General features: G+C 40.5%; 4 protein-coding genes across 6 annotated transcripts in view; all 4 read right to left on the bottom strand.

Annotated features, from left to right (window-relative positions):
* Nucleotides 1–22,363, bottom strand: part of zmp:0000001236 (mastermind-like protein 2) — a 40,205-nt gene extending 17,842 nt beyond the window's left edge. The window contains exon 1 of the mRNA XM_061047047.1: nt 20,990–22,363. Within this exon, the coding sequence (XP_060903030.1) occupies nt 20,990–21,400 (411 nt within the window). The 5' untranslated portion in view covers nt 21,401–22,363. The remainder of the gene's footprint in view (nt 1–20,989) is intronic.
* Nucleotides 22,364–24,048: 1,685 nt separating this feature from the next.
* gab2 (GRB2-associated binding protein 2) lies at nt 24,049–59,569 on the bottom strand. 3 transcript variants are annotated; one of them, XM_061047044.1, is made up of 10 exons: nt 59,133–59,569; nt 44,345–44,645; nt 31,664–31,892; nt 28,855–29,447; nt 28,053–28,150; nt 27,589–27,868; nt 27,335–27,425; nt 27,093–27,195; nt 26,835–26,954; nt 24,049–26,721 (listed from the first exon to the last, which is right to left on the bottom strand). In XM_061047044.1, the coding sequence occupies exons 1-10, from the start codon at nt 59,202–59,204 to the stop codon at nt 26,578–26,580; spliced, it is 2,031 nt and encodes a 676-aa protein (XP_060903027.1). In that variant the 5' UTR covers nt 59,205–59,569; the 3' UTR covers nt 24,049–26,577. The 3 variants fall into 3 exon arrangements, with proteins under 3 accessions (XP_060903027.1, XP_060903026.1, XP_060903028.1); XM_061047043.1 differs by having other exon boundaries at nt 26,835–26,957; nt 59,133–59,562; XM_061047045.1 differs by lacking the exon at nt 59,133–59,569 and adding an exon at nt 44,806–44,884 and having other exon boundaries at nt 26,835–26,957.
* Nucleotides 59,570–60,177: 608 nt separating this feature from the next.
* On the bottom strand, nt 60,178–64,949 carry nars2 (asparaginyl-tRNA synthetase 2, mitochondrial). Its single transcript, XM_061047046.1, has 14 exons — nt 64,623–64,949; nt 63,265–63,374; nt 63,019–63,139; nt 62,774–62,914; nt 62,602–62,682; nt 62,381–62,475; nt 62,099–62,231; nt 61,537–61,635; nt 61,368–61,405; nt 61,209–61,275; nt 60,948–61,085; nt 60,713–60,810; nt 60,506–60,532; nt 60,178–60,417 (listed from the first exon to the last, which is right to left on the bottom strand). The coding sequence occupies exons 1-14, from the start codon at nt 64,776–64,778 to the stop codon at nt 60,273–60,275; spliced, it is 1,449 nt and encodes a 482-aa protein (XP_060903029.1). The 5' UTR covers nt 64,779–64,949; the 3' UTR covers nt 60,178–60,272.
* Nucleotides 64,950–78,153: 13,204 nt separating this feature from the next.
* tenm4 (teneurin transmembrane protein 4) lies at nt 78,154–216,012 on the bottom strand. Its single transcript, XM_061047042.1, has 31 exons — nt 215,811–216,012; nt 187,069–187,355; nt 185,699–185,971; nt 155,516–155,765; nt 152,420–152,518; nt 151,256–151,491; nt 144,852–145,016; nt 142,782–142,996; nt 141,492–141,702; nt 137,136–137,237; nt 136,256–136,450; nt 134,589–134,789; nt 130,959–131,144; nt 128,513–128,539; nt 125,739–125,885; nt 124,741–124,957; nt 120,164–120,283; nt 116,343–116,604; nt 114,739–115,006; nt 114,480–114,623; nt 111,671–111,920; nt 111,225–111,245; nt 107,279–107,511; nt 106,445–106,599; nt 100,968–101,845; nt 96,257–96,429; nt 93,239–93,474; nt 89,408–89,704; nt 86,826–88,440; nt 84,760–84,902; nt 78,154–81,137 (listed from the first exon to the last, which is right to left on the bottom strand). Exons 2-31 carry the CDS (start codon nt 187,289–187,291, stop codon nt 80,379–80,381), a joined length of 8,301 nt encoding a protein of 2,766 aa, XP_060903025.1. The 5' UTR covers nt 187,292–187,355; nt 215,811–216,012; the 3' UTR covers nt 78,154–80,378.
* Between the last annotated feature and the right edge of the window lie 72,346 nt (nt 216,013–288,358).

Genomic DNA, 288,358 nt, shown 5'->3' with positions numbered 1-288,358 from the left:
ATTTGATAGAGTTGAAAAATGACCAACTAAGCAATCTGCTGAGAGTAGTTGGTAACTGCGCTGCTGTGTTTTTTAAGCGATGTCCCGAACAAACTTTCCAGGGATCATGACAACACTTCCACCGCTGTATGATTTAGAAATAATCTGTAAATATTACTAGCCTATCATTAATATACCCAGGGTTTAAATCAGTCTGGGGCTGCAGCTGCTCTACTCTTCATCCATGTGAGGGGAGGTCCAGGTGTTGTTGTTTATCTTTAAGTTGTCCTTGTGGCTCCATTCAGGGAGAAAGCTTTGATTCAAACAGTGAAACCCATATTACAATTTTTTGAGTCTGGCCTTTTTAAAAAAAAAAAAAACCTGAAAAAGGTTTCCCCTCGCCTTTAGCTCATCACCTTTATGTGGAAAGAATCGTGCTACTACCAACATGAGAGTTTCCGATAGCTTCTCTTCCCATTCAGACGTAGAATCTTGAGCACAGTGCACGGAGCAGGAACATGTTTTTGGGAGTGTTAGCACCTGTATATCATCAAGGCTTTACGCATTGTGAATAAGACCTTGAGTCGCAGCTGTTAGCAACAATAATCCAGCCGTCAGTGTAATGTCTGCTCTGCCCTCTAGTGGTCAATGCTTTTTTTTTGTCACTTGGTGTGCACAAAGAAAACGAATAAACAGCATTTAAGGGGTAATTAATAGTAATAAGGGGATCATTCATTGAAAAGCTCTTCACTGTCTGAGTAAGCGGTGGCTCTCACAGTGGCAGGGAGAGTTCAAGGTTGCAGCAAAGCCGATGTCTCTGAGCAAGTTTCTGCATGCACGCAGCTCTTGTGTGTGTAGGCACTAGTGAACCAACGCTTTAGGTCTTATTACATGTCGCAGCTAGTGAGAGAGACTGTGTGCTCTCAGGTAATTCAGGTAATCTGTCCGAGTGGAAAAAAACAACTTTCCCATGACAATCACTGACAATCATTCAAATGTAATGGAAACACTTAGCAACTGATTATGACGATTTGCTGATCAAGACAAACAGTGGAAAAAATGTCTCTAAGGATAAGTGCCCTACTTTATCCAAAAATAGCCCTGTTCAAAGCAGGTCCCCCGCACCTATAGTGACATTTGATCAAATACACATCCAGTCCATGCTATTGGAAAAAGACAAACTATTCTTGATGGGGAACATTTTATCAGAAGGTTATAGATGCAGTTTATAGTTTAAAAAGGACAACTGCGAAGAAAACACAAATCTGCTTCTAAGCCTTTTTTTTTTTTTTTTTTAAATGACTTCCACTTTGAACAGTGGGGTCAACCGGTTCTAAAAGTCTAACTTGCTTCAGTCGTGTATGCCTGGTATCACTTCATGAAATGTATGTTGAACTCTCAAACTGCAGCTGACGGTGTTTTCACACAAAACTCCTGAATATGTGGCAACATCTTTGGGGTGAGCTGCTTATGTGAACACAAGCAGCCAAATGTTTCACCCTGACTTCACCTCATTTTATTCCTGCTAGCCCCTGAGTACAGTTTCCATGTAAAGCTGGGCTGAGTTGATGTGAGAACACAGTAGGTAATATTCCTGAAGATTCACTGCAAGCGAGGGCGATGACATTTATATCTCGTGACCGGTAAGCGACTGCTAAGTCATATGTGAACAGGTAAATCTGGAAGATTTCAGCGGACGCTGGTCCTGACCATCCGTCTGCAGAAGCGAAAAAATAAAGAATCTGGCCATTCTTCATTTAGCTCGACTAGACAGTGTCTCTCATAAACTTAGAGATTTGAAATGCTTAAACTTACAAGTCCATATATTTCTTACTGGTTATCCCGGCTCAATGTCCTCAGTTTGAAAACGGTTGTTACTTGAGGCTTGGCTTATCTCAGCATCTGTGCATCAACAGGAAATAGGCAAATAGGAAACAACCTATGCCAACTTCATGCAATGTTGAATTTTAAAATCAAAAGCAGCATCATGAGCGACTACTTCCGTATATAAATGGTAGACATTTCATTAAAACTAAAAGGAGCATCTACCTTTAATGCCAATGTGAAGAGATTTGGGATATTACATTGTCCATTATGCTGCTGTCACATTAAATTACATCCTGTTCACTCACGGTTGTGTAAATGGAACTCTCTGCATTTCCATCCCAGGATATGATATTTGGTCTGGGTGGAAGAGATTATCCTGCTTGCTTATGTGGATTTTACAGCTCAACTGGCAAGGCATCCCTTCATGGACCAGACATCTGGTTTTTTTTCTTTGCTTTGACTACATCAGGCAAAACAGATGAGCCTGGTGATTCAAACACAGCCAAGGCAGCAAAACAGGGTGAAAATTCCCTCTTACTAAGGGAATTTATTCACTGGGAATGACAATGAGGACAAACGCTGATAAATGCTGATAAAGTGTCAGTATTTAATCAGTGCTTTGAAAAGTTGTTCTGGTATAATGTGCCGAGAAGAGCTTAAGGGGAAAAAACATGTTTACATATTGTACATTTGGGAGCTCAGTGGTCCATTTAAGGACAATCTAATTAAGTGTGTAAAAAATAAAATATCTGTGGATTTATAACAGCACTGCAGGTAACCTTCAGGTAGCCTTAAACACTGTCATTGATGTACAGCAACTGAGTAAACCCATGGCTAAAATATGTAACAACCCCAAAAAATAGAAAATACTACAGTCTGCTCTAATACTGGTTGTGTCTTGCTTGTGCAATAAAATTGCTTGCCTATAGGAGGCAATCTTATAAATCCATTATGCTGCTTCAACACAAGCATGCTTCCAGTTTGTCCCTGTGGAAAAAAACTGGTTCCACAACACAAAAATCCCCTTCGGCCCAAAATGATTTTTTTCCATAGACTGTCATTTTAAAGTCTTGTTTGACCGTTGACAGGACACCTTTGTCTACAAACAATGTCAATTATTGTGCTGGTTTTGTAAAAAACATGCAGGTTTTATATAAGTTCCTTTTCAAAGTGACTAGAAAAGTACATTTTATGTATTGGTGTCCTAAACTGAAACTTGTATCACTTTACTGTCCCTGAAGATCTCCCACACCCGGCCTTCAGGAGAAAGTGCAGCACATTCAATGTGAATTTCTAAGTAACATGCCAGATCACTAAAAGTGATTTATGTCTAAAATTGCTGTAATAACTTTCCCTCACTGTAAGGAAAAAGTAGTTTGAACTGTTTGAAAAAAGTGTCATCAAATTTGAAGTTGACTGAATTTCAGACGACAATGTGTGTTAGTTCAAAGAAACCTACCAACGTATTTCTTTTTGACACATTTTCTAAATTCAAACCGAAACATTTTTTCAAATTGGAAAACTTCCCATAAGGGAAGATGACATAAACACAGAATATGAAGTTAACACAACATATGCACTAACTTCTTAAACTGACAATGAGTAATAAGTAACCATGACGACATGTTTTTTTTACAGTGCTGATTCCACAGATGAAAATGAGGCCACACCCAGCTCATGTACTGTGAGAACTGAACTGTTGTTCATTATTATGCTTATCTATACTAACTTTGTTATTCAATAAATACAAACATAATTACACAAACGACACAAGATCCCTTTTACAGATTATATCCCTGCCTCAAGCAATACCAACATGTATTAATAGCTTCCCTTTGATCTGTGTATTTTTTAAATAAATGATTAAAGTGCAATCATTGAGATGCTCATGTTTTATCTCAATCATCTCAATTCACATCCAATAAAAGGGCATGCAGTCAAGATAAAGACAACTGATATACTGTGTTCGCTGGTGCTTGTCTGTACTAGAGATATTATTGGACAATACATGACAGTACAAGACTACCTGAGCACTCTGCCTGCTGAGATGAATGAGGACGTGAAGTTAGGAAAGAGAAGGCTTCAGTTAATTTACCACATTTGCCCATGCGTGTGTGTAGCTGAACCACAGAACACCATGCTGTTAGGTTATGGCATAAAAAGGCTGGCTTTGTTGCCGGATGTGGGAAAAACATCCAATAGACTCTAAAAAAAGCACAGGAAGGAAACTGGGGGTGGGGTGGCAGCGAGTAGCAATGGGGGTGTGGTGGAGGAGAGTGGGAGTGAGAAAGGAATGTTCTCTTCGCTCTCTTTCTCCTTCTTGTTATCATGCATGCACACACACATAATAACCCCACTTTCTCACTAAAAGCTATGAAAAGAATGTGGCATCACAGTTTGTCTCTGTAAGCAGAAGGGCCGAACAATGAGCCGCTACTCGTTTATTAATCATGTACCTTCGATTCCATGGGAAGGCTTTTTCTGTTTACTAAAATCAGGGATAAGAGCTTTTACTCAGGGGGGGTTTAACAATCAGTGAAAACAATCTGTACCATAAGGCCCTTTGAAAGAACATGTCAGATCTAGTTAATTTAAAGGGGCCCTATTACTGAACCCATTCCTTTTGAAGCTGTTTTCACACATGCACTCCTGAAAGCTTCGAGAAATGTCATGCAGACTGCCCCTCAGTTGGCTATTCAAAAAATACACCTCACAGAGAAAGACCACCCCTGTCAGACGGGAGGTTTGGGAGGGGGGGGTCTCCAGGACGCAGGATATGACAACACGGAAATGGCGGATAAAGCAACGCAGTCCGATGCTGTGGTGATAACAGAAAAGTAACTGAGATAAGAGAAGAACATAACGACGAACAGAAAACATGATGAAGCAGTTTTTATAATGTGCACAGAGATCTAGGAGGTAGCGCACTACAAGCCCTCCCACTCGATCTCTGTGAATTTTCCTGAATATTTCCTGCTGGTGTTCTGGCATTGGCTCAACCTCCGGACTTCACATGGAAATGTAACCAGGAGGATGGCAGGAGGCGGGTAAAGTCAGGGTGAAAAATTCACCAGGTTTTCAGCAGTTTTGCAAAAAGTGTGACAGCACTACAATGTATGGAGTCCAACGTTTTGTTAAGAAAATATTTCACCAAGAACACTGTCAGCATGCTCCCATTTTACTCCCATTACTGAACTCAGATTAGCTTGAACTTCTTTGCTTCATCCACAGTAACATTTCTCATAGAGGTTCATGTAGTGGAAAATTGAAGATTTAATAATAAATCGATTGATGATCACACAGCAGCAGCTCTTGACCCTTGACCTAACACATAACTCCCCTCCTTGAGTGTGATACGTTTCTTTAAGAGTCCACTTCACAAGCATGATGTTCAACCAGAGTCGATTCTAGTATAGACCACACGCATACCCTCCATTAAAAGGACAACCAGACTGATCTGCTCTTGGCCTATCGTTGCTTCATTTTGGTGTAATCATCCAATTGAACACATCATCCAAGTGTTCATGTCTTATTGTGGATTACTCCACAAGCTTACTTGAAAGCGTCTCCCACGTAGTTACTGGATTTGCTTCCTTAATTGCTTTCAGAGTCATCATTATCTTTTCGGAGGGAACATTTACCTCCTGGCTTTACCAGATGGATTAAACCGACTTTGTACTTTGAGTGTGAAGAAAAATGAGATCAAAACATGAAGGGGCCAGAGCAACAATTTGCATGAATTAAGAGCCCATTCTTCACGACCACAAGCATATGAAAAGACCTGTCACAGAGACAGAGACAGTGGAAATGAAAACCCCTAGTGGACACACAAGAATCCGCTTCATGAACTTTTTAAATGATAGTTTTCTTTTCTCTTTTCTATAGGCTGATTTTACGGCTAAATACTCAAAAATCCCCAATACTGTAATGAAGTCCAGTACACCACAAACAGTCTACAGTTTTAACAACTGTTTGGCAAATCACACCACATGAGGTCATGATTGTTATTGTCAGCTGCATGACTTCAGTGTGAGACTCCATGTTTCTGCTCATTACACCTTGATGTAATCCTTTAATGATTCACTTGCAATGCAAACAGAGCAAACACATAGCAGGTGTGTCGTAAAGCATTTCATTTTTAGAATCAGTCATTTCTGCAATTAAGGTTTGATTGTCTTTTTCTGCGTACCTTTTTTCCCCAATACAACTTTTTATAGAGAAAAGTTTCAGGATGTGAGCGCCTACACCCCAAAGGTTTGCTCATTTTAATAATCGTAAACTGCTGTTAGACATTCATAACCCTGCACCATATATCAGCGGGTAAGACTTTTTATTATTATTATTATTATTATTATTATTATACTTTTTTTCTAATGAGCTACACATGTTGAGTTAAAGACTGTTTTCTCATTCCTTTAAAAACAAAAAGCATAACAACCGGAGCAATGACACATCTCAGGTTGAAGTCAATTATATCAGTACTAATGCATCTATAGTGAGCAGATGTATCAGTCAGTCATAATTAATTTAGTTAAATTTAGTCCAAAAGAGCCACCAAACCATGCTGCCTTTCTGTCGAGCCTCTAAAAGCAGCAACCGAACTTATCGGGGCTTCTGGTGAAGTCAGTGGAGGAGATACCAAGACTTCCTTTTTCCATGCATTGCAATCGCTTACACTCCAACCATCAACATGAACAGTGAGAATGGAGTTCTATGTTATCTGCACTCGCATGCAGATATCTATTTGCATAACGGCTAAATCACCTAAAGATGAAAGCCGATGGGTTCCAGGATTAGATAACAGTGGATTGCGTTCAGCCTCCTTTGCTCTACACCAGTACAGTTTCCCTGCAGTGTAATTTCCCAAAAGCAAGTGGACAATCAGCATCCGACTACAAACAGACAGCAGAGCACTTCCAACAACCCAAAATCGAGTTGCATGCCAAGAGATTCTGCAAATGTTATGCAGAATCTGTGAATAGAGATTACTGTCCCACTAAAGGCCAGCTTCCTTTTTTTTTTCAAAACCAACTTTTCGATGACTGGAGAGGACAGATAAAGAGCAGAGATCCCGCATTGGTTTCATCTATATGTGCTCTGTAGATGCAACAGCAGTGTCCTGTGTGCCTCGAGGCAAGGTGAAGAGAGAGCAGGCGCCAGAGCAAAGCTCAGCACCGTGACACCTCACCACAGCAGAGCACTAACACAAACATTCCAGCTGCCACTTCTCAGCCTTGTTGGCAGAGCTGAGGCGAGAAAACAAGACCATCTATGTTCCTCCTTCCTCCGTATCTGATGCTCCAGACAGGCCGGTCACACACCGTCTGAGACAGAACTAAGATTTGGCAGTTGTGTGGATACAGAGGCAGACACAGCACTAATGTAAAGCAATAGAACCGATAAGTCTGATTGATATTAAGTTAGATGAGGAATCAGTTCATTACGGGCCCCGTCTGCAGAACAGCTGAATACCAGAAGACATGAGGGCAGCATGTCTTCAATCTTATTTTATTTTATTTTAGAGAACTGTGTTTATCTCTTACTTGTGTTTGACACTAAAGAAAGAGTGGAGGTGGGGAAACCTCTGTAATACCGTCAAGAGGAAATTCACATTTATAGCAACATCATAGTGACAAAATATTTTACTATGTTACTATACTTATCTCTGATCACAATCGAGATGATGTGAAACGGTTTTACCAGATTGTCTAAGACTTTATTGGGCATGAAGCAAATAGTTAAGGCTATCCTAAAGGCCACATGAGTCCCCCCCATCAACCCTCAACATGGCCCTCAGGTCAATTTTTACACATCAATTAATTGGAAACATGAAGAAAAACAAGACAAAATCTGCCATGAAATCATGAAAACCAGAAATATGTCCATAATAATATTTGATCACTGATATATGTTGAGTTAAATTTGAGACATAATCGACTGTAATCATTTTTGTATACTATAATTTGGCCCTCTGGCAGTCAGAATTAAATGAATGTGGCCCTTGCTGTGAACAAAGTTGCCCATCCCTGACCTAGATGGTAATGCATATTTTTTTAAGATTCATTTTTGGGCTTTTGGTGCCTTTATTTGAGAGATAGGACAGTGGATAGAGTCGGAAATCAGAGAGAGAGTGGGGAATGACAAGCGGGAAAAGGAGCCACAGGTCAGATTTGAACCGGGGCCGTCCGCCCTGGAAGACCACAGCCTCGGTACATGGGGGCGCACGCACTAACCACTGCGCCAACAGGGCCCCTGGTAATTATTTAATATTAAAAACACCTCCCATAGGCTCAGTATGTGAGTTAAAGTGATGTTGGAGAAAGGAACAGCATTTATTGTTCTGCATATTGTTACTGCTGAGACGGATATAGGGGGTTATGCAAATCAAACACTTCTTTGAAAGACAGAGAAAAAGGAGAAGAACTGAGACAAAAATAAATGAAATAATGTATTCTTATGCTGAAGCTGGAATACGTTTTTTTGACATTTATCTCCAAGACAATGTCAGCTAGAACATTTCAGGCAAAGTTTTTGACTTTCAGCTTCCTGTAAATTTCACAAGTCCAACTGTAGCAGGGAACACAACATTACTTCAATGCAAATGGAGTTGAACTGTGGCTCCGACCTCAGAGCACAGGAGAGGGAGGGAGAGGAGAGGAGAGGAGAGGAGAAAAAGTGAATGCTCTCGCCTCTTTTCAGCACTCTGCAACTCTGGAGCCTGGGAACTTCAGCAGCCTGGCCGGGCTCTGAGAAATATCCTGAGCTGTAATGTAAACATGTCTGAACTCTGATCTAGCATGGCCCTCCCCTCCCCTCCCCCCTCCCAGTTTAACCCGGCATTCTGTGCACAGGGTTTTTGCCAGTGACATCAGGAGCCCACTTTCTCATTTCCTGAGCGGGGTAATGACCCTGGGGAGAATGGGCCGTTTGAAGTCCTGCAAATGAAGCTGCTTCGCTCTGATCCCAATTGTTCCTCAGCAGAAGAGCGAGATGGCTGATTATATTTGGGCTTCAAAAGGTTTTGCGGGGCTAAATAGATCTTGTTTTTGAAGCTTTGAAAACATGCGAGACGCGTGTAAAGAATTGAAGCAAGGTGAGGACAGTGTCAACGTGTTAACACCGTTACACTGAAGTGGATATCCACACCCTGTTCTCCAGTGGCCACGGTGATAATCAGATATGTTTACAACAGCAGCTGCAACAAGTCCAGGAAACTCTCACATATCAGGTAGCTGATTGTCTGATAAGTGTGAGAATGGTTATAGATAAGCTCCTGTTTATCCAAGCATCCCACAACTGTCAGCTGGAAAACAAAAACAGTCATACGTTGTCAAGTTGGGACGGAATACGTTTGGCAGAAACAGGCGAAAGCAGTGTCTCTTGTGCAGGCCTTGTCGTAAACAAAGTGACAAGTACCGCTTGTGCTCTATTTTGCATGCAGTTTGTCCCCTCGATTCACCCTCCATGCACTGAACATAAAATAAACCTGAACATGCTTGTTCCCACAGGGTTCCAGTTTCAGGACTGGGTAGCAAAGCACTTGTGGAAAGACACTCCAAGGCACTACCCCACCCCTCCTCCCTCCTCCCTCCAGCCCCCCCTTCCCTCTTTTTCCTCACACACAATCCAGCCCTCTCTTCAATTAAGTCAAGCAGGAAAAACCTGACAGAGCTCAAAGAGCTCTCTCAGCAGAAGAAATCGCATCAGGCATGAACGGATACCTCCGCAAGGCCTCTCTGAAGATACCGATGTCCATAAACGTGCTCCTTTCTAACTGACTCATTACCCCGAGCTTCACATATATATTTTAATCTTTAAATTCAAGATGATAAAAAGCCACGCCAGTACATGTTTCTTCAGTCAAATTCATTTAATAGCTACAATGGAGAACAAACATATTAGTCCGCTCAAATGTCTGCGTTGAGTTTTTTTTTTTGTGTCTTGACGTCCACATAATGCTTGAAATTCAAACAAAGTGCTGGCAACAACTGGAAGCAGGCTGGAAGCACAAACCAACAACAAAGGGATACAGTGGGGACTCTCTTATCCAAACCTCTCGGGAGTTAAAGTATTTCCACCCAGTGAAATGTTCACAGGAATGAAACACTGAACAGTGGGGTAATTCATATTCAAAACATGAAACATATACCCATGCATATTCACCAGAGTCTACTGCAGGCTCCAATTTTGCAGTTGGAGAATCAATATGTAAATTTAAACCAATTTTTAAACAAGCAGCATTTTTGGAACTCATTTTCATACTTTGTTTAGGATAAAAGTGTAGATTAAGGACTTTTATCTTAAACTAACCTCCATCTGATTTGGCCCCGACTTACTTCTCGTTTCTTATTGAATAATCCATAAACAAGAGAAAAATCATTCTCATCCTGAACATGTGACTTAAAGCTCCTTTAAGGAGTTTTCAGCTGGTTATGAAACAAACTGAAGCATTTTCAGAGTGCGATTCCACAACAGCAACCGTAACAAAGCTCCTCCGTCATAAGCTATTTGTACATTCACAATGATTCTGCAACAATGTCATATTGGTGTCCCAGTCTGTGAATTCTCATTGTGTTACGGTGATACAGAAGAGAAACAGAAGCAGGAGCTCCACATACACACACAGTCTTACATGCACACACACACACACACACACACACACACACACACACACACAGCGCTGTTCTCCGCTGATGGCTCTGCTGATCCCGTCTCCACACTGTAACGACAGGGTTACTACCTCAGATGGGGGGTTCAGAGGTGGGATCACTTCGTCCCTCCATTACTCCATATTGAAGGATGGAGGAAGATGTCAGAGGGAAGTAAATATTGTGCTTTGAACAGGCAATGGGGTTAACATTTTATATTGAAGCCTCTTTGATCAACAGAATCAAACTAGAGCATTAGATTAAGATTGATTATTTCTTTGAGGTTATTTTTAATGCCTGAAACCACTGATGAGGACAAAGACAAAGATTCTCGCTTAAAAAAACCCAACCTACACAAATACAGGACAGGAACAGCATAGAGACCAAAGTTACCACCTCGTCGACAGGGGTTGCTAAAATTACCACAAACCAAAAAATACCACACAAGAGGATTAAATGATCATTAAAGATGCCCTCACTACATGTGTTGTTGACTAACTCTATGATGAAATCTTGACTAATAGTTTTAGCATTAAACACATCAGTCTTTTTGTTCATAATGTGAGGACGAACAACACATGGCATGTTAATTATTAGTCCTTCTACCCTGAGAAAAATCTGCAGATTGGACACATAAAAACAACCTGCCCCAGCAGGGAGGCAATATTGCAAGGTTGATGCTGATAATGTATTTTTTTTTTTCCCCGACAATGTTACCCCGGTGTTTGAAGGTAAAGCTGTTACCTTGCAAGCGCTGCTAAAGGCTCCGGACCACAGCCAAGGACGGCAATGAGAAGTCTATGGAGGAAAGGCTTTTAACCTGGGACGGGCAGGACTTCAAGTAACACTGGAGGCTAAATATACCCTGAAGGCCCGGCAATTATGTGCTTCATCCAGAAGCAGAGCAGACCTGGCCCACCTGGGCTGTCTAAAGGCCTGTGTTCCTCTGAGCATGTACGTACACATTTATACTCGATCACCCCTTGAACACACAGGAGGAGATGGGTCTACTACACAATTTAGGCAGCACTCTTCAAAGACAGACACAGGCTTCCCATAGGCCACTGAATAAAACATGAGGCGTGTGCGGCAGGCTGGCTGAGTGTTCCTGTTTGTGTGGCACTGAGGGAGGGAAGGAGGATGAGGGAGTTTAGAAGACACCACCTCTAGAGATGGTGTCTTACAGATGCACGCTTTTGATTTGACACACATCCTCACTGACCTGCAGGGTGTCTGGTAACGTCCGTCTTTCAGGATTCACATGTTCTTCTTTGTCTTCTTTTTTTTTTTTTTTTAATTCTTTTCAGTCTTTTTTTTTTTTGAAGCATTGAACTTGATAACAACATTTAAATTAGTCCAGAAAAGAATGAAAGTGTGCTCGTTTCAGGGGACGTTAATGCAATTCTTGCCAGGTACAGAGATGTCCCAGATTTTGCGGAGAACTATTTCATTTTCGATGCTGCTGCATCCACGTGATACTCCGTTTGCTGAGAATTGTCTTTTTGGGAATAATGATTTCTAAATCCAGGTTGCAAAGTGCTTCACAGAGTCGGCAAAATAAACAGGCAGGTCATAAAATCACAAGGAATGAGAAATAACAAATCTATTACATCTAAGACATTACATTCATTCAGAAGAATTCTAAAAGAGTTAACTATTTTAAATGTATTTTTTTTGGAATTCAACAAATGAAAATTCTGGTAAATTTATGAAAAGTCAACAAAAGGCTTGCAGGGGAAAAGTTTGTCTTAAGACTGGATCTAAAAGAGATCAAACAGACTCAGCTGACCGGGTCTCCTCGGGCAGATTGTGCAAGAGATTTGAAGCCCTCATGTCGTCTCGAACAGTGTTAACAAGAGATGTAGCTGGTCATTGAAAGCCTTAAAAGTAATCAGTAAAATCTTTAAATCATTTATTCTGATGTACAGACGCTAAAACAGGAGCTGTGCGGTCATGTCTTCATGTTGTGGTTAAAAGCCTGGCAGCTGAGTCTGTATTCAGGCTGTTATTGAGGTAGAGTAAAGCTCTGTTTATAATATATTAAACTGAATCTTTTCTTAAGAGATAGCATTATATTATAATCCATTATTATGTGAGAACTTTTTTACATTCATAATTTAAACCTACATTGTTTTTCATTTATCAAATAGAGTAAAAACTGCAGTTTAAGTTGTGTAAGTTTTAACCAACCGTCAAGGTGTTTGAATGTAGAGCAGATTTAATACTGTTTGAGGAAACCGATCATCTTCACAGAGATGTGCAGTACATGATTAAACCCTTTCCACCTTTGCTAGACTTTCAATTACATCTGTCTGAGGCGATTGTAAAAAAGAGAAAAATGTGAAATAAATCACACCAAGGTAAGAAGGATATTGGGTTTTTTTTTGTGCTCGAGTCGTATGCAGAGGAACAGTTTTCAATTACTTAAATTGCACGATCAATGAAAGGTAATCTCTCATCCCACCTTTACTCAGCTGTAGATGACATAACTGACAATCAACTCTGAAAGGTTACACGGTGCATGAGATCCAGTGGCTCAAGAGGCCTTTTCTGGGAAGTATCCACCGGTGCACAGGAAATGATACATGTTTTCTGGTATTTACAACCCTGCTTTGAGCTGGTTATCCAGACACAGCTATAATGAGTGGACACAAAAAGGAAAAGAGAGTATAACACAAATCACAGTGCACAGTTTGATCTTGAAGCCTGTGAGAAACAGCACTACAGTGTCTGGCAGCACTTAAGATGTCATTAAGAACACACATCTGAATCTCCTGGATGACCACTTAAACTTTCATTTCAGATACTTGGGAGATCATCAAACTAGAAGTGATTATTTGCTGAAAATCCTCCCCTATCTTTAAATTGGATGGTATTAAAAGCTGTAGTTTATAAGATTGAAAACACACTTTATGACAAATTTAGTAAATGTAGTCATTAAGTCAAAGAGATTGAAAAATAAAGCTCCTCTGAGAAATGTCACAGCCTGTCAGTGAACTCTGTTTGGTACCACTTAAAAATCTGGTGTCTGCGTCGGCTCCAGACAGAGAATCTTGTGGAAGCTTGTACCCTGCTCTCCCTCGAGGACACGGCAATCACCATCGCAAAATTCATGTCGAGCTAAGTTGTTTAGAATGCACGTATGCTGATGTTATCATAAAACTATGTTTACTAGGGGATAGAGACATTCATTTCATGGACGATTTAGCCAGCAGATGATACAGTGAGCTATTAACTAAGTCATAATCAACATAATGTCCAAACAAATGTCCTCCAGAGGCCGTCATTTCCAGGAAACTGACAGGCCCCAGCATCAGCCCTGTGTGTGTGTCACACCGCTCCTCCTTTCCTCAAAGACGAGCGTGGGGTTACACACCACTGGTTGGTGCTTCACATTTATGAACTGCCCTCAGATATGACTGTGGGGTGATTTTGTCACATGGCTCTAACTTTTATTACATAAGTCAGTAAATCAGGATGAAAGGGTGCAGAGTTTCTCTCGGGCTAAACATAAGGATGATCCCTTCTGTAAGAAGACACAACACAGACGTTTATGGATAGATAAGTCAAAGTATGCACATGTTTCTGCCTGAGAGAATACAGAAATAATTCTATAAGAGATACATAATATTATTTAGACTCTTGGTTGCTTGTTACTTCATGCATACTGTAACATAACCTACTCCTACTGTCCTGCTCTGAATTTGAAAATTGATGTCTATGATGGATCGTGAAATACGGCCTTTTGATCAAACTTCTATATCAACTTTCTTGTTTCTGGTTCAGTATCGTGGACCATCAGTTTACCTAATCAACATACCACCATACAGAGTGACATACTAAGAATATCATGTCTGAAAACATCATTTAAATAAAACACAGGGACTCAGGTTGTCATAATGTGTCCATACTTTTCAATGCATGCTTTTAAACGATACATTCTCTCCGTCGTTTTAATGAATGAAAAGTGCTGAGGCTTTAAACAATCAACGACATATTTTTCATAAGACAGGTGTCTAGTGCTGCTGAGCTGATTATCACCGACAACATTCTGTTATCCTGCATCCAATGACGATAAAGAATTTAGGAGTAAAACTGAATCAAACAAACTCCTGCACACTGTCGCTTGTTTGTGCAATTTAGACAGTGTGTAGGAGTCTGCTTGCAATGTTTGATAATTGGAAACAAGAAAGTTCTAAATATTGGCAGCCTAGGACTTCTAGTTTTGTTGCTGTGGTGTTGAAACACGAAATGATATCGTTTCATTTTCACTATTTCAAAGTTGAATAGTCTGGTATCATGGTAACCCCAGCAGGGACATAAGCTTCTTTATGTGCTATTTTGTAACAAAGACTCTGATTCAAATAATAGAGGACATTTTAAAATACATATTCCACACCAAAAGATGATGTATGCCTGAGTGGAATTGGACTGTGACTGTGTTTAAAGCACATCGTGGAATGAGCACTAATCCAAAATGGGAGAAGGAGATTAAAAAAAGATGGCTTTGCTGCAGTATATGCAGACCTTAGTTAATGTCTTTTAATCAGAGCACTATGAGATGTCGGACCAATCTCACAGCTACAGTCTACACAATAAGACAAGCCTAATCACATCAGACCCTTAGTGTATTTGCGCTGTCAATAAAATCCCCCACAGTGATGTCAGTCCTCACTGAGAGGAGGACATTCAGTACTTTAGCAGTCAGACCGGCCATGAGAAACTTTAGGCTTCCCATGACAACGTGGAAGCGATCTATGAGATGAACATGGATCCTGTCTGCATCCAGCAGGTTGGGTAAAGCTGTGGGCTTCACTGTGGGTGGCCCCTGTGGACCTGGGCTAATTGTTTCACATCACAGCCGAGCCTGGCTGAGATCAGACCACCGGCAGCTCTGATTCAGGCGGTTCAACAGCCGAACAGGGTCTGCCAGGAAGCACTTACACTGCACATCCCCACCCCGCACTCACACACTCTTCATCCATCATACATGACCACAAGAGAGTACAAGGGATTTCTTCTCCTCCACGTATGCGAGTGAGCTGTCGGTGCTCTGGTCAGATAGTTGTAGTTTCAGCCAGAGGATGATTTGAGAAGTGAGATTGTTTGGTTTCATTTTCAGTAAAAACAAAAAAGGTGTTCTAGGAAGAAAATTATTTTAACTTGTACAGCTCAGTATGATGATTCTTTACATTAACATTTTTACCAGTGCTGTATTTGATGGCTGCAGGAGTGTCTAGTCTTATCTGAGCTGTGCTTCATTGTATAAAGGTTGAATAGAGTGGCACATTTGAGGAAGTTTTGAATTTATCATTCAATAACTCATTCATTTTGTAACATAACACTTAGCAAGAGGTACTAGGCCATGAAATCCCAATGAACTTTAACTTTTTCTCCATTTTTTTAGAAGGAACTGTAAAAATGCGGGACACTTATATTGTGAAAATACTGTTAATAGCTGGTTAAAGAAAAAAATAGTTATTACAAGGAAGTGGGCTAAAAGGGGGTCCCCCCCTAGGAGCACTGGGAAGAAATAATTGAGGAAATCTATATAATGGAAAAAATGAGCAAATGCTTAAGAAAGCAGAAAGCACAGATGGAGGAGAAGTGGGAGAAAATGTACATTATTCTTTATGACGCAATGCAGCGGCAAGTACTACGGAAAAGAGAACTGATTTAGTGGAAGAACGGACGGAGTAATGGAAATATGACGACGATGATGTATTCATCTATTCATTCATTTTACACTTTAATTATTTGCTTTAGTTTCATGTTAGGTATACCTGTCTGTCTTCACCGGCATCTGTTGGTATACACAGTATGTCAGGGTGAAAACAGCGGTTATAATTCAAATGAATAAAGAAAGTGAAACAAAACTGAATCATTCTGCATGTTTGTTTGAACTAATCTGCAACAGTCAGACGGCTTTCTGTCCAGGTCCACTACCTCTCTGGTTTGACACCCTGTAGAACAAATCAATGCTGACTTGAGACTCATCATTATCTTTTGAATGTCTACCTTTACCTGATTATTGCTTTTATTTGCCTTCCTTGTTCTATTTTAATCATTAGTAAGAAGATCCAGAATGCTAAATCAAAGCACACTTTTTATGCATTCTTCTCCTGGTGATAATCTTGTTGCCCTTCTGTTGGCAGTCTCATCAACTAAAGGTTCAACCAACAAAAGTTGCTAATTTTTTGACCATTGTGTTTGTTGTGCTTTGGCTCGAGCAGCTCCTGTGCGGTGAACAGTTTAGTCACAAGTGGGCAAACACACAACCGGCAAACACATCAGCCTTGCAGAGCACTTTCTTTTTTTCGAGCACATGCTGCTCTTTGCCTGCAGTTCCCAGATCTGTCACTGGAACAAGCACCGGGAAATAACAAAACTCTCCAGTACACACGGGACTGTTAATCACCAGGCATCCGTCGCCTACTGCTTTCAAGGCCTGTTTGACTCTACGTAAACACATGCAGGAAATGTTTCCAGTGGCTCTAAACATTTATACGGAGGCCTTGTGCATCAAACTGCTCCATGGCCTGCACATCTTTCAAGAAGGTGCCTACACGTTTCTCCTGGGTCTTCTTGTGTTCACACTGTTGTACGATATTGTGGAGCGGGCGAAAGCAAACACCAACTCAGAGCTGTCCTTACACCATTACATCACGGCCTCCTTTTCCCACTGCAAAGGTAAACATATGACATGTGTACTGGTCTCCCTTTGCATTTGTGGGACGGCTCCATTACACCAAGTAGGAGGTGCTTATTAACCTATCAGCAAAATGAGTCATGGATTGACTTAGAGCAGCAAGAAGGTCAAACTGAACTGAACCAGTTGTTGAACCAGTAGAGATCTGTGCTGATTATGAGATGTAATGAACATTAGAGGTGGTAAAAATCGAGATTCTTCTCTTCTAAGATTTAAAATCAATTAATAACTTCCAAAAATCTTTTTTTTTTTTTTTTGGGGGCTAATCAGTCACTCCCTGCTAAGTGCTAAAGCTAGCTGTTTAACTCAGCAGAATGCCAAATAGAGCAACAAGAAATGCAGCCAGTCTCACAGATGACTGGAGAAGATCCTGAAGTATATATAACTCATAAATAGACTTTGAATCCATGGATCAATGAATCCAGAATCATTTTGAATCGAAAGATTCCAAAGCACCCAAAGATTCCCAGCCCTAATGAACATTAGTAGCCTAGTATACTATTATGAGTCAACCAGTTATTTGTCCCAGCTGCTGGGTTGATTTTGTTCTCACTGCAAGCCGGCTGAAATAGCCGATTTGTTTTCCTGCATCAGAGCGTGATTGCTGTGTTCAAAATCAAGCGGTAACATCTGGTCTTGAAAAATGAAGCCAATGCAGAAATACAAAAAAAATGCAGTTTCTCAAGTGTCCACTTGAGGTTGGCTCAAAAGAAGATCATGTCACATACACACTTCCTATTAAAGTATCTATTTTGACAGCAGAAATAAACATCTCTGCAGCCTTGTACAAAAAACAATTTTCAGTCAGAATAGCTCGTGTCTTTCTTTGGGACATGCTGTACTGGGGGGAAATGTATTTTAAACTCATCCGTTTGGATTTTATGAAGGATAAGAGTTATTTATAGAAAGGGACGTGGCTCATCTGACTGACTGACAAGCTTGTTGCAGCTGTTGACCAGGAGGCTTAAGACTCGCCTCAGCTCCAGATCTTTTCCTGCTACTAAAGGTTGACTGAAAGCTAGTTTGAGACAGCATTTCCAATATGGCAACCGTCAATCGATGGGCTTCAAAAGTCTGCTTCAGTAACCAAGGGGTGACGTCAGACTACGTCTATGTAGTCTATGGTTCAAATATGTTGTAATAACCCGGGCCAAGGAAGGAAATGCCCCCCGTTTCTGAACATCTTCTCCAAACGTTCCAGCTGTGAAAGCCCCTCCGAGTGTCTGTACATTCTAATGTACACGTTTGGCAAGTTCTACACTGACCTATTTCAGAAGGCTGCATACCAATACAGGTAAGGAGGTAAGACTGAAAGAAAAAAACGATTTAAAACATGAATATGTAAAAGGTTTGATGAGTTCACGAAAGCATTACAGAAATCATTTTCTGAGTTGTTGGATAAGTAAGCTCTCATCTCTTCCCTTCCCCGTTTCTCCAATTTCATCTAAAAGAATATCCTTTGTTAATCTGGTCTCAATGAGCACCGTTGTTAAGTGCTGCTCACTCTGCACTCCCAGCCAGTCATAATCCATTGTGTTGCTTGCCCCTCGCTCGGTGTGCATTTCCATAGAAAATTCCAATGTGAACAGTCAATAAAACAGATGTGGCCATTGTAGAAGCCTCACTTTTTAATTCAGAAGAATGTTGTCCACTACTGCGCCCCTGGGAAATGTTCTGCGCGCAAAATGTAATATCTTTATAGCCAGAGAGCACACACTTTAAAGTTATCGGCGGTATGATTATTCAACGTTTGACTTAATTTAAATACACTTGTAAAGAACTCCCTGCAGTGTAAATGCTGGATTGATGCGGTTTAAATGCATTCAGGGGAATTTCTGCACCGGCTGCTGTTCTGCTTCACCCAATCATCGTGAGATGTGAAAAACATATTAACCTCAGGGTTGTTACAAACATGTACGCCAGGACTTCATTTCCTTCTCTCCATTTTGCCGCACTCATCAGTTTTATGTAGAACACACTTCTCCAGAGTCAACATCAGTAAAAATGAAACAGAACATGATAATGATGCTCCCTGACCTCTTTTAGACAGTCAATATAATCCATGATGTTGTTGTGTCTTATCATGTTCCACTGATGTGCTGCACCTAGCAGAATGAAAGCTAAATACATGGAAAATAAAACGGATAAATCAAGCTCTATATTAGCTCTTTAAATCATGGAAAATCTACTTTTCTTTTATGGGAGAGTCATGCTGAAGCAAATACAGTTGCATGACATGTAGAGGCTATCCTGTGCCCAGTGATGACAACAAAATGAACTGACAGAACAATCATCGCTGCCCTTTTATGGCTATACTTGGAAAAAAAAAAAAAAAAAAATTACATTGTTTATTTTTCCATCAAGCATCTCGAGCACATCCAGAGCAGGAACATCTGCAAGCTTTCACCATGTTGACGTTATATTAAAAAACGCTGCTTGGGAAATAATTCACAGTCTGGATGCTGAACTCCCTCATGCCCAATGAAAGAAAACTACTCGACGTATCTCATATCTCTCCGGCTGCGCCCCTTAACAGATGCCATGCAGGAAGTCAGTCCTATCAGCCCTGGCAGGCACACAGAAAGTCCTGCTGTGCTTCACAGTTTAGTTTCCCCACTCTATTATCTTTCTAAGGCTCTGTTGTTGAGGCATGAGAACTATGTCTTTATATTGTTTCTGTATCCTTATGCAGACTCACAAAATGTACTCAATGAACCTTGATCATACAGAACACTTCTTAAAGATGGGGGTATGCAATTCTAGAGAAAGTTTAAGTTAATGTTTGAAACCTTTCCTTCAGAGGTTCTGTGTTCGCTGTGCATTCATGGATGCACATTGCAAGGGAAATCACTCTATCACATAACTAATACTGAATCTGCACAGTCTGCTACACTATGTAGGTGAGCCTCACATGGTGAAGAACCGGTCATCACATTCTGTGGTCTCTTCCTTGTGCATGTAGACCAGGAACAAGGAGAGTAAAGCCAGCAGAGGTTTTTTTAAGTGTCGTGGATGAAAGCTAACTGTTTATATTTCTGGACTTGTCTGGTGAAGCTATCTGTTGGCTGCTTTATTGAATGTCAATTTCAAAAGCAGGGGACATCGGGATTTTTTTCTCAGCGCATACACAGTTTCCAGATCATGAACTGACCGTTACTAAAAAGGAAAGTACAGGCTACTGGATTGCACAGCACACTTCCCTTTACTCTTTTGTCAATACAACCCCCCCGTTCAAAAAGAAGTATTTGTCAGTTCATGTGACAGATGAAGAAGACAGAGTGAACGCTGTGCGTAGATAAAATGGGTTAAACAAGCCGCATATAGCATCCCTGGGTTTTGGATCAGCTGCACAGAAGAGGTGCTGACAAGTCTGCAGCAAATGCAAAGCATCCCCGTGGCCCAATGACCCCAAAAAAAACATTTCCTCTGAATAGATTGCTTCGCAAACAAGCTTTGTGATCCAGTAATCTACTTCTGAGGCACTCTTTAATCAACAAAATCTGGAATCAAAAAGTAATGCTCTCATCTTACAAATATTTCCCGACTGGTGCCATTTGGTCTGGATTAGGTTGTGTAGTTAGGCTGGGAAGAGACTTAGTTGTGTGTTTTTTCAAGAATCACAGCAGAGTGATTGTTGTGTACAAACACAGTAAACACCAAAGATAAACCAGCTCTCAGTTTAGCAGCAGATTAGCATGTTCCTCACCCACACAGTCACAGCACCTGTCACAATCTTCATCATGTCTCATTATTATCATCAAATCACCATTATGATGATCTTTAACCCTCACCACCATCACCAACTGGGGATCTTCCCAGGACTCACCGCTATGCGCGTTGAGATCTTCTGCTCGCCCTCGGCGCCCTTCTGCTCTCCGTTGGCCCTGTTGTACTCTGGGGGCTGCTGGTTCGACCCCCTGCTGCCTTTCGCCTTCCGGTTCCCTGGTCCTTGCTGGACTATGTTGAGCAGGTGGAGGGTGCTCTCGTGCTCCCGGTCCGAGTTCTCCGCCTGTCCCCGCTGGTACCGGTTCTCGCAGGTGGAGTGGTGCCTCCTGCACAGCTCGATGCGGGCGCGCAAACGCTCCACGATGGCGTTGTGCAGCTGTGGCACCGCGGAGCCTCTGTTGGTGGCGACCACCGGCCCGGCGCCCACCCCGCCGGGCATAGCTCCTAAACCGACACCCAACATTGGTACGAATGCTCCTGCAGCTGCCTGGGCAGGGGTCGCTTCTCCCATGCCCGCTGGTCCACGACAACTTTAAATCCACTGAGCTTATAATGGGACCACAGTAGTACGGGCATGGAAGGGAACAAGACGTATGGACTCGGCTATGATCCCATGTGCAAAGAAAAAAGACTACAGTTCACACAGTCAAGTCAGAGAGAGAAGGTTTGATAGTTGATTAAAGAAATGTTTGTACAATAATCTTGTCAAACTGATATGGTGAAATTAAAAACAACAGTCTATAAAAAACGAGATAAGGTCAGACTTTGTTCCACCAGAGGCAATCCAAAAGTCCTAAATGTTACAGAATGTTTTTAATGTCTTTCTCTCTCTCTCTCTCTCTCTCTCTCTCTCTCTCTCTCTGGGGTGTCACCACGTCAGCCTCTAATTAAAACTAAAATGATTTACTAACACAAGAGGCTCATGGATTCTCAGCTGGAATAAATCCACTCTTGCTTAACGACTCGACCTCTGCTCACAGATAAATTATATTCAATATGAAACACCCTGGGATGATTCAAAATCATAGCACGCACAACTTCAGTCTACATCGGGGGGCTTACATCCCCGGAACATCGTCAGCTTACTTTTTTTTTTTTTTCTTAAACGTGCCACACTCAAGCTGCTGGATTGTCGATAATGAAAAAAAAAGGAATAGGCTGAAGTAAAGTGAGCGACTGATCGCCAATGATAGCAGGATCTACAAGAACACAAATCCACCAAACTTCAAGACTCACGGCATTTTTTGGGGGGTTTGGAAATGAGTCCTTATTCTCTCTTGTGTCTCTCTTTCCGCCCGGATAAGAAGAAAGCTGGCTGCGATTACAAGTCTGAAAATCCGCGCAGCTTGAAGCACAGGGAGCCGTTTCATGAACCCATAGAGATCCGTCTAACATAGTCCATTGACAATCGTTTGTCCGTGTGGTGCACCGAGGCAATAGCGGAACTACAATACACAGAGCCTCATTGTACGAACATTCCTCTTTTGACATGATACACTCATGTGGCTGCAGCGGGGTCCTGCAGCACCCTCTGGTGGAGAGAAAGGTGAACTGTCCTGCGAGGCTTGAGCTGTGACAGGAGGGAGGTCAGCAAAATGTTAGTTACATCTTACACGTATTATAAATCTCTGAATATGAAAGTACAAAATAGAGCAATGGCAGATTAAGAAAAGATTATATTGCTAATGATTTGTATATTTTATAGACATCACTGCTTGTGATTACTTAACTGAAAAGAACAGATCCACTAATTTACTAATAGATGAACCTCAAACTTGATTAGTAACATGGACAGTTCCACAGATTGTCAGTTCCACATTAAATACACATATAATCCCAAAAAGTTAATTTAAATTTGGGTTTTTTTTGTAGTAATTTTTTTTTTACCATGTTGCAATCAGGTCAGTTTACAAGTAAAGTTGCATAGTATAACATGGTCATCACAGATTAAGGCGACAACAAGAACATTGAATTAAAGACCACACTTACCCATCCACTGAGGCATGTGTCGATGAACATTGAGGCAACATAGCAAAGGCAATCAAAGACAATCACGGAGAAAGGATGCATGTTTTCTGTAAAGCAAAATGGATAGCAGCCTGAATATGCTCAGTCCACGCAGAAATATCCAGAGAGGGGGCAGGGATAGATGATGAGAGAGATTTATAAAATAGAAAAAGGAGGTCGTTAAACGCACATCTCTGCAGGGCAGTGCAAAAACAGAGTGAGGAAGAAGACAGGCCCGCACAAAAAGTTTTAATTCATCACAAATTGTCGTGACTGTGATGGATTAAAACTTTTTGTGGCATTTGAGCGAGTCTGCAGGCATATCTTCCAGAGCCTATAGTGCAGAAGAAGTTTGGGTAGTTTTCTGTGCCTCCAGCGAGAGGAGACCCACTAATGAGGGCCAATACTGACCTTTAGCAGACACAGTATCACTGATGTCCACGAGAAGGTAAGGTCAGTCTGCAGGAGGTGGATTCAAGGAATATTCTTTGCATTACTCATTTGTTTTTGTTTTTTAACACAGCTTTTCATAACATAGCCAACTAATCTGAATTTAGGGCTTAGGTTGACTCAGACATTTTTAGCCGACCTTTTTTTCTGTATGGGGAAAATGACATATTAGTCACTGCTTATTTCTGGGGAAACTGCGTTCTTTTGCCTGATAATGTGATTTTAAAGCACTATAGCAGTCACTGAACTGCTTCATGACGTCCACATACTCCAGAGAAATGAAATGATAGCAGTAGCTTTGATTAGTAGTCAGTCATGATGTATTGAATATATCAACTTGTGATTTAAGTGAAAATGCAGGTGGTTCTTTTTCGTGTGCACAAAAAAAGACAGATATGGGGGAAGCACTGCAAATCTGTTCATTTTGGTATCAAATGACTTTTGGAGAAACAAGAGCAAATACAGTCACAAACCAGACATTTGTTTTTTAAACCTAAATGGCTGATCCCTCTTTTGAAGCATCAGTAAGTCGCTTCTATGTGATGCATGTGCTGTCCCACACAACAGAGGGCAGCAGACGTTTCACTACAGAGCATTACAGCATCAATTAAGAATGTGTGGGTGAGAGATGAGTAATGTTATCACGGCTGCGAGAAAACAGTGTTTGAGTTCATGTTTAAAGAGGAGCCCGGACAGCAGTGGTTCACTTCTTGATTTATTCTATGTCCACAGGTTTTTTAGTCTACCATTATACAGGAAGAACAAAGTATTGTTTTCTTGTGTATCCCAAATGAACTGTACCACATCACCATCACTCCGGCATCTTTTGTAATATTGCTTCACACAAATCAAGACAGCTTGCATACATCAATGTTAGTAGAGAGAAGGTTTTCCTTATTTGGTTTTTGTTTTCCTTTTTACAAGAATCAACTCCAAAACGCACAATAAATTAATAAATTAACACACAGGCAATCTGCAAAATGCTTTACAGTAGTAGCAATATCAGTGGTAAAAAAACAACAACAACGATATCAACTAGTACAGTACGTCAACCCAGTGACAGTCTGACAGTAGATCTGAGCAGTGTTTTCAATCTGGCCCAGTCAAGCTGTCATTGAACATACTAAAAACTCACAATCTACCACAACACATACACAGCTCTTCTGCTTACGACAGGTCTCCCTAGATCATAAATTACACATCCATTTCACTTCAGAGACTGACGAGGAGACAGGCTTTTCTTCAGTCTTTTCTTCCCTCTCTCACTCTTTGTGAATCACAGTCCACGCAGGAAGGCTTTGCCAGTGCGACTCAAACTACCAGCCTTCCCGTTTCATGACTAGATCACAAAATTCAACCTGGAAATTTGAAAAAAAAAAAAAAAAAAAGAAAGAAAAAAAAAAAAGGAAATAAAATACAAGATGTAACAAACGTAGCTTAATTTAGTCTGACCTGACCCTTGGGGATATCTCTTGCTTACACCTATCAGTAGAAAAGAATCATAAAAAGAATACAAAAAACTGTAAAAATGGTAGAAAAACATTAAGTCGGTAATCTCAACAGAATAATCAATAACACCATCTAGAACTGCATGGCCACACTTTTCATATTAAGATCAAAGGGGTTCACCCTTTCAGTGGTTCCAGCCCACAGTGAAATACTGGACTTAGGTTGAGCTAGAAACTGAACATTCAGTTTTCCTAAATACAATATGGCTCCTGTTGGGAATAATATTTCCAAGGCAAAATGTACATCTCAACTGACATGAAAATATAAGGCAAATGAAACGAAACAGAACAGTTCAGGAACATGAAGACAAACATCCATTCTCAAACTCATTTTGCGTGACAAGGATCACCGGCAAATCTTCATTGTGGCAGGTTGCCTTTGCAAGAAAAGCACATTTTGTACACCACTGTAGTGCACTTTTTTTTTTTTTGTCTCAGACAAGTGCATCAGATTTCTAACAGTCAACAAGATGCGCTGCAAATATGTCATTCTATTAATAATTTACATACAGGAAACAATTACTCCTCAGAGACTTCGCTGTAGTGTGTGGCATATCAAAGAGCAAAGACATACATCAGCAAATGGTGGAGTTCCAGAAAACATAAATATGCTATTCTGCTCCTACTTAGCTTGTGTTTACGGTCTCTACGGGATACAGAGAACAGAAGGTGGATAACTAAACTCCTTGGAAAAGAACACCTCGTGCTTTATTTCTGTTTTCTTGGTCAGTGCACATTAACAATGAAATGTATTAAGATATTACCTGAAGTGAATTGACCTCTATAGTCAAACCTACATAGATACAAGAAGCTTTTTCCTGTCTTCTGTCGTGTTTACTTCATTTTGAACATTTTCGACGTTGCAAGGCTTTTTTTTTTTACCTGCGCTGAAACAATCGGCCTGCCTTCCAGCCTGACAGCTTTTTAAATATGGTGTGGGCTCACACTTAATTGAAACAGGGGCAACCACCATGTAAAGTAATCATTAGGGCTTCTGACATGGGCCTTTATGTATGTGTTAAGGCAGCGTTGCCCCCCCCCCCACACACACACACCCCCCGCCCCCACTTCTCTTACCAGACATGCACTGCTAAACTGAAATTATTGCCCGCAGTGAAAATAATCTCTTCACTGCTTCTGCAAGACTCAGCACAAATGATGGATTGAAGTGAAAAGAGAAAGTCTGCCTGCATGCCAAAATTGGAGTGCATCTTGGCATTGCTGAGACCAGTCAGCGTACTCTTACAGTGTATTAATAAGGTTATCGACCAGTTAGCCTCTGCTTCTCTTTTTAAACGGCAGCAAGGGGGTAAATAACCTGCTGGATGCACAAAAATGTTTGACTCTTAAAGGGGGCCAAAGTCAGACAGCTTTCATGACACACGTGGTTATTTCTTCAGGATGGAATGACGAGTCGGAATGATATTTTCATACACGTTAATTGAACATTTCTCCGTTTAATGCTCTAACAGTCTGCGTGAAGAGCTTTTGGCAGGGCACTTCTCCTGTATGGCCTGATATTCCGCATGTTAGCACGAGACCGCATTAAAAATCGTCACAGAGATCAGGCATAGGATAGGTTGCATGGCTTTGTGTTCAAATATTTCAGTCTCTTAACAAGGCCAACCGGTCATCGTAGTTATGATAGAAACGTGACACCAGAGATGCTTCACTTAAAAGTGTCTTTTTGTCTTCCATTTTCTTTTGTTTGCACGGGTCAGTGTCAGGATTTGACTCCCTTCGCAGGCTCAGTGGACTGCCGCACGTCGGTCCACTCCTGCATGGTGCTCTGCAGTGCCTGGGTCTTCTCCTTGTCCACTTGCACATAGTCCACCTTCTCATCAGAGGTCACAGAGGATGTAGAGGGCTGCAGAAGGATAAATAAAGGAAGAAGTGAGATTCTGACGTCAGGGCAGACTACACTGTGGTCAAAACAGTTTTTTTTTTCACGGTTTCACTCGTGTGAAATCATCTGTATACTTTTCTGTGCGGGCTGGGTGACCCAGGCTGGAAGTCCAACGCTAGGTAGTCCACGTTGCCACATTTCCTAGGGGCCGGGCTGCTGGTGCCACTCACGGCTGGGGAGGTAGACGCTGGGTTCTGCTAATGGGGACAGGACAGGAGGTTTCACTCACACAGGGTGCAGTGAGAAGCTATAGCATGCAAACAAGTAGATTAAAAAAAAAAAAAAGAACATAATGTGCTCTCCTGATCTCCCCTCCAGCTATTGGGACTCACCATAGCTACATAATTCTCTTCACTGTCTGCAGAGTCAGTGCTGGTGATGCTTTGTGTAGAGATTGGTCGACAATGCTGAGAGGACATGGAGTTCATAGCGGGCCTGGAGGAAAAGCAGACAGGACTGTAAGTGCTGCTACACACACAGACGCAGGACAGGATTTATCTGTACCATCAGGCTGTGTGTGTGTGTGTGTGTGTGTGTGTGTGGCCTGGGTAACCTAGCTTAATATGAGACTCACATAGGTCGTGTCCAGGACATGGTGACTGGGCTCTTAAATGGCAGCTCATCAATGATCCCATTGTTCTTCAAATCAAGAGGCGTTGGTTTTGCTGTGGGAAACAGTATACCAAACACTGTCAACTACAAACATGGTGTCTGTAAAAACAATGAACAACGCAGACGTTAGAGCTGATTTAATGATAATCATGAGAGCGTAGAGACACAGGAACCCGTGCGTTACATTAGTGAAGAACTCGGCTGTCGATAACTTACATTTCCTGTTAGGTTTGAGGTTACGATTGATGGGCGGCGGGGTGACATCGCTGAGGCGGCTGGGCCGGTGACACAGGGAGGCACTGCTCCCCTTGCGGGCAGGTAATGTTGCGGAGAATCCCGGGAAATCAAAGTGATGTGGCCCGGGGCTCATTGGGATGTAGATATTCTTCGGACTGTCAGCCTGGGCGGCGCTTAGCGGCGAGGAGCCAGGATTCATGGGCACATAGTTGTCATCCGAGTTGCCGCTGTCCGACCGTGTCAGAGGGGCTCTGGTTCTCTGATGCGAAGAGAGACAAAGGGCAAGCAACACTCTTAAACTCTGTGGGCTCAATACTGCAGGAAAACCGCAGCCCTCAGTTGGGAGTAAATACGGCAGAATAAGGTTTTCTATCTCGGCGGTTCGTGACCCGCTCTGACGCTTTCTGTAGACGAGAGTGCAGTTAAAGGAGAGAATGACTCACCAGGTAGGAGCTGAACCCGTCATTGACAGACTCCACAGACTGGCCTGAGTTACTGAAATGGATGGGACGGTGATGGCTGTTAGTTTCAAAGGAGGAGCCTGTGGAGAGAGATGTGTGTCAAATATGCGTTGTACAAAAATGTCTCCAATGAAGGTCAACTTGAATAAAAAAATGCAGGATCATGTGAACTCCTGTTTATTATTATTAAAAACACAACACATTTCATATTTCATTACATGACTCATTGCTTTGTAATTAGTCTTTGTGTGTACAGGTGTTTGAACAGCCTGTAGCCTCACTAACAAGGGTCACAGGTCAATTCTTGACACAGTCCATACGAGACGTGAGCTTAAGCTTGGCAGAGCAGAGAACAGGGGATAATAAGAGGCCGTGTCGTGTGTCTGCAAGTTTTTTTTTTTCTCATTGCTTATCAGCCTGGAACGAGGCATTCTGGAGAAGGCTGTATAGCTTGAATTTCATTAGTGTCTCAAATGGAACAGTGTCTGCTAGACTAGACTGTTTGTTTCTGCTCAGCTGCTAGCGTTAAATCCGGAAGATGAGAAATAGAAGAAGAAGAAGAAGAAGAAGAAGAAGAGGGGAAAGAGTGAGTGAATGGGGGAGCAGGGAGCAAAAAGAAAAAGTCTCTGCAAAACCACAGATTGAGTCAGACTCGCTTTTTGAAAACAGGAAATGCGTGATTGCAAAAAGATCTGTATGAGTCAGCAGGGATTCTATGAAAGAGAAAGCGGCGATCATGAGGCGCATGCTTAGAAAGCAGACAAATCGCTAAATGTCAGCGTACCTCTGTGCAGCCTGATGTTCTCGACAGCAGGGAGAGTATTCCTGCGAGGGATAACTGACACTGCGGTCACATCTCCGTTCTGGCTCCCCACTGACTGGGGACTCCCCCACTGGCCCTCTGAGCCCTGACTGGGTTTTGGGGGCCTTGGCGGAGGAGCACAGGAGGATTCCGAGCTGGAGGGCGTCAAGGCATTGTGATTCTTATCAAACGTCCGGGGGATCTGGTAGAAAGAGCCAGGCGTCGTGGGAAGGTCGTAATTGTCAGTTGGACGCTCGTTGTTGTGCATGGTGGCGAGGGTGTTGCAAGGCATTTTGAAGGTGTAAATCTCTTCGCTTTCGAGCTCGGGCTCACCCAGAGCGCTGTGAGCAGGGGCCTCGGAGCTGTAACCCCTCGGCAGCACGTAGCAGGCCTCCTGGGGGGAGTCGTCGTGCAGCGGCGACTGGTGCTTCCCTGGTTTCGGGAGGCTGTAGAAGCCATGCAGCTGAGCGCCCATGCCGTTCAGACAGTGGGAGAAGCCATGGGAGAGTTTCTGCACCGCAGAGTCGCTCCCCATCAACAGATTGCTTCGCGAGACCTGGGAAAAGCTGGCACTCCTGCAACATGGAGAAAGACATGACAATCAATGCATCAAGTTTTTACTTTGCACGTTTTTTTCAAAATGAAGCAACAACTCCCAAGAAGACAAAAAATAAAATGGAAAAATGGCAGAAAATGATCTCATAATGTAGCTGTGCACATCTAAATGTAATACCTCAAATAGTCACTAGATGGCACTGTAACACTTCAGAGGAATCTTTAGGTCACAGGACTAAATTAAAAAACACAACTCTGCACAAGACCCATGGTGCTGCTACAGCATATCAATTATTTTTGGTACATGCATTGCTTTCTTGAAAAGCTGATTGTTCACACTTTTGCAGCATGTTTGTTACCACGATGTAAATTACAAGTTTTTTCAGCCTCTGCTAGGTACCCCAGGGATGGGCCTCATATATTCCAGCTCCTTTGTAGAACCTGACCTTGAGTGCCAACTGGAGCAGCCTTACAGCACAGACATTTCCTGCCACTTAGCTGACCAATGGCCTGGCTAAGTTAGCCAATGCAAGGATAAGATATACTCAGTGAGTCGTTTCTTTACGGCTACACTAGTCTTTGTCTATGAGGCTCCACTGTACTTATCTAATGGTAAAGTTCAATCTTATTTAGAATTCTTAAAATGCAAATGAGTAATGCGTCAAAGTAATACAATTTATATTGGCATAGCATTTTGTTCTCTTTGACTTCATTTCTTTCAACATGTTAAATGGCACATTTCATTTCATTATTCTTCTTCCTTCACGCCAGGGTTTCAATCATCTATCAATATTTCGTTAATCGCTCTGCCTCCCATCCTTGTAGCTGCATGGTTTGTTTTGCATTGATTAATTCACGCCATTTGTCATCAGACCTGTGAAGTTTATCCTGACATGAATCGTACTCCATCACCAGATGTCTGTCTTAATTAGCAGACCCACCGAGCAGACTGTAGTGAGGGAGTGACAGAAATATCTGCATAAAGCTGATGAGATGGATTCTGAGGTTTGATTTCCTGGGGTTTTCACAGAGGTCCAACACAGCAGATTTATGTGCAAATGGTGTGGCTGAGAGGGCACTTCTACCCTCTGCGAGTCTCAACCTATAGGAGTGATGGATTGCAGCTTCACCCTCATTGATCATCTACTGGGCCGGCTTATCTCCTGCATGGCATCATTATTAAAGCAGCGTTTTTAATTCGAGAAAGCGGGTATGATGGCAGAAGGTGAATGATGATGAAAAACCTCAAGACTAAATGTAAAATAAAAACGTGGTCCTTAAGTACTCCTCCCTGGCATGTTTTCAAACAAATCTGTATGCTTGTTAAACAACAAATATTTCACATATCCCTACCTGCACATTTTTTTTATTTTCGTATGTCTAATATTTTATCCACATAATCGTTATGTTTCCAGTGTGGTTCATGGCAACATTTGATTTACTGAATTTTTGCATTTCTGTGATCAAGTATCTTCATTCTGTGCTATTTCATACACTGTATTCCCCAAAACTGACTCGTTGGATAAGTTTGTCGTTAAATAATTTTAAAGTCTGCACACAAAAACAAACAAACAAAAAAATTTGACGTTGTCTTTGTTCAAGTTTTTCAGAAGTATGAATTTAGACTTCTCTGCCCCTCTTAAAGAAAGTAATGAAGGTTGTCAAAGTGTCAATACTTCTTTACTTTTCAATACCACATGTTTAAAAATCTCTGTTATTTCAACAACTGATAGTATCTAAAAGTACCAGAGCTTTAAAAAGCTTCATCTATTTCATTAGACATCTACATGGGAAACGGATGGAGCCATCATAAAACACACTCCTGCATACACGCTAAATTGCAAGTTTCAAAACATTGCCAATAATTGTGCAATTTAGAGAATGTGCAGGAGTTTGCTCGCAAATGACCATGTATATCTATGACTTTGGTGCCATGGTATCAATTTCATGTGATTATTAGTAGTATGATATCAAAGTTAAAATGCTATTATCATGACAACCCTAGGAACAACTGTCACTTACTCATCGCATCACTTCAAAATACATTATTTTTACAAAATAGCTATAACACAAACATGAACCCATATAGACCCATAAGCAGATCATTTCCCCCCATAACAGTAGTCCTAACCCTTAGGGGCTTCTGAACTGAGGAAGCGCCGTAAACCTGTATGTTGACCTGCATTACGGGATAACAGGAAACTGACACAGGACGCCTGAGGGTCGTGACCTTTACCGTGCACTCTCTGTCTTCCTGCTCATGCACTGGTGAAGGAGGAGGTAGTCCTGGGGTGCGCTGTTGGACAGGGAGCCGTGGTGTGAGTGGCGGACAGGCACGTCGAAGGTGAAGAGGACTGGCTGGCTGGAGTGGATGGGGGCAGAGGGCTTGCGTTCTCCGGTCAGAGGAGCCATTGATCCCGGGACATCTGCTCCGACAGAACGCGGCATATGGTGCAACCTGCCATCTGCAGACAGGAGAAATTGGAGTTAATGGTCATTCAAGCCACAACAGATTTACTTAAACCCATCTTGAGGTTTGAAAGACTTTCTTGCACATTGCACATCATGATGCTACGGGGGCAACACTCAGAACAATAATGACATTAACACTTTCCATTTGTTGTCAGAATCCGTAAGTCAAAGGTCAGTTTGTAAATCATTTGAGGGTTTAAGACTTAACATGACCTTGCTTTGCATGGAGTCTTGTATTCAGTAGCTTTCAGTCTGCTGTCTAATCAATAGAGAGGAGGGATCTGTATCCAGGGAGGGGAGAAAACACTATCCTCTGCTTTTTTTTTTTTTTTTTTGGGCTGCAGGCTGTGAGTGGTTAGACAGCACATGACACAAGTTATCTGCTTTCTCCAGGGTGGATTGTTTGATTGTGTTTTTGATGGCCATTGTTTCCAACAGAGGGACTGTACGCACAACAAAGTCGCACAGTCTTTAGTGTATCCGTGCGACGTCCGTGATAGCCGCATTGAAAAGGCTACAAAAGAAGCACATATCTGAGATAGAGATGCTGGGAATAGAACGGGCAGGAGGCCAAAATGAGGAGGTGCACACTGAGATGTAGGAGTGGAGAGTGGGCGGCCCACTGATCCATCGACCCATGTTTTCTGTGTGCAACAGCTGATGGGAGAGAGGAGAGAAACACCACCGATCATCTTGCGCTCATAGTAATATCTCTTTGACTGATTAATATATATATGAGGATTTGCGCTAAAGCCAAAATCGAGACTAGAGTGAAATAATTTGATTTATAAGGATAAAAGAGACAAGACAATAGTAAATCTTCTTCTGTAAGAAACTTGAATCTTTGTATGATATATCTGTGTGAAATAAATGACTAACGTTCTTTATTCATTATATAAAAAGTGTGATTTTCTGTCAGCTATTTAAGATCCAATCTAAAAGGAATCTGAGATGTATCTTCCCTGTGCTCCCTTGCCTGTCCTCCACCATTCTCCTCCTCTCTCAGACCTTCACAAAGCATGCTCAGGGTCAAACTGCCCTTTAAGAAAAGGCCAACGGTCTGTGAGTCATGATGTGAGCTGACCGTACAGAGGGACCACAGCGAGAAAAAAAACAAAAAAACGAACACACACAGATGCAGTGTGTGTGTGTGTGTGGGATGGTAAAAGGGCGGGGGGGGGGGGGGGGGGGTATTCTGGAGCACAGTTAGCCGAATGAGGTCACATCCATGCCTGAGGGGGAAAAGGCCTCTGCTGTGGGGTCTACAGGCCAGTGGACATCAGTGAGACACCGAGGCCCACAGCCACACAGGCAGGGACTCCCCCCAATGATCCTCAATTACACCATTGTTCTGAGTGATTCCACTCTCCCTAGGTTAGGCATCATCTCTTTTCTCCACAAAAAGCTTTGTAAAAGCTTTCATCCAGTGCGGTGAGTACTAGGCCCACTAACATGGGTAGATATATTGATTTGTTGTAGAAAGACAGCCCCCCCCCCCCCCCCCCCCCATCCGCCCCGCCAGAGGAGGGAGATACATGGAAGAACACATGAGGGGATTGCTGACTTGTTTTAAATGCTTAAAACAAAACTTCAAAAGAAGAATATTGTGTGCGCCCGAGAGCATGTTTTTGATTTACTGCTGCACATGACCGTCAGAATCAGAACGAGAAAAAGACGACTGGTCTGGTCTGCTGACAAAATAGCCTACATGGCTCATCACTGACACTAATGGATCTAATGATGTATGTTGCCACTGGGAAGCAATTCCATCAAGTCAGTGGAACCACAGCACAGAAGACGAGAAAAGAGCAGAAAATAAAAACACAACTATTCCCCCCCCCCCCCCCCCCGAGGTGCTTCTTGGGCCCTGCACCACCTAATGTACTGTGACTCTCGATGTAACGTGGTAAATGTTTATTAAGTAAAGTGAGGAGTCATTTTTTTAAACTTCGTCTCACAAAGGAAAGTCATTTAACTGGGAGGGCATTGCGCAACTAAAGTAAAGGCTAATCAGTTACTGCTGGATGTCATTTCCTAGGAACACTTTTCTTTAAAAACCCAAACATCAAACGAGAGACAAAGAGTCTTTCCCACGACATTCTTCAGCTTGGAAACAAACATCAGACTATCAACAGCGATGCATTAAAAGAGCCTTTTTGGTTGCTGAGTGACATATGGCTATTGTGGGTCAAAGAGCTCCCAAGTTCATGAGCAATTTTCCAATTACGCTCTCTAATACATCACCTACTGTCTCATCTGCTCTGTGGCTATAATCTAATAGAAGCCGGCTGCTGGTCTCACGGGGCCAAAATTAGAACCCTGCAGGATCACTAAGGACAAGAACATCTTTGTAGGGTGCTCATTTCCTCTCAGCCCAGCCAGAATCAGACGAGAACATATGATAATTAAATCTGAAACGAGATGTAAAAATAGTGCTGACCTGTTGAATTGAAAGGTTGAATGGAAACGCAAAGGAAGAGGAAGCTGTTGAGATTTCTCAATGCAACTGTTGCAATCATCCGTCAAATATTCCATTAAAGATTAAAGATCTAAAAATACGTGCCATCCACCTGCCTTCAATCTGGGTAGAAGAAAAATGCAATTTCCTTAATGGTTTCATAGGAGATTGCACTTCAAAATATAGCCTCTGGGGTGAAAGCGACACTGAGTGTTGCATATTAACTCCGATATGTCAAGGCTCTGCAGGGTGGCCTGTTGGCGGGGAAGGCCATCTCTTGACACAAAGGTCAGGGAATCAGTTTGATCCCATCACTGGGTCGTGTCAAAGTGTCCTTGAGAAGGGGCCTCCACCTGCTCTCTGCTGCTCAGTGTTAAGTCATAGTGAAACAAAAGAGAGAATAAGCTTGGCACTGCTGATTCTCGGCCTAGAGATTATGACGCAATACTTTTTGAAACCACATGTTTTAAAATGATACAATCTCAGTGTCATGAATGATAGCATCGAAGAGTACGGAAGCTTTAAAAAAAACTCTTATTTCATAAGACAGGTGGAATTAGTCCATCAAAAGCTGCAAGAAAACTCCTGCACACTGTCAGGATTGCTTGATAAAACAAATGCTGCCAATGTTTTGTGCAATTCAGTGTGCAGGAGTTTGCAGTTTTGGACTATCAAAAACAAGAAATGACCCAAGACTGTGTCTAGGACATGTATTTTTATTGACGTGGTATTGAAACAGGTAACTATATATTGTTTGATTGTCACTAGAATCGTATGGATGTTTAAATGCTGGTTTCACCCCACCCTCTCAACCCCACTGTAGATACATTACTGCCCTGCATGGATCGCTCTGTCCAGTGGCTCATTAAAGCTACACTGTGTCCCAGGAGGCCGCATAGTGGGGTCCATTTGCATGTGCGGTTAGCAGGGGGGGTGGGGGAGCTTTCCATGTGAATGACATAAATGGATGAAGAGGACGATTGCCGCAGCAGAGATGAGCTAGGTGTCCACAGAGGAGACTTGTTAGCACTGAAAGAGCGTGACGCTCAAACGGGAGGAGGGGAAAATGGCGTCCACGCTGTGCTCTGTGAAGTGAACAAAATGACATGGTTGTTTTATTATTCTCCTTTGAAACCCCACTCAGAATATTATTAAGCAGAGCAGACACACAGGAGCATTCCCTGATCACATTACCCCTGTGTGCCTGCCCGGCCCCGCTCCGCAGCATCACGTGAGCACCGCCCACCGACAGCACATCAATTTGTCTCAAAACACTGCACTGATCAATCACATCAAGGCTTGTTGGGGGGCTATGAATTACAGAGTTTGCGGCGAGTTTAAAACAGCAGCTAATTTTTTTTAACGCTCTGACCTCATTTCTGCAGGGTGATAAATACTGGAAGCTTTGCGACAGCAGGGTGGACACAGATGAAGAGCGTTTTTTTTCTTCTTCTTCTCTTATTGTAAAAATGAAAGACGTACCTGATATGGGTAATTTGATTTGACCGACAGAGCATAACAAAACAGGAACGCACTTGATGTGGAAACACAGAAGTCATGATGGACTGAGAGTGTGATACTTGTGTAGCAGTATACAGTGAAGTGAGTTAGTAGGGAATGGGATGCTCTTCACAATCATTTAAATACATTATAGTACCTTTTTATGGGTGGATAAATTAGATTATAATCATTGTTTTTTTTGACCTTTCTTCTAATTTTTGTGTAAAAAAAAAAAATCTATCGCACAGATCTGTTCATGAAAAAATGTATTCCAACTGAAGATGCGAAACATCCCAGTGAAATTTTGTACCCTCTGTCCTATCTCATCTACTACCACAGAGTCTGTCTAAAGCACAGAGTCTGTCATTTTTTGCATGATGTTCATATTTTTAAGGACGAGCATAAAAGATAGCGTGCATCTTTAGTGTGACAGTGCTCTAAAGATGTGCAGGCGTATACAACTACCAATAAAACAGTGACATGGAATAAATGTGTGCACCCCTGTAAACACAGGAAGCAGCTCTGCAATAACACTGTATCAGTACTAACATTATCAGTCTTCCAGTTCCAGTGAATGTATTATCGTGCTGCACAAAAGAAAGAAGGATCTGCAGGACACAAAGCAGATTTCAAATTGCTGATTACAAGGTAAAGACAGGTATAAAGATCTAACGGCATCAGCCGGAACAGTTGGCTTTTGCAGGTTTAATATTGCCAGAGCTTGGACGGCAGCGGCCAATTAGAGTGATTGGCTTTGCCACAGTCTGATGCTAAACCTGTCATTCAGACAATCAAGCTGATGCCAACTGGAAGATGAAAACTGGCAAGCATAGTCAGAATCTGTCCTTTAAATCCATTAAGATTACTGCCGAACAGGAAGGTGGAGCTCAGGTATTCTAGGATGAGCCGGCATGTAAGATTTGAAATAGTTCTGAAGTTAGAATTAATGAAACAAACGTGAGACTGAGCTGCATTTTTTTACATGATAACATTTGAAATTATTTGATATTTCACTCATAATGTTCAATGCTAAAACTGGCTTCAGTGTTACAACATCACGCCACTACACGGCTACATTTCATTTGTTGCATTAAATGAAATTCCTTCCGTGTCCATGTAGGTTTATATGTTACCAACACTGTTATATTTTAACTCTCATTTCTCTGGCAGAGGGAAAAACAAACAACCAGAACTCTGCTACCCTTCAAGATTCCTATTTAATCATTGTTGGTTCGTCTTGGTTTCACATTGACTCAGAAATCTGTGTTCCTTCTGAAAAGAAAGAGCAGAAGGGGAAGTTCTGAGGAGATTACAATGATTCTTCAACAGTTATATTTCCATCGGTCTAGAAACTGACATCCTCCATGAGACAGAAAGACAGCATAGAGCTGATTTATCTCATTATGACACACTTTTAAGCCACTGAGACTCACATCTGCTGTGAACAAATCATCAACGTGGCATCATACAGGGGTTTAATGTCAGCACTCTGTTCAATATTTTATTGAAATAAATTAAAAACATCTTCAATGTCTGTTTGACACGAGCTGCTGAGGCTGCTGTTAGAAGTGCTGATTTAGTGGTTATTCTGTTTTGGTTTTTTTTCCCATCTCTCACCATCTTCGGGGCAAGAGTTGAACTGAAAAACAATACAGACTTATATTTTTTGCCAGGGGACAGCCGGGGGAAAAGACGAAACGGTGGAAAACAAAACAGAGTGGGAGCTGTCATGCAAAACAAAGAACAAAAAAAAAAAGGAGAAAAATAGGACCGCTGACAAGTAAAAACCTCATCCCTTAGTTGAGATTATCCTCGTCTCAGAGTTCAAACAGCTGGGAGGGAACAGAACAAAGCCTGTGATTGACGAGATGATGTTCCATTCATTAGATTGTGCTCGGGGGGGTGGGGGGGGGGGGGGGGGGTGGGTCTCCCTGGCTGCTGCAGACACACGCCACACACCCAGCCATCAGTATCTGATAACAACAGCACGAACACCCACCAACAGAAACAAAAACATGCAAATCAGAGGTGTTACAACGACTTCTACTGAAGTCACCACTGCTGCCTTCAAAACCCTTTTTGTTGTTAACTGAGTGACAAACACATGTTGCACATCTACACTTCAGTCAGTGTAGCTGCTGAGTCACGACAAATGCAACAAAGCAAGTGAATCACCTAAAAACTAACACACAATTTCAGAACATCTGCATCCTGCACGATTTCTGTTCTCTGACAGACAGAAGGCGTAGACCCTCCTCTTTGATGGTTTCGATGATGGGTGTGCTCGATGTATACCCAGGTCTCTGGTTTCAAGCCATGCTTGAGATGCTGCCAACGGTATTGAGGGATGCATGGCAGAGGCGGCAGCAGCAGCAGCAGCAGCAGCAGTAGCAAACTGGCCTCAGACAGTTTTGTGGGAGCAGAAACCTGACCTTCATGTGCCATGGAGTCTCATTATTTCAACAAAAATCAATGCAGACGAAGGGCACTTTGGGAGGGGAAAAAGGCAGACGGGCATGCATGTGTTGGGGAAAGAGAAGCCAAGGAAGAGGGAGGGTGTATGTTTTGTGCTGAATGTGCATTGTGTGTAAAAATACATTATATTTATATATATTTTACAACAAAGATTTGCCCCCTGAATCAATCCAAAAAAGACCTGCATAAAAATCCCATTGTAGCTTGCAGGTTGTATCATTGTTTGCATCCTGCATGAAGACATTTTCACATCTATGCACAATTCCTAGGACTCTTCAGACCGACTCGCCCTGAAATCTTTCTGAGTTGCTCACTTCTTCACACTTATACCTCACAGGGGAGACCATCCCTGTCAGCTGGGAGGTGCACGACGTGACGCAAAAAGAATGACACGCGTCTCAAACGAGAAGTTTGAAGTTTGAAGGCATTAGTGGAGAAGGTTTTCCACGAGAACAGCAGTCGCACATTGGGTCAGTCAGTCAGTCAACATTCTGACGCTATAATTAAAAAATGTTCCCTTCACATCACTGCTATGTGTACTTGAACACACTGAAAATGTCAACAACAAAAGCGGAAAAGAACATACAGTACTGGCTAACAGAAATCATAATGAAGCCGTTTCATTACGTGCAGATCACAATGTTCGCCGCCTGCGTACAGTCTCCGGTCGTGCGCAGATGACAGAACATGAACGTCACCAAAAATGATTTAACACACAACTTCAGTCAGCCCATTGCAGGAGGTTTATTTAATTGATTTGTTGTCAATAAAAAAACAATAGATTACACAGTAAAGGTTTGACAGAAGTGACTTTGTTCTTCAGAAAATGTCAGAAACCCTTAAAAAATAAAAAGATGTAACCACAAAGAATTAAAATACTTTTTAAAACAATAGTTAAATAGCAGAGTAGCATTAAATGACCTACATTTATGAAGGTAACAAACAGTTAGCACAACTATCCTTCTATTGTTACCTGCTATTGTCAGGGTACAAGTATCTTGTGTTTATTTCAGATACATTTTATCAGTGTGTGTGCATTCATGCAAATGTGCGAGAGAGAAATGAGATACAGAGAAAGATATGAGAGACGCTTCTAAGAGTTGTGTAACACTGAGCTGCTGTCATGTGCTGCCCTTGGCCAACCTTCCTCGTACAGTCCACAGAAAGCAGTCTGACTTTAGGCTGCGGAGGCAAACTCCGACGGACAAAAACGAATCCACCTGAGAGACGCAAACACGTCTAAAGACCTACCATTGTCTAGGCGAGCCTGGTCAATCTCATTCACATCATTTCAATCCTTACCTTGACACTGGAGCTGCACAACAACAAATATGACCTTGTGAACACAGTAAGTATTATAGCTGCAAGAACAATCAATATGGATTTCAGACATCCATGTTGATGTGATTTTAGTGTGCTTCACCTTCTGTCTGTCTCCGGGGACTTGTGCTATTTACAGAAGAGGAACTAACATCTTGGCTTTTTTTGTAAACTAGTTTGTTTTCTTTCAGAGAGGGATTTCCCAGTCTGCTAAGTGACACACCGGCTCAGACCTTCAGCTGTCTGCAGGGAGAACATCCCACAAACTATCTTTAGTGCTAAAGGATGTTTGTGAACTGGGTACGCTTTGCTACTTCACATTAACATGACTGTATCTGAGTCACTTCATCAAACTGTAATCACAGAAGCCACAAGTACAAGACAGTGCATCGACTCACAAAAGCCCTGCTTGTTGAACATCAGTTTACACGTTGCTCGTTGTGTGACGCTATAGAGGCTCAGAGGCTCAAGATGGGAGGTGACGCAGGGGGAATTCTGATTCAGGACGGGGGTAACACCATTCTCACTGCAGAAACCAGCCAGCTTTAGTGTTGCCAAAGTGGGTAGTCAGCGACTTCATCAAATTGATATTGCAAAACGTTTCCGAGGTATTTCACAACTACCCCGACAATTCCAGACAACAACATCTTTTCTCACCTGTTATTACAGGGAGGTTACTCATGTTGATTACCTGAGTAGCTACAGATAAAGAATAGATCCTACAACTACTGGCAATGCAAATAAAGGGACTGAATACTGGGAATCGTGGACAGAATGTAAAACCCATTTTTTTTTGGATTTAAGCCAATTCTATGAATTAAACCGATTTGTTGATGACTTACAAAAGCTCTCTTAATAAACACTTCTTCTACAATGTTATACAACATGTAGTTTCCCCATGTGTAAATACACCTCACACATCAACGAGTTCTACAGAAGGTCACTCTTATCCAAACATTTAAGAGGAGGTGAGTTTTTTTTATTTCCTCAGCCTCACCGACCGCGTTCCACATCAAGAGGCAGACAGGAGTTATTCAGTGGAAGAGAGGGATGGATCTGTTTTAAGTCAACAACTTATTACTCAGAAAAGATAGTGACGTGAATCTAATGTTTGTGCCAATCACAAAGTTGGTTTTACAAGGAAGGTGTGCGTGTGCACTGATCTCAGATGTCTGTGTGTTTGTCTGTTCGAGGTCCTGATAGAGCAGAGAAGGAGAGATGTGTGCCTTCATTGTAGAGGAGGACGGTGGAAAGAGTAGGAAACTAGGGAGAAGAGAGCGGGAAATGACATACAGCAAAGTGCAGAGGGTCGGAGTCGAAGCCGAGCTGCCTGCTTCAAGGACTGTAGCCTCTACATGGGCCGTGCAATATACTCCAATATCCAGCGCCTGGAAGAAGAACTTTCTATGTGAAAAAAATGATGTGATATCATTTCAGTATCGGTTCAAAACTGAACGGTCATGTTACCTGTTACTTCCTGCAAACTGAGATAATTATCAGACAGCTGAACAGCCGTCAAAGGAAACCAGTGGTTAAAACACGCAGATATATGCGCCCTCTTATAAACAGATAAATGAAAGAACCACACACAAGTTACAACACCATTTCCTCCGAGACATCTGGTTCATAATTAACACAGAGATCAAGTTATTCAATACTTTAGAAACAGGGGAGGCTTGTTGCTTACGTTCATTATGAAATGAGCGTTACATTACATTTTCACGCTCATGAAGAGCAGAGACACACTTTTAGCTGGTGTTGGTTTTGGTTTTGTAATACTTGTCAAAATCGGTCAGACTTTCTATGAACATCACAACCCTCTGGCACCAGTAATGCTGAGAATCAGGATTGGGCTTGGAAGAAGCTGTTGGTGGTTTTTCAGAGAAAAGACTCACACAGAAGGGTGCTAAGAAATTCTAATCATAATCTACCCGTTAAAATAGAGTCTGGATGCCTTTATACAGAACGCAGAGAGCAAAAAAGAGTTTCTTAGGATGCTTCTCAGAAAAAGGGAACTCAACAACTGAGTGAAAACACAGCTACATGACCTAAGCAGCCTGATGTGTTGTTTACAAAAAAAAAAAAAAGAGCCTGCAATCACTAATACAGCTGTCATGACATAAACTCTCTCACTCCCCCAGCACATTTTCCCAGCCACACCCCGCTGGCTGCAGTTGATACAGTTTCATAACAGGACCTCACTCACGACTGAACTTGGACCAAGAGGTTCCCCCCCTCGTGATGTAAGCATTATTACACTCTCCACAGCTGGTTTCTATTCCACACCTGGACATGTGGCATGTTTTAGATGATCAACCATGTGCACAAAAAAAATAACGTCCAACAGCTGCCTCATGGAGGGAAAACAACAGCACGAGTGCAATCTGGAAGGGGAGTGGCAATAACATGAGGAGTGTTTTTCTCACAAACTCTCCCAGAATCAAAATGATTAAAGATATTGGTGGTGAGATGCAACAACCAGTGAACCCTGAGAGGAGTGGAAGTAACAGAAACTGCCACCACGATCACGCTTACTATCATCAGACGGTTTATAATTACATGATCACAAACATGTCTGACAAAAGTGAGTGAAAAGTCTCACTCAGTATGTCAATCTGCAATTTTCGATCATCGCGTCATAAGCCGTTTTCACACATTGCACTCCTGAAAATGTTCCAGGCAGACGTTGCCTGAAATCTTCCTGAGTTGCTTGTTGACACCTCACAGCGGGGGAGACTCAGGAGGCAAAACATGACATGAGAAGAACAATGGACAGAGCAGCAGAGTCTGGCATAGTAATAACTGTTGCCTTTATATCAGTGCTATGTGGACTTAGCACATTCATGATATCAACAAAAGAGCTGAGAGGAACATACTGGAGAACATAATCAAGCATTTCCATGACGTGCTCGGAGATCTCACTGGTCGCGGGCATACCGTCTATGGTCGCACGCCGGTTACAGAATATAAAGTCTCTTTAAGTTTTCTGAATGTGTCCTTCTGTGTTCTCACCCCGACTTCACACAGAACGTTCACTATGGGGATGGCAGGAAAAAGTCAGAGTGAAAAATGTATTGTTTTTTTTTGTTTGCATCTCACCCTGAACATTTCAGGACGTTTTCAGGAGTTTTGTTAAAGTGTGACAGATAGGGCTGCTTGATTACGGCAGACAACCTAACAATGATTACTTTTGATTGATATTAAGATCACAATTATTCAACACGATTACTCATTGATTTAAAAAAACCTGCATCACATGCATTTATCCAAACAAATACTCCTTACACTTAAACGTTCTTTACACGTTTTAAAAAAAAAAAAGCTGAAAATGAAACTAATAATATATAAAACAAAATATAATGTGTTTCTGAGCTTGTTGTGTTGTACTTGTGATTTATTGTCCAGCATGAGTAAAAGCAATACAACATTTTAGTTTTTGAAGGGCCAGAGGTCAAAGTGTTGCTCTGTTACTCGAAGCAGAAAGAATCTCTTCTCTGTTCCACACTAAAGCAGTTTGCATAAATATGCCATTTTCAGACAATTTAATACAAACTACTACATACATACTACTATATGGTTCCAGCAGTGGACTCTTTTTTAATACCATTAGCCCCCGAATGAAACGCGTCACTCTGTGTCTCCTGCTCACTTTAAAGAGGCTGACATCCAAATAAGAATTTCATCATCGTCCTCTAAACACAAGGCTGACATCAGAGGCTTTCTTCAGCAGATGAAAGTGAAGAGAACAAAAATCCATAACACTCACAGACACTGTGTCTAGTTATTTGGCAAGGACGTTAATCCACTCTCTCAAATGAAATAAAGATAGAATAAAAACACAGTTTCTAATTATACTGTGTGGCTGGAGCTCTGATTGTTCCAAATAACACCAGAAAGCGACGTGAGTGGGAGACTAATAACAGGAAGGTGTTTTTGTATCCTAGTTTATACTCTTAAATGTGTTAAATATCAAGTAGCGCTAAATTAACTCAGCAGCATATAAGTCGCCCTTAATTAAGATTTCAAAATTGTGTCAACAAGAATGACCTCTTCTAGCCCTTCACTCTCCATGCACCTTGGTAGTCGGTGAAGTTGTGCCAGTAAACTCTACAAATTAGAGGTTTGAATAATTAGTCCAGTATCCAAAATGTGTAGATTTTTTTTTGTAATGATCAGCATTGACATTTTATTTCCACAGAATGTATTGTGACCGTGTTTACTGTATCAACTACTCGTTTGAAGATCTCACTTTACACAGCGGATTTGATCAGATAACTTCAAACAGTGGTGGGTTGGGGCCCTAAAGTGGGTCACAGAGCCGTTCACACAATGTGCCTGGAAAAAGAAATGCTGCAAAAAAGTCTATGATGCGTTTTTTTTAAATGTTTGTTTTGTCAATTTTTGTTCAAACTGTACGACTTTTTATTAAATACATCTGATTGGTTGAAAACTGTAAGCAATTTGGGGTCACTATTTCTCATTTAGGAGGTGGTGGTGGACCAGTTTGGTAACACAGACCTATAAAGCTTAAAAGAAGTGGTGGTGGTGGTGAGGGTTTGAATAGTTAATTTGAAACTTTAGCCAGAAAAGTGACTTACAAAACCACTTGACGGGGTAAAGACACAAAGGAAAGAGTGGAGAGATTAAGGGAGGGGGAGTATAAGGCAGCAATTAAAGGTCAGGGTGGCCTACCGTGGTTGTCGTCTGACTGGTTGAACCCACACAGCTGGCAGATGGAGCGGACCCACTTGTTCATCTCCTCCTCAGTCTCAGCTACGAGATAAAAAGTGCGGTCTGAGGTCTTGATGTCAAAAACAAAACTGTCCTGGAACTCCTTCCTCTTAAAGGTCAGGCCGGCGTCCACCTGCTCACAGCAGTGCAGGTCGATGACTCGGATGGGCTTCTTGGAGTGGTCGTTCTTGTAGTACTCAAGAACATCGGGGTCACCGCTCATGCGGCCGCTGCGAAGTATGAACCAGCGTTTCTTCCATGCCTGAAAAAGGAGAGAACATGAACCTGGATTAAGAAAGCACTCATCCTGTAGGCCAGAGCAGATTTATCAGAGAAGTTTGACCTTGAATGTCAAATTTAACATCAACATTTAAGTAATCAACGAAGGAGTGAATAGCATTTTAAATTATCTGCGATCGTACAGATTCAGATTGATATTCTTAGTATGAGCGATGCACTTTGTAGCCATGGAAATGAAATCTCAAAGTTAACTGTTGATAACAGAGAAAGTGAAGTCTGCTCACTTGAGTAGGTTCCTGTGTTTCAGCACACATGTGGTTGTGTGTGGTTTGTGCGTATGTTTGAGACAGTGGAAGGGAGGCAGCAGGTGTTTACTGCCTCCCAACGTATTTCCTGTGCTGACATCCCTCCACAAGCTGAGAGAGAACTAACATGACAACGCCGTCGAGGTCTGCAGATTAACCCCCACTTCAACAACTGGTGATTAGCACGACATTAATCCAATCAAAAGTGAGAAACATCTGCATACTGTCAAGTCACTGAGAGCTGGAGTTTCTTCAGAAAAGTGTACTTTAACTGTCCTTGTCAAAGCCACATGAAAGGCAGAGGAAATACACGCTGAAAAAGTGGCAAGCAGCCATGATGCAAGAGCAAGAAAGCTACAATGAAACGTGTTGATTTCACACCAATGACACTATTGTTGTGTTTGTCAGCTGGAAAAGCATGAAGGAAGAACAGTGGCCTTGGTTCCAGCAGCCCCATATGTTTTTTTTCCAGTGGCAGTCTTAAAGGGCCTCTGTGTTCTCTGTGCTCAGAGACAAAAGAGGAAGATAGACCAGGAAGAGAGGGGGGGGGGGGGGGGGGGGGCAGAGGGGGGCTTCTGGACATCTGCCAGTGATGCACTTCCGCCAGGCAATGTCTCTTACACACAGGCTGCTGACACACAGGATCCTGCAGGCCCCCTCTCTCTCCATCAACACAGACACTGCCGCAAGGCTAACTGCCCCCCCCCCCCCCCCCCTCCAACCAGACTGACACCATACAGACGCACAAACACACACACACACACACACACACACACACAGGGGCATGAATATCTTTTTCATTGCATCTCTCACGTGCTTTCCAGAGGTTTTACAAATCTACATGTTTTTCCTTTTACAACATGTCAAAATGAACGCTTTATAAAGGCCGGTTCTGACTTTACATAAAGCTGTAATCTGCATTCTTCTCGGATGTCATCCTGTCAGGGTCTGGATCAATAAAATCCACCCACCAGGGTGTGGGGCCTGAGAAGTTTAAGAGATTTATAGTCGTTTGGTCATTTAAGTTAGGCTGGTCGTCGCTGCTAATGCTAACCACAGCGAGTCTCCCGTGTTTTTGATTTCCCTCGGAAAATTTCAACAGTGTTTAACTCTGCTTTTCCCAATTTGTGAAACGTAGCCTATAGTTTTTATTCCCTTTGAATTGTTGTTAGCTACGTTGATTATTAGCTACTATTATGCCAAAAACATAAAAAATATTATCCCTGTAATGTGTGGAAACTAGTCCAAACAACTCGAACTCATAAGGTTTTTATTTTTTGCCTTAGCAGAGAACATCTGCTATTATATTCAGCGTAAAATGAAAAATAAATTGAATTTGATGATACTAATAAGCTGTGGGTTGATAACTATGAGGTTTAACAATAATCCATAACTAACAGTTGGGGCGCCAGTCGACTAGTGGCTAGTGCACGCGTCACTGTACTAAGGCTATCGTCCTCCAAGTGGGAGTGGCCCGGGTTTGAATCCGACCTGTGGCTCCTTTCCCGCATGTCATTCCCCACTCTCTCTCTCTCTGATTTCTGACTCTATCCACTCTATCTCTACGATAAAGGCACAAAAAAAACCAAAAAATAAACATGAAAAAACGAACAGTGAAGGTTGGTGGTACCATCACCTCTGATTCTTATCTGGGTTAAGGTTTTTTTAAATCACAGTCACAAGTTGTTGCTTTGTCTGCGGTTTTATTTTGACATACAGGCAGTTCTGTTTCTGTTTTTTCTGAGAAGTCAACAAATAACTCGAATAGTCAGCAACGCATAATTTTCTTCTTTTTCTCAAGGAAGTGCAGATTGCGATCTTATCTTGGCTGTGTAGCTGAAGTACTCCTGAGGTATTGGAGGAATAACACTTTTTCATTTTGTTTTCTCTTCGACTGATACGCTGATAAAAAGCTGGAGGCTGTATGACCTAAAAGGAGCTGATAGTGGAGCCGCTCTGCTCGATGCATCTTACCAATATCCCCAGACTCAGGAAGCAGAAAAAGGTGATCACTAAAGAAGGGAAGTTAATAAAACACAAGGTGTTAGGTCCTTTCTCGCGTTGGGAGTTTGCTATGAATGTGTTCTTCTGTCATCCAAACTGGTACAGAGTGGAAGAAAACACATTCCAGTTTCTGTCTGAAAGATTGAAGCATGAACTTCCTCATTACAGAACAGTCATCATCACACTTCTACAGAACAGCAAACACAACTGCATGCACACTGTCTTCCTTTCCCCAGGTCCACAAAGCTCTTTGGTTCAGTGCCATTACACCATTCACAGAGAAATGGCCATAACTCTCTTGCAAGACCCATTTAAATATTATTGCCTTTTCTGGAAGGAGAGAGCATCACTTAATTGAGACCTGGAGAGCTGCCCAGTTTGAAGAGGTCAGTACGACCCAGCTGGGTTATTCCTGGCATCCTTCAGCTGCGGACAGCATATTAACCCAGGACAGCAACAGCTCTCAAGCATGGAGGAAATACAACTCATTTAAGAGGCCTTATCATACTAAAAATAGAAGGAGTATTTTCCACAGGAAAAGCAGTTGCTGTCTAATTCAAGATAAAAAAAAATGATGCACAGCTTGTTCTGAATGAGACGGTTGACTTTTTTTTCCCCTCTGTCATACTTACTGCTAAACTACTCACGCATATTTTGCATGGGAGAGTAAATGAAAACGCCTCGAGTGCATTGACTTTTTAAATCAGTTTTTTTACACAACACGGGTGATGGTGATGCAGCTTACATCTCACCCTCATGCACTCTTTGAGTTTGAGTTTCCCTGGTGAAGTAAATCATAGGGGAGGAGGAAACAACGAGCTAACCCACCCACCGCCTGTCCCACAGAGCATGTCTAAGCCCATCGATCAGTGTCCGAGCGCTGGGAAGTGAAGCTGTAAAACTAGGCTGAACTCTCTCAGCTCTCAAACTTTCCCCTCCCCCCCCCCTCCCGTGCTTCGGTTTAAGCTACATCACTGTTCAGAGACAACAGGGCTTAGCCGAGATCCACTGCCCCTGTTAACAACTGGACTGGACGATCCGCTGAACCACTGACAGAGATGAGAGCCAGGACGCTGAACACACCCAAAACTAACACGATATCAAAGACACACTTTAATATCTGATCGACTAACTAAAAGCCAGGAAGGACATGTTGTACTGCTCTTTAAGAGCATCACAGTAAAATAAAGGTCAAAACTGCACAGATTCAAAACACCAAAACTGATAAAGCAAAAAAAGAAAAAAAATCATCCTACTGTGGAAGAGAAGTTAAGACTGAACTTCCCTTTAAAATCACAGTTGAAACAACCGTGCTTATCGGGATTTTGAGGGTCACAACTCGAGGCTTTGAAAACAAAAAAGAAGAAGAAAAAAAAAAGAATTGCGTGCCAGCGCTCAAAGCCTTCCAAGATGAAGATCAGCCATCCGTATGTATTAAAAGCATCACGTTCAGTCCTTTCAGTCGTCCTACTAAAGTTTGCCTCTAACATGTTCCGACGTCTCATTGGTCCTGTAGCAGCCCGACACAGATCGACAGAGACTTCAGTGGAGTACAAAAGAATAACCTGTTTGCATCTTTTTTTTCCAATGGCTGGGAAGGAAAACATCTAATAACAAGACAAAAAAATCTTTTGAGTGAGTCTGCTTCTAAAAATAGGATCAAAACTGTTTTTTTCTTTCTTGTCAATTCCTTTTGTTTCTTGGTGTTTTGATAAATATCCTTGTTTTTCGCTCTATTTTAAGGCAGACTGCAGAACAAGGACACTGTGGGAAAACAAACAGATTCATACAAAAGCTCCCAGTTTACAGATATTAAAAGGGAAACCATTGTTTGGGACGTGTTGACAGTTCTCCAACACTTTATAGCCCCTTGAGGAAGAAACACACGGCACGGCATGACCAGTTGCAACAATCATTTACTGTATTTGCCAATTTCTAAACAAGGACAGTAAACACAGGCAGTCTCCTGTATGTGAGGCGAACTCATCACCCTGCTGTCCTAGTAACACACACTAATGAACTCAGAGATGGTTGTGGCTCACACAATAATCCAAGGTGTGCCTATATGACAGCCATGGAGCGACAGATAGAGAGTGTGTGTGTAGTAGTAGGCTGTGTCAACAGGCGGCCTGATAAGCATCACTCCGCATGTTTTTAAATGTGTGCGAGCAAACATTCAAACTAAACACGTGTGTTAGTTAAAGGTTAGTATGCTCTTGTTTACCTCTCCTCCTATTAGAGAGAGGAGACGGCAGGTCGTCGTCTCTGACTCCGCCTCCTCCTCCTCCTCTGCTGCTGCTGCAGTACACACACTGTACAGCTGCACAAACACCAGCACTGAGGAGCTGCAACACAGTCCTCGTATCCATCATGCTCGTGTACATTTTACCATCTATTAGCAGCTTTCATAAAGGTCATGTGTTGCGGCTGGGTGATTTACCTCTTGTGACCCAGGAGCAAGCGCTCACACTAACAACCCTGCAGTAAGACTGCATAAAAACGCAGCGGCACTGTCGCATTAATGCTCGTAAAAAGAAGGTGAGTTGAGAGGGATCCCATCAGTGGTCCCACGGTGGGCTAGTAAGGGATGGTGCAGAGGAAGGGGAGCTGCAAGAGGAGGAGAAAAGTGGTTTGCTGAGGTCTTTTTATATCCTCTTTCAGAATGAGGCGTCACATATCTAAAATCTCTTTTTTTACATTTAGTTTCCGCCAACATTTCTGTGTGGCTTCTTCTTCTTCATCGAGCTCCTGCGCGGAACTTTCTTGTTGTGTGGATTTTGCTGACCCCTGTGGACAAACCCGGGGGCGATCGTTGTCTTTGCTGATCTGGTCCTGTACATGTGCAAGAAGGGTTTTTTCAGACAAAAACAAATCTCACCCTGCTTTTATTTGAAATCTCGACCATGCTAATCACAATGACCCTTTGCCGTCAAATAGGGCTTTTTCAAACTTGCAGATACCGCCTGAAAAACTCCTGATATTTCCATGAGGTGTTTGTGTGAACACAAAAGGCCCAATTTTTCACTCGGACGTGACCCAGAGTCTTAGCATTTTTTCCCACAGCAAGTCAGAGTGAGCTGATGTGGGACCGCAGCAGGATATTCTCCGGATAATTCATTTCGAGCCAGTTGGAGAGGGTGGTGATGTGAGTCAGTGCAGATGTATGCATGTGACCAATACGACCTCTGTGCACGTCATTATACAAGTGCATTATGTTTTCTGATCATCAGTTTGTTGTTCTCTGCTCTTTTGTTGATATGTGTGATTCCCTCGAACGACACAAAGCATTGATATAAAGAAAAATATTCTCATTATAGCATCGTATAGACGACTAGTGCTTCCACCGCTATTTACGTCTTACTTCAAGAGACCCCCCCCCTCCCCGCCTCCCCTTCCCATCTGACAGGGATAGTCTCCCGCTGTGAGGAGCATATGTGAAGAGGAGAGTCTCTGGAGCAGTCCTCCTGAAAATGATCTCGATATTCTCAGGAGTGCATTTGTGTAAATGGCTAACGAGTTTGAAAAAGGCTGTTGATCTGCGGTCTGACACCTACAGTACCACGTGGCAGGAGAGACATAGATAACAGGATATAACATCATCTTTTTTCGACATGATGCTCTCCTGTGCTCCTGCAGGTTCTTCAGAGACATCAGTATTCATTTCAGTCTGCTTCATTACCAGCTAAAATAGTCCTCACAGGAGCATTAGTTATCCTAATCGTGTGTCACATCTTCCTTATTTTATTGCCTAAAACACTTTATTTGAACACTTATGTATCTTTTTTTTGGCAAAAGGTTTGCATTTGAGGTCCAGCCTAAACTTGGTTTACTTCTTCTTAACCTCTCAGTGTAAATCAACCTTGTTTACAAAGGTTACAAATAAAAACCTTAATATAAACTATTCCCGACCTCCGCTGCTCATTCCTAAGCGCGAGGCAGTATTTTGTGTCTGTCGCCCCTGAATTGTAAATGTTTCGGAGCGAAAAGAACAGACATAGTAGTCCTCCCACATAAATATCCTGTAATGAACTCTTCCCACATCCAGTCTGTGGGGGCGGTGTGTTTTCTACTCTCTCAAAGTTAGTGAAGGAACAAAAGAGGAATATTTAGCACATAAGTGATTTCACTGCTTGTCCCTGCTGGCGCCGGAATAAAAGCACGTATTCGATCCAGAAAACACCTCGCAACAAAAGAACAGCAGTGAGGGCCATTTTGAATGCATGAATCAAAAGGTGGGACCGACATAATGGCCACGATTGTATGGGTTGAATGCCGAGACACTTGTGATTCTGGTTAATGTGGGGAGAGGGGGGGGGCCTGGACGGGCTGCGGCAAACAATGACGACAGAGTACTGATTATGTGCTCCTAATCAATAGCGGGTCACACGTCACATTCCAGGAACACATGGGAGTTTGAAGCAAGTGAGGGAACGCAATCCAATTCTCTCTGAGGTACATCACCTGCCATTCAAACCACAAATATACATTTTGATTGTGGTGCTTTCACAAAAAAATCACAACAAGCAGAAAAACACAAACACAGACAAATGCTCTGTTTTTTTTTAAAATCCTCTACGTGGTCTGCATCATTTGTTTGTGGTTCTCTCTGCGCTTGACAGGTGTCATTCATACCTATGTGACATGAGTTCATGCAACAGGGAGCTTTAGTCAACCACAGTTGGACACGAGTGCGGAATGGGACGTTCTTCAGGCGGCTCACAGTTCACACATGGCTCTGAGTCTCACAGCTCCGAGCAAGAAGCTAAGCAGACAGCCTTCCCAGACAAAGTTTAAAATACACGTTTGTGGAGCATGCCCCATAAATTCAGGTCAAAAACAAAACAGCAGTCCAACGCCGTGCCAACAATGTGAGGCCGTTTTGCATCTTCAGCAGCTAGAGCCCATTATCTGTCTGGAGTGCTGAGGAGATCCAGATGCTCCTGGGACTCGTCCGTGTACCCCGGAGAAGTAAACATGAGCAAAAAATGTTCAAGCGAAGTACTGATGGTATGAAACTACAGGCGTGTAAGTCCAGCGGACACATTAGAGCCCCCACTGCAGTTTAAATCAAACTGCTCAGGTTTCCCAATAGTCAAAACACTGACCTTGGAAGGCCGGCAGCTGCAAGACTTAACACACGCAGATAAGACCCAAACAGGCCCATAAATTCCTGTGTGTTAATAAAGAAGGTGGGAGGTTAGCCGCGGTGCGCCGAGACAGACTGGGTTCTCTCGAGGGTAGGAACACTTTTCACTGATGTTCCCTTTATGCGTGCAACTGCCGAAAATCACATTGTCCTTTGGGCGCAAGCACTCAACTCAAACCCATTTCTGTGCAGGAAAAGCAGCGCCTGATGCAATTCATCTTTCCTGACATTAAAGGGGGAAATGATTCCACACACAGAGTCTTCTCACGACTTTGATGGAGCGCTCCATCCTACAGGTGTGATGATGATGAAGAGGGATGCTGCATTCAGTACCTACAGTCCTCATTCACTCACTTCACGGGAGCAATGATCTGTGAAACCAGTAGCACACGCTATGAAAAACAAGCCTCTCAAAAGCTCTCAGCAGGTATAATCAGCCTCACTTTACAGCTGCACACTCCCATCATTACGAAAATAAGTAATCTCTCGTCATGTCTCCGCATCAGCAAAAGGCTGGGTTTATTTAGCATGAGCCCGCCCCGACTCTTTGACTGGCGGGGGAACATTATCTTTAATCAGAACTCTTTGTGTCACTTCCCCTGCCTCTGCCATCTGCGGAGGCTCATACATGTCTGCATATGGAGGATGTTGCTGCGTGCTTCTTCTGCTCTCTCCAACGCCTTCCAATGGGGGTTTAAGATGCTCAAAGGTGGATGCGACACAATATTTAAATCAGGAGAGGAGCGTTCTAAAAATGTCTACAAAGAACTACAGGAGGAAAATATTTACATACCGGGGAAAGTCTGACCACAGCAGGTCAACCGTCCCACCGTCGCTCAAACTCAAACATCACATTACTCCTTATATTCATGTGTGCATCATAGAAGTTTGAAGTTTCATTCTATTATTGTGTCATACATACCTTCATGTGCCCAGCCTGCATGGGCTTACATAAATTAAAACGTTCCAGGATCGGAGTGCACCAGGTAAACTGTATCCATTGTCAAGAAACGAAAAGAGAACGCAAAAGCCAAGTCAAACCAATTAAAAAAAGAATATCCTGTCTTCTTTTCCAAGCTTTTGAGACAAATTCATCAAGCTTAAACACGTCAAACTTAACTGTCAGTCACTGATGCTGCACACAATACTGGTATATTAATCAAAAAGTGTAGTTTGCCACTTGATTACTTTCCTTTCAGTGATTATGTACAATAATTCAACTGTTAATTTTAGTCAATTTTAAATTGATGCACGTAAGATGAATGAAGTCAGTGATTGTGCTTACATTTATTTATTTTTTTAAATCCATGATATCTCGAAGCTTTCATTATATCAATAATTCTGTCTTTGAGAGCTCAGTAACACAATATGTTTGGAAAACAGCTGAAAATGAGTCCTGTGGTTTCATGTTCTGCAACTTAACAAACCTCCTTCAATTCAAGACAGATTGAAAATACAACTCTGTGCTTCTATGTCTGGCTCTCACCTGAAAACCATGAAATGACTGAAGACTGTTGACATAATAGTCCAATTTTCAGTTCACTCAACTCATGAGCCATGTTCCACCACTGTCCGGATCTTAACAAGAAAACAATCTCATCCAAGAAAAATTGAGAGTAAGCAGAAGCACACAGAGTTTCAGAAAATTCTTATCACAAACATATAACACATCCGTCATAAAGGACACAGTATAATTGTATGGTGGACATAAATATATACAGTTAATGTAGCCTACATAAAAACTAGCTTCTTTCACTGCATCCGTCCCCTGTAGATTAAATCACTTATCAGTGCGATACAGAGAATTTTTAACCGTTAGTTGCTTTCATTTTGACTAATCAAACCTCTCGTACGACAACCCGAGTCCAAACGACAAAAGTTAACATGCCGTCATATCCTACAAACCAGGGCAGCATAAGAAGGTGTTTCACATGAAACAGAAACATCATTACACTCTCATTTGATCAGATTTACAACCAAAGGGAGACAATAATGTTTTCAAATGCATCTGTCCATATCTTAGACATAACAACATTTTTTTTATAATTCAATCCATTTCATAAAGCTATTAATATCTTCTTAACCATTTAGAATATGATGTGACATAAAACGTGAGCAATGATGTAATCAACAAGCTGACCAATCAGCACAGTGTTCCTCTGTGTAGTTGTTTTAGCAGATAAATATTCAGCAAAATGCTAATGTTCACTAACTCATAGAGAGTGCATCTCTTTGTGAATGACATCTTCAAAAACAGCACTCGACTCTGTGACAGCACAAGAACCATTCATGAGTTTTTGTAAAGTGTTCAAGAAGCACGCTCTCCACCTATAGTGAGTATCTGACACACTGAAACCTTAGATATCAGAACTGGTGAAGACCTATTTAAAAAATGTGAAAACATCATTAAAAATGATATATTTTTATGTATTTGCTTGTGGCTAAGAGAGAGAGAGCCAAAATACATTTCTCACTGACTCACATCATGGCTGTAAAGACCATTCGCTACAGAAGACCAACCTAATCTAATGACAGTCATATGACATGGCAGCTAACAGCCCATGTCAGACCTAGTAGCATAATTCCTGGATACGACTGTCTTCAGATCTAGTCGAGAGTGCACAAACTAGATTTCTCCTTTTTTTATCTATTTTCTATATTTCCATGTGGTCTCAGTAGTACACTACCCTCAATATCTGAAACCATTTATGATGGATCTGCAGAGGGGTCTGATCTAAAAATAGCCTCTTCCCAGAAGTTGTTTTGTTTAGCTGTTTATGATCCCTGTTGTTGTTGCTATGACTCATTTATTTTTATCCTGAGCACCACTTAATAAAACCATCTTTCCGTTTAAACTGTGCATTCTCAGAGTTCAGCAAATAAGTTCAAGATGATCACTTCAGTCCCAAATCACAGAGGAAAAAAAATCAATGGGATCTGCCCGCCTCAGAACAGGACTATTGTAAGCTCAGCTGATGGGGTCTTGATAGATTTAAATACTTTTATAGACCCTGAGAGCAATTTAATTTATTTCCCTGTCATGGGACCTCTGTCAAAACACTTCCTGTAGGTATGATCCTCAGGAAGTCCGGCATCTGCTATTGGTGCAATAATTACGTTTTGGACAGAAAAGACACAGGCTCGACCAGAGTTCATGGCAAAGGACAGGATATTATGACAAAGGTTCAAACAAGGCCAGCATGGGATTTCCACAATGAATGTGAAAGAATGGATGTTCTACGGGTCGGAGAAGTTTGTAATTGTAAAACAGGTTTCGACTGAAAAACGGGAATTTAGACTTTGGGAAAAAGTCAATGAATCCACAACTACAAGTTCAACCTCAGCACTTTGCTGTTGAAGTGAAGTTAAATTAAATAACAAATGAACAAAAATGATTCTAGTATCCAGCTTCATATTAATAACATGGATCCTTTTAAGCGAACATATCTCTAAATGATAAAGTAATCTGACTTTGACACTGCAGTCACATAAAGCCACCCCAGTTGTGTGGCTTGTGGGGAAAGGCCCTTTTGAGGGCCCTCAGATAAAGTGGAACAAGGAAAATGTCTGTGTGAGCGCTGGGTGTCTGTCAAAGCAGGAACTGGGAGGCGTTCTCCATTGACCTCTGAGGGCAAGGACTTCCCAAAGCCCCTCTGCAAAACAACAGCAGACCCTGCAGCTGACGGTGGGACACAGGCGGCCACTGCTCCGTCTGCCCGCCTTGGACGCTCACTAACACCCCCCCCCCCCACCAGCCCCACCAGCCCCACCGACCTCTCTTCCTCTTTGTATACCATCCACAAGGGCAACGCGTTAAGACGGTGGCAGTGGGGAAAAAAGCAGCAGCTATCACCTTGCCGATATGATCTGTCTGGAATGTGGCAATGCTTTACTGTATGTGAACAGACACGTTTGTGATGTCAGATACAACAACGGGTAGATGGGAGGGTTTAGCCAACAGCAGTTTGATCTCAACCTGAGATCAGGGATTAAATTGGTAAATGAATGATACGTCACTTTTTTTTCATGCAAAGTAGGATACGTGTTTGATTAATCAAAATGACGTATGATGACGCACGTGTCAACAACGGAGCTACAAAGAGACGTACCTGGCTCGGAAAAACTGGCCAAGGAAGTATAGTGTTTCTTTGTTTTGCACAGGTCGGGGTGGAAAGTCTATGGTCAACAAATGCATTGTGATATGTGATAAGTGGTTTCCTAAGTAGCAGCTGCAAATAAAAGATTGCTGGCGGGGACTGAATCACACATGATGAAGCAAATTTTCTGACCACCGTCTGATGAGTAAAAGAACCTGATGTGTGCAAGAGGTTCTTGGTAAGAGCTAGGGTTAGTCAGTTGTTTTCATGTTCCTTTCTGCTTATTCTGGACATTGTTCAACAAAAGCAAACAGGCCACGCCCACATATCCTTAAACCCCTGCCCACCTCTGGAGCCTCGACCGGCCCCCCGAGAAGAGATAAAGCCAACCGAGTGAGTCACTTAGAAGCTCCGAGACATTAGAGCGTAGCAGTTTTCCTTGTGGGGATGCAGCGTGTGTGAAAAGTGACTACACACATGCCTGCAGTGCTGCTGTCACATGTCAAAGGGGGGGGGGGGGGGGGGGGACGACACAAAAAGTTTATGCTCATCATGTGTTTGGGCAGCAAGAAGCTGTTGTAGAAAGAGTGAGTCACAGCGGAGAGGTAATAGCTTTTTGTAAACAATTAAGAAAACATTTAACCAGGACTAGTTGTGCTTGTTATTGTGGCGACATGTCGTCTCCTGTCTTAACTACCGGTTGAATCCAGGCTTTAACTGCCATCAGTGTTCTGCTCCCTGATTTTGCATATGATTTGCATGCCAGAGTTGTGGTGGAAGTACCAGTTTTTTTTTTTCCCGTCCCCCCTGGATTAAACACTGCATGTAACATTTAGAGAGCTGTGAGACAGAAAACATCTGGGAAAGGTCAGAGGACAGTTTTCTTTCTAAAACAATAACCAATCATTTCAACATGGAGTACTGATTAACAAACACAGGCCTCATCTGGCTTAGACCACGTCATCATGGTAGAAAGGGTGGAATATTGACAGGGCATGTTGTTCTAGTGTTGTTAAGGATTAAAACAAACTTCCTATACTGCAACAACAAAGTTTGAAACTTTGACATATTAGTAAAAGTCAAACAGTAATGACACCTGCTCCGATACCACAGCAACAAAAATGGAAGTAGTAGGCTCCCAATATTGGGAACTTTGTTTACGATCATCAGAAATTGCAAGCAAATAAAATACCACAAACTGTCTGAATCGCACAAATAATTGGCAACATATTTGTGCAATTTAGACAATTTGTAGGAGATTGATTGCAATTTTTGATGGATGAATTCCTCTGCAACGCATCCATCGTATGAAACAGATGTAGCCTATTTTTGAAAGTTATGGCACTTTTTGATACGAATGAACATGAAACTAAGAGCTACTGTATCGTTTTAATATCGTATAAAGTAATCGACGTGTCAAAAACAACAACAATGGTGACAATCAGGTTGCAAATGATCACTGAAAAGATACACCGCAGTACAAACTACCGCAGCATTGAACACGTCACTTAAAGATATGAACAAATACATTCCATTAACGCCTCCTCAACTCATTCCAATATAATGACCGATCACGCTCGCAAACCACGTTTGAGAGACACAACACACCTTCAGGCTGGAATGTTATTGAGCGTATGTGAAAGTAGTATCTGAAAATATCCCTCTGCATCAGGACATCAACTATGTCAGATGACAGCAATACTGGGGAGTAAATGGCCCCGATTGTCCATAGCCCGGCTTTAAGTGGAAGGAATTTCAGATGGGCAGATTATCGCATTAACAAGTCTGCCTGTTCTGGACACTGCGTCTCATGACACTGTTTTCTGGCTGAAAGTGTGTGCGAAGCGCTTGTTTACAGGTTATTGCTCAGGGTGAGAAGCAGGGTGAGAAGGGCAGAGAGGCTGCTCCCTGCTCTGCTGCCTGATGGAGGCCATTATGTCAGCTCCATTATGCCCTGTGAGGGTGTTTTTTTTTTTTTTCTTCTTCTCTCTTGTTGTTTATACAGTACTGCTATGAACCAAGCTAGTTTTTTCCTCTGTACCATTGCAGCTGCTGTTCCATACTGACCACGGTGGTCTCTGTGTAAACATTAGCTAGCTTTAAGTGGAAGACAATGAGGAAACGACAGGACAAAGGGGGGGGGGGGGGGGGGGGTGCATTTGAAGACATTCAAGGATGGATTTCCAGATGAAACAGGGGGGATGACATCATGGCAAAGTCAGCTAGTAGGAACATGGAGAGGCCTAGTAATGCAACACCATACATAAACAGTGGACAGCTGTATTTATAGGAGATTGTCTCATGGTTCTATCTGCCTCTCCATAAATCCTATTATCTGATTTGCAGACAGTCCCCTTGCCCCGGCACCCAACAAGAGATGAGCAGCTTTGGCTTAGAGAACCGTATCAAGACTCTCAAAATTGTTGTGGAGACATCACTAACTGCTGTGACAGGAGTTGAAAACTGCTCTAATCAATATAGACATTACCTCATCATGGGGAGATAAAACAATATGGCAGTTTGAGTCTGTGGGCTATTTGGTCAAAACTGTAGACAGCTGTTGGGGTAGTACAAAGGCTTACTTACCCCCATGTTGTCATAGGACCCCCGAGAGGGTGGCCTACTATGTAAAACATGGTAACTGCAAATGATATTAAAAAAACAACAACATGTATTTCTAGACTGATGGTTTGATACTGTATTTCCATGTGGGTGCCTCATCTGTGGCTTAGAGAGGAGAGGTCCAGATGGTAGTGGGTGCACCTGCTACAATGGGACTTTAAATATCTGAGTTTGACACCATTTATCTGAAGAGGCAAATGAGCAAAACAAAGAGCCTCAGTTTGACACAAGACAGTTCAGCAACATAACCTCAGTAACTTGTACAGTAACAGTCAAACTATCAACTTGGAAAAAGAAAGAAAAAAAAAAACTTATCGAAAGTGTGATTCACTTACATATCTCCTCAGTTTTTTCTCCGGCGGTGACTTTCTCAACCAGCCTTGGAAGAGGATCTCTCCGCCGCTCATGTTTGTCACTGTGTTACAGTTTCTTCTCTGCTCTACAACTGCCGTCTGTCACTAGAACATGACGGCTCCTGAAGCCTTGCCTGTTCAAAGTGCTGTCGGCGTTTGGCTCTCCCTGGTGCAGTCTGCTCCCCCCATTTGATTAAAAAAAAAAAAAAAAAAATCAAAGTAGTAGCTGGTCGGAGGTGTTGCCAGTGGCTCCTGGTGGTACTATGCGCAACAACCCGGCGCGCAATCCAACAGTTTGACTCAAAAGAGGCGCAACTCGACTTGTGGGTAATTTACGCACGGTGAGCTGACGAGGAGCCGCGGGGAAACTCAACTGATGCAGGGTGAGGAAGTACCGTAGGGTGTCTGCAGTTTGTTTTCCCAACTCACACCACGCCCACCGAGCAAAGAGAGGGATGGGCTGAGCTGGGATGAACAGGATGGGAAAACTGCCCGCCGTAAAGTGGCTCCGAGATCCCAAAACGACAACAGACGACGAAAGACTTGGGTCAATTTTTAAACCAATAGTCTATTTAAGTAAAACAAGTTGGATTGTTTTAATCCACTGACGGAAACGCGTCAGATTATTCGTATATAAAGTACATGTAGGATATTCGTTGTACAGTACATCAACAAAATAAAAAGTAACAGCTAACAAATACATTTCCAAGATTTTCTGTTGTCTGAAAGAAGACTTGACATACTTATTTACTACTGTTATTGAGTCAAATGTTTTCATTTTGTTTCTGGGGGGAAAGCGCCACCTTGTGGACAGTTTAAGTACTTTGTGTGTGGTAGAAATAAACAGGCTCCATGGAATTCATTTTCATATATGATTGTTCCAAAGTCATGAACCTCAATTCAGGCTTCTTCATTTTCATGCCATTTGCTCAAATACTAATGATTGTGCATTTCTAAATGTGACTTTTATAGTGTAGTGGCAATAACAAAGGATGACATTTAACACAAGAAAGTGATACAAAATGAGTACAACTTTAAGTTAAGTGTTTATTTAATGTTTCTCAAGCAGGAACAACGAACCTTATATACTTTAAAAAATGTCCATAAGGCTTGAAATGTGTTTCAAAGAAGACAAGAATGAGAGACTCTGGGGAAAGGAATCACATCTTTGATGTTTTCAACACCAAGAATGCACTGCAAGTATCGCTCAAATCCAAGTCCAAAACCTCCATGAGGGACGGAGCCGAAACGCCTTAAATCCAGATACCTGTGAATAAAAAAATTTCATTAATGCTCTGTTTGTTTGGTGTGACTTTTCAGACGTTTAGAATATAAATGTTTTGTTTTTTTTTTACCAGCTGTAGGTTTCTTCTAATCCAGCCCTGGAAAAGTATCAGAATTTATGTAAGAGCCTTTTATTGGAAACATAAACTTCAGATAACAACTATCCTCTCTCTTCAAAGATTTTATATGTAATAAATCCATTCACAAGAGCAAAACTGTCAGTCAGATCAAATGTATTAGCAGAAGCCTTCTGATAGCCCTGGACTATGTGTTCTTACTCCTCAAGCCGAGCCCTCAGCAGATCCAGCCTCTCCTCTCTCAGCGAGCCCCCACAGAGCTCTCCAACTCCTGGCACAAGAAGGTCCACTGCAGCTGCCTGCACACAAACGACAGCCGGAGTCAGCGCGGATATGCAAATTGCTGCGATAACCCAACTGACATTACAAGGAAGGAACTGAGTGGTTAAATCATTGATGCACTGTGTATTTTTTAACGGTGAAACGACAATCGTACTGTATGCTCAGGATGGTCCTGGTTGTCTCTTGCATAAAAAGGCTTTAGATCATAAGGATAATCAGTGACAAAGACTGGAATGTTGCCACAATGTTTCACCAGGTACTTCTCATGTTCGGTCTGAAGGTCACAGCCCCACTGTAGGAAAGAAGAGCACAGTCAAAGGAGCTCTGTGTCTTGATAGAGTTGGTAGCGAACAAACAGAAGAGGTAGATATCAAATCTGCACGATCAAAGAGACAATAAAACTGGAGCCACTTACATTTGTTGGGAAGGCAAATTTCTCAGAGCTGCGGTTCAGGATGTCAATAGCCTCAGTGTAGCTAATCCTGAAAGTAGAATAAGATAGCATCATTTATATGACGTCTGTATTCTTTCTCTTATTCAATTCAAATGCCATGTTTGGAACAAATAGACTCACACAGGAAATCTCTTCTTCAGCATAGAATCGACAGTTTCCTTAAGAGTGTGTGGGTGCAAAAGGAAAATATGTAAATAGGGATTAAAATGAACTAAGCTGCCGTGTAGCCGACTGTTATAATGAGCCAGGTTATGCACCAAGGTTAAATAAGTGTCCATCAGGGACTCACCCTGTGTCCAGGAGTCACATGCTTGTGAAACAAATCCACATCCTCCGGACAGTGAGCTAAGACATGCTCTGTGGCCGACCGGAACACGTCCTCCATGACCTAAGAGTCGGGCCCAGTTTAATTATTAAAGCTGGCAACTGTGCACAAGGGCAACTTGAAAAAGGGCACACGGGGTTAGTGTAATACGTGAACTTCATAACGCAGGATGTGATTTCATGTGATGTGACATTGGTACTCTTTATCCGAGAAGCTTGTGTTAAAAGTAATAAAAGCCCTCTATCAAAGGTTATCAGACTAAATGTCATTCTATGCAGGCAGCCCCTCCTTCTCTGGACAAAATGATCCAACACAGCTACAGTATGTGAAGCAGCGCGGAGGGAACAAAGATAATACAATAAAAAAGTAACACTAGACCATTTGCTTTCCAAACGCTTAGAAATCAATCATCAGTTTGCCCAGTAAAGAATAAAGCACGTACCACACTACGGCAGTTTAACCGATGTTGCTACTTTGATTCATTTCCAGGAGCAATATTGTATTTGAGGAAAATGACATTATGTACCTTGGTGAGATCCTCTAAGGACTCTGTGAAGGAGACCTCGGCCTCCACCATGTAGAACTCAGCCAGGTGACGTCTGCTTTGGGAGTTCTCTGCCCGGAAAGTTGGCCCAAATGTGAAGACTTTAGATAAAGCCCTGGGAGCGGATGAGTGACATGCATAATTAAAAACGTACCTCAGAGTATTTCAGTATTCTGAGCCAGAACACACACAGAGGAGAGGCAAATAAAAAAAATAAAAAATAAAAAAGATGATCACTGAAACATAACGTATCGTTTCTCTCACCCTGACATCACTTCCAAATGAAGCTGACCAGAGACGGTCAGGAAGGCTGGGACGGAGAAAAAGTTCTCATCTTCGTTACTCTCTGGGCTTGATGGCTGTGGTAACATCAAAAAACGTTTCTAAGCATCAAGCAGTCTACTAGTGGAGTTACTAAAAGCTTAAACACAGTCATGTTTATAGCACAGCACCTTAACTTTTACAACCAATCTGGAGATAATCACCTCAACCTGAAAGAGCTCCCCCGCTCCCTCGCAGTCATTCGAGGTGATGACAGGCGTGTGAATCTGCACGAAGCCATTTTTCTGAGGAGAAAAAAACAACAGAGGTAAAATAATGAACACAAAAAGCCTTTCTGAGTTCAGTGTTGAAAAAGTCTCCTGCTGGTGTTTTCACCTTGAAATATGATTGGATGGCTGTAGTGGCCTCACTTCGTACTCTCAGCAAGGAGCTAAAGGCATTCGTTCTACACCTGAGATGAGGAAACTGACGAAGGTACTCGAGGCTGTGTCGCTCTTTGATTTTAAAGGGAAAATCCTGGAAACAAAAAAAGACAACCTTAGATCACAAAAAAATATATAACAGAGCTGAAGTATGATATAAGCTGTGTGTGGGATGTTTACAGAGAGTGTTGTCCTTACCACGGGGTTACACTCTCCGACTACTTGGATTTGGTGAGCTTCAAGTTCAACAGGCTGTTTCTGGTGTGGACTTCTCTTGAGAGTTCCTGTGACTTCAACAGCACAGCCAAACGTGAGCGACCTTAATTTGAGACAAAAGAAAAGAAGTGTAAGACATTCAGATTGTTTATGTTTTTTTTTTTTTATTTGCAGCCTCAAAGTGAAAGGTGAAGGATTATCTACAGAGAATAAATGTGAGGTGTTTACGGGTTATTCAGCTCTGAACTGGCGACGATCTGCAAAGGCTGCAGAGAGCTCCCGTCATTCACATGGAGGAAGAGATGTGTCTTCTGAGGTCTTACAGAGCGAACCCATCCCTACAGAAGAGAAACAAATCAAATGACTGCAAGTAAAGAAATCTCACTTTAATGTCAAGTTTAAAAAAAAACAGACGAAGAAGATATACCTCAGAAGAAATAAAAACAGTATACAGCTCTATTTTACATCAAGGTGTAAGAAATGTTATCAAACACTGTCACAGCTTAGGGTGCAGAAATTGTGGTCCGGTAAATTATCACTGATAGCAGTTCTAAGACGGCCATTTATTAAACGAATTCCCATGTAAAGTAAATACATAATATCACCTCATTATTAAACACTTTTCATTTGAATCTAAGAATAGCTCAACAACAGCTGCTATACGTATCAGTACTCCTCATTTTATTATCATTACAGTAATCTGAACATTTAACAGATCAATCTATTATGATACTCTAACCAATATCACTGGTGCTGTAGCCCTAAATGTATTATTTTAATTTATGTTGTTGTCTTTCTTCCTGTCTCTCCCTCTATCCCTCTTTCAAGCCCATCACAGTTTCAGCACATCAGTCTGGTTCTGCTATGTTTTTTTTTTCTTTATTAAATTACTTTACTATAGTATATTATATTTACTATAGTATATTATACTTTACAGGGACTTTAAAGTAAAAAACAAAACAAAAAGCACAGCCCCCTCTAAGGTCTGAAACCTTTAACTGCACAATGGTTGATGAAATGCCTGTTTTCAAACTTTAACTATGGACTGACTGTTTTCAAACTCAAACTAAACTATATGAAATCCCTGTTTTGAAAACTAACTTATTACTTAACTAAATAAAAACCAACAAGTCCATTAGGTGATGCTGTGAAGGACTCCAAGCACTCTTCAAATCACTTGCTTTACCTAAATGTTGTCTTGTTTGTCATCATGTTTTTGTTCTTGTGAAGCCACATTGTGGACAAATAAAGTTATTTTCTATTCTATTCTAGTCTTGACGTTCTGCCTGTTAAAATGCAGTTTATTCCTTTCCACTGTTACTTTGATAAATTGTGCTGTATAACAAAGAGTGAGGTCTTCTTGGGAAAACACTTGTTGTGAATTGTACCATTCAAACAGATGGATTGATTAAAGCTGACCTATAGAACATGCACAATGACGTCATAACCTAGTTGTATGTAAAGTGTTGGGAAAAGTAAAGCAAAGGTTTAAAGTAAAGCAGGTGATGTACATATATAGTTCCTCAAACATAACACTATTGGGGTTAGTTTAACTCCTATGTTATGAACCGGAGAGGTTAAATTACCTGTACTTTGACATTTGTATCCAGTCCAGCTCCTGAAACAGCCTCGGACACTCTTAATGTTGTCGGTGTCTTCTTACAGTAATGTCGAATAGTTGACAGTATCTCCCGAGGAGTGGTTGATGCAACCCAAAACGTTTTAGCTGCAGCCTGAAACATCCTGCAAACAGCTGCTTAGTGAGACACACACACTGCTAGAAGAACAACATGTGACGAAGACTTGGAGAGATAAAAAAACATATTTTTTTAAAAAGTATTTTTGAGGATAAATCACGTTCGCTTCGGCTTGACTTTCACGTTGTGTCTTTTTTTGTATGACATTTACACTTCCTGTTTGGGTCCCTCACCATTCGTGAAACTCAGTCACGTGGTTTACGACGAGCCAATCAAATGTCAGTGGCTTCAAAGCGGTCGTCGTATTGCTCAGGGGAAATGTAGTTTTCTTAACCAGCCTGTCTACCATTATTTTATGCAATTTATTTGTGATAAAAAAGCAACAAATTAAAAGCTTAAACAGAAAGCCAACATCCAAGCTCACAATTATTATTATTTTTTTCTTAACACTGGAGCACATCCCTTGTGGAAATAGTCAATAGTGCAATGAAGCAAGCAGGACAGCTATCACAACCAAATATAAATCCTCTTTAATCTTGCATGATGCATCTTCTGTCAGTGTGGGGTCCATTTGTGCGTAAAACTCGTTAATCCAATACCCACAATGACTCTGGGTCTATTCCCACCATTTGCTGCTGGAGTAAATCAGATCATGCCAGCAGTGTAATAAGATGCCACAGACAATTATTCACCTGGTCTCGCCTGTCAGCTCTGGAGCCCCTGGTCTGGCTCTGCCAGCAAACACAGAGCTGGGTGTCTCCACCTCAGGCTGTTTATGACACATCATCATTAAACTCAACATGATGCATTTGAAAAGTCAGCAGGGTCATTGATATTAATTATCCCCTGCATGGATGGGACAATTACGCACATGGTCTCCTCTTAATGAGGAGCAGAACAAATCTATTTTCCGAATCATTGACAAAGAATGCAAAATGTAACCGGATAATTGTTAAGGTCATGTAAATCTGTATTATGTGTCTGTGCTGTTAGAGTTAAGCTGAAACATGGTGACCATCAGCCATATTGAAGTTACCACCAGGAGGAGGCTGTCTTTACTTTACTGCAAGGAAATTACAGATATCTGACAGCTAAAACAAATAAATACACAAAGAATAACCACTTTAACATTAAGTATCCCAAATAAATCATATTCTGAATTAGAGTTATATACCGCTGAAACTGCATCCCCTCTCCTCCTAAAGTGCAATATCTTACTCTGCCACAGGGTAGTGCTGTGGCTCCATGACACTTTCTACTCCTCCCTCCAAATCCCCCTAATGTAGATTTATTCATTTACCCCTGAGATGCCTCCTATATTATTCATTTGCAGCTCCATGGTCCACAGAAATGGAACCAAGCTAGCACTGTTATGTTCAATCTGCAGTTCTATCAAAATATAATGCAAAGAACCTGCTGGCTTTCATCGGCAGCTGATGATCCAGAGCAACAGTGAATTTAGGTTGCATCCAGGAACTGCTTTCGCGTATCAATCGGAACAGCGTGCATGGTGTAGGTTCTCCCAGTGTTTAGCTACACCTTGATTTGTAATTTCCCCTTTTTTGGAGGTATGACACATGACAGCAGTGACAACTTGCACGTGGGAGTGATGCTTCATGGCGGGTATATTTGTACTGCCTAAGACACACATCCTCCCACACAAACCACATGGCAAAGTATGCATGAAACAGTATGCTGTCCTATCTGAAGAAAAGTGTTTCACATCTCAGAAAAAAACACCTCAAAGTAGAACGCTAACCTGTTTACACTGCACATAATAATAAAATAAATCCAGGGGAGAAGTCGAATGAATGCTACTCCTAAAGGGAGATACATAGCTCTGTGCTGCTGGAGCCTCTGCAGGTAGACAAGTTGTTTGGCAGTGGCCTGACAACCTTATTTGGGCTTAACAACTTGTGAAAATCAATACATGATTAGTCAGCAAAACAAAGGATTTTGCTGTAAAAGCTTGGCTCTCAGAGGATCACTGAACTTGGAGGGCAGGTGCATCATGTGCTCTCAGGCCTGCCTGTCCGCTGACTACAGAACCATATCGACAGCAGCTCCTGCCCCTTCCACCAGGCTTCATCAGCTCTACCAAATTTTCTGCATTCTCAAATAGAGGGGGGCATTGATTTTATGTAACATGGCTCGTTAAGTGCTGATTAGACCATTATAGTGATGTGATTTCAGGGAATGGGTTTGGGTGACAGGCGGCCAAACACAAATCAAAAGAAACTAACAACCCTTACAGAAAAGAGATTTGGGCTGCTGCACGGCTTCACCTCCAACTCTCCAGTTACCTCCAGAATACTGAGTTTGTGTTGGTTATATCTAATGGACCACTTTCACAAGTCTGCGGTGAAGAGAAAACATTAATTTATTACTCAAGAGGGTCACTGTTTGAAAACCATGATGTTTTACTATAACAGAGCAATGACTTTCATACCTGTGTTTTTTTTTTTCATGAGTATTTACATACTGTTGCTGCAATGATCTTATCATTTAATCAGTCAATCAAAAGAAAACAGGTTGTCTGTTCTTTATAATATAAGTATACTGAAGTTATTTACATGTTTGAGTGTTGGTCACATGTTGGACTGTTTATTTTATCATGTTAGAAATAAACTTAATGGCATATAAACTAATGGTCAAAATGATCATTACAGTGAAACAGTGAAAGTTGCAGAGCCCTCTGCAGAACTGAAAAACTTCACATTCAAAATGAAAAATGAGGACTAGACTTGACATTTTGTGATATTGCCTCCCTGAGATCGGATGAGCATATTTAAACAGACACATTCTCCTTGACTTTCCCTTTAGGTGTTAAGATATGACTACCTTCTTTCTTTTTTCTCTTATTTTGGTTATGCTATTCACTGTATGCTTAAGGTGTATTGTACTATGTGTGTTTTTTATTCATGAGCCACACATCAAAGAGCAGACTACCGTCACCTTGAGATGGCCAATAGTTTTATTATCCAGATGTCAAATATTTATAGTTGCAACAACTTGGTTGAATCCTAGCCCTGCACTTAAAACTTTTTTTTTAATTCTCTCTTTGGTTGTTAAAGAGGAACTTGTAGTTAAATCTTATATGACTTTTGTTCTTGTCATGCTGCAGTGTGTTACATAACAGTTGTTTTTTTTTATCCTTTTGTATTAAATTGAATCCAAATTGAATTCTAAAAACCAGCAGCTGGATCTCTGTACAGGGTTTGTGTTCAGAGAAGCCACTGCTGGTAGTAAAGCAGCTGGTGATAATCAGGCTAACTTACATCCTGACCATTTAACTGACCACAACTTAAGATCCAAACAAGAACACTGACAATTTCAGTTTAGTAGTGATGGGAACTCCAGCTCTTTCAGGTGATCCGGATCATGTGGCTGACCTCAGTATTACGAGGGTTTTCATTGGTTATCATTTAGGTTTTATTAAATCAGCCAAATTAGCAATGTTTTGACCTATGATTGATATGTGTGCATGTATCTAACTGAAAATATTTATTGTAATAATGTCAACTGCATAATTCACAGAATAACAAAATTGTGGGGATTAGGGTCTTTGATCTTTGGTATAAAACATTAATGTTACACCACAGAGCACTGGGTGTGCCTGTGTTCGAGCCGTGTGCAGAAGAGATCATCCCTTTATTCTGCCGTGTATTAATTAACAACAAAAATGGAAAGGGAGGAAAACGGCTCTAAAATAGAAGCCGGCTCCAATGGTTCAAATAGAAGAGGCGGCACATAGAGGCGGCTTGTTCACAACGGACAAATCAATAAACTTAAGTCATTCAGAGTAAGAATTTCACAGTTTTAACCTTAAAACTATCATGAAGTGTAAAGACTTGAAACTTTACTCTTCTTCCACAGGAGAAAGTCAAAGATAAGCGTCTTCTGATGAGACAACTAAGAATAGATGAGGAAAATAGAAAAGCAGAAAGGTAATATCATAACATTGTACCTCATCACACACTGTCCACACACACACACACACACACACACACACACACACACACACACACACACACACACACACACACACACACACACACACACACACACACACACACACACAGGCCACAGTCAAATGAAACAATTTATTCTCATCCACACTTTGCTCTTTACAGCAACATTGCTTGTCAGTACCGACTTTAGGAGGATTCAGTGTGGGCTCTGCTTCATTTCCCCTGGTTCTTTAATTTGACCTCCAATAAGGATAAAGCTCTCTTATCCTCATTTACAGGATCATTTACACAAATGATTCTAAATGTTAACTCTCCGTTGTGATTCAAGGATTCAAGTTATACCCAGTTCACCTGAGGTAAATCTTGAATCTATTTTTAGTTCAAGCCTACGCGGGGATACTCACATGTTACATTAGTAATGCATGTGTGATTACATGTAAGAATCAAATATTAAACCATAGTAACTCTGCTTAGAATATAGGTATTTTGTTCTCTAAATGTATGTTTTTTTCACCCAGAGTCGTGACTTATCCTGAGATTACTTTAAGAATAATTAGAGCTGATATAATAATGTATTCTAAAAACGTGCACATTATTTAGATATTTTAGGCATGTTTTGAAAGAAAAACATCTGCTGTGTGGACGTTTTATGAGCTCAGCCTGTAGTTCCTACAGTGCTTTTAGAATATGTTTTTCTTTCCTGCAATGCTGCAAACCTTATCTGCACCATATACAAACTTAATACAAGCTCCTGAGAGGGTATGTATTATATATTTATGGTTCCACTCTCCTGTTCGTGTGATTGCTTGTATATCTGTCAGTCCCTAGTACCCTCTTGAGCTTTCTTTTACTGTAACATCAAACATAATATCTCTTAAAATAAGAAATGGCGTGCCACAGGGCTAAGTTTTGGGGCCATTGTTATTTACATATCATATAAACAGTATCGGTCATAATGTTCCAAATGCAAATTTTAATTTATATGCAGATGATACTGTTATTTTTTGCTCTGCTTCAAAAACATCATCAGGCTCTCTTTCTCAACAAGATGATTTTGATGCTGTGCAGGACACTCTATGTGATTTGAAATTTTGAATCCTGATAAAACAAAGCTCATGAAATGTGCCACTGAACCCTCCTTCTATTGTTTTGGCTCATTGTGATGTGATTGAGTCTGTAGCTTCTTATCAATACCTCAGATTCTTGATCGATGATTCGCTGTCTTTTATGCTTTATTTTCAGCAGCGCTGCAAAAAGGAGATTTGTTGCTGCCACTTCTATGCATATTGCCTAATCATCACGCTGATGTCTTATACAGTATGTGCATGCGTCTTCTCACTGCCTTAAATCTTTGGATACTGTGTAACATGGAACATCGAGGTTCACAGCAAATCTCAAGGCTGCTTGGTTTCTGCTGCAGGATGATTTAGGTCTGGGGGAGCTGGTCTCTTTTAATCTTTTTAACAGTAGATTTAGGTATGGGCAGAAGATGAATCAGGTTTTAGATGCTTAGTCTAATGACTGTGAAGCAGGATTTGAGCAGACCTGTGTTTGGTAATTGCTTTGTGTTTTATGTCTGTAACTGTTTCATTTGTGTTGCTGCCTGTCTTGGCCAGGACACGTTTGTTAAAGAGATTCTTCATCTCAATGAGGCTTTCCGAGTTAAATTTATTTTAAAGACATCAATTAAACAATTTACATTTTGTAATGACCGACTTGCTGAGCATTTATAAGCTTTTTTACAAAATCATTGCACTTTGGGTTTTCTCCTACAAGCCATGTTTACAGAGCACATATGTTGTCTTTCAAGAATGCCCGTAAAATGATCAACAGTTCACCAACAGCCAAGATGAACAGGGGGAGCTGTTCTTTTCTATTTGTGTGGGAGCATTTCACCACAACCCTATCATTAGTGTCTTTTCTTACTGATTTATTTCATCTACCTCCGCTGCTGAAGCAGGATCTATCTGATGATAAGTAAATGATAACTGGTTGCATCCCCGATAGCAAAACAGTACTGAAGTAGAAGAGAAATAACTCCTCAGAATTGAGGAAATATTGGGAAATTGTACTGAGGAAATGTTAGCAGTTCCAGTTCGAAAAAGACTTTACCTTTGTAGGCGAGAAAGTAGGCATACATTTGATCACAGTTATCCAGTGATAACACAAGGACCGTTTGAAAAGAAAGTTCATGTTAAACTGTGATATCACTTCACACATGGAGGTCAGTTGCGAATGCATGCCTCTGTCCTTCTTGTGTCTTACAGTTCTGCTGTAAAGATATCAGAAACTGATCACAATTGGAAGCAGTCTTCTGTTCTTTTGCGTCCTTACAAAGGCTGTAATCCCTTCAGTAGATGTTAGCAACTGCTGTCTCAGCAGACATCCAACCATAAATCTATGACTAATTACTTTATTTTATTTACACACACTACCCTCTAATTAGCAAAACAATGAATGGTAATGTCTTGGGTATCCATGTGGGCTTTTGAGTTACGCTCACTCACTGCTTCAAACTGAAGATGTGGGTATTCAACCAAACTATATTCTATTTTTCATTGTACTTATTAAAACAAAGCTCTGCGCCCATATGCTTCTGTGTTAATTATAGAACAATTAGGACCTGCCTGAACTATCCCTCAAAGTAAAAAGGCTGTATTTCTACAACACCACTATAAAGGAGCTGTGGATTTTTAAGAAAATAAATCATGACAAAGGATCACAATAAAGTAAAACCGGAGAAAATGATATTTCCAAAAACAGTTTTCGAAACTCCTTTCATTGTTACGCCACTTCACTGTCCTCCAGCTGCATCTGAATTGTGCATCTGATTTATTCATGCAGTCAAATCCCATGCAGGCACATTTGTTGTACAGCAACAGAAAGACTGAAATATAATCATTTTTTCATTTGATAAAACAAAACGCATGCAGAGTAACCAGGGAGTTGGCACTGTAGCTGCAGTATTCCTGAAACATTATATCACAATGAAAAGAGCCGCTGTCTTGTGTGCTCAGCAAACATTGTCGCTCGAGAGAAAAATGTATATTTGCATGCCAACTTTTTGTTTTTCTATGCATTTATTTCACAATATCTCCCCTCTGTCTGTCAGATAGTTATTGTTCATCAGTCAGGGGAAGGAAAAAAAACAGAAGCAGTGATTGCATTCTACACTTGAAAGTTGCCCTCGCCCAACCGTGCAGGATTTTACTATGCAGATTTGATTATTTGTGACAGCTTCCCCCTGTCCAAGTATAAGCTATTTTTTTTGATGCACCGGGACATCACTTATCAAAACTGAGAGCTATTACTGATTTTCTGTTCCATGACTTGAGTGCAAATTGTAAAACAGCATCTCAGAAAGATAAATATAGTGGTTTTCATGTTTGCATGTGCAGTAGCCATACTGAGGGTAGCAGTGAGAGCTGAGGAGTGTGCAGAAGAATTATAATCTCATTCTGCTCCACTGCACACTCATGTAATGGTCTGCAGTTGCTTGCCAATAAACAATGAATTTTCACATGTAGAACAACAGTGTTTAAAACCGCCACATAAGCTAGGAGGGATATTAGAAATCTGAGTCATCCAATAAAAGGCTTTTTGAATGCGTCTTTGTCCTTCTGTTTCAGATCTTAATGATGTTCAATGTGTCACACAACAGCTGCACTAATGCACTCAGAAAAAAATACCTTTAAATAGAAAGTGACTGAAAAAAAACCAAGTAAAAATATTGTCCTTGTGTTGAGGAAGAGGGTGTTGGTGTTGACAACGTAGTGATTTTAAACGTTTATTTTTAAGAAAAAAATAGGGGTGATAAAAAAAAATCTGAAAGAAAACAAAGTCTCTGTGAAATGCTCTAAACATTTCACCAACACTTTAAAACATTAAGACTGGCAGGCTTATTTGTATGTGTAAATGAAATGAGAGGCCATGCGTGTCACAATCCAAATGCACAACGTGGAAATAAATTCCCTGAGGCTGATCTACATAATAGTATTCGTAATGGGCCCAAAGGTTCTGGAACAAAAATAATTCTGTCAGACTGACTTCAGGCTTTGTATTTGAAGCTGGAGACACACTGCAGCACATTAAAAGGAGGACAAAGGAAACCAAATCTCTGCTATACTTCTGGGGTGTTTATAATAGTGAATTACACAGATTTCTATTGTCAGCGTGAAAATGGGAGACAATATCAACCGCAGATTATTTATTTAACCACTTCCTCGTGTCTTGACCCTGGAGAACTCAGATGTGAGTTTGTTTTATTCCGTCATTGATTGAATTCTATTTTGAGTTTGTACAGCATGTCCTTGGGTGGTTGTACTGCAGTCCATGTAGTGCACAGAAGTGGCTCTCAGGTTGGAAACAGTTGTTAAACAGCAACCCTCCCACCAGAGAGATATTGTGTTAAAACAGAGCCAATGGCAAGGAGTGCCTTACATCACCCTTAGATAGGGTTTGATTTTGTTGTTGCCTTCACTGCACCTAAAACTAAAATTGATATATTGAGTCAAGCCAGCACAAAGCCTGTCCTATCAAAGGTAAGAAACTGATTGTTAGATCGACTACAGACTCTTAAGCTTCAAAATCCTCAGTTTAACAGCACAAGAAGTTCACTCTCATCAGACAGGACGAGCTCAAAGACCTCAAGGTAAGGAGAGGTTTGAGTAGCCTTACATCAAATTCACATTTTGATAGCTGACCAATTTAAAGCAAACACAACCGTTTCCACTGCTTTATCTATTTTTTAAACGCTCTGCGGCCAAGTCTATTAAATATACATTTGTCTTGCTGCAGCCCGGATAATGTTTCTCCACTTTGGACAAATGATGGTTCCTCTTTGCTGAAGTCGATGATTAATGTCTCCAGTCACTGATCAACTTTCAGATGATGGAGGAAGGTGGATCTGCTGATGTGCAGCTTGTTTTGGAGGTAACTTGAGTTACCTTAACGTGATTTTCAGAGCTGATCTTTTTTTATGTATTTGCCATTCATTCCTGCTGTAAAGCTAAACTATGAAGACAGCTCCTGACTGATCATGACTGGAACTCAAATCAATAACACCTTTCTTCTCTCTCACGCAGATAACGTGTTACATGATAAGCTGTCCAAAGAAATTAAGCATTAGCTAACCTTTCAGTCAAGCACAAAGCTCCAGGACAGTCAGTTGGAATAGTTACTGATCATTTTCTATGGATAGATTTGACCTTAGGCATAATTAGCCTAATAAAAGCATTAGATACGCTGTCAATAAGATTTGCATAATGTGCAAAGGCAGACTCATTCCTGAATGCAAGCCGTGTCCGAGTGACTTCAAAATGCTGCAGTGACATTCTCGGGGTCCTTTGTTCACACCTGTCAGGGGAAATGTGATGGGAGACGGCAGTTGCAGCTGCGCCTTCTGCCTCCAGTGAGTCCAACAAGACCACCAGGACCCTGCTGGAGAGTCCAGTACACAACAACCACACACATACACACTCACTGAATGTGTTTCTGAAACGAGAAGGAATTCACTTCCTTACCTTGTGCTGGACAGATTAATTTCTTATGGCTGCAATTTCAACATAATCCATGACGATCACAGTGAGAATAGGACAAAGTCCTCAGTTGCACAAGATAACACTTCTTACTTACATTATTATAAATCTTACAAAAGTTGTTTTTTTGCATGAAAAGATAGTCAATAAATTGCAAATGAATTCCTTCACAATAAGTCTTCATGTAAGCAAGCTAAACCAAATATGACCCGCTACTTCCAGTCTGCAGAAAGTGTAACTTTAAAGTACAAACTGTGAATGTGTGATGCCAGCTTTGATGTAGCTCCACTTCACAGATTATTGATTATCTCGGTGTTGTTGATCTCAGAGAAAATCACTTCAACACAGAGCACCATGTAATGAGTCACTCTCATAACGGCGCTGAGGTCAAAACTGTCAGTGGCTGTTATGTTGCTCTACAACGGGGGTACAAGCTCCTTCACAAGGCTCTTTAGTCATATTTAAAAAAAACAAAAAAACAACCTCTCATATTTCAAACGCAGCAATGTGCTGCTTCAGGTACTAGTTCTGCGAGTTTTCCATTTTTTCCTTGCAGGTCAGCTGTGTGAGCAGCAGCCTGGCCTCTGTATGACCCGTAGAAATATGACACTTTGCAAACCATCACCTCAGATTCATTTCCGAGGCTCGCACTTCACTGAGTGCTCCTGTCGCGGCTGTGTTTTGTCATCATGGTGGGCATCCAAATGAGGCCTACACCTTGAGGAAAATTCAGCGCTCTATGGTCAGTTGGCTTACCATTCTTTGCCCCATTAGCTTTTATGATTGGTCCTGCATTTGCATAACTGGTAGAGAGGAGATTGTGGACCTGAATGATTATAGACAGAACCCAAGGCTGTCCCATTCATTCAGGCACATGGTGTAATCATTATACACCGCAGATGTGGACCAACGTCCCGTTATCATCACTAAGTTCTTTAATGGCGGTTCAGGAAACTTGAACACGTGCAGCTATATTGGGGTTTTGAGAATCTTTGGAAACTGCATATTTTCTGTAGCACTGTGTTGCTTCCTGTCAACAACACTCCCGATCTTCAGGACTATAAATGTAGCTGAGCGTCATGTCATTACAGCACCTGAGATTGAAAGACAGAGGAAATAAAAGACAACAGGTGTTTCATTTCAGCACTTATCTTCTGAACTACCTACAGGATACATCGAGGAAATGGATGGCTGGGGCTCAGCGCGGATCAACCTTTTGCTGATTTTAACAGCAGACACCTTTGCCAGTGTTTATCAAACAGCCAGGCTCAGAGTGTTTCAATTATCAGCAAAGGGAAACAGATGAAGTGTGAAAGCAAAGTGAAGATATCTATCCACACCAGACCCAGTGCAGGTAATAAGAAATAGTTCAAGCGTGGTGTTAAGAGAAAAGTTTCAACCTCCATCACCGGTCGGAGTTACGGAATCAGACTAAAAGCAGGATTTTCTTCCTTCCTCTCACATAAATATCTGGAAGCTGTTAGCCAAATATGATTGTGATGGTAGGTGTTAAGTGAATACGGGAATCAAGCTCCGAGTTCTGCTGCATGCACCAGAAATGCTGTCACTCTGACTGAACTCTGAAACCGACATCTGCAAGACTGGCTATCTAAAAAAAAAAAAAAAAAAAAGAGAAGAAAAGACACAAGAGCCACACAATCATCAAGAAAGATAAATGCTGCATCATGCATGTAACCTACATCAGCAGTGCAGCTGTTTTAAAGAAGCACTCATTGTGAATTATGTAGGGATCAAAAGATCGTTGATATTTCTAGCCTTCACACAATGTTTCATTAATCGATTTTTAAATCAATTAGGAGGTTTTCATGACCTCACAGCACAGATAACTGAAGCACATTTGTGAGGATTGATGAGGCTTGTTCATCTACATTAGATATTACTTACAATGAAGCTTAGCGTTAGTTCAAGCAGGAAGACTGTTTCCTACTCATTCATTCATTAGTCATCATTCATTCTTGTCGCTCCCTCGCTCCCTCTCTCCCTCTCTCGTCCTGCTCAGGTGACCGGCTGATCATGGGTGTTTACTTTTTCAGAACTAAACCAATAAGATTCCACCATGACCTCGATTTACCAATCATCCTGTTGCTGTCATAAAATCCATTCTGCCTCTCTGTCAGTTTGCCATTTCAGTTTGATCACCTCCAATACATCTCAACGGTGTCCAGGTTCAGCTCTTCAGAGGTCTACTCTTCATTTCATCCTGCCTCCTTCCATAAGCACCACATCAAGTGTCTAGACTCCATCAGGGGGGTATCCTATCCCGCTGTCGGCCTCACTACCCCTTCAAGGACATGAATTAATCACCATGGAGACTAATCACCACAGACATTGCACATCTTTTTCCTCACTTTAAAATAAATAATTGTTCATTCATAATTAAGTCTCTCCTGGTTGAAGTAGGCCAACTTTTCGTTCCATACCCTATTCCTTACCCCCTCCTTGCATTTTCCAAATAATTTGTGATGGAGCCATGTTATATAGTTTGAGCAAACTATCACTATTACAACCACAGGAACGCTCTTTCTCTCGGTAAAAAAAACCCAATTACATTTTTATTTAGTATTATCTATATTTAGCAGTATTTATATTTAGCAGCATTATCCATGAATAACATGTCATTTGGATCTGATTAGGGGGATAGCTTATTTGTGTCTTGCAAACATTTGGCTTTATAAGTTATGCTAATGGCTGTCGATGCTCCATTGTTCCTGAAATAGATCAAAAGTTACAACAAATGCGTGTTCTTAATTAGACCTGATTCTAATGATTAATTCAGATATATAGAGGAATAAAATCCCCTCTTTCATCATCAGAGCGCAGTGTGGAAACTGTCTCTCTGCAAAATGGGCTGGGGTGAAGTTATTGCTCTTATGATTGTAGCAAAAGAGCACAGTCCTCCAGGCTAAAGGACATTTTGCCTCTCTGCAGCAGAATTCATTCTGCACAGGTTCTCTGCTTGCAGGACTTTCTGTTCCCCTGAAAGAAATCCTCTTTACAGGAGGCATGTGAGGCTCCAGGCTCAAGCTGTCTCAAGGAAGACGGGAGCCCCAGATTTGAAATTTACTTTGCAAAAGCCTTGTGTAGTCAAACTAGAGCAAACATTAGGGTGTGATCTTCTCCTAAGACTTTAGTCGGTCATGCAGAGAAATCAGCGGTTTATTCCTCCCACATTAATGCAGAGTGGAGAAGAACAAATGAGAGTGCTGTCTGCTTAGCTAAAGCAGGACATCACGCTTTCTTCTGGGCACCGAGCTCAGCTCTGCCTGCAGTGAGTGTAAATGTTCCAGGCTCCCTTGCCGCCACCACATACTGGCAGCTAACTCCCGAGCCACCCTTGCCTGCTAACAGGATTAGCCCCTGAGCTCCACTTGTTTCAACCAAGTTATCAAGTTTAAAACACAGTCTCCTGGTAGCTGTTGCAACATCAGAGGACCGGTCGTCGACTCTGACAGGTCAATTAATAGTCAAGTTTTTCCTGGCGTCCCTTGAGGCCTGCTTTCCTTCTGACAGTGAAACACATTTACAGTGGAGATGTTTTTATCAGCGGTCTAAGCTTTATGTGCTGCTGATCCAGAAATATGTTCACAATATGTGAGAATAGAATAGATTCAAGGTCTTTACAGGTGGTAATGCATGTTGAACTACATAAAGGCACATGGGGCAATATAGCATTATCATATTGCATTTCATTAGCCTCATTCAAGTGTTGGGGGACATTTAGAGGAGCAGTAATGTGGGCCTGTATTATTATTATTATTGCAGAGTAACAGATTTAATAATCAATAAAGAAGAAAATCTATCTGAAAGATTTCATGTCTCAAATGGAACTGCACCTCTAGAAAATATCAGTCTGTATAAAACCCCACAGTGAATATAACAAAACACATGAAATAAACACAAAATATTCCCTTTATTTTTTTCTACCTTAAGACTACACAGGGTCACTGATGTAGCTCTAAGAGGTATCTACATTTGCATTTTATGTACAGCTTACTTTGATGTCGTCATATTTACACGGTCAAAGAGAAGCGCTAGAAACACAGTGTTGAGAACAAACCAAAACTCAAAATGAGTCCAGAACTTTAGAAAAGATACAGTCTTATGAAGCAACAGTTCTCAGTGCAATATTCCACAATGCAAATATCCTTCATTCATATAATGTTGAACGTACACATTTTTTTGGGGGGGGGGGGAAACAGAACATCACTGAATCAACCATCAGCAGAAAAGAAAAATAACCGTGTCCAGTTTGCTTTAATGTTTGTACAGTTTGAGACACTCAGTCATGCTCCCACCAACCCTAAACACACAAACAAGTTCATCAATCGATGGGAAAAAACGACGAGAATGTCCGGTGTGCAGTGGTCTGGCATAGTTCAAAATGTATCAGAAGTCAAATAAATATCACAACTTCCACAATTGTCTTCTTCACCCCTTTTTGATTTTTTCTTCTTCTTCTTCCACGTAATGACATTTCAGCAGAATTGTCCTTAGCCTTCTTAACTGAGGAGAGCGTGGACTTATGGGAGCTAAACGTGTACACGTGGTTTACTTCCAAGGTCGGCGTGTAAAGACGACCTTTAGTCTGTAAACAGGAACTAGTACACCTGCAGGTCTAATGCATTCCAGCCAGCTATGGGACCAAGTGGAGCCCCCCCACTCTGTACAATGAAAGCACGTTTGATGCTGACCTGCGGGCAGCCCTGAGGCTAAAGGTAATTAGTATCTTTCATCTCACTAACAACACAATGCCAAGCTGAAGTATGTTAAGGTGATGCTAATGTAATGAGATTGTTTTCTTTGAGAAGTTTTGCAGTAGTTCTCGAAAAACATTTTTCGTCCCCGGCTCCTCTTGATCGAACATCGCTGTGAGGAATACTGACTTAAGCTCATTGAGAAACAAACACTGCCTTCAATATGCAAATGTGATCAGTAAATTGTCATCAGTCTAATGAAAAACACAGTAATTGATTTAACTAAACAACCTTTCATAGATTATTCCATGTGTTGAAACACCCTTATGTATTGTTCAAGTACAACAATTAACAATAAAAGGGACAATAGTTCACATTTTTTTTAGATTCACATTTTGTTATACTGTTAATTCATATAGCTATTTATAAAACAGAACTCAAATGTAATTCCAAACCATTCCTGTAAAATACCTTTTGTGATTTAATACAGACGATAATTCCACAGTATTTTCTTACAGGGTTGACGCTTCACTATTTTCATCATCATTGACCACAGTCAAATAAAATGGAGCACAGATTTAAAATGATTCTCTTTTCAGCTTCTTTCTTTGAAAAAATTAAAAGAAAATCCAGTTTAAAAAAAACACACAAACTAAAAAAATCACCCCATATCCATTTGTTGGCTTGACCATCAAATCTAGTCTTAACTAAGCATGTTTGCTAATTTTGTAGTTCATAAAGAAGGCCATCAACATGCACAGTCAGGGTGCACTGACGCCTTCCAAGCTAAGCCCACAGATGAGTATCAATCCTCCTCTTAAAAAAAAAAATTACAAGACATCACACAAATGAAGGTGCTTTGACAAGTTCAGCTGGGGATTTGATGAAGGGCTCTACCGCCAACAGAAATCTCTCTCATTATTTATGGATGACTGGGGCTATGAGGGTTTCAAGTATAAAAAATAAGTGATTAAAAGAGAAGGAATCTCCTTGGCTGAGGCGCAGAAAAAGGCAGAATGGAGCAAGCTTGTGAATAACAATCTGCAAGTCTGGCAGCAGAGTGAGCCAGTGAACATAACGCATTACCAATACTCCTCTTGGATTCCTTTGAACAGAATCACCAAAAGGAACCAGGAAATGGAGCCACAAAAATAAGTCACAGACATCGCAAATGTTCATCCTCTAGCAGCCGCACTTGGAGGGCAAAGACTGTTAAAGAATCTTCAAAGGAGAAGGGCACTCTTCTATTAATACAGTGCAACTGATTTGCAACCATGTTTTTTTCTTTTTTTTTTTACAGTATATTAAAAACCAAGTTGAGCACAGTCAAAGAAAACAAAAGTGGTCATGTACACAACTGTCTTTGGCAAGTAGTCCCATGTCCTACATGTGAGTCCGTCACTCCAGAGCCTCGTGTTCATGTCACCTTCGGCCCATTTCGCTCTGTCTCATAAAATGAATGTTGTTGACACTGTCTGCCAGCTCAGGGTACTGGTCAACCGAAACCACGTAAAATCCGTCGTAGCCCTGAACCTTCCCTGAGCCCAAGAGCTGCTGCTTCTCTCCCTCAGTCCAGGTCCGTGAGCCCTCCTCTCCGTCCCTCAGTCTCTGGCGCTCCCGGGCCCAGGCCTGGGCGACAGCTCTCTGCCGGGCCAGCTCCAACACTCGAGCTTTCTCCTCGTCCACACTGCTGCCGTAGCGAGTATTCAAAGACAGAGCGCCGTACTGCAGCTGGATGTCAGTAATGCGCCTAGTCCTGCCATTGAGAACAGTGTTGACCTGAGACACCGTCACATTGACGCCCGTCTCTAGCGTGCGCCGGCCCACCGTCATGCCAATGAGGGCCAGGTCCCCCTCCACCGAGCCCAGTTTGACGAAGTAGTGAGTGTCCATTCCGGTGATGGTGAAGTGCAGGTCTTCAAGGTAGAAGGCGTCGTTCAGAACTGCAGCCATGCGGCGGCCATCTTCGTTGGCCAAACTGACGATGTCGGTGCCGATGCGACCGCCTCGAATGGCAAATTTCACGCCCTTTCCGAAGATGGAGCCGGCAGAGGCAAAGATCTTGTCGTCCTCTGTCTGAGGACATCCGGCACTCTTTGCTCTGTAGATCTGGCCGAAACGCTCCAACTTCACAAAGGCTTTGAGCTGCCTCTGAACTTCACATTGAACGCCCAGCAAAGACTGCAAAACAAAGACAATAGTGTTTAGTCACACAGCCCCTGTAGCATTTATGTAGGCAGCAAAATACATTTTCTCTTCTCTTCCCAGAGCAAGAAACACATTTACACAATATCACTGAATTGCTTGTTGGAAGCTATTTTTCTAGATATTTCCTAAAACTTCAGACTGCCTCCCCACCTTGCCTTTTCACTTTAATTTTACTTTGTAATGGGATTCAGGAGCGCTCTCTGCTTTCAGATGCTCACTTTGTCAAAACTAAGATTCATACTGCCTCATTAACACTTCAAAGATTTCAAATCCAGCGCTATAACTACAGCTATTCCCGTTTAATGCCTGCGACGGAATGAGGATGATTTGACACTTTCTGTTCCTGTTCATGTATCAATGTCATAGAAATCCAGACTAAAAATAACATCACCTGGCTCTAACATATGCTAAAATATCCTGGCTAAAAGAACAAAATGATTAAAAAACTATGATAATTCAGCGCTGGAAACGGATTTCCTCAAGTCCTATTTCACCAACTCTAACTCCTGGATGGATGTTGTGATAGTAAAACCAAAAGTGTCATCTAATCCAATGTTTTACATGGTAGAAAGGTATATAAAGATTACCAATGGTAAATTAATTATTCATTTGATCCCAAATTTGTAGAACCTATTTTTTAAGCCTCATATTAAAATGATTCAATATCTAAACATTGGTTATTAATAGCAGACGACACATCTCGGTTTCTTTGGAGCTGTGAATGAACCACACAAGGTAGGGGCAGAGGTTTTTGTTAGCAAATGCAAATCTCTCTGATTATTTGTGACAGGTGTGATATTTTGCAAAACAGGGTGAAATTACTGAGTTCTGACAGCCTCGCTGTGCCAAACAGGAAAGAGGAACCCTTGGGTAAATAGTATATACAGTATACATACATACATTCCTTAAGGGATCAGAGCCTTAGATTAAACAATCCCATCAGCAACATTTGTTCTTTGTCCTGATACTACTTGACAAGAGACCCTCCTCAGGAAGAAAAAAAGATGTTAAAATGAGGAGAGTGATATGAGATGGAAGCTGGCCAACGCACAGTGAGACAGCAGTGTGAATACGCCTTAGCAGCAGCAAAAAGGCTCTCAACACTGTGCCTTCCTACCACCGCCTTAGATAAGACGCTGTGAGCGTCCTCGGCAGTTTTTGTCAACCATCACATCCAAAGTTCTCCTGACAGTTTCTAATTCTGTCTCTGTGTGGCTCTGATGAAGGCCGGTTATGGGCTGTCGGGGGGGGGGGGGGGGGGGGGGGGGGACTGGGTGGGGCTGAGGAGTGGGAGCTGCCTGCAGTGACCGGCATATCAGCCCCCTCACTGACATGACACTGCATCAGATCCTGCATGAAGAGGACACATGAAGGGGAGGGGGCAGCTGTGCTGTGGGGCCCCATGGGAGAGATGGCCTGGGGGGACATTTCACACCATGCCACTCCATGTTTGTTTACGGTGCCAACAGTGTGACCAGGTCAGATGTCCCAGGGGTGATGGGGGGGGGGGCAATGTCCTCCACTCTACTGAAACAGCCTTCTGGGACTCTCCCATAGAGGCATCATTCACATAACATGGGGTGCAATCAGCCTCCAGCACAACCCAGAATGAGAGATCAAACCTCATCTGTCTGGCCGCTCACGGCATTTTTCAATCCGAGTGCGGATTCATCAGCTCGAACAAAATAGGGGCTTAAATGAAAAGAGATGGAAAGGCAGGCGTGCTTTTGTATAAAACAAAATTAAAAAACAAGTCCACAGGATTTACCACATGTAGTTTTAAAGCTATATTTAGGCCTCAAACAATCCTAAATTTAATTAGGCTGGTCTGGCCATCTGCAGTGAGGATCAACATGCCATTTACCAGCTCAAAGGACCAAGCTTTTCAGCATCGGGAGAATATTATCGCTCCGTCTCGTACACAGGATAACGACTAATTATCTCAATCTTCCCTTAAATATTATTTACAGTATTTCAGAGCTGTGCTGAACTGCTCCCTCACAAACATGAGTACAATCCTGAAATCTAGGCTACCTTGGCTATTTTAAGCCTCAGTTGCATAATGAGGAATAATTGGTTCTCTTGAACACATACCATAAAAGATGGATTTTTTGTAAGAAATCAAACTTTTAACTGTGTTTTACTTAAATGGACATCCTTGTAGTTAGTATTTTTTTCTATATCAAAATGTAGTAACAAGTTTTATGCACGACTCGTTTAATTTATTAATGAGGGTCACACACTGCTGAGATTAAATTAAAGAAATTGAAATCTTGTCTTGTTGTGGTTATTTTGTCGCGTCTGTAAAAAAACACACACAATCTAACCACTTATAACAAAGTGATATATTCAAGTAATTAAAAAAAACTTAAGCATGCCTGAAAATAATTATGATGTTATAGATAGCATTTGAAAAAGTAGAGAAATTTGAGGTGATGATTGATTCTTTTTAATCTGATTTGATTTGATTTGATGCCGCTCCTTCCTGAATAAATACCTCTGGTTCTAATATCAGGCCCAAGCAGCCTGTGTGAGTCAGTCTCAGGGGGCTTTAACAGTAAACCCCCCTAAAGCAGTCGATGTTACATGTAAACATAACTGAGTTTTCTTCTATAATGGTTTTAATGGTCTTTACATATGACCCGCAGAAAATCAGTGTTGATTCATTACTGAATCAGGCCATGTTGTACTTGAGTGTCTGGAGAAACATTGAACGTGTTATTAATTAACACAATCAGATATATTTTTCATTAAACAAACACACCCTTAGATAATAAAAAGCTGCAGGTTATACTGACGGTAAACAGTAAATACAGTAAATGTATAAAAAGTCACAATCACTGAGGACAGGAAGTGGAAAAAAAGTAAAAGTACATGTATCGATCAGTTTTCTATTTTAAAAACATGACATCTTAAGCATTAAATGAAACAGTATTAACATGTAGTATTCAGAGTATATTGAACCTTTTCTGTTTTTTTATGCCGGGTTGGTTTGGACTGTTGGTTGATGTGTTTAGATGTCTCAGATGTCTTTGACCCTTGTATTGTGTCTTCGGTTTAGCTTTTCATCTTACAGTGTTAAACAACAACATTAGCCCACTGTGTTTTGTGCCACTCAGAGTGTCACTCAACATGAATCCGGCCCCCTGATGGCTGCCATTTACTAGTGGAGCTGAAACCAAACCCAAGACAACAGTGGCCTCTTCAATAATTCAGGTGAGTTGGAGGCAACTTAAAAGGGGCTGATAAATGCAAGAATCAGAGCATGTCTACTGCTTCTTAGACCTTGGCTAACCGTGAAAGGGTGAGATGAAATCAATGGCCAGTGGTGAAGGGAATGGAGAGTGAATTTCCCTAATGGCAGGACAATTACAAGAGCTGTTTAGCCTGACCCCATTCCCCAAGATGGGGACTATGGGCAGGGACCTGGCTCACTGGGCTGTGTTTTGGCCCGATAACTGGCAGCTCCTCTGGGAGCCTGGCTACACAGAGCATGTCTATTTGCTAATGATGTTGGGAAGGAGGGGGACAGAGGTAGGAGAATGTGATCTGTATTAAGGTGAAAGGTGGGGCAGGTGAGAGATGACTGGTTCACCTTGGTGCTGTCCCACTCTTGTGTCTTGATCTGGGTGCTGACTAACTCGTACGATGGCTCCATGGATTCTGTGTTGGGTTTTCGGTATCCAGGGATGACGTTGTATAGTTGGAAGCCGAACGTCACCAACCAGCTGTTCACATCTGCAGAGGACGGATCAGAACATTGAATTAAATATACTGGTATCTTAAAAGACAATAACCTCGTGCTCCATTGAAACCTTAAGCTGAGTTGATTTTTGAATTTTTAACAGGTGACATTCTGCGGTCAAGTGGCTGTCTCCTCGACACACTCCTCCTCATTAAGCCCGAGCACTTGATTTGTTTGTGAAAGTGGACAAGCTATAATAACACTCGAGATGGTGGCATGATTCATGTCCACTCCAGCAGGTGTCTCGCTAATGACACACAGCTGGGTACCAGAAACGCCAAGTTACAACAGAGAGTGGCTGCTGTGCTGATACTCATAAGCTGTGATTTAATGTAAGCTCAAAGCAGCCAATGCAAAAATATTTACGACTCAACTGTTATTATGCTGTATTTCTTTCCTAATGAGATGTTGAGAAATAGCAGAGTGACCTCACCGAGGTTTAAATCCATGCAATCGTGATAATCTGGCAGATCGCGGCACGGTTTGGTTCTGCTGCCATTCCCTGTGATGAGTTGTCATAAAATCTAAATATCATGGCGAAGGCTACATCCATGACTAGAAGCAAAGCCTGAAGCATTTTGTTTTCTTGCCTCTTTCACGATTTTGCAGAATCATTGCTGGGACACTTTAGGGCCAAGTTTGCGTTTGATTGGCAGTGCCACATTGTAGCACCTGACAAAGCTTTTTTTAAAATAAGAATTTGTTTGAGGACAAAGAAAGGACCCTGATAATTTAGTGAAAGGAATGGAAATGTCAGAGCCATCAATCACACTTGAAGCAGACCCCAGACAGTATATCTAACAGTCTGCTTAGCATTCAAATGCCAGTCAGCCACTAATGGTGGAGTGTGAAGCTGAACGTCATTCTGTTAGGCAGGTGGCTTAATGACTTTGTGGGACAGGAAGAAATAGAAACGTAGACTCAACTTGAACCAAAGGGGAACTATTTGTTCTCAGAATTCTGTAAGGATAAATTAATTATGGATCAACTGGTTATGTGAAAGGGAACATTGGGATAATCCCATAATATTAATACAATACAGAATGAACATAAAGAATTAAATCTTCACTTTCTGAAGGAAATGTGGTTTAAGCGGATTGGTTAAACCACAGAGAATTCATTGAGTGTCCTTAACAATGTTGTTTCTCTTCCAGCCAAAGAGCTCGATACAACCGGCTATGGTTAAGGTTTCTATGGATCCATTGTGCCCTCCTTCTCTATTGGGGTGCTTTCACTGCCATTTACCTCCGCCCTACCACAAAGCAGCGCAAAAAAACGATGTGATATTTCTGGGAAGGGACCTGAGTGTTCGACAACAGAGGGGGCTTTTCCATACAGCATTGTTCCCTCTGAGCACTTTCAAACGATAGCCACTGGGTACACGCACAAGCACATGTGTTCCCACACATACACACACACAGTGACACACACACTGACACACAAGAGCAGAGACACAACTTCAGTGTCCCAGTGAGAAAGCTCTTAAAACCCCTCTATAGCACACTGCTTTTCAATTTAATTTTGGCAGGCTATTTTCTTTCAATTGTGGCTTGTTGTTTGGAAATAAAACACACCAGATTTAAGAGAAAACCTCGAATGAGTATTGTTTCACTGAACTGCAAAGCAACTGCAGTTTTAAGGTGTAGGGTGTCGGTTGTAGGGCGTAGGCTGCCCCCCCTTCACCTACCTTATTTTGGCAACATAAAAAATTCACAGGGATAATTTTCATTTGGCTCTATTGCAATTTACTTAACATCTTTCAGCTGCTGTTTATAAAAAAGCTTACTCTATTTAAACTATTATTTTTTGAGGATGCTTCATGCTTACTTTTATTACAGCTGTTTAATTAAAACACACCGTTTCAAGGACACTTCCTTCCTCTTTTAAGAGTCTGCTGGTCTGCTCTGTGAACTTACCGGTCATGTAGCACTTTATCTCCTTGTTGTTGCTGAGAGGATTGTTATTCTTGAACATGTACAGGTTGAACGGCACCATGTGGTTGCTGTTGAGACGTTTCCAGATGTCATGGTTGGGTGTTGTCCAGCGGCCGGCAAGGACATCATAGTCCCGTCTGCCCATGTGAACCAGTCTACTCAGAGGCTCGTACAGACCTCCCTGGTAGCCGATTACGAGCTGGAGGCTGGGGTTGGTGTCGAGGTAAACCTCTCCAAATGCCGTGTGGAGGATCTGTTTGATCATGAGGCCCGAGCCGCTGAACACAGCCAGAGGAGTGCCTATGTTATCACAGGCCACGTAAAACTCGTCCCCGCTGCTCAGCTCCATGGCGAACAGATGTCCCTGCAGGTCATAGTACAGTGACGTGATCTCAGAGCTGGAGTGATTGTACATATGTGTGACCCGAGTGGGACTGGATAAGTCCGCATAGAAGTACTGCAGGTGGTGGCCCGAGCTGGTTCTGCTGGACACCCTCCTGCCCAGACCGTCATAGCGGTACTTGATGGTCCAACCGCTCACTCTGTTGTAAACCTTCACCAGGAGGCCTGCTGAGTTGTAGTCAAAGTAGTCGTTCCCCCGCTGCTTGAGGAAGCCGTCCTCATCCATCCTGTACTGGACGTCTCCCAGGCGGGTGATGCGGTCTCTGATGTCGTAGCGTAGTGGTGTGAGGCGCGCGCTGTTTCCAGGGCTGAGGAGGTGCAAGTTGCCGTTTAAGTCGTAGCTGTACCTCCACAGAGGCTTGTCGTTGATGGAGACCACCTGGAGCTGTCCGTCGGCGTCATACTCGTATGTGTAGCGTGTGGTGTTGGCATAAGGCCCAACCTTTAGCTCCTTGGCCACCACTCGCCCCATGTTATCGTACTGCACCATCATCCAGTACATGAGCGAGCGAAAAATCTCATACTGGACCTCCTTCACCCGGCCGTAAGCGTCAAAGTGTTTGGTGTGGGTCATCACTGCCGTGGTAATGATTTGATTTATGTCATAATAGATGACTCCAAATTTTCCAAACTGTTCAGTTTTGCCGGACACGTCATCGTAGCGGTACAAGTCGATGGGCAGTGGTGTTTCATTAATGACCGCCTGCATGCTAGTGACTCGAAAACTGTTGTCATAGACATAGTCAAATCTGGCGTTGACCATGCCCTCTTCACTGAACCGGAATATCTGTCTGTCAATCAGCGGGCCAATCTGTCGGTAGCGGATGGTGCAGGTGAAGCCCTCACTCTGCAGGTTGACCGTCTTCAGCATGCCCGCCACCTCGTCGTAGGAGAAACCGATGCGCGTGGTGTCGTAGAGGATCTCCAGCAGCTTGGCGAGCTTGCCGTATTTGTAGATGACCCGGCGCCCCGTGCCCAGGTAGGTGGTCTGCAGCAACTGGCCTTCCTCGCTGTAGTCCTGCAGCACTGAGGCGTTACCTTCGGGGGGCCGGTAGGTGTTTCTGTAGTAGCCAATGGAGCGGGACGTCTCGAGCGTCTGCCGTGCCACATTGGGCATGGTCACGGAGGAAAGTCGGTCGTTTTTGTCAAATTCAAAGATGTACTGCCTCTGGCTGTAGAGAAGCAGGACCATGGACTGTAAAGAGAACAGAGAACAATCATTACAATGAAACGAGACGAAATGTCACTCTGAAGACGATATATTAGATTTAACTGCATGCTACATAATCACACAGTAAATACAATAGAATATGTATGTATATCATATCTGAGAGACGCAAAAATGTACTTTCAATGTTGAATTCACAATCCCTCCATGTTGTGTACTGTCACTAAGCGTAGGTCGGTAATGTACAAAACGTTGGTGTTGCACAGAACACAGTAAGTAACATATCATGCTCGCAGGTCTGATCTTATTTCCATCTCGAAGGTGAAATTGTTGATATTTAGATTACCTTAAACGATTTCACGTAAAATGCTGCTTATCGTTTCTTATTTGTGGAATCTTTTGATGGAAATAGTGTGATGGAACATAATTTCACACGACTCTGCAAACAGAAGTTTCTATTTGTGGCTTTCTTGCACTCATAGACGATGTCTTTAAATCAGTTCCGAGGCTGTCACAACCAGCTGCCAGCATCTCAGCATCTTAAAGGTTGCTGAACAAGACTACAGACTATTAGCAAGGTGAGTGGCTGCCATTTTAACATTAAACGTTTAAGATGGAGAAGAACTCCTCATCACCTTCTCAACAATCTTGCCTTCAAATTAGGGAGTAGAAAGTGACATTTCACTCTGTTCTTCTCATCAGAGCTATTTCAGGTTAAGCATGCTGTCAGACTGTGGTAACAAAGTATCACGTCTGCGGAGCAGCAGACAGGTTTTAATTACACTTCGGCTCATATCTGTGCGAGAGTCTGATAAAGCAGCGCATACACTGCTGCAGCGTTACGAGTTCACTTTTTACATCAGTTTAAAATCTGCTGTCTAAGTTCTTACACAAACATTTCTCCACACTTTACCTGAGGTCATTTCATATTCAGTTTCTTTTCTTAATCTTTATTTCAACCATTCAATCAGAATTCAACAGAACCAATTCATACCTTCTCAAGGTAAGTGTAGCTCCACGATTTACCGTCAGCAAATATTTGGGAGGTGATTCTGCCGTTCTGGTCATACTCCATGCGTACAGACATGGTTCCTCTTTGGATACCTGCCACATGGCCTCCAGGGGAATAGGTGACATTGACTCCATTAAGACGACTGCTTGGTGCCCACAGAGTGGGCCGCCCAGCATGGTCATAGTGGATCCGTAATGTGAACTTCCTGTGGTCATCATAGACCTTTTCAGTCCTGGTGATTCGATCGAAGTCTAATGACAACAAGTTCCTGTTGTGAACCTAAAGGAGAGGAAGTAGAGGATTAGACCAATCAATGTGAGCGCAGCAGCGTCACCTAGAGGGAATACATATGTTTGAAATGATTGAGGTGAGTGGGTGCACTGCACTTGTGAGGTGGAACCCTTATGAGGAGAGCTTTAATCACACGCTGATTATTTTATATTCTCCTTTTCATAGCTTTTAATTACAAGAGAGGCACTGTATCTCAGGTCTGCAGGAGCCATTGAAGTGATGAAATTATAAGAATTACCATATTTCTTTGTTTGTGTTAAAATTCTGCAGTCTTAGTGGGAGTATGCCTATTCATGCAAGAAACATTAGAGCCACATTGATCATTAAATTCATTTTCACAGCTTACTGAAAAGAATTACCAGGCGCAGATGACTCTCATTTTATTTAGCCATTTCTGTAAATTGGAAAAGAGGAGAAAAAAAAAATCTATTCTTCTCCCATGTGACTCAGAACATTGTCTAAATGACACTTCACATTTTTGCCTCTTTTGAATGCATGAGGCTGCACAAAGTGACCCTTGGCTTTCCTGTGATCAGAGCCAAAAGACAGAGCTCTGAAGAGTGTAATCCTTGAGGCCATGTTCAGGTCAGCAAAGTCGAAACTGCTGCCAGGCTTTATGCAGGAGACAGCTCCTCTGCTGCAGCCAAAAAAGATCAACCAGCAGACCTACAGGAACATTACGTTTCTCAGTCAGCAGCCTTTGTAGGCAAAAAGGAAAAGAGGAAAAGAAATCAAATCAGGAGGAGAACATGCCCTTAGGGGAGAGGCCAGAGCATATCTTCAAACATACGACCACTTCAAACACCATGTGGAAGATTTGTGAAAATGTGGTTGTAGAAGGTATGTGACATTTACAACAGCAACAGCCGCTCTGATTCTGTGCTATTTCCATTTTCTTTATTAATAAACAGAGTTTCTGTTTAGATGCGCTTTTGTTTGGCTTGATAAAACGCCTGGCAAAGCTTGAAAACATTTGAGCTCAGAAAGATGCTTCTGGCTTCTTTCCAAACATGCCACAGAGCAGGTCGCAGAGGGCTTACTGAGAAGCCTCACTTTTTCAATCTCACTTTGAGAAAAGCATGCTTAGGTCTCTCATCTGTGAAGGGACAATTACACCAGAGGCAATTAACGTCACTGATACCTAATTGAGAGGATTACTAAGCGTGGAGATGGGGAGGTCCAATGGATCTAGGAATAAGAACCGAGAAGGGGGGGCATTAGTTAGCTTCTCTTTACTTTCACTCACTGTCAAAACAAGTGATACAAGGCACTAAAACCAACAACTTACTATCCAAACTTTGAGCAGAAGACAGGTACTTCTTAATTACACAGCTTCTTAAAGATAAGTGACAACATATAAGAACTGAGACTTCTCCTCTGATTCCTGGAACAGTGAAACACTGTGTTTCAGACCCATTCATAAGCAGTAGAGGTTTGCTGTCCGTCCACAAAGACACTATTGACATTGCTTTCATCATAAAATAAGGCATAAGAGAGAGAAGGCGTTCCAGTGCAAGAATCTGGTTCGCTGAAAACTCAACAGGGTGGAAAAAAGCTCTCACAGTAGACATCCCGTGATCCCAGGAGACTGGAAACCCACTCATGAGGAATTATTGTAAATTGGACATTCCCTCCAAAAGGAAATCTCAAAGAATGTAGATGTGTAGAATCTGAGATCTGCACTGTTAAATATTTAACTGTTTCTATCATGAAACATTACAGCAACATCTGATCTCTCAATCACTATCAACGACTTTTGTGTCAAATGACAATCTCAGTCTGTCATGTTACAAGTGAGACTGCCTTGTAGTGGTGTCATGACTAATTCAACAGTCACTTTGTTTTCTTCATAGCATCAGATTTGGTTTGTTTACACATTGCAATCAAAGAAAAGCGTGTGTATCCTTTTATTTACTTCTGACTCGTACCTCTTTTGAACAAACGGCCTGACATTGCAAGACGTTTTAAAGGTACTGAAATGCTAATGCAGAGGTATCAGCTGCTTTTAATCCAATCCGAAGTCGTTCTGTCATTTCCTTACATTTTCAAACTTTACAGTCTGGAGAATCTAAAGGACCGGTCACTGAGCTCTGACACCATGAATCATGAACGTTGCAGACCGGGAAGGGGCAAGAGAGAAGAGACACGTGTCACATGTGGACGGGGTAAACTGAGGACCCTCAGTGACCTGTTTAGCCTCAGGCCATGAGGGCACAATACGAAGACAACATGCACGTGCCGTACCACATTGTGACTAACAGACTCGCACGCGGACGTCAACATTTGAAACCCTTCTGCTTTTCTTCTCGTCTCCGCTCATTCCCAGCACTGGAGCGACGTGTGAAGTCAGCGCCTCACAGTTGTTTCTCATGCTCCGTTTCTCATGCATTCCTCTATTCTGTTCTGTATTCGAGACCCCCACCTCCCTGTCCACTGCCACACACTTATCCAGCCACCCACGTAATATCACTTGACATGCCGCTCAAGGTCGCTCAATGATTCCAGCTCAGTCCATCCCCTCTGTTCTTGCCATTAGGCTGCTCCCATTTCCTATCTCACCCCTGGGGCCATTGTCTGAAACATACATTAGAAGCTTTCGCTCCCAAAGGGCCGACAGGGCCATTAAATGAACAGCCAATGACAGACAAAGTGGCACCTCCCCATTAGCTGTGTCACCTCCCAGACAATGTGGAAGACAACTTAACCAAAGTTGTTATTTCCCCGACGAAGCCAAGAAAAACAATTCAAGCCAATCAATCTGGATATATTTCTTTAAGGTGCCCTTTGCGCTCATAGTCATTTTCCAGCAGTTAACTCTAGATGCTATTTAATCTAACAACAAGTGTTTCATTATGAGGAGAAACCAGTTGATATACTGTGTGTAACTAGGTCATCTTGCAAGATTAGTTTACTGAGGCCAATTCCCAAGTCATATACCTCTCTGAATGAAGTTACAAAAAGTTAGTACAACACAGAGTCGAATGTATCTAATCTATTTATGTACCATTAAGACCAAAAATAGACTTTCATTTTAAAAATGGCAAGTTTTTTATTGGCTCACTCTGGCTGCTACAGGTAAGGGTGAGAAGATCACATATAATCCAGGTACACCATGAAACACATCCGCACGGCTTTAAACACAACACAGCAGCTTATAGCTGCGGGGCAACATTTCTTCAACTCCGGAACGTTATTAAGGTGTAAAAGGATACAGTGTGAAAGATGAAGAATAGCATGAAAACGTTCATGTAACACGGTATTCTCGAAGTCTCGAAGTGTAAAACACATCTGTGTGCTAAACTAAACCTCAGGCTTCAAGTGAGGAATGCAAGAGTTGGTCGGGCAAAGCTCATTTACACAATCAATTCTGACATGAAGCTAGAATTGAATGTCAATTTTAGGATGATAGAAATGTCCTCCATTCACCCTTCATTTCCCCCATCCATCCTTTAAAAAGTCACTCTGTGGTCGTCTTTAAGTGTGCAAAAGGATGAGTTCCTTTTAACGATGATGCATGCTTACCCTCAGTCTGCGGCCGTACACAGTAACCTGGCCACGAGCCTGCTCCTTCCTCTGTCTCCACTCCACCAGGTTGAGGCCGTTGTCGATGGCCAGGGTTACATTCCTCTTGCTGACTGTGGGGTTGGTTGTGCCAGCCAGAAGGTGAGGCTCGGTGTGCAAGGACACCTCCATACCATTAGCCAACACCAGCCGCAGTGAGCCATCCAGGCCGATGAAATAGCTGTTCCGAACTTGATCTGAAGATGAAAAAAGGGAAACAGTGGAAAACAATTATGATTAGAATAAGAAGGAGAGAAGAACAATCAGTGTGTCTCCTAGCTGCTGTTAAGTGACTAAATCTAATATTCATCTCAGTGAGACACAAACATAATGACCCCGAATGGCTGCTCAGCAAAAAGAAAGCCTTTAGCAGCAGTATTTAACTGAACCCCTGCAATAATGCTGGGTCTGTGACAACAAAGATCAATAGTGTGAGGCTTCACAGCGCCAGTAAAGTAAAGTTTTACAGCTGTTGCAGCAGCCTCCAGGATATGGGGGAATGAAAACTATCAAGGCTGCTAGCTTGCCTGTGGCCACATAGAAGGCAGGGTGAGCACGCACACCCACTCACACACACCAAACACACACTCACAGGGGATAAATCTGAGCCTGTCTGTTACTGTCCCCAGGTGACGACAGCCTGTGTTCCAGCTCCAGACCAGTGACTAATGTTTCCACTGAGCGTCTCGTGTACATTCATCAGTGAATGCCTCCTCCTTGCCTCCTGCCACTAGACTGACAAAGTCAGGATGAATATTATTCTCATTAAGAACAGTGGGAAATTAATGGCTTGCTAAACACTACATTAATTAGCTGACCCATTTAACAGGAAAAAAAAAATCAAAACAAGAATATAATTTCCTTGTGTCATGTGAAAGCAGCTGTGGCGATTGCTTTAATTTGCTCAGAGAAAAGCAACAACCATCACAAGAACATGTTTTTTTTTTTTTGTGCTTTTTTGTTGTTGCGCTGAGCATCACAGGATTCGTTGTGCTGCTGAGACATCAGAAACAGGCGGAGGTGGCAGGGCTGACCTTGTACTGGCCCTTACCTCGCTCCATCATACAGACACTCCAGGGGTTGACCAAAGGTCTCTGGGACAGACCCAACCTTAGGAAGGCCTCTGAGACTAGATGAGGATTGAAATAATGCTGAACTGCAGAGTTCAGACTAATGCATGCATGCAGGTCAGCAGGGGATGTATCTGTTGAGCCCTGACCTTTAAGGGGGATGTAGTCTGCTTAAACAACATATATAATGGAACAGTACACCTGTCCATCATGATCAGAATCACCTTTTCAGTTATGTATTACAAGAAAGGATGTTTTTTTTTATGTTATAGATTCATAAGTACAATGACAGCAGTTTGCAAATTCAGTTTAATAAATATTATTAGTTATGATTTCCTGTTTTTACAGTTATCATGTTTCCTATTGAATAGGTCTTTAACTATTCTAGATGATGCCATACAGGTTCAAATGGACTAGGTGTATCACATTTAGAATATCTCACACTGTATTATCGATAAGAGTTATCATATTAAAACCTTGAGCTGCGTTAAAGCTCACCCATAGGAGGAAAAAAACACACAACCAGATGAAAGGAGTCCTGAAGGCGGTGCGGTGGTTCATGTGTTATGTGATCACCCAGTTGCCAGCTTACATAGCAGACAATAGTGAATTAATTAACAGGAGAGTTCCTGGCGCCGCTCTTCTCTCCAGCAGATGTCTAAGACAAGGTCACAATGTGGAGGTGACCAGTCCAGTGAGTAACATCAACAGAAACCGGAGATTGTCATCTTCTGTTTCAGACAAAGCTTTGCAGTGAGTCAGTGGGGCCAGAAGGTGGAGGACATGTTCAAATCCAAACAAAGGTGTAAGAGGGGGAGATTATGTGGGTGTGGCTGTCTTTTAAAACAGAAGGAGGTCCAGAAAGTTCAAAGCCATCAACCGGTAATCAATGAAGCATTGAGCCGGGAACAAAAACATGTAATCAGAAAGCCTAAATGTGTGTGACAAATCAGGGGGACTAAGCCACAACATCAGTCCACCCTCTGCCTGCATCCCTCTAATTACATTTCCTAAATCTACCTCGCGTAGCCACCAGCAGTGCTTTATAAATTGTGTTTTGTGACAGGAAGTCAATATATGTTTCCATTCTGGTAAATGGAAGCTGCACAACACATTATACCGAAACAACAAGGAGCAACAAATAGCACACTGCTGCGTGGACGCTCTGTAACTGACATGTGAAGAGAGATCTTCATTTATAGGACAGCTCGCACAAAGCTAAAAAAAAAAAAACCCTTTTTTTTAATTAACCCTAGAAACTAGCAATGACATACGTTTAGATACAATTTGAAAAAGTCAAAAGGAAAGTTCCGTTATTCAGGACTGAACCACCTTCTGCATTGTCCCAGTTAAAGCTTGTGATAAGCCATGATAGCAACAGGCCACATTGTTCCTTCATACTGAACCAAGGCCACACCAGAAGGTTCTACCCTGTGGGCTCCAATCTCAGGTATATCTCGTAGTAAGAGGGTCCTTACCTGGGTTACAGTCTACAGAGATTATGAAATATTAGATGAATAGTCCCTTGGGTGACACTAGTTTGTCTCGGAACGTCGACACAACTTCCATAATAATGACACAAAAAGCTATAAAAAGCAAAATGTTGGATCTTCAATCACCTATCAATCATTGAGACCCATTTTCTTCAATAAAGGTCTCTGTCAGAATACTTGGAAACATTTGTTTATCATCGAAACAAAAAAGCTTAAGTGTGAAAAAAGCGGCATGCAGACCTCCCTGTCATGATGTTTTCAGAAACTTGATTGTAATTCAATACCAGAAGACAAACACCAGAAAACAACAAGGTTATTGTTGCTGAAGAAAATGTCAAGACTTCGGAGCTTTCATTGCCACTTAGTACCTTCAAACTTGCATGCTCCTGTGGTGAGCAACATTCAAAGAAACTCACCTTGCATGAGTGTGTAGAAGGTGCCAGAGGCTGACAGGTTTGTGGTGACGGTGATATCCTCTTTGTTGGAACCTTCTGTTTGGATGCGTACCGAGCTGTCTGCATCTGTACGGTAGCTGCTCACTCGGCCCGTGGGGTAAGTGATGTTAGTCAGACGCCCATAACTGTCATACCTACAAAGAAATACATTGACGTGAGCCGAAGAAAGAAAGAGCTCATGTCATCTTGAACTGTGTATAAACAGGAACTATAGCAGAATCATAAGCAGCGTTGAGGCACAAAAAAACATTTACTGAGGCTTGTTTCAGGTTTGTTAAATCAAGAGGAAGCATCGTGATCACACATGCAGGTCAGGTTTTCAGAAATGCATGTGGGTAAATGCTACTAATGACTTTGACTGCCATCTTGGGCTCCCCGTGATTAAGAACTCCTATCTAGGATAAACTGTTTGAGTGATAATCCCAAGAAGGAATTGGGAGTTTTATATAGAGTCTGATATTTCCCTCTGGTGTCAAACATTTTATAAAAATGTTTTAACACAAGCACTAACCACAGCAACAAATCCATCAGAGCTGGCAGCCGGAGGAAATAAAACTCAAATCTTTCAGCTCTGATCACTGATGTATAACCAACTCAACTTTGACAAAGTGTGCAGCGTTGTCTGCTGCAGTCACTACTCATAAACGAATAGTGTGTACACCAACAAGTTAAACAAGTTTAAACTTTTAATGGGATGTCAAAGCAGCGTTAACGTGACTCAGTTTGTAAATAACGTCCAACAAAGGACGGAAGCACACAATGTAAAAGTACACAGCTGTTGCCGAGGAAACGCTGTTATGGCCAAGACAAGAAAGCACACACCTTAACACACCACATTCGGAAAAAACTGCTTATTAGCTTAAAAGATTAGTGATATCACGTAATCTCATTATACCCTCTATAAAATAGGAGCACTGAAGTGCAACTCCTTGGAGATCTGCAGCATCTCTCCAGCCTACAAATCAGTCAGCTCATCACAAACAGGAACATGAGTGGCCAGATTGTTTCATTTGGCCCGGAGAACACATCAGCATAGAACAATTTAAAATCTTTCAGGTTGTCAGTGTTCCACAATTGGAGTGAGTGAACGGTACATTACTTAAAATGAAGACTTCTATCTGCGCGGTGAATACAGATTGGAAAGCCCTCTTCAATGTTGCTGCCTGCCGTAATAAAGCCTCTAATAAATGAGATGGCGGTGCTGGTTTACGGATATTTCCTCAGCGCTGCCATCTCAAATATCCAATATGGAGAGGAAGAGTGGGAGAGGAATCATCTTCCAGAGATAAATGTTATCTGATCTCAACTATACAAGGGGGCTGGGATTCAAGACGCGTTTTAACCCAAGTCTTCCAATTCAGGAAATACTGAATAGCAGAGTCATTCATATCTTAGGCATTTAGATTTCTTTTGAAATTGGCCCTATTTTATCAGTAAGATATCCCTCCGTTTCCATCATACAGTCAAAGTTTTGGAAAGAAAGCAATAGAGGTGATCCGCACTCCGGTAGAAACAGATCAAACATTGGACAAAGATAATTTTCCCTGTCTGCCTTCAACTCTGCAGAGAGAAAAAAAAGACACTCCAAAAGACAGAAATCTCATTCTACAGCGACACTGCATGCCCCAGCTTGGTCACTGACCCAAACTCTTGCTTTCTCAATTAAGGCCTTGAGCTGGAGCCTTTCCCCAGGCTTCACCGCTGAGCTCTAATGGCTCTTGCCTGCTTCAACTCAGCCGCCTATTAGCTTGCTTTCTGTGGACAAGAGGGGCATGCGGGGGCAGGGTGCTCAGTGGAAGGAGAGGACTACTTTACCCCTGGATGGCCAAAAGTCCATTCGGATCGCATCACCTCTGTGTCACATACTAGCTCTCTGACCTTTCACGCTGGGACCCAACAATAGACCGGACACTTCACATCAGCATCCCCTCTAGCATACCTAACCTCAGTTTTATGACTTATTCTCATATTTTCACTTCCTCTTGCTGCTGGAGAATTTCAGAACACATCTGCCTGATGACTGTGAAGCAGTCTGAAGACGGAACACCATGCCATTTCTTCATCTTAACATGATAAAGCTAATAGCATTGATGTAATAAACCAACCTAATAACATTCGCCTGAAGCCAGAGACAAAAGCCCATTTGTTACTAAATAAAAGCATTACTGCCCTGTTAATTAGAGGCCAAGTCAACAATTAAACCACCACTGAAATGCTAAATGATTAAATAGATTTACCATAACCCTTGAGCATAATCAGTTATCATTACAAAGAAAACATTAGGAGGTTAGCGGAGCATCTGCGTATATACTAAATGTCAAGGCTGATAAGGTTGCCACGGGTTACAACAGAGAGGCTGTGGAGCCGGTGTCCTTTGTTCAAAGTCCATGTTCATGTTTTGTTTCTGCATTCATCCAAATTGTTATAAATGTATTGTCTCTGTGCAGAGGAAGCGGACACACATTCATTAAAATGAGTAAAATGTTTAGAAGTGCACTTTGTTGTGCAGAGATAAATAGAGGGTCTTTTTCAATTCTGTTGCTAAATTATGGTTTTGACCCTCAGGCGGTGGAGTGACCTTCAAAGCTAATTACCGTATTCAGGAAAAACAAACTCTCTTCATCAGCTCTAGATGAAACATAGATGATCTGACTGGCTTGTAGGTGAACGTGAACTCTACATTCTTCTCTACATTTTAGCCTCAACCCTTTTCTAATGCTTTTTCTTGCTTCTCTCATTCACACGCAATTAATTTATGGTATTTAATAGGGGTGATGCAATTCAGCATAGTTTCAATAGAGAACTTCTGCACAGACAGTTTATAGCTTTTGCTAATTTCAAACTCTCTTGAAAAGGAAAGGAATCAGGGACATAGCCACAACTTGGCTCTATTGATTCTCTTGTGTTTGTTAGTAAAAAGGTGTTTTTAAATAATTTAAAAAAAGGAAGTAGTAAAAAGGAAACTGGCAATCTGTGTTTATAGAGTTCAACCACAAGGGCATGGGGAATCATTCAGTATTTTGTTTCCAGAGACCTTCAGTGGAATTTTACGATGATACAGTGATCCTTTAAAAAATACTTTGGTTTGAGTGCCACATAGCCTGGAGGTTTAGTCGCAGACCCATGTACATAAGCTAGTCCTTTGGCAGCGACCGTGGGTTCAAATCCGACCTCGGCCCTATTGCTGCATGTCATTCCTCTCTCTCTTCAGCTGTCCAATCCAATAGAGGCAAAAAGGCCCCCAAAAATAACTCCTGGGATAACCGGTTGAATTAAGGACTTTGCACAAAATTTGAACTATTATAATCATAATTAAGAAGAAAAAACAAGTTGTTCATTTCTTAGTTTTACTCACTGCAACCACCATGAGTTTTGTCTTAAGGGATCAACAGTTGAACAGTTCAATTATGTTGAACATGACTGTTTGAACAACCCTCAAGGTTAAGCGTCATCCAAATCCAGAATGACGTGTACATTTCTCAACATGAACTCCACATGAATGTGTGTCATTCAAACATCACAACAATGTTGGTGTACTTCGTTTTTATGTTCCAAAGTGTCGTTGAGACATGAGAGAAATGTAATAAACAGCCCCTGTTTTTATTCCTTCTTCAAACAAGCCCTTCGGGGTCACTGGTGTTAAAATAGCTCTCGCTTCTCTTCACATTGTGCAGAAAAGTATTCTCAGACCTGATATTAAAAGCAGCCATTTTAGGGGAATTCAAAAAGAAATAATTCAGATTTCCACCCACCCACTGGATTTGTCGAAGCCGTAGGCAATTCACTCTACCTTGAGAAATGCCGATGAAACCGTCTCAGATGACATCCAAATCAAACACAGGTGATAAATGTCTGCTCAGATTAAACAGAGCGTCTGATTATGTGTCAGAGTGTTATATTCCTCCAGTGAGGTGTAACAGATGTCTGACCAGCCAATCTGCTTAATCACACTTTTTGGAATGACATGCTGTAAGCACGGTATCCCTCGATACAGCATATTAAGCTAAGGGACAGATTGCTTCATAGAAGTCGCGTGGACATGAAATGCTTCAATGCAGCAGTATGTGGGAGTGTTTTTTTTAATTTTCCCTTCACCATCGTGCGGTGTGCCTGCATCAGTTACCACCTCTTTCTTTTCTATGTTGCGTATATCACAAAGTCCTGTGACAATCCTATGGGTTAAGTGAAGCTTGCCAGGAGATATATGTTATTCCTGAACCTTTCCGCTCCAAGAAATGATGGAGTGCCGCCTGTCACTGTAAGCAAGGGTGAAGATGAGGAACACATGATCCAGTAATCCTATTTGGTATGATAACAGCAAATAGGATTACATCGATACTTTAACAGGTCTTGTACTGTGAGTGATATAGACATAAAGGCATGCGGAGGTAGTTCATGTGCCTAAACACTAAACTCCGATGTCAAAGATATCCTGTGCTCTCAACATTCACTCACTAAGTTAAGCACCTTAGCATTTTGTGCTACTAAGAATTTGAAGTTTCCATTTCAGATACTGCTGAAATGATATTAGATTTAAGAGATTTAAAAGATCTATTGAGCTGCTCTCCCTCTCTGGGGTAAGGCAGAAATCTAAAATAAGCTCAACTGGGATTCAGACTCTGGGTATCAGGATTACAAAGGTGTTTGGCAAATGTTTCTTAACATTACTTACTCAAAGAAGGTTGTCCACCCGTTTTCATTGGTCTTAGTTGCTAAAAGCCCTGAGCTCCCATGGTAGGTCATAACGGCGAGTTCTTGACCCTGGGCGGCGACAGTTTTCAGGGCATTGTTGGTACCAATGGTGAACCAGAACGTCTGTCCATCAGGGACCATCAGCCACAGTGGCAGTCCTGTTGTGTCTCGTCTGATCATCACCGTGTTTTTGTTCTTATCGGTGATGCTGCTCAGATCTCCTGCTCCTGTGTAGGTCAGATTGTAGAGGTGGTCTCCTGTAGTCAGGCTTTGTGTGAAAATGTGGCTGCCGTTGGAGTCAAACAGGTAGAGTTCATCATTAATGGGGGAGGACACCTCGTACATGCTGAGGGGGTTCAGATAGGGCTTGTTTCTGCGCACATAGCGGATACGGATGTTTCCAAGATCTGCGATATAAAGTTCTCCATCCGGACACACGGCCAGAGATGAGGGTGCATTCAGTTTAGCGTCTTTGGCGTAGCCTTCATCACCAGAGTAACAATCACAGTTGGCGTCATTCTTGCAGTCACAGCCACTTGGTGCCCCTGCAACCAAGGAGATCTCTCCATTGGTGGACACCTGTCGTACTCGGTTTATTTTCTTTTCATCTGACTCAGCGATGTACAAAATGCCATTGTGGGACACAGCCAGGGCATTGGCCGACTCCAGGGTGGCATGGATGGCCACTTTGCTCATGAGGAAGTGGTCAATCCCGGGCACTTGGCAGTGCATCGGCCGGCCTGCGACAATACGGACCTGGTGGTTTTCTGAGATCTGGAGGACTACGTTATTGTCCAGGACGTACAGGGAGTTGTCCATGGGACTCACTGCCAGGTCTGTGGGCCACTCAAGACGCACCTGGAATGAAAAAAAAAAAAACACACCAAGAACATCAGCCTCAGGTCACAAAAACAGGCCATGGTCTTATTGATCCACACATTTTTCACTTTATCAGAGGAAAACAGTCCCACAAGGGAGGAACTGCTTACAAAAAAATACAGGCTGCTGTGAAAAAAGGTAGGCTACCTCATAGTTTACGCCGACGGCACAAACACTTTTTGAACGGTTTATTATCTGATAAGGATGAAAATAGCAGCTGGTGTACTATTAAAAGGGGAAATGCAAAAAACATGACTGTTTAGATCAAAGATGATAAGATTGGTTGTGATGAAGGGCAGAACAAGGGGAGATCATTCAAATAATCAGATTTACTGAAAAACACACACACTGCAATCGATCATGAAGAATCTGGACACCCAAGGACTGGGCATCCGCATCCTTCACCTCTACAGGGACACTGTTTTTCCTTACTTTGGGTTATTAATTTTGTAATGACAAGAGATTGCTCCGAGTCCTTGAAAAGACACAGAAGCACACTTACCAAATGAAAGTCTAACCTGCCGCTGGCCTCCTAAATCATGACTTATTGTTGTGCAAACAATGCATCAGGCTTTTAACAAATTGGAATTATTGGATTCATCCAATTTACCGGTCTCCCTCTCACTTGAGGTCCCACAGGGATCGCTAAGGAACATAATATGAAGTGCCATATTTCAATAGAGGCCTTGGAGCACCAACAAAAGGGGACTGATTAAAAACAGGACAAATGCAAAGACAGGTTCAGGTTTGTGGTAACATATTAGATGAGAGAGCAGCCTTGACATTGTTACAAATAATTTCTCCAAGACTCAGATATTGAAGGTGATTAAATTCATGGAGCTATAACTATGGTTGACTATTAAGCTAAGAGAGAAGATTAATCGAACAAAAAACAAAAATTAAATAAATGCCTCACCTTGACTTCATTGTCTGAGTGTTTAGTCAAGAGCCTTTTTATTATCAGTTTTGTTTACCAGCTAATGGCACATATTCCTTATTATGATAATGCTGATACAAAGCTAAACTGCCAGGAGGCTCCGCTCCATCTGGATCATTATTGAAATGTATGTAAACTCCGGGCACTGGTCATGTTCTTGAATCCCTGACACTCCATCAAACCAAGCTCTTGTCCAGCTTTGAATGAGAAACAGATTTGAACATCACACACAGCTCGCCTCCAATAAACCTCCCACCAACCCCCCCCCCCCCCCCCCCCCAATAAAGAGGAGGTTTATATAATAGGACATTTCTTTGGCCACATACGACAAACAGTACACAGGCCGTGGATGCATGTCGTCTTTCAGTTAGCAGAAAATGCATTTACTTGGGAAATGAAGGGGAGACTTTCAATTCCTTAAAACCTATTTCTTGTCAACACTGGTGGTTAAATATTTTATAAGCCAGAGTGTGGAGTGGCTCGGGGGAGCTGCCTGTAAGGAGGTTTTCACGCCACTCTGACTGATGAGGGGATATTTCCCGAGCTGCTGTCCCATATGCTGTAACCCGATCATGCTCCCCCCGCCTCATACAGTGGGGAAGCTGTCAATTGTGCCTGCCTGACTGACACAGCCACCACCAGCAAAAACCTAAAATACACACAGTCAAGGAAGCAAGTCATGGATTTGAACCAACACAACCCATATCTATTTTTAAAAATATTTGAGCTTGTATTAGAGGTATAATGCCAACTTCCATTAGCAATGGCTTCACTCTTTGCTCACAGCAGCATGATGTCTTATACGTCAGTATTTGAAGTCTCTCTCAGATTTGAAATGAATGTCACAGTCAGAGACTTGATAAAGCTTTCTGAGGCTGCTAACACCCTTGAAATGTGTTCAAGCGATCTTGTTTCAAGACATGGCTTCCCTCAATTTAAGTTTGAACTCAGCAGGGGAGGCAGATGAGATTTTCAAGTCTTGAAACAGAAAATGAGACACATTTCTGAAACAGCGAGGGCCTAAGGCCTGGGAATAAACAAATTAATGCATTCCTGAAAGAGGTCAAACTATTGTCCTTTTGCATGATAATAAAAAGTTACAAGGCAGAGTGGTTAAATAGCTAAATGCTGCAGATGGAATTAAGAGTGAATTGTGCTGCAGAACACTCACTGCACAGATGGCATTGCCGGATAACAATGACCTCATCAAAAAAAGAGAGAAAGAGAGCCGACTTTAAAAAAAAGAAGAAGAACAGGTGAGGTACAGCAAAAGTAATGACCAGTATGATAAGCCTTCTCCAGAGGAACTCTGGTTCTAAGTGAGGGGATGGGGAGTGTTTGAAGTAGGAAGCTATGTGCCCTGGATGAATTTTTAATGGATGCTTTTTACTGTCTGAGTGTCTCTGGCAGAGCTTGTGCGATTTGTCATCGTTGTAGAGCTGCAGTCAGTCTGCCTGTGTCCTCGCTATCTTGGAGCTGGGATGGCGAGTATCTATAGGCGCTTGTGATTGTGTGCGAGGGTGGGGGTGGGTTGGGGGGCAGCAAGCGCAGGTCATAAGGAGGGAGTTCCCCTGAGGCTTAAAATGGGCAGCTGGAGGCTTTGCCCCTCCACCAGATTCATCATTTCGCACACTCAGAAAGCTTCTCTACACTGGCATGACAGGCCCCCACAGGACCAGTTTGCTAGCCATACCTCATAACACACCCGATGGAACAAGATACAAACGAGTGCTTGCACATGGAGCAAAGCTGATACATCACTCACATCTAATTATGAAGACCCAGCAATGCTCTTTAGTTTAGAGAGACAGTAAAACAATACATGTTGTAGATCAGGGGTGGGCAACTGGCGGCATGGGGGCCACATGCGGCCCCCATCAACCCTCAATGTGGCCCTCAGGTCAATTTTTGCATATCAATGAATTGGAAACATGAAGAAAATGTGACAAAATCTGCCATGAAATCATGAAAACCAGAAATACGTCCATAATAATATTTGATCACCGGCATATATTGAGTTCAATTTGAGACATAATTGATTTTTTTAAATAATTGATTCATAATTGATCGTTTTTGTATACTACAATTTTGGCCCTTTGGCAGGGAGAATCAATTACCATCAATTGCCCTTGCCGTGTCCAAAGTTGCCCATCCCTGTTGTAGATTGTTGTAATAAATAACACACAACAGAAAAAAAAAATCATAATTCATCCTTTTTAAAAGAAATTGTTCTAAAATATCACGGTGGGCTGCAGTCTACAAAGTCACGTGGAACAGAGATTCATTCGTATGTCTACAGCTACAGATTAGCAAAAAATTGGGATGTCCATTTTCTGTGATAGATCATGTTACCCTAAATAAAAATATATATCTAACATTAACTGCAGTTATGCTCCAGTGTCACTGGCAGGTTTTAAATAACAGATATGACTTGAAAATGGAGGTGTTAAGACTTCTTCATTAACGTCATCAGATACTATTTGACATGGTGAAACAAATGAAAGACCGACTCTTAACATTTATTTAACAAATAAAGTTGAGTTCTGTGTGAGTGTCTATGCCACCTGAAGTGATACAAATCTCTTTTTTCTTTAAGGGCCAAGTTAAGGGGGATGTGTTCAGTCTGTTGCACTGGTCTGGTACATATGTGTGTTTTTGAATATGTGTTTGCATGCATCAGTGAACATGTGTAATTGAATTGAGAGCCAGTGAGGTTAAAGGTCATTTTGATGGTCCCCTTACAGCTATAGGTCGGGAGGTCTTCTGCACTACCGGCTGTGTGTCCACTTGACACAGCAAGACACTTCCAGTTTCCAAATTGCTCTGTACCCTGGTGCTATGTTTATTTCCGTGCCTGCTGGTTCCCCAGCCTAGCCTGAGTCCCATTTACTGCTCATTTTCATTTTTATTTTGATTTGCTTGTTAACCACAAGATAAATTACATTTTGTAATTCACACAGGCACAGCAGAGTTTTGGGCTGCTCTCCTGAAATCCCAATCTTTTGGACCAAAGTCATCCATCGCTGCAAATTCAGACCCTCCTTTTTTTAATGAAGTTAGTAACATCCTGAGTATGAATGTTTTCATTTATTCCGAGTGCAATAAACGCATACAATTAAAATACACCACAAATTGCCATCTACACACGGGCACGTTTTAGTATTTAGTTTGGTCTGTTTCATATTTCAACACATTCAGAAGTGTTTGCTTTCTGCCATGCTGCATAATGCACTTTTTTTTGCAGTTATAAAGACATGACCTATGTTGTATTATTTCCAAGCATTCAATTATGATAAATCACAGATACAGAAACCTTACTGACATGAGCTTTAATGAACTCAGGAAAACCATGAAATCCCAGCACAGTGAAATGCCTGAAGGCTTTAACTGTCTTCCTCTACCTGCGTATCTTTCACAAGTCCAGTAAATGTAAAAAAAAAAACCCAATGATGCAGCCAATAAACAAATGTGGATCAAATCCAGGTCAAAGGCAACTGGATCCAGGCGAGGAGCCTCCAGCTACAGAAACAAAAGCTCACATGGAGATAAAAGCATCTTGGAGCCAGGGTCAGCCAAGGTGAATGGTGTAGGCTGAGAGACAAGAAGACACATGGCGGCTGCCCGGGTCAGAGAGGTCGTACCTGAGAGATGTCCATCACAGAATCACAGCTGAGGGGTCGGGCAGAGGTCAGGTCATTGAAGCCCAGAAGAGTAGAGATGATACCATTCTGATCAATCCTGCGAATCATGGTCCCATCCACAAAGAAGATTATACCGTACTTATCCACCGTAATGCCTGCAGATAAAAAGGCAACCAATGGTCAGGAGAGGAAATATCCATCCGTTATTTTGTTTATCTGCAGCTTAAAGCACCACTAAATGACAATTACAGTCTATTCACTGCAATGAAAATTAAAGACTTATCACTGCAATGACAACTAATGGGAGGATTGATTTTGGGATCAATAATGGAGAACAATAGAAACATCAAAATAGATGAAGAGAACTGTATGTATTGATTCAATTACAACTTAAATTTCATCAATACACTCTCTTTCTTGTTTGCTCTCTCTGCCTTGAGTAACAGTGAATCTGATATTATCCATAGCTGTGCTTGTTTTCTGCTTTTTTTTAAATTACAGGATCTGTAAAACATCATTTAAGAAGCATCTGGTCTACATAAATAACAGTAAAAGAAAAAAAAAAAAAAGACTGTTCAAAAGATGAAAGAAATACAGTGACAAGATAAATTGAGTTGTGTAATAACTGAAGCCCGGGGGCTACATGTATGTCGTGAGTGATGGAGGTCAGAGAGGAGAATTGAATGCATGGAAACTGAAGAGTATTGATCTAGCCTTTGGGACTTTTATCAACAACTATGAATTGTGGTGTACTTGAAAGGGTTACACTATACAAGACCCACAACAAAGCTGTAAGAACACACGACATGGATTACAATAACTTCCATACATTACCTCTGGGGTTAGTAAGAGTGGCCTCTACAGCCTTTCCTCCATCCCCGCAGCGACTGTCATCATATGGGAGACATTGGTCTCCGGTACCCGCCAGCAGCTCCAGATTCTTGGCCACATCTTTCACAACATTCAGGGATTTCACCTTGAACACCTTCCTGCTGCTGGTGTCCGAAAGGTACACAGCACCGTTCACCGGACTGGTGGCCAGGTAGTACTTGTGAGCGGGGCTGTTGCTGAGAGGAGGGGAAAAAAAAAAGAGAGAAAGAAGCCCAAGTCAATAAAGCTGGAAGGGCTACAGTGCTCTCAATAAGAAACATTGTGTAATACAATTAAAATGGATTCAAAAGCCATTCAGGGAGTCAATTTGGCACAGTTACAGTTTAAGCCAAGGACACGGGAAAAAGAAAAACAGAATGAGATTCAATGTGGCAAAATAGAAAGAGATGAAACATGACATCAGGGTGAAGCTCATCTACGATACAGTCAGCCTCTGATGTCAAAAGAGAGAGGACACTCCAGTCATCTGCATGAATGTGTATAGATCAATCCAAGGTGGGCATATTGGAAACACTGTATAGTGTTATTGAAGCACTGGTTAATGTTGCAGGTCAGAGTTAGTGAAAAACACAGGAGTGTGAAGTGGCACGTATTTATTGAGGTACAGTGGATCCTTTAACAAAACTCTTAATTACTCCCTTTACCCTGATCCATCATACCTCTGAGTGTATCTAGAAGAATATAAAACTCCACTGTATATACAACAGCAGCAGCCTGGTTATTGCCAGAAGAGTGCAAACAAGTATGCTTTCGGTTTCTCCTGGGACCTGTTTTTTTTTTTTTTTGACAAACACAAATGCATAGCTGAAGCAACAATCCAAACACACTATGCATCCATCAAGCTGTGATTCAAGCACAGAAAAAAAATATTTTATTAAACTTCAAACCAAGTCAACAAAGTAATCTTTCATAACCACAGGAGGTTTCCAACCCGACAGACACACAGCAGACCCAAATAGAACCAATCCTGCTGTGGCGGGACGCATAAATGCAGGCGCATACTCCAGACAGAACGGGTCTCACAACAAAGATGACTTGAGACGAGTGCATGGTAGTAAATGAAGTATCAGCAAGGACATCCTCCATTAGAAATCTGCTCAGGCTTCCGCTAAAACACATGATTTTCAGAGTGTTACTAAAAACAACAACTGCAGTCTAATGGACGCTGGAGACTATAGTTAGACCTGATCTTTATTTTTAAAAGCAGATTTTTTTTTGAAAGCTTTGACTTGTCTTTGTTCCCAAAATGACAACACACGACACAAATGATAATTAGGCAAGAGGTCCTTCCTCTTAACAGCTGACTGCTCTTAATGAACTCGCTCTCCGAGTTGATGAATTGATTGTCAGGGAACGCACAAACAACGCCGTGGCAAATCTATCAACGAGAGAAATCACTTCAACTTCAGTCAGGAAGAAAAGTGTGAAAGTTTGGCGGACTTCAAAATGAAGTGTGATGCTATTAATATACTAACAGTGACACTCTGCTACTACTACTTATTATAGTAACTTAAAAGAATAATAAAAGTAATCACTTAATGTTGTTGTTTTTTTGAATTTGGTGATATTTGAGATTTCTGCCACTTCCGGCACTGAATATTCTCTATTGTGTTGTTTATTTAATATACTGTATGTTTATTTTTACTGTGAAAATAAATAAATACTTGACATGAGTCCTTTCATGCAAAGAGGCAGCCCAAAGTGCTGACAAAACATGATAAGAGAAAACACACAATAACAATTAAATCTAGATTAAAAGCATTTTGAAACAATAAAGAAACAAACAAATAAATAAAACCCCCTAATGAGTTTGGTTGTCTTGTGATAGTTTACCCCCCCCCCCTCCCGTTCTGACTTGAACTGACGTTGTAAACTGAGCAGTGATTTCTGTATGTTCTCTGACTAAACAAAGATGTTTAACGTTGTTTAGTGATGTAGTGTTTAGTGCCACCTTAGAGAGCAGGGTTATTAGAGGAAGATACAGCACAGTTCTGCCAGATCTGATAAGCATTACTGAGAAACCTGTCAGCAGGGCGTCATTCAAAGTGGATTAAGACTGAATTTCAACTATAACCTTGAGGGTTCTTTTGGGGCTTATGGTCGGTATGACAGCGCCAAAGCTTATATTTTTAGAATACAACAAGAAGAAAAGACCTGTGGGTCGGTGGAATTGTCAACTCTAATAAATAATTTTAAATGACAATTGACCTTCAATGAATCAGTGATGACAGGACACTGCAGCAAACCTCGGGCGCACATGTCACAGCCAGCCCGCTGACCAAGTTGACTGATATGTTGGTCTCCAGCACATTTCAGGTACACGCGGCTAGCTTTGAAAAACAACTGCTGTCTTAGTAGTAGGTCAGTAGCAAGCCTCAATAACTGGATTCTACTTTGCATTCTATCTGCCATGTGCAATCAGCTGATATCTTATCAGCTCCCAGTTGCATGTAGAACAGCGTTGATCCCCCACAGTGTATGAAAGTATAAGGCGTTATTCCCTGACCTTGAGCTATGGCCATACACTCCATCTATATTCACTGACAACATCTAGTTTGTAGAAGATAATTGGATTTTGCTACATGCTGGCAAGGCAATGGAGGGAGCATGGTTGGAGTGGATGGGGACATCCTTAGTAGGGGGTCAATGCACATTGTAGTGAGATCACCCACCTCCCAGTCCTATTGTTAGTTCCCTCATGAAGGAGAGGCAGCCACCCGTTCTATACAGACACATGCTGTGTTTTCCTTCATAAATCTCCTTTAAATATGCAAATGTATTTCAAGCTCTGAGACCAAACTTACGTTTTTGCCCTTGCAAACACTGATCAGTCTGTGTATCTTACTAGATGTAAGCTTTCTGATATTGATGTCCTGCTGTTCTATGTAGAACAGGGGCTAGTTGTGAGAGAAGTAGATAGGCACACACACCTGCTCAAATGGCACACATTGTTCTTTTTAATCGTTTGGACCAGAGGTCCTCTTCAGGTGATCATTTTATATTTATATTTAAACAAGGTGATAAAAGGTTGTTCCATGGAGGAAGAGAATCAAAAAGAGCTTCTAATTGTTTTGTCAATTCGGTCATTCCAGAAAATATCACATGGCTTTCCATCTGAAGTTGACTACATGTAACCCCGCTGAGCATTTGACAGAAAATCAATACATCAGCCATTGTCAGTAAAGACAGCAGACCAAGATTTCCCCGACAGTCACCTATCAGGCTATCACTGAAAACTCAGTCTTTGTATATTTTCTTTTTATCAAATGTTGGGACTTGTAGTTTGTGGTGCAGCTGGCGTGTCTTTTATTACATAGAATTGTGTTGAGCAAATAATCAAGGCACCTTTCCCTTTCCAATGTAAGTCAGTTTATGAGCACGATTATCTTCAGTCTACCAATGACTAAAGAATTGTATTATATTCTATTATCACTTCACTGACATCATTATCCAATATGGAAAATTATTCTTTTCATAATAGATTGGATTTCTTGCAATGAGATTTTGTTGTATTGCAGTGGTGTAGCAATGTGTACTTAATAACTAATGGACAATGTAAGTTGGATAATGTAATTTGACCCCCATTAAAAACCAAGAGGAGAAAATGCAGCCGTAAATCAGCTGCATTCTCTCTCTGCCATGGCAGAGCGAAACACACTGTACTGAACATGGCAGTGAACTGGGAGATTAAATAAGCTCAGAGGACATAGTTAAACCACCGCATCTACAGCTTTATGAGAATGAGAATTATAAAAGGCGGTCACAATCTTAAGATGTGATCTTTTAGTTGCTCACAAGTACAGATCTGAAATGAGCTTAAAAGGTCACCACAGCATCGACAAGATTTTACCCTTTCTATATTAACTCAAGCAAATACCGTGTTGCTTACCTATGCCTGAAGTCTTTATTTCTTTCAGAGTTTGCCAAAAGGAGCAGAAAATGAAAAAGGAAGAGAAGGAAATGTTAGTTGTTAGAAGAGAGATTTATAAAACAGTTGTTAGTGAATAGAATTAATGGAGAAACATCACAAGTTGTCCTTAATAATCAGATGTATTTATAAATTGTATCTATTTATCCAAGTCTTTATTGAAATGTAACTAAATGTTTATTTTCCAGTAAGGCTTTTGTCGAGTGTTAACCTCATTACGTCCTCTTCAGCCAGTATCACGGACACACTCCAGCTGATATAGGTGAAGGAGAGTGAAAGGATCATCAATCCTAGGCCTTTAGGGTATTTCTGTCTATCTTAATCCACCTCAATGGTTTATGACCTGTGTGCAAGCCCATCTGAGCTCAGGGTCCTGATTGAATGTTGGTCGGCTGCTCCTCCGTTACCTGAGCTCCAGGACGCTGGTGACATTCCCCGTGGTGAAAATCCTCCTCACATAGTTGAAGTCGCCCACGTACAGACTTCCATCTGAGCCGCAGGCCAGAGCCACGGGGGCCAGCAACTTGTTTCCGTCAGCAAGACCATTACAGCTGGGGCAGGAGATGCTGCGCCTGCGCCCATTCCCCATCACACTGCCAATTACAGGAGGCTGCTGGGAGATGAAGACGTTCTCTCCATTCCCCATGTGTAGAATACCTGATGACGGCAGAGGAGAGAAACAAGTAACACCTGCAACCTGTTCAGGTCAAGCACAGTCTTGACATGGTTCTCTGATCTTTGAAAAAAAGAGTAAAGAATATGTTAACAGTGGCTGATGATGTTATTTAAGCTGCTTTCACAATCTAGGAAGCACACAGAAAATCTTTATGTGCAATAAGGAATGCAAACCCATTATAATATATGTATTATATATGCATCCCATTATTGCATTATTTATTACTGAAGAAAAAAATAGCTGAAATAAAAAAACTGTTGATAAATTTCTAAAAAGAATTCAGGACTAGACTTGTTCATCTAACATTTTAAACCTCTGTCTGTGGAGTAGTTTAATTTTTAAACTAATTAATATTACTGACGCTGCCTGACGTGTGTCATTATGTGCATTTCAGTTAACAGGAGTCTGGCAAAAGGGATATGTAAACTGAACTGTTTCTTCTTCTGGATGGGTGACTATTTTCTAAAATATGACGATGGGAACCACTCATGCTGAATCTCACCTCGTGCTCTAATGTTGCAGGTTCCCTGACTCCTCGCGGTTTAAAAGTACATTTTGTGAAAAATGTGTAAAAAATCATGAAAGATAACAAATTGGCAGATTAATAGTAAATACACATATCTGAATCCACTGAACTTGCAAATATGTCTGTGTGTGCACCTCTGCAAACTGCAGCCATGAAATTGCTTCATTTGCAGTCTGTGTATGCAATAAGAGGTGGTCTGAGCGGATGGAAACACAGGCACAATTTGATGCCAAAATGGGAACCAAAAAGCCCTTGGCACAAGTGGAATCTCTTGGAGCGAGAATTGTACCACACAGGCACAATCACAGAAGATTGACTTGCTAAGATTAAATGGCTTTGTGCTTGCCGTTCTACTACCACAGGCTCTGCACATGAACAAAGCTCGAGCCATGGCAGTACAGTGTAAGTGCAGACATTCAGGCAAGTGTCCACACACATGCACACTTTGTTGAATTAGTTTTGCCAATCTTGTCTTGGAAAATTTCCAAGTATGTAAATTTAGAGATGCTTCTGCTGCCCAATCAATCTAATCATATTTGAAATTCAGCATCTGCATGTCTGATGTAGTTTTCAGGCTTCTGATGGTACTTGGTGATCTGAGTTCTCTGAGCAGCACAACATTTGGTCTATCAAAAAAGATCAGCCAAGCATCGCCTTCCTGGGACGTGATTTAATCTTAGGGGCTGCTGCTGCTGGGAGCAGCAAACTGACAGCAATTAAATTAGTGATGATTTTAAAAATGCTGGGCATGAACAAGACATGGAGATGCCAAAGGGTGGGTAAGGGGTAGAGGGACTGGCAGCGGAGATGGCAAAAGGGGCAGGGACTCCTCCAGACTGCACAGTCGGACTCAGCAGGTTTAGAGGGACAGATCAAAGTGCCACCTTCCTAAACGCTTTTCGTGTAAGTGCACCTCATCTCGTCTGATAAGCCCTTCAAGTCAACATCAGACGTTGAATCCTAACTAGTGGCAAGTTTTATATTTTCTTCATTCCTATTACTGCCTTTCAGGAGCTATTTGCTGGCAATACGACCCCCCCTCCCCCCTAAAAATGGACAGCAGTATTAAAAAAAAGTCAGATCTATCTGATGCTAGATGAAATGGCTGAATTGAAAGACCCTCAAAAAGCTACAGGCAGAGAAGACCACTTAATTTTAAACATGGCCTCAGGCACTGGGGTGGACACGGTGGTCCTTATCTGCACTCATGTGCATACTCACGATGATATGTTTAAAATGCAATAAGGAGTGACACGGTGGAGGTTTGTTGATAAGTGGCTAAATGGAAAAGTGTATGATCATTTTTAAACTGTCAAGCAGGTTTACCTGATGCTCTCTCTTATTGGTTCGTCTCAAGTTTCCCACGCAACCAGGACACTCCCACTGTCATTAGCAGGGAATTGAGATTGCTTAAATGCCTTTTCCTCTAATGCGATTGGACAACTGATGCCATCTGTAATGTTCATATGTTTTTTCCAATAAACTTTGCACAACGCCTCCTCATTAGCTATGTGACAAATGACACGACTGTGGCGTGACAGACTGTAGCTCTGCTACTGTATGAAACTACTATCCTCTCTTAACTGAAAGAAATCTATTTAACTTAGTAATCATTAATTCTGTTAGCACGTTAATGCTCCAGGAGTGACATATTAAGGACTTGCGACACAAAATGTTATGTTGTTAACATATTACAAAGTCTAGTTTTAGGGGTTAAGGATATTTTATTTGATAGATTTATCTCTTTAAAAGGGAAATTAAATTAAATCACACTCTTTATTATTGTAATTTTCCTGATATCATTGCATTAAGTAAACAGCTCATTATAAAATTCTCAACAATTCCCCCTGAAGTGTACATACTTGCAGACGAGTGTTTTTGCCTTGGACAATAGAATTGCTAAATGTGCTAAATTTGAGATGTCTTGCAGTTTAAAATGATCTTTAGAGTAGGTGTTGAAATGAACAAATGGCTGAGAACAAACATTTAAAAAAGGGATTAGTAGTTGACTCACCACTCTGGATATTTAAAGCATGGTGCTTGTCTATCGTCCATCCTCCCAGTTTGGAGGCAGTGGTTTCATAGCCCTGAAGAACAGCAGTCCTCTTCTCCCATAGAATCAGGTCTGGACATGACTCATACTCAAAACCCACAGATACTAGGAAACAAAGCAAAGATAAGCAAACCACTTATATTGCGGGGAGAAATCCCCCCCCCCCCCCCCCAAAAAAAAAAAAAAAAAAAAAATGCATTGTGCAACATTGATCACTTACCGAAAGCCTCAGATAAGCCATAGACCTTCTGGCTGTACACATCAGCCTTATCCCACACAAAGTCATATGCGAGGTTTGGGGCTGCAGGAAACCATTTTCTGAACAACCTGCCTTCCACAGCCACCATGAGGTGAACCTTCATCAGGTTGAAAGGAATTGTGGGGTGGGTGAGGGTCACCCTCAGGATTGACTTGTAACCTGCGGTCCTACTGCTTAAATAGCCGATTTTCATTTCAGACCCTGGTATGGGCACTTCCTCCTGTAAAGACTATGGACAAAAACAACAAAAAACAAAGCTGGCTGTCAGTGATTGAAAATATTAAACTAACAGAAAGGTTTTCCTTCAGTGTTTTAGGTAGAGTATATGATGTGCCTCTGCAGGCTCTTTATTTTGTGTAGCTTGTCAATTTGTGACTTCTGGTCGGTGGCTGCTATGACCTTTGTATCATATTTATTAGAGCCTTGCCTACAGCCAAATATATGGACTCATGGGGATGATAAGAAACATCAATTAGAGGACAATTATGTGTGTATTACAGGGAATCCGATGAAAGATTTCTTCATTATGTACTCCTGTGAGTATTTTTCATAATTGATTTAATAATAGCAAGTCCTTCATTGGGGCAATATTCCTTCCTGCAATCCATATGACAAATGCATCAAAGCATTGCCCTTGGGCTCGGAGCTTGCACAGTGCGATAATATATTAGGTAATAAAAGTTAGTTTAGCAAGCGCCAACACTGTGGCCTTAGGAAGTTTCCACTGAGGTTAGATCTGTAATGTCTCGATAACACACTCGAAGGTCAGCACTCAGACGTTGCAACGTGATCAAAGACTGACACCATTGGTTTGGCTGACTAACTAATTCCTGCTCTAATTGATTCACATTCGTGCTGCCTGTCTCCAGTGAACAACATGGAAAGTAACAATTAAAACAGCTCCTCAAAGCAACCTTGGTCAGATGACATTTTAGTTATGATGCGTTTCTTTTTTAAAATGTCCACAAAGCTCTGGCTCTGCTGCAGCTCTGTCCGGTTCATTGATCTGGATTCCTTTTTAAAAAAGAAAAGTGTAATTTGGACGATGTTCCCGTATGGTGCACTTAAAAAAAAGCAAAGACGAGGCTCTATAAATAAACAAGGCTGTGTTCTAAATTCACTGATACGCCATAAATCCCACGAAGCAAAGTAGGAGACAAGTAATTAGAGAAGGGCACCGAGATGCCTGCCAGACCCACAGTAGCCGCACATTCACCTGCAAACACAAGTTCATGCAAGAGCGTGCTTGCACCAACAAGACACATTCACTTGTACATAGATATAAACATAAAATAAAAAAATGAGGTTTCCTGTGTGTGAGCTAGTCATTATCACTTTGCAGTGAGACTGCACGATGTACATTGTAAATTCGCCAAGGTTCTGCAGACAATTTACACAAGGATAAAATCACAGCACTGCCATAAGACAGAGTCACTAGTACACTTGTGCATGATTAATAGTCTTCAGAGTCTCTCCCTGATGTGTGGAATAAATCATTTGGAGGAGAGACCCATGCAGATCACAACCTGCAGGGCAGTGAGGAGGGTGGGGTGCAGGGTATTCACCTGGATTTCGGGAACGACGGTCCGCCTTTCCGAGCAAGAGCCAGCGAATGCCGTGAGCGGAGCAGGGGACACCACGGGGCTGGGCCGCGCAAAGCTGCTGAGGTCACAGCTCGGGATGTCGTTCTCTTCATGCCGCATGACGATGGTATCCATGACAAAGAAGCGTCCCCATGGCATCCAGAGAGTGTGCTCCTGGGTGATGAATGGAGCGCGCTCAAAGTGCAAGGCTACAGCCATGCCCCCATTGGTCACCAAGTCAAAACTGCAACACAGACATTCACAGTGTCAAGAGAGGATGAATGTAGATTCACATCATGTTAAGATTGGTATTATGATGAATACTATTAAAATCCCATAATCAGTACATCCAATCTATTAAAAATGAAGGAGTAAACAAAGATCAATGAAAACGACTCTTTCTAAATAAGTGAAGTACTAACATGAAACTTAAATAAATGTATGATTTTACAAAGAAGACTGTAAAGGAAGGATGCTAACTTTTTTTTTAGCATTATCATGCAGGCACACACAGGCTATAAACAAATACATTACCGAAATGTTTGAAGCAAAACCTCTTAATAAATGTCATAATATGAAGGTTGTTTTTGAAGAAAAGTTGATGAAAGCTTCAGCTCTAGTCTTGCCAGTTTACATATGTGTGTGTAATGCACTGCTCCTGTGTTCACTCTTATAAGTGAGAGAGAGAAAGAGATGTGTGCAGCAGGATGGAGGTAGCAGCCACTTCTCTATCGATCCCTTAGATGAAGGCTGTCCACTCTTACATCAGTCTAAAAGCCCTGCAATGCAATCCCATCTACTGTTGCTTTTTAGGGCCTCTGGGCTGACCTAAGTGGGTCTCAGTAAACAGGCTACACTCTGGTGATTTTGTCATCTAAAACTGCTGAATGGTGACAACAGCCGTCCTGCACCTGCACTACGTGTGCAGCTCTTGTCGCTTCTCTTTAAGAACCAATTAGCACCTGGTCACCTACGGGCCCCGGGGACAGGGCCTATTCCTTACACGGGAAGCATCTTTTTCAAATTACAGGTAAAAAAAAGTAGGTCCAAATAACAGCCTCTAAACCAGGCAACCTCCCTCTTGGTTTGAGCTACTATAAAAAGAATCTGCTTATCCTAACTTCCCTTGAGGGTAAACATTTGATTGGCTTTGGTGATAAACAAAGGTTTGTTCCACCCTTGGTGTTCTGCCCTTGGATCGGTTTGAGTGGAGCCAGTTTTTTGTTTTTTTTCCAGCAGTGTGGAGGCTGCAGAAAAGATGGGAGCTGTGATAGTGGTACTCTTGCACTTCTATGATTCACAAGTAGCAATACAACTGCAGCAGGTCAGTCTGTATGACACCTGGAAGGATAAGGCTACGCATGCTCCAAACACTGCTGGACAGGTACTCATAGCCAGTGTGGCAAATCGATGGAGTGATTCACTGGCTGTTATCAATCATGACAACAGCCCGGAGCCATGTGACAAAACTTATTAGGCTACCTGCAACAGCCTTGCTTGCTTGTACCCTCAAGGAACGCATCAAGCTCAAAGAGTTAACCCCGCCAATGAACTTGCCGTGCCACATACAAATTATACGCAATCATATCCCAGCCAATATATATTCTAGTTATGAAATGAATCGTATCGGGTTGAGGTGAGGTGAGAGCGTATGAAGGACACTGTTTAAAAGTTACAAAGAAAACGAGCTGCATAGATAGATGTCATATACACTTGTGAGGCCTTAAACGAGAGTAAGTACTCATTCACTACATTTCAACTCTTTAACTCTCATCAAAAAAAGAAAAAAGGAAAGTCGCCAGAAATTCAGTAATATTGATTATAAGTTCCTTGGAGATTTGTCCATTAAATAGTAAGAATCTTTGGATGTTAGAAAGGATTTTTAACAACGTACAATGTCGTTAAGTGTACGCTAGATTCCCCTTTTTTACATCACAGCTCCTACAGAGATCCTTAAAGGAACCTAATAATGTAATGACCTGGAATCCACATCAGCATTTTACAGATGAGTGGGGGGGAAACATAAAAAGGAACAGGTGTGCATCGGTGCTCAGCCTGACAGAAAATGACTACACAGCTGTAAGAAACTAAATGAACCTCTTTTGTCTAGGTCAGAAAACTTTTTCAACACAGTGAGAAGGTAATTTAAAAAACTAAGCCCTTTGACAATAAAGAACACATCATAAAAAATGAGTTGAGACAGCTTTCCCATTTGTAAGTGGCTGAACAGGTGCATTTCTGATTTCACGCTGCACTGAGCCAGTTTACAGTGATTGCAGGGGAGCTGCAGGAGAGTGGGCATGTTTACAGGGGAACCTGGGAGATGGAGTAGTGTTTACACATATGCTAGAAGGAAGAGGAGAGTATAGAGTTTTGTGGACAAGAGCAGGGTGATGCATAAGAAAAATGGGACATGCATAAGTGGGGAAAGGATAGAGATGAGGAAAGCCAGTGCAGTGGAAAAGGACTTAAGACCTGAACATGAGGAAAGGAAAAGGAAAATAAGTGAAAGAGAAATGCCCAGAAAGAAAAGGCTTAGGGCCGTTGGGAAGATGGAGGTGGGGAAGCATGAAGAGATGGAGGAAGGAGAAGACGATATGAGAGATTTTCTTTTTGTAAAAAATAGGAAGAAAACAGGTAGTGACAAGAAGATGGAAGGAATGAGGAAAAACAGGAAGTATCTAGATAAAACTTGTGGCAAAGATGTGTCCCTTCAGAGTGTCTGTAAGTGATAAAAGTGTCAGGAGGATCGGCTCAGAAAACCTTGCTAATTTTAACTTCTTCGATAGAAACGGGGCAATTTGAGGTTGTAAGTGTGTACCTTACGTGTGAAAAAAATCTCATCAGGACAGACATCAGAGAAAACATTCCCCCAAAGTTTCACTCTCTCGCCTTCCTCGGTCACACTAAGAAACATGTCTTAACCATTCTGAGTGTTTTGTCCGGATTTCCAAGAGAAAATCTCCTGGTGCCAAAGCAGCTGGCTTGGAGTCATTCAAAGAAATCCAAAGAGAAAGCTCAGACTTTTTCCACTTCTACTTTTGGAACACTTTGCCTAACAACTATTGTCTCCCTCCAAAAGGGGTTCATGTGGTACTGCAATGAAGCAAAGAAGTTGGGGAATTGACTGATTGACACAGTGTGGTGTTTTAGCAGAAGAAGATATCCATAACCTTTTCTTATCTTTTCTGTGGAAGACACTCATTGCATTTATCATTCTATGGACATAAGAGTTAACTTACCACACAACTGTGTTCAAGTCAAGATATTTTTCACTAAATTCATATTTGGGCAAAAAAAGTATGTTTGGGTTACAACGACAGAGGAGCCAGAGGAAAATAAATGAATTGCAGGTCTTTGGCCTTAACTTAAACGTTTCACTTTACTCTCTAAATCTTCCTTTGTGGAATAAATAATGTCCATCTGCACCGTGTTTCATTGCCCCTGTGAGCTGCTTTGAATTGGCATATTTTATTCTTTCCCCTCCCTGCTGCTACTGAAGCATAACTTATGAGAGTACCAGAAGGGCTTTGTTTGATTTCTCTGGGAATTGAGCCGAGAACTCCAAAATTGGACCAAATGAAAGCACGAAGCAGATCAATGGCAGCACAGTTTGCAGTGGCAACTGTGTTTTCTTCAATCATTAGAATTCAGCACAGCTAAAAAAACACACACACTATTTTATAAAATAAATAAATATCACTGTCACATCTCTGCACATGATATTGAGGTTGCATTTAGTGGAATTTGCCCCCCGTCGTTTGGTTCTGTGTGTGGGCCAATATAATGAAGAGGGCTCTTACCTTCCATCTTGTCGAGTGATTGTGTAACCATAGGATGGGCTGTTGATGAAACTGATGTTGACTCCCACCAGAGGTGTTCCATCCGAGGTCACCACTTGTCCACGGATTACACAAGCATGGCTGTATGGAAGCAGGAAAGACCAACACAGTTAAGGAGCAATACTTTATAACGAACGTTCTCTGTCCAGGTACAGCATTAATAATAAAAGCAAAAAACAGTAGATCCGCAGTAACTCTTTACATACAGGTGGCTTTGGACTGCCTCATACTTTTTGTTTTTAACGTCATCTGTCAACCTCCTGTATGCAAATAGTAAATCTACACAAATATATTTAAACAAATTGGGGTCATCACCAGAGAGTCAAAATGAACAACCAGGTTAATTAACACCCCCCTGACTTGACTCAGAAAACAGTTGGACAAGGGGGAATTCAACTGTACAGCCCGGGCTTGTACATGTGCAGCTATTGATAAACCAAGTGAACACAATCATGATAGAAATAAAGAGCATAACATTTCCTCTAAAAGTAAGAGAAATGAATCAAGAACAGTAAGGTGGAGGAAAATCTACAGTATGCACGGATGTTATCCAAACATAAATACTGTACACAACAAAAGCAGCAACAGCAGAAACCGAACCTTACACCTCCAAGGAAGTCTCAAAGGGGTTTTCAACCCAGAATGGAGGGATAATGAGATAAGGAAGGTTTACTTTGCTTTTGCTCTAATTAAAAAAGGAGGATTTATCTTTTCCATTATTGAACTCAGGAGAGGGAAATAACAGGGCTGCAGATTGCAAGACTTGCTTGGCTGGTTATCAAGTCCTTGACAGATTTCTAGACTGGCATCAGGTCTCCAAAAGCTGCATAAATTATATCTGATTATCAGTCCCCACCAATCAATAGTTGAAAGCCATCCAAGTTCAACTCCCAATCTCACTAACCCGATGAAGATTAGACCTTGCTGTATCATGTCTCCTTTGTCAAATTCTGCCCTGGTCATTAGTGAGGCTAAACTAATGGTCAGCCATCGTTTCTGTTGTCGTTTGCAAAAAAAAAAAAAAAAAAAATCCCCTAACAAATGCCTCACTGCCACTTCTTCATTAGAGCGTGGCTATTTTTAATACATTTGGGTCTTAAACACTGCCACGGACTGGAAACAATTAACACTAGTATGTTAGTAGCTGCCCTCAACATGTCCTTACCAGAGGCAAGATCATTCACCCCTCACTATCCTGGTCCCTAGGAACCCAGTTTTATGTTAATTAGGCCAGGTCCCCTTCAGAAGACCTTGGCTGTCCACCACTGCACAATAAACAAGCAAGGAGATACCGCTCTGAATCCTGGGGCTCAGACCCAAAGATCTATCTGGATGCATTAACACAGAAATACTACTAAAGTTAACCCAGCGCTGGCCTGGCTGTCAACCATTAATCATTCATGCTGACAGTTTATTTTACAGTCTTGTTTGAAGAGGCAATCGTCCACATTTTCTTCAGATTGAGCTTGCGAAAGTGGAACTATCTCCTCTCTGCCTCTGTGAACCACATGGGGAGATGATTCTTTGCTGCCAAGACAAATGATTTAAATATTGACATCAAATACAACGAAAAGAAGAGCAGCAAAGAAAGCGTTAAGTATTCACTGCAGAAACCTTCCCTTCTTATGAGATTTCACCCGTCTTAGACGGTTCTCAAAGTCAAACAAAGGACTTTTCAATGTCTCCAACCTCCACTATATCAGACATTATCCACAAAGGGTAAAGTGAGGACATAAAAAAAAAGAAACAGGTGAAGCCACCGGGACTCTGAAAGAAATCCTCTCTGCATGATGTTCTGATGTTGAGTATTATGACAAGAGTTTGGTCCATTTCACTAATGGAAGCTGATTAAGGCTTCATTTACATTTCTGCCAAAGTAATGTTGCACCATTAAATTCAAAAAAATTCTGAACTGATGTCACAGTCATACATGGAAATAGCACAATATCTGACTTTTCTTATCGATGATTTGAAGCGAGTTTGCTGTTTTATGTTGTTAGGTATGAGGAGGAGTTATAAAGGTAATTGAAACCGTTTTTTCATGAACGACTGTTGAACAATAATGCTCTATTGATTTACCACAAACTGTTTCTGTTTCAGCCGAGGACGTTGAGTAGCTCCGTGAGCAAGTTAAATGGACTTGGATGACTTAGATTGATTTAATAAATGTGGCAAATAAGCGTCAAAGACAAACAACTATGACACAATTTTATTTTTCCAAATATTAAAAACATCTCACTTAGCATGCATGTTACAGTAAGTGTTGCTCTGTGTTTTTAAAAGGGGAAAAGAGAGTATGCCAGAATTAACGGAGGACAACTTTCTGTGAGTGAGGCTAATAAATAGTACCATCTCCACAGAAGCAACTAAAACATGATTAAACATGGAAATAACTTGATTATAGGGTAAACCCTGCTGCAAACCAGCAGACCCCCTTCCTGCATGTTACTGAGCAAAGTCAGGCTGCATAGTTAGGAGACATCAGTGTTAATTCTTAGCTCTACAAATATATTCGGCTGCTGAAAGGGATAAAGCACACTAGAAGCAAAATAAACAAGAGACTGTCTGACACTAATGGCCTTATGCCTTTAAAGGACTTCTAAATAAAATGATAAACAAGTGCTGGCCTGTAAATGAAGCGAATGGCTTCTGCCTCGCTATTATAAGTCAGCTATCAATCTTTACCCAAATTGTTTAGCGGACAAAGTCCCTGTTTGCTATTCTAGTCAGCCTCCACTGCTGGTCCTCAGCAGTCTCTTGTATTATGTGTCACGGCGGAGAGTCGAGACGTTTTATGCAGTGACAGATGCTTTATTCAGTGGCACCTCTGCAGCTTTCTGTGGTGGGAAACATCAGAAATAGCAGTCCAACATGTCTACTAGCATGAGGAAGTGGTTAACGGATCAATGAAGAGATGATCAGGTGACTGGACTCGGCATATCAGGAAGATGCCGAGACCGTGACTGCAGGGCTCATCCGAAGCCCTGAACCCCCCTGTCCTAACCGCTCATATCTGTCAGTGGGTGGGGAATGAATACCAAGCATGAATAATAGATTATCCCTGATATTTTTAGGTGAGCCAAGCTTCCAATCTTGCAGCTCATCTCTGGATTCTTTATTTTACTTATTTATGGCCGCCTCTTCTTGTGTGAGAGTATTACTCAACCCCTCTATGCCTCTTCCTCTGTCCAGTAAAGAACTGCAAAGTGTTGAGTGGTTCTCGAAAGCCAGAAAAATGTCAATGAGGCAAAATGTCACAAAGTGTGTTACGAGGGCTTTCCTCAAGTATGGGCTGACACTACCACTGAAAGTTCAAAATCCAGCAGAGTACGAGTTGACGCCAATCCATGTAATTCATATATGCAGATTTATTCATTTTTATATCACAAAGTGAGTGACCACTGATGCTTCTTAATATTCACATAAGAAACTGAGGCAGAGAGGCGCATATGTTGCATAAGCGATAAAAAACATGTGTACCTGCAAACACTGAGGTAAGATGGACAACATTAGGTTGCCAAGCAGCACAATATGTACATTTTATTTAGCACCCATTACTAAGATGTGTTATAATGCAATTTAAACGGAAGAAAATAATCCTGCTTGAGTGTCAGTCGCCGCCGCTGAATTAGATGCTTCCTTTTAGAACAAAGAAATCGCCCTGCTGAATTAAAAACAGGGACGTCTGAAACCAAAACCTTCTGCTGTTATTTAATAAAGGGAAGAAAAAAAACACAAATAAATCCATGCTCGTGAGTTTGTTTGATTTGTCTGCTGTTTTTGACAACATTTAATATGTCTTTGCTCATCAGAGACAAACATTTGAAATACTCTCAACTTATCTCTTCTCACTTTATTTTCCGTTTGACTGTTTGTTTTACAGGAGTATAGTAAGCCAAGATGAAAGGGATCCACAAGCAAGTAGGATGCAAATACGGTGACAGAGCCTCGCGCGCGTTTAAGAGATGAAAAGAGAAGGAGACAAAGGGAGAGAGAGGCAGGGAATCTTGGGGGACTTTGACAGTCATCCTGCCTGATATGAAAGCATCTCAGATTCCAGGGCTGGGGTGTCGTGAGCCCTGCCTCTGGGAGTGGGCCGCATATGGATTACAGTAAAAGTAATCACAATACATGAATATGAGATGCCTTTCGTGCCAGGGAAGGCTCCCTGCTTTTTGCCACATTCTATGTTTGTCCATCATCATCTGTCCATCAACCTTTAAACTATGCATGCCACCAGTCCCTCCCCGGTTTAGCATCTTTTGCCTATAGTTGCATCCCCTGCCTGCATATTCTGGTAAATAAGAAAATGTTTTTCCATTCACTAACACATCCAATAACCATAGCATAGTCATTACAACAGCCTACATAAATTATGTAAAAAAGAAAGCATCCTAAGTAGATTAATTAAAATGTAAGATTATAAACCCAGAAATTACTTATTCAACAGTCAACACTGTCGCATGAGAACAAAGATGATGCAGAAAATATAAAGCATTGGAGTGGTCTGTGGTAGGTGGAATGTACTCGTGACTCACTTTCCATCGAAGGGGTTGGCTCCTGGGATGATGTGGGTGCTGTCCCTGCCCACCAGGAAGTGCACGCGGTCGTAGAAAGTCTGCAGGTTGCTCTGGGTAGAGGACATCTGTGTCTCCTGGATGATGTCCAGGGGGTCCGGGGAGCCCACACACAGAGCGGTGGTGTGACAGGTTGCCTGCAGACAGCAGTCTGGATCCATGCAGTCCACCAGGCCATCTGACAAGGTCAAAGAAGTCACAGAACACACACTGTCCCTTTTAACAACAGCCTGGACACATACCTGGCAAAGGAAACTAAACATATGAGTCATCAGGGGCATAACTTTCACATTTGAACGCTGTTTAACTACATGACTGGAGTCATGTTAAAGTTTATTTATATGAGATAAAACATAGGAGAAAGAGCTGCTGTGTCTTGCACTTTACTTTAAAGAAGTGGGTCATTGGACTAGCTACCCTTTGCTTTCAGGGGCCTATATCGCCAGATGGGTGATAAAAATAAACCCTGCTGTCAGGAGTCAGTCAAATCCCCAGCAGAACCCTGTCTTTGCCAGAGAGAGTCCCGATGTAACTGCACAGTGATGGGGAGACAAACAGCCCCTGCATAAATAAGGGATGCTAGTGCAAAGCTTAAGCCCAGAATGAGGTCTGGAAGAAAGGAAGTCACGTCTTTGACTTGGCCTCAAGAGTGGTGCAGCCCCCTGGCTGGCTCTGTGTGTGTGTGTGCCTGGCCCTGCTCGGGGCTAGTTAGGGGGCATAGCAGGGACTTCCTCCTGAGGCCAGTACATGCTTAGGACCTCAGGCCAGCTACTATGCTTTTCTAATAAAAACCTGCTGTCCAGGTGAATGACTGGAAGCCAGTCCTCATCTCGTGCATAGTACAGTCTATTCTGAAGAACAAAGGGGTTTGTTTTATAGTCAACCATGTCTATTTAAGAGTCCCTGTATCTGCCTTGCCAGTGACAAAAGGCTTTTCCGTGTGTTGTTTGTGATTTTACCTCCATCGTTGTCCTTGACATCACTGCAGGCAGTTTCCATAGAGGTGTCACAGCCAGTGCCCCTCCAGCCCAGCTGGCACACACAGTACCAGCCATTGTTACCCAGAGTGCACCTACCATTTCCATTACACAAACCAGGACAGCCCTCTGCGTGACAAAAAAAAGAGCACAAAGACTGAGGTCGGCACAGAATATCCAAACATGCAGGTTTAAAAGTCACAGATAAAAACTCTTCTTTGTTTTTGAACAAAAACATCCACCGTAAAAGAATAAAACAATGTGGCCTAGTGTGATGACAATGATTTGTTGCCGATATTTTATCTGGGTTGCAATAAACTAAAATAATATTCAGATTTAAAACGGCTGGGGGGGGGGGGGGGCTACATATTGGCCCTCAAATGAAGTTGATTAATTTGATACACCTTATGTGAAGCGTCTTATATCCCTGTGTAGTCGAATCGGATAAGAGAGATCTTCTAAATCAATATTCACTCATTACTATAATCGATTGGCCTCCAGTATCTATGCCACTACAGCTGGGTAATGAGAGCAGTGGTGTATATGCCGGAAAATAATTTGATCCGTTTTCATGGAATATTCGAATGTGACCATCATCATGATCATAGCATTTCAAAAAAAGGAACACGCTGAACCAAAACTGTGTGAGTTATTGAAAAGGGGCTTGATATCATAATTTGCCCTCGTTTTTGATAAATTGTCTCTAATTTGACTGTTCTTAGCAATCAATAAGATTCTTCGTTCAGGGAGAGTGCTTGTCTTGTCATTAAGAGAAGGAGAATGCAAAATGAAATAGTAGGAATAGATAAGGCTGAGCTCATTTGGTGCTTTGCAAGAGAAGACTTTGCTTTCACTAACTGTTCCTGGACTTGTGACCCCAGGGGAGCTGAAAGCAGGCTGGAGCCAAACGACAGGTGAAACATTCCTCCGTCTCTCTCTGCAGAGGTCCACACAAGGGCGTAGATCAGAGGATGGTCTCAACTATTATTTTTTTTTTTCTCAAGAGCTGTTAGGCAGTTATCTGCTACCTTACGATTCTTATCCCCTTGCTGAGGCAGAGGGTTATATAAGATATCAAACGCACAAGTCTGTCACAGTTTGTGTTGTTAGCAAGCTGCATTGATATAGAGAGAATGTTAAGCTGACCCATTTTATCAACTAAAAAGACTGGGGCAGCTGCCTCGATGCTCTTACATCACAAAGGCAGAAGAAGAGTGAGGGTATAAGAGAGCAAAGAAAGAAAGAGAGAGAGAGAGACTGCTGCAGTGAAGTTGAGACATGTAGTGAAGAGAGCTAGATCAGTTAAGAGAAGAAACGGTGTCGAGAATAAAAAACAGAGAAAGATGTTTAGGAAGATAGGAGGTAGATCCAACACTGAGAATGGGTTCATGTTGTACTTCACGTTGTTAGCAGAGTGATGCATCAGTCGCATTTTGGTTGTCGCAACACAAAGAGGGAACAAAACATAGTGCGAACTTGGACCATCAACACTAAGACGTATCTAATGTGAAGTTGTTGCTCATAAATAGTGATATGAACTAAAACACAAACAGCAGAATTTATTGTACATTTATTGTAAAAACTGTTGAAAAGTACTGAATATAATATCCCTGTTTTTTTCCTTTTCTGCCTGTTGTCCTGTTCGTCCTATATAGAAAGTCACTAAAAATGTATTAATATAATGACTATCTGAAACAAACAAAAAGTAAGTAACTTTAGACTTAAAAAGAAAAATAGATTTGGATTTGGAGTAGACACATGGGGTTTCATTTTGACTGTTTGTCTTAAAATAGTAATTGAAAAAAGACCAACCAGCATGCAGTCTGTTTAATAATGGGGATAACATGTAAATAATTCATCATTGTAAGAAAAAGGAAAAATCCCATCCTCATGTCCGTCTGGTTTCCCTGAAGAAGGGGGAGTCACTGTTGAAGACTAATGCCATAAACGAGTGTCTTGCCTCCTAGACACATTTGGGCATTACCCATCCTTTTATTGAGCAAATGGACAAAACAACTCTAGTTAGACCAGTGGAGGCAGATGATTAGTAAGCTCCGAATGTTTATTACAAGGATAAATAAAGATCCGCTCTCTGCTGGCACCAGTTCATTGTAATTGGCAGGCCTTTCAGACTGGAGCCCCTGCTGAGCCCTGCCCAAGCCTGCCTGACACAGCTCCAAACGTGAGGCTGCAAGTGTTCGACGGACTCCTCTGGCAGCCGCTGTCATGCCAGGTGGTCCATTACCAAGGACACAGGGAGAGGGAGAGAGGGTACTGGAGGCAAAGAGGCAGGGTTGCTGCAGAGCCTCCACCCCCTGCTTGCCCTGCACCAACCAGACCATGAACTCTTTTAATTAGAGAGGATGCGGCCTCAGCACCTATCAGGCTCTACTCACAGCTGCACACTCATCCATAATGCATGGCACAAGTTATAAAGCCCCTTTTTTTCCGAACACCCCTCTATTAAAAAACCAAGGCTGCACACATACCAAATATTCAAGACATCAAGAAAGCAGCACAACTTGACTCACCAGGTGTGAAAGTGCTAAGTGGAGATTACTGTGTGACAATATGGCAAAAAGTTGATGGGAGGTGGGGATCTCTTGAATGACTTGTTCAGGGGCAGCAAGATGTGCAGGGGGTTTGCATATGTCAATGTAGGGGGGGGGGAGCATGGTGTGTGTGCATGATTTGTTAATGCTGGCTTGGGTTACAATGAGAGGAGGGCAAAATAGAAGGAAGGAGGAATGTCATACCTTTCACTACCTTATCCAGATAGTGAGCTTGGGAGATAAAAGACAGGACATATAAGGGAGGTTTGAACAGTGCCACTTCCATGGCAAGACAGCAAGGCAAGGTGTTAGTTTACATTACAAAAAGATAAAAAAGAAAAGAAAAAGAAAAGAAAAATGCAGTCATGAAGCAAAATCATGCATTACAAGCAACACAACAAACACAATCCAACACAGAGGGAGAGGAATGGAGACAGACAAAGAGAGGGGGGGGGGTGGAACACATAAAAAAGAGAATGACAGAGAGAGAAAGAAATCAAAAAAGTGTTAGAGAGAGGGTAAAAAAGTGATATGTTCAGAAAGAACATTTCAATCTGTCCCCATTTATCAACTGCTGGGATCGGCAGAGTATCTCCGGGGAGTATTTCAAAAGCAACATGATTGATGCACATATTACCACCCTTAAATCTCTCAAGCAATTTCCTACAGGAGGTCAGGGAGTTCACCAAAAAGCACTTTTAATCCTCAAACCCCTCCACGGCCGACAAGGGCACCGGAGGCTTTTGGCAACGGTGAAGGCCGAACTGGAACTCCTGTGCTCAACAGCGTGGGCTTTGAGGCCGACGCGAAGCTCTCAATAATGAAAATTGATTTAAATTGAGATCTTTGGCTTCTTAATGGATGACACTGAGGAATATTCTTGTCGAGGGAGTGGGGATCTCAATATGGCACTTATAAAAGGCCCATCAATAATGTAAGGCCGGCATATAAAACATTCACAGACTCAGCCAGGCCCTGTACTCAGGCAGCCCCGCTCCGAGATGTGCAAGAAAATACTGCAAGAAAAACGATCTTCATCTTCATCTACTTGAATTTAGGATACATGTTCACCTATACGAAATGAATTCTCTACTTTTGCCCCATCTCCATATAGAGTCACATGTGTGGGATTTGCACGTTTCTGTCACTGAAAAGCTGTGGCAGTGGGGGGGAAAGGAGACGGCCTTTGTGTTTCCACTTCCTCCCTGATGCTTGAGTGGCTGGATCATAGAATTATAATGAGTCAGCGACCGTGTTAGCTGGCAGATGTCAACAAAGCACTGCTGGATCTATTACTCGTGCTCTCTTATTCAAACAAACTCAAAAGAATGCATGATGTTTCACAGGATATCCAGACATTCCTGTGTTAAATCTTATTCAGTAGCTCCTTACCACAACATCAAAGTAAACACGGGGTATGAAGGCCTTCTTCAAAAATATGTTAAAATATATATATATATATATATATATATATATATATATATATATATATAGAAGAAAAAGAAGGATTTCTCAAAATGTGTACTGAATTTAACCGTTTGTTAAATATATGTTTGTTATTTTAAAGTGAAAGAAATCAATAAAAGGAGAAGAAGAGTGGACAGGAGGAGACGGGGAAAGAGAATAAATGCAACACAGAAACAGAGAAGGTAAAGTGGAGATCTTTCAAAGCAGGCAGAAGATAGCAAGTCCTCCAGATGGTCTTCTCTAGTGTCAAAAGGAGGTTTGACGGTCCTGATGTTAAATATCATAAAGCTCACTGCATTAAAACACTTCAAGTTACACTTGAAACACAAACAGTATTCAAACCTCCGAAGTTCCATAAAATTAACTCAAAAATATTCCATGTCATCTCTTTGGCCGTGGGAATATCTACTGGCTTACTTAAGATGACTGCTTTCTTCTATCTGTTGTTTTTGTAATAACTGTGGTCACTTTGGAGTGTCATCTCTTCATGAACTTCAAAAAATAGTTGGATCCTGAATATATTTTCAATAAGAAATGTATTGTATTGTCCTTTCGACTCTGTAATGGAGGTCTACTAAATATACAGATCCAACATTAACAGCCCATACAACACATACCTTACTATACTAAGAATGAAACACATGGGCACTTAAAGATCACTCTCTGTTAACTCACTGAAAACTTCCTTTACATTTTAGAGACTCAAGGCTTTTAAGAAAAACTTTTGACACTTAGTCAAGGTCTCATGAACTTAACTTAACTGCAAGCTTTTAAAAGAAGAACAATTGTTAGTATAAACACACAGCTCAGAGAGGTGGTTGACCTGCTCACAATGACTCACATGTCAGCATTTGAAATAATAGTAAATGGAAAAGGGGGCAAAGAAAGCGATGGGGAAGAGGATGAGTAAAATGAAAGGACACCTTAGCACATTCCCACATTAAAATGCATGAAGGCAAGCCTCAGATCCTTGAGTAAACCTGTTCATGCTTTACCGAGTTGCACAAATTCAATTAAGCATGCTTTTCCCCCTCTTCTCCAACTGGACCCTTCCCCTCACACCCAGCGCTTCAGACACACACAAGCAGACAGACAGCCTATGCTTTTGTTGGCCCCCAAACACACAGACATACACACACGTACAGAGTCCCCCACCCTGACCCGAGACCCCTCTCCATCCTACCAATAGTGCAGTGTTCTCCGTTCCAACCAGGACTGCATTCACATTTGCCGTCCTTGCAAGTTCCGTGTTCGTTGCAGCGAGGGTGACACGCCCTCTGGTCACACCCAGTGCCCATCCAGCCGTCGTCGCAGCGGCAGGTGCCTGACACACAAATGCCATGGCCACCACAGTCCGCTGCACAAATCTCTGTGGGAGACAGGGACATAGAAAGAGACAAAAAAAGGGGGGGCACGACAGACAGAATGTAAGGAAGGGGGGGGGGGGGGGTGGTGGAAGTGGGATGGAAAAGGGAAGACGAGGCAGTGACGGGACAAGGGTGAAAGAAAAGACAAATCCAGGAGTTATTGTCAAGGAAAGGCGGCCACGCTCCACTACCTTGTCTGAAGCCAGCTGAAAAGAAATTCCTGCACCTCATAAGGGGCAATCCTTTTTGACAATACAAATCTAATAAGTCCATTACAAAGAAAAGACATGGATTGTGGCGGCCTTAGCAGATTCATTCTTCTCCTTGCCTCTTCTTCTCTTTGTAAAAATCTCCTCTTTCTTCCACAAAGAGGAAAAAAATTAGTGTTGGAATTTCTTCAAAAAGTGGCAACATTATTAGAAGTGCCTTTTTTTTTTATGAAACAGAAAATGTTACACTCTTTTATTTTGTTGTAAATGCTGTTTTGTTTTTTTTCTTCCTCCATATGCTTTGGTAACAGCTGAAGGCAGCAGTTAAGGCTTGATTGACTCAAGGCACAGGATGTCAACATGCTGCTTTTTCTACCCAAGCGCAGTGTAGCAGAGGAACAAGTACATTCATGGAAAGAGGGGGGCCGAGAGACGTAGCCGCAGTAAACCACTGCTGGCGCTTTTGTGTGGCAGCTGAAAGACCTCCCTGACAGGCTCGGGTAGAGCTCGAGACATTACCCACGACTCATGAACTCGAGGGAATGTACGACAAGACGAAAGCTCATGGAAATCAAACACTGACAGATTTATTATGAATCTCATTGAAATGTGAACCTCTTTATTAACTATTCGGTTAAAAAAAAAAAAAAAACGGCTTAGCAGTATGGGCATCGGGGAACAATAGCCATGTATTCCTTGCTTATTAGCCGAGCTAATTCGAATCTGACCACAGGGGATCACACTGGAGGTAAAATCTTTTAATAAGTCAATTACAGCCTTTTCAGTGTCTATTTTTTCAGAGCTACATTTTTAATTTTAGTGGTATTTTCCTGCCACCAACCATAACATGACATTACCAGATTAAAAAGCTGGTGAATAAACACTCACCTTTCCCTGCTAATTACAGCCTGGCACTTTATTAGACTATAGAGATAATCATTTTAGAATTTGACTTTAGATTTGGTTGTAGAGCGTGCATTTATATCACTGTCTGTTATGACTGCTTATACACACACATATGGACAAACATTAAACATGAAGTAGCTACACAGGTTTTCCCATCAATCCTTGTAGATCTATGCCTTCTTCCTCCCTAAAGAGGACATTAACAGCATTAAATAGGAGGTGCTAATGACCATAATGATCATCTTGAGTGATCCCATTAACACATTTGTTGAAAAGCCAAATTGCAAAAAAAAAAAACTGACCACACATTTCCCAGAATTATTCACACACACACACACACACATTGGTTAGAGAAAGCAGACCAAAGCTGACTGACACAACTGCTCACTTGGAACACAGGAGAGAGCTTTAACGTGATAAAGATGCAATTACAGCCTGCCGGCAAACCCTCATTATCTACGGCCAGAGGAGCCCACTGTGAGAAACACCCACATCCCCCTGATGGCCGTTACCATTTGCACTAAAGGGCCGTGTAAACAAACTTTCCTCTGGGTGGGAGAATGGCAAAAATAGCATAAAAACACACATATTAAAGGACATAAAACCTCAGGCATTGTTGTAACAGCATTACTACCAACTGTGTACACCCAGGTCGCACTGTTCTAAACCCACAGGAGAAAATGAATTGGTTCATTAGAAGTATTGGGGATGGGAAGATTATTGAAAGCTTTCCATCTTTTCATTCAACAAGTCTACAAGGTTAAATTATAAGCTGCTAGCTGTGCTACCCTACTATCAAGATTGGTGTTATATTAGAGGACAGAAAGCTCGACAATGGACAGGATAAAGGCGGATAAAGAGAGTTCGTTCGCTGGAAAGCAAACTCAGACTAACTGCCCATTTCCCTCTAAATCCCCGGGATTACCTAATGGGTCATTGTGTTTGCCTCGGACAGGAAGAGATTCGCAAATCCAAGTGACTTCTTCATTTCAGAAATATTTTTGTGAGAATACTAATTATGTTGTCTGAATTAAAGCAGATGAAGGTTGAGAATGCCTAGAAAACAGACCTGTTGTACCGACGATCAACACATACACGACATCAGAGGTCTGTTCAAACAGAGTTCTCTTAAGCTTTCATTTGCAACAGAGTAGCCATGAAACATGAACATAGGATCATGTTGATTACATGAGGTGAACATTTTGAAATTATTCAACCGGATCTGCTTTTTCCCCCTGGAATTGTCTTTGCATCTGCCAATACTTCAAGTCAGTCAAGTGAGATATTTACATTGAACAGCTCTTTTAAGATCTATCACTCAAAACACTTTCATTTTGGTAAACACATATTTGTTAAGTTTAAGGGGGGCAGGCTGCTGCCAGATGTGAGCCCAAATTGGACAGGATTTGTTCAACCTCAGATCCTAAAGAAGGTCTATTCTGCCTTTCTGCCTGCTGAGAGAGAACATTCCCCGTGGACAAAATGAACACAATGGGAACAATCCTCCAGAGCAGAGAAAGCTATCATCAGCTGTGAGCCCGGCGTCAATGTGAAGAAAACCAGAACTGAAGAACGAGCAGTAACTTGCATTAGATCATGGCTCTGACAATATCCCTGCTCTGCGTTTCCCCTCTTTTCTGTGGCTGCTAGTTAACCATGTGGAGATTGAGCAGGAAACCATTTGTAAAGGAAATAGATTTCCAGTGAAATCAACCAGAGTCTGATTGCTAGCTGTGGACCTCCAGTTGATCATTGATTTGAATAATTGAATCTTTTTGTTGGACGTTTTCTTTCAACCCAATCAGAAATATTGACTTCTAGGACGATCCATGAAATATAAATAGAATCCAGCACTTAAATCAAACTGTCACTGTACATGGCTGCATTATTTCATTTATTAATCATCGAACTATTAAGAATTCTGTGTAGGTTCTCAGTCATCAAGATCAAGGTAATTCGAAGCTCGACTCAGGGGTAACTGGGCTTGTTTGATGACTCTGAAGACATTTCACCTCTCCTCTGAAAGGCTTCTTCAGTTCAGTTATTAGGATTTGTTTTTATAACATAGCATCTTAATTCTAACCATTACAGAGGTGCAACTACCAATCATTTCAAAGAAGCGGCTACATTTTAAAGCACATTATAGGAGGACAAAATTGCTTAGAAAAATAGAATCAAATGAAATAAAGCCTTAGTTAAATTTGATAAGCCCTATGAAATGGTTTCTGTGAATGCACTGACTTTTTGTGCTTGGCAATCAGAGCAAAATCAGCACTGGACTGTGAAAGGGAATTCTGCCAATGTTTACTCTCATATGAGAAAGGCACTCACCTGTAGAGCAGTCATGGCCTGTCCAGTTGGGGTCACAGCTGCAGGTTCCCATGTCTGCCAGAAAGGCTCCGTGTCCGGAGCACTGGTCCATGCAGGAGGCCCTGGGGCTCTCACATCCAGGCCCGCCCCATCCCACAAAGCAGTGACACTCTCCCTGCACACAAACCCCTCGGCCTGAGCATGTCGGGTCCATGCAGTCCACTGAAAGGATTTCAAACAGAAGTAGTCAGACACACCATTCACCTCCTGTTTTCCTCTTTCAGAGACAACCTGGTGTCTCTCTTGGTCCCGAATCAGAAGGACACATGAAGTAGGCCACAAGCAGCTCAGATACAGCTGCAACTAGCTTAACACGCGTATAATGAATGTGAAGAGAGAACACACAGGAATGATGTGAGATTTAAAAAAAAAAAAGCTAATTATAAGTCTGTTATCATACTGGGGCTTATGGCACCAACCTACAGATGCTGCCCACACTCCTGCTGGCACCTTCCCATTGTCTCTTTATGAAAAAGCATCCTTGAAAAGAAAGTGTCTTAATATGAGCATGTTTCTCTAAAATGAAAGCTACAATGATGAGTTGTTCATAGCCAAGGAAAACCGACACCCACATTGACTGAACAGAAAGAAGAAAATGGGTTAAAGTAAGGAAAAGCCTCAGGCAATAGTTAAAACTTCCAAGGGAAGAGCATGCTCAACTGCAGATCAAAACGTCCTTGTACCTGCTTCTTTTTTTTTCACTCTAGCATTATAAATTGTATCAGTTTCATTGAAATGCAAATATCAAACTAATGTGTTCTTGGCATATTGCTAATGTTTGTAAAGATTGTGGGAGCAAATAATCGCTATAATAACATTCTTTCTACCAAACAATATCCGCATGGCACACACAGATGGCAAACGGGCGCCAAGACAGAGTAGAGTCTAGCCACTGAGAGCAGCAGGCCACGCCATGGCAGCTCCCCTTTACCATGACATAAATGGCTATAAAGGCCGTTATAGTAAGACAAACAGGATCTTTCGCCTCTTAGCAGATGGTTTGGGCACAAGGCTCAAAGATCAGAAGCTGACTGACAAGAAACTCTCTCCTGGCAATTAATCATTGTGCCTGAAGGTCGCACGGAAGAAAGGTGCAAATGTTAAAGGGCCCTCGTGCACGTTCCCCTCCACTCCTTACCGCGAACACTCCAACCAAAATAGAATGGGCGCCTATGGATGTCACAAACCCCCATTTATCAAACTCTCAGGGGCCATTTTTCATCTTGAAATGAGAGCCTTCAAGAGCTGACAAACACAATGGCTCCTTCAATCTTATCTGGTCAAGCCTTATCCAGCATCATGAATGTGGAGTTCCTAATGGATTAACATCAGACTGGGTGTTTCAGACAATAAATGGACTGTTTTGATTAAGGTGGTGCCTAATATCATTGATGAATGCAGGAAAAGTCACCTAGGAAACATATTGTGAAGTGTTATGGTTAATGCACTCTGCATAGACCATGTCCCGTCTTTACAAGATAGACTGTTAAATAAGCCATACAGACTTAATAGCTGTTCTCATAAGTATTTTTTAAATGTCAAGCACTAACAAAGTGGTGGTTACAGCAGCCATATTATGTAGGATTTGATGTTTAGGATACATAAACATGACTTATTTAAACAATCACCTTCTTCACAGTTTTCTCCCTTGTAGCCCGGATTGCAGATACAGGTTCCCACGATACAGGTCCCATGGCTACTGCAAGTGATGTCAATGCACTGGTTTGTGGGAACGTCACACTCGGAGCCCTTCCAGCCGCTGTGACACATGCAGCGACCTTTAAGGTATTGACCATTCCCACTGCATAGCACTGGACAGGCGGCTTTGAAAAGAGCAGACAGCATACATCCAGTTGAATGGACCACTCCAACCATAGCTTCAAAGAATAGTGAGCATGTTCAAAAAGTCGTAATCTGACAATGAGCTTCTGACCAAAATAAAGTATGGCATCATGTGTATATGTGACAAAAATACTAAACCAAAAAATGAACTCTAAAATCTACACATTGGCTGTTGTCTGCCAGATTCAAATAAAATATCAATCAGTGGTTATTTAAAGTTAGTAATTAAAAGTACAAATATGGTGCCATGGATAACAACTGGATTATTTTAAGATGTACCATCATTCTCAAACATTGCCTTAAGCTTTTTTTTGTGGTGATTTTAATTTAAAAAAATGAATAACGCCCTGATTTCATTGAGTGAAAGAATGAGTCAACACCCAGCACACAATCTTAAGTTCTCTTCTATCTACAGTTTTTCTTTATACATTTCTTATAAATGTAACACAAGACGCCATGAGAAGAGCTGGGAGTAAAAAATGAATCATCTGCAGATTAACTGCTTAATTTAATAAGTAAGGTCTTAAGGACAATGAAAGAGAAATGTTAGATTCAATTTGCTTTGTTCTGGTAATGCAGTGAAGATAATTTGGCCAGCTCTCTAAAACGTTCTGGATATGAATGATGCTGATCAATAGAGACATTATGACTGAGGGTGTGACTCACCTCGCCCACAGTCAGGTCCTTTGAAACCTAAAAAGCAGCGGCATGTTCCAGCGACACAGTCACCGTTCCCAAAGCAGTTACTGGGGCAGTCATCAATAGATTCTGCAAGAGAGAAAAACCAGGAGCTTTACTGAGAGATGTGATTTGAAAAACAATTTTCCTCCCACTCATTTTCTCTGGGTTGATTATTATCCCTTTGCTAATGACAGTGATAAGCAGAGGCTTCCACTCCATCAACATTTCTACTTGACAGAAAAACATATTTGAGAGTTACTCATGTCTCTTCCAAATGGGAGAATCGACTAAAAGAGTAAACATGTTCTGATCATCTGGGCTTCCAGCAAGAGTCACAAAGCAAATTCTTGGAAGTTCTGAAAGCACTGGATTTGATGTGAGGCATGCATCATTTAACAAACCTAATTCATCATTTTTATGGCACACTGCAACCAGACGATTTGAAAGCATCAGCAGCACTGGAACCTGCACTTCCCCACTGCCAAGGGAAATGTTAATGTATCGTATTTTCTTCTATGGTCTCATTTTCAGTCTGCTTTATGTGTTTGCAGAAGCAGTGATCAGGCAGATTACTTTGTGTTACTGTTTTGTCAAGTCATCACAATGCTACAGGCTGAATTACCTGCACTCTCGTAGGGATTGTAAACACATTGATTTATAATGTTTAGTGGCATTTTGTAGGCAGTATGTTGAAGCTGTGATTGTACGTGTTCTTTGATTATTATATTCACAGTATTTTTAAAATGGACAGGTGTACACCTTATGTTAAAAATGATTGAACTTAATGAAAAAAAACACATAGAATTTTGATAAACTCAATATATCTTGGAATCATCTTTAATTCTAATTATGCTCAAATCCAATACTATCTGATATGATCACAGACCCGATATTTTCAGTCCCCTGGTGATAATATATACATCACCATGTGTCCAATAATCCATTACAATAAATTAAATCTGTAGTCTCTGTAGGACTACAGATACAATTAAGTCACTCTGCTAATTTGGCATATTTACATAGACACATATCGCTTATTTGTCAATTATTGTGCACTGTCCTAATTAAAGAAATTCAATTGAATAAACTGAGAGCATTTTTGTGTAATGAAAACAGTTAGAAAAACAAACTCCCAATTATGTCGTCTACTGAATCCTCATCACCATCTAAATCAAACACATTTGCAGAATAATTCTTTTTTACGACGATGTTCTGACAGTTGCTTCTATTAGAAATAAGGCTGACCACTGAACTCTGAGGTGCTCAACAGCAGCAGAATCTGAAACGTGATGCTCACTGAATTAAGCCTGAAATGGTGCTGAAAAATATTCAATCTTGTTCATTGCCTACAGGCAGCAGAAGCTCTGAGGCAAAACTTACTGAACAAAGAATCTCTTGTGCTCCACAAAGGGCTAGAAATGTGAGCCATGGATTCAGCTTCCCTTTACTCTGGAGAGTCAATCATCACCGAGGATGCAACGCAAGACAGAGAGAAAAGACGGCGAGAGAGAGAGAGAGAGAGAGAGAGAGAGAGAGAGAGAGAGAGAGAGAGAGGGAGCGAAAGAGATAGAGGCAGACCAGAGATACAGTAAAATGAGAGAGAGAGAGAGGGAGGCAGTGAGCAGAGAAACGCTGCTGATGTTTTCCATGCTGCAGGCTTCCTTTTGCCATGTTGGGTTTGTGAGGGGATGCAGGGGAGACTGTCCTCTGGGGCGGTGGAGGCAAATCAGCATTTTGGTGGGGATTTGATGGCTTCCAACAACAACATGGACCTAAAGTAGGAGGCCTGTTTTTATGCTCAAAGCTAGAGAAACCAGCATCGTGTGTGGGTGTGGTATGCAGCCATTAGAAATTCCTCCCAGAAGTACAATTATAAAGGAGAGATTCCTGGTAGTAGCTCATGTATATAGGGATGAAAAAAGCAAGCAGGAATGTAACTTCTTGTTCACTAAGTGCTGAAAGATACAACTTCTGCTGCAATCTACTGACATTTTTTAAAAATATTCTTTTATAGAATAATTCCATTATCAGAGAGTGTGGAGTGAAGAGGCAGACAGGAACCAGGGGGAAAGGAGACGAGGACAATATGCACCAAGTGTCTTTAAAGTTTATGATGTTGAACCTGCTAATGTTCTGCTTCTACGGCATGTGCTGAAGCAATTTAGCTGCCAAGAAACTCCATCTACTGACTTAATAAGCATGGAAGTATTCCACACCATTGTTCCTCTAATTAAGGTTATCTTATCTTTAACTATCATGGGTAATTCTCTGGTGAACAGCAAACCGCAAAGTTAAACATGTATAATAGAGTAATCATGGACTGCAGTGCTTCTATTCTGAATGCCGTGACGCATTTTAGCAGACTACGCACTCGCCATGTCTACTGCCTGTGTTTCCTGTGAGAGCAGGCAGGGAAGGCCATGAATATCTCTTAGCCACACACTCGACATAGGCCAACGCATAAATCACGGATTCAAGCAGAGCTTCATTGAAATTCATTACCCTTCATATCAGGGGAGCTAACTATTGTGTGAGTCTCTCCACTTGGTGAGGACAGAGAAGCATGCAGTGGGCAGGTTTAATCAGCGCCTTGCCATGCTCTCCGAGGATGCTCAGCAATCCTTGAATGATGGGCGTTTGTGTACAGAGAGAGCTTCTTGCTATACAGCGAGACAGGAGAACGAGTAAGACATAGGTACTGGGTCTCTGCTTCTCTTTGCTTCGCTCCCCTCCCCCCCCCCCGTATAGGAAGCTGTGTCTAGGTTGAAGAATGTCTGGCACCAGGCAGCAGGGACAAATGGCTACATGCTCCAGAGGGCTGTGATACAACACATTCAGTAGGGCACGTTTCACATTGCCATGGAGCCACAGCCAAGTAATGAGGAGCAGCCCAGATTAAAGACAGGGACGCTCCACCCCCCCCCCCCCACCCCCCCCACCCCCAGATGTATCATAGCAGAGCCATGTGCAGAAAGCATACCGCTCACTTCATCATGTGAAGAGCATCAAGTGCCTCAATGACAGTAGAATAAGAGCATTTTCTTTTTCTACCAACACTGTCAGAATCAGTGAGATAATTTAAAATAGTTAGTGTCTTATAAATAATGCTGCTTGTGTCTTTCAGTGAGTTTCTTCTGGATATTGTTCACATATATTTCTATGCCTGGGCTGCTCTATTTGAAGGTCAACTCTATCCCTCCCCGGCTCAATACAATTCAGGCAGTTGGTGAGATTCAATTTCTGCTGAAGGGCACTTAACCGGTGACCCATTTTAGAAAAGGCCCCTATGCCTCCCTCTGAGCTCCTGTGGGCAGATCAGCTCTGATACAAACGAACAGAGGCAGAATTCTAGCTCTGACTAACACAGCCCCACCCCATCCTATCCCCATCCATATCTGCTGCACAGAATACCTTATCCAGTTGTGTTTTCTCTGATGCAAACCACAGGAGGCCTCCATGCACATCTGGTCAACAATAAGCAAAAGTAAACACGCTGTCCTGACTCCCCCCCCCCCCCCCCCCCCCCCCCCCCCCCCCCCCCCCCCCCCTCCTTGTGTCATATCATATATTGAGTATTGAATTACCACTGTTGCTGGCACACTAAGGGGGGCGTCTCTTGCCTGTCTTCTCTTGGTGTTACACTGGTGTTGAGGACAGCTTCTCATCGATCTGCTGCCTGGCACAGCCCCTGTCACAGATGGACTCTGGCCCAGGAGCTTTTAATTAAAGAGCATGTGAGAACAGCTCCCAGCTGCCATCCCTGTGAAAGTCGACACCTCGGGCCCTCTCACACCTTGCTTTATACAGCAGTGCTAATCAAAGGTGCTTTAGGGAGAACAAAGAGAGGCGTACAAAACCAAATCACCTCGACAAAGAAGGATGTATGCCTGAAACACAGCTGTGTGTCACGCAGAGTAAGTCGGAAGACAGAAATATCATCCCAACTTTGATATATGGAAAGTAGATGGAAATTGGAGCAAATCATGATCAAAAAATGGCACAAGCAGGAGGGTATAATCACACTTTGAATTGTATGCAAATGGTTCCCAGAAGCTGGACCCCTGATTCGCTCAGAGACACTCAGGCTAATGAGGATATTATGATCTCTCAATGCCCTACTCAGGGGCATGGCAGGGTAGCACTGATGTTCTGATTTTTGTCATATTCAACTTCACCTTGATTAACCTGCACTTTCCTTAGCTATTGAAACCTTCCAAAAACTGCCTCTGACTCATGCCCCAGTCTGGGCTGTTTGCTGTCTAGTGCTGCTGGTTGGTATTATAGGGATTATGTGGATTGCTATTACAGGTGTCAGCAGCAGGTCATGCCCAGGGCACTCACCTATGGCTGTGGTGAGGAAGGAGACAGTTTCAGTTTCCTTCCCGTCGTTGTAGATGGCCAGGTGCCAGATGCCCGAGTCCATGTACTGGATAAAACCTGTGTCGTGAGTGGTGATGGGTACCAAACTCCGCTGCATAGCCACAGGGCCCTCCAGACCATGAATGTCCTGGGTGAGGAGCCGCCGCCCATCCAAAAGCTCCACAAAGTCAAACTGCGGACAGACACACAGAAAGTGAGAAAGACTGATAGATAGACCGCAGACACGCCATTAGAGTGACACATGAGACTTGAGTGCTTTCAGCCCTCTTTATAGTGGAGCATCATTTGGTCTGCATGAATAACTCATCATTCCAGAGGAGCCTGAGTAAGTCTTGGCACATCGTGGCTGGATGGGCTGTGATAATTTCATAGTCCATCACATATCTTATATGAAAGCCTTGTTTAAAACTATTAAAGTGGAAAAAAGGGAAGTGGAGGAAATGTTTTTTAAAGCCAGTGTTTACCAAATAACATCTGCAACGATTTGCTTCATATCAAGAGAGACTCAATGAATACCAATGAGACGGTATTTCCTTTTCATCTACATAAGGAATGGAATCTTGACTCATCTACCACTCCACGTATAATCAGACACAGCAGGAAAACTCCACTCCAGATTATTTCTTTTGAAGTACAAATAGAGGAAAGAGACCCATCAACATCACTACATGATATTTTGACAGAAAAATAAATCACAATGGACGTTGACGCTAACTATATCCATAGTATGAACAACAAGCTCAACTGAACTTACATTTCAGTAAGTTCAAAAGGTATGACAGGTATGATAAATAACATGCTACATCTGATACTGTGCTGCACATAGATGGGTAAATTAGTGTAAAGACAAATCTCCCCGTCTCTCGGCCCCTGAGCCTTGTATCTTTGTGTGATTCATTGATGATATTGAAGCCGAAAGAAATTTGCTGTAAATCCTATCGTGCAACAAGGAAAGTGATTCATAATACAATAAAGAGATTTATGAATTGGTTTGTATTCATGACACGTTCCTACATGGTTAGATAGATTTTTTTTTTCCCCCAACAATTTTCCAATTTCTATCCTGTGGAAGAAAAGCAGAATCTTTACAGTCTGCAGACATGATTTTAAACTGTAACACAGAGCTTTGCATTTGCAATTTGTGATGGTCTCCAAAACTCTGTTTTTTTTCAGCTAATAAGGTCAGCAGCAAACAACAGATTAACCAAGCAAGAAATGAATGGGTTTCAGTAAGATTGAAATATTTCCTACCTGTGTGTGTGACGGAGGTAGACCTCTCCTTCCATAGATTCCTACTAAGGCATCTTTGCTCAGGGACACATTAAACTTCAGGTACATGGGATGATCAATGAAGACCTGGGACCTCCAGAAGATACCAGGTGGAATCTGCTGCGCGACCTTGCGCCCCACGTCAATCTCGCCCATATCTATATAGCTGTCATCTGGGAACAAGCTGTCCAATTTGCCTGCATTGCGCACAAAGTGAATCGGTCAAAGAGATCACATCATTAATCCAGAATGTGGAGGGTGGAGGGCAGAGGGAGTCACTCTGCTGCAGCCTGATAGTCTGACCATATCACAGATATTCAATCACATCCTTGTCAGCAGCAGAAAAAAAGAAATGTTATGGATGACCCCCTGCCACATTACCGTCCCAATTCCAGTTGAGGAGGGAAAACAAAACAAGAAATGTGAGGGGACATCAAAATGTAGCTATATCCTGTTGTGTTTTGTTTATTGAGTCACTGACAATTGGAATTGAGAGAAAATAAAAAATTTAATTAAATTAAAATTAAATGATAAAATAATATTCATAACCTGATTGCGTTCATTATTTCAAAGCACTGACATCCAATGCACATTACGAGACTGCTGCCTCAAATTTCACATTTCATAAATCGTTATCATCACAGAGATAATATTAAACATGGCTGAACATATGGAGCGGAAAGGATGAAAAAAAAAAAGATACCGTATTACTACTTCCATACTGTGAAGATACAATTAAAGTAAAGTGAAAATTGTATTTACAGTAGACTCAAGACTCAAGAAGCCGCTCATGTACAAAATGCCAAACATTTCTCCATATGTTCCATAATACACCTTATATTGGACTCTGTGGAAATGGCAACATCTGTTTGCCCATGTAGACGAGCTAATTTCAGCAGTGATGTCTACTAAAGCAGACGTCCATACAAACTACCCCCAGGACTTGGTGGCAGACACGGCTTTTGGTTACACGTGGCACGGCAGATGGCAGTGTTCTCAGAAGTCCATCAGTGGCGACAGGTTTTATCAGACAGGACAGATTCCCCCGTGTCCCAGATCGAGGTCTCACATAATGCTACAATGCACAGGCTTCCATGTTGGGGTGTGTTTGTATCCATGCAGCACATTAATGGTGCTCTCATATCAGGCTGTTTAAATAAATCAGAAGCCGAGAGCAGTGATCATGGGCCTCATGGTTGTTGTTCTGGGTATTGAACTACAACACCATTCTCGAAAGAAGAAGACTCAGAAAGAGACACGTGCACTGAGTTCCATCTGTATCACCTTGATAAAACATCAGATAGCTCATCTTTGTTTCTGGTGACAGCACTGCAGAATGAGACTTATTTAGACAGCTAACAGCTATTGATTTCCGATCAGCAACGGTTGCCATGCGTGTCTAAGCTTAGCTAATGTCATGCTCGTTGCTAGCTAAACACACTTCACTGTCGGGTAAATGAAACAGACAACTACTGGATTCATCTATATGGTAATGACCCCATCTTCCACCTATTGTAGTCTGCCACCGGCAAATCACATGGTTCAATCTGGGCCCATTTGTTCACGAATGGAAGAAAGCAAACTTTCCTCGAGTCGAGCCGTTGGTACCGTAGGGTGAGCACATGCTTTCTGTTGCTGCCAGGAAAGGCAGCACAGACTTGGAGATGAAAGGATCACATCCGTTCTGAAGAGGACAGAGTGGCTAATCCCCCTCCAGCCCCTGGATACTCCGTCCCTTAAGCTGTCCCATTCTCTTCCTCCAGGAACAAATAACACTTTCCCACTTACAACAACTTTCATAGGATTACATTCAGATCTCTTTGCATGCCATGGAGACCAGTGAACACAATGTGAGACTGGATGGCACAATAATGACAAACTTGTTTAAACTCTAAAATGACATTTGTAAACTTTAGGATTTAAAAAACTTTTTTTTCTTTGGTTTTTCTTCACTGATGTGGGTGCAAAAGTGTACTTCAACAAAATAAGATGGCTGCAAAACCATCTGAATAACATTTGCTTCTGTACATTTCATTTTAAAAAACCACTTACCGTCATCTTTCCCCTTTCGGTCAGGTATTTCCAAGCCTGTGTTGCCTAGTGGTGGCAAGCTGAGATCAGTAGGAAAAGGTAGGCCACTTGTGTTGTCCTCTGACAGCTGGTACATCTGTCTCTGCATGGGCTGCAGGTGCCAGTTTAATCCGAAAAGGTGCATGGCTGAGGAATTAAACACAAGACAACCTTAGTATTAATGATATTGTAAACTTAATTTAACACAAAGTAACCTCTAGAACCCTCAAGAAAGCTCTTTTAGGGAAGTCAATTCTAAAGATAATGAACAATATGTTTTGGTTTAATGGCATTTGTTTCTAAAGTGCTGAGCAGTAAGATCAGAAGATGAATGCTATCCTGACCTCATGGGACAACATCTGTCTCACCCCACCAACATCGACTTGGACCATCCCCACTGCCCTAAACATTTCAACGACCCCATCACCTCACCATTCCCCTGCTAAACTAGGGGACAAAAGGAAAACACACCAGCAGGGAGACACCAGGGGTGTTTCAATGTGAACACAGTGGATGAAGTATGCTGATATTTTACAAGGTCGACAAAAGAAATGTCCTCTGGAACAATGGCAGCTGAGTGCAGGACAGAGGAGGAGGGGCTGACGATGACAGATCACCAATAAGAGAATGGACAAGACGAGCTTAGCGAGGCAAAAGCTACCTTGGAAGTCAACAGTCAGCAGAAAAGGCCTGGAAACTCAATATAGCTATTTTATTGGTTTGCTGGTTCTCTTAAGCTCCTCAAGTAAATAAGAACACAAATCAATTATAAAGAGAGGAATTATCTGACAGACTTAGACTGAAGCTGGTAGCAAGACCTCTCCTGTCCTTTTCTTTAAATGGGTTTTCATTTTCTATCCGTTTTAAGAGAAAGAAACACATCATGTCACCAATAAGCCTTTCAGTGACAGTTCAGACAACTCATACAAACTGGTTTTAGAGGGACTGGTTAGAGGGACTTTCTAAGTATGATAACTTAAGAGCTTGCTTACATCTACAGCTTATTTCTTTGGATCATAAGCATTGTTGTTTCCTATTTGTATTTGATTTATTAAAACTAGAGGTAGTAGCTTTTTCCTGAAAATTAAAATATAGACTTTTATACTAAACCTATAGACTAAAAGTAATACATTTCAATCATCACTTACAGGCCTCCATACATGTGTGGTTGTGACTGTGTATGCAGAGACCCTGTCCTCTGACTGTGAGTTATTGAATTACAGCAAAACTGATGTATAACAACACTATGCTTTATTCCTCCATTTAGATCTCTTATAGAAGTTTCTCATGATCATTTTTTTTTTATTGGATGATCACACCTTTTTCAAAGAATATGGGATATTTTCATGGTGCACACAAACTATACAGTACCATATGTTTTCTGAAATATAAAGACACGTTTGGGTAAAAGGTAGCGATAGTGTGGTTATCAGGAAAAAAATGGAACACAAAGATTCCCTTCCAAGATGATGAAAGTTCAACTGCATCACGAGCATCTGCTCCGTGTCTGTCCGGTGTGGAAGTGACGGTGTCAGCGAAGCACCACAGTGAGGAGACAGATGGCTTTATTTGTCATTTTGTAAGCTCCAGAAAGACATTTCTTGTGATTTGTGACTCTACATTGACTTGCAAAATAAATTTAAAAAAAAAAGGCTGTGTCTGTCGCTGGCAGAACCACTGCAAAGTCACCAGGCAGGGTGTCATTCCACGTGTCCCGATAATCATGTCTTTGTAAGCCCTGCTCTTCATCCATCCATCCCTTGGCAATCTAATGGAAAATGGTCGAGGGAATTCCCATCCTTAAGATTTGCTTAAACGCCTTCTCGCCTATCTTTAGTATGCAGAGCATTGGAACTGAGCCAGAGAAGCCTCCTGATTTTGTTTTGCTTGCTCTTCAAACTTTGCAAACACTGTGCAATGACACTCACAAGGCTGCCACAATTGGTTGCAAAATGAAGACAGGTTGTAGGAATAACAAGGTACTTCTAATGAGATGGCTACAGGCAGAGACAAGCTGTGCCTTCGTTCCAGCAATGCCACTGACCTGTCAAGAGTACTGCACTTCGTAGCGTTGCCCCTTTTTCCTGAGCACATGTTGTGCCCTCCTTTCGCTTATCTCTTGGCAGGAAGTTGGGTCACCCCATGTGCCAATTAGGGAACGGAGGTAGTGTAGTACTGTACTGTAGTGAAGCCTTCTCTGAAGCCAATCTGTGAAAGTCAGCGCTTATTGCTAAGGGTCATCCGCCAGCATTCTTGAGCTTCTTATCCAGTGATCTAAGGAGCTCTGTCCAACTAGTGCACACTTAAGGGAGAGTATGATGAGTAGAACCCTTTCCCTCATTTTGCTTGTCAAAATCATAAAGTGCTCTGCGCATCTTAAAAAAAAGACAAAAATTCTGTTTGTTTTAAAGCCTACACATAATACAGTATTATATTTACCTTGGACTGTAAAATGTTTTAACCATATGGTTAATTAGCCGCTACGGATAAAGACTTGGATGGGTGTTAAACATGGTTGCTCATTTCTCACCTAACTCCATTTAGAGCTATCCTTCACTGGCAGCCTTTTGTCTGGATCCATGGTCTGTGAGAATTATGTTCACACATTTACAGATATAAATAGGAACAAATAACTAATAAAGCCACACATGCCTTAAGAACCACATCATGCTAGCACTGAAATGCTGTATTTCTTTCATACAAAACCACATGAAATCTAAAGAAAAAATAATGTCTGACATTTTCAGAAATAAAATCTGTTTTGGGCTTATCAATTTCCTTTCCTTAGAAATGGGCAATTAGAAGTCTGGAGTATCAATTTGTGCACTTTCTATGTTGGTAGGAATTTAATTATGTAAATTGTAATTTCAAATAAATCAGTGTAAACAGTTGTAGAAAATTATCCAGATTCTAGCTAGGAGACTTATCACCACTCCCGTGCTCAATTTATCCAAAAACAGAAACACATCACAATCAAATAAAAATGTGGATGGTAGCTTGATGTATCAGGGACTATTTCTTCTGGTATTCCTTCAGAGTGGAATGATACATTTAAAGTAGAAATATAAATGGATGCTTCCACCTTATAAGAAAAGCTAATAAAATAATCTAACTCAGATGTTATGTAGGTGTGTGATTGCATTACTAATTTAAATTTGCTATTCATTTCATGTGCATGTTTTTAGTGTAGTAGCCTAAATATTTCTTCCACAGGGTATGCTGCATGGATACTGTATGTCTTCTAACACTATCACCAACTACAGAAAGGATGATTAGGTTGTGCAATGTCCAAAAACACAAACCCAGGTCTATATTATCTCTGTACTGATTATTCAAAAAATGACAAAAACCGTCCTAGCATTATTACAACAGCACACACCGGGGTTGGGATTGCCTGTCTTGATGTCTTCTGCCTTGCATTAAACGAATAAAGCCACTGAGTTTTCTACTGAACTCCAGTAGGCGCATGAACAAAACAATTGCTTGAGTCAAGACAATGAATCACTGAAAATGGAAAAAATTAATAGAAAAATACCAAAAGCAAAATTATGGCAAAGCAGTGGGATGTTAAAGGCTTGGCAGCAATACGTGGCCAACAGACTAATTTGTGTACCAATGTCTGCCAGTTACAATAAAGTAGCTATTGTTCAGTTCTTTCCCATCCATACAATCTTTACAAAGAAATATTATATTGGTGCACTGACAATTAAAATTTCCATTAAAAAACATATATTTCAAATTCAGCTGACAAAGAGCTTTATGTTTTTTTTCTCCTCAATTAAACAGCTACAGACAACTACAGCAAATATCACATAATGAAAAAGTCAAATCCAACAAAGCAATTATTTAGTGCAATAAGACAAAAAGGTAAAAAATGTGTTGTAGATTGGATGATCATGCAGTGAACATTGTCGGGGGCCCTCCTCTTTGTCCTTGTCTGTATACTGAGGGTGAATGGAAGTGAACACAGGAGGATACTGACAACCTTAAAAATTAGAAACATATAACAAATGTGCTAATGAGCGAGCGACCATGGAGAAAGTAATGCCATTTTACACCGCTGACCTTTTTGCACTTCAAAATGTGCCAATTTACAAAGCTGTGAAAAAACTGAAACCATGCTGTAAGTCCAAACATCTGTCATGAAACATAATTGGGTTCATTAGACATCTCACCAGATTCCCAATTACAGGCCTCAATAATTAATTGCACTTGAAATTAAATGTATTTTCTCATCAGCCTTTAATTAAACATGGCCCTCACTCTTGATTGGAAATTCGGATCTTCGGGTGAGGTTTGGTCTCCGACATGTTTACTTGTGGGGCATCAGGAGATTGTGAGAGTTTTGCAGGGTATAATTATCCTGTCTGATTAAGAACTATCAGGCTGATGGAGCTCTGTGGCTTTTGGCTAAGTCACAGGCAATAAACCGGCGTAGACACATACTGTAACTCTACTTCTAGAGCCAAACCACGACTTGCTCACACCCACTGTCATCAGTTTAAAATTCCTGGACACGTAGATCATTCCCATGAACAGCAACCAGCGGAAAAATCTTTTTTAATCCAGCCCTGTTCTGAATTTTAAATGAAACAATTTAAATGGCTCTGATGACACAAAATGAATAATCAGATTTCAGTTCATTTGGCCTCAAGGAAAGGCAGAAACGATAGCTTTGGTGATTGTTACAGCATAATGCATATCTATAACAAATGTCCTCAATGAAGAATTCATTTATCTCACTGATGAGGGCCATGAAGAAGGATCTGGCTGTTCGTTCATTGACTGCATGCATATGAACTACAATGATTTCACCGGCCTTCTATTGGAAAACCATTTCTTTTTTTCTCGCTATGCGAGATTCAACTCAACAATGTAACCATTTATATGATAAGCAGGTACTAGGATCTGTATAAATGGTAAAATAAATTAAAAAGAAGTGCATATCATCTCTTGATTTGAATTTGGAACATATGACTAAGGTGGAGTAGTCTTCATTTTAAAGAAAGAAGTTAAAGCTCAGTCTTTCATGTAGATCACTGTATCATTGGAACATTCAGCCAATCTATGCAACAATGATCGATTTACATTATTTGAATCCACACCTCAAACTTACCTTTTTAGCATTTCATTGTTCCCTCCTAACCCCACTCTTTTGAAATCCTTCCTCCCTTCTCCTTTTCCTTATTCTGAATTGAACTGAGTACAAAGCTCTAACTCAGTCAACATGAGGTAAACTCACCACAGCTAGACCCTAAAAACCTTTGCTTCACCACTTAATGCCCCAATACCTCTTCCACACAAAGAAACCAACCTCACGTATTCTCAGAATCACCCACTACTACCTACTACCTACCCAGAATCCTTGTCGATCCTAAACCTCTCCAACATGGCAGATACTGCTGCTATTGTCAGCTGCTGCAAACCTATGAACTCTATTGAATCCATCTTTATAAAGAAGTTCAAAAAAAAAAATATTTTTTAACAATACATTTCTATTCTTGGAAGAAATTGAAGGTTGATTCAACAACAGTGATTCTAACTGTAGCCAGTTAGAAAGTATGAATACTTGATTTCCATACTTTGTACAGAAAGTTTGAAGAATCTCAGCTACCCATAAAGAGTTGACTTTTCCATTATAGGCAGAGCAAGAGAACACAAAGAAAACCATCTCCAAGCACGAACACAGAGCTGGCGGCATAGGTTTATTTGTGATCTAAGAAATATGGAAAATCATCATCACAGCAATTGCTTGAAGAGTCCACTTACATATACTTTTAACTTTCCTTTCTAGTACTTTTTCATTGCCGTGTCTTTGTGTACTACTTCTTCTGATCATTTACAAGTGGAATGCGTAAACACTCTTGCATAAAGATCACACGGATAAATAAGAGATTGTATTATTAGATATGAACATCATTCTCTTGAGGAATAGCAAAAGTCAAAAGGAGCATAACAGACTTAAAAGCATATCTCAGATAATACGGCTGGTTGTCCTTATCCAGCTGGTCAGAGAATTTTTAAACAGCGAATATTCAAATTCTGCAGTCCTCTCTTGGCTGATCTCTTTTTAATTCATTTCCTTACTGACCTACACAAGAGCAAGACGCTGGATTGCTCGTCAGTGCAGACTCAGTCATCCCAATCAATGAGTGATAATGTTATTTCGGACCAGGTGTGTGGGCGAGGAGTCAATCTATGAGCTCCTATATAGCGACGCTCATATATGGCACAGAGTGCAGATTCAACACTATTAAGAGGTGTAATAGAGGGAACACAATAGAGCATGGACTCATTCTGTGTCTGCAGTTAAGTGGGGGGTGGTGCTGGGGGTGGATAGGTAGAGGCACCCACCCTGGTGTGTGGAAGCACTGTAGGTGACTCACCGATGAAGTAGGCCAACAGGAACAGCAGTGTTACTGAGATGAGGATGGCACTGAGAGCAGCACATTTCCAGTTGCAGTGTTTATAGGGTTTCTTCAGGCTGAAGGCAGGTCGAGAGAAGGTGTTTCGAGGCAGAGGGCGTGGGGGAGGCGAGTACACTGTGCTGGAGGTTAAAGGGTATCCTGGTGATGTTGTGCAATACATCGGAGATGTTCCACCTGGTTTGAACAGGAAGTGCCTGGAAAAGAAAAAAGCACATCTTCCCGTTAGCAATAATGGCCAACTGAATTCTCAGGGATGTCTGTCATCATAATACTGTATGTAACCATCCAAGTGCAGCCCCTTCCGCTGCTAATTCTGTTTCCAAGCACATTCAATACTGTTACCATAGTCACGCTTCTGCTAGATTAGTCAGAATACTAAAGCATAGTGGGTTGCTCAGTCGGAACTATGAATCAATATTAAATCTAATTTACAGGACTAGTGACCGCAGCTGGCTCTTGTTTACGTATTCATGCTGCTGTAGTGAAGAGTAATTCTCAGTAACTATGTGTCAAGACTGTCCAGAGGAGAGACACAAAATATGAGGCTGCAGATTGAAGTTGTACAGATTTATTCGCCCTTGGAGAACATGGCTGGCTATCTCAGAAAACATGTGTAGAGCTGCATTTCAGAGAGCCGTATAAGAAGCCCATCAGAGTCAGTGGCAGCAGCACTGTTGTCAAGGCTATTTAACTGACAAGTTTACAAGAAGCTCCTGAGCGACAGTGACATGGACGTGATTGAATGTCACATTACGATGTATGATGTGGAAAGTCACTGAGACCACATTTCATTTATAAATACCAGGACAAATCTTGGACATATCCTATACCTATTTGAGCAATTGGAGGCAGCATGGGCGACTGTTCATAAAGCGGTCATGCTTAACATTAATCGAAGGTTATACAAGCCAACAATGTGACTTAATGCAAGCTGTTAGTCGTATTAATCAGGCAAGGGACAGATACAGCGGGGACCTAGCACTGCAGGAGACATACACCGATGATTGACAGCATTTCAAAACAGAGGATGTTGATGGAAATAAAGTGCAGGCATCGCTATTGTTTTCATGGCAAAGCAGACTCTGACAGCAGTGTGAGCCAGATAGCAAACATGCAACATACCCGTCACTGTACGTAGCATCATGGCGTGCTGATGCCAGAATGTCCATCTCAATGAGGTTGTCCTGCAAAGTCTCTAGGAATGACTGCTTTGCTAAGTTTCTACACACAGGTGGAAAGATGGATATGAAGCGGGTATGAGATGTGCGTGCAATAAACACAGGAATGCCAATACAGAAAGTGATCACCAAGCAACATCAACAACAACAACAAGTAACAAATGAAGATCAAGACGGACAGTGTGGTACAAAGAAACCAAGGTCCTGATGGAACTACTTCTACAAAAGTGTGAGACAAATAACATCTTTCTCGCTTGTTCCCCTCCTTTGGGCACTGCCATACCTTGTTTTGTACGAGCCCTGCCCTTCTCTGCAAGCGTCTTGCTCCTCTCTGATAAACATTAGAGTATTCTGGCTCCTTTAAGGTTGTGGTTGGAAGAAAACAATGCATCACTTACACATCAGAACCTTAAGGTTTCTAACACTTTATTACACCAGTGTATTGCTCCCACTCTGGAATATGAAAATAGGGATCAGTATTACGTCATAATGTGGTAACAATAAACTCATCATGTTAAACACGATACGTTTATTGTCGTGTCAAGTGCTGTGGCATTACTGCTACTGCCACAGCAAATATCTGGGCACGGTTGAGCAACAATAAAACAACTGTAGATATGAACCTGACAGGAAAGAGAAAACTCTCCAGTGGAAACAGAATTAAACTTCTGAAATAAATATGTTTAGACTGGATGGAGCTCCAGATTCATCAGTAAGGTGACTGCTCCATGTGCTTCTTACGTAATAACGCAAACTAAAGACTCCCACTCGTTTCTGCTGCTGTGAAATCGCTGCAGGTAGTACAATCAATTAGGGGAGGGGATTCACAGCGGTGACACGGTGACAGTGGGTTTTCTCGTCAGAATCGCTTGTGGCACATCGGGAGAATTTAAGATAATGACACGATCCCAGCACTCTGTCTTCACAGCCCAACCGGTCTTATGGGCACCGCACAAAGGCTGCGCTCTGGAGCGCTCGTGCTTCTTCTAACTGGGAACAGACTAATACATATCTGTATGTCTGAATGTCTATTTTAGACGTTATTGTCACTTTATTACCCTGGCATCTAAAAGTGGGGAGACAAAAAGTCTCTGTGCTCCCCCTTTTCCAGCGCCAGACCCACCTGATGGACACCAACTCATCATCTTATAACTTAATACATTTTATGTTAAAACAATATAAATTCTCAGTTTATTATTTAACAATAAAAGTACTATGTCATAATGTGATACTGATCTTTATTTTCATATTCCAGAGTGGCAGTAATAGGCTTCTGTACTATATTCAGACAAAAGACTTTTTCATATCTTAATTTCATTCCTATATACAAAAATGTGTCACAGAAGTTTGATAGTTTTCAAGCTGGATGGTATCCTTAAATACAGAGGTGATCCATTTAACTCTCCAAAAACAGACAATAACAGTTTCACAAGTTCTTAGAGTTCATGTCTCATTTTACCCAGAATGCACTCTCCCCTACACCAGCTCCGTTCTGTGAGTAAATACTGCAGAAAAGCCATGGAAAACTGAGCTGCCTGCATGCAATGGGCAGGCTGAACACGTCCGGTGTTACAAGAGAAAAGCCTCGTTTTTTCTTTTTCCTACTGCATCTGCGAGGCGAGTAGTGAAGTCAGTTCATGGTCTCTGACGCTTTTGTTTTGGAGAAGAATGCAACTTTTAATGAAGAGAGAGATGCTTGGCAGAAACTCTAAAGAAAATGGTGAGGCTTTAAAGGGGCAACCGACGGCTGGCATCTCTCCAGTGGCAGAGCAGGATAAGACCTACCAGTGTGGAATTGATCGGGGCCATTACATTTCACAGAAATGATGAGACAAGGCCATTGTTACACTATTAACGGAATGAATGTGACTAATATTTCTAAGCCTGTCTGGATATTATTAATAGTTTAAATTGCATTAATGGAATGTAAGGTGTTGAGCTTTCTTCAAGGGAATAGATCATTAAGACTACTTATATGGTGTGGGCATCATTCTTGCCTGTTGCAGATCCAGTCTCCTCACCATCTGTTTCTGCTCCACAGGGAATACCTGTGCAGGATTAACTTTGGAGCAGGATGACGTGTAATCATTCATTATAGCGCTAACCGTCCTTCTACCAGCTGAAATTGATGCTCATTTTCCTGTTGACTGAACCGTTGCACAAAAATTGGAGGAAGAGACAGTAATTCTGCTCATGGATGGTTGTTTCGCCATGCTAAATTAGCTAGACGCTATTCTGTTGTAAACAGCACTTTCATGTATTGCAAACGCACCATTTCTACTACAGACAAGGTCTGGGGTTTTTTTTAGAGGAAGGCTTTAAATGGACTCTAATAATAAATCATGTTAATAAAGAAAAACAGTATTTATATTTCACAACTTCCTCAAAAATGAAAGCAACGCAATGTCTTTTTTTATGTTGGCTCAGCAGGTGACCTGGTCACAGTGTGAAGGCCTTCCTTTGTTTGTGGTGTTTTTCTACAGCTAAAAGAGTATAATGTTAGGGTAATTTGCCTTGCTATTCTTGATTTTTATATTGTCTTGCGTTGATACCAGCCAAAGAAATACCACCACAGATATTCCCTTTGTTGCAATAACACTTGACAGATCTATTTCACACGAGGGCCTCCTATTGAGAAATGTGCAGGAGAACTGAATACTGATTAATATGGAATAAATAAAACTCGGGGCCTGAAGTGGAGGAGCTATGAAGCCTGCTCAGATGAGACTGAATATCATTTTGCAGAAACTCTTACATATCCAACGTGATTGTAATTACTCTGCTGTTCCCACAGTTAGGATTGCTGACATAAAACAAAGAACCAAACCAGGACTTTTCTGTTGTTTGCCACAAAATCATGTTCATTACAAATAACGGCCTATGCCTCTAGCTGGATAGCTGCCTTTTTATTGCTCTGCTTCTTGTTAGCACTGCGGTAATTTAATATGGAGCAGACAGCATGAAAACCTGTGCTCAATGGCAGCAGCTCAAGCCCAGTCTTATCATCATTCTCTGTATTGTCTGAGAAAAGTGACAGTACCTTGTTTCCAGGGGGATGTTACTGTTTAGCAGCCAGTTGTCCTGTGCGCTACCAGAGTCTTGACCACTGGCCGGACCCTCGGGGGGAGCAGAGCTGTCCGTGGGCGCGGGACTTGGGTTGCTCCTCGGCGTGTAGTTGCCCCGATTCAAAGAGTTAATGGAGGCTGCATGGTGCTGATGATTGGGCGAGTGGGAGTGGGAGAGAGGCAGAGGAGGCGTCCGCAGCCGAGAGTGGTTTTGAAAAGCCACGTCTGAAGCACAAGAGAGAAGAAATAAAACACGTTACGAGACTATAAAAGAAAAAAACAAAACAATTCTTTTCATTGAATGTTTGTTTTTCAGACACTTTGAATCTTTGGATGCACCATCAAAGACACTGGGATTCACAGGTTTTGGGATGGTGTGTCTGTGTTCCTTTTATTTTGCCTTATACTAGCAGGGTAAGAGGAGCCTTATGTTTTATTGTAACTCCCTGAGCCTCAACACTGTGATTGGTGAACGATTAGTCATAGTTTCACAAGCAGCCCATAAATTAACGCCTGAACTAAAGACTAATTTCACTGAAGAGCCCCAAAGCCCTTAAGTGAATCACTCTTAAAAAGTCCCTCTTCTGCTCATTATTTCTCCCGATCGGTCTCCATCCAAGTGTGCTCTCTCCCTCCCACAGAGACATGGGACTGTTGATTCAGAGCAGACACTTGCTCCCGTGTAAACACCGAGGTGGGCTCTTCTTAGAACTGACCCCTTCTTTAGGATTTCTTTTTAACATTCTTTTAGCCTCTGAGCATGTGTTGCTCTATGACAAATACCCTGTTGGTCTATTGTCAGTGCAACAGTTGAGCAGACACAAATGTAAGATTAGAAAATAGAAATCAACACGTGACATCTGGTTGACTATCAATCTCCTCTGTTCAGCCTCGATCGTTTGATTGAAATGTTTTATTTCAATCAAACACGTGTAAAAAAGAGAAGTGATCAAACAGAGCAGCAGAGGGACAGAAAGGGGAAAAACAGTAATATAAGATGTAATTTCTTTGTACATTTCTAAATAAAAAATTGATCACAAAAAAAAGATAAATCCATGACTATTCTTTTTAAATATTTTTGACCAGTTTTTGTTTTTTAAACGTAAAATGATTCTATATTTGTGATATATGGTTATCAGGTCTGTCAGAGCCGTCACTGCATCTTCCTGCAGCCGCACAGTGACAGGACATAACACTGCTGCCACTTTAAACGGCTCACTTCACTAAAGAAAAAGAAGACAAGCTCAGAAGACCAGTCAAAGTAATACGCACCATATGACAGCAAACATTTCACTTCCTCAGCGTTGCCTTTAGCTTCTTTTATTTACTACGGTAACTTTTTGATCTGTAGCAACTTCCTTTTTCGAATGCTAAGTTCAGACATCTTTGTAAAAAAAAACAAAAAAAAAACTCTACAAGAAGTAGAGTACCGGAAGCTAAAGAAAGTACAAAATAAAAAAAATCAAAGCAACAAAAATTGTGTCGGGAAGAAACTGAATATTTCAAACGTGACAGAAAATGCAATTAATCACAATCAACTTACTTAATAATTGATCATTTGACAGCCCTAATGGTTACACATTATTCTTATACATGAATATATTAAAACATAATACAAACATGCACTGTTTAAGTATTCACATTCACTCTGTTTATTTAAGCAGCTAAAGGTTTCTTTCCTTTAATAAGGCCGTTCACTAGCTCTGCTCTCAGTTTACATCACGTGAAGAACAACCAGTGGTCGTGCTATATTTGCACTTTTGATACACTGGGTTCTTCAAATGATAGAAGACCGATGTACTAGTACACATTGTATCCATTTATCTCCACATCTGCTAAGCCATTCATCAATCAATGAACGGCTGGCTTTACACAGAGTGAAAGAGCTGCTTTTCTTTTTAACAGCAAGCCTCATTTATTTCACACATATCCACAACACTAAATTTCCAATTTACAACGCAGAGAGGGGAATATAGACACACACACACACACACACACACACACACACACACACACACACACACACACACACACACACACACACACACACACACACACACACAGAAGGCTTATTTTGTATAATCAGCTCCTTCATTAAAGAAACAGCCGCACCAGTCAAAAAGCTGCAAGTCATACCAGATTTCTTTTAAACGCTTAGGAACAAGACGCTGCCATACCAACATGAGTCAATCAAGACAAATAGGTAAACAGACTGTTGAGCTGCAAATGTGACTGTGCTGAGAACAAAGGGGCATTAAGCTACACGGCTTCAGGCGTTTCAGGAGAGTGGAGGACAGCCCACTGTGTTCACAGGTAACATGCTAGTGACTCAGAAAAAAGAAAAAAAAAAAACAGACAAAAAACGTAGTGAGCTGAATCCTAATCATGAAAACCCTCAAAATGTCTTTTCCTGTTAGTCTTTTAGCACATTTGCTTAACAGGAAGCTTGACAATTTGACACCTTCACACATTCAAAGTGTTCCAACTGGATTTTATTTATATTTTGTGAAACTCATGTGTCATTAAAAAAAGGAAGAAAAGAACCCTTTTTTTCCACCTTGAGTCTCCTTATTAAAACCCCTTATTTCACAGGATGAACCAATGAGAGAAATCTTCATCATTTTGCACAGAATGCTATATTATGCATTTGACACACTGACAGATGGTGTCATGCTGAGCGCTCTTTTGCACAATGCTGCCCTCATAATTAGCTGAGCCACAGTGAGAGGGCGAGAGGCGCACCACTGTCCTGATGAACAATCGGCTGGTGTGCGGTAAAACCACAAAGTTGTTGATGACCTCCCTCCTGCTCAGTAATGTACCTGATCCCTAAAGCCATTAATAAGGTTATGCTAATTCGATACAGGGACAGCACAGATACACCGAGAAATATATCAGGAGGACTAATGCGTCACTGCTCTGGAACCCATTTACTGCTCTGCAAACAAATACTTTACTTCCTGTGGCGACGAGGAAAATATGGGGCAACGTGTTTTGTTTCCGAGGACGTTCGTAGTGATTTTAGGAGTCATGCTACGGCTTTAAAAATGACACCTGAACTGAATCTCTGTATAGTTACATACAGCGAGCTTCACAAAGGTCAGCTTAGCCGCAAGTCTACATTGTTTGTATGGAATACATTATAATGTTGTACTTTTGTTTATTACAACCCTGAAAATGTTAAACATTTCATTGAGATGTGGATTTATTTTCATATAAATGAACAATATGTTTTGAGGAAATGCAAAATTTTGATATAATTTTGATATATTCTGATTTCATTAAAGCATTTAATTAAGAAAATGATTTAACTCTAAATCGGACCTTTGTACATTTAGTGTTGATTTAAACATGAAGCTAAAGTGCCTTCCAGGTTTATCCAATTGTTATTAAATAGTCATATATTTTTGATTTAATTCCACATCAAATCTGGATTCTTAGTGTTGCTGTGATAAATCCATTTTAGATACTGAGCTTGTGCTGCTGGAGATTCACATGCTGACATGAATGGGTCATACTGTCCTTTTGCATTTACAACCAGAGTTCTGAAGTTTTAGATTTAGACATTATAAAGTATAATTGAGTTTGAGTGTTTAAAAGCATATTGTACATTTAGTGTCCCGCACTGTTGCTAATCTCACCCCTGTTTACTTATTTGCATATAAGCAATCAAGCATTTGAATTTGAAAACATATTCTACAAAAAAAAAAAACACCAAGATAAGCACTGCATCATAATTCAAATTGAATGCTCTACCGGAGACTCGTCCGGCGTTGTCTGACCGAAAAAAGTCTTCAACAGCCAGGTAAGTAGTCGGTGTTATTTTTGTGGAAATAAACAGAGAGATGAGAAACAGGAGACAAAGCACAGGGCAGCTCGACCCCCACAGATGTGGTGATTCAGCTACAATTATTCACTACTTTCCAAAGGACAGGAGAAATAAATGGTTTTCTATTGACCTGCTTTGCACAACGAAATTGGCAAGAAAAGGAGATTCATTTATTATCAGAGGGACAGAGAAGGGAGACTTCGCTACAATAGCCAAACTTTCACATGGCATTCAAAACAGAAGTCTAAAGATATCCATTAAGTCTGGGAATGTGGGTTTTTCATTTTTCTTGCGAACAGATGTATGCGCCGGTTAAGGCCTCCTGACACTTTTCTAGACGAGTAATTAACGCACATCCACTTCATTAGCTTGGACGTCACCCCACCCTGACAGATAACAGGAAAGTCTGCCTAATGGAGGGATGCAAGAAAGGCGGGAAGACGACCGTCTGACCTGTGAGGCATCAAAGAGCTACACTATAAATGAAAGACAATGGTGTCTTTACTGGAACTTTCATTAAAAAACAAAACAACTATTCAATATTTAAATATTGTAAAAGATACGAAACGTAAGGGTACGGCCTTTAGAAACAAGTCACTACTTTTTTAGATAACCATTTGAAAATTCTGGATTTGAAGAATGACACTACTCAAAAAAAGGGAAGGAACCGTTTTCTAAAAGCTCATCAGATCGACTCTGTGAAGTTTCATCTTGTTTGTAGTTTCTATTTTAATTGCGTTATGTTCTTGTCCTACACTGAAAAAACACAACCAGGAATATAACCCGGCCTCACAGTTTTGTTAAGAAGAAAATATAAATCATATCTGTATGTTCACTGTTACATCATACACAAATCATATCTCATGTCTATTCACCACTTGACATGTTAGGATGCTGAGCTCTACACAAAGATGTTGAATAAACATTTGAAAAACCTGTTGAATGATTAAAAGAACACACTCAAAGCCTTGGTTTGTACGTACTGTGCGTCCTAAGAGTGCTTGCTATCTCTAAAAGACGTAGGCTGAATTTAATACATGTATTCATTGGAGGCAGATTTCAACCTGAGTCCCTTGGGAGACCGTATTACATCCAAATATATCCAAAGATGATATAAATCTTCTTTTTTAAATGTCATACATATGATAATCAATCTGATTCATCTGAGGAATTGTCTTTAACTTAACTAGTCCAGTAGTTTTAACAGATACAACTACCAGTACTTCAATTCAAATACTAACTGATGGTTTAGTGTTGAGTGAGTCACAACTTTTCTATGAGTTACTAAACTCTGTGAAAAACAAACCGCTGAGATGTCGACTACAGAAAATCGTTTTTAATAAGTCACTGGAAATACAGAATCTCGTTCCTTGGGACAACATTATGCACAACAGCACATTGAACACCACTTGTCAGTAATGATGCCACTCTGAAACACAAAAGTTTCTCCCTCAAATCTCACCATCATCGGCTGGCTTATGTCCTGCAACAGTCGTCATGGAAACAATTCAATACACTGCAGTACACTATAGCAGCAGAGACGAGAGTTTATTTCACTGCATACAGATATTAGATCGCAAGTATGCATCACTCAGGTTGTTAGGAGCAGCACATATGCAATGTCAGATCATCTGTGTGCCGTGCTGTTCAAACTCATATAAGTAACTTCTAACGAGGACTCACCAACCCAATGTGAAATGAAAACTTGAGATGTATTAATAAATTCATAAAACGTCTTCATTTTGATGCAGAACATTACACACAAACCTAAAACACCTATCGAGGCTTAAATCCACACATGAAAATGTTTCACTTGCATCACTTTGGCCACATTTATTTCCTCATGGAGGAACACAGGATTTTGACTTCTCGGACACTCTGCAGCTTCAGGGAGACGGCCTGTTTCTGAAAAAGGACAGAGGATGAAATCCACAGTACTAATGGTCACACCTGATGGAATAAAGCGATATGACATGCCCAAGACACCCGATCAACGCACTGAGGTGTGAGCCATTCGATACAGAATTAATCAAAAGCTATCCAGTGCCGGGATAAATCATTAAATCTTGCTTACTGCTACAGCCCCTATGGCTAATCAGAGGAGCAGAATTTCCAGCTGAGTAGTATTTGTCTATAAAAACACAAATAGAATTTGTCATGAAGGCAGTGAAGCCGCACTCTCTCCTGGCTCCCTGAAGCGGCTTTTTCTCCCTGGCCGTGCTGTTTCCTACACCATTAGAAAAGTCTGAACGCAGGAGCCATACGGGAATACTAGCTGTCTTTCCTGGACTCATTTGAGAGGTAACAGGTACCACAAACAACACATGGTGGGTTCAACACTCAGCTCCCCACTGGCTCTCCATGGGAATAAGGGGGAAGAGTCCTTCTGGAGCTTTAACATAAGCTCACATTCATTGCTAAGTGGAGGAGAAAAATACTGACATTGTGTAAGATTTGATGCTTGAACATAATATCACTGAGCTTTAGAAAAAAGATTCACACGTTTCGACATTCTCTGCAAAAAAAATGGTTATACAAGCCCAAGCTAAAAAAGTATACTCAAATACAAATTTCTTCGTAACATCATGAAAATGTGTATTGGTATATAAAAAAAACCCAAGATATTTATTTTCTAGCTGAGGAGGTTCACCACAGCTTGCAACCTAATCCATTAGGACTTGTCCCGGCATATGCTTCCCCCTGCCTTTGTGAGATCAAATGGATTTCCTGTCATTCTTTGAGCTGCCTTACCAAGAACAAGACAAGTGGTTGCGTGTGTTCTGTTCTGTATGTCACTCTGCTGCATATCCATCAAGCGGTTGAAGATTTTGTTAGAGGGCACAGATGCTCTGCAATTATCATGGAATGAAAGTAATGTGTCTCAATTTATGTCAACGAAAAGAAGAGATGTAGGGATGCAAAATGCATCGTCCAGGGTGCCTGTGTGTTGAGAAACGGCAGGTTGAATGGAGTTGGACATATCATCTGTTGGCTCCAGTTCATTGACAAGTCAGCATCAGCATTGAGTGAAACTGATTCCTTTCACTTTGTCAACTCAAAAACTGTAGTCTCTGTACTGTCATTCAGAAAAACAAGGTCATGGCATGCCGGCGCCATGTGCTACTCATTAAATTATTATTTAGCCTCAGATAGTTTGGGTCCTCTTGGTGTCTGCGGATGAATTAGTTTCTGGGCTGACCTCTTTTAACCACACTTCCCCCGTCCTTGCACACAGTGGGGGGATGATTAAGCGGTTCAAATGAAGACTTGTTTGAATTCACACACAATCACGTCCCCAAGCCTTCTCCCAGGCTCAGCATTCCTGCGTGGTCAGCTGTGAGGTGGTGGTGGTGGTGGTGTGCTGGCCCTTTCACCAGGGAGCCACGCTGCACTGAAGGCAACACTGGCTGACCCCATGCGGTTTTGCATTAAGAGATGCTAATATGGGGAGGTGGCAGTGTCTCAGATCTTGCAGCTCAGCATGGCAGTGGGCTCCCACTGGCAGTCTCCCCGGGAAGAAGGCCCTCAGAGAAAGCCGAGGGCCACGGTGAAACACATGCTTCACAAAAGAACTGCAGGCTTCAGCGAGCAGCCGCGTCAGCCTAACAGAAACCCTGGCTCGGTGTGCTTCCAAATGAAAACAGGACCACCACCCCCCCCCCCAAAAAAAAAATAAACACTGCAGCCTTGGAGGCTACTAATGTGAACGGCGATGTTCTGCTAAGAGCGTTTACTTGTTCAAAATCCAGCAGAACATTGTAAGTCCTGTATGTGGGCTAAAAGATGACCTTGGGCAACTGTAATCTGTAGTGATGAAAAGCCACCTGTTTGCCAGTGCAACAGATTCACAGTGAGCCAATTATTTTAGGCATCCATAGTTGTTTTGTAGTTGTTTGTACTGACAGCACTAAAGTGAAAGATTACTACAACCATCTCTGAATGTGAATATTTCTTGAATAACTGACCTGTATGTCAAAGTGATCTGATTTGATATTCCAGTCGTTTTTTAACCGTGGTGGCTTTTAAATTACCTTTTTTCTGCACATGTAATTCCTGCCGAGAACCTGAGATGCATACCTTATCCTAGATTATAGCATTTGCCAATTACTTTAGCAACATGAAGTCATTCCCCAACCCCCGATTGTTAACCTTCTACGCAAAACAGAATCATTAGTGTTCCTTTTCTTTAAATGTCATAACATAATCCAGGACAACGGCTGCTCTGTTATTTGATCATATAAGCGATGCAATAAGCTGTGCAGTTGTGTTTCCGGGAACCTGTTCTGTATGTACAGCACAGACTGTCTTGGTCTCCCTCTCTTTCTGTCACCTTGAGAAGATGAGGTTTATGTAGCCGAAGGGAATGGTGTTACATCACATTGAACAAGTTTTAATGAAGTCAATTCATTCCCTGAAATGGTGAAACCAGCCCCGGTTGATGGAGTTATTTAGTCACATATATGATTTCCCACAAAAGCCTGAGGTGATGGAAATATTCTACAGGTACAGCCGTCTGATGCCTTTCCTTGCTGAAAATCTACACGGAGAATAAAGCAATATAATAAGAATACAAGTCAAAATCTAATGTTAATCCACATTAGTAATGCCAAGTGATCATTTTTTAGTAAATTAACTATATTAGAAATCGTGTTAAATTCAGGTGGCTGCTTCAAAGAACAGCAGAAGGGGAGTACGTTGTGTTGCTCTCTGAAGTGGAAGCGTGAAATAAAACACAACCCTAAAAAATCTAAACCTGCAGAAAAAGTGATTAAAATGTGTGTGGAACAAGCTCTCATGGCTCACTAGGTGGTTTAAGTGAACAAACAGGGGAAGGCTCTTTTCTGTTCCCTTTCAACGTTTTTGTAGTCAAACCATGAAGAACAATCAAACAAGAATCAAAGAAGAGGAAAAGGAAGGCTTCGTTTGAATAACTCGCTGCTTATTCATATGCAATGACAAAAATGGTGAAATGTCCTCAGAAGACAATCGACGTCATGAGGCCTGTTTCTGTTGTGAAGACTTGGAAACGGATAGAGATGTATGCCCGCCAGATGAAGACACACAGAAACATGCTGCACTGCAACTTCAAATTGGTCTAAAAAAACCAAACTTGTTGAGAACTATGGCAGCAGCAAGAGCCGAGGATATTACTCCTCGGTCCTCTCTCACCCCTTACTGACAGCCTGAGGCCGTCCTAAATGCTGTACCTATGCAAATCAGTGTCATTGTTATGAGACAAATCTGCTGCAGTAAAGGCCATTCCCCCACACCCATGTCCCCTTGAGCACAGTCATGTGCTGGGTGACCAGAGTGTTGCTACCGTGGAATTAGGGGAGGGGTGGAGAAGAGGGGGGGGGGGGGGGGGGGATTTGCGACAGGATTAATAACTCATTCTGCAGGCTTTCTGAGCAGGCAGCTGAGGCACTTTGGAGTTTGATGTAATTCAACCCTTTGGGTAGTTTACTTGGAAGCTTGATCAATTATTTAGACCATTTTATTTTGTTTTGTGTTTCCTGTGCCAGTGGGATAAGCAAAGACCTGCTGTAGTTGAAAGACATCAACATTCAAATATCAAAAATTCTCTGTTCAGCATGCAAACGGTTGACTTGTGGGAGATCTGCGGCATAAATCGCTGAGTTTGAATGAAAACTTTTGACATTTTCATGCAAATGGATTTTAATGCAAGAATATATAACCTGCCTCACTTCCAAGTGTTCTGACCATGATAATAAATATGGCTCCCTGAAGATGCACGAGATGTCCTTCTGCCTGTGCATATTTCACATGGCATGCCGTGAATATTAGTGAAGTTATAAACAAAGGACAATATGTTAGTGAGAAAGTTAACTGCCTGGAGAATAAATATCACACTACTGCTGCCGCTGTGTGAATCTACAGTACATGGTTTACAGTCATTGGATTTCTGTCAACTGTCAACGCCATGTTTGCAGTTTGAGCCTAAATGTCAGTCTGTCAGTCTGAATGAGTGTTAAGTCAACAGCAGGAGACAGAGTGTGTCCTGAGGTACGAGAGGCTGACGTTTATTAATGAGGAATTTTCAAACCAGATCTAACTCAAGAGGCATTATTTGAGACTGAGATATTATCAAACTAAGAATAGGATTTATGTCATATGGCTAACACCTTTTTTAATAGAACTTCAAAGACGTCAGGTCTGGAAAAGACAGATGATAACACATCAGGGAGCATATAGCACCTGAAGTAAAAGTCTCTTTTTGTGACTTCTTCCCTTTCTGTCATGCGGGGGATGCATGCAGTCTGTTGTATGTGAAGATTATATGGAGGGATTGTTGTTGGTACCACCAGCACCATCAGCATGCATCGTAACTGAAATAAATATCTGTGACAAATATTTCCTACTAACCAAAACTCTCCATTGCTTTAAAAGAGGCTGTGAAGTCTTCAGACCTGGCTTCAGAGAGTTCTGTGCTTTTCCTCAGGCTACGTATCGATTCAAAGTTTCAACTATTTCTCATGGTGCTCAGAAAAAAAGGGGACATGTTCTTGCCCATAGCCATCTGCCTGACCTATCACACAACATATCCAGGAGCAGGGGAAGGCTAACCTCCAGAAAGCAACAGTAGTTTGAAAACCAACTCACCATCAGCAGTTGCAGTGGCTGGAGCATACAGGTTCCCTGAGCCAGTTTTAACTAAGAATGAATTGGGGCCAAACTCATCCTCAGAGTCAGAGTCCTGGGCTGGCTGAGCCGCACAGTTACCTAGCAACCTTCCCTGGCTCTCATTGGCTGCAATGGAAGGGGGAGGGTATGGGAGCTGCTCAACAGGGGAGGAGGAGGCGGATGAACAATGCAGCGGAGGACCTGTGGACCACAAACAGAGACAACACATGGGGGGGAAATGAAACACACCCAAACACAGGCAGCATCACATAGGAGAAGAAAACACCCACACACATACTAAAGCACACAACACACACACACACACACACACACACACACAGGCAAGACTTAACTCTGATACTTCAAAAACAAACAGGGACACATCTGCCTTTGTCTCTGCCGACTCACCCCAGCTGGGAGGAACAATACAAACAAGTGAAATTACTTTGAGATAATAGAAAAGGCAAACGCCCGCCACTGGTTTAGAGTAATAAAAACAACAAAACACCTTTTTGGGAAGTAAAATGCAAAACAAAGGAAGAAAAGGTTCAAATGCTCCGACCTTTATCAATAAGAAGAAAAAAAACAGAGATCAGTTAGGGTGTTTGCATGAATCAAAGATGTTATCTTTAAAAAGGCTTCAGGGACATGTTAAGTCAGACGTATATGCTGACTTATATAAATACAATTTCTTTCAAAATCACATTGTTTAATATTGGTGCACTTCTTCAAACTACATACATTACACAAGCAGACTGAAGTCTGTGTTCAGTGCAGCAAGCACATGAATAATATGTCCCTGTATATGTCCTGGTTGTTCATAACTCCTCCTGTGGAAGCACATATAATACCTGCCAGCCAAGAAATGAATCCAACCTGAACCAATCCTGCCTATTTCTCCTGTACTCTGTGTCCATCTCAGCTTTCCTACTTGTCAGTAATATAAAATACCACAGGGATTAGACTGGCCACTCACCTTAACAGCACAGTATGAATAATTCACAGTTGTGATTATTTACAGCGTCTTTTATATTCCAATATGCAAACCCTAAATTCTTACATAGGAATAACACAATTTTTGCTTTCAAGGCTTATTGGCCCCCTTCGCCTTGCTGTCATGGAATGTTAAATCTCCACAGAGCTCCGATTAATGTGTGATTAACTTCTGATGCAGCTCTGTGCACGCTGAAAATGGAGTACTTAAAATGACGCGTCTGCGGCGAACGAGGCCATCAGTTTTGTCCTCGCCCCATCCTCCCGTCAGTCTGTCGGGTCCTGATGTTTGAAATTCCTGCTGACTATATTGTCATCCATCAGGAGAAGTAAATTTCCCCTCGTTCTCTAATGATCCCTGAAGAGTATTAAAGTATGACTCACTGACTCGCATCTAATTAGGAAACAATTAGTGATACTAACATATCAGCCATAGCCCTCCATAAGCAGCGAGTGTCCACTGGCCCGGAGAGTCCCAGTTTGTGCCTGATATATACTTCACACCACACACTCCATTTCTCTCTCAATCCTCTAATGCCCAGGCAGGTAATGGCTGCAGAGGCACAGTGGCCATGCTGTGGGTTAATGACTGTGACAATGTTGTGCTTGAATATAGAGCAAAGTACAAACTGTAGGGGAAGAGTTGCTGAAAAGAGCATCATTACAAACCTTTCCCAGAAGCCCTCTGATAACATCTTAGACACTGCATTTAGCCTATGTCTAAACAACAACACTCTGCTGCAGCAGCAGCACCTCTTGAGCTGGTATCTGTCTCCAAGAAACATCAAAGAAAAGTCTGACTTCTTTTGACAGGAGAGACAAAAATGAGCTTCACCAGGTCTTGAACTAAATATTACAGCATTTTCCCCAAAAGACAGAATTAATCAATGACACACGAAAAGATGAAAGCCCTCCAAAACTGGTCAAAGTCATAACCTAAATTATATCAGGTAGTCATGCTCAGCAGCCATTAGTCTTTCACACCGAGGCTTTGCTGTCTCACTGTATTTAATTAATGTGTGCTAGTGCAATTCATGCCCATGCAGCATGCACATAAAGTCACAGACAAGGCGAGAAGCCATAGCATGAGATGGCAAGAGAAGTTTCATCGTGCTGCCAGGGTTTATTCCCTTTGCCTTCACTCACTGTATTCCAGCAGCAAAAGGGTACCTTTATTTAGGCGCTCCTGGACCATGCACTCCTGCCTGACAGCTGCGGAAAGTGCCAGTAACTGCCTGACTGCAAACACAGTCAACCACCAACTGCATTAGAGGTTTTAATTAACTCATTTGCAGACCAATTAAAAGACGGACATACAATTGGTTACTGTGATCCGTAGCTAAGAATAACGGCTAATGAAACGGTAGTGTTTAGTGCAAATAGCTACACCCCTACTAAACTACTATACTTGTCTACTTTTAGGATGACTGATTTTCCAGTCCAAAAGTAATTTATAATTTGTTTAACAATTCCATCCAACTGAGATAATATTTCAGTTCTATACATATATACTTAATAGATTGTAAAATCTTACGCTCAGTATATTATTTAATAAAATTCTATATGTAGGATTATTTTCAAAAACACATCAAAAAACTGAATAGTTCCACACTGTAAGCTTTAAAGCATACTGAAAGTTTTTCAGACAACAAAATTCAAGACATGTAAAATCTGCATCAAAGCTCCCGTTCAAAACATGACATTTATTTTCAAGGGAGGAATGATAACAGTGTGTGGCGCTCGTGTGAGAGACAGATACTGACAGCAGAAGAAGCATGCCAATGTGGGCGGCCAGGCATCCGTTTTTTCTTTCTTTACTTTTTTTTTTTTTTTTTTTTTTTTACAGCCCTACAACTAACAATAAATTTCATTTCAAAAACTTTCAGAGGACATCATTGAATGCTGCTAGTAAGCACCAGCAGAGAGAGAACAGGAGTCTGATGGTTCCAGGGTTTCTCCTGCTCAGAGCCTGCCAAGATATTCCAACTAGGCAGTGAATGCACAGACCACTAAATGTAATAAGCTTAAGTGCTATGGCAAAGTGAAAATATACTATTTCTGTAACACACAAGAAGCAATGCACATGTCAATATACAAAATCTACTCTTTACCTAACTGGACGATTATGTCTTGTGTTATTGTGCATTTTTTATAGCAAAAAAACTAAAATAAATCCAGCTATAACATGTAACCATCCTGTACATTGGTTTGAATTATTCACTACACCTGTTCATACTATGCAGAAATCCAAGTCGAGCTTTCTCAGTCGCTTTTTTAGAATATCAAAGAACAGCATGATAAAATCCTGAAATCTTCACTAATCCCTTATTCTAAGTTATATACTGTCATGCATTTTGTGAATTAATTGATCATTTGGTCCCAAGTACCTCATCAAATACATCAACTATTTCAACCCAACACAAAATGGGACGTCCAAAAATGGCCTTTTTGAGCCTCTCTAAATTGAAGATATCCCATCCCAAATGATCATAAATCAAATGAAGGCAGGTCCTCACATTAGATAAAGCTAGGTCAACTTTCAAAAATAATGCAAAAGATGAATACATTCTTATGTGGGTTTTAGTTTATTTTTATGACAATCAACTGGTCCATTTATCAACTACCTGCTTTAGCACTGAAGCCGATAAATAATGGGATTTGTGGATACACCTTGTGCCCCAAAGACATTGCTCAACCACTGCATGTTATGTTAATGTGATCAATCTTGGCTTAGTGCCTCTGGTTGGGTGTTCGAGTTGACTAATGAGCGGAGGCAGGAGGAAACATCAGCACAATTGTTCAGGATGTTCACACCTACACTACCTGCAGTCATTTATGTGGAGACTGTACGGCAGAGTCATGTATCATAAACTATTAACCGAATCACAGTTATCAAGTTTGAGTTTGATCGAGGAACCGTCAGAATTGGCATCATCTCTCTATGATCACTCTATTTTAATCTATCTACATTTCATTTCAACACATTGGAAGACTTTTCCATGCAGGGAGGATAGTTAAGTCAGGTAATTACAGAATACATTTTAATCAAGTGAAAATCGATTTCAGTAAAAAGAATCAACATCGTTTCCCCTCAGTGTCATAATCTTACACAATCTGATTTTTTCTCTCTAAAAAATCTCTCTCTCTTTAGGGTTTTAATTAAGTATAATAATTGCATTTTATTTATGGAAATGCAGGTACAGGTTCAATGAGAAAACAATCGTTATTTGAAAGCACAATACAGTAAACGGGATCTATGACTTCCCTAGTGGAATGTGCTGCACAACGACAGATATGTGACTCCATGGTGACAGCAGGAATTATTTGTTTGCTAAATGTCTAGAGCTGCGGGAAGCATCTATAAAAAAAAAAAAGAAAAAAAAAGAAATGCATTTATAGATGAACAGTAAAGGAAAAAACAAACATCTCAGCTCATGTCCTGTACCATCAACTGATGCCATGAGGCATACAAAGCATTCAAGACGCAGAGGGGTGCTCAGTCTAAGAGTGTCATCATAAGACTGCTCCTAATGCAGATAGTATTTTGATCTAATTTTAAGGCTAAATGAAAAATCCTTCTATTCTACAGCATGGTTACTGCACTATGTGTGTATTACCACATTGACTTGGACAGTTTGGAGCAGCATTCGTACATGGCTGTGTGAAAAGGTTGGCAGTGTCTTTGGCAGATCAGTAAAATGTTGCGTAATTTGCTTCTGGCAGCGATTTTGTCATCCAGTGTAGGTGGAGTGGGATTCACTTCAAAATGTGATGGCATATTTAAAGCATTTGTCATATTTTCAGCTGTTTGACTCGGTTGAATTCTGCACTGACTGCTTCTGCCACCATCAAGGGCCAAATTGTTGACATTCACTCAAATCCTTCCTGCTCTTGAAAGGGTTTTACTGTATTTGTATGAGGAGGTCACATTAAATGGATTGCTATTTCTGTGTGGGCTCATGGTACATGACATAAAGGGTACCTTTTGTTTGTGGCCTGCACCTAATGTGTTATTTTTTTATTTGAAAGATTTTTTTGCTGTGTATTTCACAGTGCAAATCACCAATGTGCTGCTGTTGACTGATGCTAACCAGCTTATAATCACTGGTAATCATGAGCATATCAGTATTTTAGAGATAACTCAGTAGGGTCTTTTTGCATTGCCTGTTCATGGCTGTTAGGTCTCTGTAACACCTCATCTTAATGTCTAACCCACAGAGGTGGAATGGTGGGGTGAAGTTGTTTCACTGCCGAGCTGGCATCGAGGTAGTAACAGAGGTGTAACAAGTATGACTCAGTTGTAAAAGTTGTACCAAGCAACTGTAGTGAAATCAGAGCTCTGTTGAAGTGCTGTAGCATAATCCCTGTTTAAAAATACTGACGTGGGCATAGCTAATAACGTCACCAAATGAATGTCACCCAAGTTTTGCGTCTTGGCCGTCCCCATGTCATTGTTTGTCTTCAATAGTGAATTTGCACAAAAGAGGGGAGATGGCTTGAGAAAGAGGGATTGGTAATTTTTAGTTTTTAAGGTCTTACGGTTGAATACAAAGGCTTATACATTAGCTGGCTCATAACAAAGATGACCACAGTTTTCCTTAAGACTGAGAGGCCTCCTGAACTGTACCAAACATGCCAATAAGAAAGACCACTCACTGTTAACCAAATCTGCCAGTACAAATAAAGTTACCTACCTTACCTGTACTTTACCAAACCTGTTTCTTTGTACCAGTCATTTTTATTCTGCTGTAAAGTTTGGCATTTTAACTTTGGGCCTAACTTGAGATTGACATTTTTCTGCAGCCCTCATTAATGGGCCTTTCTATGAACTTTGCTTAGGGTTAGGGGTTATATTGTTTTTTGCTTCACCATCACTAATATACGGAGGTTCACTTTCACAACTCCTTAAACATTCCGATGGACAGAAACAAATGCTTGTCTTGTCTTCTTAACATGTTTTAAAGATTCTTTCATTAGCAGACATTTAATATCATGGATTATAAAAAATGAACGATGGGGCTGTGCAGAGAGGACCAATGAAGATAAAGTTGAATTCTTACAGCAGCATCTGTCAGCCACTATGAAGGCCTTTCCTTTCAGCTCATTAAGTATCCTTGCAGCTATGGGAAGGCGTCAGGTATGTGATTATGCAAATCAGATCCTCATGTATCTTTGATTATTTTCCATGCAACTAGCACTAGGTTAAAGCAAAGTCAACACTCAAGCTTCTGCATGCCCTTGCACATTAGACTAATCACTTAAATCTCTTTATTCTTGACATTTAATCATAGTTTACGAGACAAAAGTAAGGTATAAACTGCAGCCTAAGGGCTTGTTATAAATATGGCTACTGTTATTTTCAATTCCACATACATCCTTTAACAACAGTTTGCACACAATGTTTTGTTTTACTGGCTAGACATTTGGGGGGCAATGCTCTTAACTGATTGGCAGCTAGTTCAGCTCTCATATTCACATTATGTAAAATAAATGTAAAAATGACAACTGATCAATAAGAAATTATGTAAAATAATTGAAACAATAACTGCACACTAACTGTAAGCCTCAGGGTTAGATAATAGTTTTCCAGTCTAGAGCATGATGACAGTTTGGATTTCTAGTTTCCCTGTAAATTTGCCTTCAGGCAGAATTGTAAATCTTTGCAGAACTATGTTTGTGGGCTGTGATCAATAAAAACAATAAACTTCATAAAAGAGCAATATTGAAACTGAAGTATATGATTAATTAGTGTATTTAATTTATTACTTGTTCCACCTTAAGATGACCCAACATTCATACATTAATTAAAATGAGCTAAATTCATGAATGTACCTTTGTCTTCAGATTCAGGGGTTCATTGATGAATGGGCTCATGTAATAATAACCTTTGTCGGACCACTTCAGGCCATACAAACAAGATTTCTTAATTCTGGTCTCTGCATTATTAAGATTCCCAAATTGACATAATTGTTTTGTATTGCGCAGCTGAATGCCATAACGAGGGTTTTATGAAATTAATATATGAGGTTTGATCTCATCTCAGGAAAAAAAGAGAAACCAATGAGACAGTGTCTCAGTTGATCTGCCAACTTTGACCAACGGTGATGCTGAACCTACTGAGTAGTACAAGATGACAATAATTTCTTATTCATGACAAATTCTACAGAATTACACTTTGCACCCAACACACATTTAGGCAGCCAAAAGACTGTCAGACACACAGACACACTTTCAGAGGAAGTGGGAAATGAGCTTTTTATGAGGCAACATTGGAAAAATGATAAAACTTTGTCTGACGCTGCCATTTACCTGCGAACAATCAATATCATAATAACAGAGAGTGAACATAATGTAGGATGGGGTTGAAAACAAATTGTAAATATACCCATAAATGTTGGGTTTTTTTATCACACCACCATTACTGAGAAAATGGAAATTATATTTGTGTGAAATAAAAAACATTACCACAGAAGGCACAATTCCATTTAGGCTGACCCACAACATTTCTATCAGCACTTTAAACCCAGCATCCATTACTTACAAATACTGTCCGCTCCTAAAGACAAGTTGAAAGCCAAATTATGAATGGTTCTCGAGAGTAAATCCAGAAAAACAAGCAAAACAATGTCTGTCCTATTACAGGTAATGTACTGCCTTCAGAACTGTTTGGATTTGAAAAAGACAGATCATTTGGGTATTTCGGTCAAATTTGCAGATGTCACAATTTCATAGACATTTTAACAGGACTTTGGTCCATAATAGATAAACATTTATCCCTCACGTTATTGGTATATTAAATTATACAAATTAAGTGCTAACCTGTTCCTCTAAGTGTAAGGCATTAACAATATCCAGGCTTTCGAGGGTATGACCTAAGAAGATGAAAAGTAGGCCACAGAGGCTGGAGATGGCGTTCCTTCTCTGGGTGATTATAAGACCGATTCCATCCCCGGTCATCCTCCACCCACATCCCCTTCTGGCTTCTGCCTCTCTCTCTCTCTCATCCATCCAGTCCACTCTCTCTCTCTCTCTCTCTTTGTGTTGGAGAGACAGTGTGCCCCGCAATCCAGCTGGAAGACACCATCTGTTTCAACTTCTCTTTGACAAACATAAAAACGACTCAGACTAGAAATGTGAGAATGCAATCTAAGATTAACTGAACAGATATCTCAGGAGGAGAGTGTTACCCAGAAGTGATGTTCTTCTGACAATTATAATGAACATATTACAGAGTGTGCACGCATCCTGAACGATGTCAGGACTTAGCTGATGCTCTTCAAAAAAGACTGAGTAATCTCTAATTTATCCATTTTCATGACTACTTAGTGTTTAAGACCCTAGCCCAACATTTTGAATGAATGTTAGCTCTGATGAGCCCTGCCATTGCCAAATCCCTCCAACTCCAAACCGGCATCCATGGGGCTTTCTTTGTTCTAGGATAAAAAGTAAAGGTTCCAGTCTCCTCACCTCTCACTGGTAACAACATCCTGCAGGCATGTGATAGCTGTTGTAAAGGATCTCCTGGTCAACACCAGTGTTTGTACTTTCTCTAACGGCACAGAATGTAGCATAAACACAGACTCAGAAATGAATCCAAACCAAATCAGTAAGTCCTCTGCAGAGGATTCCAGACTTCAAAGACAGAGTAATCTGCTTTATATGGATGCTGGGCCTTTATCATTGCCAAATCATCAACTGAGCCGACTTAAACCATGGCTGAAAAAACAATGCTAATAGTGGATAATTATCAGCTTTTACTCCGTCTGCACTAGCTGCTCTATTCCCTCTCCCATCGCACACAGAGCTGGTGAATAAACACAATGGCATGAATAAATAATGACCCAACAATCCTCTTAAGGTCCCCGAATGGTGAGGGGAAAAAAAGACAAAAGTTTACTTTTGGTGTTTGAGAGCAAGCGGAGCCTGAAATTGTAAGCGACTCATTAGGGCTACATGTGGCTTGCCTGGGGCCTTGCTGAACAAAGATGGTACCATCCTCATCCTGTCATTCCTCAGCGCACTCTAGGCCTAGCCTAATACAATTCCAAAGTATACCCTTAAGAAACAGCTCCATTCCTGATGAAAGACAGTAAAGAGCTTAAAAACCCTCACATCTTTCAAACTTGCTTCCTGAATTAAAATGTTACCACACCGAGAGGGAATTGTCTGAGCCACCTCTGCTTGATTTGCGCAGCGTTGCTTTGCATCAGCAAAGCATCAGACTTATATGCCTCCATGCTAAAGGAGCATACCTCCATCAAAACAGTTTTCCTCCTCTCAACATGCTCTCCTGTTATCTTACATAAAAGCCAACTGTTTTTCATTTCAGACACTTTGTCAGTGTTAAAGAATTGATTTGTGTGTGCCTCCCGACTCCCACTGAGTGCATGACAGTTCAAAGGGCCATCTTAAACACGTTGAGTCAAGAGGCTTGTGTTTCTAAGTGCTTATATAATTCAAACTGTGGTAAAACTACAGCCAGTGAGAGTTTAAAAATGACAAAAAAAAAGGTTTGTTTACAATAAAGAATAGATGGACGGCTGCAGCACGTGGACAGAAAAAGTATCCTGATCAGTTATCAACATTTGGAAACCTTCCAGATGCATCTCCTTTCTCTGTTTCATGAGGTAAATTCCAAACATGCATCCAGCACACTGGTAGTAGCATGAATATATCAAAAAAAAAGAGAGAACTTATGCAGAAAGAAAACACGTTTTCCAGAATCTAATTGTCAAGACTTTGGTCAGAGCGAGGTAAGCCAATTTCAATTCCAAATTTCCACTGAGGCCATGAATAAAAATGAAGTTCCCTGGGGTACATGGAGTCCTAGCAACTGGAGATGGGAAACAACATGAACACCAGAATTATCCTTTAAACCTCACAGCAGTGTAAAATCAGAATGTGAATTTCAATATATTTTGCCGTTACTAGACATTAAAAAAACATGTTAACAACAATGATAGGAGGGAAGAAGACCAATATGCCTTTTTCCATTGCAAAATGTTTAAAGGCTTTTAAATTCCCCTCTGCGGAGATTGTAGTTAATTTATAATATATGTTGTTTGTCTGTCTGCACATCCCGAGTCCATGTGCAGCATCAAGATTGAGGCCGATCAATCTGTAATTGATCCGTTGCAGCTGTATGAGCGTGACACATTTTTAGATCCTTTGTTTATTGCACTCCAGTCACTGTTATCTCTCCTGCAATGTAACATTGTTTATATTAAAGTCTAATCTATTCTTAATGCTTTTTCCTTATTAGCTGAAAAACTGATGCATGCTTGATATCAGAGGCTGATTCAGATTGGTGTGTTGTTATTGGATGTGAATTCTGTGAGCAAGACAGAGGAGGGAAGTATCACGCTCGTGTTTATCCCACTTAAGCCTTTCTCATAATTCATTTTGATTACACTTTAAATGTTTTAATACCTGGTTTTCTCATCCCTTTTGCACTCACAAATGCTACATGCAATATCGTTTCTTTATAGTCCGGTGTACACAGGGAGTCAACAACTCTCACTGGGCAGCCCTGTATAGGTTGAACGTATTAATGGAAAATTCTGGCCTTGCAGCATTTTGTGACCCTTAATCAAATCACTTTTTATTGCGGTGCAGTTGTGATAAAATTGAACTGAAAATGTATCATCACAGACTCTTAAGATTGCACTCGGCTTGTAGTCCCTTCTCTTTCACTTTCTTTAATTCTGCATCTTCGCTGCCTTTCCAGTAATATTGACTTAAAGAAGACGATGTAATCTATTACAAGGGTGGCAACCGAATACAATTAAAATACCACAACAATTAAAGTTTGACCCAGGATCGAAAGCACCGAGCATCCAATTAGTGATGTACACTAACAAGCTGTAAACTTGAGCTTCTTGCTCGGTGAAATCTACAGATGTAATTGTTTAAAACTTTCACAAAGTCAACATTTATTCGAGTCTTCGGGGAAATCAGGGTTATCAAACTTGGAAAACAAAACATCCCAAATGTCCCTCAAAGATACAAACAGTTTTTTCTCCCCCTCACTTCCTTGTTCTCTGTTCAAGCTGTACAAAATGTGAGCCTCAGCCTTCAACAACTGATATTCCATGTTTTTTGTTAACACAACTCTTGATGAAGCAGCAGGCTTGACAGAAGTCAATTTATTTTCTTTTTTCCTGAATTAACTTGACATTTTAAAAACCACAGCCTCAGGTGGTCATCAATTCCTTAACTCAATATGGAAAACGTTGCTGTCATTGACTTCACTTCACACAGGCGCTTAATGAAATTCTAAAAAAAAAAAGTGTTACACATCCCACCTTCTGTAACCCACTACAGAGCTCAGCTAGTCATGAGTCACTTTAAACAGCTCAAACTGTGTGTTTGCCCAGATCTGGTAATAAACACGAGTATGAGCATGCAGGTTTAAAGATAGAGAGATTGCAGCTCTGAAGTGATCTGCCGCAGACTTTTGCTATTCCCACAGCTGAGATAAGACGACTGTTTCCAGTCCGACGGCACTACTTGTGAAACAAAAATCTAAAGCCTTTTGTCCTGAGCTATATTCTTCAACATGCACAGGCAGTGACATTTTATTGTCCCGAATAACCTCCGTCGGAGAAATAATCCAGAAAGGACTCGAGCTGTCCGGCTCAAAAAGCTTTTAGACTTGCAGAGCCTTTGTGTGTTTGAGTCGAATGTGTGCAGTGCACTGATGGCTTTTTATTTAGGCACGCTTATCTGACTTTAAATTATGCACTTCTGACAAACACTGAGAACAAAAACGGGGACGATGCAAATAAATAATCATGCGGTTACACTCTAATGATCGTCTGACTTATCACACATAGGATCTTTCATTCAACGTGGTTCAAAGCTGCTGCCATCAAGATAAAACACAAATCAAAAGTCTGAATGTTGTGCAGTTACTGTCTTTGTGTTTTCATATTCAAAGGTGCTTTGATGTTAGACACTTATGTGTGTATTTTTTTCAGTTTTGGAGTCATGGATTAAGCATGTGACTATTATGTGTACACAACAAGTATTTATATATCTAAAATGCATTTACGATAATGCTTTAACACTCGCAGAATAAAGTTTGAATCTCTATGTTAGAACATGTTTTTCACTTGTGAATCGTTAGTAAATTAAGCATTCTGTACCTGGATTTAGTATCAGACACTTCGACATATCAGAGGTGAGCGCTAATGAGAGAAATCTCAGCATGGAGGTTCAATTATTTCTCTCTCATACTAAGGCAACAGCACGTAATGATCTCTGCTTCCTCGGCCTCAACAACATCCGCTAACTGATTTCACGAGAGATAAGCGGTCGTTCTGAGCTATCTGGAACTTAAATGTAGGAGACAGGTATAGAAGATTTAAAAACATCAGAAATAAGTGAGGATCAGGTAATTAAGATGTGACAAGATGAGATGTGAGGAGATAAAATATGAAAGGCATGATATCAGTTTTTCAATGTTTGCTTATTGGATACAGGCTGAGGGGGATTAGGTCTGGTAATCCTTCATTTTTATTGATGATGATTTCCTTATCCAGAATGATCTGAGTCTTTATCTATACCACTATCAATACTTATCTGTCATTTGTTGGAAAGACTAGTTGACAATATGTTTTCAACAGAACTTATATATCTATTTTATATCCCAAGAAAAACAAACATTTCTCTTTCAAACAAATGTATACATATTCAAACAAGTTTCTTCGAGATTTTACATTTGAGAATGATGTTGTATTAACCTTTGCCCTACCTTAAACTCATCATAATGCCACCTTGTTACGTTAGCGTACTGATTATTATCTGCCCAGTTCAACAAAGATTTACTGATGGGACTTTCAACAGAGTTTAGACGACGCTCCCAGTGGAGCAGGATACGACTGTCCTGCAGTGGCAGCAGCTGTAGTTGACAGAGTTTTTTCAATCTGACAGTCGGAGGTGTGGCATCTTGGTTTAATTTCATTTACATTGCTGGTGTGCTTTTTGGAGGAACACAATTACATTTTATTGGGGGGGGGGGGGTGCAACTAATACTTCACATACATATTTGCATCTAAGGACCAACCCCAGGCTTTGTGAATGGGGTGCACACTGATCGGACACAAGTGCTCCCTTTTCTTTAAATGATTGCAAAACTTCATTAAGTAAGATGCAACATTTTCATAGACCACCTTTTTTCATTACTTACTATTATATAGCTTTAGAAGTTCCCTCAGTATAAACATTTTTTTTAAATAACACTGGAGAATAACTCAGAAATTAGACTAAAATGGGCTGTTCAACTCTGGATGATACATGATTTATTTAATAAGCTCAGTTTTGAGGCTTTGAAACCCAGACCATTACATCAGAGTTTGCTTTGGAAGAGGGGAGAGTGTTTGCTGAAACTTACACTAAGATAGCATCGACTGCATCGACTGCATGTTAAATGGGTTTTCTAAGAGAGGCACAGAAGCTGTGAGGCTGGGTACGAATGATCCTCTGTGGAGCAGGGCTCATCCTGCTCCATGTCCAGCTTCCAGCTATAGAGAGGCCCCTGAGCCTCGGTGGTAAGATGGGCCCTGATGTGCTGTTGGTTTAGAGAGTCAGAGGCTCTGGCAGGGAGCGGGTATGCAAGTCCACAGATAACAGACCAAAACTGTCCGTGCGGGCCTCTAAAACCCAGCAAATTAGCCCGCAAATGAGCCAGAGAATATCTCTACTAATCCATGATCTGAGCACGGACTCTGCCAAAAAAGTAAACAAATAAATAACTTCACAAGAAATACTGGGGGAAGAAAATAACCGCGGCTGTGAGCTGGGAAACCACTAGTGATTTCTTTGAAGCATCATTTCGCCTGATATTCTGCTGTTATGACGCCTGCGACCATTTCAGAACAAGCTTCCATGTTGTGCTCGATGTGGATGCAGTGAAATTACAGATCCCAGTGTTACTGAAAGAACTGTCCACAAGCAGAAAATGATCACAGACTATGTCTCTATCACAGATGCCACGAGGCAATGATGCATCAAAAAAAAAAAAAAAGCATCATAATGTGGCTCAACAGGAAAACTGATTAAATGATCAAATTGTAGAACTTCTTTCTGTGGTTTTGGAAGCAGAATATTTTTTTATATTGTCACTAAAATTATGTGTTCCCTAATTTAGTCCGCACACATGCCTTGTCTTGCGTATTCCTCGTGAATGCACAACTATGCTAGTGCCACTCCTTGGCACCACAGTTACAATAAAACATGTCTTCTCTACCACACTGCTGTAAAACATGTCCTAATGAGTCCAGGCCTGTAATCCCTGAATATGTCTCGTCTAATTGGTAGTCTGACTTCACTTCACCCCATAGGCTCCCAACATTGTGGCAGAGCTCCGGGGGGGGGGGGGGGGGGGGGGGAGGTAGAAATTAGGGAGGCTTTGTTTAAAAGTGTTAAAACGCTGTTTGCTCTGAGGTAAAAAAAAAATAAATAAAACTTTTATCCAGAGATGATGATCAAAGAATTCCCAACACAACAAAACTTTTAACTGCTTTACTCAAACTGCTAGTACAAAACCATGCTCATTTAGACAATGCAGCTCTCGTGGTGTCTGTGGCATCTTCTGGTGTCTGGGTCCATTTGAAATAAATAAAAACAACGCTGCATTTGAGGAAAAATTGAATTCATTTTAATAAGTACAATGAACTGTTACTATCCAGCTCAGGTGGTGTTTTTCTGTGCAAAGGAAATGTGGCCTGAGCAGAGGAGGGTGAATAGAAGTGAACAAACGTTCTTTCATCAGCATAGTAAGGGGGACGGGCTGCTGCGTGCTCCCTGTTCACGTTTTAAAATCTGCCAGAGATTTGCTTTTCAAAGGCTGTCAGCCTGTTGGGCTTTGACGTCTTTCTACGAGGAACACCTGTCCCTCACACACAGCCACGCTATGTTCAAAGATTCTCAGACTGAGCACCACCCCGCAGCTCTTAACCTCAATCTTTCAACAATTCACAGTTCCTTCAGAGTCTCGAACTCTCCAACAAGTATCTGAAATAGGCAGTGAGGGAATAGATCCTTGTCAGTCAAGTTTTGACTTTCAGCAAGAATATTGTTCCTATATTTTAGGAAAGCTAAGGAAACAACAACTACTACTAAAATTATATACAATTCTTACTGTTATTTTTCTAGTTTTAGAGCTATAAGTAGAAAAAAACAATTACTAATATTATAAAAAAAATCATTTGTATATATTTATTTAAGTTTTAATACACAGACTTCCCAGCTATGGACTAGTAACTAAGATTTGTGCGATTTTGTGAAAAGCTCCATAATCCTCCAGCAACGTCAACAGTACAAAGACACTTTGTATCTGAAGAAGAGAGCATCAGGTTATCAGCAACAGTGGAGGCAGAAAACAATCTTATCTAAACAGCTGTAAACAAGTGTGTATGAAGAGGCAGAAAAACAGCCTGCACAAGTTAAATCTACGCATCTAAGCATCCGACCACTTTTCATCCAACAACTCAGCATCAATAAACAGTGCTAGTACGGAGGCTAAAGGCGTGATCACATCAGAACATTAGCCAATGTGCGCTTTGAAGGTAAAAATGCTGATTGATGACTTGTATTTAATCATGCAGAACAAAAAAAAAAACAGAATAGAATTAAGAAAGCCGATGACCATTCATCTTCAAGGCCCCTTTGTCTTGTAACTTGGAACCATTAGTCAGTGAGGGAGCCTCAAACGTGCATTATTCTTTAACTTGCTTTGTCTGATAAAGACATGGCTTTGTGAAACACAAGATAAGGTTTGGACAAACAGAATATTTGAAAGTTCTCCTGTAGTCCACAGCAGGCTAAACAAATGTGTGTTTTGATAATTACAACGCCATTGTATTTTCTACAAACCTCTCAGTTCAGGAGAATAAACAAAATCCAATTGTTCCTCAACAAATTGTCAGTGAATAGCCTCAACACTCACAAAAACCCACCTCAGTGCATCCAAAGCAGCACAGCTAAAGATTCAACTGGCACTGAAGGATAGGACAAATCACACCTGCATCACTCCTCTGGATACCTGATAAACTTCCTCAATTGGTCTCAAATATCAGATTATTTGTTAAATACAGATGGATCTGGATCCATGGCTCGATACAAGAGACCATGCTGGCCTTGCACACATAAATACTAGTAGGAAAAATATTGATAAGATTTGTCCAACACTGTATTTTATTGATTGCATAGATATAATATGAGCAAATGAGAGATGACCTTTTTGACTTGCAATAGGTCCATCTTGGTGTTCTTGTTTTGTACTTTGCTTGTTACTGTGCTGTCATTTATTTCTATTTTTGTCTTTTTCTGTTCCGTCTTGGACTTTTAATAATTGAATTTGTGTGGATTTTAAATTCATGTTTGTATGAGTGGACCCCAGGAAGAGTAGTCGCTACTTAGGTAGCGGCTAATGGGGATCCAAATAAACAATAAACACTAAACTTCAGCCAGGAACACTACAGATGCAGTACCCATCATCAGGGCTGCGTATTTCTCAGAACTTCACACACTTTTTCTTTTTTTAAATCACTTCCTGCCAAGTCAAGTCAATTCTGCCATTAATGATAATAGCACAAATAAAAATAAAAAATTTAAATGATCATGCCCGCTTCTACTATCATTATTAATTATAGTATTGGTAGCAGCATAAGAAGAAGTATAACTCTCCTAAACTCAGTACTGTGGATAATTTTAGTCTTCATGGTCCTCAAACTAGACGTCCATTCAAGGAGTTTATAAAAAAAGTAATCTAAATAAAATATAAGTTAAATTTGTAATAGTCTAAAGGGTTTGGAGTTCCTCTTCTAGCTGATTCTCTTCTGCTGAAAATCAAGAGGCAGCTAAAAGGTTTGGGAAGGACATTCACAAAAAAAAAAAAGATTTTTGCTGCAGTTCCTGGAGGCTTTGCCCTGAAGCAATGCAAACAGCTACGAGGATTTGAGTAATGAGCACTAATAAAAAAATAATCTTTCTCCTAAAATTAAATGCCATACAGCTGTGACACATACTGCAGTTATTTCTTCTACTTATTTAAACAGTATTAAATAGTACCATGTAGAAGAACAAATAGCTTTGCCCTATCATAATAGCTCAATCAGTATACAAGCGACTGGAACTAGTGATCATTTGTTTTTTATTAAAGTATCAGTCAAACAATCATCTCTATTAGCAAGAACTGTGTAGGCTCTATTTGAATGATCTTCCTCTGCAGGTTGTGAACCATGTGAGTGGCGACAGTCCCTCTGCAGGCTGTTGTGGCTATCTCCTGGCTTCTTGTGGTGACAGAAACCTGACAGTCTAGCCGTGACAGTGGGGGCAGCTGGGATTAGAGCCCAGCTATAGATAAACGGTGACGGGGTAAAGCCCATGAAAAGCAGCCCCTTTCCCAAACCCAGCAGGTTGGACTGGCCTCCTCGCTGTTCGGCCTCTGTAGGATGTGCAATGACTCAGCAGTGGCTGGCTGCTGGAGGTGTCCTCAAGGGGCTCCCTAGGGACCAGATGCATGCTGGGTAGGAGACACACAAATACCTGTACACTCATGCATGAGTGCGTTTTAAACACTAACCAACCAAAAAAAGATGCACAGGGGATAAATGTTGACAAAACACACACATGCATACCACTTCAATTGGTGGTTGATGTAATTACTTATCCAATTCTCCCGAGTGATTGAGAGTCTGAATAGTTTATGAGTCTGTAGGGATACAATTAGTTTACATAATTACTTGTGTTTTCATTGTTACTTCTCTACCCATAATGCAGTGGGCCTGAGCAACAATGAATGTAGCTGCAAATGTTATCATCAAATCACAGCTGGAATGAATCTTCCCGTTATCAGCAAGGGCTTCTCTTCACAGTATTTATTGGACGCCTCAGAATCATTTCAGCATCAAGAAAATTGTTCCAAATCGCTCTTGCTTATTTGCATGCATTAAAACCAGGGTCAAGTAAGTCACATGTGAAGAGGGGGAGAACTGCCCAGCAGCTTGAATATATTAAAGCAGAGTAAATGGTTTGTTGATTTAAAGAGATTAAAGCACATAACAAGCAGGCCTGCTCGATGGATTTTAATTAACTTGCCATATATAAATTGCATGTTATCAGGCATTACTGAATTAAATGCTGAATACAAGTGCTCTTTCTGCTTGGGTGAGTTAAATAAAAAAGCTACTTAGAATCTCGGTTGGGTTTCACAGATGTAGCATGATGATGCAGCAATGGGTGCTCTGAATAAAATCCAGCATCGCAGCTCCTTAACAGCCATCTGAGGAGATTCTCTTTAATTATGTACAATACAGCCAAATTCAAGTCCCCTGGCATCTCAGATGATCAAGCAGAGGGATGCCACGTTCTCTCCCTGAGTCATTCGGGCAAATGGATTCCACTTCCAAGAGTCATTTCTGTCAGTTATAATAAGAAGCTAATACATAATATGACACACTCTGAAATGCAAAACTATTCACAAGGTTCTCGGGAAGGCTGTGCAGGAGCAATTAGAATTTTGCCGTGAGGCCCCGTGATGAGTTCCTCTATCTGCGAAATATCCTGGGACACAGTATCATAAATCTGCCGGTTAATATGCATGGTTTTGGATATGTTAAACTTTGCATGGAGGGACACAGAATTTAAAATGTAGAGCATAGAACATAGAAATGAAAAAAAAAAAGTCGATGAATCCACTGAGGCAGAAACGCAGGTAAATAAATGCAGAAAGGAGTGGGCACTACAGACACAAAAGGGCTAAATGGATATAGGAAACCTGCCTGTCAGTTTCTGCCTCCACACTGCATTAAATTAACTCAAAGAGCTTGTTCTTTCTGTGTTGACACTATCAAAGCTATTACTAAGTTATGCACTGACTTACCGACAAATAAGCAATTGAGAACTGATCTGTGGTTCCAAACCTTTCTTTTCCCAACCTGTTCTCACACATTCATAACTCACTAATCTACAATTTGAATAAAAAGCATCTTCAGCAGAACTGCCATTATCATCTGGCATTTTCCGGCACTTGACATGGCTCACAGATACATATTCCCTGTGCTCAAGTGACCTTCTCAACAAGCGTACGGGCTCATCTGGTCCTCGGGCGTAACGCCATGACACAGGAAGATTAATACAATTTATATAGCATCCCACTCCTGGCACTGATTTCACACAAAACCTGCCAGCCCAAAAAGTCCACACACACACACACACACACACACACACACACAAACAATGAATCACAAACTGATACAAAAAAAAAGAGAAAGAAATAAGAGAAAGAAAGAGTTTGGGGGGGGGGAAAGCAACAGAGCGCACTTCTGAAAAAGGCTGAAAAACAAGCAGTTGCCTTTTTTCACGAGGACAAATCTTAAATGTGTTGATCTTTAGCCAAATTCTGAACACATGCTAAAGGAGATGTACAAAACGTGATAATGTTATGAACGATTTTTTTTTTGTAAGAACTAGCCAAAGCCAAACACAAGGATCTAAGTCTTAGACTGAGCCATGCAGAACAGTCTAACAGAACGGCTCATTCTGTTTAAGTGCCATGCTAAACAAAAGCACACACACGTTTATTCCACTTCGACGTCCTAATCAAATCCACATGGAAACAGACAAAACCCAAAATCAGCTTGCTCATTTATTACTGGCATGGGAAGGGTAAAAGAGAAACGTGTCCTACCGTTTTCTGTGTTCTCGTGTTCGGTGTCGGTGAGAGTTAGATTGGAGTTTGCTCTGCTGGAGAGGCACGAGCTGCGGCCTGACTTGGTGTTGCTCCGGCCCCACAGTCTGACCGCGTGCTCTGGAGACATGATGCCGTCTGTCTCTGTGTCTGCATCCGAGCCCACACTGACTGAGTAGTCACGGTGTGGCATCCCCATTTCAGTTCTGTACGTGGCCACGTGGGACGGCAAGGCCTCACCGAAGCCGAGGTTTCGGAGGGAAAAGTCTGCGCCTACAGCGAAACAACAAAAACAAAGCTTTTTATGATTAAACGTGTAAATTACTGTGACATTCTGAAATAATAAACTGTATTAATTTCTGTAGAGATGACAGCAATATCCTGACCTAAAGAGGTTCAGTAATCATTGAAAGCAGATGCTTCATAACCTCAGTGTGTGAGTCACATGAAGATTCAGATTTATGTAGCAATAGTAACACCGAATTTCCCCCTGGGATTAATAAAGTATTTCTGATTCTGATTCTGTACTGTAGTAGTTTAAACCGGAATTCACAAATGTGTTGCTTTTCATGTCTGGGTTCCTACCACAGTGGGGGAATTTCAATTTCATGTGCAATTGCTGTTTTCTACTTAGATTTTTAAGCAGCAGCAGATTAAAAAAAAGCCATATTCAAAACTTTAATAACTTAAACTGCATCCCAAAAACTGAGATATTTGTCTCCTTTTCCCTCTCAAGCTTAAGCCTTCTATAAAGGTTACTGGATTAACCACCTGACTGTAAGTCAGGAGGTCTTAAGCCGTCTTTGATGAAAGAACTCACTCGAATCTGTGAATGCTTAAAATACAAATAAACTAATAAAAAGACACACAAGGTTGGCGTTTCTTTCCTTTAGTGCCCAGCCCAAAAAAACACAAAGCCTGTGTCATCATTCATACTTATTTGCATTTTTTAGTTATACGGCTATGCTATATTCCAGCTTGATTTCGGCTAACTTGACAGTGCTATCACATCTGATTTGAACTTTGATGTTCAATAATAAATTGGAACAAGCAGGTAATGGGATGCATGTCTTTCATGCAGTTTTCAACACTGGCATGGTAAGTTCAATCCATAGCCACCTCTGTTAATAGTCAAACAATGCAGTGTGACCTCTACTGCGACTGAATGCGAATTAGATTTCTCATTAAAAAGCAATGATGCATATATTGAGACCAGGCAGAAAGGTGCCTATAACTTAATCAGCAGGATTTTCTTCACGTCATTGTTCTCTGCTGATATACTGACAGATGCACTGCAGTGATATCAGTGACGCTCTCTTCTATTGACATTACAGCACTTTATTTCTAATATTAGCAGAGCCAAGGCTAACCTTGCCGGCTGAACTCGTCCACTTCGTGATGAACCATCTCCTTGACACGGCTCCCGTAGGCCATCCTTGAGTCATGGTCGAAGGCCTTGAGCGTTTCACTGGAGCTGTAGGATTTGGGGTTGGGCTTTCCGTCCTCGCTGTCTGCTGAGGAGCTGGTGTAACGGCGCTCTGTGTCCTGCCGGGCAGTGAGTGAGCGGTAGGGTCTACGTTCCTTCACTTCCATGGCTGCCTCCACGCTGTTTTCAACATCAAATGTGGGTCAATATTCCAGTTTAATTTGAGTGCTTCTGTCGAGAAAAAAACACACAAGAGGGAAACTTAATGAATGAATTCATAGCAGAGTAATCTTTTCAAAACTCATGATGAAGCAAATATTGATGATGATTACCCATGGTTCACTTTTTTATAGTTATAATCATAAACATGTGCAGAACATAGATTATTTGTAATTAGGACAAGCTGACGCTAAACCTTCACATACACACACATTCACAACCACGCAAGTGTGAAAATAAACACAATTCAAAAGCATGTTTCTGTTAACAGCAGTGTATGCATGGCTGAGCACACACAGAGAGAGCAAGGAAAAACCAGCCCGATTAGATTTAATAAAATATGGCACAGCAAATCTTGCACCTATAAAGTTTACGGTTCAAGTCCCCCACAAATATTCTGTTTTATGTGTCGTATAGAAATGCAGGGCCTCCAGCTTCTGTAAAAGTGGCAGGTGTCCTTCCATGAATTGTGTTGTTTATAAGTTACAAATCATCGCCATCGCTGAAAACTGAGGAGGCAAACAAATCTGGGACCACACTGAACCAGCAGAGATGATTAAAATCTGAAACATAAAACCCCAACTGTCAAATATCACACCGACTACAAGATCAATAGAGAGAGGCAGTTTTAGCATCGGGCTATGTGCAGCACTTTATTCTCTTGCCTTGAAGGACAAAACATTGAAGCAAAAGAAAAAAACGTGTTCAAATAATTCTAATATATTCAGAAATAAATGTTTTTTTTAATATTTTGTCATTCAGGACAGAAAAGATTAGAAGAGAGAAGAAGACTTTGCTTTTTCTTTTAGAGCGACATCAAGGTGCCTCGCAATCAGTGTATTCAAAGCGACAGCGCGCTGCAAGATATTGAGTAGGATTAACATTTGTCGATGTGGATATAAAGATGATTAAAGGCTTGGTCACTGTGTACTTTGAGGCTCAATTACTGAACAGAAAGAATTAGTGAGCCAGATTCTGCAGCTGTATAATATATTATTTTCCTGCTTTAGCCCTAAAATGTCATCATGATAACATGTTGTGAGCTTAAAACCTGCTATTCAATTCTACAGGATGCCACTTATGCACTACATGCCTCAACAATTGAAAATGCTTTTTTTCCCCCCCTAGAAGCAAAAATGTGATGCAAGTCACTAGATAAAAGAACAGAGCCTTTTGCAAAAGAGATAAAGACTACTCCTGGCAAGTCTGAGAGTTTATATTGACAAGATGCCTGTGTTGTTCAGACAAGGATTTTTCCACAAGATAAGCTCTTTATGAATACTGTATGAGATTTGTGCCGGACTCAACAGTAAACAATAATCCCTAGTGAACTATATTTGCCCCTGAATTAAAAAAAAAAAAAACTTTCTGTTGAAGACACCATTGTTGGGTTTGGGGGGTTTCTTTTTGTATGTATTGACAGCTGAAAAGATCCTGGTGATTAATGACTTGGGGCCTCAATAGCAGGACCTCCGCCACATGGGGGGGGGGGGGAGAAAACGCTTCCACTCTACAGCCGCAAGAGCACTTCAGCTGCTCCCAAGATTTCAGACGCAGCTTGTATGGTTTGCTATTTTTTTTACCTTTTCTTTTTTTTTTTTTTTTTTGCTCAAGATCGTTGATGCTATGCAAATGTGAGAGGGGCGGAGAGCAAGCAGCAGTGTAACGTTTTGAGAAGTGCATTGTTTTTGTTTCCAAAGAGCTGGGCTCGCCGTGCTTTTGCCATCTCTCGTCTGTAAAGACTTCCCTCCTCTTTATTAATCGGCTGGTATGCAATGAGGTGCACCTCTGAGACCATGGGAAACCCCAGAGGACTTTTTCAGAGAAGCAACAGGCCATACACAAAGACAGATGACGTGGGATACAAATGTGGGTCCCAAAATGTATTTACCTTCAGTACAGCTGTCGGAATATTCACACAAAGCACAGGGTACAACTAAACAGCACTGTTCTCTACAAATAGGTTACATCTGGCATTATCGTTTTTGTTTTAGTGCCGAAAAGCAAAGCGCGTTCATCTGTCTAAGTCTAAATTGAGGAAAAAGGAGCCAAAACAAAGATGCCAGCAATGTATTAATTTAATGCACTAGTACATGAAGATAATAAACAGAAGGCTTTATTTAGCCATGATGCCTCCATGCCGCTTATGAAGAACAACTAAGAAGTGATAAGAGGACTATTTTTAACTGTTATCATTGTCTCATAGTAAGACACAAGGGACTGCTGGAAGACGCAGCTTGAAGCACCGAAGGAGAAGGTTAATGAGGGTAAATTCACAAAGACTCGGTTAGAAAAGTTGTTAACAAAGACCAGTGAGAAATGGCTGCCACAGATTGAGATCTCCCTAACGGAGATAACAATCGCATGCTTTTATTTCAAAGTTCCTCTAAAAGCCAGGCTGCAGCGCTTGAGCAGTGCCAAAAAGACGCTAACTGCAGATCTATGCAATGATCCAAAATCAATTGAGCTCTCCCCGGGTAGACAAAAGAAATGATGGATGGTCTGTTTTACCCTTTAAAACAACTGCTAACTCTACATTTTTCAATTGCATTGTCTACAACTAGTGCACGGCTGCGCCAGGTTTGTCCATCTGTGTAAAGCAAATGTAAAGCAGCTGTAAGCAGACTAATGATGTGCTGCTGCAGGGACAGTTGCTGCAGGAGGCGAGGGAGAATGAAATGTGTCAATTGTAATCAACAGATACAGCGATGATGCATCCGACTTTTATGTAAATGCTCGGAACAGTTCACCACGGATAAGTTCATGACCATCAGAGCAGCTCAAGAAAGTTCCATCAAAGTGATTTAAATTGAGACTTGAGTGAAGTGGATGTGCAGCAAATACACAACACTGTAATACATACGAGCAGATGATGAGTAGTGTAGGCAAATCCACGGCCTGGTATTTACAACTAATTGTACATGCTGTGTTTATGTAGTCTGTGTGTATACGGAAGTGTGAGAAAGAAATACACACACTAAAGTGTTTCCCAATCATTGTACTTCTTTCTTAAGTCACTTCAGCTTGTGCATGCCCCGAGTACAAAAGTGACAACTTCTGAAAATGCACTCAAAGGATCTACAAAAGCATAACACCAAAGCCAGTATTAGTAAGTATGTTAAAAAAATAATTGATTAACCTCATCATCAATCAAATAAATTAGATTTTCTTTTTAGAACACGTCATGAATATTTTACAACAGTTTAAAATGTCCTGAAAGTAAGAATATATGTTTGTTTGTTTGTTTGTTTGTTGAATTGATGAGGAAAAGTTACTTTTACTGACAAATGATCACTGGCCAACATTTGCTGCAAATCAAGTTCCGTTGAGTTAATCTCTCAATCTGTTCCAGCGACACCAGGTAGGTCTAAAGTCGACATTACTTCCGGTGCTAAAGCGGGAGGAGGCTGACATTTTTAGAGGAGTTCAGCAGCCTTTTACAACACACAAAATCTGTCAAGCCGCCCCCATAAAAATAGCACCCTCAGAGTTTAACGGGTGGTTACAGAGGCGCCTGCTAAAACACTAGTTGGGGTTTTCGCTGGGCAGGTCGTTGTGACCATTGCTTCAGTGTCAGGGGTTGGTTAAATATGGGGTCTAAATACGTGGGAGGCATCTGGGGTACAATAAATATGCAAATGGCTCCGTACTATCCATCAAACAATTAGCAGTGTGCTGAGAATTGCTATTCAGTGCTGCTGCATATAAATCTAGCCTTCACTGTGCACACAGCCCTGTTTTCCATTAGAATTAACTGCTCGCTGCTCTTAACGTGTCGTCGATTTTCCACGCAGAATCCCCGGACTAAATGAATCGAACATTCTTAGGCAACACAGCAAAAAAGACAAAGTAACACGCAAGCACAATGTCGGGCAAATCCCATTGGATACAATATGACATGATTACAGATTACTTGTCTGTGAAATCACTTAATCACTTACTATTATTACTAATTAGTATCACCAAGACTGAGACATAATGTGTAACTGATTAGTGATGACATTTTTAGACACATTTCTGAGACAGTGCATCAACTCTTTTTTTTTTTTTTTTACTGAGAGTTTGATAAACCATCACTGTTAATAAGGATATAACCATGACTTAATCTCTACAAACAAAAAATCCAACCAAATCCCTTTAAAACGTCATATAGATTGTATAATCGTATGTATCTCAATCATTTATCTAAGAGAAAAATGTAATGCATACATTAGGTGACAAGTTCTTCAGAGCATATTTTCCTTTTTCTGTCATTAATAACCTTAAATAATCACATAGTCAAAGGATAAGTGACAGTTAGCTCAAAACACTGCAGACAAATATATACACAAAAGCAGGCTGTAGTGCAACAGAGAGGACGTTTGGGCACATATCAGGAACATTGTCTACAAGGTCCATTGAGAGCAACGAAAGCTCCACACAGGCACCACTTACTCCTTTTCTGGAACCTTTCACATGCCTGAGCTCTATAGAAAAGCCTCCTCGTCAACAGAAAGGTGTGTTTTCAATAGGGGGAAAAAAGACTTGGCTAGATGGGCTGGGGGGGGGGGGGGGGGGGCTCAATGGCTTGCCAAACAGATCTGAATTCCGTAGTAATAATACGGGCTGGGGTGGGGGCACTGTGGTGGCGGAGGGGCATATCAGCTGCACCACCTCCTTCCGGGATCAAAAGCGAGCCCCGCCAGCAAATAAAACAGAATGCGTAAAAGCCTTAACATAAACAAAGGTAGCCTGGGACTGCTGCGGCAGCACACTCCCCACTACTAATCACTCGAAGCAATTCAAGGTTTACTCCTGTCAGAGAGAGCAGGCAATGGAATAATGCTATTAAACCAGCCTGGTAAATAACAAGGAGAGGCAGTCTATTTATTCACTTTCTGCATTGATGTATGCTCCTGACCTTGGCCAAATACAGCATAATGTTAGCAGTGCTATGTTAGGCTGAAATGTCTACTTATCCATTATGTTCCTGCTAAACTATAAAAAAAATAAAAAAAAGATGTTAGTGTTTCGCTGGCTTGCCACTGCAGTACTGCTGCAGATGAAGGCTAGTCAATATATATCTTTACCTTTTTTTAATCTTATATAAGGACTTCAAGTAAATAAGAAATCTGAACTAGGAAGGTTCACTAAAGCAATCAGAAACAGCAGACATTAAATGTATGCACGTTTAAATGAGGGCCCCTCCACTCGGGCTGAAGTGCCTCTGATCCCAAGCATGGCTGCTGAGTGCAGAGGTCACCCTGATGGTGACCTGTCTCTCATTAGTCGACAATTAATGCTCATTATTCTGCAGAGGCTAGACCTGGGTTTGATTTATAGTTTGGCCTGCAGTCAAACCGAACCTAATACCAGCTAAGCAATAATCAACTGAATGTAAACTTGCTACTGTCAAACTTGCTGTAACTAATGTTTGAGCTGTAGTTTGCAGCTGTAGCCCGAGGACACGCTACGGCACTAAGACGCAACAGACAATTAATCCTCTGAACAGAATGAATGTGCTTTTGTAAAACCTTAAGGGTTGGTTCATTGGAACTGCAAAAACAAGCAAGTTTTGTGAGATCATGCCTTTGAGATTTCAGACACTACGCTGAATAGAAAGGAGGTGAACAAAGTGTAATTGCTGCTCATCGCAAAGCAACAGATCCAGAAGCACTGATCCTATGTTCCAAACACTGTACTACATTTTTTTCACAGACTTCCTGGCGACCACTTCTCCAACAGCACCTGTCATGCCTCAGTTTCCTGTCTCAGTCTCCACGCACCCTGTAGCTAAAAGCAAGACAGACATATTTTAATTAACATTATAAGCACCTGGCAGCTCTATTGGAGGACCTCTGCTATTTGAGAACAGTGACTAAGAACATCTGGTTATATTTTGAAACTGAACAGACTTTAGCAGACAGAACTACTTTGTAAGCTGATGGTTATCCATGGTTATAGAAATGTAAAGATCACCTCAGGTTCTGTAGGTAAGGATTTTCCTTTTTAAAAACAGGTCAAAGGACTGTCAGTGTCTTACTTTTATCAAACAGGATTTTCTAAACTTCAGATTTCACAGTTTCCTTAGAAGTAAGTTCTGTTTGCTGACCTACAACCGGAATATTGTACTTGTACTTATTGTACTTTTTCATGAAATCCGAATCAAATAAGCGCAGGCACACAAAACTATCCAGCCGATGTTAAGGCTGCCAATGTGCCACTGTGATGGTGCTACTTCCAATTGGCTTAGAAAAAGTCCTTTATATTTCTAATGCTGGCTATACAAACAGCTTTATTTAGCCTATGTCACTTGCGGCTGAGGTCTGATTATAAAATTACTGGTTGCAATGTACATACCAATTTTGTTTAAGCCACTTAATGCAAATGAGGTGAGAGCTAATGCTATTATTTTTTTACTCCAGCACTATTAGTTTTCCATTTAATCCTGAGAGTTGGCTGCCTTGATCATTGAAAAGGCTCTACAGGGAAAAAACAAAACAGATGACTGCCATGCAAACCGAAATGGTCAGATAAAATGTTTTTACAAAATGCAATATTTACAAACTGAGTCACCAACATTATCACACCTTAATGCCATTAATGATCCTGCAGTTTCCTGATCCAGGATCCTGATTGGAGAAATCAGAAATAAGTGGTGGCATAGCATAATCCCAGCAGAAATGATGGTCAAACACTGTCCTGAAAATGTGATAACACTGAAGACATGAAACAAAAAACCAACAAAGAAAAACAATGAAAACATCACGTTAACCTACAGATAGAGAGCAGTTAATGCAGACTGGGTCTAGACTGGGTCAAGCCCCTCTCCTGTTCACTTGTGGAATCAGCGTCTGTTTCTAATGTGTCTCTGGTGACCACTTGTGTTTGGATTTTACTTCCCTGCCCAAATGCAATAGCCATGTACGGTGCATTAATTCTGTAGGACTGACTACAGGAAAAAAGTGCAGCATAGAGGAAGTTGTCATATTCACGCCAGGCTCCAGCTTTCTAAACTGAATTTGACCTCAATGCATGTTAGATGCATTTACACCTGGGTTTAGAGTTGTCAACTTGTAATCACACTTTTCCTGTAACAATGACTTCTTTGACTTTTAAGAAATGCAACACACAGAGGAAATCCCCCACTCTTGTTTTTTTTCTTTTTTTTCTGCGCATAACCCTGGTTACGAATGACAAGGCCGCTAAATTGACTGTGTTGCCCTTAAGGAGCAGCCCCCCGAGTGGAAGAACTCCTCTCAGAGACACTGTGAGAGCACTGCAGTGTACCGCTGGATACCAATTACAATCCACTCACAATGGAGATCCTAAAATTTCCTCGAGATCGTATCTTGTGTCGGCCCAGGGTAAGGAAGTGCACTGCCAAGATCACAGACTCAGTAAGGTCCTTTTCGATCACAAGTCACCACAGTCACAGGCAGCACTTCCACTCTCTGCCATAGACCTTTAAACTTCCTTCTCTTACATGCAGAGAGCCCTTTGCTGGATTTTCTTGAAACATTGACTTTCGGATTAAATTTAACCTAACCTCTATTAGATTATCCTAGCTGTTGAGTTTGCAGTGGAATCATCAAAGTAAAACACCATCGGTAGGAGGTACTGTATTCCCTTCATGTTAAAGTCTCCATTAATCACATTTACTGGACTTATTTAGTATGCTCACAATGACAACAAACGTAGATCTTAGCTGGTCTCTGCAAAATGAATCAGCCAACATGGTGGGTAAAATAAGCTAAGAGCAGGAGTACCCCATGATGCCCAACAAGCAGCACACACTACTGTGTCGTTGAGAGCAATAAAACCAGCTGCTGTTCAATATCAACAGTAAAAAAAAAATCAGCACACACAGCAAAGAAAGAGAGGGTTCCTGCATAATGATCTTACTCTAAGTGCCTAACTGAGTCATCTCTGCAAGTCCTGCTCTGACAACCACACACCTCCCACATCTCCCATCTCAGCAGCCTCTGGGTGGGGCTAATCACTCTGTAGCTTCATCATCGGCTGGATGACAGCAGTACAGGCTGTAAAGATGCTGTGTCTAGAAGGCGTGGCTGCTGCAGTGGCCTACTGTAAACACACAGTGCCTGTTTTCCAGAGCATAAATACAGCACATGTTAAAAAAAATAAAATAAATAATAATAATCTCTTTCGTAGAGCAGGGAGAACGACACTCGTTTTGCCATCCTTTCAGTGCTGCACAGTGAGATAGGAATCCTGAGAGGATTTTTCCCGGGGCGCTGAGAGTTGGTGTATGCTGATTTGCCCCTAACTGATTATGACATGAAATGGCTGACGGGTAGCGCTTGGCAGTGCTGTGTTGACCTGCACACTCCCCTTCCTCTGCCTCTAAGGCACCAGAGGTCTGCACTTTGTGATCCCGATGGCTGCACATTAGGCAGTGCTGAGCCTCGTAAAAAAAAAAAAAAAAAAAAAAAAAACCCTCATGCACGATTGCCTCTGCAATTTCTTTTTTTGGCTTATCTTCTATCAGCCTCTAATGCAGCTTTTATTCCCCAGAGTAAGCCCCGCGTTACAAGCTATGAAAGAAATCAACAAAATAAAAGATATGTGCTGTGTCTTTTCTTTTCTTTTTTTTCTGTCAAACTTGATTGTTGATGCAAAGGAGGGAAATGCCCTTTCATCCATCAGGGCAAGGCACTGCATCCTCCAAAATACAAATTTAATTCTCCAAGTAAATTAGGATTGATCACCACAGCTCTCGGCCACAATCAGCATCCATGATCAAATCAGGGCCCGACCCGAGACAGAAAAGGATACTTCCATAAATAAAAACCATATGAGAGCCAGCAAGTGCCCATAACACAGGGGTGGGGGGGGGGGGGGGGGGGTGGAATTTGATTACCCTCTCCCTTTCCACAGGTGTGCTTTTAGCCTGCTTCCTTTAAAGACTGCTGGTCTCATGTAATGCCACACTATATGTGCACCCTCACTGTTGTTTTCCTGCACTCAGGCTTTTACATCATACTTGCATCAGCGGATATGAGCGCTGCATGCTGGAGTCAGTGCTAAGCAGGTGATGCCCATGGAAGCCTGGCTGAGGACCATCCCAGTGAGACGGGAACTATCAGGAGCTTCTTGCCCAGCGACACCCAGGGTAATAAATTACCCAGGATTAACACGTCATCCTGCGCTCCACACAGCAGCCACACTCCACTCACGCCATGCTGCTTAATGGATCTATTAACCAAATGGATACAGGGGTAAACTGCTTTCAAAGCTGAAATTCTTGTTTGGTTTATGCTAACAGCACAGGCTGAGACAGAATTGCTCTTTTATTTAATAGTAAGAATAGAGGTGCTTTGTCTGTTTTTTATGCAGAATACTTTCTGAATAGTTACATTATTTAGTGCAAGAAGTGTTCATTCATGTCAGTGTTGTGCCATCTGTAACACAGCTTCTTTGTTGGAGTAGGTACTGATAACCTGTGCAGACTGAACATCTGGGCAAACAGTAAGCACTATGAAGTGACAGCATGCTCAGGCTCCCCACTGTGCACCTCATGTCACCTGTTTGAGGATTCCTTGGAGACGTGTCTGTAGGACCATACTCTCCTGTTGATGCCTGTCACTGATAGCAGCACATATTTAGGAGAGGACTCAGTTGTGCAGCCTGTATCTCTTCTGCATCTTTGGCATCCAACCAGCACTGTGACTTGCTGACAGTGTGGCACAGAGCAGCAGGCAATTTTTTTTGACCAGTGCTCACTCATCACAAAAGGTAAACACAGATAAGAGAGAGGCTCATACCGTCTCTCACTTTGGACTTAGCTGACACGTTTAGACCGTTGTGCAGGTGATACACACTGTTCAATGTACACGCGTGCTTTGAAAAAGTTATAATAATATTCATATCATGTGAGACTTTTTTAAACTCCTATTTTTTCATGGGCTAAAACTGGTATGGACTTGAACGCCAATAATCCTCTGTTCTTTATCTCCCTGCCATTAGGATAGCGCGCATTATTTCTTCCCCCTAAGCTTCAGTTTTCTCTTTTTTCTCTCTCCACGTCCTGCATATTTTGTCTGCATGAAGAAGAAACTAGACCTCTGGAGCCTCAATAAAAAATGTATAAGTCAGAAAGTGCAAAAACCTGAAAAGCATACAACTATGAAATCTGAATGATAAAACCTTTTTCTGAAAAAAAAAAAGTTGTTCAAAGTTGTAGTAGCTGCTGCAATGTGCTTCATGCAGAAAGTGAAAGAGATCAGTCAGTAACCAACTTGCCTGCTTTCACATGATGTGCAGGTCAGAGTCCTCAATCCTGGTGGATGTTCTTTGAACTGGAGAATTTTTAAATCACATGTCATAGTTACTTCTTTATCTCTATTTTTTGCTCTCCTTTGGTTAAGCCTGTTCTCTATCTAAACCTAAAATACATGTATAATACAAAGCAGACCTGTCTGTTAATGAAGCTAGAAGCAGGATGGGAAAGAGTTGTAACAGACAAAGTTATTTCTTACCACTGAACTGAAATAGAAACACAATTCACTAAATCAATCCTTCATTTGTATAGCGCCATTTCAGAACAAATGTTCTCTAAAGACACGTTTTAAGAGAGCAGGTAAAAGACCTTACTCTTTGACCTTACTCAATTCATTCTTTCTCCACTTTTTCTTCAGAATAAATGACATTTCTCTACATGTATCCCAGAGTTCAAACAGAGCCTGATTTTTCCTACATGATTTGTCAAGTGTAATCATGGCACGCTGAAAAGTCACAATTATAAACTCCGAGTAAGAGATTACGCTCCCTATAGCATCCGCATTACCAAAAGATGAAATCTGCAGGATGGGAGCAGTCCTGTGGGTGAGTCTCTTAAACTGCTTCAAACCTCTGCCTCGCTTGAAAAGACGCCAACTATTGCTGAAAGGAGAGTGCCACACAAGACCACATCCAATTTGTGACAAGTTAAGTGGGTAGGAACTCTCGTAAAAATTGACTTCTTTGAAAGTGTAATAACTGCAGCTTTAATGTAGCCATCGAGACCTTTTAACTTTTAAAGTCAATCTGAGCTGGGATCGTCTTTGCTTTTGTTCCAGATCAAGTTTCAAAGCACAAACACTGAGTCCAAGTCTTTACCTAGTCTCACAAATACTTGAATAAATATGGCTGAACCCAGCAGAAGTACCCTTTTGGAAAATCTCTGATTCGTTTTCATGGTAAAACGTTGAAGAAAATGTCAGCAGCGTGGGAGTCTTAAACCATCTCTGGGAAAGATCAACCATCGATGCATCCCTACAGGAAACCAGGGATAAGGTTTAAAAATCAGAATAATTCTCCTTTATATTCTTGCAGTTTGTGGGCAAATGAAGAGCTTCATAAAATATCAGTGAAAGAAAGGGAAGTTTGTCTTTCCATTAATTAAGGCAACATTTAAAGAACATAACTGCGTTCATCGCCAGTGTTCCAAGAAACCCGGCAGAGTAACAATGAACGGTATTGTTCCATTTTCTCTGAATAGTAAAAAAAAGTGGAGAGCACTGAGGTTCAAAAGAGGGAAGAACCTGCTCACGTGTGCTCATTGTCTCCTGTTTAAGTGGGGTCAAGAGCGACCACACCGAGTCATGAGCGTGAAGCCTCACCCAAAAGCAGCCACTCTTCACCCGACATACCATGCAGCATCTCTCCAGCACAAAGACGAGCTTTATTCCCCCCGCCACTTAAAGGTGCTCTCTTCTGAAACCTCTTAATGGGGCTGGACTTGCTTAAAGTTTAATGGGGGAAGCTCGTACCGAGTAGGACATCATTAGAAAACCTAAACTCCAGGCACAGCTTTGGATCTGACATGGTGTGTTAGAGAAAACATGAGTACAACGAGACGGGGAGATCTGGAGGCTAAAGGAAGAAGTGAATAAAAAATACTGAACAAATAACACTTAATTGAGGTCAGTATGATTGAACGCTGCAAGGATAAAATGGCTTTAACATAGGTTCCAGATGGCAGACTGTTGTTATTTCTCTGTGCCCTGCTAATACTGCAGGATTCGATGCTGGTAACCTGAGTGTCCCTTGGGCCCCCCGGCTCCTCCACTGCACTGAAATCAGGGCCAAGCTCTCCCCGCAGAAGCCCGGCAGGTTTACTCAACTTCGAAAGGGAGGGGGGGGTGTTTGGATATGGCAGTGGAGGAGGGGTCTCTGTGTGTGTGTGTGTGTGTGTGTGTGTGTGTGTATGCAGGTGGGGGTTTAGTACTAGTGTTGAAACAAAGCATGTTAACACCATCCCCGTGTTTAACACGTTAAGAAACAAGCAGGGGTTTCCTTCAAATCCTGATTGGATGGTGTTTCACCTCTCCTTGACAGCAGAATCACAGAGTTTACGCCCCCGTCTGTCTTCGCCGTGCCGCCTCACGTTAAACTGAGTGAAACACACTCATCCCGTCCTCCTTATGTCTAACATACGGTTCATGTTAATAGCTATCTTTAACGATTCCTCTGAAAATGAGGAAGAAACACACAGATCAATAATGCATCCCTGAAGCATCTTAAAAGCTTTTTCATTTTTAGCACTTTTTTAGTACTGTTTAAAAAAAATACATTTAAAATCCATTAGCTTTGTGGTTTTTTTTTAAAATAAAGTATAGGCTTGTTGTTTCTCCTGCCCAGGGTGTTTCCTTCAAAAATAGCCAAACACTTCAATAAGTCTGATTTATATTCACAATGTACATACTGTAAACTTAACACCTAGATTAAAAAAAACTTACAACCCAAGAAACTTTCTCCTGTCACTGTCATTAAAGAAGAAAAAACAGGACGAGAAAAAGCAGCACATTAGTCAAATGAATCCCAGAAAAACCTCCCGTTGATATTCAGGAATTGATGTGTAGCACATATTTACAACAAACAAGACTAGTGATGTATTATATCTCCAAAGTCTGGTTCTCATAAATCGGCCCCAGAGCCTCTGTTCTCATAAATGCATTCACAGTGAACAATGAGCTGAATGTTCAGGGTAATGTGTAGGGGATCAGACTTAAGATATCTCTTAGAATAAAGACTACAAATGGAAACATTTTAATATCCCTCATGTTACGCGTGTTAGAGAGGAGTGATTGAGCAACAGACGGGGAAGGTTGTGGTTTTTTAGTTCTGCACACAGAGCCCATTGTTGACATCCTTGCTGCCTACTTAAATAACTCCAATATTGTAAATGATATGTTATTGATGGCTCATTCACTCGTTGACCTTAAACAGAAGAAAACAGAATGAAAATGATGTTCGAAGACTGATACGGACTTATCCAACGTGACAACATGAAGCTCAAACACTTTCTAGGGATCAAAGGACAGTTTGAATTGGGTTATATTTCCATAAAGAACATGCACACTGCATTCTTTCAATAAAACTGCTACTTCCTGCTACTTCAGTCAATACATTATATTATTTCAAAATGAAGTGTGATAGGTTGACCTTTCATGAATCAAATCGGAGAGAGGTGAAACTCTTATCTTCTGTTTCTTAAGCCTTGCTTTATGATGTATGCAGAAGGTCCATAATCACCAGTCCATGTTCACATCAATCTGTCTCATCTCATTCAAACTTGTTTGGATTTTATTTCTTTTGTGAAAAAAGAAGAATCATTTTTTGATTCTTATTTTCTATTTTTTTATTTAGTTCTCACCTTTTCAGTATGTTGCATGCATCATAACACCTAGTAAACAAATGAAAACATACGGAGACAGTTCTATCATTATTTAAAGCAAAGCACAACACCACCTGTAAAGCAGTGTGATTCATGCTAATTAAATACATACAGATTTGATCAGTGCACTTTAGTTTATAGTGAAACACTAGACGGACTGTTGTCAACCCACAGAGCACCACAGAGTCCTTGACCTGACGTTAACATATAAAAATAAATAAGTAAAACAAGAGTTATGAGCTTTACAGCTGACAGCAATAAATAATCCCTGCTATGGGTCAAGCTGTGTATTATAGCACAGCGGTTCTCTTTTCTAGAATATTCTTCAAACTCAGCACAACAGAAGCCTTAGCAGCCATGATCTAAATCACATAAGCTCCCTCAGTGTTTCTGCCTGTGTTCAGACACACACACACACACACACTCATTTCAGTGGCATGCAGAGCCCCACTTTCAGCCACAAAAGAGCCGGCCTGAATATTAAAAGCAAAAAAAGCAAACACAGGTAACATATGGCTTTGAGTCATACCAGCGATATGGGAGTCTGCACAGAGCTGTCAACCTGTTTCGGCTGAGGCTGTTAATACTTTCTCCTGTCCCACTCTGTGAGGGTTTTAAATATTATTTTCTGATTCCTATTGACTTTATTTATAACATCTTGTGTTTGTGTTTGCTCGTGGGTTTGGGTCTTATTGTCATATTATCTGCTCAGGTTTTATTTCCTCTTCTTACACTCTTTGTTACATTGTAAAGAAAAGTGCTATAAACAGAGTTTATGACTAACAATACATTTTCTCTTTACATGTTTAATTAAAAAATGATTTAAGCACCGCAGACTTGAAAAAGCATCTATATAGTGTTGTGAACAACATGCACTCATCAGAAATGTACATGTCTTGCACCATCTGGTCTTTATCGTTTGTGGAAGTGTGCCACATTTTTTAGTCTTGTGCAATCACTGACCTTGGATTATTGAAAAAGAGCAACTCAAATAGATGCAGAGGTCTATTTATATCCCAGCCTGACTGATTAATACATCCATTTAAAAGAATAAATAAAGATGCAACACAGTATGTGTGCAGCATCTAAAAATCCAGACAGAGAAGACTTATCATCCAGAATCAGCTCATCAGGTCATCAGATAATATTTAAATGAGGCTACAAGGTGACTCATTCTTCTTTGTTGACCTGTAAAACAGATTTTTTTTTTTTTTTAAATAGACAGGTAATAGTACACCTATGGATGACAAAACTGAAATAATGCAATGATGCATTACAAATGTAAGCCGTCAAAACAAAGTGATTTCTTTGACACTTTTGCCTTCATATACAGTATTTTTTCTCGGGGATATTAAATTTGTCTTGCTATCAGCCTAGTTGGCCCACGAGCAATAACTCAGAACTTTCATGTCCACTACTAATTACTGTGAAATCCAAACAGAGCCAGGAAAAACTAGAGGAACACAAAATCCCTGTTTCAAAATGAGCCCAGAAAGCAGGAAAGTGTTTCCACCAAGTTGTTCATTTTACACAACACTGCATTAAACAACGAGCAGCCAACCAACAGAGACATGAAGCAGTGTGTGGGCGGCACAGTGGGTAAGAGGGAGAAACAGAGATGTGCCGGAGCTGTTTTCCTCCTGATTAAAACAGTTTAGTTTATTTTTTTTTAAAACAAACTCAGGACTTAAAGAGAAAAAATGAGAAAACCGTCAGAAGAATTACTTTTCTATCTTTAAGCTGGTCCTTAACAAGGAGTCATTTCAAAGAGGCAGCGTATGTTTGCACTTCTGACAGCAATGTATGTGACATGTAACTTCTCAAATCAGCTGCAGAAAGCCTCTGAATCTGCTCTGCGGAAAAAAAAACCTCCAATATGGTGAATATGAAATGACTCTCACAATAAATCCAATACAAAAAATATGCAGCACAGGAATTCACTGAGATCAAGAAGCTTACTGGTTAGGTATCAACCATGTTACACTGAATCATCTGAATAACTGATGTCACCAGTGAAGCACATAATGAGCAGATAAGACGGTGAATTTACTAAAACTAAAGCTGAAGGCAAGTGCACTGATTGATTTGACAACTGGAAGGATGAAAAGGTAGCAGGATGTACATTCACCTTAAACTATAGTACATGTACATTCACAAAGTGACCTCTATATTCTCCACACAGCACACCAGGGTTAAGCAATGTCTTCCAGAATGGCATATATGCATCACAAAGGGTGATAAGGTAGAACTTTTACTTTACCTAACTGTGTGTAAAGCGACATATATATTTCATATACGGTAAATATCTCTGTGCAGGTCGAGAGCAGATCATGTGAACTGCTGTCAGGATACTTTGGCAATGGTTTTAAAATGCATCGAGCAACCCTGATCTGCACTGATACGGCCACGCGTGCAGTTCCATTATTTATTCAACAGTTCACATCACATCGCACTAAATTATATCAAAGACCAGCAAAATACTCAAACATGTAATTAGGATATCTGAAAATGCAAGCTGGCTGTGAAATGAAGAGTTTGCTTTCTGATCCAAGAATACATTACGTTATGGAGTAAAAGGTCACGCGCCTGTTTGGAAGACCATCAAACAGTTTCTACGCTCGCTCAGTTACAAGTTCAGCTTATTACGCTTTTCTGTCCAAAGGTCATTTCAATTAATCAAAGCATTCAAAATAATATTAACATGGTTTTAACAACAACAACAACAAAACACCACGCCTGTATTTGCAGTGAGTAAAGCATCTAGATCTTTAATTTCATTAGACGTAATAAAGAGAATGAGTCTTTAGTCGTGTAACAAAATGTTGAAAATGTTTCAAAAACAGGAACCAAAAAAAGTAGCTGAGCTCTTAATGAAATGCCATTCCTCTGATCATTCCCAAACTTATCCATTTAGATGCATTCACTGACTAATCAGAGGTGAGACAACATTGATTTTTGGTAACAGTGTTTTTGTTCACTTTGTCTGGACATGCTGGTTAAGAGCCTCTGAACTGACCTCTTCATCGGCCATGTCACGTCTTTGTCTGGAAGCTGAGGTACAAATAAGACACCAACAGTTAATAAGCTGCCCTCTCTCTGCTTCTCCCGCTCTCTCTCTCTCTTCATCGCCCATTGATACTCACTTGCACTAACACACACACACTCTCTCATACACACACACACACACAAAAGTTCCGCGATTTGCAGACATTATATCAAGGAGACTGTTGTTGTGAACAGCTTGTTGTGTTTCGAAGTATGCAGCTGTGCTTTTTGAACAGAACTGAATGGACCCGTTGTGCTTTTACGCAGAACTGGATTCTTTTGAGAGGATACAATATATGACGAGACTTTGTTTTTTAGTAGCTTACAATCCCTACCTGGTAGAGCAAGCAATCTTTTCAGTGGTTAAGATGTGAACTGTCATAAGCGGTGGTACATTTCAATGGAGCACAGTGTTATGCATTAACTTAAGCCCAGTGCATTCTGGGTAAGAGGTGTGCCTTTCCTCACCTTCAAGTGCTTGCCTCTGCTATTTCTCACTGTGCATGCATGTGCAACCCCCATCACAACTTTGCAGCAGGAAGTTTGAAAAGTAGCTGATGATATGGCACGCTTCAGCACCGCTTTAGATTCCCTCTGCTTCACATCCTCACAGCAGGGGGGGGGGGCGAGCAGCACGCTGAAGATCAATTAAACAGCCACGCATGGGAGAGGGGCCAAGCCCTGATGGCTTCCTGCTGTCAACCTAACCCTATGGACGTCACAGAGATCTGAGTGGCACAACATGTGGTACTATGTGGGGTCAATGACATGGTTTATTAAGATTTTGTGTCTCATTTATTATCTGGATTTTGACCCTGAGTAATTCCTGCTATCTCAATTATCATGTTATCAAATTTCTACAAGGTAGTCCACTAAGAAAGCTTTCCTTGAAAAGCTGTTATATGTTGAGTTCTGGTGTTATATAAAGACTGCTGACTCCTTCTTTGTAAGAAACATCTAAATCCGGATATTCTAGCGTCGCTGTGTTGGGGGAGACGAACGAAATAACACAAGGAATGAATTCAAGACAAAATACTAATGCAGCTGATATAAAAGTGCAGGCACCTATGATATATTGGACAACCCTAATCTCCATCAAATCACTTAAGCAAGCAGTGTTCTGCCTTTTGCAAGACAACAATGGCGCGCTGTGTCCACATTGTGATCAGGGCCGCTCATTACCTGACACAGTACAGCAGCACAGTCTGATGAATATCTGCCATTTGAGGATCCACAAGAATTTGTAGAAAGGAGAGAGGGTAGACTACAAAATGAGTTTCGCATTCAAAGAGGCAATTATTTCCTAATTAGCTGCTTTGCTCCGCACATATAAATGGGCTCTGTGTCCCCCGAACGTACGTACGTACAGTATGCGGAGCACGGGATGGCATTTATATTCTGCAAGAGATTCTCTCCAAATACTATGAAAAACCACTGACTCCATCTCGACTTACTACTGAGAAGACTATGTGTGCAGGTTGTTATTACTGACACACACACACACACACACAACAGACGTGCACTTTTCTTGTACATTTAAACTTCAGGCCTGGCTTTGTCAGAGGGAACAATTGTAATTTTTCTGCTCCATCTTTTTATTTGCAGCCTATACTACTACACCATGTGTCTCTGTATAGCACATTTGGAATTGCTTGTCAGACAACTTGTCAAAGTAAATATTCCCTGAGCTCTAAAATATAACAGCTCGACCTGCAGTGTATTCAGCTGTCATGATACACTGAGGTTATTTACTGTCCACAAAAGGACCATAAATAGCTGGTTTGGTCAAGTTCTGCCACTCACGAGACAACCTTGATGATAACGCACACGTCTCATGCTACATGTTTTGAGTTCTGCGTTTAATCATTTTAACAGCTGCAAAAATGATGACGTAAATGGATTTCCAAGTGATCCAGGAGAGGTTTCTGTGATTTCAAATGCGATAAACATGTATAGAAGTACACTGATGCCGTTGTTCTTATCCGTCTTCTTTGAACTGAAATGTAGCAACCTGATCTACGACCACAGAGATTAATGGGAAGAAAAAAAAAACCTCTCAGAACCAAAGAGATTTTTGTCAACTAATTAACACCCCCATCTTGAATCTTAAATCGACCGCTTAACATCAAAGCTTCTCAATTTTACACCTTACCACACAGGAATTATCTCCTCGCGGAATGTGAAATGCCTTTAATAGAAGTTCTTTGGTTATCATAAGCTCAGATGACAAGGGTTTAGCATAATGGCTGTCATATTGTAGCCGTGTCTGCAAATGCACCTGTTTAATGGTAGGATGAGGATGACTCAATCATGTCCGCATGCTAATTTAAGTGGTAACGCTGGACGAACTAGCAGGGCCCTTACAGACCATTGAAGACCATTTCACCGTGCTCACATTCATTCAGTTCAGTCGTGAGGGATTCCCATTTTTTTAAAAGTTGTGTCGAAAAATGTTTCTGATTGTAGAGAAAATGACATTAAGTTTGGAAGAATGTTGAATATGCATCTGTTTGGTGTTTTGGGAAAAAAAACAAGCAGCTCCACTTATGTTAAGGCCAACTTCTGTGAGTTACACGGCATATGTTGGGAATGAACCTTTGTTGAACACATATTAGCTGAAAGAACAGTCCAATGATACAACTAAAAAATATATTACATGGCATATAAGTGGGTTTTTTTTTTGTTTTTTTTTAAACTAGAGTGGAGGTTCATTTACAGCAGTAGTGTTCTGATAAAACCATTACAAGCACATCTCTTAACGTTAGGATGTGCCACTTTATGTATTAGACTTTTATAAATATCAGTACGGCCTTGATGATGGTTTTAGATTGTGATTCATTCCATCAACAATATCCGCATGTTCTATGGAGCATGAGGAAATACAAACGCACTCAATCTATTAGCATGACAAAGCCCTGTGTTCCTGTTCAGTCTGAGCTGCATGCAACAAGTGCGTCTTGGCAGAGCAATGTCACCAGCAGCCAAAACCTGCTAAGTCTTCCTGTATTGTTGGTTTTTATTCATTCAAGGACTTAATGAAAGTCGCCCTAACATTTTATTTTTAAACAGCACAACTATCCTGTAAAAAAAAAAGATCTTTCTCAAACTTGATCAGTCAATCGTTGACAGTTGATTGAACTGGACAAATTCAATTATGTTAATGTCACTAGGCTTCTTCCAAAACTGAATACAATCTGTTCTGCTGGTGACTGAACCCCCTGAAGGTATTGTCTGCTGACTGTGCCGCAATTTTGCAAGGCGGAGGTCAGCGGCCTCAGCTTCCATTTTCACTGATGCCATTTCATATTTGAAAAATGAGGCCTGTCACTAAATGTCATCTTACTGCCTCTTTGTCATCTCATCACTCTTTTCACCACCTGTCACACTGAAGCCCGATCTGTGACATGAGCAAACTGTTAGCTTGCTTCCAGGCAGGCTATTGGGCTTTATTAATATTTATAGAATAACAGCTTAAGGCCGGCCCCCTTGAGAGCGATCACTCCTTTTCGCTGCGTAACACTTGCAAAATATATTGACATCTCCTTTTCAGCACTCCCCTGCCCCTGGAAACATCCACATGCAGGTGTCCGGCAGCTTTTACAGTATGGCAGATTTCTCTTTTCTCTCCATTCTATTGAAATGGAAATATAATTTTACTTAAACTGAGATAGAATCATTTTTCTACTGAATAAATAAGTTGCCTGAACATGAAAAAACAATTTAAAAGAAAAAGATCACAAAAGGCATGACATCATGTAATGGATGTCACTCTTGTGTCTGATTGGATGAAAAAGTAAGCCCTTATGGCAGCACTCTGATGCCTCGGAGTACAGGCCGCCAGTTGAAGCCAGTTTTCAGCCCCGGACCGAGAAAGAGCATTCTCATGTCACTCGTCTCATGTCAAACATTAGAACTTGTAGAGCCGGCACTTGACCAGAAGTGACACATGCACATGGACATAATCAAAAGGGGGGGTTGGTTTTCGTCAGGAGGAGCGATCTGATTGCTTGGATTAGCGAGACCCACAGAATACTGACCACACAGTTATTTCATCTCTCTTCTTTAGTCCGGATAAATGTTTCCAGAGCCTATGTTGTGACTTCAGGCAGCTTATACAATCCCATGAAGATGTAATCACCGCAGCATGTTCACCAAACATACTTTGATTTTTGTATTATCTTAGCCTTGAAGGCTTGATTAAAAGGCAGATGTTGAGGTAGTTTTCTTTCATGATAAGCTTAAATACTTTTAGATTTTAAGGACTCGACATCCTTCTGATGATTTTTTTTTAAGTGTAAAGGCTCAGGTTGCAGCAGGCAGTAAAGCCCCGGCGTCGGAGAAGGCCTATTTCATCCCTGTTGAGAGCAGCAGATACTTTTTCTTGACGACATCTACGAGCTACATTAGCATACCTTCAAGCTGACTTTAAAATGATCTGATGATTTTGTAACTTGGCATGCGGTTAAGATGGAGCAAAAAAACAAAAACGTACCCCTTAAATCATTTTGCGTAATCATATCACTTATTAACTTCACAACAGTTAGCGGGGCATGCATAATTACTACTGTGCGATTCTGGAAGACAAGGTGCTAACAGATGCTGAAAGGAAGCTGGTGCCAACCTTTTAAAAATAACAGGGCTCTGACCTAAAAATGTGTTCATGTCTTAAGAGGGGGCTTTGTCATTGAGGAGTATATAAGCTTCTAATGGTCCTGCACCTTCCCTTTAATGTAGCCCTAATTTGTATCCATTAAAAAGCCTCTGTCAAAGAATTCAAGGCTTAAGCTCGCGGCAACAAATTAGCATGTGATCTGAGAGGGATTCAGTGCGAAAGCCAAGCACTTAAAGTTAAAGTTAAGTAAAGGTCTGTCATACTGCAGAGAAAGAATCCTGACGGGCCTTTACCCCCATCGTACCTGCAAGGCACAGGAACATTTTCATGATACTTGATCTGTTATGCAGAGAAACGAAACACATCCGTGGTCATTAATGTGTTATGATTGTATAAAAATTGCATGTTGTTTGTCTACCTATCGCAACAAACCGTCAGAAGCAATAATTACAGATTAAAAAGGTCCAGTATGCTGTGAAGATGTAAAGAGCCCTGATGTACTCCACAGTGATTATGCAAACATTCATTGCTTGAGTTTGCTCATCAAGCCCCTAAACAAAAGTATACATAGGCAAATACGTTATTCAAAAGTATACCAAAAACCATACATAGGCAAATACGTTATTCAAAAGTATACCAAAAACCATACATAGGCAAATACGTTATTCAAAAACCTCACGAGCAGCATCAGATGGGACTTCACTCAAAATAAGAAAATGAAACTACAAACGTCTTGTGCAAACTGGTCCATCAATGATGCAAAGACAATAAAATCTCATGTTCACAACACTGCTGAAAACAAAGTCATAAAGAGTGTTTATTAAACCCATCACTCACTGCTTTAAGAGGGGGGGGGGGGGGGGTTGGGAGAATGAGACACTCACAGCTAAGCTTAAGTAGATATAAATATACATTTTCATGAGCGGCCACCACTGCCTTAAAAATCTTCCATACCGTTTTAGATAACAGCTAGCTTGCATTGCCGTTCATTAGTGAAAAAGCTTTGATAGATCTGCATCCGTATTTTCATTCAAACATGCAGCCGAACTGTCTGCAGCCTTACTGTATATGTTGCGTTTCCAGCTGTAAACCACTGGGGTTTAATTACCTGCAAATTAACTGCCGTTTCACTGTCTTGCATAAGATTATCCTGGTCATGATGAAATGCCACAAGGGAGGCTGTTCTGATGGGAGGATTTCGAAGATGCAGAAATTACAAGATGCCACTTAGTCTGATGGCAACGACCAATGTGATGCCTTTGAGCTAAGTCGCCCTCATAACGTGACCTTCAGGACGTGTAAGGACATCGTATTAATCCTGTCACTTTTTTTCAAGTTCAACATGAGTGCAAATCCAGTTATTCAATTACTAGCTTTTGTTATCTGTTGTCCATAGCTGCAGTCGGAGCCACAGAAAACTCATGACAACACAAGAGTGGGGCAATTTGTTGCAGTGCATTTAACTCTAGTGGTGTACAACACATTGACCCGACAGTTGGGCCGAGTCGGTCTGCGAGCAGTAGTTGGGAGCAGTTTGAAATGGTCAGCCTCAATTTCTCTCCATCAGTGGAGAGTTTTTTAGTGCATGATGGGCAATCAAACACACACTTTTAAGGCCAGAAATGCCAAATCTGCTCGATCAGAGCAAATTGTTTGATCACGCTTACTTTGACGTTTCTTCTCTGAAGCACTTTTTTTTGCCTTGAAAGTTGTTTTTTTTTTTAAACTGAATTTACTTGAATTTTATTTGGACTTCTGTCAACCATTTCTCTTGCATGGCTGAGCGCAATCTGCCAAACACACGAAAAAGATTCTTCCACAGTCACACACGTACACTCATAATCCAGCTAGGCTTCTCAACATTTGATTTGGTCTCTACAAGGGAAGGGAAATATTACATTATTTTAAAACTTTGTTTGTAAGACTCTGAAGCCATTTTTCACATTATGCAATCCTGAAAATATTTAGATCATTTCTGGAGGGCTGCTCCTGACCTGGCTGTTCACATATGCACCACACAGCGGGTGACTATCCCTGTCAGAGGGGAAGGGGTCTCCTGATGCAACAGAGTCCACTATACGACGCTATAAATAGAATATTTGCCTTCATATTACTGCGTTCACACATACAGCTCCTTCACATCAGTCAGAGTTTTTCAGGAGTTTTCTGCAAGTGTGAAAGCCCCATGACACGGTTGAATGTTCTAAACTAGAGAATAATTATATGAGAATATGGGAATACACTATAGGAGAACAATGTTAGCATCACTAAGTGCACCTGATCCGGTGAAATGACCTGTTACTGTTTTGCTGTTAACTACTGTGAAAAGAAACCATCAGATGTAATTACCCTTCAGAGATGGCTGCCCAGAACCACGATTAAAAGTCGGAAAGAGATCCTCCTCTTATGTGTGGGAACTTTTTAAACACAACCAATCAGACCATAAGGATTTCTGTGGCTGCTCATTTGTAAACATCATCTATACAACAGACAATGCACAGTGCAAGTTGTTTTGTTTGTAAGACAATGTAGAACGGGGCTTTGTTATCATTATGGTGTAATTGTAAGGCTGCACAGTAGCCTATAGCTTCTTAGACCTTCTGTTCGTCTTTCACTTTCACAACTATCCCCCATACCTGCACTTGCACCTGAAATTCACAGCATAAGCTTCTACTAGATTGTCTCCCTTGTGTTTTGTTTTGGTGAGAAATAACATGTTAAAACATTTAACATATCTGCTTAGGAGGATAAAAATAATGATATTACTAGTGTCTACTCTCAAACTGTGAAATGTGCTAAGTTACTGTCTGTCTTGTTTGATTGCTTATCCATAGGAGGGATGATCTTAAATTATTTTTCACACACATTGTCCCCGCAAAGAAAATGTTTAGATTAAATGTATCAAGAGTTTAACATCTTTATTGCGACACCTACAGGAGGAGGAAATATAACAACCGGTAGATTGTGGAAATTGCTGAGAATTTTAAATTCCATGAAGTGTACAGAAGAGGGACTTCTCAGTACACAAAGGAGGTTTTGCATTATTAATTTAAATGATGCAGGATTAATGCATGAAGTGAGATTCAGAACAATCAGCTTATTTTGACTATCCACCAGTCTGATTTGTGGTTGCCGTTTCTTCCTGCGAGTGACTCTTAAATGAACAGAAATATACGAGGAAGAGGAAAGCTGATTTTGAGGAAAAAAGCTTGAACGGGATTATGTTCAGCCGCATGTGGCTTTGAGCAGACAAGAATATATCAAAGTAGAGTGTGTACGGATAATAAGTACAACACCTGCAGCTTGTCGTTAGCTTCCACAGCAACGAGAGTCATCCTTAAAATTGCGACATGTGTAACATGAAATGTCGGACACAAAGGGGAGTCTGTTGCCGTGTGTCCAGAGAGAGAAACACTAGCCTGTGTCTGTGGGGCACCAGCACATAATTTCCAGCCCAGCCTCACTCCTGATGTACTTTGTTTGAGTGATTCTGACTTACTGAGCACCAAACAGGTGTAGGATTCCAGCTCTTTGAAAAATGGATCTAAAAGATTTAGAGGAAATGTTGAACACTGCAATGCCCCAGGAAAAAAAGAGAATGAGAAAACACATCTAACATATCCCCACAAAGACTATAATGTTTAATGCTATTTTTGTCTCTCATCAAAATGCAGAACATTCCACTTTTAGGGATGTTTTGGGAATCAGCACACATAGCTATGACATCAAATATGTCTCTTTTGTCTTTGTGTTTCCTTTTTTCTTTTTTTTAATACACAATCTGGAGGCGACTCAAAATCATTTAATGGCACAAATATGGGTAAGAATGCGCAGAATGCAGTGCATAGTGTGTGAGAGCATTAAGTCCTTCAAAGAATGTGTTTTAATCAATATTTTGGATCAACTTCAAGTTGAATTTTACAAGGGACTGATCATCATTTTGATTTATTTTCCTTTTAAAACTCATAGCTATAAAAAATGTTTTAATGTGCCCGTCAAAATTTGAGTAACCTCGTTTCACAAGGAGCACATGAAGCTTTCTGACATCATTAAAACACACAAAACACTGCCTCAAACTCACAATTGATTTCTAATTTTAAGCTGAGGTCAGGTTTAGGCACCTCAAAAATAACTTTCACGTCAAATCTGTGCTTGGCCAATGAAAATTATGCAAAACACGACCAATGATTTAATAACTTGTCACATTATATTTATTAACATAAAAAGGCTCATGGAGATAGAAAACTAAAAACAATGTGAGCCACCAACAAAATCTGCTTTGCAACAATCACTTGGTCACTCAGTGACACAACATGCTTTTGAGTTCTGCATTTTCCTCAAATTCTCACACAGTCAAGTCTGGAGCTGTCCTGTCATCATTTGTGTGTTTGATTTTGTGTGTGTGTGTTCGTGCATGTAAGGGTGTGTGTGAGACAGTGAACCAGAGAAAAGGGGGGTTGCAGTGCCCAGCTTTCATGTCCAATAAAGTGGTGTAATTGTGACGGCTACACATTAGTTCTATGTGTGATAAACCACAAGATGACAGACTGCAGCTTCGACTAAACCTAATGCTCCAGGCTACAAAATGCAGCTCTGCTCTTCTGCACTCCATGTTGCTAAGATGAAAAAGCAGGTATGTAAGGATCACTGACTGTACAGCAAACAGGACAAATCGATGCACAATATAAAGGTTAGGGTATTAAATACAGATGTTTTTAATTTCAACAAGTTAAGCCTCTCCGGCTGTGAATGCCGATTTGCTTTAATTTTATAATGAACAACATTTCTATTGTCATACTCTACCCACTGAGCTGCACAAGACCAGGAAGAACGGACTCTTTACCATGCACAGCATGCATTTCTCTCCCCAGATGACCGTACAATTCTCACAACAATTATTACTTGAAATACACAATATCCCCCTGGAAAAGTCCAGAGGGACAGAGGCATTTCATTGTTTCCTCTCTGTTATGGTTCTGGCCCAGAACACAGCCAACGTTAGTTCAAACACAACAATCGCTTATGGATTATAACAAGGTCCAATTGCAACTCACATGTCATCTCTCTTTCAGCAACCCGTCCTTTAGAGAGTAGCTATGCATTTACTTTGCAGCGGAACAACAACAAAGGCGGAAAAACAAGCAACAGATTTTTCATTTGTGATCACAAAGGGGGGGTTGTTTCCCCTCCTATCATGCAGAGAACCAGTGCACAGGCTCCTTCTCAGAGCTCATCAGCACGACAAAGACAACCGGGGGGGAATGCAGCCTTGTTCTACAAAGGTTAACCTCGGCGGGACCTAACAACTTCAGACTTCTCATTTGGTGCCTCCACGAAACACTTGCCACAGAGGATGGAGGGCCCCTGGATTCTCTTGGATTTAACCTCTAATATCTGAGGTCATGCATCCTTCTATACCCAATGGTGGCACTTGTGACTCTATTATATGCAACAACAAAAAAAATCCCTTCACACACACGCACGCACGCACGCACGCACGCACGCACACACACACACACACGCACACACACGCACACACACACACAGACTTTCTTTATGTTGTGAATTTGTGCAGCATGTCCTGGGTAACTTACTTTTACAGAGCGAATATACCCGAGAACTGTTTTACTTCAATTTAAAGTTAATGTTTGGAAATTAGATCATGATGGAGCAGCGGCAGATTTCTGCATCTAGTACTTTCATAAAATTTTGTTTGACACAAGTGTTAAATTCATGGTTTTGATTTCCCCCCTTTTCTCACAACTCTCCAGCCTACGTTTGCAGTTATTGCAAAATTTCCCTATTAATTACATTTTTGCATTATGCAAAAGTTTACCACCATGCATGAGTACTGTGTGTGTGTGTGTGTGTGTGTGTGTGTGTGTGTGTGTGCGTGTGTGTGTGTGTGTCTGCCTGTCTGTGTTGGAGGGGGGGGGGGGTCGTTTAAGCCCTGTAAGAGTGCAGAGCTGCTCTAAGCTGTGTGTAGGGCCCCAACAATGACTCCCAGGGGTCCTACTCACACTTTTACTCCACAAGTATCAAATGTCTGTGAACAGCAGAGTGTTCAAATTGAAGTTTTTGTTTTTTTTAATTACAGCTCAGTTTGTTTGTGACGTTATGTGACAATGCATTCTTTAAGGTTTTGCCTCACACACTTAACAAAAGAAAGAGATGAGGTGGTTAACTCAGTAAATTCTTAGAACTTTAATTACAGGACTCGTGTTAGTAGTTTGTAAGTTAATGATTTATTTGTTCTGATGTCTAAATTGTGTATTTTTTGGTTGAAGAAAGACCCACTTTGATTTTTTTTTAAAACCATCACTATGCTGTAGAAAACTAGCAGATGTTCATTTTCCTTTTTAACTATCCCAAGCCTCGTCCCATTTCAAACAGAAATCTCACACAGACACAATCCACTGGGTTTGCTCTGCCACCACACCATCAAACAGAGGCTACTACAAAGTTGAATATGGACTCACCTGTGATAAATAAAAGATGGTTGGGGAGCTGGAATCCAAACCACCCAAAACCATCCATAACACATCTACATTTTCGATTCCGTATTTAACAACAAACAACCTTGGTTATTTTCACCTTCAGAGAGACAGTAGATGGCAAGGTTAGAGCTCATATTTAGTCTCCATACAACAGGGCACTTCATCCTTACTCTAAATTCAGAAAGCAAGTCCTCATCCGCCTTCATCCGTTATTTATGTACCAATCTCACATCATTTAAGGACGCGCTGCAGCCTTTCCTATTCCTGAATTTGTTACAAAAAAAAAGCAAGTGTGGACTTTTTGATCCTTTAGCTATCACATCACTGTAATGTTAAGACCGTCTACAAGCCCTTTGGGTTAAAAACGAGACGCAGAAAGCCTCCAGTGCTGCGCCGTTCACGAAGGACCGTAAATCTCTCACTGTCCGAGGGATAGCACAGGGGTAAAGGGACAGATTCATAGGAAAAAAAGACAGCAGAAACATTGTACACTTCACATTGAAACACTCCACATTGTAGTGCGAGTGATCGCAGCTCACTACATGGGCTCTCCGTATTTGCTCCGCTGCTGCATGATGCTTGTATGCAGCCGTCTGCTTTTTTTTTTTTTTTTACGGCAACGCTGACAAACATCTTGGTGAAATAAACCTTACCATTCTGAAGACACGTCCTCTGTAGCAGGCCTGTCCCGATGACAATTCACCGATATAGTCTGGGAGCCCCACAAAAAAAAAAGAAGCCCTTATGCTTGTACTTGGTCTCCGTCTTCTTCTCCTTCCCTCCCTTTCGCTTTTAATAGTACCCCGAGCAGGCGAGTGTATTTCCACTGAGCACGACACGGTACGGCAGAAAAATCCTCCTCCTCCTCCTCCTCCTCCTCCTCCTGCTGCTCCACCAAGGTGCTGCCGCCGCTTCCAGCTCTCACAGGGACTCACATGGATGAGAAGGTGTCCATTAACATGCACACACACCTAAATGAAACGCTTTTGAAAAATATCCCCGGGAGATAGGTGGAAACAGTCCCCGGACACACGCACGCACTGTACGGTGGAAGGTGAGGTGACACAGCAGCAGATATGCTGGGAATGACAAGCTGCGTGCTCCCTCACCATTTACAATTACGAGTGTGGAGCAGGGATGAGTGTGTGACTGTGCGTGGTCGCCCCCTTCGGTACTACGCTATAGTCCCTCCAAATAAACGCCGGGTTTTTTAGCTTTCCTGGACGTTAATCTCCACCAGAAAGCAGATAATAATCCTACAGAGAGTTTTGCCTATAGACCTTCAGCATTTTTTATTCCACACTACACCCCATATAAGGCCTAAATAATAGAAAATGGTGGGACAAAATAATTAACTTGTTTAGATTCCAACCATGTTTCAGGATTTATGTTGAATTATGTCATCCTATCCAGATGATTAAGACTAAGTATTGAATATGTTTTTCTTATTTATAGTCATGGTAAATGGGAGTGAAGATTTGTTTTTAATGTGACTTTGCATTAACTTAAAATTAGACAATTTATAAGAATATATTGTCTTTAATGTTAATCTGGTGTTATGCATCCTGTTGTTTATTGTTAATATGTACAGGATGTTCTCAGTGTTAGCATATGTGCCACTACCATATATAGGATGGCTTTATTTGACTTAATATGAAGTCATTTTTCAATCAAACTTTAAGATTTGAGTGTGGCTTGTCTAAATTTCTACCACTTAACGACTGACATGCTCGACAGAATGTTTTATTATATAATCCCAGCAGGGATGTCCTTGTGTAGCTTTTGTTTAAATTATTGAATGCTTTTGCATCATCAATAAATAAATGTTATGGGTGAATGTATGCTCAGCTGTAATTGCTTGACTTGTTAGTAAATTCTAAATAAATATTTAAGAAGGAAAAGCAACATCTGTTTAGTATTTACCATATTTAACATAGTCTCTATCTACGCTGTGAAGAATTAAGTCAAAAAGTCTGTTTTAGGATTAATATATTAGCTGCATTATTTATTTTTTAACATCCAATTTAATGTACTAGTAGACGAGTAAATATTTCACAATTCCTTAACCTAAGCCGGAACCTCTGACACTAAAGTTTGGCAGGTTAGTGAGGAAAAAGACCATCTGTCTTGTTCCATCTGAGAACACTTTTGTCTCGCCAAGTACTGATCCTAAATCCAAGCCGAATACTTATCTCCAACTCCTAGTTTCTCCATGTGGGTTAAAAAGACTGGTCAAGAGTTCCTGGCCCTGGAAGTGTGTTTGGTCACCCTGAGAACAAGAGAGGGGCCATGTGTGGCCTTTAATTCATTGCATTGTCTGCCAAAAGCTAATCTCGGCCTGGCTCAGAGTCTTACTGCTCACAGGCTGTGATTGGAGGAGTGAAAAGTTAAATATGCTTTCAAATGTAAAACTGAAGACCGGCCTGGTTGTGGCCGTGTCATTGTGGGAATTTTTTGTGAACCCGGGCAACGCCAGAAGAGGGGCCAGTTTGAGAGGCTGCATTCAGGCTCATGTTTGCAGGTGGAGGACTATAAGTCACTGGTTATGCACCACTTCTCAAATGTCCCCAAGTGTGAAAAATACATTGATGCAGGTTATATCATCAACCTCTAGTATTTGTCTCTGCTCACCCATCAAACACAATTGTTGGTAGATATTTAAAAGCTAAGATTTATAAAACAACAAAAACATTCCCATCTGATCAAAACCTCTTCGGTTTTAAGGAAATTGGCATTTTCTTAGTTATCCCAGAACAACTTATGCTAATGCGATTTTTTGATCCAGCAGATGTCGCCCTTGAGCACCAGCATGAAACCAAAACAACTCGCGCTGCATTGTTGTGTTAGCATGCTAATGCTATAGCGATCTTTATTATGCTCGTATCTTCACACTGCATGTAAATTTACCTGAAATGAGTGTGATCTAGAAACACAGTTAAGCAGTGAGTACAGTATGTTATTCTTCTTTTCTCTAGTCCCTCAATTAAACAACTTTTATATGCGAGGGGAGGAGTCAGCCGGCCGTCCCGGCGATGTAAACAAAGTGAAGATAGGACTCTGAAAGCTCTGAAAACATCACAGACAGTGGGACTCGGGTGTTACACCCATTGTAGACAGTCATGACTCAGAGTTATTTTCAGAGGATATACTTGAGTTCTATTACATTTAAGTGTTAATTTAAGTGTGCCTTTAAAGGATTATAATTACAGCTACTAGTTTCATAAAAAAATTTTGCCTGATAATTTATTCCACATTTATAGCTCCCCCTGGTTTCAACAGGTTTCAAGTGAGTTTCATTTGCTAGCTCTGTTAGCACATGTCGTTGTGACGATACCAGAGCGAAGATGAGCCATGCTAATAACTAAACTGGTGACTGAGTACAAGCCGCTATCATGTAGAACAACAGCTACAGGAATGGAAAAGATGTGAGAAGGAAGCGCAGCAGAATTGAGCAGTACTGCAAAGTGTCTGTTACTACAGACTTGTGTTCAGCCCTCCCTGCGGAGTAATATTTTACAATCACTTCTCATTTCATTCAGAACTGAGATGTGAAGACCGCTGTCCAACAGACACGCAGTACTGATGAGCGACACACCACAACAACCAAAGTGTCTGCCTCTTTTTTTAGTAAAAGTAAAAAGAACTTGCGTACTCATTCATAAGGTAACGCATTCAGTAAATAGATTACTGTATAATCCCTCATTTCAGGTTAACAGGGAATCTTAACGCAAATTGACTTTTGCTACAACAGAAGAGTCCAGAAGATTTGTGTCTCAAATGTTTGATCTATGAGCGATGGTTAGCTGCACTTCAATGTAGATATATGTTTATAGAGACAAATCACGGTCAGAATATCAGAGATTGGAGCCAGTAAGTCATTAGCCTGGACAACGATCTGCCTGTTTTTTGCAAAGCTTGCTGATACGTCATTGGTCAATACAGCTCGGACTACAAATGTCCTACAAAGAGAAACCAGAACACTTCTAATGCTGAAAATCCAGACCCCTGTACAGATTCTACATTTGTATGATGAACTGTGAAGAGACTAAAACAGGATATCAGACTGAAAATAGCCTTGTGTCAATACATTTGATTCCAAATGGATGAAAATTAAGAGTATCTATTAACTGAATTATCAAATATTTAAAAGTTTGGAAAAAATGTTGTTGCATTCAAACCTTTTCCCCACACAGGTGACAAAAATCATCGTGAAAGTTTGTAGTATAAAAAGATAAAATGTTAAGTATCTCTGTCGTGAGAAAAAGTACAGAAAATAAAATAAATATATAAATATAAATGGGAAACTACTACTTAATTACTTAAAACAGTAACAATGGCAGATGTTAAGCATATTGCATTAAGTGGTGTAAAATATCTACAGCAGAAACTTAAAGGCCCTTTGAGTGCACAAAGCCCTGCCAACACTGAACATTATTCCTGTCATTCCATTTTTTATTTATTTTTCAACTGTCCCCTCAGGATCTCAAATTAAGTCCATATCTCCATTAGTCTCTGTAGTTACGGCATTATGGCTAAAAATATACTGTCTATTGGAAGTCTACACCTGGACCTGATTGCCCTGTTGGCAGTTAGAACCGCAGTGCTCACAGAGCTGAAACAACTGAGGCAGCAGAAACTAAGGACAGAGATAAAGGGAATATGTACATTGTACCATCAATATGAAAAAGGTGCTCCATGAAATATGCTCTTAAATAAAGTTCATTTAAAGAAGTAGGAACAAGGAACTATACATCAACAGATGTCTTTATACCACAGCTGTACCGCTGTTTTCCTCAACAAACCTCCAGATGGAAGTACAGTACCTGTTCAGAGAAGTGTCAGTTATGCAACGTGCATGTGCATGTGCATGGTTCTCTGCTCTCATAATCACTGTTATAATTAGAACATGCTGTCGATATGAATAAGACAGTAAAAAGAAATGTAAGCTGAACATAAGTCTTGTATCTCTGCACTTCATCATGAGCTAGTAGACATCGAAATCTCAGATCAAGTACATTCAAACTGTTGGCACATTTCTGTGATGTTTATATGAAGAATATAAATTACTTATAACTTTTCAAAGGCACATAACATGTTGTAGTTAATCAATAGCACGGTAAAGATTTCAGTCTGTTTGTGAATTCTTTACTCAATAATGAGCGTGTGAGTTTTCAGACTGCAGCTCTGTGCGTTTGTGTTATCCAAAGAAAAAAAAAGTGTTTGCTTCTGAATCAAGGCTTAGTGCTGTAACTCAAATTATATGCCCCATAAAACTCCTAATTAGGGAATGCTCGGTTATGCTGTATCCCACTCCCTGTCTCTTTTTTTTTTCTTTCAAATTCCTATTTCTTTGTTAATGAACAGAGGGAATCGTTAGAAGACACCAGCATGGTGTGTGTGTGTGTGGGGGGGGGGGGTTCTCTACACTGGTTATGTGTGACATTTTGTTGCTTTACATGTTATCTGGAAAAGCAGCATATAGAGAGACTATATGTTCATTCATATCTAACACTGGACCTGAAATAACAGAGGATTTTTGTTTAAATAAGCTCAAGCCAGGCATACGCTGTGCGATTGTATAGGTCATGGGTGGGGGTGGGGTGACATCTCACACTGTATGAGTGAATTGTTTACATCGCACAACCAAAGCTCATGAATTATGTGCTCACACACGTGTTGAATCTGGATGGAGCACTGACAATCTGCATTGAAGCTTCCCTTTCTAAACTCCCACAGATTGAAGTCAGATCAATGTGTATTTCAGTTTCTCACAGTTGTCTCAGGCTAACCAGCAAAGCTAAATCATAAATATTCCCTGGCACCTGGAGGTCCATCGTTATTTCCTGCCAACGTTTCATATCGTTCATGACAAGAGGGGGGGAGACAAATTAAACAGGCATGCTTGCCGTTGCCATGGTGCTTTCAGGCGTAGTCTGATATTTGCGCAGGTGGAATCAAGAAAAAAGCCCTGGACTTGGGGAGTAAGTTGCGGGGCTCTGCTTTCACTGTGCGAGTGTATGAAGTCGTACAACAACAATTTCAAACATGTCTGAAGTGGGCGGCCCAGGTTCAAATCTGACCTGTGGCACCTTTCCTGCATAAAATTCCGACTCTGTCCACTGTCCTGTCTCTATATTAAAGGCCTAAAAATGCCAAAAAGAAATCGTAAAGAAAACTGCACAAAACATCCAAAATTAAAGAGTTTAATAAGTAAAGAGATGAGGATTAAAACTGAAACCAAATATGAGTAATCTATTTTATTTATTCAGTGTCCCCCCCCCCCCCCCCGAAGGTCATGTTAAAAATAAATATATATATATATATATCTGTATATATCTATATATTTTATATATATATTATATAGATTTTTTTTTAAAGATTTTTTGGGGCTTTTTGGGCCTTTATTGTAGGGATAGGATAGTGGATAGAGTCGGAAATCAGGGGAAGAAGTCATTTAAGGATACCTTTCCGATAGAAAAGGACAGCTGTCATTAAAAGTAACACATGAACACTAAGATTCCTTCAAGTGTTTGTGTCGTCGTGTCGCCGTGTCGGCATGTCGGCTTGTCCCCCCCACCCCCCCAACGCTGTAAACACTGTTATTACAAACAAAAAAAACTGTTCCCTAGAAACTGAGTGTATGTTCTACTCATGAAAGGACAAAAATTATCAGTGTGTGACCACTTGGCACTTAGGAATAATTAAAAAAGGATTCTTGTCAAATGTTTTGACAGTTATAATTTCCTCTTTAGACAGATTCCCTATTTGTAAAATCTTCTTCTATTGTGATTATAATTTAATGTTTGTTTCCATATATCTTGTGTTAACTGTGTGCACTTTGTGTTTTTATTGTTTGTCTTTGCACACACTGCAACCAAAAGACAAGTTTATTCCCTTTGCATGCAAAGGATGGACAATAAAGTATTTATATTCCATATGAAGGGATCAATAAAGATCAAAGATTTCTAAAACCTTGTTTATCAATTACATTCTACAAACCTGAAGCAACAAGTTCAAAGTAGTGCTGATTGCAGTAGAGCTCCTCCATCTCTGTTATTAAGCTACCTTATTTACTTTGAATCCCCGTTCCAGCTCGTTGGTCTTTATTTGAAGGCACCTTTGGACCTCAAATGTTTGGTAAATTACGAAAGGAACTTTAACTGTGATAAAGTGCTCATTATTCTTCAGATTTATTTCTAAATTGGTCACTTAAGATCATCTTGGCCTGATCGTGCTTTGTAAACTCAGACCCTGTTTAGGGTTCGCTTTTCATTTGGCCTTGCTGCCTCAGTGATTGCCTCTTTCAGTGCAGCTGAAGAAAAACAATTTTTAGAACCCTCTCCATTTTTCTGTGTGAAAATGTTCTCTCAAGATCCTTGAGACGACAACAAGTGGAATACCACTTCCAATTGTTTGTTTGCTTTCAATTTTTGCAATCCAGTTTTAGGATTTTCTCATCATATTGCCAAGCCGAACTAGGCTTCCATCACAACTTTCTTGCATGGCAAACTTTCACTTGCAGTTCTCATGCTTGTCAATTCTAAACTATTCCCCTCTAACTGTAATAGGATCAGGGCTCCGAGCTGCTTCCACATGATTGATGAAAGATTAAACGGATTGTTGAGACTGAAGGCACATTTAGCTCCCTGCTGAGGTCCAATTTCTTGTCCTTGTGCTCGCGGAAGGGTTACCACCATGCAGATGAGAAGACCACTGCAGTGAATGACAATAATGTGAAATGGTTGTGAGAAAGTCTCTCCTGAGACACGGCAACAAGGACAAGAAGGTAATCATTTTAAATCCAACTATTGTCTGTCCCTGAGGAGAACTACTGTCGATAATGCTTGTGGAGATGAGGGGAGTATAAGAAAAAATGTAACCGTCAAACCACTGTGAAATAACGTGATAATACTGTGTTCATGTTCTTGTTCAACCTCTCATGTAACATATCTGGTTTTTGATTAAAGACCAAAATCATTACACAACCTCAAGTGTACACTTCTTCTTCTAGGAGCTATAACACTAAGAAGCATTCAAGAGCTTTGTCCTTCATGCATGAGAACATTTAGGTTTCACTTATATGATGTAGTGTACAAGAATCCCGCATATTTCTTATGATTAACAATATTAACAAGCAAGTCTTGCGAATACGACCACAAAATATATTTAAAGAGCTTTCCATTAATGCAAAGTTAAATAATTTAGCCTAAAAGTGATTTTCTTTCTCACATGGAAAACACATCCGCTCAGCTGTCAGTTCTGTTCTCCTGCAGGGTCTCAATGTCAAGTTAGATGAACATGAATCCTATAATTAGAGGTCATCCTCATGCTAAACAAGAATAATCTAGTAACTTACTTTTGTAGGGTTATGTAATCATATGAGATGTAACATAAATAAAGGGCCTTGGGGTGTCTCCACTCACTACTGCTGGACTGATTTCGACGATCCAGGACTCATTTAATGTATTGACTTTATAAAGCTGCAGCACCTTTTGACATTGTAGGCACATGCTTTGTATGCGCTTAGTATGAAGCGAGGCACACTGGTCGACTTATTTGTCCGCAAACAGAACTGCTGGCTGAGACGTAACCTTGAAAATCTGTCATCCCTGTGACCCGAGCCATTACTCCGTGGAGGCATATGATTAGTGGCAACCAACAGAGATAACGACTGCATGTCCGTCAAAATCAGGCCGCAGCTCAGCACCCTGGCTGTGTTGTCTTAATAGCAGCTGATGTGAGTTGTCAGTGTCGAAGGTCAATTCACAGATTCAGCATGACATTAAGTCAGTGCCTAAGACAGCTCAACATTACTGACACCTTTAGAAACAAAGGATTGGAAGAGTGTAGCAGCTTATGCACTGACGCATGGAACTACAGTATTACGTTGAAAGCTATTCAGATTAGAGTTGACACGATATCAGCTTTTTGAACTTTGTTACAATTCCAGTAAAAATCAGACCCTTTCGATACCTGTTTTGATTCCATGGCAACACAATTACAAGCTCTAGGCACCCAATACAGTTTCATTTTGTTTTGATTAATCATCAGAAATTGAAACAAAATCAGAAACAACAAACTTAAAGTGACATTCATTGTTTGGGAACTAAACAGTGCTGCTTCCCCAGAATTCAATTTACCCTTTAACCTGTCAACATTTCGGTACCAAAGAAGTGCAACTTAGACAGTTAGCAAATAAGCGTATTTTAGACAGGGCACTCTCTTTTGCTTTTGGTTTAAAACTTGTGAGTGAAGATCTTTTTTACTCTGAAGACTCTTTACTCTTCAATACCATCAACCATTGAAATTACTCAAATTGGAACATTAGAAAACAGGTGGTATCGAAAATTCGTTAACATTTTTGACAACCTTAGTACAGATGAGATTCATTTCAAAAGAGGCTTAACTTGAGTTCACAACACTCATACAGGGGTGGACACTTACACACACGTCATCATAGTGCAACTACAATATATTTTCTTCCTCATCCAATTCATTCAAATGTAGGAGACGGACTGGACGCTTGTTGAGTCATCAGCAATTGATGGGAGACAATTAAAATGACAATCTTCAAGCAGAGTGCTGCTTCATTCAGAGGTAGAGAGAAAGCCCTCAATCACTTCCTGCTGTATGGTCTGAATTCTAATGTAATCAGGTATTTTTTTTATACTTGGATCCCACTCCAAAGACCACTCAGAGCCATCAGCTATTATCAGCCTGTGAGTAGCGTCTGTGGTCTGACCTCATCCACTGCACCGTCCCTCACAAAATGGCTGAGTTATGACGGGCAAAGAGGGGAGCTGAGTCGCCCGCTTGTAAATGAGTGTGGCCCATAACTGTCTTCATGCATGTCACGAACTGCCCATCATTACTTTTACAGGGGTTGATTCGAGTCACAGCCTAACATATGGGTTAAGATGCCTCAGACTGTGGACACAGTATGTTTTATAAGGACAGAAGTAGGAGAGAAACACAATACTTACACCAGTTTGTGAAACAGAGAAAAGCTGACTTACATTATGTCTTCCTAAATTTAATTCTGGGGAAGCAGCACAGTTAAGCTTTCTAAATGTTTTAGTTCCCAAACAATGAACGTCACTTTGAGTTTGTTGTGTCTGAGATTATGTCATATGGTACAATTGTTCACATTACTGCGTGTTTTTTTTTTTACCTGAAGCTTTAATTGCAATATCGGCATTTTTCACTTGATGAGGCAAAACAGTAAGTGGCTTGTTGCTAGAGGCTAAATTGCAGAAAATAGAATTTATTTCCACTGAAGGTGAACACTCACATTCAGATTAATTAATTAATACTCCATGTTATTATGTTGTACTTTGTCAATTGTCACTATTTCATTTTTTTAAACTGTTAATTTTAAAAGCATCAGAAGTAACAAGTAATTTTCATCATCTCAAATTATAACACCATACCAAAAATCCTGAACACCTATCCTACCAGTTGTTTTCATACGATTAGTGTGGACAATCTCACTTATTTTTCATCTCACACGTCTTCAGTAAATGGACACTTGTTCATCATACCTGCTTCATTTAGGCATCCACAGCAGCTCAAATCTGTCTCAGTCAGAAGAGATGGGATGCTTAGCTCTAATTCAGCTCTACTTGGCGACTTAGGCTGGCAAGACGGTGTTATTCCTGCCAAAAGCAGCTTGAACATAGCCCCACAGAGCCTGCCTAAATCTCACAGGTTCAGTTATTCTCATAAAGAATTAGCACAGAAACAACCCCTGAGAAGCCGAGCATGGAAGCTGAGCAGTCCAATCAGCAAGCTGGTTATAGTTGGTTGATTACGGTGACAAATACTGGATTGCATTTTGAATCAAAACTAAACACCAACTCTTCACTTCAAACACAGCGAACACATGAGCAACTACATCAAATATGTACTGCAGGTGCATAGTTTTTCAAAGTTTCCAGTTACAATTTTTGTCCTCACACACCGTGAGAGACAAATTCCTAGTTTGAATAAAAGAGTGTAATATTTTAACAGACGAAAAATAGTTTTAAAAACCTGAATTACAACCCACAGGCAACCCGAAGGCATCTGCAGGTCTGTTGGAGCAGGTATAATGTGACGGTTTGGCCGAAAGGAGTACCACCAAAAGGTCTCTCGGTAATTAGAAACGGATCGAGTCACCTGTATGATGCTGTAACAAGCCATGTCTATCATCCTTGGCATAGATTTATTCACTTGCTTCTGTCTCTCTATTTGCTGTTGAGTTAGTACTAGCTCTAATATTAGCATCAGTATTGATGTTACAATATGAGTTATGCAGTATAATTCTACATTTCACTTAGCAGACACTTTTATCCAAAGCGACTTACATCAGACGATCAGCTTTGAGTCTGATTGGTCACACAGGTGCTGACAGGAAGTGACCAGAGGCAAAGCACAACATTGTCAGCAGTTCTTGAGATCTCTAATCAGTATAGAAACCATCTTATAAGTCGCCGTTTATCAAACAAAAACATCGTCATTACATAGTATAAGGAAGGGTTTTAGTGGTATTCCAGGTTGCTTCCTGTGTTTATCGTTACCTGCTAGGCTATTTAAAAAAGGCAATTTGCTGCACTTGCATATATAGTTTGAAGCAGGCTTTGTGTGAATCAGGTTACATATTTAGTGTCACAAAAGAAATCTTACCTCAAAGCAATTTTCCCCTTCAAATCCCAATACTTTGAAACTGTGAGGAGTTACTGCTAATTGTCTGCCTGTCAGTAATTCCTTATTACAGCTAAATTACCCTTATAGGAGCTCTGTCCTCTCTGTCGCCTACTAAGTGGTTCATTTTTGTGAGCGTTTAATAGGGAGTTTGAAAGACGAGGATAATCTACAGATTATATTGATGGCTAAAGTAAGATGATGTAAAGAAAGTAAAACTTTTCTAAAGTTAAAAATATTTTGACAGCTATTTCTTCATTTTGTGTGTTCACTTCAATTAGATATGTTTTGTAAATATAATTATTTTGTTAAAATCTTCCATTAATCAATAAATCTTCAGAACAACAAAAAAATGCATAAATTACACGGTTTAACCTTTAATCATCCAGGAAAGGTTAACTTTCTCTGTACAAGCTAATTCCAGCATTCACCGGGTAATGGTCCTACTATGTGATCAATATTATGGACAATATGTAGATATCCAATGTTCAGCCATTCTCACTACTTCAACTTAGCATAATAGATTTTCTTGTATACAATTCAGTTGAACACATTGTTGAATAAAGAGACTTAAGGTTTAAGATACAGTTAAAGTAGACCCGTTTTTATGCAGTGTATTTGAATGAAACATGACATGCGATCTGAAACTAAACTAAAGCTTTCCTTTATTGTCTGTTTAATACGTTTGTTATAACTAGATTTTGTTCTCTGTTTCTGTTTTCTCCTTTACATTTGCCCATACATCAATCCATTATCTATACTGCTTATACAACATGGGGTCACAGGGGACTGGAGCCGATCCCAGCTGTAACTGGGCGAGCGGCAAGAGTACACCCGGGAGTGGTAGCCATTCAATTTCAGGGCTGACACATAGAGACAGACACACATTCATGCTTCTTTTAAATTTATATTTCAAAGCAAAGTCTTCTGTAAAAAAAAGTGTCCTAATATGTACTTAGAAAAAGGCTGGAAGATTGACAGAAAGAGGAATGACTTTTCCCTCTTCACTCATCACTTCCCCTGCATCAAGTCCAAATTCTTGAACAACTGAAAGGTCCTTGTGCTAACAACTCGGCAGAGACTGGCAGAAACGACTAGTTTCCACCACACAGAAGAGCTTCTACCATCATATGACTTTTGAAGCAAATTAGCACCGATGCAGAAGAGCTCTATCCTATTAGGTATTGACCAGTGAAGACTGTGTTTCCGCCCACTTGTTTATTGCCCACAGCAAAGATCGTGTGAGATGACCCGACATGTCAAACAACCCCCATCCAGGTCAGCACCTGTGAGCTTCCGCAGAGAGTGGCGTGTCTGATAAATGAGTCTGCCGTGACCAGCAGCTGATGGAGTGGCCAGCAAAGGTCATGCTTCTTGGGCAAGCTCCATTCTGTGCTCTCATTTCAGTTTGGACCAACACCACCTTCTGCAGATGCTTGATAACCTCGGCCAAAGGTCAGCCTGGTGGAGCCAAACTCCATCACTTGGTTCAGACTCTAGCTTTGTCTATTTGCTTAAGCTCAAATGCAACATGTTGGATGCAGCAACACCAGTTAAAAGAAGAAGACATTTCATTGAGTGCACTTTTTGCCTGCCAAATTAGGTTGCATGCTGCTTGTACTGAGGTGTAGCTACTGACTAACAAGGCTTCACAGGGTGGTTGGTAGTAATAGATGCTGGAAGCATGCAGAGCATTTGTTTCTAGACACATGTTGCTTTTTCACTTTCATGATCCCCTTGAGTTTACCCACTTTAAAACAGTTGTATAGCATTTGTTAAAAGACTGTTGTATGGAAAAGCCATAAATATCTAAATAGAGGATAGTTCTTTAGCACAAAAGAGGGTGCTATGTATAGTGGAGAATAGCATTTGTTTTCCACTTAGACGAACAGAGATATGTTAGCCTCTCTCTTTATATTTTGTTTGTGAATATGTGTATGCATGAGAGAGACCCAGAGAGAGAGAGAAAAATACAGGAAAAAGAGAGGGGGAATGCAATTTGTATGGCAGTGCAGACACCTTGCAGCACATATGGACACGGGGGACGATTGACCTGACCGCTGTCTGCACTCACCCATACTCACAACTGAAGATGGCCTTGATAAAATGTCATCTTTCAAATGGTCATGTGGCAAGCTATGGCCCCGTGGCCAGTCTGCACCCCGCTCTGGCTCGGTAGACGGAGGAGAAAGGTGTGAATACTTTGAAAATAATGCCCTTTGCCATCTCTTGCAGTTAAAATTTGCATCACAGGGAACAACTGCAAAATGTCAGTGGTCAATCAATTCAAACAATCTTGGCTGCAGAATATAAAACACAGCATATCCATGATGTCAACAGAAAAATGTAATGGAATGACCCTTTGTCCTGAAGAAAAAAAAGTGAAAACTCATTTGCTTCAGTAAGTCAGTTTTAGGGAGGGAAAATATGAGGGGGCAATTCATCCGTGGAAATTAAACATATCCCTGAGGTAACATATCTAAATATGCAGGGAAATTGTTTTTCTTTTGCTTTCAGTGTTTTCTAGTGTTGCAAGTGGAACACCATGTAGTTAGGGGTGGGCTGTTCTATTTTCATTTGTTTGCATTTAAAAATAAAATCCGACTTGGGGCAGTTGAACATTATTCACAGGATTTAGAAAATCACCATAAGCTATACATGATAACAGTACAGAGCTGTTGAACAAAGCCATTTTACAACGGCCTATTGAATTCTGCCCAAGTTCAGATCCTCAGGTCATTAGGGAGCCCCGCGTGTGGCTGGCTGCGCATTCCAAAGCTAGCTGGATACGATTGTTTGGCTCAGTTCTTTACTTCATTAATGCACATGAACTGCTCCCAGGCACCCTCGTCAATGCTAATGAGCATATTAGTCTGCTCCAAGGCCAGCCACTGTCTTTTGATCAAGTTAATATTGGTTGAAGATGCAGGGAACCTAGCACCAGAAGGACAGAGGGGAGATGAATATTTTGCATCGCAGTCTTTAAGTCAAAGGGTTAGATTCCTCCGCAATGTTTTTGTAACATCCGCCTAACTACACCAGGTGATTAAAAACCAGGCAGCCCTGGGGAATATTCTTTGTGCTGTTAAGTATGATTTTGGTTCATTTCTCCTGAAAGCGAATTAAACAAAATTCAGTTTTTCTATATGCCCTCTAGTAAAAAGAAAAAAAAACAGAAGAAGAAGAAGCAATCTCCTCTGTTTAATGGTGCTACGGTTCATTAGCATTTTGGTCTTAAGCTTTTACAGTCATATCCCAATGCGTGACTTCACACCCTCAGATGTGTTATTTTTATGCCTTAAAGTGATACTCCCCACAAAAATATTGTCAATTGGAAAATATCGATTGTGTTGATGGATAATGCTGAGAGGGTAGTATTTTTTTTTTTGCCTGGAGACTTGTCACTGTTTTAACGGTGAAATGAAATCAAGCTGGCACTGACTCAATTACCTATCAAGTAAAGTTAAAAAAAAAATATGTAATGCTCTTTTTAAGACTTAGGGGACTGGGTGTTTAAAGGTGTAATATGCGACTTTCAGAATAGATGTCCAATAGAGGTCGAGCTAGCATTAGTCTCTCAGACCAAAACAAAACTCCCTCAGCGCAGCACTTCCCCTCCTCCCCCAATTTTTTCACCTGGACCTCTCCACCCACTCTTGATAGCCAAGTTGTATTAAAAGTGAAAAATGAATTAACCTGATTGGATAAATGCGCAGCTAGTCCGGGCGGTCCTCATCTCGAAACTCACCGCAACGACCCCATAATGCATTGCGCAACTGCCTCTCCGGCTCTCCACAGGAAATGAATAGAAAGCGTCGAGATGCTGTGGAGCTGTACCGTTAGAGGGCGGGGCCATCTCTCTTCCTCCATGTGGTGGACAGGTAAGGGTTAATGTGTTATTACTAAATGATATATTTTGTTAGGATACGTTTGATATCTTCTCTATTATTGTAAAAAATGTTGATTATAATACCTATAATATGTGTTGGGAGAAATGTTAATGTAATGATAATGTGCAGTTGTGGTAAATTTAAGTACATGTTTAAAACAAATTATTCAGTTGGAGCGGATAAAAACAGTTTTGAATATGGTGATTGTTATTATTCCGATATGATAGCAAGTGTTGCCCCTTTAGAGGGCTTAGTATTTCTCTTATCTCGTTTAAGTAGTATTGTGCATTATCAGTTTACACAGACTGACTACAACTATGTTAAGAGGAAAGAGTCATTTCAGAGGGTGTGAAACACTCCATTTTTTTACACTCAGCCCACACACTGTGGGTCTCACGAGGGCAAATAGTGTCATAGATGGGAGGGAAAATGCTCCCTGAACGGTGTGCAGAGTACTGAGCCACAAAATGACAGATCCATCTGAGCTACTTAAAAACACATCTCATTAATAAAAGCAAAAGTGACTGATTACTCACAATGCACTTGATTCACTTCATACACCCTCGCATTCACAGTTGCATGCACACAGGAGCGCCCCCACACACACATACACACACACACACACACACACACACACAGTCCATAAGTGTGCCTATGGTGATGACCACAAAGTAAAACAGATTGTCTGCTATCGAGTTCAGAACTTGCTTGGCGTATATACAGTACTGTGGTAGTTCTCTCAGGTTCCTGCAATCTGTCTCCCACACAGCTTCACAGTGAAACAGGTGAGGACACTGAGAAAATATAGAGAATATTAGCATAGAGCGTATGGTGAGAAGCTGCATATACTTTGATTTCTTGTGAGAGTTAAACATGGTTTAGGCTTGAAATATATAGGAAGAGTACAAAGAGCGACGTAAACACAGCAAACTGGAAGAATGAAAAGTATCTATGGCCAAGAAAGTTTTTAAGTTCATTTCTTCTTAAACCATTGTTATCACACCATGTCCCGAGAGTAAACAGTCTGTAACAGATATGGAGTGGTGAAGGAGCAAGTTCGAGACAAAGGGAGCCGTGGGTGATGATAGATGGGGGTGAAAAAGCATATGAATCTGGCCAGGATCACAGGCATCCATCCCCACCTGTCAGAGAGTGACTAATTCCCAAGTGGGAGCTGGGCACAGGCAAGCTGAGTGCCTCGGGTCAAAAGAGCCGCTTGGGTTACAGAGAGGTCTTCTGTACTGGCCGGGAGATAATGGCTGTGAGCTTACATGACACACCATGCACAGCACCTTGTTACAGAGTCCCGGCAATGGAATCACACTTCTGATCAATCACACCAGGAGTTGACAGTGCTGGATACTGCTTTGCCATTGTACGTCAAAGCCGTGGTGCACAATCCCCTGAAAGTGGTGAAGAAACTCAGTATCCATCTGTAAGGGAGACCGTTATGTGAAAGTTCCCGACACATTCTTGAAAGATGGTATGTAAGGAATGTGTTGTTCATAAACTAGAAAGACTTCAGACAGATTATACCAACAACATTCAGTGTAACTTATTGTAGCAAAAATGATGCATCTAATGAACGCCAAGCCCTGCTGAAAATAACGACACCAGAGGAAGATTTGGATTAGCTGTTTTCTTTTAGGCCATTCTCTTCTGCAGTTCTCTTTTGGCAAATATTACTTGACGTTTTCTAAAACCATTCCACACGTACAAAGACTAAACTAGATAAATTAATTAGTTTGTATTAGACCACCTTGGGCAGGTTGTTCCAAAGCCAGAGGGATTTGACAGGATATGATCGGTTTGCAGTGTTGAAATACAAATGAAAGTCCTATTAACCGCATTAATGAAGAGCCTCCCAATAGTTCCATCGTTTATTGACTCACCCTTCTATAATGACACAAAAATAATTATCAGCGCGGCCAGAATAAAACAGGGTAATGATCCCTTAGTGCCTTGGTCCTGAGACCACAGCAGTTATAAAGTGGAGTGCTGGTTTAAAGGTTAGGTTGACCTCTGAACTGCACCACATTAACATCCACCCCTCCATCTCTTCAAACTCCTGCACCTTGCTGTAACAGAAAAAAATAATGTATCTGACCTCTGCTCTCATTATGAAGGGGTAGTTAGAAATCATTATCATCTAGGCAGTGAGATTTGGATAAATGCTCATAATATAAATCTAACATAATAACAACAGATATTTTCAGGTGAGCTTACACGTATTGATTTTGGATAACGTTTCTTACTGTGACTAAAATCTCCTTAATTACAGGGGTTTGTGTTTTTCTTTTTTGTTCATGCAATGTTCTCATCACTAATGCCAAAATTTATCCTACAGAAGAAAGTCTTTTATTTTGTTAATATTTACATTTAAAAACACATGATTGCTTTTAAGAGAAGAGGTACTGACTACGGTATATAGGTGAAACATCTTGATTTTAACTCATCTTCACTCTTTCTCACGTCTCAAAAGTGTCAGTGACTGAAGATTTAAATTCAAAAGAGGTAAGTCATTGACACCCCAGTCCAATGCCTGTATTTCATTTTCAGTCATTATCATGCCACTTGTTTGGTAAGTTTAAGGTTTGAGCAAAGTCATCCTCTTACAGGCACAGTCTTTCCCTTGGTCATGCAGTGATTACAGCAGCTTCCACATGTTTTTCATTCAACACCATTCATTGTTCTCTAGGGAAAGTTCTCAAACATTTATCTTATATTCTGCAAACATAAATGTCTTTTGAAAACAAAGTGTATAGAGTATTCATTGGGAGGAGGGTCAAGCATTTCTTTAAAGCTGCACTATGACGTTTTGGTAAAGAAACAAAATAAAAACACTATAAGAATATATCTGTCATCCCAAACACCTGTTAGTGAATGTCAAACTAACAATGCATTATTTGTATTGAAAAATGATTGTAGAAACACACTTAGAAAACTGTTAGAAATAAGTGGGTCTAGCCAATGTTAAAGTTAGGAACTGAATTTTCAGACCCTGTCTTCCTTTTTTCTGTTTCCTGTGTCACAGTAACCCATTTACTCCACAGTTGTATTACAAGACTCACAAAAAAAGCCTGCTGCTTCACACACGAGTTGTATAGAGCGTCTGTTCTGTCTGTGGAACTAGTTTTTTGGGGACCAATCACTGCTGGTTGATGAAAAAAGTGTTACTTACTCCTCCACTTGTTGATTGCACGGGAGGTTCAACTGAACAACTCAGTTCTTTGGTAATTCAGAAAATGCCGAGGCTTCATCGGGCTTAGGCCCAATCACTATAGCCTTGTTCACACTTGCACAAAACTACTGAAAAACTCTTTACGTTTTCGCAATAAGCTGCATGTGTGAACGCAAACGCATTCTCAGGAGTTTCTTCCCTAGAATTTTTCAGCATAAAGTCAAGGTAAGCTGATTTGAGAACGACGCAGGATGTAATCAGGAGAATCCACTGCCATCAGTGCACGACCATAGACTGTACACTCTTAGAAATTCCCCCCGTTAAAAAACAGTAAACAACTGGCAGTAGGGTTGCCAGGAAGTTACTGTAAAATTAACGGTATATTGCTGTTGCTGAAATTTACAGTTTTCTACCGTTTTTGTAAATACAGCAAAAAGCTGTTATTTTAAATGTTAACAGGAAAATACTGTTGAAAGGATTAACTGTTTAATACTGTTTATTTACACTTCTTCACAAGAGGTATATTTGCAGATTTTTACTGTGAATTGTAAATACTACACCTAGCTATAGATTAATTTCCTTCTACCAAAATGGACACAATATATTTATTTTCTAAACCTAGTGATTTGATAAATGATCTCTTGCATGTCAGGTTATAAAACACCATGTTATGGTTAAATAATAAATAAACAGTGCCTTTAAAATTGCAACTTAAAATGTTAAGACAAATAATAAAACTTCAAACTGTCTTCTCAAACCACATCTGTCTTTATTGAAACTGTGACAAAAACAAAGAAAATACACTTTAAGAACATGAAGGTTAAATATGCAAAACATCTCGCACAAATATTTACATTAAGACATTTAGCAAAGGTCATTTCCAATGTATACAAAGTGCATAAAAGAGTATTGGTAGATACATTTTAAAGAGAGAAGTGAAAAAACAATCTGTTATAGTTTCATAACTGAATGAAGAACCTGTCCTCTGAGGGAAACTGGGTCCCTGGACCTCCCTCTGATTTCTCCTTCCAGACTGAAACTGCCACAAGGATTCTGTAAAGGGAAAAAAACAACATTAGAACAAAAGCAGCTCCAGCTGAACAGTGAACATTATCACATGGACAATCCTCCATATACAAAGAAGTAAAGTAAAAGTATGAAGTAAAACTAAGATGAATAAAAATAAGTCCTGGAATTACTTAAAGTACATGAATTCAGGATGTATGGCAGCAGCTTTATGTGTTAAAAAAACATGCTTCAGGCCAATTCTGACAGTCTCACTAAAGTTTCCTTTTATACATTTTCAAATACTGTATATTATACTATTTATACTATGGCCATATTGCCTTGTAGGCCCAGCTAATCATCATTTCTAATTCAATATTTAATCAATAGTCAGTTGAAGCTGAAACAAAGAAAAAGTGACCATTTATGTTAGCTAACCTTACCATTCTAGTTCCACCAGGCAAGCAAGTCAAGTTCATTATAGCCCACTTAGTTAACTGCATTACAAGACAATGTTTTGTTTTCTGTCCCATTTAGCAACTGTTAAGATCTGTATTTCAAGCTAATGTTAGCTGGCAAAGAATTCACTCACTGCGTGTGTGTCCGCCTGCAGTGTTTCTGTGTAATTTCCAAATCTAGCTAACGTTAATCCCACAAATGACTTCAAACTTAGTATGTGATGGTTTTTGTATTTCCATGCATGACACTAAACTGCTGATCAAGAGGATTTCAGGGGCAGTCGTCCTGAAATTCTCCGGAGTGCATATGTGAAAATGGCTTATGTTCACTTATTCAAACAGATTAATAAAATTGGAGGAACTACAAAAGGAAGAAAAAAAATCTTGATCCATGACACAGCCCCATTCCCCTGGGAGGTTGTGCCTCCAAAAAAAGAACTTGCAGTGTTACAAAAATGTTTCCCTCTTCAAAAAGAAGGGTGGAAGAAGTGTGATAAGGTCAAACTCTCGGGAGAAGGGAGACCAAACAAGCTGTGTCAATTGTAAGGCTACAAATTACACAAGGGGAGTGTCGGACTATTTTAGCCTCAGGGAGAAAATACAGCGTGCTTTAAAGTAGTTTAATAAGCCTCCTGAATCCATTTTGTTCCCGTGAGTGGAAGCTGGGGGCTCGTCCTGACAGAGGGGGGGGGAGGTCCTGCTTCTTGTCCACTGCCTGGGGAGGTGTGTGTAATGCAGCCAGAGCAGCTGAGAAAACATTTCAGAGGAGACAAGCGGTACCAACCAACCTTTTTCCAACAGCTGGAACAATAAATGCTCTGATTTAAGATGGTTTTAATCTACCTCTGAGAAACGAATATTCTCAATCTCAATGTCAGTCGAGTGAAGCCTATGTTATGTTTCAACTCTCTAAATCATGCAATACCAGTGGCAGTTTTATGTATGAGACATTAAACTAAAAAAAACACTCCATAACCTAAAGAGGAAATGTATAAAAATGTGCTTTTGGCAACATCCTTGATCATAAATGATCACTGCTTTCCTTTAACTTCAGATAATTTAAGCTATGGGTTCATCTCATGATAACTGCTCTTTATTCAGCTGAATATTTATTTAAAACAAGAAAAGCAAGCAGCTGTCCGGAAGCGAGGGCACTGTGTGCTTGTTTTTAAGGATCAAATTGCCAGACATTATCTTGTGGTGAAAGAAAACTTCATTGACTCCAAGTTAAAATCTCACAAAGGGGGGAAGTTACTGTAAATGTAATTTTAATGTAGGACAGTATTACACTGTATACGCATTGATTGGCATAATTATCTTCCACTGGTCTAACCTACAGTTTGGACAAGATCAACAAATACAAATGTTTTCCAGCATTTGTAAAATGGCACTGAAACACTGAAATTTTAAATTAAAGATTTAATAAAGCAAACGTCATAAAATCTTTACAGGCGAAAAAAAGCACAGCAATGTGTGATGTGGGTATGACCCTTGAAACGTTGAGAGGATTATCCATAACAAGATCCAAAAGTCTCCACATGCGCAGAGACAAAGCATTGATGGAAAGTCACCAAGTAACACTCTAGTAGTGTACGTCATCGTACTGTTAACCTCATCTGCTCTGGTGTAGCATCATGCACAACTGACGGTTTGCCTTTTGTTCAATATCAATATTCCCTTAAATACATCAAGCCTTCCAAAGTGATCAGTTGTCAGCGGACTATTTCTGTATCTAGAAAGTAAAGACCACATTAGCCAGCTGGAAAATGGACGTGGAAAACAGAACAATGGCCCAGAGGGAGAGCAAATGGAATACTGTCACTGGGTCCCCTGATGCAGAAAATTACTCACACATCAAGTTCATCTTCATCAAGATGTTCATATCAAGTGCTGAAAACATTTGAACTCTCCTCTGATCAACAGAGACGACAAAATACTACACTTTGTACTTGTCCATGAAAATCAAAGAATCGAGTGCTCTTTGTGTTAAGTGCGTTACGGAACACTTCAGAGAGTTGAAAAGCAAATGAAATATGAAAAAATCCGAGCAGTCGTTTTTAATTATTTTCTATGCAAAGTAGATCGTTGGGAATTTATTCAGTGCTACGTGCTCTTGCGGGTCAGGGAGAGTCCATGGTTATTAAACTGACCAAACAGACATGCACAGAGCAAAGAGGGAGAAATAAACATATGAGACTAGAGGCAAAATGTAATTAAGGGACAGAAAATGGATTTTTCAACCTTTGTCTTGATGATCTACTGTTTGCCCATATTTAAGGATTTCCATTTACACTGCATGTTAAAGGGCCAGGAGCAAAAGGGGATGTCCATGATGATACGTGACTGAATGTGAAATACAGATCATTGTGTCAAATGTGGTTTAAAGTTTTTAAAAAGGCAATTCTGGCTGAAGAATGTTTAATCAACAAATGATTTTATAGGATGAGATGTCTTAAAATTTAAAAAAAATCAACCTGTGGTGTCAATCCTTGAATCCCTGCATTAGCCTCTCTTCATGCATATTCTGCTTTGTCTTCATTTAGACAGCACAACACAGCGTGACACGTAATACTATTATGCGTTTAGAATTGTGTTTATCTGAGAGTTATTTTGCTGTTGTTGCAGTACTGGCTACTGGGTAGGATTTTCTTAGGCCTGGACCCATGTAAAGCTTAATCTTATGTGAAACAAAAATCCATCTGAGGATTTTCTGTTTCCAGTGGTTTAGGATAATCAGCAGCCGTGTGTTTGATTGGTTGTACGCAAATCAGTGATTACCAAAGCCCCAAAATAAGAAGAAAAGGGGGGGATGGAGAGACACAGAGGGGGAGAAATACAGACAGTGACCATGAGGAAGGGAAGAGGAATTGCGGTGTTACTCACAGTGCTCAAGGCTGGGAAACAGATGGCAGCAAAATCCTTTCAACCTTCAGAAAAAGCAGAGAGGTAGCTTCAATCCATGGTGACATTTCTTTGGTAAAGGCAGAATCAGGCCTTGCTTACAATTCAGGCCCCTCTTTATTCCCCCGTTGATTGAGTCACTGTCATTGTGTGAGACTCAAAAGCCAGTGGAAAGCCAGTATTATACCAGACAGATATTCCTCAATTAGCAATTACTTACATACATTAGAAAAGATATGGTTGGTTTCATGGAGTTGTCTTTGTCCTGTCACTTTACTGCAGTGGGGTACTTCAAATATTTACATTAAAAGGTAACAAAGGCAAGGTAAACAAATCACATGACGGCCATAAATGCCCAAATAGACTGCATTTAAGACTGTCCTACATCTCAAGTTAGACAGCATTGTAATGAGCATATCTTCTTTTTGGTCAGTTATCTATTGTCTGTGCATGTGGCACATTTGAAACCCACAGGCAGGTGATCTCAGTGTATTGTGCCGCGGCTAAACGAAAACCATCAGAATACATATTACACTTGTATCCTTGTCTGCTACTCTCATGAGATTAATCTGCAAGTTATTGCACCTTTTAAATGTGTTCACACATTACCGTCTGTTCAGACAGGCTGGCTGTCTGTCGCATGGAAAGTGGGCTTCCTCCTGCTACAAAAGGTTAAAACCTGTCGAGATCCGGGCCAGGCCAACTGTCCCCCATTCTGCACACCGATCCGCCCAGTGAGCTGTCCTTGATCAGTTTGTTCCGTTAGTGTTACTGTAACTTTGAGGAAAGTAATATCCTAAAAACTTGTGCCACACAACCATATGCTGGTCACTGTGGGTCTACAGCAGAGTTTGAAATGACATATTTACGCAGTGCTTACATGAGACTGGGCCAACATGAGAAAACTGCCTTCCTCTTTTTGTTGTTACACATTTTGTGGAAGTCGTCTCGTTTATTTTTGGTGCAAAGAACAAAATATGAGAATGTAAAAGTAGAATACAAAAGTAGAAAGCAACTGAAAAAGCAGTCGTCCTGCTGTCTGGGGACTTAAATATGATAAATAGACGGTACAAAATAAAATACATAAAGCAATATAAAACAATGGAAAAACTGTAGAGTTGTGCAGGAAGCTGCTGGATGATGTTTAGTGCAAATATCTATCTTGTGGTGTAGAATTAAAGACAGTGGCAGTATAAACAGGCGTTACATAAGAAGTCTCCAATATAACCAGAAGTTGCTGGTCAATGTAATGGTATGGTTACTGTGTACAAAGAGTCACACTGCGCAGCCACTGCAGTGAAGTGGTGCATGGCTGGTGTGAGTGTAAAAGACAGATGAGTGTGGTAGTATTAATGGGAGTCCCTCTGCCAGGGAGCCTTGCTGACCTTGGTGTTATCTCTGCGACCTCATGCATGATTGATAAATAAAAATGAAACTCAAGATGTCTTCCGAAGCCGAGGTATCTAATCTCATTATGAGCTGGTTCTTCTGACAAAAATGAGAATAGACCTGGTTGGTCCTGGCTGACGGGGCATTTCATTTTGCAGCACTTCTACTGTTTACGCACTGTCAGACGGGGACTGGAGATACGAAACAATATCTCGGCGACTTCTCTTCACCTCAAAAGACAATTGAATTCACTGATGGGTCAATAAATATTCCATCATCCTTTAATAAAAGCCGTGTATTAGCTAGAAGCTTTCTCTGTCCTTCATGTACAATGCAAAGTGAAAAATGTACTTCATTGGGGAATTTGAACCATAGCCACTTTGCCATGAGCAGTTTGTTTACAGTGATGCTCATGAATTATTAAAAAGAGAAAATACAGTGTTTACCCTTGATATCACACGGCCTTCTGATGCCACAATTCTGCATTCAATGTCAACATCAGTGTCATAGTTGTGTCCACCGCAGTAATGTGATTTTCAGCTGGATGTGCTCTAGCGTTTGTTGCTGCCCAGATTAGAATAAAAAAAAAAACTGTACTTTAGCTAATTGGTTTCTTTTTTAAAGTTTAAAATTAATCACAGCCACTGCAGCTATTTTCACCTATAGCTGTGTAACCATATATTTTTTTTTCTTTCATAACAGGGAACATTGTTTAGAACTGTTAATCAATAATTCTTCCAGCCAATGAGACTGTCTGGAAATGTTTATTCAAAGATTCTCATGTTTCTTTCCAAGCTAACTCATATTGCTGATAACTTCAAGATGGATTTCACTGCAAGAGTCCATATGGCTATTCGAAGTCTATTCATATGACCAAGCAGAGGGTTTTAGCAGGCAGTGTAACATAAAACCAGGAGAATTGTTTTCATGTCACTGCCTTTGGCCTGCCTGTGAGTGATGATTACCTGTGTAATTACTTCCATGAACATATCCACAGAAAACCATGTGCGGTATATTATTTCACAAAAGCCCACTAGGTAAACTTCTGGGTTTGACTCAGGTAGAACAGTTGAATAATATTAGTCAGTACTGTGCAAATGGCACTTTAACATGCTGCTTATTATTAGTTGACACAGACAGTTGAATGCTTTTTATTTTCACTAAAGACAGAAAGAGTAGTTTTTGCTCCCTTGCTGTGTTCACATTAGGCATGATGGTTTCAGCAATTGATTTAACCTCTTAATCCTTTCATTCAGTTTTGTGTATTTTTGCACAGACGAAAATGCATTTTGACTTTGCACTATAACCTTCACAAGCCCAGATGTCCTTCATGTTGACTGCTTGGCCGGAAAAAAGGAACATAACCCAACCAAACGACAGCAACCCATGGTTAGAAAAAAAAAATGGAAAAGCAGTTTTTAAGTGGTTAAAGAAAGAGGAGGAGGCTTGACTAAAATAACAGGAGCTTTTGCCTGCTACACAGATCCATGGACGCAGTCTCAGTGATGTCACCCATTGGTTAGTGAAGGGGAGCTTTGAAGCCTAATGATGGACATCGCCATATTGAAATGCAGTTTTTGGTCAGCCTTAAAGCAGGCAAAATAGGTGGAGCTGAGGTGGGTTTAGGCATCATGGCAAACAGCTACAAGTTCACGCTTATCATTCATTAAATCAAAATGGATAATGTATTTTACAAAATCACCCCGTACAGCGTGTGCCGATCAACAAGGAAAATCTTTTTTGAACCTGCCTGTAAGCATGTTTACTTCTGCTGTCAAAATGGGTGTGTATGTGACTTCTGGGGCTTTAGTAGCCACTTGAGTAACTGCAGTTTTTGAGAATTCTGCATTGGATTTATTTTTCAACACCTGAGGTCTCCCCTGGATTGACACTAAAATCCGCTTTTTGACACTTCTTCTAAATGATATATAACACTACCAATGAATAATGTAGCCAAACATTAAATTGACCTTTTAAATAACAAACACTCTTTCATTCTTGCTTGGAAACCCTCAAGGGTATCTGAGCGCCAGCTTCTCTTGCAAGGAAAATATTTCACTACTCACATCTAAATTAGTCAACACTATGGAATCTGGTTAAATATTTGAGAATCAGTCATTTCATTTATCCTTGCAGGAATATACCAAGTGAAGTAAAATATGCCGGTTGTAAGTGTAATCCAAAAGATATAGCTAGGTATGTGGAAACAAGTAATAAATGAAAATATCAGGACGACAAGAGCATGGCGTTCATATCTTTTCTCTTCTGGCAGCGCTAAACAGCTGTTAAGGAGTGAGTGTGACAGCATGGCAGGGAATGGTTCAGCAGCACCGGCTGGTATGTACAATGGATGACAAGAAAGTTCCCCTCTATATTTGTGGCTGTGACCTTGTTGGTGCTAATGTTACATGTAGGTTCATTCTGACCCATTGCAGATAAAGAGGCTGAACTCATCAGCAAATCATCTCCATCACTGAGTTTTCTTTCCACAAGAACAACAGTAGCATGTTGAAGGGCATTCAAGGCTCCAAGAACACAAAAGGATATGCTTCCAAAAATAAATAATCCCAGAGGTGCCAAAACAAACGGGGTCTGGATCGAGAATATTCCCAAGCATGAGACTCATGCAGGGACAGGTGTGCATACAGCGCACTTTTATAAGTGTAACTGATACAGATTTAGTCATGTTTGCAAAAGTGGAAAAGGGACAACTGGACAGGCTAGTCAATAAATGACAACATTCACTGCATAGTTTATCCATGCAGGTACCAGAGGCGCAGAGCCATTTGATACTGACACAAAAATAGATAAATTACAAATTATGTTATGATAACGGGGTTATAACATGAGACTGTATTAACAGATGGAAAACATGCCTCAACCTTTTCCCGTTGTACAAAGATTAAGCTGAAATACCCCCGTGATGGGCGCCAATATATTGGCCATTTTGAGCCAGTCTGCTCAGAAGGGATTTCCTAGAAGAGCCATGATATTGACGTCACAATGCTTCAAAAAACAAAAAAACATTAAACTTACTGATAAAACCGCAAAGATCCCTCAGTTCCGTAGCTCAACTTCTTGTGTCAGTCTGAAGCAGACACTCACTGGTTATGAAACCTCTGTGGCTCTTGTTAGTCCTCTGTTGTGTCTCTCTGACATTCGTTTAGAAACAACACACATTTCTGCATTAAACTCAACACATCCCTGGCACAAGGACTACAACACCTCTCATATGCTGCGACACACAAGTGTCTTGCAAGATATATGCTAGGGTTCGGCTCATTCTACAATTATAAATCCAATATTCAATCACCAAGTGCTTTCAGGTAAAATGACATACACCATGACTGCAACATGTAGTGAGCGTCCAGCGGTGCACATGATCAACGACTCGTGAGGTAGTTATAGAGAATAGAAAATGACACATGATATAAATTAATGAGTATTGTGGAGCATGGACATAATTCTTGGGGCTAAACGCGGCATTGTGTGGGAGGAATGAGTCCCTCAGGGTTGCAGATGATGTGAGTAGGGACAGATTGTGCACAAGAAGCGTTGATAATAATATCCAAGTCAATTTTGTAATCTGAGACTGAGAGGAGGCTAACAACCTACATTACATTCCTCCCTGATTTTGAAGATTGTAAACCAAATACAATATGACACAATAGCCCCCAGAGATTGTTGGTAAACTATAACCTGACTGACAGGAATATGAATTGATGTGAGGCATATAAAAACCTTTCTTAAATATCTTGCAAAAAAAATTATCTCAAAAACTCAAGAACAATTTCTAATAAATAAAAAGAATGATGTTCTTACGGTACGTTTTTGGGGAGTTATGGTTTACTGGGGTGACAGTTCGATTCGTACCTCGGTTTTTCATGTTTCGGTTTCTATTCAAAAGGAAAAAAGCAAAAAAAAAAAGTCCCAGATGAATATTTCTAGGTATCTCTTATTTATGGACTGACAGACCTTTGTTAATTTATTTGAACCTCTCTGCTTTCACATCTAGAGGCTTGTTAAAAATGGTGAGGGTTAACTTGTTGGACACCTGTTCTCTTTTTCCTCGCTCCAGTGATTGGCACAGTTGTGTGATGCCATCTTGTTTGTATTTGCATGTTGGACGCGTTTCAACAGACAAACCACACAACTGTTGAACAACGCCGTCACTGACACAACATCCTCGACTCATCCGCCACTTGCACCCCTCGTACGTTCATATATCAACCTTTTTTAGATGGAAGGCAGAACAAAAATGGGTATTTTCTTATTTTAAGCAAAGGAATTTCCCACAAAAGAAGAAACTGGAATTTCAACTTTCATTGGACATCATGCACAACCCAGCCCTAGTTTCTGTCTTAAATTTGACACAAACTGACAGATTGTCTTGTTCACTGTACAACTGTATACAGGAATTTCTTATTATAATTTTCAGAACATATCTGATGATAATCAGGATGCCAAAAACGTGGCCAGGAGCTAAAGAGCTAAACAGGGGCAACAACTCTCTTACAATAATGGTCAATAAGGCTCTATAATGATCTTTATACATGGTGCCAATCCTGAAAAATTCAATCACAGCCAAGTAAACTGGCCCATCATCAAGTAAGTGCTTGGCCTTTCATGTTTACTTTTAATAAGTCAAGCCAGTTATTTCTTTGGAACCACAAGTAGTGGCCACATGTGCTACGAATAACCAGTCAAATTGGCTGCCTTCATGAGAAGCCCTTGTGTTTTCTAACTGCAAAACAGTTAAATTACTATTCATTATTAGTTATTATTTGTTGCATGTAATGTGCAAAGTTACTAAATTGCTTTGTCATGTAAGTGTTGTCTCAGTCCCAAACAGGACACGATGAAATAACTTAAAAGCAGTCCAAAATCCAAAGCGGTCAATGAAATACGTGTTTTCCTTTTCTACAAGTTAAGAGACCAATTTGAAGTTGACGATTACGTCACAGCAGATGCACACGAACAGAGATGAAAGCATTGGAGAGAAATGCTGATAACAAGTACTTTTAGTTATCTACATTGTTTTCACATAGAGTACATTAAACAATTACTGTAATTAAATCATTAAGAAAGTCAGCACTAACTTAGCCATGCAAGTGCAGTCTGCTTTCAGTATGTAGTTGTTTGACTTGCTCATGTTAGCACACGTCTTGTGTAGCTGCTTTTAATGTCCTTGCCTCTGGCTAGTAGGCATTATGTTGGTCTTTAATACTACAACCCAACCCGGACCCTCAGGTCATCAGGTGGAGGTCTTTAAGCCATACCTAGAATTAGATCAAAGTCCGGAGAGGGGGCCTTTAGTTACTGTGGTCCTCTCTGGAGCAAGTGACCTGCTGACCTGAGGTCGTTCACCATGTCTACATTTAAAGCAAAACTCAAAACCTGTTCTCCAAAGCATACTAATAGTTACTTTTTTGTATGTGTGTGTGTGTGTGTGTGGATTCAGATATCTTATTCATGACAGTGGAAATGTTTTTTTTTGTATGATGTGTAAAGCACATTGAGCTTGTATGTAATGAAATGTGCTATATAAATACAATAGCTATTGCTAATACACAAAACTCATGTAACAAATTTCTGTATTCAATGTCCTTGTAATGACTGAAAAGTAAATAATTGTATTTGTCAAGAGAATTGTATGCCTGAAAATGTTTTTTTTTAACTTATTGAAGCTGTGTTTCTCTGCAAGGTACAGTACAGGAAAATGTCCAACCACTGTAACTTTGGGCATTTAGTTTTATCTTTGACCCCAGTGATTCGCTGGTGAGTTTGGGTCAGGAAACCTGAACACAGAGGGGTGCTAAGGGTTAGCTTGTCACTGTTAGACAAATCGTGTACTGCTGTCAAACAATTGAAATAATCGCATAGGACACCCATGTGGTCCATAACTTTCTGAATTGAGCTACAGCTATCTAACCTTCTGCCACCAGTTGAGCTCCGCCCACAGAAAACGTCATTAGTGTGTACAAAGACAAATGGTCTGTATAGTAAAATAAAGTTAGGTATACCCCTGTGTAGTGTAAAGGGGAAGACAGTCCATGATTAGACTTGAAATTCCAGTTATTTTTTTTATTTCATTTTCAGATTCTTTTAGCACCATTATGACAATCCCATTCATCTTTCTAGCCACAGGTGGCCAAAGCACACATGGATTTGTGAAAATTTGAAAAGCTAAGTTATGCATTTTTTTTTTTATTTCAGTTGAGCAGAAATAATCCAGTTTCATCTTAAAACTCTTAACCAGCCGTATTGTGATTTCCAGTTCACAGCAGCTCAACACTTAGTCTTTTTGTGGCGTAACCTGTAATCACTGTATGTGCCAAAAACACTTTTCGTGACATTTCGATCTTCCATCTCAACACTAAGAGGGAGTATTTATCTTTCAGTGTAGAAAAAAAACACATCTCTACACAGAAAAAAATCGACCAACACCAGTAATCTCTTCTCAGAAATCTTCTGCTCACCAGCACATGCATGAAAACAAATTTTAACATCATTTGTGTAAATGCTTTAACAAAATAAATTATTTTTGAACATTAAATTTGTTTCTTTGTGTTATTTCTTGTGTTTTTTTCTGTCCCTAATTTGTGCCAAAACTTGACTGCTGTGACATGTTTTATCACTCTGCTCGTCGTACTTTGAGTCCCTGTTAAGGGCGTCAAACGTTTTAATGCCGTATAATTGCAGATTCGTCTTATCCTCAATTTGCACTCCGACACATGCATGAGTCTTTAGGGAGCCTGTCATGTTGCCATTGCTAATTAGGCTATAAGGCAATGCTTTCATGAGCAATTTACACTGTAAACATGCAGTGCTACACACACTTAAAGGAAAAAGGCAATCCTACCAAAAGAAGATCTAAGCACATCTAAGCTGATATAACAAAAGTTTACCATGTTGGCTTCTTGGTACCAACATGCTCCCACAGAGAAGGAGCAACTTTAGTACTGATTTACTTTAGGACTAAATAATGGTTGCACATTATCTGATTCACCAAATAGGATGCAGTACAAGAGAAGGCAGCAGCACCTACACTTTCATATTACCAATATGCTGGGTGAAATGACTGTATACTAGTCTTTCTGAATGAATCAGGAAAAAACAAAAAGGACAGTATTTTGGACAACCAAGCCCCTCTCATAATCAACTACTTCTGTGCACCTAGGTTATAAAGCCTGGATGCTCATTGGAGCAACAACATAATGCCATTAAATACAAGATTCCAAAATGTAGCTATGCACAATACCAAAGGGAACGTGTAGGTAAACTGATGTCATTTACATTAAGTAACATTAATAATTGCTTTACATGACTAATTTACAAACAGCCAATATAACACATGTTATGGGAAAATACCAGTGCTCTTGGCATGGTAAACAGGTAATGCTTCCTCTATAGTAGATACCTTTACACATGACGAATATCATAATACTAATTATCCCAAACAGTCAAATACTAACTTTGATGACAAAAATAAAGAGTACAAGCCTTTACATTCAAATATTAACAGTATTCAAATATACATAATTGTCAACAGCCTTTCAGCAAAGTCTTTCATTAAATAAATGAACTAATCTTCAAGGGGTTTTCTCAAAAGCTGAAGCCAGCAATTTGCACTTTGCCTGAAAAGTTGTTATTGTTAGAGTGAAAAAGTGTGCTTTTGGCTGAAGTGACAGAATATGAAAAAATATGATTGACCATGCCATGTAGTTTAACCTTAGATTCACATTGTTGTACTTGTTTAATAAGTCACCCAGAGTTTGCGCTATGTGGAACATTGACAATTTTAGCATCTCTGGCCTAGATATGTGGGCCCCAGCTGAAAAATGTCACGTCAAAAAGCCTTTTAGGTTTCAGTTGTTCATAATCCCTCATGATTTTATTAGAAACTATGTTTTCACACTACAGTCCAAAAAGAAAGGACGCATTACTGAGTCAATCTGTATAGCAAAGGTCATCAGGTGAGCATCACATGTTAAAACAGAATAAAAAACAGAGAAACAGAAAAAAATACATCGAAATTTGAGTTGATGACTGTAAAAAAAATGCTCAAATCTGTTTCAGGATTTAGAGGATTATTGTTGTTATCTATTGAAGTTATTTTAACCAATGAATTTCACCAAAGTCTTGATGTTATTTGTTCAAAATAACTCGACAGCTGTTCATTTTTTCCAACTGATGGCTGAAGAGATCAATAATGTCAAAAATGTCTTTCATTGGTCCAGCTACTCAGAAAACAAAAAAGGGGAGAGTTATGTTAAATACAGTGAAGACAAAGCAGTGAATTAGGGAAAGAAAAGAAAATAATTTGAATTCTTCATAGCAGTTACGTTCTAAAGCATAAATACACACCGCAACAACTCCCAATAACACGATGTCTGACAGAATGTTTCTAAAAGCTCATTCATCATCTTGCCTGCTGTGTGTGGCCTCTCAGCCCTGCTCTCAGTCACACCTACAGCTCTTTGTGCATCCAAGAGCCAGCAGCCCTTTTCTGATTCCTGGCTTCTCAAATACCAATGCTTTGTCACGGCCCACTGGCAGCTCATACAGATGCACAAGCATCTGTTGCAGATGGCCAAAAAGCACAAAGAGAGATAGAGATAGCAATGTAAGTTGAGGGGGGGGGGGGGGGGGGGGGGGGGCTGATCTTAAACCCTGCATGCTGTTGGCTAGGGGCTTCACAGCTACACCTAAAGGCTAATGCCCGGAAGAAATGAAAAACATCCAGACAGGGGGTGTGGGTATGCGTTCAGTGACTTTCCTGTATCAGCACTGGGTACAGGTAATACAGAATAAAATGCTAAAGGCCCTAAAGGTTCAAAAAGGGGCACCGGTAGCGTGGTGGTTCATGAGCTCACCCCATGTACGGAGGCTATAGTCCTCCAAGCGGGCACGCCAGGTTCAAATCCGACCTGTGGCTGCTTCTCTGCATGTCATTCCCCACTCTCTCTCTCTCCCCCATTTCCAACTCTATCCACTGTTCGATGTCTGAATAAAAAGGCATAAAAGGACCAAAAATAAACCTTAAAAAAAAATAAAGTATGCACAAAGACTAAAGATTACAAGTTTGTACATTATCGTTGTTGATTTCGGTAAGCAAACTGCAGTTTAATGCACTCTGAAAAGGTATCTAATAACATGAGAGGGGAAAAAAAATGAAAGTCTAAATGGCTTGAACATGTGTTGACATAATTTGACTTGTGCATTCTTAAAGTACTTTTTCAGCCTCCTCCATTCTGAAAGTGGAAATGTGTGTCTCTTTCAGCTACAATGGCCTATTTTTCAGCTCTTTCAATTTGCAAAAATGTTTTTAATGCTTCTTTTTTCAATGGACATATGAAGTACATTACACTCGGTATTTATAATAGAAGCTCAGTAATAGCTGTTATTCTTTGTAAAGCTGTGCTTCTCTGTGTGGGACTTTGGGAGGTCGTATTTATGAGTTAGTGTATCTGTCTTTGTGTAGGCGTTAGTGAGTGAGATCATGTTTTCGAAATGTGGTGCTTGCTGTGCTGATTTGGTTGAAATAGTACCCAGTATGGCTAGGACACAAGTCTTTTTTTTCTTTTACTAAGATTATAAATTTTCTCGTTATGTGTGTTTTATTAGATACAATACTGCAGAGTAAAGTGAAAAGTCTACAAATGCTGAATGTTTCAGGTTTAAGGATCTTAACAGTACAGCAAAGAAGACAGTTGATGGTCTGAATTGATTTTTTGGCAATACTTGTTTTGATAGGTTGAATCATTAAACAGTGGCAGTTTTTTTTTTTTTTAATGCAACAGACTAATACCTCAGGTGCTCTTCAACACAAAAACAGACTACTGCGATCAAACCTCCTTTACAAAAGACTCAAAGACACCTCTTTGTATATGGAACACCACCTTTGGGAAGGTAGGTGGATATCACTGATCCCGCTATCAGGAAATGATAATTACACTCAGGGTCCTTCTCTTCCTCCTTTAAATATGTTTACATGCATAGTAATGTCACAAGGGAAATGGCATGCTCTATTCTTTTGTGTATCTAACATGATAAATAATTAGACTTAATTAATCCCCTGTTGTTTGTTTTCTTTCCCATCTGGTACATGGGCCACACAGCGAGGACACCAATGGGAAAACACTTGAATAATAATCATCACTCACACATTGTAAAGACTACTCACTGCTGGTCACTTTCCCTTATGATAATCCGTATTACCGTTTACTGCTTTTTAATGCATCTAATTAGACCAGATAAAGACTATTGCACACTTTAACAGCGTAGCTTATCAGCTAAGATTTAGTTTTATGAAATTATAGATTTGTCTTTTATGCATATTGTATCACTTGTCATCATAACATTTCCACAATGTTGCTCAAGTTGGAAAAACTAACAACATCACTCAGAGGAAACTATTAATGAGAACCATTCAGACTATTCAGTCAATAACGTCAGAAAATCAAAGGCTGCAAAGACAATTGTTCCTACATGTGTCCACATTATAGCTTTTAAATGTTAAGATCAATGTTTCCCAACCTGGGGCCTCTCTCTGCTCTGAGGTTGTCAAAATTAGATTTGAACATATTGACTAAAATCCTGATACAAACACTAAGTGGGAAGTTTATACAACAGTAAGTATGAAGACAAACCACTGCATTAGATACAAAAAAGTGTATAGAAAAAAATGTTTGGAAATGAAATGCTTTCAGTCCAAAACAAATTTGGACAACAACTTCTCATGTGTTGGAGTGTTCCTTAACAAGGAGGAAGAGGCACTGTTAACAGGTTGAATCAAATGGATGGACTTGTTTGAAAGGCTAAACTGAAATGTTTATTTGACTTCCTGATGGCTGTGTGACATGACTTATAGGACATTTATGTGATGCTGAATTAATGTGACCATATTTTCCTGTTCATGATGCATCGATTCAGCCCTCCCTCTGTGACCTATCGGGCTGTCTTTTAAACCAGCACTGCTAATTGAGTTACAAATATCTCTCATCTCTGCATTATTTTGAGAATATAAGATTGTTTTTAACGAATCTGTAAATATAAATTAAAGGTAAACCAACTAATTATCAATTCAAATCACTATATAGACAAAAGCCTTGGCGCTTATTTCTTACTCATTTGTCTGTTAAGTCGTAAAGACAAGCACTTCACATTTTCTAGGACAGTTTACATGCAAAATGCCCTTTTCCCTCTCTGGGCATGAGTTACAATATTGATCGTTTCTTCTTGATGGCAGGAGTCAACTGTAACCGATCCAAATCAATTAGTGCACCAACTTCCCTGATAGCCATCAGGAAATTTCAGTGTGAAAGCCAATAGTATCTGAGAAGGCACGAAACACCAAATCCATTGAATAGAGAAGATAACTGAAGGATCATTTCTGCAAATTATTTGATGAACCAAATATGGTGTTGTAGATCACAGACTTTTTTGGATATTGGATTTAGTCTCAGTGATGTCAAACCTATCTTAGATTATAACACTGAAAACCAAAGACATTGCAAGCTGTAAAGACTACTTTTACAAAGTCAGAGCAACCGTAACCAGAAAAAGTCCATCAATTTCCTAAACATACTAAACAGTTTTCCTCTTATGCTCAAAAACTAAACCAAACTAAAATAAATCAATCAGAATTACATCCTTTACAGATCAAGGCTGTCATTTTTGGTAATCATCACAAAGATATTTTAATCAGAATTCAGAATAACCATTAAGGGTAGCCCTTTTTAGTTGGTTATATCTAAAATAATGCACTTTGTAGAAGAAAATGGAATAAAAACAAACTGCAGTTTTCTATTTTCAAAGCACAAACACAAAACCTTATAATTCATTGCCAGAAGAGATACAGTTTATCCTTGCCGCAGAAAAACTCTGATTCATCCTCACCATATGTTGATAATGTCCGCCTGCACAAACATTTTCACACTAACTGAAATTATTATTCTCCGTGCTCATATTTGAGCTCTGTGGAGAAAACAAGGCAGTCCCTGTGTTTAAGATTCATGATTGACTATTATGGCTTCGAAAAATCTTTTTCTCATCACAACACAAGTGTCGATCATAGCAGCATCAGGGACAGAGGCAGACCTCTACAGGCTGTCCATTTTCATTGTTTTTGGCTGGTTTCACACATCTTCTGCAACAAAATATGTTTACAGGGTCAATCACCTGCCACCTACTCAGTCTGAGTAATTGGAAATGACAACTGTTACATATTTCATTCCCAGCAGAGAACAGATTTAGTTTGTGTTTCCATGCTTCAGTAAATACCTATTGCATCAGCAGGGTTCTTTATGCTTTACATAAACATCTGTTCCAACAACCTCAAGAGGTGGTTGCAATGAATTTATATTAGAGAGTGCGTCTCATGGTACAGTCCAAGAAAGCCAATCTACCCAAGTCAAATTAATAAATAAGAGTAACAAAACATAAAATCAAGTCACAAAGTGAAATCGATTTCACCTTTTTTGATAACAAAAAAAAAAACTTAAATCTTTATAAAGTCATTGATAAATGCAAGTTAATATTTTAAGTAGCCAGAGTGTTTAACAAAAACATGAAGAATGAGAAATAAACAGAATGCAAAAAAAAAAAAAAAAGCCATTTGCTAAAAATGACTCTGAGGAGGGAGTTCGTCACAGCATTTACGTAAGCTTTGGTACACGCCAGTTCAGCATTTAGAGTAATGAAAGATAATCCCAAAGACTGTGTTCGTCCTTCACATTTCTCCTCTCAAACAACATTAACAGCCCCGCCCACAGTTAACAGAACTACTACTTGTTTCAATTAGAGCTGCAGTGCCATTAACAAACGGAATGAGAAGCACTCTCTTTATTTTTGGTCCTAATGTAATGTAGGCCGGGAATGAAAATATGACTTACTTCTTTTACAAGATAATTTATTCAATTAATTCAGCAAGTTAACACTGGGAATAGATACATAAACAAAAAGCACGAAGACAAACAAGATGTTCACGCTCACTGTTCACTGAAATGATGATGTCTAAATCTCTATTTATTACATATGCATTTTCTATTCTAATATAAGCGACTTTCTTAGAAGAAGCTCCTGCCAGCAGTAGTGGGCGTATATGAGATGGTTAAACATGAACTGTCAATCATTTGATGTACTTTAAGTAAACAAGCTGAGACACTAGAATAATACCAGTATTGAATAAGGCTATCTTTATGTTGCAGGTTAGTTTATGCAGCTAAACTGAATACTGTGAAAATTAGCATGTTTTATAACCATATTTAATAGACATGACTAAATGTGTGAAAACAAGTGTTTGAACATAATGTATTATCAGATGTCTTCATACTCCTCTTAACGACGAGTGAATTATAGTTTAGTACAGCGGTAAAACATACTATAGCCTATATGTAATCACCCTTTTACATTTTTCCAACCAAAATTATGTAAAATTGATAAAAAAGAGGACGTTCTTAAGTAGAGGACTGATAATTAGCTCGAGTGCATGGTTACTGCATTTGGTCCTTCAATATGAGCATTGCAGTGCTTCCATTTAGTCACAAAGGACCTTTTGTAACACAATGAACCTCATGGGATATCAATATCAATGGCCTGTAACCACCAACCTACCAAAGCATAAATATATTGAGGTCATGCCCTTTAGTCTTACCTTTAATGTATCTATGAAATGTGGCTTTCATATAACAAAAGGTGCTTTTTTGGCTTCATGATAAAGAACCACTAGCCTGCAGCACATACTGTGTGCGATGCATCCTAAGACACAAATGCAAACATTCTCAGCTTCACTCACACATTCCTACAGGCACGGCTGGTCAAACATAAATGAAGAGAAAGCAACTAATTTATGCAAATGTCCACGTTGTTAGCAGTCTGATGAATTTTAATGCAGGTTATCAATTCTGGAGCAAGCAATTCACGGGAAAATAAGAGGCTTTGCCTTACTAAGCTGTTGTCTGCTGTGCAAGCCATCAGTCAAAGAAGATATTATTAACAAAGCATGGGGAGCCTCTTTAATCAAATGTTGTCCAGCAAAACAACTCAGATCATCTGCTATCTTTCTTCAGATTTGTTTTATTTTGGTGCATTTTACATGGAAATCTGATAGGTGTGTTTATAAAATAATGACCGGATCTCCTCCACAATCTGACAAAAACAGATTATTAGGCACAGGGAAACGTGATGAAAGGTTCAAAGATTTTTTGTCAACTGCAAAAGACGAAATCACCTTTAATAGGATTAGAAACGTGTAGAGATTTCCTCCTCCTTATATCTTGGTTTTGGTGTCTTTGTAGATTTTGAACTGCTTCCTTTATTCGAAGCACACATGTAAACAAGCCCACAACAAGCCTTTTTTCCTAACTAATCATACTGACTACCGACACTAATTAACTTCATTTCATAAAAGCCACAAGGGGAGTCTAAGACTTTGTTGTTTACCTAGTAAGACCAACAGCACATTAAGACAGACAATGTGTGTTTTGGAGGCTGTGGTGCAGTGGACTGAATTTTTAATGTAAATAAAGATGCAACCACTTACTCCCAGAGGAAATGAAAAGTGACTTAACTACGGAGGACAAGGGAAAAATAACCCCCAAGTTGTGACTGTGCATAATTATTAAGTGGATTAGGAAATGCAGTATTGGCCTGGGATACACTTTTTTTAAAATTTTTGTACACTCATCAGGTTTGCAATGAAAACCATAACTTGATTTCATTGTGATAAATTAGAAAATGACTTGCTAATATCTTCAGCTAAAGAGTTTTTGCAAGACGTAATTTATTGAGGTGTGAGTGTAAACTTTATGGATGTACTAAATCTCAAAAGAGAGGCTTTAATTACCAAAAAACTCTGATTCCTCACACTTGTTTGGACACCTGAAATTTGGGTTTATTTACAGCACCTATTAAAACTTTTTATAATTAGTAGTATTAATAAGAAAGCAACAAAGGAATATTGTTTCTTTGTTTATTCATTCATTTGGTTCAACTAAAACAGCTTGGTGACTGTAACTGGACCACTGCAGAGCAACATTTTCTGCCTTCTATGACTTAGGATATGTCTGCACATTACCAAGACCAGAAACTTTGTACCTGAGTGGTTTAACATACATGTACATCACATGAGTTCAGAGAAAGTAAATGACAGCACCTATGTGATGTTCCCCGGCGAAGACAATTAGGTTGAATCATTATGGTTATTAACTTTTTATATACATAATATTTTGTCCATTTTTGCCTTCATCGGATAAGATAGCTGAAGAGAAACAGGAAACGTTGGGTGGAGAGAGCGGGGATGACATGTGGCAAAGGGCCAAGGTCGGATCCGGACCCACAGCTGCTGCACTGATGACTAAAGCCTCTGTACATGGGGGCGCGCAACATAACCACTAGGCTACACACACCCAATATTATGTTGGGGTTTTTTTTGTTTTTTTTGTTTTGGAGTATGTAGGCTTGTCCCCCTTTCTTGCTTCATTTAAAATCCAACCAGTTAAAAATGTTCTTTCGTCAGCCGCTTTAGAAGCATTTGTGACTGATAAACCAAGACAAAAAGACTGTTTGGTTAAATGTTATCCAACATTACTAAGAGCACCTGAAGCAGAGAGATGACATAAAGTCCCAGTGCTCTGCTATCAGAAAGCCTGTGTGGTCTGTTGTAAAATAGTCTCCAATGAAGGTTAAATCTAGTCTTTTTATCTGACCCTTCCTGCAAATAAAAGACTTAATCAGTATGATGACGTAATACAATGGGCTCTATCAACCGGAAGTGATAAATGCATCGAGGCATACATGTTGCGGGAAATCAAGAATCTACAAAAAGTGAAAGAGCAATCAGAACTTCTTTCAATCTGTAATAGCTCTTTTCCTTGATGAATTATGACGGTTCATACAATTCCCTCTGAGATGATTTCCATGACAACAGCAGGCATGAACACACATATGGTTAACTAATTGGCTAGACTTTTCAGCATAATACAAGGCAGCAGCACCCCCGGTTTAAATTTCTGAGTGTGGTCAGACATATCTCATGCTGTGATCTAACAATGATCCACACCAATGAGTCAAGAGTTCACTTTGAGATCTATCACTCTCCTTTTGTTCGGAGGCTACTCTGCAACAGCGCAGTTTAAAATAAAAAAAAATGTGTGGAGTGACTGAGATGCAAACTCCTCTCTTCTGTGTCAGACCCAGCACTAACATTCACCATGCAGTATCTCCTGCTCGCATCTGAAACCATGATTTCAGTTTTATGTATTTGAAGTGACCAAGACAGCTGATTGCGCTGATATAATAAAAAGCCATGACCTTTCTCTTCACTTGATTAATACTGGATACATTATTCATCTTGACAACTTCTGGTCAACATAGATTTGATAACATAGATCCTCTATTTGTTTAGTGTGACTTAGCAAAAAAATGTACTTTTCTTTTATTGAAAGTGCAGTTTGCCTGGTACCTTCCTATCTTTTTTCAAAGGAAATGACCTTCTGCTGTATGTAAAGCCATTCATCTGTGGCACTGCCCTAACATGAGGACAGAATGATAATGCATTGATGTTGTCAAGCAGAACTTTTTGTTTTATAGCTGAACCATAATGCAGAGATGATTTAAGGGTCCAAGGCTTTTTTTTTTAAGAGAATGCAACTATGATGCTTTCACAATGTTACCGAGTTTTTGCACAGAAATGTCAGCAGTAAGTGCCAACTACCATAGTCACTGTGATAATATTAAAAGCCCATTGAAAAGCTTGAAGGCATTATATGCCACTCTCAGAGTAGATGTTGAGTAGATTTTGCACTTTAGCACCAGTCTCTCAAACCAAAACACAGCTGTCCCTTTAGTGCACCGTCTCCCCTCTTCCCCCAACCCTCCTTTAGTGTGCCAACCAAGTGCAGCCTTTCTCAACTGATCTCCATTCTGACATGCAGCCCAAAGTTGATTCGGTTCGTATTTCTTTTTAGTATTTTATACCAAAAAAAAAAAAAGTACTATCTTCAGTTTAGAAAGTCTGTTGGTTCTCTTTGAACTGCACTCTTCCGAGGAAATTCTGCCATTATGCTTCTGCCACCCAGAGTGGCTGGGCCGTGTCTCTTCCCCTAACTGGAGGCATTGCTAACGGTTAAACAGGAAAGGGTTCACGCGAATGAAACATGTCTGAGACTCAGAACAAAACATAAACAAGTTGAAGGAAGCCGTCCCATTTCGTATTCACATAGAGCCGAAACAACAAGCCCCGAGGTAGTTTGAATTCTCTCATTTTAAAAAAGGCAATACTAAACAATATATTTAGGATATATTAGAATTCTGGTAAATTCATTTAAAATGTTTCATATTATTCCTTTAACATCTGTTTATAAATGCAAAATGTAATTATAACATGCCTGTTAACACTACCTGCACTGTGTGGTATAATGTGACGGGGAGACGGTGAGCTGAAGAAGCCAGCAGGCTGCTTGTTGACTGGTGTTTTCAGTTTGCCAGACCTGTAGGTTCATGCCCTTAGGTCAGAGCATTTTTTTCTGTGCATAAAAAGGAAAATTCTCAACAGGAAAAAGCCAGAATTCAAACAGAAAAGTGCTGGCTGACACTGTGCTGTGTACCAGCTCCAGTGCAAACCGATGAACAAAATGAGTCTATCGCTATATCCATCTTTTTGCAGCCCGTGGTCAGCAGTAGAATATCTTAAAATAATTTAAAACTGTCCTTGATTTGACAAAGATACTTCAGACATAAATGAAACGGGCCACGCATATCCCTGAATATCTTGAAAGACTATTGTTGTTCGAACAAAGTCAAGCGCTCTGTGCCTTTTAAAAACTATTCTTAATAAGGACACAGAAGGTGCCATGATTGCTCAATCTGATGGATGAGCTGTTGACTGGAATGTGAGACCCACCTGGGCCTCCGCTTTGGTTCAAGAAAGTGGTAGTCCTCCAGGGGAAACATGCTGTGATTGAAGTATTTACGACAAGACAGAAATGTGATGGCACAGAGAATGTGTGTGACAGTGACGCATGACTGAACAGATTACTGTGTACAGACTGTAGAGCGGCCCTTTGAATGGTGATGCCTCACTTTGTTGTGCTGAGGTTAAAAGGCTCACCTGTGAGGGAGATGCATTACTCAACCCCCTGCTCTTTTTGATATCGGAGTCCACAGAACAAAGACCACGATGTCGGCAAAGTCACAAGATCTCCAACGGACAGGGTAGGCAAGACTAAAAATTAACTGTGACAGGACATCGACCAAACTAATAGAAAGGCCATTTTCCTAACTTCTCCTAGGATGTCTCCTAGCACATGATTTAAAAAAAAAATGCATGCTTCATAATACATTATTTTGCACAATCCCCCAAAGTCTGTTTAATACCTCCAGTGGGAGAAGCTGTTTTAAAGGCAGGAAATACTGCTTAATGCAATATAGCGCTTTCAGCAAATGCAGATGACTGCCTGAATAAGTGCAGTTTCTCCATCTCTAAGGTTAATATTAATCACGCTAGTAGCTTTTCTGTTCTTGGTAAAAGCAAACCGGGAAAAAAAAAACAGAAAACTTAACTCCCTCAGTCTCAACATGCTAAAATCTGCATATTACTCTACTACATTTCTGTGCTCCTGGAATGATTAAATAGATGAATGTATAAAAGGATTGTAGTTAAACATTAATGTTACATCGATATCAGGATGGCTTTTAAAAACCCATTACTTTAACATTAAACGGTGCAGGAGCTAATTGAGGGATATTGCTTAGATCTCTTTGCTTTATAATCATTCATTTGGCTGAACAGATGCAGGGCTCAGGTGGGTTTCCTGCTCTGCAATATCCTACCAAGGAATTGAAATTGATAGTTGCCATGTAATGGCCAAGAGGAAAATACTACTGGTAATCATTATCTTACTTCAGTTGCTTTCATTTGTTCTGTGATAATCAGTGCTATATTTCTAAGTTTGAACAATCTTCACATGAGTAACTTTCTCTGTATCTTTTGATGTGAGCTAACTGTACAGTACAATTCAGCTTTAGCCTTGGGTTATCAAAAAATAAGGAAAAAGAAGAACTTCTGTGTATAGGTAACACAAAGTTACGGCATGCATACATGGAGTAAAGAGAGACCAGATCACAGGAATAATTGAATACTGCTTGAAATATAACTGTATATGTCTGATACATTGTGCAAGTAATGTGCAAAGACAAAAGGAGGAAAAAGCACAAGATTAAAACAGGTACAAAAGGTCCATCCACTGACTGCCACATCAAACAGGATATTTCAAGACAGCTTGTCACACCACCTTGCTTTGACTTCACTCCAACTCCAGGTGAATGTATTATTCAGATTTATGTATTAAAGCAGACTTCCTGTGTATTCTGACCTTGTGGCGAAGATGTCATACCTTAAGAAAAGGAAGCTGCTCCCCCTATCTTCATCTGCTTTAATTGCTGACTCCAGAGATGATTTATTTACTTTTATTTGTCATGCTAAACCTTCATTGAGTTTAAAATAATGAGTTTGAAAATAATAATACAAATAGTGACAAAGGCAAGGCAGGCTTTTAGAATTATGAAAAAACCTTTAAAATAGTTTAAATAGCCCCTTTTCCCCACCTACTAATGCAGATAGTTACATTTAAGCAAAGCTGGTTCTCGATATGAGATGCACGGTTACAATGCAAGACACTGACAACTCTCTGATGTAACATTAGTTTCATCACTACACTGTTATTAAGACAAAAGAGAGGATCATTTCTGCCTGACTGACTTCGTGGTCTGTCATAACAAAAACTGATGGATCTGGTATTTTTATGTCCACATTTCAATGTCTCTTCAGTCCATAAGTCCCCTATCATTTTGCTTCATCTCATGTTCCAAAAAGATGTGGACTATAAAATTTGACTGCCTTTGAAAGGAGTACAATTCTCTATTCAAGAACACAAGTGCCCCTCTTGTGGAGTTCCACAGCTGCAGACACATGTCCGTCTGTGCGTTCTTCAAAAAGGAGCTGATATAGAATGATGTTCATATCAGTGTCAGGATATAAATCCTGCTGTCAGTCTCAGCTGTTGCTATCAGTTTATGTGCTGCGAAAATGAAACGGTTACCTGAGCAGATCTCCACTGCTTACACTGATTGTACACACTGTTAAGCAGCTGCGAAGCCATTTCTTTCCCTTACTGCAGGGCATTTTTTAAATACACTGACAGAAATAAAGGATGGCCGGCGGGACTCGCATGGCATTTTCGGTATTCTCCAAGGCCACACAGGCTCTTGACTTTACCTGCTGCACAGACTAAACCTGTTATTGACATTGCTCTATGGTTTCCATTGCCAATGTTGCCCTTATTGTGTTTTCAAATATCTTTGTGTTAATAAACATTTGAAGGATGATTAATAAACAGATTCCATGGCATGGATTTATCAAATGGACAGCCATGTCTTACAATAACACTACTATATCAGCCATTTATGATGTTCAGTGCTAGAGCTTCAGGAGGTATTTTTTATTTTTAACTGTTGTAAGTTACCTTTTCCTTGGTATAAACACTTTTTCCTCAACATGCCTCATCTGCTTCAGAGTGTGATTTTGTCTATTTCCCAGACTACCGAAGACCTCCAGTGAACTTTCTGCTTTCAGCAGTAGGTGTTATGTGTCAGTGGGGAGAGCGATAATGAAAGGGACAGGGATAGTGGGAGCAAGACATCCAGATTTTCTAGTTGAGAATAAGTAAAAGACACACATATCCCTCACTCAAACTGCATCGCATCTTCTGTCAGTATTGCATGATGGTCCATTGAAGCGATTGAGAAATGTACCTTTGTCTATTCTGTCACAGATTTTCTTCCTGGATGATAGCGTCACATTAGAGTAATTGTTGAACTAAAGAGAAGCTATTTGAATTAATCAAATGTTTACTATTGGTGGCTTCTTCTGGTGCAACAGGCAACAAAAGAGTTCTCAAAACTGACTTCATTAAAAACTTACTTCACACACAAAGTTAAGGGGGAATTAATTTTAGCCTTCAGTGTATTAAGTTGCCAAAATGTTTCCAAATCAGTAGCGGTATTACTCTGTGTTTGCATGATGTAGAAATGAACTTTTAACATAGCTTACAAGTGTGCCCAGAGTTTATGTCAAAGGGAAAAACAGGTCAGTGTTGTGCTTTCAATATTTTTAGTTTATTAACTAGTTAGTTGGATAACTGTAGCAATGTCAAATACAACATTTACTCACTATGTTCTGAAGGGGGAATCACAAATATGCTGTGTAAAGAGATGTGTACCTTGGTTCATGTCCACTTTGTTGTAAAGCATCCACCCTGTTGTAGTTATCTTGAGCTAAGAGCAGCATCCAATCCAACTCTTGCTCACTGACAATGAAGTGATGGTCCTAAATGAGAAAAAAACAATCATTCAGAGATTGAATGATTGCGACAAGTTTTCACAAAATGTCTTGAACGATGCTATAGTCCCCTATATACTGTGCTTATGGGTCCTATTGTCAGTTCTATTAAATCAGGGGAGGAAACTAAAAGATAACACTATCTGTCATGTTACCTTGTGACTTGTCACATTTCTCGTCTTTTCCTCCCATTTCTCACAATGTGACAAGCTGACAATGATATTTTTGGCCCCGAGACATATCTCCAGGTAATTGGTTCCTCACCTCTCACCTAATGGAAGGTGCGCACTGTTCTGCTCTCACATGCTCACAAGTTTCAGGTGAGCTGCTTTAGGTCAGGGGTATCTAATGTGCTGAGAATTAAAGCAGTTTTTTATCTGTTGACAACAATGTGACAGCCAGTGATGACTGAAGTAATTTATTCATATAACCAAAATATCTAGGAACTTGTCCTGTGTGTATTCATTTTGTAATCTTCTTCACTTACTGATAAATAATACCAATACTCATGCTAAGATAAATACAGATAATAATAAAAAATAAGGGCTGTCAAACGCTTACATTTTTAAAAATCTAATTAATCGCAAACTTCCAATGGTTGGGAGTTTTTTAAAGTGAAATGAGAAGTTCAAAGATGTATCCACAGTGCACCTAAAGGGACTAAATAGCATATGATTCATTTCGATAATAAAGAAATGAATGCATTAATTTCCGACCTTAATTAATTGCAGTGAAATAGTCAATGCCAACAGCCCTAATAACAACAACACACAAGGTCCCCAGGAAGATATATTAAAAAAATATATCCAAAGTCTTGCTATAGAAATATCTACATAAGAGCATCATAGTCAATATTTAAGCATTCAGTCAACAATCATCAAATCAATAAGAATTCAGCACACAACGCAAAAGAAGCTATTTTTGTGATCATCTTGAATGGGTTAAACCACCTCCATTGATTTAATAACTGAATTCACACACAGCTCTACAGTTGAATAAGTTCAGACTGCAGTTCAGCCTTATCTGTATTGCTGGGATTGGTTTTGATTCAGAGGCTGCTGAATTTCAACATATGTTTTTCCCTTTCCTTTTTCATTAGATTGCTTTTTTGCAAGAGCAGAGACAGGGGGTGAGACAGGGGAAATGCAATACCACTGCAAGATGAGTCTTCAAAATATATCCAGTGAGTGTTTCCAGGGAGGAATACCTAGTCATGTTCTGTCTGCTGAAAATTCGAGGTAGGCAGAAGGATCAGACCCTTTGTCGAATGGATATGAATGGGTGTTGTACTCTTATTCTGGCTCTCAAGCAATGCAAGTATTGAATAATGCATTGGCTCTCAACAGGACAAAGTGATAGAAACCACATTCTATCAAAGTCACGTCTGGTAGGGCTCCTGTCCAATTCAGCCTTTGTTAATTTCAGTGGTTGCCAAACACACATACAGTATATCCAAGAAGTAGTACCATATAAAGATATTTAGTAAAATGTTTGCAACAGATTCCAGTTACACAATAACATCAAACCACAACTCTCTCTAACATGTATTTTTATTGCATACAGGAGAGGGGCAGGATATCCGAAACAACAACTACAACCTGCATAATAAACAAGTACAATTATTACTCTCGCGAAATTGTCAAAAAATATTTTAAAAGAAGCATTAATGGCAGAGCTCCTCCATTAAATTTCATTAGATTGTACAAGTGTACTTGAAGTACTGATGCTTTTTATTGATCATATTCTAACTGCTTAATTAACCTCGAAGCTACTGGGGCACTGCTTACACTGAATGAAATATTCAAATCCAATATGTCATATATAAAGTAGCACTTAAGTGGATCATGTGGAATTCAAATTAAAAATAAAAAGTCAACAACGGTCCGCACAATCCACATTTAACATCAGCCCAAACACTTCCAATGACCACAGACTGAGATGAAGTACCAGTACATTAGATAGAAATGTTCAGGGAGTGTTCTCGACACAGAAGCAGTTGCCAGCAAAACAATTATACTATGAGTAAATTCAGGAATTTTAACTAGCTGTTGTCCAGCTGTGATAACAGATAGGGAAAAAAACTCTGGCTGAAGGCATTTTGTCTTCCCGAGCATCCTGCCAGTTTTGTTCGACTGCCCATTTGTCAAGAGTGATGTCCAATCGCTCAGTGCCAGGCAGGCAAATCTGCACCTTGTCACTTTCAAAATGACAATTTGAGTTTCAGTCAAGTCTGCAACCGGTTTGTGCCTTACAGCCAGTCGCTACCTCAAAACAAGTACTAAAAATAAAGCCAGCCAATCTGAAAGCCCAGCCTTCCGTGCAATCTACAAAACTGACCATATTAGAGCTCAGAGATGACTTTGAAATTGAGGAAATGTATTTTTCATGTATCAGAAGAAGGAACGCAAAGTTAAACCCGAAGACTAAAAATCTGCGTGGAAGCTTATTGGACAGCATGACAAAATGTCAGCTTCATCTCGAAGCGAAATAATCTAAAAGCGAGAGGATCTGTCATGGTCAATCAACCATGAAATATTAGCAATCTAAGATGACTATAGAACCCTGGCAGTGTTAATGCACAAACTGCAGACAAACACTATTGAAGGGATGCCAACCCAGTCACAAGGGAGGTCTCATTGTGGTAATTACTGTTGAAGCCATCCTATGATTACCATATCAATCATGCCTGAAAGTCATTTTGTCACTTTTAGCTTTCCATGCTTTATGACTGTTATCATAACTTCTAAATATCCCACACACACAGGCAAGCATCTTAGTTAAGTCACATTGAATAGACGGCATCACAATGAGAAGGTCAGATTTAAACTTAGATGCTGGCATTTCCATTTAAAGCATTTGTTGAGTAGACAATGTTTACAATCAAAGATAGAATCCTGTCATACCATTTTTAAATGAAATTGCTAAACTCATGTTCTCTTGTTGTTCAGTAATGTATAAACAAAAAGAGGATCTGATTGCAGGTTTTCCTGTAGTCTCCCTTTAACCTATACATTTAACCAAGCCCCCCACCTGCATGGGATATTTCTGAAGCAGCTGATTCTCATATTGCCCACAGTTACGCTGTGAAAATACAGTGGGTGTCATTTTTACCACCTACTATGGCCCTGCACTTGCATTTATGAGTGATCTCTTTTTTTGTTAACAACACACTTCAGCTCCCACTCCACATCACGCCTGACTCTTTCTTGACTGCTTCCTGATGTTTTAATTTTCACCTATTAACTGAAAGTTGGAGATATGTTTCTCAAAACTGTCACCATCATTGTTACGCTCTAAAAATGTCAAATTGAAATTGACTTCTGTCAAAATGGCTTTAATTATCAATCTATCTGTTAGGTTTCAGTCAAAACATTTACATAATTCAACAAATGTGCCTCTTGATTTAACATGTTTTCGGAAATATGGTGACTATTTGAACCAAGGTCAAACTAACCTGCTGTTTTTATAAAGGTACAAATTCAACATTGTTCAGAAAATGAGACAGAAATTAGGGCTTAAAGTAAATAATGCAAATCACTGGGTGTGTAAAAATGTCTCTCAGATCTTGACAGAGTCGTTTTGACATTCTTTGATGTCAACCAGTTGATATTACACCTTAAAAATAGAGGCCTATGTGAGGAATCCAATTAAGCCTGCCAGCCTGCCTTAATGGTTGATCAAATCCCAACGTAAGGAATGAAGGCCGTCTTGGGCTAAAGGTGAGCTTTCAATATTTCACCTGAAATTAGATTTATGTAAATGCAAAAAAAAAGTGCAAAACACTCTGCTCGCCTGTTTACTCATCAAATGAATTGGCTGAAAATGGCTGATGACAAGTGCTCTGCGGCTCAACATGGCCCTTGAAAAGGGACGAGATGATTGATATGTTCAATCCCACTTTATTTGATTAGCTTCTGTTCCCGGTTGAGAGACAAACAGTTGAGATCTCCCCAAAGTTACAAAAAAAGGACACTTGGTTGAGTCTGTGATGTGTTGAAATGACCAGAGACATTTCATAATGTTGTTTAATCTATTGTGTCATATTCATGTGGTAGATAACAGCATCCAAATCAGAGGAGCAGACAAGCAGTCATGCTTTGTCAATTTCTGCAGCATTTGTTTGCTTGATTGCTGAGATTGAGAAATGTGATTATTTCATTTTTTGGTGCGATTTCAATTATACGGACCTACAATACAGTTAGGGTGTTAGAGTTACATCAAAATGATTTTGCTTGAAGAGCACAAATGACCACTTCAACCTACCAGTAACATATGATTCTAATCTATCTGTTGCCTATGTTACAAAATGTCTTTATTATACAGTTTTATGATGACACAAATCTCCTTTCAGAGGCCAAAACTGTTAATTTATTTAACCTTTATCTAACCGGCTAATTAACCCATTGAGATCAAGATCTCTTCCACAGGGGTGACCTGGCCAAGAGGGTGAGCAGCACACGTCACAATAAACATAAAATGATTAGGAAATAGTTCAACAATAAGTTCAGAGCAATGAAACAATGAAAAATTGTTTCGCAAATACAGTGAAGAAGACGTTGTTATCTTTTTGCACACAACAGTAATTTCCAATTCATCAAAAAAGTTTAATGATGGAAAGCAGAAAGTAGCCTATGAGATGAGAAAGGGGGGGTTAATAAGGAAAGGTGTCTTCTTATAATAAAGGGCATTGAGGGAAAAAGATGGAAGAAAGTCACCTCACAGCATAACGATTATTTATCCAAGTGGCATCCTCTACCACCTTGAGCTAGCCTCCAAAACCAGGAATAACACCTGTAAACAATCAGAAAACACACACAGACACACGCACTCACTAAATAAACAACGTTCAGCTTACTGCTGTTCTGGAGATAAATCGTTGAAGACTTTGAAGCTTCATAGATTCAAATTTATTCAGTGAACAGAGTAATGAAAATTACTTTGGGCCAGTTTCCTAAATTACAACTCTCCTCTCTCAATCGGTAGCCGGAAATGACGTAGCTCTGTGTACGTTTTGTGTTTTCTTTTTTTTGTGAGTTTATATTATACTTGTGTGTCATACAAGATGTTGCGGAGACCTGCCCAGTGTTTGTAATTGGGATTAAAAAAAATAAAACACAATTTATTATTATAGCCTATATATATTTTATTTAGGCATATTATGAAAAAAAAAAAACATGGTCACAATATTTACAGTAATTCTCTATAATATGTTTAATTCCATTTTCCATTGTAAGTTGTAAAACTACCCTAAATATACATACCAGACAGCCACCGCTAGAAATGTGCAAATTATAAGCCGAAAGCATTTAGAATTACTTACAGCCTACTATAAATACTTATACGTCTCAATAAGAAGTCGGTCTGAAATTAAGGAGAGTTCTGTTCAGTGATGCGATCTTATTGATAATGTAGGCTAGTAGTAACAGTCTGACTTACATTTTCATTCGCATTTTATTCTACATGACATTGGAGGGTAATAAGGGTAAATAAAAGTTATCGCAGATATGCACAATTCAAAATCCTTTCGAGCAATGATTTCAATGTCTTTCAAGTAAAATGATGGAAGCTTGGCTCATTGTCTCCCCCGCACAGAGTAACTTTGATGTTAACAGAGTTGTGTTTTGGCCCAACATATGCAATTCAGGAAAGGATTCATAGACCCTTTGCAGAAAAGGATAAAGTCTCCAAACTACAACTTTTAGACCTTAATGAGGCCAGACTCACAGCATGCATCTGTGAGAGGCCTTGATCTCTGAACACATCACACTCCTGTGTGATCGAGCACATCAGAGTGGAGAGATACTCTAAGAGGAGGCAAAGCACTGGAGCCAAGTCGCATGCTTGACACGCTTGTTACGACTGGGGTAAGAAGGTAATCCTTATCACCCAAACTGCGAGGAATTGTTGCTCGACTTTAACGATGCATCATTTAGAATTTCATTACATCTGTATTAATCCAATAACTCTTATTTTGATTGCAACTTGAAATGCCTATTGCCATTATAAAAGTTCATACAATGGTTAGATTAAACTGCACAGCTTCATTTAGTTGTAACAAACTGAAAGGGATAACAAGAGGATTTTTTTCTGTCAGCAGGCTATAGTGCTGCTATGCCATTACTGTGCATTTATTCAGTACCAGGTGTTCTGGATCTTCTTTTTCAGCTGGAACTCAAATGAGAATAGTGTTTCTGTCCCTCAGAGCTAGGCTCATTAAAACATCACTTTGTTAAATTGGAGAGCCACCAGACAGACTCGCAGCCTGGTGAAGGCCAGCGTGGCCTGCCATGTGTAGGCTGTTCACGGCTTGCTGAAGTGCTTTATATCCTTTTAAAACTGAGCTCTGATTCTCATCTCCACAGCAAAGTGATTCAGCCTAACACCCACAAGAGGACAATACCTATAAAGAATCAGAACCCATTTTTGGAATTATCTGTCATTAAACACACCAGGGTCAGAAATGATTATCTCCAGTTAACAGAAATGACTGTCCTAATACATTTAACAAATACCCGTAATCTTCCTCTTAATAGTTCACTAAAAATGTTGAATTCAAAACAAGACATTGACATGCATGGTCTAGTATTTGTAGAAACTCTGATGAGAGCATGCTTATGTGTTTCTTTTATATTTCTTGATTAAGAAATATAAATAATTGTTACAGTCAATAATTGAAATCTTAGGTAAGGGGGCTGGATTGACAATTGAAACATGCTGCATACTGTAATAAATGAATGCATATAACTCGCACAGATGGAGTGACAGGGCAGAAAATAGGCTTGTCAAAGTGAATGACACCTCATATTTCTATATATAATTTACTAGAAATAAGAACCTGAGCATCATTGAAAATGAAGACAGAGTGCCTTGGTCTTTCTCATTTGAAATTTGAAAATATTATTTTTCCACATTTGCCAAATGTATATCATATCATCATTAAAATAGTGAGCCTCATTATTACATCATTAGAAAACTTCATATTTGTGTTTTCTACAGTGTGCTGTTGCCAAATTATATGAATTTGGTGTTGAATACAAAATATTAAATGAGCAGAGAGCTTTATTTGTTTGATAGCTCTACTATATTGATTGTTTAATTGCTAATCCAGCGCCCCAGCTTTTCAGCAAATGCACAGATCTGGAGTGACACCACAATCAGTGCTCCATGACTGGCACATCACTGTGCTGTCAGTCAGCCTGTCAGCAGTGCAACAGTGCCATCTATGGTGGTGAAGCAAATGAGTCTGGTCATCCATGACACAGTGATGAGTTGATTGGACTGCACACAGCTCCCTAATCATTACCGTGCCAATGAAGAATGGTTTGTCCATATTAGTAAAATGAGTGTTTTTATGCCTGACAAAACCTAATGACATGGAGAGGTGTATGTAATGTGCTGGAACCCCATTATGTCTTGGCAACACATCTTAATAATTTTTGGACGTTGACCCTTTCTTTGCAAAAAGGACGTTCACCCTCACCACCCTTTATGAAAGGCTGCTATTAACCCCAAGATTACAGAGGCCGTGAGCTCTTTCATACCTTTACATAGTACAGGAAATGTGAAATGCTGTTAGGAAATTGGAACCAACTACACAAGCAGTAATGGAGCATACAATTTTGCAATTTGCATGCTGCGATAGGTATAGAGACGAGACCATCATCGCCATCCACTTCTTTTCAAGGTCACAGAGTACTTCCTGAAATCTGTTCTGGTGAACTTTAGAATATTAAGGCTTGTGCAAGCTAAAAAAATTGCTTTTACAGCCTTGCACACAAACGCAAGTCAAACTGTGCTCCCATTTGGGGAAGGGTGTTTTTAATTAAAACAAAGTATCTTAGTTATGTAATTAAAGTCGGAATAATAACACATTCTTTAATTATGAAGTTCACTCCGTAAGGTGTCACTGATTAGATGCTCAAATATGGATACGATTAATATGATGCGACAGAGAGAAAAATAGGCACTGGAGGTGCTGCAACTCTATCAGGAAATATTCTTTCTCTGGGCTTATAGGCTTACACGGATTTGAGGGGATATTACTCATTCAATTTTAGAAGAGTGTGAAATCCCTCTTCATGTAAATGAAACAATCAATATCAAATTAATAAACCTTTTTAAAGCATACTTCTTAATGATTTCCTCTAATTTGGGAGAAAGAACAGAATTGAAAATCCATATAATATGCATTGTGAAAAGCCTCTCCTCACACATCCAATCCCAATTTTCAAATCCAATTTGGAGGTTTTAATCACAAATTGCTATGCCTCCATAAGCTAGTTATCATCAGTGAAGAACAAAAAGCAATTTTCATCCATTCATCCATGCTACCCTTCAAAAACAAATTTAAATTTGATTACATAAGAAAACTGGAAATTGCTTAGTTGATTCAACATCCGTAATTACCAGATTCCAAATATAAGGCCTTGGACGAAGTTAAATGAACAAGTAGGAGACAAGAGGTGGATGTATTTCACACTTGTCACTTGACACTTATGGGTTCACATGTACAATTTATGACAGTCATGAGACTAAAAATAATTTTAGTTTTGCTCTCCTAATGTAATTCCAGACCCATGGAGGGCAGAGTGCTGCCCACCTCAGCACAGCATGAAATAAATCCTTGACCAAAGCATGAGATTGCTTTAATTCAGTCCCTTAACACACAGAAATCCAACCCAGCTATCGCTTCCTGTAGGTAAAGAAGTCCATTAGGCTGCAGCAGACGTATTTCAGCAGCTTGAAACTCCACCAAAGACATCTTTATAAGGAAACATTTTTGCCGTGTGTGCTTTCTACCAAATGACCTTCCGCTCACACTGAGTCCATACTGAGCAGTAGCTTTTACAATCATATTCATGAGGCCTGCTTTATGGGACTCATAAGGCCACCTACATCCAGGAGCATAATATGTTTGTGTGAGGGGTATAAAGCATATAATGTGCAATAAAATATGTCCTTTAATGAACTTATTGAAAGATTGAGGCGTCTGAAGTGCTTTAAGTATGGGGCACATAAAAAATGGCTAATGGCAACTTCCCCTTCAACTGCTTTTAAGGTAAGTGAACTGTCTGTTCTTCACCTCTGTTCCACATTTCAAACAAACAGATATGTAAACACAATGCTGGTCTAGACTCATGCAAACCAAAACTCTCACATGTGTTTTTTCTAAGAACAAGCTACTATAGGGGACTTTTGTTTTTGGTTACCTCTGCAACATTTCTGCCATCAAGGCTTTGAAAACTGATGTTTGACAAAATAATATGTCAATGAAGAATACTGACTTAAAAAACAATCATGTACAAATATTTACATTGTAACAAAAACGGTTTGCAATGATTTGGAAGTGAAGGTATCGTATCAAATCTAACCTTTTTGAAATCTGTTGCATGCCATGATTCCGGCCTGCACATGATGGATGATAGCTGTGAGGGAGCTGAGAGGACTGGTGGACAGGGCAGACCCTTACACCTGAGCAACCAGGGATGGCTTGGCCACATGCTGTTCGCATCATTACACAGCTTCAGCCTGGACCTCTGGTGCAGCCCTGATTGATGGGCTCCACCAGGCCAAACGGCCCAATGGAGGCGTTCCATCCCGACTCTAGCCCAGCCCATCCATCTTGAGTCCCTAGTAGAGAGTCACGTTACTGTACGTCTCGTCTGGGGCTGGGCTGCTCAGCCTTAATCCCACTGCCTGATTAAATGGGCTGCTGGGTGCAGAGAGAGCAGGATTTAATATTGTACGCTAAATTGTCAATGACAAAACCTGGAAGTGCATGGGAAGAATGCAAAAATTTAAAATGTAATTTTATTGGGATCACCACACGCAATTCATTGCACTGGAGAGGATGACGAAGAAGATGAAAACACTTTGGGATTGAACAAAAAAATGTGTCTTTGGCTTACCATGACTGTGCATAAACATTGGTGTCCATATAGGCTAAGATGTGCCTATAGTGATCCAGAATTCTCTCAGATAATCAATTTGATCATTTAAGATCATTTCTTGGCTAAAATGCTGCATAACATAGAAAGTATTATACAATACAGCCTGATGATGTCACATATGGGAGTGCAACAGAGAAAAACAGAGGGAGGTTTGATAAAAGAGGGAAATGATTTTAACAATATCGGATGTTAACCACAAAAGCCCTTTTCCACTCCAATTTTAATTAAAATGCGTTATGCTAATCATGTGAAAAGTCACTTTTATTCTTATTGTTAAACTGTTTTCCACTGCATGTTTGAGGGAAAAAGAGGCTGGCTGTGAGCCATGAATTGAGTGCGATTAGGCCAAGAATGAAAACATAAAAACAATGTTTTTAATATGCCTAAGATTTTATTTTTCCCTTCTGTCTTTTTTTTCCCATGACACATGCCATACATGTTGCTGATTTTTTGCAAGACAGAAATGAAAATGAGAATCACCCTGATAAGTCTGTTTATCAAATAAAGGGTTATGGTATTAAGCATAAGCTGTTTAAATCCATTTTGTTGAGTGTAGTGGATGGCATAATCCCAGTAATGGTTTTGTAGCAGCATGCACCAAATCAAGTTAGATTGCATTAAGTTTCTAAGGAAGAGTTCAGCATTGGTTTAATGCAGAGAAAAGTTTGGGCCGCTTTCTCTGGCAGTTTTTGCCAAAAACTAAAGATGAAGACTTGAGTCACCTCAGCGGTGGATAATATTCATTTTGTGCTCATCTCTTATCACCAAGGGAGGGACATGAATTGTCCACTGAAAGCCATTCCCTGAATTTACCCTAAATGACATCTTCACAATTTCTGGCAGCGCACTAGGTATCCATAGCGGAGCACGCATCAACATGCAGCCAGTGAGCTCACTTTCAGTACATGACAATTACTGACATGCCATTTCTCCATCCACAGGGAAGGAATGGCTATAACAAATGAATGCCTTCCCGCCTGCCCCTTTGGATGCTCTACTCCTGCAGCCAGATGCAGCAACCAGATGCACACAGCTTGTCTGCTACCTCGCCGCTTCAATAACTCTCATTACGGTAATTGTTGCTTAATGTTTTCATAATCTGCTGCTTACAGGAAACTGTTTTCCTTTCTCTAATAGCATAGCTGCCTCCCCATGGTCCTACTCTCAGTGCTATTTTTAAAAATTCCCTATTTCTTTAAAAAAAAAAAATCCTCATTTCCTATAATGAATCGGGAACTGTCCCAGCTGGCTGCTTTCCCTGATCGAAGAAAGTCTCTGACAGAGAAGCTGCTGGTTTGAATGAGCGACAGAGCCATCAGAGAAAGGCCAATGGATTCCTCTCTTCTGATTTAATGAGTCACTCACGTGCCATGTTGGCACCAGCACCCAGCATCTGGCACTTGGGTGGCCATGCACATTCACAGAGTTTACTTACATTTCACCTCTGCCGTTACTCAGAATGAGTGATTGCCTACTTAGCCCTGCTCTACGGGGCGTTTCCATCCAAAAAACACATACACTCACTTTGGTTGAAGTGATAATCTCAGCCTCACAAGGTAGAAATGAACTCTATTACAGCATGCATATAGGGCCAGGAAATGCTTTATGTTACATGTTAAGATCCATGCACACCCTGGAGGGTTTAATGGTGGGCAATTACTCTTGAAGACTATTTCCAGTTTACTGAAATAGCCAATTATCACCTTCATAATCTGTGATTCTGAACAGAAAGTTTTAACATCATACAATTCCAAAAAGACAGTCCTACCTCACACACTTTATAACTAACAAGGATAAAAACATGCCTCGTGTGGAATTAATAACATCCAGGGAGTTCTTGATTAATGTCACCTTGCAGCTCTGAAATATTTGCAAATGTGATTTATTTGCCTCTTTAGTTTCTTTAAAAAAACTGTTTATTGAGATTTTATCGTTTGACTGATAAGAAATTAGGTCAAATGTTCCAAAATTGCTAGTCATTGCTAGTTACATCACAGATAAGGCAGCTGCATGTAAAGTTTCCTTTCTAAAATGTTTCAGAGCTCTGAGTTGTGGATTTAAAGCTACAGGTACAACACTACAGGATATATGAATATCAACGTATGTTTCCAAGACAGCCCTGAGTTTGCCATCAGCAATAACGATGAGTGACCAATCCATCAGTGGATTATTCATTTCTCTCTAATTATCTCACATGTGCATTCTGCCTGACCGTGACATTTAGCAAGGGCTTTTTCACTAAGTCAAAGGGTGGGCCAAGATGCCATTAGGTGATAAGGTTCATTTATTGTGGGGCTCTCATCAGCACATTTTCTTGCCTTAAGGCATAAAATACAATCCAACTGATTAGCATCAGGCCCATATCAGGAGAGCATAATAGCCGCAGTCTGAAGGTGAACCTTTTGAGGGCGAAAATCTTTACTCAGTGGAGACAAATGCCACAGATTTTTTGCTGTTAGTGGATTATCTTTCTGGCTTTGTGTTCTGAGAGGTGATCACAGTGGGGGTGGAGTTGTTTTGTATTCACATAACGTCAGGGTAGAATTCAACCATTAAGTAAAGGCATGTCCTTCATACTTATAGTTTGTACCTTGATGTAATTTTGCTGTCAAGGTTTATTAATTGATATAAAGACAAATTACAATAGAGCCAGCCAAGTGTTTCACCGGTCTCAGTAATTGAAATGAACCCGCCCTGTGTTTGCCCTTGAGAACGAGTGCCTCAAAGAAAACACTGAACGTTTGTTTTCACCTGGAGCAGCGCTGATATGCTTCCTGTATCTGTTTCCCATTCAAATATGGCATTGCAGAGGAATGAAGATGAAATATGCTTTTTCTACAGCGACGCTTTGCTGGCTTGCTATCAGATGCGATCCATTACAAGCTGCAGTGACACAATTTAATAATGAAGTCGATTATGTAAGAGAAACCACCTCCAGCGGTTGTTAGTGGATGTAATGGTTAGGATAGCTAATTAGTTGGGTTGGTTGTCTTTGATTTATATAGTCTTTCCTATCATTCCTTAATCAGCTGCAAAGCAATGATCCATGAGCAGACAAAACCCATTTAATTACAAAGCGTGTGATCGTGACAGAAATGCCAAAATCTGAGAAGGGTGTTTAAAGCTTACATAAGATTGTCACATTTTCTACATTGATAATTCGGATAATTGAGTTGTAATTTGACTCATCACAATGTTTAGGGAGCATCGAGACAACATGCATGAATCATTTACTTAGAGCGGAAAATTTAAGGGCTAGACAATAAATCAGTTATGTAAGAAAGTGTCTGCTTCAGACGCCGGTTTGTAAGTCTTATATATGAGCCACCTTATGTAGGACACTGCTAAACAAGCACAACATAATCGAGTCATTTGGTGTGGGACAACATGATTTTTATACAGTTCAAGAATACATTTTGTTTCAGGAGTCAAGGTATGATTGTTCATTTCACCCGGCATTCATTATTTGTTATGTTCGTTTAAGCGGTCTTTACACACTGACAGCAATCAATAAATCATGTGCTCTGAAAAAGAATCGTAAAAGACCCGTCATCTCTATCCGTTTTAATCCTATAAAAACTCTCACCTATCACTGTTGTGAGGTCCAGATAGCAAGTACCAATCAAATGCCTCCCTGGCCCTCTGTGCCTTCTTGCCGTTCACCGTCCTGCACTTCACTACCGCCAAAGGTATTTCACATCTGGATGGCAGAGAACACTCAGCTCAAATAACCACTGACACGGATACTTCTCACTGCTCGCCCAGAGCAAGAAAAGAAAGTGATAGCGACAACTGAGGGTCTGAAAAGTGACGCCATTGTTGCCATGTTTGTTTTTTTACATTCAGTATATTGTTAGGTGTTTTCCTACCGTGAGATGAGACATGAGGTAATGTAGTTGAATACATTTGAAAGCAGTGTGCTGAGGCTCTCTCTGCTCAGTTACGTAGGCTATCAGTTGTGATGTTTGTGCATGTTTGTGGGGGGGGCGTGGCCTCAAGGGGAGTATGCTTGAAGAGATGTCAAATCTTGCTAGTTATCCAGAATACCAACCCTGCCTTTAAATTCCAATTTTTCCAGACACTCAACACGGGCATATAGACAAGTGTCTAGTTTCTTATATAACAGAACTGAGATCAATTTGCATCTACAAACACAAAACAAACTGAGGAGCAGCAGCCTGTCGGGGTCCCAAAAGAGCAGCCGAGAAGAGGTTCGATAAGTGGCAGGGGAGTCGAAAAGAGAAGGAACACGAAACTCAAGAGATATGTTGAGAAAATCAATAAGCAAAAGAACTGCTGTGAACAAGTTATGACAGATGGACACACATAGCACACTCTCTCACCCAGACTGTGCAAACATCGCTCTCACTGGTGTGTTGTTTAGCCAAGTTTTGTTTGCCGTTATCCTTTTGAAAATCACAACCATATGAGAACAATATGATGAATCAAAGAAAACTTTTGGGGTTTTTTTTTAAGAATGTTTTGGAAGGAAAAGAGATCATTTCCAATGAAAGCTAAATGTTAGAAAAGGGCACATTTAAATTTCTTAGCTGACAATACAGCTTAGTGACATGGTTTCATCGCGCCAGGCTGCTCCCTACAATTTTGCTAATTGGGACACACAGTAGGAACGTGATTCGTGTGGGATTACACACATTTGGGCTGAGCCGAAGTAAAACAAGTACTTTGTGAGCTGTGTGTGTAATTAATGTACAACAAGGACAAATTCACATTATGAAAATGTAATGCTACAGTTCAATTAAGGGCAGGAGCCTGAGCAAGTTTTGCATATTTTCCTTTTTTTTTTTGCTTCTCTTCATGTGACTAAGACAAAACATGCATATATCTAACATGAAAAGGCTGTTATAGTTGAAGTTTAGACAAACAGTTGTGGTAGAGTCAGATGCACTAGCCATTAAAAAGAACTACGGCAGGCCACAAGTTAAGCTCAGTTGGTAGAGCAGGTGTCCCAAACTGAGCCTGCAGTCCTTGTTGTACCGGTCGCAGGTTGGTCATTGGTCCTCCCCAACTTCTGCAATGATTCAATTATTTACCATTAAGGTATCATTTAAAAGCCAGTGTTTCTCAGTAAGCAGGGATGGATGTTGAAAAAAATAATAGATTTATTTTTCATCCACAGTGGAGACATCATCATCATCATCCCAGAGTATCTTTCAGTCCCTGCAGTGGGAAGCAGCAGGACACGTGAAGATCAGCAGACCACGATTCCTCCCACTGTCTCGCTGCTGTTCACAATACAGGAGCACCTCTGACCAGAGGACGCACAGCCAGAACAACAGAAAAAAAAAAACTCTTCAGATAACTTTACAAAACTGCTCACAACACAGATATTGGCAATTATACTTTCACACTCCATTCTGGTGGTGCTGAAATTGTGAAGCGATGCAACACATCGGCCCTTTGCTTTTTAAATTATCAAAATGATTTTTTCATGGTTAAACATGAATGCGAACATATGGTTTTGATGTCAAAGGCTCATATCAAGAATCCAAGGAGACTCTAGTTTAACCATTATGCACATTAAGGGAGGAATGCATTTTATAGGAGGCTAAGAAACCGATTTAACCACTAGCATCAGAAGACCAGAATGCAGTGCAGCCACAAGACCCAGTATTTTGAGTGGGGGCGTGCCTGCAATCACACACTGGCTCACTTGCTATACTGTATTTATAGTCCAAGCCAATGCAAACACATTTGATTGAATGTAACAACAAGTTCCCCTTTGAGGTTGTTTCAAGTTCTGCAAGGAACATAAACTACAAGCTGGAGCAGGCAGTAAGGAGAAAGATTGGAGGAAAGTGGGTTCACTAAAAATAGTTAGCGCAAACATTTGATCAAAAGTGCATAATCTAAACAATAAACTGGACAACACAAAATGCTCATATCAAACAATGCAAAAGTATCTGTGGATTTATTCCCCTTTAAAACCAGCGCTCACAGTCTCTTCCCTTGATCATTCAGTTTCATGGGCTGAGTTGATTAAGCATTATTTTCTTCGTGCTATTATTAGTACACGCTTTCAGTTTCATCAGAAACTCCAGAGCTATTTCATGATAATCTCTGGGATGACATTGAGATGATATTACACAGTGTGTTCCATGCCTGCACATTGCCAAAGCCTCATGAAGCAGCGCCCACTGCATTACAGAGCATCTAATATAGCTGCACAGCATGAGTATCACTGAGAGATATGTGGCTCATTAAATTGTAATTTCATATGTATTTGGACTACTCTTTGAAGGGAAACTGTCGACCTTTGATATTGTGTTCACCTCCTGGAGCAGAGGTTTGTGCGAGGAACGCTAATGGTCCGTTACTCTGATTTAAATCTGTGTGACAAAAGCACCTTTTCCTGTTATTACCTTTTCCAGAAATATGGATAGAATTGTCGTCTGTCGGCTTTAGCTGCATAATTTCTATCAATCACGAGCGAGGGAGTGTCAAGTGAGGCAAACTGATATGAGAGAAAGGATCAGGCACAATCCTGGGAGAACAAAGGCATGTTTATTGCTTTTTAGCTTGTTTCTTTAACCCACAACATGTCAAACATCACCTGCAGTGAAATACATCACGGGGATACAGTGTCTGTTAATGAGTTTCTTTTTTAAGAGTTCATAGCCTACTTCAGACATTATTAATGGAGGATGTGGTGATTTTCATTAAAGGGAAGGCATGTTCATTTGCCCTGCCCCCTTCATTTATCAGACAGAGAGTGCATCCCATTAAACTTTTAAAATAGCTCTTAATTAAAATCAACGCAATTCAATTAAGATGAGCTTAAGATTCATGTATGTTAATTACTAAATTAAAGGGTAGGTAAGCAAAGCGGCAAAAAAGAAAGCCTCGTGTGCTGTTGCGTTATCAAAGTCTGTGCTTTGTTAGAGGAGACATTAAATGTCATGATAACACCTTCACAAAAGGCAAATAGTCAGTGTGCAAATATCACATTATCACATTTTCAAAAGCATGACAAGTCACAACAAAGACCTCCCCATTGTAATCATTAAGAAAATGTTCTTTTTATGAGGTTGACACACACACACACACACACACACACACACACACACACACACAAACCCAAATGATGCAATTGATGTCCAAATTATTCTATACATTGCAGGAACACTTAGTGTATTGTTAAAATGAGTCGAAAGTGCTCAAAATAAAATGAATAGCAGTGTAATATTCTCCAATAACACCTTTGACTGTGTTGCCAGGACAGAGCCATCACAGCACAGTTAATCCTTTTTGTCATTAATGTCAGCAACTTAATGTGCTTTCCTGCAAGTTCATTAATAGAATGCTACATGAATGTAACATTTTACATCTAGGTCTTAGGTCTGAATATTCCCCAGTAACACATGGTTTCACACTTACACCCGGAAGATGATGACTTAGAAAGTGACTCATGCTGTCATGAAAGGAATTGCAGGTGTTGTGCATGTGACACACCCCTGAGGATGTGAAAGAGTGACACACAAACTGTCAACTGACTATCGGCCAACAGATGGCGTTCAATAGTATAGGCAATGTATTGCTGCATTTAGTATCTATGCTCTTCCAAACTGAGAAAGAAAGAGTAAAGCTAAAAATGTGGTGTCATTATAACTGAAAGTAGTAAAAATGTAATTTCATGTTTTAATTATACTGTAATGATTTTATTTGTTGATCTAAATATTTAGTCTGTAGTCATGCTAACAAAATACATTAAGCTATATTGATTCAGGAAGCTGATTGGTGGGAGTTTTAAACATTACTGAATAAGGTCTAAAAGCAGACTGTTTTATGGGAATAACTTAATGAACAACAAGACACAAACAGTAGGCTTACTGTTATCCGTGGTTATAGTGAAGAATGGAAGGTGACAAAGGTCAGAAAATCAGTAAACACATGAAACACCTAGAAAACCACGAGGAACACATCCACACAAGACACAAGGGTTGAAGATGTTCTCACACAGAATCAGGAGAAGATTTGGGACTGATCCCAATCCCTCCCCTAAAGCTTCAGCACTGAACACTCATGGACTCAAAGGTGTCAGATGTGCAGCATTTACATGTGTGAGTCCACGAGGACTTGAGTTGGTTTAAAAAAAATAAAAATAGTAATGTGACAAACATTGCCTGGAAACTAGATGAACCATTTATTAAGCCCCAAAAACACCCCCCAGTATGTTTTTGTATTTCTTTCATTACAGCATTTTTGTTCTTATTAGCACAATATAAAAAGTCAGAAAAAACATCAATGTTAATTCTTTGCAAACGTTTGACAGACACAAACAACTCTTCAAACATTTTATAGGCCTAGTAACTACAGAAGTAAAACTCTACTGTCACTTTAACTTAGCCTATTTGATTTCCCCATCACATCCACACTTGCTTTGATTGATTTTATTTTTCAAACATAACTGAATACTGCTTCCAAATACAAGGATTGGTTCAGACTACATTTACAGTAGCTGTGCATCCTGTCCTTAACGTCAACAAGTTTGCAGTAAACTCAAGTTCTACAGAAAAGTCTGCAGGTATGCAGACTAGCAGAAAGTGATTAAGCCCTCACACACTTAATTTCTTAATTGGAACAGCATTTAGTACTCACGCATTTATTGGGAATGCACCTCGAAGTCCGGAGTCCAACTTAAAACGTCCTGAATGCCATGAGAGGGGGTCCTCATGTGGCCTCTTCTCGTGAACATGCATGACCCCAATTGAAGGCAACATGAATATACTGGGAAGGTGAAGGTAATCAGGCACAGGTGAGACAGTCAATGAAGCAGGAACATACTGATGAAAGTGTTGCAACAGGCTACACAAGAGGGAGGGGTGAAGGAACAAGAAAATAAAACTAAACAGGGACAAACCACATTCTGCAAAAATATAAGAAAACCAAGTCTCCTACCAAAAACCTGGAATCGATAATGTGTCTTTAAAAATATATATATAGTGACAAGCTCAAACTCAAATAAACAAACTTATATAAATTGTGTTTCTCCCTAAGCTTATAACTAAAAGACAGGAACATTCAAATCCATTCCATCAGCCTCAGGCTCTTCTTTACATATTTCTTATATTTGCACGGATGTAAAGCAGAAGCCTCTTCAGCTACGGTTTTGCAATCAATGTGAAGTCCCAAAGAAATTAATTATAAGGTCAGTGCCGGGGTTGTTATGAGTTCAGCTTTACCTGACCAGAATTAAGTGACGAGTCAGAGCTCTCAGTCTGATGGAACTGCTGCAGGAAAACACAAAGGTGTTTTTTATGGGGTGAAACGAGGTGACAGTCTTGGTGTTGGAGGCTTAAAAGGTGAGTCACGGCAAGTTTTTAGCCCTCTAATGAGTTGTACAATCTTACATTTTCCAAACAAGCAGGAAAACAAACTCTCATTAAGATGATTTCTGTTGTGCAGTCTTGGTGCACATTTTTAAGAAGATTCCTTAACAATGGGAATCGAAATGTAAGAGTTTGATTAAACAAAAACCTAATGAATGCTAACAAGGTTAATACATTTTTAAGATTATTTTTGAACGTTTTTAAAAGATTAAACTAAACACTTTAAGGTAGAGCCTCCTTTAACATTCCTGATATTTGAATTGTATGTTATAGGTCGAAAGTTCAGTTTTAGATCGTTAACTTATACGTCTGCGTGTAATGTTCACCAACATGTTCCTTAACCCGTCCTGTAATATCTAAATCAGAGCAGCTCACATTGCGCCGTTTCTGCCTGGTGCCGAGCAGACACTGGTTGACCTTCTCACTGTGTTCCCTATCATAATACGATCTGAAAAGGTCACGGAGGACTACACTCATATTAATCACATTTGTTCTGATTGATAGGGCCGGAGTTCTAGTTACACATGAAGGTAAAATGTTAACCACTTTATATCGAACGATAAAGAAAATATTTTCCCTGAATAGTGCTACTGCTGTGTAAACAAGAATCTTACTGTAGGTAAGCTGTCAATTCTCCATAGTGATGTCTGCTGTTCTTGCGCAAATCATTTTTTTGTAATTCTTTTTGACATGTTGTGCTTTCCATGTAAATAATTCATTTGAAGTTCTGCAGAAAGGCCTTGACTGAAGCAGCTTTAATTTGGCATCATTTGTATGCAGATTAGCAGGTCTGTGTTAATGCCAATAGACACACATTAATGCACCGTCATGTTTTGGATCAGACGCTGTTGGTTTGAGGTTTTATTTGATTAAGCCTTTGACAGATTTACTGGTTTGAGATAAAGATTAATTGATTAGTCAATAATCATCTTGCTGTGCATGTGAATAAGTCCCGTTATTTTGCTCCTTGAACCCTTTGCACAGGCACATTGTCTTTGGATATGCTGGGCTGCAAGGACATACAGTACATCCTTTTATGTGACTTATTTTGTTAATTTTTTTTGTTGTATGATCACAAATATTAACATTTTAAATGTTCCCCGCTCGTTGGCGTGTCATAAGCAATCACACATTTAAGAAATGTAAGTAAATTATGATGCAAGATCATTTTTCGAGCCGTGAGAACAATGTGCAACACAACGTGTTAGTCTGTTGTGAGGGAGCTTTATGTTTGAATGTTAGGAGTGAACATAAAGAACAATAGAGAGAATGGATTCTGTAAGAGAATGAAATGCACCTCCTGAGAATGGGATCTTTGCTTGTAACACAGCTGTTTGTCATTTGTCTTTGTATGGTCAATGAACCAGTATCGAATGCAGCTGCTCCAGACGATTTCACCTATTACACACATCTGCTTTGGAGTTTGGTCTTTTCGCTTTGTACCTCACTTTCTGTGGATGAGTTTTAGGTATTTGCAGGCTCTTGAGAGGATGTACTATCATGCACAGGGATTTCTACTTAAGGAAGTTCTTCTTGCAAAACTGCAGTTGGAAAGAGAAATTAAATAAATAAAGTTGATTTCCCTTTTCTTTTTTTTTTTACACACACTTTCTTTTGCAAACCGTATTCCACAGTACTGCACACTTATGAGGCATATCTTTCCAACATGTAATTGTGTTGTCGGAACCTAGTAATAATTATTGACATCGCTGGAGAATAGGCTGTCTGGTTATTTGGAAAGCCTAGAATTATTTTTCGGAGGAAAGCTAATGGAACAATTTACCAGACGGGGAAAAAACTTGGCTGGGCTATATGAATTTTTTTGGCCCCAGAAATACAATCAGTACATGCAGACATCTCCTGGGACAAAGATGCTAATGGTCCCTTAATCTGCATACATTAGCATATCAGAAAAACGAACAAGGACATAAAGAGGCACTGTGTCTTTATAACTTCATGCTTGAACTCTGGACGGAAATAGTGATTGGATAAATGAGGCCGAACATATTTGGAAGACACATTTGTATTATTAAATGATTACTTTTTTCTAATATTGTTTAGGTGTGTGTCAAAAATCTATACTGTCTTTTATTTTGTCTTGGTATTTCACTGACACCTCACAGAAATAAATGTGCACACTTGAGAGTTACAAAAACTTGAATTGGCTCAGATTGCTTTAAAACTTGTTAAAGGCATTCAAGAGTACAAATAGGTTCTGTATCATTGGACTGTAAGCTTGCCATTGCTGCCATATTACATCTGCTATCTGCTGCTGCACTGACCCACTTTCTCCTTAACAATCAGTAAACTTTATTATCCCCAGGAAATGTACGGTTTCACACTGAGAGATGACCCAACCTGCAGGCGAGGGCACTAAAGATTCTGCGATACATCTAGATACCCTCACAGTCGATGCGCTTCATAGTCAGATTCCTGTAAAATATTAAATATTTAAGAAAACAACAACAAGATGTTCCTTCTTTTGTCATTTAGTTTTGTGTTGCTCTTTTAAACATGCAAATGAATCTGTTCGTTTCCAAAATACAAAAAGTGTCACAGGTTATTTCTCTCTCTGTGTCTGTCGCTCTGTGTCTCCATCTTCACATGAGCAAACATCAAACATTACCAGCATCCAGACAAGAGATACACAGTTCATTAAAAAATGGGGGCAAGCCATCAGTCACAGAATCGCAGCACTAGACCTGCACCGTGATACAGAAGAATGAAAAAGGTAAACAAACAAAAAAGTCTCATCCGTGGCACAACTGGACAGGAATATTTCTTGAACGTTAGACGGATCATCAAAAAGATGTGAGGATTTATTTAAGAAAGACATGCAACAGAAATGAGCTGCAGCAGAGAACAAAAAAATGAAACCTAAGAAAAGAGAGTTTCTGCATCCGCAAAGAAAGCACAACTATCATCCTCGTACTGCCACATTTTACATGTTGGCAGCTTGATTGTGTACGCATTTTATTTGTACGAAGAAACTGGGTTTTTATATCATAGTGGCAGCATTTGTGACTTATGATTATACACAATTTTTTTTATTTCCACAGAAATAAAAAGTCTATGTTGGTTTTTTATTGTCATGTCAGGAAAACAAAAAGGCAGCTATTTTGAGGAAAAGAAGACTACAGATATTGCGATACTGTGTAATTGGGTTGACTCAGATGTAAAGCTGCACAAACAGAGCTGGTGAATCAGAACAAACAAACTGTGTGGACTGTGTGATCTTTTGTGACAAAGAGTTTGACATTAAGTCTCACGGTTTATGCTGCTCCTGAGGTTCGGCGGGTTACTGAAAATTCTGGGTTGTCTGCTCCTTCAGAAGTCTGTTAAAGTTGCACAATGTGCTACAACCTCCAACCTTCACCAGGTGAATTAGATTGCAGTAACATGGAGCCAAAGTGAACTATGGGACTTCTGGGCTCAGGTGTGCAGAATATGTAAAAAAGAAGTAAAGTATGGATCATGGATGATAAATGATAAATGGATTAAAGGATGGTAGAACTGGCTGATGACCAAAGCACAACACACAATTATGTTAGGTTTTTTTAAAATTAATAGACCATTCCCATATTTAAAATGACACTGATTAAATATAATAATACAAATACTGATGACAATACTTTTAGTTGGTGGCTCTTTCAATTACTTAAAGTCAGTTTGGAAGTGTAAATTCAAGATATGTAATTAACTTTAATGTCTGACATTATTTTACGATCAACATTTTTGGAGTGTACATGTTATTAAGCTTTAGAAAAAGATGGAATTTCTCCAAAATATACTTTTTTGTTGTTGTTCTCTGGTATCATTTTCCCCTAAATTTCCCCTAACATCATTAAACAAGATGCAGAGAAATCAAAATGAATATCCTAAAGGCTTTAATGATAAGACATGTAAAAATAACATTCTCCATCCAGGGAATTGAATTTAACTTATTTCTAATTTTGTCAAGCTTTACTGACTCATTTTATTATTATTTTATGATAGATTTTTTGCTTGACCTTGGTTGTTTTAAATGGTGCTATTCATAAAGTTAACTTGACTTGACTAGTAAATTCTACATTACAGAAAGATATTTGTAAAACCAACATTTTGCCTGAGACTAAAAACATTCAAACATTTGTGTTCATTTCTATTATTTATCTTCAAATGATGGTTCTGTGGTTTCATTGCTTTTTATATCCAAACTCTTTTTTGAGGGTTGAAAAAAGGCCAAACCTTGCTACTGGAATGACAAGATGAAAATAGATGTCCCCTAGATTTTTACTGAAGATAGTCTGATATCGGCATGTGTGGCGTCCTTCACCCCCAAATCCCTCCCAAAGGGGAGTCTCTGGCAATTATGAGAGAAGAAATCTGTGACAGGTAATGGGATTTTCTGTGCTTCTAAAGATTATAATGCTTCTCAGGGGATTTACAGGTGGTATAATATAACTTCCTCTCCTTCAGATGATGGGCACATCATTTATGTCTTTAGATCAGATCCTGCACTCGCTTTGATAAAGACAGAGAGGTTTCACAACGCAAACTGTTCAAACAGCCTTAAGACATTTGTATCTGAAAGTAGCTGTAGATGTTTTTTTCTAAGTCGAGACCTTATGTGGTGATAATTGCAGCAACATATGAACAGCTTTGTGGAACTTGTTGGCACAACGTAAAATCTATTTCAAGGTGAGAATGTTACTCGTGTCCCCACTTTGCATGAAGACAAGAATTGCCAAAAAGAAAGTGTTTTCATGCTGTGTGCAGTGGCAGGCTTAGGTGCATTAATTTACAAACAGGCTACACATATCCCGTCCTCAGCTTGTGGGGAAATACAACAATGTTGTTTTCACAGTCTGCCACTACTCAGAGCCAGTAAATGACATAAAATGCTTTTTGTTTTTGATTTGTTGTGTCCTCTAAGTTATTGTACACAGCCACAAATGGACTGCATATCAGATTAAAAATGGAAAATGCCTGCAGGGTACGTATGAGAGCTTGCTGAGTAAGTGTCACCGCTAATTTTGTTAGCCGCTGCAAATTATAATGGTGCTGTTTTATTGCACAGGAACTTAGAAATGTTTAACAAGGTCAGTGAGGAAGAGTATACAATATGAATACTGTTGCCAAAGAGTTTTAACGTTGTAATAATACTTTCATCATCTGCACTACATGCTGCTGTTTGAAAGATTTTTCTGTAATACCATTTTTTCCTTTATTGGACTGTAGAGGGTGGCTAGTTGGACATGCTGAGAATGTCAAACAAACAACAGTATTGTCCATTCTGCAATTCAAGTCAGTGTTGGAAATAATGTGGATGGAATCGGCTCAGCAAGCCTTTTTTGCTTCAACTGCAGCCCAAATTCATTTTCATGCAGTTAACAACCAGCAACTGCTGGAATACAGCAGACAAAACAAACAAACAGACAAGTAAACAAATAACCAGTCATGATTTGTTTCATTCGTAAGCATTCAGGTGAGACAATCGGGCAGTGAATGTTGCCTGGACTGACTCATATCCAGAGATGTTATTATGAAACACCAGCTCGTTCTCTGGGTAATTAAAGATAAAACATTTGGATATTTCAAATGCAGCAGATCACACTTTGTCTTCTTCATTATATAAGAGGCCTTCACTGTCCAAAGAAAAGAAGGCTAATGCCAGAATGAGGGGAAAGAGACTATAACCACTTCACATTTCTGCATGGACATGCTTTTTGGCCTCATAATGAGACTGGATGGCTTATGGGGATATGTAAATCCTGTCCATATGTATTTGGAGGATTTGGAAAAAGTGAATGACCATGTTCCCAGTGGTACTACATGAGCATGGCCACTGAGATCCCAGTTACACTCTGCTCCTCTTCTTCTGCTGGAGATATTCAGAGAGAAATGTTGAAAGAGTTCGGGAAAACAACGCTCAGCTGTATATATGATCAAAGGACGCTATTCTGCTGTTTGCTGTTAATGACGATGTCTTCTTTCCAATTTTAACCATCAACATTATTGTGAACCCAGAAGTTAAGCCAAGTGTGATCAAGGTGATTATTATTTTTTTTCAAGCTGTAGCCATCTCCCACATAAAGGTCAGTTCCCAGGTGAGAGACCCTGACAAGGCTGATAAGGTCAGGGGGTCTGACTGCCAGTTAGCAACATTAGCTGAAAAAATACGGGCACCATGTTGGGAAAATAATGAAGAAGCACAACAAGAAGCTCTTGATTTAGCAACTATGTCTCTTTCTGACCTTCAACTGTGGTCACGGGCTTTCGATAATGACCCAATGGCAGAGACAAATGGCTGAAATTGAGGGGGTCATCAACAAGAGTCGACCTCAGTAGGAAGGCAGAGTCACCGCTCTTTTTGAGGTGTACAGAGGACAGACACACTATTTGATGGGGGGAATCTCAAATTATTCAGGGTCACCATTGCTGGACAGGGGTCTCGGGTGATTAGGTATTCAGTATGTTAAAGGTTCTGTTTAGCTGTTGTCAGGGCACCCGACATTTCTATCTGTGGCTCTGATGGAGCATGACCAGCTATGAGGAGAGGAAGCTGCCTGGGTAAAATACGCCTTGGATACCCAGCCCATCCGAGCATGACCCTGACTCAGATAAGCAGCACAAAGATGGACGGGTGAGTTTCTCACTGTGAAAAAGACTCAACCGATCACAAGTTAGAAAAAAAACATCTATATATGATACTTTTCGAGTTTTACTTTTTCCAACTCAATCATCAATTACGCGCTTAATCTAACTTTATGAGATCACGTATAACTAGAGACCTCTGTCATTATTTTTCAGCTGAGAAAACACGGTTTCCTTAACAACAGTGCTGGAGTCTATTATAAGGCCTGTCCCACAAATAAGAACAAATCAAATCAGATTACATTTCCTATAGTGACATTCTCATTTTGCTTTCCTTTAGGCTCTTCTATTAGTTCAGGTTTGTTCATTCAACCATGCTGAAGTAAAAGGAGGCGTCTTTGTCATAACAGAAGCAACTGAAACATAAAAAAAAAGTGTCATCTGAGTAGGGAATGACTTTTAAGACCGGTATTTCTTTTTTTAATTCGATTTGCATGAGAGAGTTGTGTCTGTCAATGTGCCGTTCATTTACTGGGGATGAAAAATCTCCGGTAGTATTGTCTTTAATCTAACCAGGACTTTTGTCAGCTGCACAGCTTGCAATTGTTATCACACACTGACAAAAAAACACACAGATGTGAGCAAGCAGACCCACAACACCCCGAGGAGGAAAACAGTACATCATAGCTGCTGAAAATGAATGCATACTTAAATGGAAAGCGGTGAGACATGAAATGCATACAGAGAGGAATATACTCTGTGAGCAAATAGTCTTTTTGGCTTATCGCACTAACACAGGCTAAAAAATGAACAGTTATTAATTTTGAATGAACGTTCACTGATACTAAGTGCTATCACTGATTGAATCTCACAATTCACGATGTGGAGAAATGTAGGCTGTACATTAAGGTCAGATCTCTACACTGACTTTAATCACAGTCCTTATAGAGGGCTTGCAATCGGAGGTCCTTGATAGGTGGAAAGCAGCCTATAATACCTCTCATGATGAATAACGTTTCAGAAGTTCAGGGTTTAAAGTCTAGTTTGGTGATGACAGAGGACCAATGTGCAGACTTTGAAAGGACATTTCTGAAAGGAATATTTCAATTGCTGTGTGGGCTGATAAAAGAAAGGCACTGTGTGGATGGTGAAATAAAGATTCAGTTACCAGCCAATAACATTTCTGACGGATAGATTGCATTGGCATGTTTGTTGGCAAAAAAATAAAAGTCACGTTTCAAAGATTCAAAAAAGTCTTCACAAGCAGAATCCAACTCTGATTTTATTAAGAGTGGGAACCTGCTTTGATCCAATTATTTCAAGAAGATGATAATACACTGCTTCAAGAGCCCACCTGTGAATTATTTAGACTTTATCAGAAATAATAATAAAAGAAAAGACAATTTTTCATGGCTTGAA

The sequence above is a fragment of the Labrus mixtus genome, chromosome 9, assembly GCF_963584025.1.
Source record: "Labrus mixtus chromosome 9, fLabMix1.1, whole genome shotgun sequence".
Taxonomy (NCBI): Eukaryota; Metazoa; Chordata; class Actinopteri; order Labriformes; family Labridae; genus Labrus; species Labrus mixtus.
This window is presented reverse-complemented; position numbering and strand designations above follow the sequence as displayed.

Coding starts and splice junctions, on each gene's coding strand:
- nars2 (XM_061047046.1), bottom strand. CDS start 64,778: ATGTTTCAGGCTGCAGCTAAAACGTTTTGGGTTGCATCAACCACTCCT. Junction 63,375..64,622: donor ATACAAATGTCAAAGTACAG/GTAATTTAACCT, acceptor TCTCTTCTGTAG/GGATGGGTTCGCTCTGTAAG. Junction 62,915..63,018: donor TCGGAGAGTGTAACCCCGTG/GTAAGGACAACA, acceptor TTTTGTTTCCAG/GATTTTCCCTTTAAAATCAA.
- gab2 (XM_061047043.1), bottom strand. CDS start 59,204: ATGAGCGGCGGAGAGATCCTCTTCCAAGGCTGGTTGAGAAAGTCACCG. Junction 29,448..31,663: donor AGGAAGACAGAGAGTGCACG/GTAAAGGTCACG, acceptor TCCATGTTGCAG/GAGTGCCAGCTTTTCCCAGG. Junction 27,196..27,334: donor ATGTCCTGGACACGACCTAT/GTGAGTCTCATA, acceptor CTTTTCCTCCAG/GCCCGCTATGAACTCCATGT.
- tenm4 (XM_061047042.1), bottom strand. CDS start 187,291: ATGGAAGTGAAGGAACGTAGACCCTACCGCTCACTCACTGCCCGGCAG. Junction 185,972..187,068: donor GGACGAGTTCAGCCGGCAAG/GTTAGCCTTGGC, acceptor GTTTCGCTGTAG/GCGCAGACTTTTCCCTCCGA. Junction 151,492..152,419: donor GATGCTACGTACAGTGACGG/GTATGTTGCATG, acceptor TTTCTTTTCCAG/GCACTTCCTGTTCAAACCAG.